At 47.7% G+C, this 254,360-nt stretch overlaps 2 protein-coding genes and 1 long non-coding RNA gene across 3 annotated transcripts in view; 1 reads left to right on the top strand and 2 right to left on the bottom strand.

Annotated features, from left to right (window-relative positions):
* Window positions 1-38,955: 38,955 nt before the first annotated feature.
* LOC144783371 (NEDD8-activating enzyme E1 catalytic subunit-like) lies at window positions 38,956-221,814 on the bottom strand. Its single transcript, XM_078662377.1, has 8 exons — window positions 221,790-221,814; window positions 220,050-220,103; window positions 201,665-201,701; window positions 201,505-201,586; window positions 171,508-171,608; window positions 166,970-167,033; window positions 166,824-166,878; window positions 38,956-40,081 (listed from the first exon to the last, which is right to left on the bottom strand). Exons 1-8 carry the CDS (start codon window positions 221,812-221,814, stop codon window positions 39,993-39,995), a joined length of 507 nt encoding a protein of 168 aa, XP_078518503.1. The 3' UTR covers window positions 38,956-39,992.
* A 19,572-nt stretch (window positions 221,815-241,386) lies between these two features.
* Window positions 241,387-247,514, top strand: LOC144783195 (uncharacterized). Its single transcript, XR_013601420.1, has 3 exons — window positions 241,387-241,534; window positions 242,592-242,672; window positions 247,432-247,514. It is a non-coding gene; the product is annotated as an uncharacterized LOC144783195 (long non-coding RNA).
* A 2,098-nt stretch (window positions 247,515-249,612) lies between these two features.
* The window catches only part of LOC144783370 (TATA element modulatory factor-like), a 131,408-nt gene continuing 126,660 nt past the window's right edge, over window positions 249,613-254,360 (bottom strand). The window contains exon 7 of the mRNA XM_078662376.1: window positions 249,613-250,599. Coding sequence (XP_078518502.1) covers window positions 249,613-250,599 — 987 coding nt within the window. The remainder of the gene's footprint in view (window positions 250,600-254,360) is intronic.

The raw sequence follows: 254,360 nt of genomic DNA, 5'->3' as shown, positions 1-254,360 counted from the left end.
GTCCTACTCCTCCATGCTGCTGGCCACGCCCCTGCTGGCAAGCAAGGTTATACTCAACGGGCCATTTAAATGTCAGCATTTTATGGCCATTTTTGATTTATATTATACACCATCCAAACTGATGAAATGGAAGGCCAAGGAAGGCACTCACTGCAGCCGTTGCCAACATCTGGCCGCCGATTCAATTCACATGTTCTTTTGCTGTCCCAAATAAACACAATTTATTATAGACGTACAGGGTTTTCTGAACAGCATTCTAGATTCACCATGTATACTATCACCGGAACTAGTTATATTAGGAATTCAAACCGAACAAACTGGTTTTAAAACTATTGAAGAAGGTTTCCTCTTTTTAGTAATGTCCATATTTAGATACTGTACAACTTCACGCTGGCTAGATTGTGATCCCCCGGTTTTTCATTTTTGGCAATCTAAAATCTTAAGTATTTATCAACTCGAAAATGCGATGTATAAACTCAAGGGCCGGAAGAAAAAAATATTTGGTCAAAAATTATGGTCCCCAATTAGTAATTGGATCTAATACGAAAGTTGTGTATTTGTTTAAATTCTTTTTGTCTCAACTGGATAATATAAATTCTTCTCTGTATGTACCTTTTATGTATGTATTATTTGTTCTTTTCTTAGGGTATGATTTGTACATCCTTATGCACATTTTTTTTTATGTCAAGCAACTTTACACTGCCATAAAAAATCAATAAAAAATAATTAAAAAAAAAAGACAAAGAGAGACTGACTGCGGGAGGGAGACTGACTGAGATACTGACTGACTAGGGAGAGAGGGACGGACGGAGTCTGACTGACACAGAGAGAAGACTGACAGAGAGTGACTGATGGAGAGAGAGTAACTGACTAAAAGAGAGACTGACAGACTAGCTGACTGACTAAGAGAGACTGACTGACAGATTGATTGAGAGAGACTGACTGACAGACAGACTGACTAAGAGACTGACTGACTGAGGGAGAGAGACTGACAGACACAGAGAGGGAGACTGACTAGGAGAGAGACTGACTGAAAGAGAGAGTGACGGATAGAGAGAGAGTGACGGATAGAGAGAGTGACGGATAGGGAGAGAGTGACGGATAGGGAGAGAGTGACGGATAGAGAGAGAGTGACGGATAGAGAGACTGACAGACTAGCTGACTGACTTAGAGAGACTGACTAACAGAGAGAGAGAGACTGACTGACAGAGAGACTGACTGACAGAGAGTGACTTACTGACTGACAGAAAGAGAGAGAGAGACTGACTGACTGGGAGAGACAGAGACTGACTGACAGAGAGACACAGAGAGCGACTGGCCTCAGCAGTCATGGAGTTTGCTTCAGGAATAAAAAGTAAACCCTTGGGAGTCCTCTTGACTTTCTGCAGTTTTTGGTCCTTGCCTTTCTGCCATTGCATTTGCAAGACATTGCAGGCTATTGCGGGGTTAAGGATGGGCCAAAAGTAACCCTGTGATGGAATTGAGGTAAAGTGTGTATGCACCTATGCAATGCCTGTTAAGATTGCATTGTCTACTTTTTTTAAACAGGGTTAACGCATGAGGCGGCAGCGATACAGAGAGCAGTAAAGACATATAAAGGACCCGGCCCAGGAAAGCATTAACAAAACACTTGCACAATATCTGTTAGAGTTGGGAATGCCTATATGTACTACCAGGATGGGCAACGGATACATAGGTACACCCTTATAGCGCTGTTCATTTCTGTGTCTGGGAGTGCAACTATATATTCAACTCAGATGTGCCTATGGCATCCTGAGCTTTGGGATTCTTATCTTACATGATCGCTGAAAAAAGCATGTGTCGCTGTCCTTATCTCCTTACTCACCCAGAATCTGCCCTACAGGGTGGAATGTGATTCTGCGTGACAACACTTGTAGGCTTCTGCAATGGGATTATTGCAGCTATAGACCGATCGTTTAGTGCAGACGGGTCAGTTGCCGACAAGACTGCTCATGGGATCCTGACAGGGCATCACTGTTGGTCATGGTCTGAAGCATAGCTGAGGAGACCGCCACCTTAATGGATGCCAATAGTGGACACAGAATGACTTTGGGCTAAAGGATCCCTTGGAAGAAGTAGCCACAGAGGACTTCTTCTCTGTTGATAGGACAATCGGATGACGAGTAAAGTAAAACGTTTGTTAAGCAGCTGGTAGATGGCAAAGATATTGATGACTGTGTGGACAGATCACAATGCAGAGAAAGAGCAGATGATGAACCAGTGGAGATCCATAAGTGTGTTACCTATGAGCAGATAGAAAGGATGTAGAAAGGATGTAAGTGTGACAGGGTATGCTCAGACGTGAGTCCCTTGTTCACTTAGCCACTGGATTCAAGATAGCCTGGCTGATGAGGATTATGAATCCGAAACCGGTCCCAGGATGCTTGTTTCCGGTCCAGGGAAGACATGGCTTGGCAGTTCGGGCTGGACTGTTCCCACGAGGCACAGGGTCAGACTGATTTGCATATAGCCATGTCTGAACTGGGGTGGCTGAGTGAACTAAAGAATGGTGATGGATTAAACCCAGATAAGTTGACTGGGGGTGAGTGTTTGATTTGTTCAAACGCTCCGTCCATCATCCCCTTTTGTATCGCTTTGTTCGCCCTAAGTGTGGCAGGGTATGCGCAGACGTGAGTCCCTTGTTCACTTGGCCACTGGATTCAAGATAGCCTGGCTGATGAGGATTATGAATCCAAAACCGGTCCCAGGATGCTTGTTTCCGGTCCAGGGAAGACATGGCTTGGCAGTTCGTGCTGGAGTGTTCCCACGAGGCACAGAGTCAGACTGATTTGCATATAGCCATGTCTTAACTGGGGTGGCTGAGTGAACTAAAGAATGGTGATGGATTAAACCCAGATCAGTTGACTGGGGGTGAGTGTTTGATTTGGTCAAACGCTCCGTCCATCATCCCCTTTTGTATCGCTGTGTCTGACTGTACACAGTCTGTCAGCAAGACTTTGTGAAGAAATCAATTTTAGTTTTTTTAAAGAATGGTAGTGGATATGATGTAAACTTCACCTGATAATATGAAGGATGAAGCTCAAACGTCTCTCACAGTTCCTAAGTCTTTGCAGAGAACATTCAACATGTTGCTTTTCGTTAGATCATTAACCAGGTAGACACTTTAGCTACACTGCTAACGTTAATTGGTACCAAGAATCTTAATTTCACACGTCACATGCCAAGAACGGCACTTCTGGAAAACAAAAGCCATCTCATACATTCTGCCAGATGCTAACGGCCTCCTTGTGCTCAACCCTTGCACTAACAAAGGAGAAAAGGGCCTAATCCATCCCTTCTTCTCTAAAAGGAAGAGTATCTAGAATGAGAACTCCAGTGTATTCCCTTAGCCTGAAGTGCTGTAGGCAATCTAGACTATAGAATCCTCTGAGGGGAGTAGAGCTCTGAGTCTCTCCAAATAACTGGCCAGAGTTTGTCACATAAGGTGGATAGACTGAACACAGATCAATGTTAAATTGAGTGTTTCTGTGCTCACTCTGCTGTTTTACAAAAGGGGAAAATTGCAGCACATTAATCTATGAGGAAAAGCACCTCTATACGTACAACGTAAATGAAAGTAATACAAACAAAACAGGACATAGGACTCCAGGTTTGTACGACAGATCTAACCACCTTACTATATGAAACATCCGTATAAAGCATCACTTTCTCAGTGCAAGCCATCAAACTCTAGAACTCATCACCAGCCAAGATTCAAAGCATTAATGAGCATATGCACTTCATAAAGAGGTGAAGCGAAAACGTTACCATCTGTGTGTAGCATTAATGGCTGTAGAACACACAGTCTGCATACACCTTGATATCACAAGTTGGGTAACGTTTGCAAGTTGTTTTTCTTCGAGGAAGCCTTGCTTACAAGATATTTGCTTTTTAACTATGTTTATGGTTTTCATGTTGATTTTGTAACAATTAAACAGACGCTTGACTGAGTATTACATGGTTCGCATAGTCAAACAAGTTACTTATTTTGGTAATGCCTTATCTGGTAGAGACTATGTAGCTGCAGATTGCTTACCTTAGAATTATCCCAAGGCGTCAGACTGAATCTGAACATTTTTGATGAGCAATACCCTTGCATACCGGAAAGTGTCATCGATCAGCTCCGTGTGATGTCATCATCAGGAAGTGACGTGCACAGTGAATAGACCCCACACCAGCGAGTTGTCGTAATTTCCTATTTAGGACTTTCCATGCCAGGAGCACTGAGCAATGAAGAGCACTGACCACTGGAAGATAGTTGGGTCAATAAGGAATCTGCGAATAGATAGTCTCCACCAGATAAGGCATTACAGAAGGTAAGTAACTTGTTCATCTGATACAATTCTAGCCTTATATTCCTTACCTTAGAGTATATATTCAAGCACTACATCCCTGGAGGGGAGGCAACTGGACGAGCGGTGGAAATATTCAGCTTCCCCGATAGCCGCAGAGGGATGAGTCGATCGACTGTACCAGGACACTCAACCAACTAAGAAGACCCCCCCTCAGTCGTGCCTGCAAGCAAACATAAATGTAGTAAAGGCCACACATGCAAAGAATGAAGCCTTAGAGAACTTTAGCATGTTGAATAAATCTAGCAATAAATCCCCCTCAGCATCTCTCCTAAGCTTAGACCAAAACCAGTTGTCCGCTAGCAACAATTCAATCAGCTATCATAAGGAGACAGGTCGTTTAATCCAACAAGCTCAGTTTACAAAATCCGCTACCAGAGAGGACGGACTGCTATCATCAAAAGCCTATAGCAGGAGCAAACTTCTCTGAAGCAAATTCACACTTCACAGAGCCCCACCCAGAGGTACCGACTACAGTGACAAGGAATACATTCTCCCCTTCAAGCTCAAATGTTTTAATTTCCTCTACTCAGGATAATGAGCTCTCGAAACCTGGATCCCTATTGACAACAGACTACCCCCCAGCTTTACTTCCAAAAATCGAAGTCCACCTTACACTAATCAATAATGCATTGATTTCAATGGCAAATGCGGCCCTTATGCATGCGGACAAACTTGATACACAAATTACATTACTACACTCAGTAGCAGAATTAATATCAGGTCTAGACACAAAGCTTGAATATCTGAATTCGCTGATTAACAGGGCCCAGAGTTACGCGGTCTCATCCACCAATCTAGAAAAATGCAGATGCAGCTCTATTCTACAGAAATTGGAAAGACTCCCCGAAATAATGAGCTCCCTAGTGAATGACCTCAAAACGGAGGCAGCAAGAGGGTCATACAGACAAATGATGTGCTCCGATCAAGAGGGAAAAGACAAAACCCAAAATTTCCCCTATCCACTGTCGCCTTTTCCGCATAACAGGAACACTATGTCCCCTGGGAAAACTTGAATATGTATGCATAAACCAGGATACATTCCCTGTTAATGGCCAATGGTACACAAGATGGGCCGGAAAGACCAAAGAATATGGAGAAAGTTTAGGGGAAAGACACATTTAATTCAATAAACAAAAACACAGCTTTGGGCCCTAAAGATGACACAAAACACAACAAAGGAATTACCCTCCAACAAAAAACGAGCTCAGAATCAATAATTGGTCCTATGGACCTCCAGCCCTGATCAAGGAAAAATAAGAAAAAACTAAGCAAAGTAAACAAATCAAACAAGGCCAAACAAACCACAGATGGGCTTCTAACGCAATGGCTCCTGACCAATACAAAGGTAAACATTTGGCCTACAGTTTCCCCCCTCAAGTCGGACCCATAAGGCTCAGGAAAAAGGGCTACAGGACCGACCGTCAATGGATAAAACAAACAATCATGCCCCCACACAAAGCTCATGTAGCCTGGCAGTAAAGCAAAACATGAAAGAACAACAGGTACATGAAGATGAATCACCTGTTGAAAGGCAAACGGTATAAGACAAAAGAATTCCACAAACTCCACACTGATGATCTCTCACATGCAAGAGACCCTTATGGAAAAACTCTCCAACCTGATTAAAGTTTCGGGATGCCCAAGGGCGATTCGCCAAATCAGACCCATCAAAGAACAGGAATCGAAGTGGATAACCCGTTCGCCTATAACGCCAACCAAAAAATAACTACAATTTGCCTAACAAATCAACATGAATGCAAACCAAAAGCAGCCGTCAAATAAATCTCTACACAGACACATCAAAGAGCCATGACATCCTCCAGCCCCGATGATATGAAAATCAAAACCTGAAGAACAAGTATCAATGACCCTCCCCTCTCGTCCAAGAGAAACAGGAGCGCCGACCTGGAGCAATCTAGACAGATTATGCATCTATGGGAAGTTTAGAACCCTGGGATGAACATGGCATCAAAGACAACAGCAAACCAGGACGGCTTGGATGTAAGTCCTCACGATAAAACTCCCACTTCAGACCAGCATGAATCCCTTCCCTTCACAATCTAAAGCTAAGGTTATATCCTAACTACATATCGCAGGGGAAGTTGGACATTCTCAACAGAGGAAACATCTTGAGGCTCAGCTCAATCGTGCCAGGACTGGAAAATATTGACACCTCAGACATCGATAGAGTGGCTTTCCTTGCTCCAGAACTCGGTGATAAGAATGAGGTCATAGAAGTGACCTTCTCTAACCAGGAAATGGCAAGAGCACTAAGGGAAAAGAAAAACCGCCGGGACGACTGGGGGATCCAGGTGAGAAATCCAGTAAAAACAAAATACCCGACAATCCTGAAAGGAGTTGATAAAGCACAGCCACGAGATCATGAAAGAAAACCTCAAAGCAAAGAGGAGAAAGAGTGAGATAAATCTTACAACCGGCTCCATTTTGCACGGTATCAAAGTGGGCCCAAGAGCCAGGCAGTGGAGTAACAGCCCTTTACAAATCATAATGTACCCAGAGGAGGGAAAACGAACATGCCTGGCCACGACAGTGAACATCAAAGACTAGTCCTGGGTACCGAGGGCTTTACACTCTTGCTCCTAACAAACAGGGTCTTTCTGTTGACAAGAACAACGTATCTTTTCAAATAAAAAAATCTGCTCTCGGAATACCCGGGGTTTACTCGATAACGAAGATAAAAAGGACGCACTACAATCATTGAAGGGCTATGACATTATAGAGGTGCAAGAAACTTGGGTTTTGAGCTCAACCCCCTGGGCAGACTACACAGCCTATGAATCGCTTGCAACACCTTCACAAGCGGGGGGCATGCCTCGGGAGGCGTGGCCATTTACATCAAAAACAATCTCACAATCCTGGTATCCCTAGTATACAAATGAAATGGTGACTTCAAACTCCTCAAAACAAGGCTCCAAAATTCTGATACACTAAGTCAGGATCAACGGCAAATGATCTTAGTCTGTATTTACCTTCACCCATCTAAGCCAAAAAGAGAAACCTCGCTAAACAGAATGCTGCCAATAATCAGCGATTTATATTCTGAACACCCGGACGATCTATGGCTAATCATGGGTGATTTTAACGCAAATCTAATGGAATCAGATTTAAACTCCTCCCTAGTAGCTTTGAATGACTCAATCTGGTCCATTCCAGAAATTAGCTACCAGTACAAGTGAAAGGACAACCACGGACTCGAATTGTCAGCCTATTTCAACCAACTGGGCCTCAGAGTCTTAAATGGAAGATTAGCCTCTGTCTCACCGGCAGCGTATACCCACTTCTCCCACTCTAACCTGGCCACTTAAGACTATATTTGGATTTCGATTGTGCATTTTCACGCAGCTCAAGACTTTGCTGTCACTCCGTCACTGGCAAGTGACCATGCCATCATCTCCTGCAATATTCTATCATCGCAATGCCATCACCCAACAGACCAATTGATCGGTGAGGAGGCCAATCTGGAGCCAATCAGGAAAATACGGTGGTCGATCGAACACAAAGAAAAAATAGATGAAGAAGTAGAATTAATCCTGTCCAGAGCATCTGAGGGAAATGGTAATCTAATCCTGACAATATCTTGGGAACATCTTCTGGGAGAGATCAGGGATAAACTCAGAGGGACGAAGAGAAATCCGTCCACATCATACTCAAGAGACGATTGCCTCAAAAAACAAAAAGAGTTAATAACGGCAATTAAACTATACTATGCAAAATATCACCAATGAGATCTCTGAATATAGATTAGCCCAGGAAAAGGTGGCAGCAATCAGTCATAGTTACAGGAAAGCAAGATTCGCTCGCCGAAGAATGGCTGAAGAATATCACTGGATCAAAGCACATGAAATAATGAAGTCTCAGGACCAGAAGAGATTCTGGAAGTGGATGAACAACTGCTTCAAATCAAATATGCAACCCTCTGTCACAAACATCTCGACCCAAGTGTGGGAAAACCACATAAAGGCTCTACGTGGACTCGCCAAGAGAAGACAGCACAAGTCACAAACCGGTTACTTTCCTTAACCCTTTCTATGCTGATGACGGAACCGCTCCGTCATCAGCTGCGGTGGCGCTGTGAGGATGATGGAGCGGTTCCGTCATGGCCCGGCCGCCACGCCTGCGCGGCGCGGATTCTGCGCCTGTGCTGGGCGTTCTATTGAGCGGGCGGGGCCATGATGGAACCGCTCCGTCATGAGCACAGCCCAACCGCGACTGATGACGGAGCGGTTCAGTCACCAGCATGCGGCCGCCCCGCCCCCTTAGCGCTGCGGCGGAATAGCCGCCGCAGCGATGTGGTTAAAATACGATCTCGCTCAGAGCCACTGTAGGGGCTAGCGGTGGACAGAGAATGAGACCAGAGTACTGTTGAAACACAAAAAGGGTTTTTATTGTTCTTGGGTCGCAAGGGAGCTTAGACCACACAGTCCTTCCTGAAACACGGGGAGGTTGGTGCTGGTTGCTGGGTATGTCAGGGTTGGTCCGTCGTCCCGGTTTGTGTGGCCTCAGGGAGAAAGAAAAAGAAACGGGTTTCACTGATCCGTTCTCAGTGCCAGACTGTTGTGCTACCGTCACCGTTTACCAAACAGGGAGTGTAAGTGCAAGGATCACCAAGGGGCCTCCCGCCTCCCCAAACCGGTTACCTCCCGCCTCCCCAAACGCCCCACCAGAATGCCCCTTTTAGCAACACTTGCCTTGGGCTGTGGCCCGAGTCCCGGACCACAGCAGCTGGACCCGTGGCGTCTTCTCCCTTCAGCCCACCGGGTATGGTAGCAGTATCTGGAACGTTGCTCAGCAGCACGCGCTGGGTCCGCCCTGCCTCTCGTGTCTCCTTCGCCTCCGTCGCTCTCTCGCTCTCCTCTCTTCCTCTCTCCTCCGCCTCCGTTCTCACGCTCTCCGCTCTTCCTCTCTCCTCCGCCTCCATTCTCACGCTCTCCGCTCTTCCTCTCTCCTCCGCCTCCGAGTGCTCCGCTGCCTCCTCTCCGACCTCGCACACCGTCCGTTCCAGCCCACTCCTTCTTATCCTTCCGGGTTCCGTCGGCTGACTGGACTCCTCCTCCTTCCGCAGTGAAACGACTAGACCGCGGCCATTGACTTCCTGGTTCTGAGTTTTCGGCAACCAGGAAGTGGTGTTTTCCTCGTCTGCGTCCGTCTCCGTGTGCTCTGGCCGCACCTCATCCCCACAGCCACTTTATGCATCAAACGACCTAATGAAAAAACAGATATGGCCGTGCACATTATAAATAAAATGCACCCTGGCAGGGCACCAGGCCCAAACGACATACCCCCAATGGTATACAAGGGAACAGCCTTTAAATGGGCAACCATTATGGCACCATTATTTACGGACTATAGAGCAGGAAGGCACATTCCAGAGTCATGGACGGATTCCCTTTTAGTACCAATACATAAAAAAGGGACGCGTTCAAACCCAGAAAACTATCGCATGATTGCCCTCTTGGATGTCGATGGGAAATGTTATGCCAAACTGCTTTTAAAAGAACTGACTGCCTGGGTTGAAGCACTAAATCTGATCCTGTTTACGCAAACTGGCTTCTAAAAGGGCTCTAGCATTGAAGACAACTTGATCTGTGTGTCATCCTGAATAGAAACAACACCGGACAAGAAAGGAAAGTCACTCTAGGTAGCTTAAATCGATTTTCAAACAGCCTTCAATAGCATGGCCCTTTAAAGGCTGTGGACGAAATTAAAAAACTGGGGCATGAACAACTCACTGTTAAACGTGCTAGTGGCTCTATATTCTGGAACCTGGGTAAAAAAAAGAGTACCTGCTGACTGGTCAATAACCAAGAAGATACAAACAAACAAGGGGCTAAAACAAGGCTGTATGCTCTCCCCAATGCTTTTTAATTTGTATTTAGCCGATCTTTGATTTCCTGGCACAGGCTCGAGCTGTCCCTCCTCAATTCGCCGGATTTAAAATCCAATCGTTGCAATACGCAGACAACACCATCCTGTTAGATCAAACTCCGATTGGCCTACAGCGACTTCTAACTGCATTGTCGTCATATTGCAAAGCCAATAAATTGAAAATAAATACGACAAAGAGGGTGATAATCTCTAAGCAAACGAAGAGAAGAGGTTTATGGCAAGTCGACGGTCAATCCATCGAAACAGTCTCAACTTATAAGTACCTTGGGGTATGGATCGACCATAAAAGAAGGCAGTCCACACACATCATAGCAATGCACTAGCTGGCACAATCCCTGGAGTACGCCTTCCGTAGAGCAAGGAAATCTATGTGCTCACCTGAACTCACACCTTTGATCCAAGCAATGGGGGAAAAATTCCTACCGTCTGTTTCCCATGGCGCTATTGTCTTTAAATACAAGATGTCACTGTGGCTGGACAGAGAACAATCTGCCTGCTTACGTAAAGTTTTTCTTTTACCCTCTTCCACTTCGCATGTGCAAAACCGTATGGAATTCAACTTGACGTCTCAACAGTTGATACTTAAAGCACAATTCATAGCATACTGTCTAAAGGCCAAACAAGCACGGGAGAACTCATTCAAAAATTACATCTGGCTAATGATAATAAACCCGGGCCAACCTGGCATAACTACCTTACGCATTCTATTGAATCATTGGAAGCCAGCCAAATATGGGCCACCCCCATACCGGCGGCAGCAAAACTCTTAATGTCAGGGGTCAACGATGCAGCAAGCTTAAAAAATCTTAAGCATGGAAGCTGGGCTTTAAATCTATACAACAGCAGAGGCTTACCACACTATCCGTCATCTCCCATAAAGCCAATGAAGCGCCAACTGAGGCTACGATTCAGCTTGATCCCTCAATTGGCATACAAGTATGGGCAAGGCTACAAAGAAATCTCATCCACACAGTGCTGTGCCCATGGGCGAGAAGAAGAAACCTTAACTCATATTATGTAGTTGCGAAACACTGCGCCCTTTAAGAACCTATTGGCTTCGACCCATCTGGCGCATTTTTAACATTTGGACTTGCCAGGATGCCCTGGTGGATTGCTTGAAGGGCGATTCAGCACAGTTGTCGGCGCGCTTTTTGGAATTTCTAATGGCCGTAAAGGACATTTTGGCCTCCAAAAAACTCAAAGAATCACGAAGCTCATAAACCACTATCAGTTTTTAATTCTTTTTAATGTAAAGGCTAAAAACTTAATATCGAAGCTCATGCATTTTTATTCTGTATCTTAGTATTTGTGATTGCAATGATTTTAATTAATTGTGCAATAAAAATTCTATTCCCTGGAGGTGGATCTGGCAAACTGTTTCACACCAAAATATACTGCAGGACCGAACAAGCAAAGTGCCAGTCTAGACAGACCTGACTATGCAAGCAGTAGTTATTTCTGAATGTATGCAGAGAAGCCAGGACCGGAACAATGCATGCTAATGCAGTGGTCACTGCCTTCGCTCTGGTGGAAAGAGCATGCAAATCTTCAGGGGTTGCTTCTTGGCCAATGTGTTGCAGATTTTAATACAAAGCACAATCCATCGGGAGATGGCCCATTTCTGCAAGGCCTTCCCCTTCTTTGCTCCAACATCCCACGAAGAGTTGGTTGTCCACCCAGAACTCTTTCGTGCATTCAAGGTAAAATGACAGTGCTTATTTGGGTGCAGTCGGTGAAGTCGCTCCTCTTCTTTAGATGAATATGGTAAAGCATAAAAGGTAGGAAGGGAGATGGGTTGGGAGACATTAAGGGCACGGACCACCTTTGGAAGGAAGCTCTGGTGAGAAGGACCAGCTTGTCTGGGAAGGTATTGAGGTAGGGAGGCTTAGATAAAGCCTGGAGCACAGTGACCATCCGGTGGATGTTATGGCCACTAGGAAGGTAGTCTTGATGGTAAGGAACCAGAGAGGACAGTTGTGCAGTGGCTCAAAACGTGAGTACTAGAATGAGGTCACACAGAGACATGATGAAGGGTGAAAGTGGGAACATGTGTTGAATACCTTTCAAAAACCTAGTTTCAACAGGGGATTTGAACAGGGATGGGTGATCTGGCAACCACAAAAAGGCTGAGATGGCAAAAAGATAGCTTTTGAAAATGCCCAAAGCAGAGCCCTGCAGGGCAAGAGAAAGAATAAAAAGGACCTGAGAAACGGGAGCAGAAAGGGAGGTCAACCTGTTTTTCTGCACACCATGCTACAAACTTGCCCCAACAGAAGACGTATACTGTTTTGGAGGAGAGACACCAGACTGCCAAGATAATATTGTAGACTTTGGGTGGAAGGTTGAAAGCGGTCAACTGCTGCAGCTCCATCTCCACGCATGAAGGCAGAGCGGTGCTAAAATTGTGCAGAGAACTCTCCCCGCTGCTGCAACAGAAGATCCACCAGAAAGGGTAGTCTGAGTGGAGGGCAGATTGCCATGCTGAATGGATCGGGATATCAAATTCTCCGAGCCCTTTCCAAAGCCACAAGGATGACTTGGGCATTGTCGTTTCGGATCTTCTTCAGAACACTGGGCAGGAAACGAATAAGTGGAAAGGCATATAGGCGGCCTGAGATCCACTCCAGATGAAACGCTTCTCCAAGTGAGAACTGCCTTGGAAACTCCAGTGCACAAACCTGCTGACATTGCGCTTTCTTGGCAGTGGTGAACAGATCTAATCAAGGTCCTCCCCACTGCTGAAACAGAACTGCACTACCTCCAGATGGAAACACCATATGATCTACTAGGCATCTTCGGCTGCTTTTGTCTGCCCTGGAGTTCAGACTCAATAGGTGTTGAACCACCAGCGATATGCCCTGACATTCCCGCCATGTCCAGAGGTGCAGGGCCTCCCGACACAGGGTCCACAACCCCACCCCCTCCTGTTTGTTGCAGTACCACATGGGGGCTGTATAGTCAATGAACAGCTGCACTAGCCTTCCCTTGATGAAAGGTAGAAAGGCTTTCAACGCCAGCTGGATCACTCGGTGCAACAGTAGGTTGATGTGGAGTCTGGGTTCCACTGGAGATCAAAGACCTCTAATCTCCACTTCTCCAAGATGACCGCCCAAACCCACAAGTGATGCATCTGTCACTACTGTAAGAACTGGTTGGGGAAGGGAGAGGGGTCTGCTGCTGACTCACTTTCGGCTTGTTGAACACTATTGCAGATCTTTTGCGGGTCCCTCTGAGATCTGGACCATGTCGGAGAGATTCCCCGGATGCTGCGCCCACAGGTCCTTCAGGTCCCACTGCAGAGACCACATATGCCGGCGGGCATGTGTCAAAAGCAAGAGGCCACGAGGCCCAGCAGCCTCAGTCCAACTCACCAAAACTCAGGATAGAGGCTGAAACATTAATATCATAGCCTGAATATCCTGGAATCCCTGTTAAGGGGGATCAGCAATATAAGAAAGTAGGATCTGCTTTCAGTTACCCCCACTTTTTGCTGGTATCAGTGTGTTTTTTTACTAGTCTGACTGGATCCTCATAATGAGGGGGCCCCAGTCACTGTGCTTCCTCCCTAAATTGACCATAGTAAGTACTTCTGTACATCCACAATTGGCTACTGGTGTACCCATGTAAGTCGCTAGTGTAGGGTGCTAAGGTACCCAGGGCATAGGTACACCAGGAGTCGCCCATGGGCTGCAGCATGTATTTTTGCCACCTATGAGAGACCACTCAAACTGTGACTAAAGGCCTGACATTGCAACCTGCGGAGTTGGTGCTTGCACTCTAACGACAGATACGTTTCCTCATATCGGAGGTCACTACACTTAAAATCGATAAGTCACCCGAATGGTAGGCCTTTCAGTCTTGAAGGCAGGGTGCTTAGTTATAAGTGTGAGGGCGCCCCTCCATGAGCAGGACACACCTATAAACCCCGGAGTCGATTCTTTAGGCTTTGTAAATGTGGTCAGCCATTTTGATACATATAGTGGACATCAGTTATTATGAGATGTCTAACTATACAGTGACAAACACAAGGAGATGATGCACGGAGCGCTGACATTTCTGAGGCACTCATCCCCAGTCACAGATCTGGGTTGAATCAATCATCGTTCTTTAGCTCACTTCGCCACAGTCCACCCGATCTGCCAAGACAGGTCTTCACTTGACCGGAAACTAGCATTCTGGGACCAGTTTCAGGGTATCACCCCTCATTAGCCAGGCTAGCTTGAATCCAGTTGCAAAGTGAGCAAGGGACCCACGTCTGGGCATACCCTTCCAACTTAGGGCGAAAATGCAAACACAAGGTAATGATGGACGGAGACACTCACCTCCAGTCACGGATCTCTGTTGAATCCATCATCGTTCTTTAGCTCACTTCACCACCCCAGCTCAGACCCAGCCATATGCATATCAGTCTTGACGCTGTGCCTCATGGGAACAGTCCAGCCCAAACTTCCAAGCCACTAACTTTATAGTTGCTGCCCCAAACCTGGTCATTTTGGTATCAAACATTTCAGAATCACACCTAATCACTGAATCCAGTGTTTGACATAATACCCCCCATCTACTGGGGTGTCTCTTGGGGTACCCCCCCTGTACTGCCAGTTAAAGCCATTCAGGGTCTGACAGCAAGCTAGGAATGCTGCTGACCGCAGACACGATCCGGCTCTCCTGATGCTGAGCAAAGTTCGAACAGGGAAAGGTAGAATAGGTTTCTTGTTACAAGGAGGTGTGGCCACTTCCCAGACAGGACTGAGTGTATGGGGCGGGGTTGGTAGCCCTTGCCAGTGCCACCAGACCGCTTTGAAGGGCACATTTGGTGTCCTACTTGCATACTCCAGTTTGAATCAGTTCAGGGAGCCCTTGGCTCACACTCCAGGGACAAAGGACATGGGAGTATCCTCCCCTCTGTCCAGCCCTTCCTCTGGGAGGGACCCCTGAGTTGTCCTAACCCCCTTCCTAGGGTATTTAAGGGCTTACCTGTGGGTAGATCCTCAGATTCGTCATGGGACAAGACTTAAGCCTGAAACCACGTCACTCTTCGATCATCTGGATACTTGGAATTCGCCTGGAACCAAGAATGCATCAAGTAAGACTCCTGTTGCTCCTGGTCTCTCTGTTCAGCAAGTCTTCTTCGTTGTCTGTGTCTGCGCTTCTTCCAGGTACTTTAACAAGCATGTGGGCATCAAGGACACCCAAAGTGATCTCCCTTGGAGTGAAGGAGTAACTCCCCTGCAACTGCAGGCACCACAGCGAAGATGACCATTCTGCTGTTCCTGATGTCCTACGGACTTCGAAAGGCTTAGTAATACATGTGTAGTTCTAAAACTCCCTTGAGGCCGGACCGGTCCTCTTTGCAATTTTGAGGCCAGTATCCCTTGTTATAACAGCTGGGACCAAACCTCTGTGCACCATGTTGACTTGCCGTTGTCAAGACTTGTTGGCTCTGCACACCAGAAATCTTTGGGCTACAAGAAGCTCCAGCCTCCAGCATTTTTCCTGCCAAGGACAGTGTCTTCACTGCATCCTCTGCACCATGGGCCTTCCTTCTTGGCGAGCTGCTAGAGGTCCTCTTGTAACTCTTTTGCCTTTGGCCTGTGGGTCCTCCTGAGTCTTCTGCTTCAGTGGGCTCCCCTGCTTGCTTGAGCCTGCTCTGACTCTCCTGCTTCTGGTGAGTCCCTTGGACCTTGCTGGTCCCAATGTTGCTCCTTCTTTGTTCTCCGCGGCAGTTGCAGCTGCCAAGGCATGTTGGTGCTCATGCCGGACACCGACCACCTGATTCCCGACTTCCAACACAGGACAGCTTGTGCATTGCTCCTGGTCCTCACAGCTGCTTCAACAAGGGCACAGTCATCATTTCTGAGCCGTCCGACATCGGTGGGCATTGCTCTTCCGTGCCTTCTGGTCACCTCCGAGTAGCATAGACTCTGTCCCCTCTGCTTACATGTTCTTCACTTCACGAATCCACCCTTGGATTCCACCGGACCCCTGCACAGTCGCCTTCAGTGGCATCTTTACTGAGGTCCGCCACTGTGGTCTACGGCAGTTTTCGGCATCACTTCACACCAATGCACCCGGCTTCCCTGGTGTAGGTATCTGGTTCCTGGGGTATCCATGGGTGGGGTGACTTGCAAACCTTCCGTCTTCCGTGGGGTTCCTCAGGGTCGGGTCATTTTTCTCCAAAACTGCAACGGCGACTTTCCTGTTGACTTCTATTGGACACACAGCTGTGTTTCCACTCTGCACACATCCTCCGTGAGGTTCCTGGGTACTTAAATTGGATGGTTCCTGGGGTCCCCAGCTCCTCTAAGTCTCCTGGTCCATGTCAGGACTTCGGTCGCAGTTTGCATTCCACTTTCTTAAACTGTTTGGTCTCCCCCTGGAGACCACTGTATTTGGTGCTACTTACCTAATTGCGATTGAAGTATTATTGTGATTATTGTGTGTGTGTGTATATATATATATATATATATATATATCTCCGGGTAGGCGATATACCAATGTGTTAGTGTTGTGCAATAAATAGACATATTTTTATAAATACACTGTGAGGTTCTTTTGCATTCTAACCTACACTATGTGATTAAACTGGCAAAACAAGCTGCTTACCACTCCTTCAAGATCGGCCCGAAGGCTGCTCTACACAGCTACCACTTTGAGAGCTTTCAAAAGGTTTTCAAAGACCACTAAAATCACCATAACGGTTGCCTGGATTAGTGCAAGGTGCTTCACTTAAATAAGTGTGCACCATATACTAAGCCAGCCTCCTACAAGCATGAAACTGCACAAGTCCAGAACAGCTCAAATGAAAGGGAGCGTCTGTAAGGGAGTAAGGTGTGATGGCAAACTGACAGTGAACCCCAGCGAATGAAGGAGGTTCACCACAGTCTGGAGGTAGGAGCCAACTACCTTTGGAGAGCCTGACTTTAAAAGCCAGCTGTCGACAGATGGGAAGACTGGTACTCCTTACCTTCGCAGATGAGCTGCAACCACCGCCATCACCTTAGTGAACACGCATGTTGCGCTGGTAAGGCCAAAAGGGAGCACAAAAGTGCCTGTGGCCCACTGTGAACCACAGGTGATGCCTGTGGGCAGGCAAGAAAGGAATGTGGAAGTATGCATCCTGCAACTCCAACGCTACCAACTAGTTTCCCGGGTCCAAGGCAGACAGAACATGAGCGAGTGTGAACATTTTGAATTTCTCCTTTTAGGAAAATAAATTGGGAAGGCACAGGACTAGGATACGACACAGGCCTCTGTTTTTGAGCATCCGATATTGTCGGGAATAACAATCAAAACCTTTTCTGGGGTTGGCGCCCCCTCTCTATTGCTCCCTTGGCCAAGAGCCACTACTTCATGGTGGAGTACGGAGAGATGATCCTCCATCAGCCTGTTGCAAGTGGGTGGCATGGTAATCATGAAGGGGAGGGAGTAGCCCCTTTGGACAATCGGATGTTATTGACTCCCAGTGGTGCAGCTGATGGCGTATCCAGTTTCCCACTGGCTGCCCATGGTGGTTGGACAACGAACCACAAACGTTTGGAGGCTGCAGCTGCAGTTGGGGGGGGGTTGGGGTAGGTGGACTGGCCTGACCCACGGGATCGAGATGTACCGAGTCCTGGGCCATGCAGGGGTTGAGGAGTTTGCATGCAGTGGTGACTGGGAGGGTAAAGACGCGTCTGGAAGACAGACTGGGGTTTGTAGGGAGCCAGGGAAAAGCGCAAGCACCTGGCCGTAGCTCTGCTCTCCTAGAAGCACTCCAGCGCTTTGTCCAACCTGTCTCCAAAGAGATGGGAGCTATCAAAGAGCATGTCCATATGTGAAGCTTGGGGATCCCCTGAGGCCACAGACCAAGAAACAGCCCTGCCCAGCGAGTCGGTCGTCTCCAGCACTCATTGGATTGTGATCTTCGTTGCATCTCTCCCGTCTGCCATAGCTTGGGAAAGTACGGCCCAGGCCTCCTCCGGGAGCCTGAGCAGCACCTGGGGCGACAAATCCCTAAGTGAATGGGAGTAACAGCCCAAAAGGCATGCTGTGCTCACAGATAAAAAAAAATTCTTGCTTAAGATGTCCAGCCTCTTGAATTCCCTATCCTGGGGGGTGGTAGGAAATGCACCAGGATTTAAACGGGAAGTGGAGGCTTGAACTACCAAGCTCTCGGTGGTCGTGTGTTGAGTGAGGAAACAGGGGTCCCCTGGGGTGAGGCAAAGGCGGCAGGCAATTGTCTTGTTCCAGGAGCCCCTATGCAAGACTTGGACCAGGTTCTGAACAAGACGTCTGTAGGAGTTTCATTAAATGGGAGAAAAGGTTCTGAAGGGGTAACTCCCGGCTGAAGTGCCTCAGTCAAGACGTTAGTCTAGACTGCCTCTGAGAGCAGGCTAAGGGACAGGACCTCTGCCGCCCTTCTCACCACTATAGCAAAAGAGGCTCTCTCCTCTGTAGCCACGGTAGGAGAAGAGACCAAGTCAGTATGTGGGGAAGTGTCCAGTTCACTGGCGTATGAGAGTTCCTCACACCAGTCCATGTTGGGGTCTAGGGGCTGGTATTCTTCAGGGTCCAGTGGCCCCTTTCAATCTTCCCCAGTCCAAGCCCATAAGAATAGGGCTCAGGTATGGTTTCAGTTGGCTTTAGCAGACACCCTCCGGCTCCGTGTCGGAGTCAGGTATGAGAAAGGGGATGGCACCGCCGGCACAGGGAGTGATGATATCAGGACCGGCATTGGGGAGAGTCAAGAAGGTATGACCTGCACTGGTGCGGATCCATTCATGGATCCAAGGAGCCTGAGTTGCGCAGGGGCAGACCCACCGGTGGGTAACCAGTGGGGGCCCGTCCCAAACCCTGGGGCTCTAAGGTGTTCCAGTAGAGACAGCTGCCCAAATATGAAGTGCATGGCCTCAAAAAACTCTTGGAGCTGGGCGGGGGTCGCTCCAGCTCCTGGAAATTCAGGGAAGCATTGAGACTGCCCAGGCTCAACTACGTAGAGAGGACTCAAATGAGTACGCTCCCTCATCGGATGACTTTGACGGATGATGTGATGTCGAAGACCTCTTTAACTACTTCCTCTTTTTTTCTTGTGGGACTTACCAGAGTGTATTAACTCTGATGACGATCGATGGCTCCCCCCACCGATCCTTGGACTTTGCTCTTGATCGAGACTGCTGCACCATCTCATGTAGAATGGCAAGGAGCTGGAGGAATAGCTCCCTCAAGGCCTTGGGGTTCATGACACAACAATCAACGCAGATCTTAGCATTGTGGTCGCACTCAAGGCACCAGAGACAGACGAGTTGTGGGTCGGTCACTGACATTTGTCGGTGACAGGCACCGCAGGGCTTGAAACCAGCCTTCCTTGTAGACATTCCTGCCACACTAGGAGACCAATCTCAAAAACTTCGCCAAAACATCGAAAAAGCGATATCAAAAAATGACCAGGGGTAGCTCTCGGAAACTGCGCTGACTGGAGCTGAAAGAAAAGAACAGACATTCATGAGCTGGGCTGGCGCTTATATAGGCACCTTGAATGTCCCTTCCGGTGAGGATGACTCCATGCGAAGCTGAACGACACCATCTACCAGCATCAAACACCTTGTCTTGATAAATCTGTACTGTTGCCAGTACAAGATTTATTATAACAAGGACCCAGAGGTCAACTTAGAGGCGTCCCCTGACAAACCTATCACTATCTAGTGTGCTGGCTGACTGGTATCACTCCCCTTAACGCCCCTAAATTTAGTATTAGGTGGCCCCTTGATACCAGCAACTCAGATCAGTCTGTCTAAAAGGACAAGGATGAGCCAATGGCCTGAGAACTGTGCACCAGCACCTACCTTGGTGCAAAACCCTGCCCGACTGCTTATCTCCTGATAATCACCAACAGCAACTTGTCCAAAGGTGGAACAGCCTCCATAGACCCCACAACATCTTGCTTGGAGGAGATACTCCCCTGCACCAGCAGACACATACTGCAGCTGGCCGGTACACAGTTCTGTTGATCCCCTGGCCCACAGAGGGAGCAGCACCCCAGCAAGAGGTATTCGTGCTCCAAGAAGTTAGATCTGTTTTCCTGCAGATGCCAGGACCCCCAGGAGCCGTCCTGCACCAATACCCAGGGTATCGGAGCCAGTGGCAAGCACCAAGGCTTATGTTCAATCATGGCCGCCAAAACGTACCTGTCAAGGAACTACAAGAGAGGTTAGCTCAACAAAGAGTGGCCCTGTGGTGTTTCTTTTCCCTCTCTTGCAGGAACATCCAGAACCGCAAGAGCCTCTAACTCACCGACCTGCGGGACAAAACACCACTGCACCTGACCTCCACAGTCCAGGCTCACCTAAAACAACAGTGTCTCTGTGGTCCCGAGACCCTCAAGAGGAGAGCCCCCCCTTCAGTTCTGCTGGACTGGTCCTCCCCGCCCACCCCATGCAGTCTTTTCTTACAGGTACTTTACTCTGCTGACTTTAGCATGTAGCATTCGAGGCTACTACCGCTGAAAGCACCTCTGCAACCAGATAAACTTGAACTCTTGGTGCTTTCGTGAACCCCATCTTACCTTAAGAGCAGAAGAACAGTCCTGTAAGTGTGTCAATGCACTGAATGTTTCTCGCATAGGATAACATTACCGTATTGGAGGCTCATGCCTCTGACAGCTATCATTTTCTACAGTTTTTATGGTAAGATTTGACAATGTACTTACCAGATTCCAATGATCCCGGTCTAAAATTATATAAAAATATGTTATTTTTCTAAATTGGTCTCAAGTTTCTTCTTTAGTGTGTGTCGAATTTATTGACAAATGCGCAGCACTAACCTCGGATAAGCCTAAAGAGCTCGCCCATACTACAACAAAAGAGAGCATTTGGGATTATTCATTTAAGCCCTGTAAGTCAATAGGAGTTGTCTAGACTTTCTACATAGTGTACCTCATTTTGGCGCACTACATATTAAGACAGCTAGCTACACTGGGTATGAAAACACTGTTCAAGTTGATCCCCGAGTGGATGGGGAGCGGGGTAGGGGTTATCTTAGAGGTTAAGAAATAGAGAATCTAGGAGTTGTTTTCTGTCCTGCCTCTGTGCTCTGGTGCATTAGGAGTTTCTCCACCTCAACCGCTGATACGTAGATAGCACTAGTATGCAGAGCATGGGTTATCTACAGCCACACATTCTGCAAAACAATTGTTATTTCCAAGGTAACTACATCGTCCTACAAGATAGAACCTTTAAAATTCACTCCAAGTATAATCTAAAGTCCACAGATATGGAACAGCGCAACCAGCACACACATTTCTATGTTCAGATAAGTTATAAAGGGCTGACATTCATCTAACCAGGATATTAAATTCATATATAACCCTCCTTGCTTGCCCTAATCCTAATATCGTAACACTCAGAGGTTGGGCAGGAGAATGTAGTTCCTGTAGATTGTATAATATTAATTCCATTAAACTGCCTGAGCCTCCTACACTCGCGTAAGAAAATTGTGCTATGTGTCATGTCCATCACACAGTACTATCCCAGTCTACAGCAAAAAACAACACACCTATCAGCAGCTGAAGAGGCCTGCCACATACGGTCGGTCAATGGAGGACTCTAATTTAGTCAATAAATACAGGCCCCCAAAGAGTTACATACTATGACCGTGACAGCTACTTGACATCTCACAATGACAATTAGACATGAGCTTGGAGTAACAAAGCCCATCCCAGCACGTCACCCCACCACTTATCCATCCAACCTATGCCTGTTCAGGATCATAAAAAATAATCTTATTATCCCAGAATGGAAAACTCGCCTATATCCCACACCTCTTCATCAATCAGAGCTGAGCTCTGCATTCCATTACACTACAAACACACAACCACATGGAAACCTTTTCTACCGAGGATCAAAAATCAGTCAGCACCCTTCTACCAACAGACAGCTGCTCGGTGTAGCATGCTGCCCAAGTAAGCTTCAGCGCCTCACATAGTTGTAAGCAAGCCCTATACGAGAGCTGCAAAACTGAATACTACAATACATAGATTGAAAGCTGTTCGACCTGTCAGCCCTGGGGTGGTCTTACCCCGTTTTTTTTTTTGCCCTTGTCGCCTCATTTTTGCCACCATCTTTTTGTTGGACCTAGGCCTCTGGGCGCCTTACCACTGCCAAACAGTGCTGAGGTGCAGGTGCTCTCTCCTAATAACATGGCTGCCATAGGCCCCTGCTACTGCGGAGTTGCCATTGAACATACATGCACCAGTAGTTAGGAGCAGGCTGGGACATACTGATACTGTATCTCTGCCGTCCCGCCTTTTTGTCCCATAGATCAACATGTAGAAGCTCCTGGAGCCTTCCAGATCAGGGAGGAGTTATGCTTTGCCGCCTTTGCGCCCCCCCCCCCCCGCCCCCCAAGAGAGGCGCTGTGCCCACCCAGCACTGTATGGAAGGAGTGGACTGCCTGCTGTGAGCACTGCTAATGGGGATCAGGAGGTAATGAGCTCAGTGCCTGCTGAATAAGCTACAAGGCTCCTGCCACTGTCCCCCAGCACTGTGCTAGTGAAGCGCTGTGTAGCCTCTAAGCGCTGTTTGCGAAAACCACTGCCGCGGCCCAGGACCTGGCCGAACTACTGCCATGCCCCACCCCCGCACGCTGTACCTTCTAAGCGATGGGGGCCTCTAAGCGCTAATTGCTGCAGATCACCGCCACTGGCCCGGTCCCTCCATGTGAGAGCTTTGCATTCAGGAAGCGTGCTATCTCCCGAAACCACCGCCGCGGCCCAGGCGCCCTGTGCAAGGAATCCGCTGTGTGCTCGCAAATCACCGCCGCGTCCCCCCCTGCGTTGCTGGAGAAGAAGCGCGGAGTCAGACATTGCCACCTCGGTCTCCAATGTGAAGGGAGGGTCGCCGCGGGTGTTGGGGAGGCTGCGCCAGGCTTCGGAGCGGCAGAGGAGTGTTGCGGGGCAACCGTGCGCCAGCGAAGTCATAGGCCGCGCCCCCGGTGAGCCGCGCTGCCAGTAGACGAGGCTGCTGCGCCTCCCTGAAGGCCGCGCCCTGATTGGTTCCCGGGCCAGGGGAAGGCCCGAGAAGGCCGAAGCCTGCCCAGGCCTCAGCACTGGGGCTCCGAGAGGAGCGGGAGCCCCCTGCCTCACCCGGCCCGGTTCAAGGACGTGTGGAGGCCCGGAGGGGGAGCAGAGGAGCCGCTGGGGGCCCGCCTAGCCTGCGTGGGCCCCAGATAGAGGACGAAGCCTGAAGGTAACCCCCCCCTGGGGGAGGGCGGAGACATCAGCGGGCTTGCGGGGCTGCTGAGGAGCCAAGTGAGTACGAGCAGCTCCGGCCTATTAACCCCCTGCTGGCCCGGCCTGTTGTTGTGTGCCCAGTGGTGGCTCAGGAGGCTGGAACTTGGCTGCGAAGGCCCCATTGAACCCCTTTGGTGGAACTGCTAGGGGCTGGGCCTACATTACACCCCAGAACTGCCTTATGCAGCCTGAGTGCTGGTATTAATTAGCCCTATGCGACAAGAGACAGGATGTTGTTGCTATCCCGGTAACTCTCTTACTCACCTGCATAGGAAATGCTGTGCCTGTTACTTTTGTGCTACCCAGGCCTAAGATCTGTACCTGAGCAAATCATACCTACGAAATGTTGTGATGTTATACTGATGTCCCTGTTTACAGGAAATCTTGCCTTGTTGAGAGGAGGACCTAATGAATGTTGTGCATGTTACTTTGATGTCCCCCTATCTGGGAAATGTTTTGATGATATATCCATGCCCAAAGTGTTGCATTTTGATGACCAGGCTTATGAGAAAGGTTGCCTATGAAGTCCCTGAATATCCCAAGTGCTATTTTGATGAAATTGATGTTTGAGAGCTGGTTGCTCCATTTACCTAGTATCTAAGAAGTGACACCTGCCTGAACTAAGAATAGATAAAGAGTCTTGGTTTATAAAACAACCTGTTGTGGTGTCATTCTATTGCGTGCGAGTTACTGTCTCAGTGAGAGTGTGTGCTGCACCACTGCTTTACACATTGCCTTCGGGTGCCTTCCTGCCTCGCACCAAGCTACTGTGTCGGAATTGGTGACCCCAGTTCTAACAAAAGCTCTCAAATTTGGCCCTATTTTTTGTCATTCAAAAACACAGGAGCTTAGAGGGTAAAGCTAGTCGTAGGTCGCCCTCCACTCATAATACCACATACGAATACAAGACCTAGACCTGTTTAGGCACATGAAAACCTATCCTTCTATTGGGGACATACCAGTTTTTGCAACAATATTGCAAAGAGCAACTCCCTTATCTTTAATTAGTTGGGGTAGTCGGTATAGCCCTGGATGGTGCCTTTTTTAGCATACGCCTGTTCCAAAGAAATCAATTCAGTTGTGAGACATAAACACTTATACACTTTAGTGTCACCCGTGTTACATAAATGACAAAAAATGTGAGTGAGAGTGAGAAAACACCTCACGGGCGCACCACCAACGGGAACCTGGCAGGTACTCACCAGGATTGCCCTGTTATCATCATTGGTGCTTTCAAGCTCAGAAAGGAATGAAAGAAAAGGTGTCCAGAACACAAAGAATTTGTGTAAAGAGAATATGCAGTGAAAAAAAGAAGATCAAAATAGTGATCTACAAAGAATCCAACAACATGTAAAAACACAACACATATATATCACTTTATTCTTTTTCTTGTGTTGGGTGTGGGAATCTAAAAATAGTAAGTGAGGTCACTAACTATCCAACCACCACTACTATACTTGCCGACATGTTTCATTGCCATAAAAACATTTAGGCAATTTCTTCAGGGCGTCATATATTTTAATGCCACTGCATATGGACAATTTTAGTCTGCACAACTGAAATGAAATAAAAATAGGTACACCGTAATTAGCAACCTGCGTGTGGGGCTCACGCCACTTTAGACCAAATCGCATACACCTCTCTAATATTTACCCTTTCATGGCCATTTCGCTCGTACCGGCCGCTGGATAGATATCTAATGAAACTGTAATTACAGTGTTCATAGAGGAATTTTCCCCATCGGTATGCTTCGGGGAAACAACAGACATAGATTATATGTGTTTAGAGGCGAAACCACACATAGTTTAGTAATTACACAGCATTCACTTTTCAAATTCGTTTGTTCTAGCCTTATAGTATATCTTTGTTATAAAGTCTAGAAATAATCCTGATATTTCATGCCAGTGATTTCAAGGTTAATGAGGGGACTCTTCAGCTGATATTCCGACTGTTGGTTACTTAGTCAGAGCTAAAAATGACTCCAAATACACCCTGATATTTCGTCTCAGAGATTTCAGAATTCACTAAGGACTTTTAGTCGCTATCTCGACTGATGCTTGCTTAATCCAGGCGTTCCCAGCGAACTTCGCTGAAGTTGTTGAGCCATTCGGATTATACAAAAAGCTCATCAAATCCCTCATTGGTAACCCCTAGCTGAAAAGGCAACTACCATGGGAGAACCGGAGCCCCTACTCCTTACCGCTATGGTGGAAAACCTCTGCCGTGTACTCAGCCCGTGTTTGTTTTCCGGAACCGGCTCCAAGATAAGTGTAGCTGTGCTCGCGTGGTCTCGCGATATCAGCGCCGCCATCTTGGATATGGCTAGTTCTCATACGGGAGCGCGAAACACACCGCGCAAGGCATCTCTATCGCGAGATTTGAGCACTTTATGTTAAAATAAATAAAACTCGAAGTAAAAAGAAGCTTTTTGACTTTATTTAGCACCAGGGAGGTCTAATGTTGTGCTTTTTATATGTAGATTAAATTAAGGTCGGGTTATTTCAGTAGACCAAGGACACGTTATTATTTTTTGTTTTTGACTCAATTAAACATCAGGTCATCGCTATTCAGACGTATAGTTTGAGGGATTCCTATGTTCTATTGGGCATGTTCTAATATACACCATATCAGATTGTTCTTTAATTTATTGGATGTAGCCATGCTGTAAGCACCCAGATAATTAATAAAGGGTGCTAAAATGGAAGGTGATGGACTCGTGACAGCCTCATACATATACCCATAGAACAAATAAATGTGAAATAGTGAGCAAAACAAACTTTCCTGGACCAACTTCCCAGATTAATAGACATACTGTGTGGGCCTTTAGATTCACTTGAAGCATCGATGAAAATCATCAATACATAATGGCCCTCCAGGCAGAGGTTCAAAACAGGAAGTGCTTATTGAAAGACAGAGACGCTTGCATTAATCAGTGTAGTTTGTTCCATTCAAGAAGGTCGTTCAGACCAAATGTTTCACTTTCCTCCTGAAAAATCCATTTTGCTTCCTTGAGACTGAGCAAACGTTCTACTGTGTTGGTGTCTCCCGTGACCTTTTCTAAAACCAGCCACTTAAAAGTATGTTTGTTACTGTGGCAGTGCTGTACCAGTTTTGTCGTCAGCTTCCCTGCTTTTGTAGTGCTGATATGTTCCTGGATGCGAGTTTTTACTTTTCGTGTGGTTAGACCTATATACTGTAATCCACACTCACAGTCTAGTCTGTACACTACGTTGGTAGTGTTACAGTTACTGAACTGTCTTAGTTCCCATTCTCTGCCTGACCTCAACGTGACACTGTTGGTTTTTGATGTAAGGGGACAAACCGAAAAAGTGCCACACGGATGGTGGCCCGTGATTGTTGTCCTGCCAGTATCTCTGGGATTCTGCATCCTGGAGTGCACTAACTTGTCTTTCAAGTTACTTGAGCGCTTGAAGGCAAATCTGGGGGGCGGCATTTTGAAATCTTTGTTCGATAGAATGTCCCAATGCTTGCGTATTGACGGTCTTATTTTTGTTGCAAGTGGGTCAAAGGTCAATACCACAGGCAAACATTCACTGGTCTCTTTTCTGTTTTTCTCTAAAAGGGCACTTCTAGGGGTGTTCAGCGCTCGCTTCCTTGCATTTTTTATGATTTTAGATGGATAATTCCTCTGCAAAAGTTTTTCACCTAGCGCCTGTGATTGTTCGCTGAAAGCTTCAGTAGTTGAACAATTTCTTCGGTAGCGGAGAAATTGGCCCACAGGCAGATTGTCCCTGAGGGCCCGAGGGTGATAGGACTGATATGATAATAGGGAATTCCTATCAGTTTCTTTTTGGTGTACACTGGTACTTAGGAATTGTCCATTGGCTTTTATGTCTAGATCCAAGTATACTGCTGTATCCCGACTGTAGGAACAGGTGAATCTGAGGCTTTGGTCCTGTCCATTTAGCCAGTTCAGGAATTCCGACAATTTGTTTTCCTCTCCAGTCCACACACAGAGCACATCATCTATATATCTCCTCCAGAGACGGATGTGGTCTCTGAAGGGATTGGTGTTAGAATAGATGATGTGCTCTTCAAACTGGCCTACATAATGCAGGCCAGACTAGGAGCCATAGTAGCCCCCATGGAAGTGCCCGTAGTTTGCAAAAACAGTTTGTCCTTATAGCAGAAAAAAATTACGTGTGAGTGCCATTTCGATGCACTGCAGCACAAAAGTCTGCGGCGCATCATAAAACCATTCTTGTGCACTCAGGGCCCTCGCTGCTGCCACCAGCGTGGCATCCTGAGGTATACAGGAATATAACGACTCTATGTCAATCGTGACTAACAATTCATGAGTAGAGTCAAAAGTCATCTCACTTATCACATTAAGGATGTCCGTGGTATCCTTAACGAAGGATTTCTGAGTTACTACCGACTCCCGCAAAAAGTAGTCAGCGAATTGCGAGAGCGGCTCCAGGACCGATTGTATCCCCGATACAATTGGCCTGCCAGGGGGGTGCCTGGCAGGCTTATGTATTTTCGGTAGAACATAGAACGCAGGGGTCCTGGGGCTGGTATTCACCAGGAACTCTGCTTCCTTTTTGGTAATTCATTTTTTCTCAAGTGCCTCACCCACCATTTGCTTGATGAGCTTGAGTAATTCAGGAGTAGGGTCCTTAGCCAAAGGTTGGTAGTTGGCCCTGACATTGAGTAGGCGTAAAACCTCTGCCTCATAGTCCCTGGTATTCAGCACAACTACCGCACCCCCTTTGTCCGCACTTTTTGTTATTTCCACATTATTTTGTAGAGTCTTGACCGCTTCCCAATCTGCTTTGGACATATTTTTATATATCCTGCTCATGTCTTGTGATTCTAGATCTTCAATGTCTTGCAAGACCTTGGTTTCGAAAACCACGACTTCAGGACCCACAACTGTGCTGGATGGAGTAAAGGTTGATGGTTTCCGTAAATTTGTATTGAAATTCTCTTGTTTGTCTTGTCGTTGATTAGCAAAAAAAAATTTTAAGCTTTATTTTCCGAACTGTTTCAAAAAATTCCAACCTGCATTTGAAAGGGTCATGTGTGGGTGTGGGGACGAACCCTAAGCCTTTATTAAGGACTTTTTCTTCCCTATCTGACAACTTATGGTCAGAAAGGTTCACCACTATATTATTTATAAGGGTTGTCTGCCCCTGCTCCGGGTCAATCTCGGGGAGGAGGTTTGCCATTGGGTCGGTCGATTGCCTCTTCCTCTTCCTCTCCCTGGCTGTCCACCTCCCCTGTTGGCCCCCTGTCCTTGTTCTAAAAAAGAGCGTAATAATATACCCAGGTCTGCGTCACTCTGTGGTTGCTGATTAAACCGCACTCGGTTCCCTTGAGGTCTATCCTGCTCGTCTTCACTCGACGTGTTGTCGAAAGACCAGTTGGCCGGAGTACGTTTCTGTGGAGGTTGTTGTTGTTTATTACCTCCCCAGCCTCTGCGTTGTTGATTGGATTGTTCAGGTACTGTCTGGTAATGTGTGTCTGCTACATATGGGAAAGCCCATTCATGTGTGTATCTCTGTAGATTTTTCTGGAGCCCTTTGATTTTTTGATTTATCATATATGTCTTGTACTCAGTTAAATCTTCTTGTATTTTGCTCAGTTGTTCTTTGGCATCTGTAAGAGTACTGTCACGTTTTATTGTCTCTTCAAGCTCCAGAATCTCCTTCAAGAGTTCCTCACTCAATCTCTGGGCTGTGCTGATTATCAAAATTAACCAGTCCCTGGTGCATTTATTAGCTATGTAGCTCCAGTCCAGTCTAAACTTTTTATCGTCTAGGAAGATTCTTGGTTCTATTCTTACTAAAAGGCTGGCAGGTGCAGCTCCTGATGTAAAGTACTCTGACATCAACGCCCCATGTAGAGCTACTCTGACCTGTTTCTTTTTTAAATTACTGAGTTTTTCCCACTCCTCCCTTACAGATGTTTTGCCTAACAATGGCGTGTCTGACAGCAATGAGGGAGCAGCCAAAATTGCAGCTATTTGGGCGTCTGTAAAGGCCAGGCAGTTCTTGTCCATAATTTGGTGGGAAACTTCAGTATAAGGTGTATGCGATCGGGAACACACTGGACAGGTGACGACGGTGCACTTAGATAAAATTTGGAACGTAAGGCTGAAAGCGCTCTCACGGCTGATCCGCCGTTCACAGTATTCAAAAACACAGGAGCTTAGAGGGTAAAGCTAGTCGTAGGTCGCCCTCCACTCATAATACCACATACGAATACAAGACCTAGACCTGTTTAGGCACATGAAAACCTATCCTTCTATTGGGGACATACCAGTTTTTGCAACAATATTGCAAAGAGCAACTCCCTTATCTTTAATTAGTTGGGGTAGTCGGTATAGCCCTGGATGGTGCCTTTTTTAGCATACGCCTGTTCCAAAGAAATCAATTCAGTTGTGAGACATAAACACTTATACACTTTAGTGTCACCCGTGTTACATAAATGACAAAAAATGTGAGTGAGAGCGAGAAAACACCTCACGGGCGCACCACCAACGGGAACCTGGCAGGTACTCACCAGGATTGCCCCGTTATCATTGGTGCTTTCAAGCTCAGAAAGGAATGAAAGAAAAGGTGTCCAGAACACAAAGAATTTGTGTAAAGAGAATATGCAGTGAAAAAAAGAAGATCAAAATAGTGATCTACAAAGAATCCGTGTAAAAACACATAACACACGACAACACAGATATATCACTTTATTCTTTTTCTTGTGTTGGGTGTGGGAATCTAAAAATAGTAAGTGAGGTCACTAACTATCCAACCACCACTACTATACTTGCCGACATGTTTCATTGCCATAAAAACATTTAGGCAATTTCTTCAGGGCGTCATATATTTTAATGCCACTGCATATGGACAATTTTAGTCTGCACAACTGAAATGAAATAAAAATAGGTACACCGTAATTAGCAACCTGCGTGTGGGGCTCACGCCACTTTAGACCAAATCGCATACACTTCTCTAATATTTACCCTTTCATGGCCATTTCGCTCGTACCGGCCGCTGGATAGATATCTAATGAAACTGTAATTACAGTGTTCATAAAGGAATTTTCCCCATCGGTATGCTACGGGGAAACAACAGACATAGATTATATGTGTTTAGAGGCAAAACCACACATAGTTTAGTAATTACACAGCATTCACTTTTCAAATTCGTTTGTTCTAGCCTTATAGTATATCTTTGTTATAAAGTCTAGAAATAATCCTGATATTTCATGCCAGTGATTTCAAGGTTAATGAGGGGACTCTTCAGCTGATATTCCGACTGTTGGTTACTTAGTCAGAGCTAAAAATGATTCCAAATACACCCTGATATTTCGTCTCAGAGATTTCAGAATTCACTAAAGACTTTTAGTCGCTATCTCGACTGATGCTTGCTTAATCCAGGCGTTCTCAGCGAACTTCGCTGAAGTTGTTGAGCCATTCGGATTATTGGTTTCTATTCTTACTAAAAGGCTGGCAGGTGCAGCTCCTGATGTAAAGTACTCTGACATCAACGCCCCATGTAGAGCTACTCTGACCTGTTTCTTTTTTAAATTACTGAGTTTTTCCCACTCCTCCCTTACAGATGTTTTGCCTAACAATGGCGTGTCTGACAGCCAGGCAGTTCTTGTCCATAATTTGGTGGGAAACTTCAGTATACCACGCGAGCACAGCTACACTTATCTTGGAGCCGGTTCCGGAAAACAAACACGGGCTGAGTACACGGCAGAGGTTTTCCACCATAGCGGTAAGGAGTAGGGGCTCCGGTTCTCCCATGGTAGTTGCCTTTTCAGCTAGGGGTTACCGATGAGGGATTTGATGAGCTTTTTGTATAATCCGAATGGCTCAACAACCTTAGCTAATTACGGTGTACCTATTTTTATTTCATTTCAGTTGTGCAGACTAAAATTGTCCATATGCAGTGGCATTAAAATATATGACGCCCTGAAGAAATTGCCTAAATGTTTTTATGGCAATGAAACATGTCGGCAAGTATAGTAGTGGTGGTTGGGATAGTTAGTGACCTCACTTACTATTTTTAGATTCCCACACCCAACACAAGAAAAAGAATAAAGTGATATATCTGTGTTGTCGGGTGTTATGTGTTTTTACACGTTGTTGGATTCTTTGTAGATCACTATTTTGATCTTGTTTTCACTGCATATTCTCTTTACACAAATTCTTTGTGTTCTGGACACCTTTTCTTTCATTCCTTTCTGAGCTTGAAAGCACCAATGATGATAACAGGGCAATCCTGGTGAGTACCTGCCAGGTTCCCGTTGGTGGTGCGCCCGTGAGGTGTTTTCTCGCTCTCACTCACATTTTTTGTCATTTATGTAACACGGGTGACACTAAAGTGTATAAGTGTTTATGTCTCACAACTGAATTGATTTCTTTGGAACAGGCGTATGCTAAAAAAGGCACCATCCAGGGCTATACCGACTACCCCAACTAATTAAAGATAAGGGAGTTGCTCTTTGCAATATTGTTGCAAAAACTGGTATGTCCCCAATAGAAGGATAGGTTTTCATGTGCCTAAACAGGTCTAGGTCTTGTATTCGTATGTCCTATTTTTTGTCAGCCAGTAATATAATACCTACATAAATAAAGGTCATGGTGGAGTAACATAGCATCAAGCAACATTTAATAGCCACAGACTTTTAGGTCCTAGTAAACCCTTTGTGAATTGATAGTGGATTGGTAAGTGATATGTAATGTGGCCCTAAAAAATGGTGGACAGTGTGTGCCTTCATGGACAAGTTACTTACCTTCGGCAATGCCGTATTTGGTAGAGACATGCTCTAGCAGAAGATTCCTTACCTTTGAATTTCGCAGGCGTCAGTCTGTATTCTGAAGATTTTTCTTCAAGCAGTACTCCTGCGCATCATTAGGAGGCATCAGTTGACTCCGCGTGAAGTCGCTGGTGTCGTCTATACTGTAGTGACGTCTGCATCACCTATGTAGCAAACACCTTGGCATGCTGATGTTTGTTACTTTTCACGAGTTTCAACGGAGCAATAAAGTGCACCAATATTGGTGTGTTTTAACAACTAGGGTCCTGAAAGGAATCAGCCCTTATCGTAGATACCCGTCTGCAGTGCAGGGAGGATCAGTGGGTTGGTAAGGAACCTGAGGTTAGATCATGTGTCTACAAGATGAGGCGTTACCAAAGGTAATTAACTTGTCCATCTGATAGACATCTAGCCGTAGACTCCTTACCTTTGAATAGATACATAAGCATAGCCATCTCCAGAGAAGGGACTGCGGACTCGTTTAGACCAGAAAGTCCTGCAAGATAGACTGACCAAAGAGTCCTTCCCTGCAGACTGAGTGTCAAGGCAGTAATGCTTGGTAAATGTGTGCACGGATTCCCACATTGCTGCCTGACAAAAGTCGAGGACTGGAACTCCACGTTTCAGAGCTATGGTAGCAACCTTATCTCCAGTGGAATGAGCTCTTAAGCCTTCAGGAGGCTTTGCAGAGTTATTTTTTTTTATATAGCGCAAACTAGACCCGAACCGAATCAGGAATCAGAGCGCTTTACATATTTTCCAGTTACGTTACATGAGGACACACTTTCATTTTAGGCACGGGGAGATTAAGTGATTTGCCCAGAATAACAGGAGGTTTTGGCATCGTTACCGAGACTTGAACCCAGATCCCCAGGTCTGAGGTCGAGCGCCCTAGTCGTTAGGCCAACTCCTCTCCCCAACTCCTCTCCAGCATGCTTTCTTTGCCAGAGCTTAGCAAATCTTGACGCAGAGGGTGACCCATCATGAGATAGTCCTCTTTTTAACCACACAGACCTTTCTTTGCCTCAACATAACCCACAAGAGTTGGTTGTCTACCTGGATTTGTTTAGTGCAGTCATTGTAAAATGACAACGCTCTTTTTGGGTCCAAGCAGAGGAGTGGCTCCTCTTCCTTAAAGGGATGCGGTAGAGCATAGAAAGTGGGCAAGGTCACAGACTGCCCGCATGGAATGGTGTTAACATTTTAGGAAGGAAAGAGGCCCTAGTGCAAAGCACCAACTTGTTAGGAAATAGTGTCAGTTAAGGCGACTTGGATGACAAAGCCTGCAATTCACTCACCCTCCTGGCGGATGCGATTGCCACTATAAAAGCTGTTTTGATGGTAAGCAGCCGGAGGGGGCAATTGTGCAGAGGCTTAAATGGAGCGCATATTTGGAAGGTGAAAACCAAATTAAGGTCCCACTGAGGCATAATGAAAGGGGAAGGTGGGAACATATGTACAAGTCCTTGGAGGAACGTTTTAACAATGGGAGATTCAAATAATTATGGTTGGTCAGGCAGCCGCAGAAAGGCAGACAGGGCTGAAAGGTACCCTTTTAGAGTCCCCAGAGCAGAACCCTGCTGGACAAGAGTTGAAATAAAAAGCAAAACATAAGAAAGGGAAGCAGAAAGAGGGTCGATAGACTTTTCTGTACACTATATTACAAATTTGCTCCATCTGCAGACGTAGACCGTCTAGGTGGAGGGACACCTGGCTGCCAAAATAGCATTACAGACTTCAGAAAGAAGGTCGAATGCTATCAACTGCTGTCGCTCAATCTTCACGCAAGAAGTTAGAGTACACAGGTTCGGGTGAGTTGGAGAAGATCAGGATACCAGACTCTGTGCCCAGTCCGGAGCCACAAGAATGACTTGGGGCCAGTTGGTCCATGATCTTCCAAAAAAAACCATGGGTAGGAGTGGTATTAGCACAGAGGCGTACAGAATCCTGAGCTTCACTCAAGACGAAAAGAGTCTCCGAGCGAGAGCTGCCTTGGATTACTCCAACATGCAAAACTGCTGACATTGCGAGTTCTTGACGAAGGCCAACAGATCTAACCAAGGTTCTCCCTACTGCTGAAAGAGACCTCGCGTCACCTTCCGACGGAGAAGCCATTCGTGAACCGCTAGGCATCAACACTGGTGTTAGTCCGCCCTGACGTTCAGTGACCCTGCCCGGTGATGAACCACCAAAGATATATCCTGCAGTTCCAGCCAAGTCTAGAGACACAGGGTCTCTTGACAAAGGGTCCGCGACCCCACCCACCCCGTTTGTTTCAGTATCACAAGGCAGTGGTTTTGACCTTGAACCCTTGCACTAGCTTCCCATTGATGGTAGGAAGGAAGGCTTTCAATGCCAAACGAACAGCTTGGAGCTCCAGCAAGTTGATGTGGAGTTAGGATTCCGGCGAAGACCAGAGTCCTCTGATCTCAACCTCTCCCGAAGTGATGCATCTGTCACCACTGTGAGATCTGGTTGGGGAAGGGAGAGAGGTCTGCCGGTGACTTAATTGTGGTTTGTCAGAAACCACTGCAATGCCTGTGCTGTCCCTCTGAGATCTGGACCACATCGGAGAGATTCCCCCAATAATGCGCCCACTGGAATTTCAGGTCACACTGCAGAGCCTGCATATGCCACCTGGCATGAGTCACTAAGAGGTTGCAGGAGGCCATGAGGCCCAGGAGTGTCAGAGTCATTCTCACCAAAATACACGATGGAGGCTGAAGCATCGGTATCAGACTGAATATCCTGGACTCGCCGCTCGAGAGGATAAGCCCGCAACTACACTGTGCCCAGAACAGCTCAGATAAAAGGAACCGTCTGAGAGGGAGTCCAGTGTAACTTCGACCCGTTGATAGTGAACCCCAGCAAATGCAGAAGTCGCATTCTGGAGGTGGGAGATGACGTACTGGTGCGAGCCTACCTTCAACAGCCAGCCGTCTAGATAGGGAAAGACCGACATCCATAATCTGCACAGATGAGCTGCGACTGCCGCCATCACCTTGGTGAACACCCGAGGGGCGCTGGTAAGGTCAAAGGGAAGAATGGTGAACTGAAAATGCTCGTGGCCTACAGTAAACTGAAGGTAGGGCTGATGAGCAGGCAGGACGAGAATGTGGAAATAGGCATCCTGCAAGTCCAACGCTACTATCCAGTCTCCCAGGTCCAGGGCAGACAAGACCTGACCTAATGTGAGCATCTTGAACTTTTCCTTTTTGAGGAAGTAATTGAGGGCTCGAAGACCAAGGATAGGACAAAGGCGTTTGCCCTTTTTCAAGACCAGAAAGTAGCAGGAATAACAACCACTGCTTCTTCTGGTGCCAGAACCCTCTCTATGGGTCTCTTGGCCAAGAGAGTCATGATCCTCCCTCAGCCGGTCAAAACAGTGAGGCATGCGGGATGGGTAGACTCGAAGGGAAGGCAGGAGTCCATTCAGACTATCTGGAGGACACACATGTATGACGTGATGGTCTGCCAGTGGTGGAGGTGATGGCTGATCCTGCCACCAACTGGCCTCCCATGATTGAGAAGGGGAGGGCTTGGAGGCAAAGACTGCAGGCGGAAGGGGGGTGAACATGACCGGACCTCTGGATGGCCGACCCATGGGGTGGGAACAAGCTGTGCCCTCCGCCATGTGGAGGTTATGGAGCTTGCGCGGTCTTGTGGCTGGGATAGGGCTGGCACGGGGGAAAGCCCCTTCCGTAGCCACGAAAGGGGCAAAATATAGACTGAGGATGTGTGGCCACTGAAAGACCCAAGCACTTGGCCCTAGTCTGCGAGTCCTTAAAGCACTCCCGCGCCATGTCTGCCTTGTCTCCAAAGAGACAGTGCCATCAAAGGGAATGTCCATGAGAGTGGCCTGGACAACCCAGAAAAGCCAGAAGTTCTCAACCAGGCATAGCGACGAGCAGCCACCATCGAAATCGATATGCCCTGTGAGTCAGTTGTGTCGAGACCAAAACAAATGGCAAACTTTGCTGCATCTCACCCATCGGACACTGCTTGGGAGAGGATGCCCTGGGGATCCTTTGGGACCTGTGGCAACAGCTGTGCAACAGGGAGTGGAAATAATGGCCCATCAAGCATGCAGTGTTCACCGAACGCTATGAAATGCTAATGGAGGAAATAAATGTTCTTAACCCAAATATCCAGACTTTTGGATTCACTGTATGGGGGAGCAGAAGTGATTGTGCCATTCAAGGTAGAGACTTTAACCATCAAGCTCTGTGGGTTAGAGTGGGTAGTGAGGAAACTTGGGTAGCCCGGAGCAGGGCAGTGGGGGCGGGCAGTTGTCCTATTCACAGGAGCCCCTGTGCTGGGCTTAGACCTAGTTCCAAGTAGGGCATCAGTAAGCGCCTCATTAAAGGGCACCAAGGGTTCAGAAGAGGAGACATCAGGCTGCAGGACCTCCATGAAGATATTAGTCTTGACCACCACAGAAGGGAGCTGAAGGTCCAGGACCTCAGCCGCCCTTATTAGCACCATAGCAAATGACGCTCCCTCCTCCATAGCCATGTTAGGGGGACAAAGCATGCCAGAATCTAGAGAGGTGTCCAGTCCACTGGTATCCCCCAATTCCTCATACCAGTCCATTTCCTGATAAAGCTGGTCTTCTAAAGGGTCCAGCGACCACATCCAATCTTCTCCCACTCCTAGCCCCTCAGAACAGGGCTCAGGAAATGACCTAGGGCCTGGAGGTTCTATTGGCGCTGTATCGGTCGACACAGTACCAGCTCTGGGTCGTTTAAGATCAGAATGGGGCTGGCGCTGCCATGGGGCACCAGCAGCACTGTAAGCATCGGCGTCGGGGAAGGTCGCAATGGCACAACTGATTCCAGACAGTATCAACTGCCGACTAGGTTGGGCCGAAGCTGCCAGCACAGAACTCTATGGAGCCCCCTATTACGCCACGGGGACCGAAGGCGGGTTGGAAGGGACAGGCTGCCCAAAAATGAGGCACATGGCCTCCTAGACCTCTGGGAGTAGGGCAGGGGTCGCTCTGGCTCCCAGAAAATCAGGGAAGCGGAGAGCCGACCGAGTCTCCAAAGAACGAGGCCTAGAACGCAGAGACTCCTCCGGCGCGTTTCCGAGAGACGAGGAGAAGCCGAAGTGCGCTTCGACTTCTTGTGACTCTTACCAGAGTGTCCTGATTTGGAGTGGGACAAAGAGAACTTGGGACTCCCGGAGCGACGCCCAGACCTTCCTCTCGACTAGGATCACAAACAAGATCTCCAAGGAGTCACATGACTTGGGCCGAATGTCAGGCCGCAAATAGCTTTAGGGACCGCTCCCCCAAAGCCTCGGGAGCCATGACCTGACAATCAGAGCATGATTACGAGTCAAGGTCGAGCTCAAGGCACCACAGGAAAGCCAGGGGCAGGATCCGTCATCAACATGGCACGGTGACAGGGATCACACGGTTTGAAACCTAGAAGTCTTTCGAGACAGAATGGAAAGGAATTACACACCCAAAAGGGGTGGACAAAAGTAAAAGCCTGTCAAAAAGTGACATAGGGTAGCTCTCTTTACAGATCAGCGCTTGACTGGCGGGAAAAAAACTGAGAGCGCGCCAAGGTGGTGCCTATAGAGGTGGCGTGGATGCCACTACAGCGCAGACAACGGATACGTCATGCGGAGCGAACCGGCGCGCAGGGGTATTGCTCCAAGAAAAATCTTCCAGATACAGTCAGATGCCCGGGAAATTCAAAGGTAAGGAATCTGCAGCTAGATGTCTCGATCAGATACATGGGTGTGCCAGGTTGCAGAATTCATAACAAACAGGTAGGGAACGAGAGGCACGGGCTACTTCTGGAAAAAGGTAGGAAGAAACTTCTGCAAAGACAATGGAAATTAGTGAGCTTATATGGGACGTGGACTAGTGGTTAAACTGTAAAATTCGAATCAGATCAGAGTATTCCTTTCACCTTCCCCGCTGCCCAAATTGTGTGTACCTGAAAAAAATGACTAGATCAACGACTCCAATGCTTTAACTTCCAAAATAAGGAGCACTGTATCTATAGAGAATTATATTCTTATTATATTATGTATTCATGTTCAAAACGTTTCAGAGAGTGCTCGCCTGATGACTGCAAAATGTATAATGGGACGGCCCTAATAGACTTAATGAACAAGGAGATTGTCGACAATGTGATAAGATAAGAGAAGGGAAGCACCTAACAGGTTGGGCAAAGTGGCAGCAAAACGGAAAGTATGATTTTAGAGATGTAAGTGAACATTTGGCACATCACTTTGTAGGACATTCAGGTGTGATAACGTTGTAGATTTAAGTTTTGAAATGAAGGGCTAGTCCAAGTCTTGTAAAAATAAGTGATTGCCCTCCTTAAGTGTACATTTAAAATGATAGTTGTGTGGCTACAAGGGCGGATGAGAATGAAAAGTAATGCAAACACTGATGCCAGGCGCAGTGTATGTTTGTCAAGAAAGAATAAAACAAAAAAACACAATAAAAATCTAGCACCCCAGTTTTACGTTCAATAAATTGGATTGTTATGTGGATTCATTCTTACACATGATGGATTTGGTAGATCTTTCTAAACCGTTTTGTAAATTGTGTTTAAAACAAAATCAAACAATTCATGAATATCACACCAAGCTGTAACATACAGTTAAAGTCTTTATTAATAAATGCTTTAACCACTGAAGTGATAAGGATTTAAAAATAAAGCTGCATGCTTTAAAGTGCAATTACACGGAGAAAGTCACTAGGTAAAATGCAACTCTTGGACTGTGTGCACACCTTTGAGATCTGCTTATCTGGGTCACAGAACATTTCGACTTCATGTACTAAAACAGGGGTGGGTGGTTCGCTTCGACACTCTCTCACACAACCGTAGAAATGTTTGCCATTCACTAATAGAGGTAATAAATGAACAGAGAACAATGTAAATCTGAACAATGCATAATGTTCATGTACTCTCAACGGAGAAAGGACAGAAAGTCATGCCAACGGTGAGAGTAAGATAATATGCCTCCAAGCCACTGGCACAGACACACCCAATGAGTTCAAGTTCTCATTTGTGTAAAGAAACTTAATACTATGAGGGCGTGAACTGCAATAATATGCAAATTGTCTGACATCTAAGAAGTCCCAAAGAAAACCATATTGGTATTTTTATGGACACGTTTTCTGTTTACACATTTTTCAAAATGAATTCTTTACATTTTTGCCTAACTGGCACTTTTGTGCAAATGATATTCATATTAAATAAAACTAACATATGTTCATTATATACACCTTTACCTGCAAACGTTTTTAAATTAGGACACCGAGCTGTACATTTAAAAAAAAAACTCCTTAGAAGTAGATTCTGTTCTGATGCATAAAGCAGGGTCTCGAATACAAGGAGACACGTGCTCATGATCCATCACAATGCGTTCAGGCTTTGACAGAAAAACTATTTCGTCAAATGTGAAAAGCCACCTTTGAATGGCATGTCACTGTTTTCCTCATGAATCTGGACCGGTACGAAAAACACTTTAAGAAACACTTTCAACAGAGTACATTGTGAAAAGTCATTCACAAAAAAATCAAATTTGCAGCAACATTAGAACTACTGGGGAGAGAAGCCAAGTGAGTTAGAGCACCCAGTAAGTGTTCATAATTTTGGAGTTTTCCGGGACGAAAATGTATTTCTGATTCAAGTGCTAAAATGAAGTTTGAACAGCACAGTCTGTGGTGTAGTGACATCAGCTACGGCAAGTTCCTGCCCGTCGGTGAGACCCAGTTCTGAAAGAAAAAGAGAAGCATGTTAGGTCTAACCCTCATAAATATAGGCTGGTCATATAAATCTTTCAACTGAAGTCAGTTGCAAAATATTTGCTTTTCTAAGACACTCCCATCTTTGGTGGCCATCCGGTGTAGAGAAACCAGACACACCATCCTTCCAGAAAGCCTGCAAATCACTTTCCATGTAGTTCGATCAGCAGTGAGTGCAAATTGAACAAGTTGGTTGTAATGCTCTTTCAAGTGGATTTTCTATCTAAATGCAGATTCCTCACCTTAGAACAGCAGTCTCCCATGCGCCGCTAGGGAGTGCTATGTAGCTCCCGTCAGGTCTGTAATGCCCCCTTCCTTCCTCCCGGAAGTGATGCAGCTGAGCCACATATAAGCACCAACCCAGCACGCGAATGTTAATTTCCTATTTTTCCCTTTCCGTACACTCGGACATGGAATTTGAACAAATGTTAGTACCAGTGTGCTGAATACTAATGTTAATACTCAAAAAGTCGATGTGAACAACGATCCATTCACGTACAAAAATGAAATGCCATCCTTATTGACAAATTAACCCGTTGTGAACTCCACTTCATCCCCAACTCAGAAATACGTGGTCAGACAGGCCCTGAGATCTAGGCCTGAAACACTGATTGACATATCACAGGTGGGGTTTCATGTAGCCAGCAGACAAATGTGCAAACAGAAAAACCCAGGTCAACCCAACAGTTAGCGTATTTTTTGATAATACGAAAACTGTTTAAAAAGGAAAAGGATGAGGATAACCAATGAGTGTCTCTCGTACTTGTGGATTCTTCACTGTAAATTAGTGATTATGTGAACAACTATGAATGTATTATTATTAAATGTTGTTTGTAAATGGGGGTTTAACACAATACTAAAATATGTGTTCTTTCTACAGAGTGCCTGAACACCAGAAGTACTAATCCTATCGTTAAGCACAACCCCTCCTTCCCTTTTCTTGCCCTGACGAAGGTGCGGCCTATTTTGAGGCCTGGCACCGAAACGCGCGTCGGCGTTGAAAACATCTACCCTGAACTTATTACCATCTATCCCCGGCCTACGGCTGAGATGAACACTCAGGATGATCCTAGAGCAATTTGTCTCAAAATCCATCTGAGTAGAATGTATGAATGAGTCTTGTATGAGCATGATTGGTTGCGATGTATGAACTTGTGGAAGTCTGAATGCTGGAAGGTTGAAGGGTTGTATATACATATGTGTTTTTTACCCTAATATTGTGAAACTTTTCTAAAAAATGAACTTGTATAATTGTGTTATATATAAAAATATATGAAGGAAACAAGAATAAAAATGATATATTTTTTATAAGAATGCTTCTGTCTAAACTGTATCTTGCCTTGACTAATTGGTGAGGTCTAGAATGGGTGACTTTTGAAGATTCTGGACTCTAATAGAGCCGATACCTGATTAAATACGGGGCAGATCTATTTTCTCCTTTATGCTATTTGATTGTTCTTTCCCCCGTCGATCTGCCTCACATCCTACCCCCGGGGTGCCCCTCACTTTGTGACTTATTAGATACTCAACCTAACAGTTAGGCACAGCGACACGACAATCGTCCGGTGAGAATGTCCCCAATTAAGCACACATGGCCAGAGGGGTGCACGCAGCATTCCCAAAACACAAAGTTAGTCACATGAAGTTAGGAACACTTAGCCAATCAGGAAAAAGCACACGCAGTGATCACGAACTCCCCATGCCGGACATCTGGACACGTTATCTACTGGCCGCGTTGTGTCGAGACCCACCTGGATTCTCATCTAAAACATTAGTTTATGGCTCCAAAGATAACAGCCCGCATTCCTTCCCAAAAAAAGAACTGGCAGAACCATTTTATTGCATCCAATGAACTGTATAAAAATCTATGTTAGACCGATTGTAAACTGAGACAGTCCTCAGACACTATGCTTGTAACTGTTCTCCCGGCCACACTGTTTAATTGAAGAAACTGTTCCTGTTTTGCCAAATGCCTCGTCTATAGTTTTATCAAGGCGCTTTATTTATTTTGAAAGTTTAATAGAGCGCGAACAAGATCCTGGCGGATATCAGAGCACTATACAATCAGTAAATGTTACTTATACAGTAAATAAGAGCGAATCCAAACATATGTACAAAGCATATTGTAAAAGCAGCATAGTAGGATGCTCTAACTTGGGACCATTTTAGAAGTTAAAGTGAGGCCACTGTGCAAAATGGGGATGTGAGGGGCCAGAACGGAATTTGCAGATAGAGTATCCACCAGAAAAACTGTTACCAAAGTGAAGTAGCTTGAGCTGGACACCACTAACTGTTTATTACTCATGTTAGGAAAGACACCAAAGCATAACCTCCCCAGGTGGAGGGTCTGAGGAGTAGACTCAGACAAAAAAGTACTACAGGACCAAACAAACAAAGTGCCTTTCTGGCTGGCGATGCTTGCACAAGCGCCTATGTCTCAGCCTGGCAGTTAAGGACAGGCACTCTACAAAACAACACAGTAGTAGCAGCCTTATCCCTGGTAGATTCAGCTCTCTGACCTTCTGGGTGCTGCTTCTTGGCCAGTGCAAAGCAGATCTTGATGCAAATAACTATTCACCTAGACAGGGTCCTATAATGCACAACCGTCTATTTCTCCTCAGAGAACCCTAAAGAACAGATTGCTCACACAGGGTTCCTTGGTACTGATAGAGCAAGATTTCGCATCGCGAATTGCTCGATTCATGAACCTCGATTTTGCCATAACCTCATAATAAACGTACGTTATTATTAATATCTTTATTTTGGAGATGCGTGAAAGGTAGCGAAGCTTGCCTATGTGTTCTACTAATACGATTAATCCTCGTCCCTAAAATGGCCGCTGCTTGGCTTTTCGTTTCTGCACATGCGTGAGGCATAGTCAGCTGACATGACGCAGTCAGAATTCGAGAGGGAAAAGGTGCGCATGCGTAATAGCAATAACGTGCTGAAGCTTTGTGCTGCTGCTCCTGTGATGTTATTCGTTGCACTTATTCACTAATGCATAGTATATTTTTATAATGATGAAACTAAAGTACGAACTTATAACATGTAATACATTCATTTATTTCTATGTATTAATTTGTTTTCGCTTACTTTTCATGTATCCTCGACACTGAGGGGTAACGGGGCTGGGGAGTCCATCTTGGAGGGTATTTCTGCGCAGAATCAGCCGTGGTGCGGTGACATTGAAACCAAGCCAAAGAAGGTTGATGCCAGAGCCAGCATGGGAACGTGCACCTTCACCCAGCCAAGGCATCATGATTGTATTCTATTTGTATCAAATTGTATTCTTTCCATTGTATTCTCTGCGACTTCTCGTGGGAACCCCAATCTTGCTAGGCGGCACCCTAGGATGCTAAGTAGGGCTTGTAATAGTCTGTTCTGATTGGTGTGTTAACCAAATCCTACCTTAGGACCAATCGAAATTGGGGATTCTGACACTTTGCAACATTTGGGGGGTGGTACCCTGTCCCAAAACAGTATATCTACCCTGGGTTCACCTAGGGAAATTGTCCGACTTGTCTGAATAGCTGACCTGTCACTGACCCAACGCACTCAATAGGTGACTTGATACAGAGGTGCTGCGGAGCTCTCTGTCCGAAATTGACCATAGACTAAGGTTTTACTAAACCTTAAAAGTGCTAGCGGAGCACTTTGCTGGGAGTTCGCTGACCCAATCGGGGTCTTGACTGATAGCTGCAGAGAGGGTGGAGCGCAGGCGTTGCTTCCAAACTGCGGGTGCTGGTCGTATCCTGGTGGTCCTGTCCTGATCCTAATCTGAGGGTTTCCTGTCCTGTCCTGGGTGTCCATTCTGCACCTGCTGTCCATTGAGGGGTATCCTTCCTTGAGGGTTTCCTGTCCTTAACTGACCCGTGGCCAGGGTTTGGTTTTTCACACCAGTCTAGGTAAATATTGCTCTAAATCTCTTGAAACTGCACCTTTCTATTTTTCTGTCTTTGCTTCAAATAAAGACATACCTTTGCATCTGATAAGTTTTTCCATGCTTTTCCGCAACTCATTGCATCTCATGAAACGTATGCATTTATTTTCATAGCGTGTTCCTATGTTACCCTTCCTTTTACAAATAATTTTTCCTATTTGAAGTTTATAACTTGTTTGAAGTGTTCTATACATTTTCTCACTAAACTGAATGAAGAGATTTTCTGAAGTTATAGCGTGTCCTATTTTTCACGTTAATCGAACTGTTTAGATTTCTAAAGTTTTCCCAATTCCTAGCATAAATGATACTTGCCCTAGTTATTTCTTCATCTCCCGTGTTCACTCTGTCATGATTAGTTTACTCGCTCAGCAGGTTCCCAGTCGCATTTCTCTTGAAACCAAATGTTTTTGCTTACTGACTATCTGCTCAAATGTAAGTTGGATTTTCACACTGATTGAACTTTAGATAAAACTTTATAAAACTTCTAGTTGTCCGTGGTCATTTTATGAAAGTAAAGTCATTTATTGAAGTGTATATTATTTGCTGCCTTTCCTTTTACAGCTAGCTCCCTGATCCATTGTGGTCATAGGTACCCGTGACAGTGGATGGTAAGTCGGGTACACTAGAAATAATCGAAAGGAATCCCACAATTATTGGTAGTAGATTGTGACGTCATCCGATCAATGTATCTGGTGATTTGAAATATATGGGCCCGAAGCCGGAAGTGGCGAAATTATTGGTCGGGTGACCCGCGATCTCTAGCAGTAATTTTCTGGTAGCAGAGTTATGGTTAGGGAATAGTTAAAGGTTAGGTAGGACTAGTTAGCCTAGCTAAGTCGGAAGCTGCTAGTATTGATGCTGCTATAAGAGCAGGCACTTCAGGAGATCTGATCAATCACTTGAAATGTTTGCTTTGAAAAATTATGAAATGTTTTAAAGTGTTTTTCTTATTATTGTATTGATATATGTATTAACCCATTCGTTCGTAATTGTTAAATGTTTTGTTTGGAATCCCCGGGGAATTGAATAGCGAGTGGTGAATAGAATCCACTTGCTTTGAGGTCACTGGCCCAAGGAAAGTTGGTGCAGGTTAGGCAGAACTGGAAGCACTAACTAGGGTTTTTTTCTGAATATATGATTGAATAAATGTTAGTAACGAGGTTCATTGGCAAAATTCCCATTGTGGCATAAACCTATTTAGGGTCACATCGGAAGAGTAGCAGGTTCATCGGAGCTTGGGTGAAAGCAAAGGGGCTCGCTGGGGAAACCTTAGTCTCGGATATATCCCGGTAAAGTGGATGAGTCTAGGGGAGTAACAGGTTCTCCAATGCTAGTGTGAAGGGTAGGCAGAAGAGATCTACTCGTAGTGAGTGAAAAGTAAATGGAAGTAGTTTACTTGCAGTAAAACAAATCTTTCCTGTCTAGACACTTGAGCACAGTGGCGAATGTGTATTCGTTGTTAAATAACCAAGTACTAAGCACTTTAGAAAGTAAGAAAGTTTCCGTTACCTTGTGAAGGAGGGAGTCAGTCGCGAAGCCGCTCTGACGTCACTCCGTGCCGTGCTGGGATTGGTAGAAGCAGCGGGCTGGTAGCGGGACGGGAATTGCAAAGGAGGGGTGAACGCCGAAGCGTGAGAACGGTCTCGCGAAAGGGCCGCGCACCCATTGGTCGAAATTATTTTGAACTCGTGCACCTCATTGGTCGCACGAAATTACAAGACGCATTCTGATTGGGAGTAATTTTGTAAACAAAGTTAAGCGTAGGAATCGTATGTGGCACTCGTACAGACCGCATACTAGACCCGATCCGAGAGATTTGGGATTTGAAAGAGATCAGTTTAAAGGCATAAAGCACGACATTATGTACGGAAATAAGAGAAAATTGTCCCTTGTAAACAAAGTGAAGAATTATTTCAAAAAGGACAAGCCGATTAAAACTAGAGACGGTGTTGTCATTCCACCACCAAATACTCCCGCATCTTTCATGATGTTCGATAAAGGGTACAACACATGTGTATGGTTGGAAAATTGGGCAGAATACACGAAAGATGACGGAGTATTGGCTTTTCCGTTAGACGGAACATTTAACAGCAGGATTCTATTTAATCTAAGAACCCGAATGAATGACTTACATCCCAGACCTAGATTAACGCAGTACGAAGCCCTAGAGGAATGGGAGATTGAGGCTTTTGAGAGGGACAAGCCCCGATTGGATAAAGGATTGACAAAATTTTATCCAAAACTGAAGCAAGAAGCCCGAGCCCAAAAGATGAAACAATGGAGGCAGAGTATGATTGTTGAGGGACTGTTTCCCATGAGGCCAGCAGAAGATCCTCCTGGGAGGGGGGGGGAAAGGACAGAGAAATCCAAACACTGGGGGCCCCTCGGAGAATCGGATGATGAATTATTAGAGGACATGTGCATGAGAAGTCCGCCTCCTTATAATGAAGGACACCGACCTTCAAGTGCAGGGGATATTCCCCGGAGACCTCTACAAAGGGAAGAGGTCAGTTCCGCAAGTGTAGGAGGGGATTATCCAATTCCTCCTTATACTGAGAGTCTAGGACCCGTAGAAACCAGAAGTATTTACCCAAGGAGACCAATTGGTGGGGAGATGGGATATTCACGTGAAGGAGATTTTTGCTCTCGTCCCCCCTACGGAGGTGAGGTCCTTAGGTTCAGGAATGCCGTTATTAAAGCCACAGGATGAGGAAGAGCCGAGGATTCTAGGCACAGGAAGTTTGTTCCCAAGACCTAATTATGGTGGAGGACCGAGTGAGACACATCCCACTGCCCCGAGTTATGCTCCCACTCTAACCCCACAGGTATTACATGACCAATCTTTGGACAGGTTATTAGAAGAGAAAGAGCGAGAAGCGCTAGCAAAGCAGAGAGCTGAGATAATACAGAAAATGTCACAGCTAAATACAAGTCCTGAGGCCTTAACGATCCCAGTAACTATCGGACCAGTGGTTCCGTTGTACGGGGACCGTCAAGGGACTCCGAAAACTCCAGTAATTACTCCTGTCATTGCACCGACCAGACCAGAACCCTTAATTGTAGATGACCAGACAAGTGAGTGCGAGTCGGAGGTCTCGCTACTAGATCTGCCCGTTAGAAATGTCGGAAAAAGGATACAGAAAAGACAATCCTTTTAATGCGAGGGAAATTCAAATGGAATCGACCTCGGGTACTAAGAGTGTCACATTGGTGACTCCTGAAGAAATCGAACGATGGAGTCAAGAATTTGAAAAACAAGCGTCCCCAACGAAACCTTTAGATCTCTACAAGCTGAGAATAGAAATAGAGGAATTAATGGCAGGAAACGTAGGATTAGACCGATTAAATACCTACTCCGAAGACGAAATGCTGTTTATCTGCAAGAGTCTCACCCGAAATACCCGAGTACTTCATGAAAAGCTAACAGACACTGCTGCTAGCATGGGAATAGATATTTCAAAATCGAAACCTCTGCAGAAACCATACAGAGCAGATTTCTCAGACAAGGATTTGGAAAACTTGAATGTTTCAGGGAAGAAAGCACAGGTCAAAGAACTATTGACAGTATTACAAAAATGGGGAGATGTGGAAAGATGGAAAGCCAGATGGGTCAAGAAAAAGGATGAGGCCAGGTCTAGGCAGGCAACTCCCGAATTTGTTCTAAAGGAAGCTGACAAACCAGAACAGTTATGCCCTATGCGTGAAGTACCAGGTGGAAAATATGTACATGTTCCATGGTCCAGACAGGATATTGTATCCTTTACTAATGATTTTCCGAAATTACGAGAAAAGCCCGTGGATTGGTATAGGCAGGTAGAAAGATTCGTAAAAGTGCAAAAAGGCCTGTGGAAGTACCTGGATGGGTTCTTCGACATCGTGGTCCCTGTAGATCTATGGACCGAGTGTAAAATAGCCATAGCTTGGCCTAGTGAGGAATACACGAGAGATGAAAAAACAGGAGAACCATCGAAGGAAGTAATGAGAAAATATGATCAGGTAATTCAGCATCTGAAACTAAAAGTGCCAGCAAAGGAAACTGATTGGACCAAGATAGATAGAACCACGCAAGAAAGGGACGAGACAGTGCATTCCTTGTATGAAAGGCTGTTGCAGGTGTTCAAAACATACAGCGGTATAGATAACATCGAGATGAAGGATATGACACTTCATTTACAGGTTTGTAAACGGTTTAAGGCCTGAAATCTGTCAATGGATAAAGGATAATAAAATCTGTTTGCATACAAAAAAAATAGATGAGGTCCTACGGTACGCAAAGTACTGTGAGGACGAGATGGCAGAAAAGAAAAAGGCTCTCAAGGAGAAGGTTATGTGGGCTCAAGTAAAGCTCGCAGAACAGCAGGAAAAGCAGTTAAACAAGATGAACAAAACTACCCCGAACCAAAGCACTGGGGGTGGGGGTGGAGGAAAACCTAGACCGAAAATGAGTAGAGAGGAAGCTAAGAAGAAATTTCCTTGCCATCAGTGCGGGGAAATTGGACACTGGAGAGACGAGTGTCCCTATTTACAAGATGATAATGCCCAAACACCCGATTTAATTCCACAGACGCAGAATGAAAAACAAAGAAAGACCCAGCAGCAGGTAAAAACGATCCAAGTGCCCAGAGCGCCAAAGCCTATTTTTAAAGGAAAATCACCACAGGGTGAGGACGTAGAAATCTGGGGAGGCAATGAAAATAGAAATACAGCAACTTCGCAGTATTTGTTGAACGACACTTTCTTCTGTGACGACCAGTACTGACGGGGCCTGAGAGGGGAGGACAAGGAGTGCGTACTTGGCGCCTCCTTGCCGGTAGACCAGTCGGGACCATACATTGAAGGAAAGGTTGATGGAAATGATGTCACCTTTCTGTTGGACACTGGTGCTACCCGTTCTACTGTAAGAACAGTAGACGTTCCAAACCTACCCCTCTCGGGAGAAGCAATCCAAGTAGTGGGTGTATCTAATCAATTGATTAGTACACCTGTTACCGAGCCCATGGAGATCTCAATTGGAAATTTCAAGCAAATGCACAGATTTGTTGTCTGTGATACCAGTCCGGTAAACTTACTGGGACGTGATTTGCTGTGCAAAATGAATTGTACCATCTTTTGCACACCAAAGGGCGTCGAAATTCAAACACCAGACGAAGACGGTATCTACAAGCTAATGTTAATTAGACCCGACTCAGAAATAAAACGACTGACTATACAAGACTTACCTGAAGAACTCCAACAGACAGTGAAACCAGAAGTGTGGGACTTTACAGGGAAGGATGTAGGATTAATGAAAAACGTAGACCCCATACAAATAGCCATGAGAGAAAATGCAGTATACCCCAATACCAAGCCTTACAGAATGAGTGCAGAAGTAAGAGCAGGTGTTGCCATTGAAATACAGAAATTGCTAGAAGCAAACATCATACAGGAAGTAATGAGTAGCCCATGCAACTCACCCATTATGGGCATCAAAAAGCCTAATGGCAAGTACAGAGTAATTCAGGACCTAAGAAAGGTAAACAAGATAGTGGTTCCTTGCTGCCCTATTGTCCCGAACCCAGCAGTGATCCTGTATCAGATCCCCTGGGATGCTGAATGGTTCACTGTGATAGACCTATGTCATGCATTCTTTTCGATTCCATTGCATCCAGACAGCAAATTTCTTTTCTCATTTGCTTTCAACAGTAACGTGTATGTCTGGAATAGGGTCCCCCAGGGGTACACAGAGAGCCCCTCTATCTTTAATCAGATCTTGAAAAAATGTCTTGAAACTTTAGTCTTACCTGGAAAGTCCGTTTTGGTCCAGTACATTGACGACCTATTGGTGGCGTCCAAAAGTCATAGGGACTGCGTGGTTGACACCATTGCCCTACTAAATCACCTGAGTGAAAAGGGACATAAAGTGGCCCCTGAAAAATTACAGTTCTGTTCGAAATCAGTGAAGTATCTGGGACACCAGATAGAAAAAGGCATAAGAAAAGTTACCTCAGAAAGAGTTAGAATAATTCAAAATATGCAGTTACCCTGTACTCAGAAAGAAATCAGAATGTTCCTCGGAGTTATAGGTTACTGCAGGCAATGGATTGTGGGATTCGCAGTCCTTGCAAAGCCCTTGATTCAGATGACAAAGAGAGGAGCGAAAGACCCAGTTGAATGGAATGACGAGAGCTTGACAGCTTTCACAAAATTACGAAATTGTCTGTGTACAGCTCCTGCTCTAGGGATGCCTGATTACTCCAAGGAGTTTGGCCTATTCTGTGACACTCGTGACAATTGTGCATTGTCAGTCCTAACTCAGGAACATGGCACAACCAGAAGGCCTGTGGCATATTTCTCTGCCACTTTGGATCCAGTGGCTGCTGGATTACCAGGATGTCTGAAAGCAGTAGCTGCAACATGCACCAGTTTAGAACAAAGTGAGTCCATTATCATGGGACATCCTGTAACTGTGTATGTTCCACATGCAGTTGTGATCCTATTGACTCGCACAAAAACTCAGTATCTCACCCCTAGTCGGCTGACTAAATATGAGAGGATTCTCATGGGTGCTGCAAACATTGTCATCACCAGATGCAATATTTTGGACCCCGCCACTCTACTCCCTGAATCAATGGTAATGGAAGGTAAGGGAGATGATGAGCATGACTGTATTGATCTGACAGAGTTCAGTACTAAACCTCGCCCAAACATTAAAGAAACTCCTTTGCCTGTGCATGATGAGGAATGGTTTGTGGATGGTTCGTGCCTGAGGCATGAACTGGGGGGCCTAAGTGCTGCCTATGCTGTTGTCACTTTATACAAATTATTATTTTTTTTTTTTTGGAAAACCTTTATTAATGCAAAAAGTGTACACAGCTATTCAGCCGAACATCCCGGAGGCACGGCAGCACAATAGAAGCACAAACTTTTCGGCACACACGGATCATAGTACCGGATACATGAGGTTTAATTTATGTTTTAAAATCAGGATAGGTTCGAATAAGACGAATGAAATTCACATATGAAGTAGAGAAATAGGGAAGAAAGGGGGAGGGATCAGGCGCCAAATTTTGGAACATAATCATCGAATGAGCGGGTCAAATAAGCGAGTCCAACACTGTAAACAAAATCAATTAAACGAGCGAATCAATATATGCACGCATACCGTCACTATGTTCACCAGGCAAGCGCCCGCCCATTGATGTCGATGAGACAGTAAATGTAGAGGCACAGGTTACGACATATCCATGAGATTCCAAAAAATTAACCAGATTCACTGATCCCAATCCCAGAAAAAGAGAAAGTAAAAGGAAAGCCAGAGAAACGAGAAGAAAAAAGGCCATAGAAACAAAGAACGGAAAAATAATAAAACCCCTCCCCCCAAACCCCCACCCTGCACCCCTGCAGATGGCTACGGCCTACCCCCCCTAGCAGCGTGCCTATCGCCCAGTATCCAAAACCCGAAATATAGTAAGAATATAGAGTTATAAAAGAAAGGTAAAGAAAAGAAAAGAAAAGTAGAGGAGGAGAAGAATATCACACATGCCCCCGTTCTCACTACCCCCCGTCTGAAACGCACAACCCTAGTCTTGAATCCAGCCAACACTCAATAAAGTTATGAACAATATCACACAGGGAAGACGTCTGACACCGTCCCACCTCCCGCTATCAATAAAATGGCGGATCCCTCGTCCTTCACACACCCCTTAAATCAAAACCAGGCCAACAGTCTCACCCTTGACCCCTGCGATTTTTCGTACGGAGTCTATCAAACGGTACCATCACAACTCCAGGAGAAACCAAAGTCCTAGGCAGTTCATGAACCGGTATTATGAGTCCGAACAAACTCCCCAGTCCTCCGCAGTCATCCGCCGCCATGACACTCGCCTTCGTCAGCCAAATGTTCGAGTATCCCGATCTCCACCGCCATGAAAGAACCACTCGGGCAAAAAACGAGATCAGCATCCGTCGAGTCTTGTTATCAGTAGACCCAGGGAGGGGCAGTTCCGTGAACACCACATTAGACGGTTGCGTCGATATTGGCGGGCATTTCTCCAGATCAACAAGTCCGCTAGCACTCTGTGGTCTGGGCAATGGTGTCGAGGCTTTGTCATAAGTGGGGTCTCGATCATCCGGTTCCGTGGGTAGCGTGGGAAAAACTGCTAGCCCAAAGTCTCCAGACAGATCAGGGTCCGTACACGATCGTTCAGTTACGATGTTGCCAGCGATCGTATTGTAGAAAATGGCATCCGTGTATGATTGAAGCTCCCAAATGGCGGCCATTACGGTTCTGAAGGACGGCTCGCTGTTACCCCGCACCGCCTCCACTTGCTCGATTCCAGCCATCTGTGTGTCCCTCGGAGTACACAGTTCCTCCGGGGACAGAAACGTGAGTAGGGCAGGCGGGGACTGAAGGTGCATTTTCAAGCAGTGATAGGGCATCTCAGGCGGGTGCTCCAACCCAGCGTGGGCGCCAGCCGCCGGGACAGGGACCCCTGACCTCACAGCCACTTACAGGATATATACACCTCCGCAGTGTGTACCGAACCGAAGGCACTCCACCAAACTAGGGACAGGATACTCTTCAAGTCAAGTGACCGGACCCTGTCTGGGTCCCATGGCCGTTGTTGAACTGTAACCCGGCAGGGCCAGTACTCGAGGTCCCGGCTCACAGGAGAAGTTAGGCCAAGATCTTCCACACGACAAAACTCGTCAGTCAGGGTGGTAAAGTTCTCGGGACCACACCGCCAGTTTCAGTAATAGTTGATCCGTACGGGGGTCTGGCGTGAAATCAGGATTTCTGGCAGGATCATCAAGCAACAGACGGAGGTCGGCGGAGCCGGGAGCTTATGCGGCCATCTTTGTTCGCTGCTTGGCTCCTCCCACGTTATACAAAATTGAGGAAGCAGCTTATTTATTTGGAGTAAAGTCTGCACAAGTAGCTGAATTGATCGCTCTGATTAGAGCTTGCAAATTGGGAAAAGACAAAAGAATAACAGTGTATACTGACAGCCAGTACTGTTATGGGGTGGTGCATGACTTTGGCCAGTTATGGCTACAAAGAGAATTCCTGACTTCATCAGGTACCCCCATACGAAATGGAAAAGTGGTTCAAGACCTTTTAGAGGCAATCCAATTTCCAAAGGAATTGGCAGTGGTCAAATGTGTTGCTCATAAGAAGGGCCTTGACCCTGTATCTTTGGGAAACGATTTTGCTGATCGGGTGGCAAAACAATGCGCCATGGAGCAGATGCGAATAAATCCGAAGCGGGGTGGGACTGGAAACAGCTGCCAACTTAGGATGTTTGAAGAAGTGCCTACATGGGATGAAGTGAGAGAATGGCAGCATGTGACGCCCTGGGAGGAGAAAGAGAAGTGGAAGGAGGAAGGTTGTAAACCAAGACGTGAGGATGGTGTCATTGTGGGCCCGAATGGTATGCCTGTGTTACCCAGACAACTACTTGCCCCAATGGCCAGACTGATACATGAAGGATCACACATTGGTAGGGATGCCATGATTCTGGTATTTCAACAGACTTGGTACAACAAGAAATTCAGGAAAGTAGCAGAGTCCCTTTGCCAGAGGTGCTTGACATGTCAGCAGTTCAACGCTGGCAAAAGAACCGTAGTTGAACTAATGAAAATTGGGAGATCAGGGGGTCCCTTTGTGAGAATACAAATTGATTTCATCACCATGCCACGATGTGAGGGAAAAAGATATGTCCTTGTCATTATCTTCCTATTTTCAAAGTGGGTGGAAGCTTACCCTGCCACACAGTGTGACGCCATAACAGTAGCCAAGCTCCTACTAAAAGAGTTGATGCCTAGGTTCGGGGTTCCAGTCTTTATTGACTCAGATAGAGGCACCCATTTTCAGAATGAAATTTTGGCCCAGCTTTGCCAAGCATTCGGGATCACACAAAAGCTGCACTGTGCATATCATCCAGAGGCTTCTGGAGTGGTAGAACAAATAAATGGCACCATAAAGAATAGATTGGCAAAAATATGTGATTCTACTGGCTTGAACTGGATAAATGCCTTGCCTCTTGTTCTGATGGGACTCAGAAGCATTCCAGATCGGAGAACAGGCCTGAGCCCCCATGAGATCTTGATGGGAAGAGTGATGAGACAAGCATGGGTACCAGGATACAAACTGTTAAGCATTTCTGATGATTTGGTACTTGAATACTGCAAGCAACTGGGTGACCAAGTGCGTTCTATCTCTCGCCAGATTGGGGCAGACGCCGTCGCCAACCCGACAACACCAGTTCACAAATTGGTTCCTGGTGACTGGGTTAAAATAAAGAAGCACACTCGTTCAAGTTGCCTTGCACCAAGGTGGGGAAAAAAGCGGCAAGTAATCCTGGTAACGACGACCGCTGTGAAGTGCGCCGGCGTTCCCAAGTGGATCCATGCCAGCCATACCCAGAAGGTGATACCCGACGAGGAGCCTGGAGCAGAAGGTCGTCCAGCTGAGGGGTCTGCAGATGTTGGTCCTTAAGTAGCTGACGACAGACGACCGAGCACCAGCCCAGCTGAGGGTCCCACAGACGTTGGCCTGGAGGTAGCTGATGACGCGCGGCCAAGCACCAGTACTGCTGAACTTCCAACGGAGGCTGGTCCAGAAGTAGCTGATGACGAGCTGCCAGGAATCTGGCCAGAGGATTGGATACCCATAGTCGATCTCTCTGGAGATCCACTCAGAACAAGAGAGCGAATAAGAGAAGACAGAGTGGAATAGTGAGGTCGAGCAAGGCACAGGCGAAGACCCTCAGAGCATTGAGATTCACATCAAGTCTGAGGACGAAGAAGAAGGTCAGACAGGGACAGATCAGGTGATTGACACACCTCCACTAACTCCTGAAATAGAAAAGGGACAGACTAGAAAAAGTGTAATAGTTCGAGCAGAAGAAAATCAAGGGATCGAAGTGCTTCAACAGGATCAGTTAGAATTAGAAGAACATGTTCAGGACAAAGAAATAGAGACATTCAAAAGCAAAAACAAAAATTCACCTGAACCAGGCCAGCTTAGTAACCAGGCAGAAGAAATAGATACAAGACCTGGGACTAGTCAGACAGGAAGGGAAGAAACAGAAATTGAAGTGCCACAAACAAGTGAAAATAAAAGGACGTTAGAAGAAAGCCAGATCACAGTGCCAGCAAAAAGACTAAAGAAAAAGAAGCACATTGAGCCAAGGTATGTTAAGAGACTGAAATTAAGACTAAAAACAGTCCAAGAGAAACTTGCAGATATAAGAAGAAGTCCCCGAATTGCAGAAATACCTGAAGATACCTCCAAGCGAAGGAGTGAGCGAATAAAAAGACAAAACGAAAAATATCAGGACCGGGAGTGGACCTACTTAATCTTGGAAAATTTTGAGGAACTTGATATCACTGACGAAAGTGACGGAGAACAGGTTGCTGAGTACTCTGAAGAAGAAAAAGACGAGCTCACCGGAGGTTGCACAGAGTAAGCTACCTGTGTAAACTTACAAAGAGGGGTTGAGAAACTTCTTCTGAGCCAAAATGTCTGAGTCAAGAACGAATGGAAGACCTAGTTGCAGTTGTTGCAAAACATGCTGCAAAGTATGTGTATGTAGTATAGTTCTAGTCATATTAGTTTGGATAGGACTAACAGTTTTCATTCCCTTTATGGTTAGTAAAAATACTAATATTTCCCCTACACAGATTACTGACACTGAAGAACTGACAACACGAAGTGAAGAAAGACGTGAGAAAGCACTCAGACAAACAAAACGAGACTTCGATGCATCAGATGAGGAAGGACTACATTACCACGGAATTAGGAATCAGACACTTAAATGTTTTCGCAAACTTGTTAGTACACTATGTAGAGACTATGGAGATAGAGGATTGCTATGTCTGCATGAAGCTACCTACTTCTGTAGCTGAAGGCGTGACATACCATCACTTGCCTCTGACATATGGAATTTCCTGCAGTATTTTAGCAAGCTTATTTTACAAAAGAGGACTGTTACAGTACTATTACTCTAACAATGACGTGATATTTTCTGAACTTCCCATTCGTGGAAATCTGAATCCTGTACATACCAAAAGTGACGTAATACGTTATATGGGAGACTACTTTCTGACTATAGGCAATATAGACATAGCTGAAGCACATAGAGACAACTTGACCTGTTCATTGCATGAACAAGAAAAAATATTTTTAAACATGGCAGAGAAGAGAAGGGAGAGTTTCCAAAGAAAGGCAAATGACAAAGGGCAGAAAACGCCTAAATGGGCTGAGAACATGGAAAGCACCTCAACTGGTGGGGCGGGACCTGCTCTGTTGCTGGATTTCGAAAAGAAAGGGAAACTCTGTCTTCACCGCGAGAAGACTGATTATTATAATAACATTTTCATTGGTTCCAGTCAATGTGAGCACAATTACAAGGTAATTGGAGGTTGGGGATTCAAAAATGGGTCAGAGCCTGTGTTTCCTGGAATTTATTATATATGTGGAGACAAAGCTTATTTCAAATTGCCGGATCACTGGTATGGAAGCTGCTACTTTGGCATTGTCTTCCCGAAAATATACCATGTGAATGAAATTGCTGGAAGCAATGAAAACACTAATGGCTTAGTGCGTAGTAAAAGAGAAAGCGTAGGTGAAATAATGGGTAGTATTTTTAGTGCACTGATACCTGGAGTGGGAGTGGTTCTGAACACTCACAGAATTTGCAAATTGTCCACAGTAGTGGATGTGGTGTCTACTGACACAGCTCATGGATTTCTGCTGGTCAATACCGAAATGATTGCGATCAGATCAATGGTTTTACAGGACAGACTTGCTCTTGACACCTTATTAGCAAAAGAGGGCGGAGTCTGCCGGATGTTGAAGGCGCAACATTGTTGCACTTACATTCTGGACAAAAGCGTGCAGCTCAAAAGATATGTGAAAAACATTACTAATTTGAAAAAGGAACTCAAACCACTCGAGGTTGACAGTGCTTGGAAGAGACTAGTTGATGGTCTCTCAAATGTAGGTCACTGGTTTGCTAACTTAGGTAGAAGCTTATTGTTCAAAGTACTGATGCCAATTGGAATTATAGGTCTTATCCTATTTTTCATATTCGTCTGTTGCAAATGCCGAAGGCATACTAAGAAGTATCAGGTGAATGCAAGAGGAGTGAAACGGAATGCGGATGAGCTTGAATTGGAGGAAATGAATAATCAGATTTACAAAAGGGTGAAAAATTCTCACCCTACCAAAAATGAGAAGGAAAAACTGAATCGCATGTTGGAAGAGATAGAGTTGTACAAAGTATGAAAGAAAGTTGGCATCTGGTTCCATTTATGTGTGATGATAGTAAATATCATCAAAGAGGGGATTGATAGAGCAAGATTTCGCATCGCGACTTGCTCGATTCATGAACCTCGATTTTGCCATAACCTCATAATAAACGTACGTTATTATTAATATCTTTATTTTGGAGATGCGTGAAAGGTAGCGAAGCTTGCCTATGTGTTCTACTAATACAATTAATCCTCGTCCCTAAAATGGCCGCTGCTTGGCTTTTCGTTTCTGCGCATGCGTGAGGCATAGTCAGCTGACATGACGCAGTCAGAATTCGAGAGGGAAAAGGTGCGCATGCGTAATAGCAATAACGTGCTGAAGCTTTGTGCTGCTGCTCCTGTGATGTTATTCGTTGCACTTATTCACTAATGCATAGTATATAATGATGAAACTAAAGTACGAACTTATAACATGTAATACATTCATTTATTTCTATGTATTAATTTGTTTTCGCTTACTTTTCATGTATCCTCGACACTGAGGGGTAACGGGGCTGGGGAGTCCATCTTGGAAGGTATTTCTGCGCAGAATCAGCCGTGGTGCGGTGACATTGAAACCAAGCCAAAGAAGGTTGATGCCAGAGCCAGCATGGGAACGTGCACCTTCACCCAGCCAAGGCATCATGATTGTATTCTATTTGTATCAAATTGTATTCTTTCCATTGTATTCTCTGCGACTTCTCGTGGGAACCCCAATCTTGCTAGGCGGCACCCTAGGATGCTAAGTAGGGCTTGTAATAGTCTGTTCTGATTGGTGTGTTAACCAAATCCTACCTTAGGACCAATCGAAATTGGGGATTCTGACACTTTGCAACATTTGGGGGGTGGTACCCTGTCCCAAAACAGTATATCTACCCTGGGTTCACCTAGGGAAATTGTCCGACTTGTCTGAATAGCTGACCTGTCACTGACCCAACGCACTCAATAGGTGACTTGATACAGAGGTGCTGCGGAGCTCTCTGTCCGAAATTGACCATAGACTAAGGTTTTACTAAACCTTAAAAGTGCTGGCGGAGCACTTTGCTGGGAGTTCGCTGACCCAATCGGGGTCTTGACTGATAGCTGCAGAGAGGGTGGAGCGCAGGCGTTGCTTCCAAACTGCGGGTGCTGGTCGTATCCTGGTGGTCCTGTCCTGATCCTAATCTGAGGGTTTCCTGTCCTGTCCTGGGTGTCCATTCTGCACCTGCTGTCCATTGAGGGGTATCCTTCCTTGAGGGTTTCCTGTCCTTAACTGACCCGTGGCCAGGGTTTGGTTTTTCACACCAGTCTAGGTAAATATTGCTCTAAATCTCTTGAAACTGCACCTTTCTATTTTTCTGTCTTTGCTTCAAATAAAGACATACCTTTGCATATGATAAGTTTTTTCATGCTTTTCCGCAACTCATTGCATCTCATGAAACGTATGCATTTATTTTCATAGCGTGTTCCTATGTTACCCTTCCTTTTACAAATCATTTTTCCTATTTGAAGTTTATAACTTGTTTGAAGTGTTCTATACATTTTCTCACTAAACTGAATGAAGAGATTTTCTGAAGTTATAGCGTGTCCTATTTTTCACGTTAATCGAACTGTTTAGATTTCTAAAGTTTTCCCAATTCCTAGCATAAATGATACTTGCCCTAGTTATTTCTTCATCTCCCGTGTTCACTCTGTCATGATTAGTTTACTCGCTTAGCAGGTTCCCAGTCGCATTTCTCTTGAAACCAAATGTTTTTGCTTACTGACTATCTGCTCAAATGTAAGTTGGATTTTCACACTGATTGAACTTTAGATAAAACTTTATAAAACTTCTAGTTGTCCGTGGTCATTTTATGAAAGTAAAGTCATTTATTGAAGAGTATATTATTTGCTGCCTTTCCTTTTACAGCTAGCTCCCTGATCCATTGTGGTCATAGGTACCCGTGACAGTGGATGGTAAGTCGGGTACACTAGAAATAATCGAAAGGAATCCCACAATTATTGGTAGTAGATTGTGACGTCATCCGATCAATGTATCTGGTGATTTGAAATATATGGGCCCGAAGCGGCGAAATTATTGGTCGGGTGACCTGCGATCTCTAGCAGTACTATCAAGGTAAAAACTCAAAGCCCTTTTGAGGTCCAACCAACATAGCATCTCTTCCTGTTTTGATGGGTGGGAAGTTCTTTAATGTAGGTTTAATTTAATTGAAAATAAGGATGGTGAAAACGCTGCTTGTTAATAGGGAGAAATGTCTCAGAAGTAGTTGGCCCAGGCTGCAAAATGTCTGAGAGGACAACTGTTTGGTCTTAACTGATGGTATCTAGTGTTAAGGAAACTAGCTTCTTGAAAGTTCATGTAAAAGGCATCTGTGTAGTGAAGTGGACTGGGTTGTCCATGATCCCGAATCGGAGCCAAAAAGATAGTGCAGTTTCTGCTGGTCTGTACACCCTGGTAAAGGAAAGTCAGAGTCGGGTGTATGACGACCGGTTGCACTTTTGTAATCTCGTAACACATCTGTCGAAATCGACCTGAAGCCAGTTCAGTGCCTGACAGTCAGCACTGGTATCAGTACTGGGTCCTCTTCATGCACCAGTGGCATAGACAATGCAGATGTGGAAGAGACCAGAGTAGGTCCTGGAGAGGTGGAAGCTTGTACTGGTGCCAGAATAAGGCCCACGGTGGGTCTCACTGGGTCAGATGACACAGAGGGCTGGATCTGCCGGGAGCAGTTCCACTTGGGGCCCCTGCAGTTTCTTAGGGCCCGAAGGCACTCAAGAGGTAACTGAAAGCATGGCCTCCTTGAAAATTTAAATCTGCTGCGGCATCATTGATGGCTGGGAAACTCGAGGTGGCAGATCAGCTGAGGGATCTGCTCCATGCCCAGAGATCTCAAAGGTGAGCGGCTCATATCATGATGCCCTCGGGTCTTCTCCTGGGATTTAGAATGGCAAGCTAAGGTTGAATATCACTTTTATTTTTAGGTCGAGCCTATGGCAGAGCACATGCGCTTCATAGGAAATCGACCTCTTGGAATGACTTCAGCTTCTGTAGAAGCTTGTGCATCTGGTGCTCACACGCGATTGGCCTATGCGTCTGGGTTTAGAACGCAATTGGCCAAAGACGTGTGGTGGTCCCAGCTTCTTGCAAAATGTTTACTCCCAGAGCGTTTTGCTCTCGGGCGCCAGTAGCGGCACGCAGGCTGCCATCTGTTTTGGGTCAGCTTTCACTTTCACGGCTGCGGGGCCCCGCTTGCTTTCATTGTGGTCCCATTTATCACTTACCTGAGGCTGTCCCCTAAGTAATTATTCTGGCAGGAATACCGGAACTTAAGAAAGGGCATAAAGAATCACAGCTAGAACTACGCAATAAGATTCTGTTTTGGCTGGCTAAAAATTAGCAATTCCCATATGATAAGACAGGTGAGATTTTGATGGTAAGGAGGGTTGCTTGGGTGGGCCCCACACGTAAATCCATCCGTGGGGATTGTGTGATTATTAATTTTAGATACCCAGAAATTACCCAAAGACTAGCATTGCAATCCTCATTCCCTATGGATCATCCCACGACTATCAGAGCCCTTACCCTAGATTTTTTCTACCCATGTTTCTGGAGGGTGGGCATCTCTCAGTTTTCCAGTGATTATGAAAGACTGGGTATGAATTCCTATATCACTCCTAATAGTTCCCATCAAAATCTTCCTCTCTTTAGTATTCCTGTATCTAATCGATATGCCCCACTGGAGAACGTAGATTGACTGGGAAGGCTGGATGCCTTAAATACAGGTAGATATTCATGAAGCCCCCCTGATACATCCACCCATAATGGTCAGATCATTAGTATCTCTGGGACTGGAATCAACCTACATAATAGGGATACTCCAATAACTTTGGATGTAATAGGGCATGGTGCAACTGAAGGATTACATCAGTCATCTTTTGCTCTGCCTGTAGGGCCACACAAGGAGAATGAAACTATCAATTCTGTTAGTGAAAATAATATTAGTCCTCCCATTGAACCAGCTACGGTTACAAGGGTCTCAACTGATAATGGTATAGGACAGATGACATTTGATAATAAACTTACTATCCTGTCCTGGAACGTGGCAGGGCTCTCTAATAAATTATCCTGCCCCGATTGGGGACTTTTTATAGATCAGTTTGAGGTCTGCCTGTTCCAGGAGACCTGGGCCAGGGAACATTTCTTTAGGCTGGGCTTTTTGTCAGTCAATAATGTGGCTTCGATTGGTGAGAGGGGTAGACCATTTGGGGGTATGTCCATCCTGATTGGTTCACACTTAGGATGCACAGTGATGTAACTAGATACCCCAACCCTAGATCTGCAATGTATTAGACTTTCCTTCTTGTCCAAATTTAGTGTGATCCTTATTAACGTCTATTCCCGTCCCACTAGGATGGGAAAAGAATCACCAACATTGGATATCTTAGATAATTTTATTTCTACAGTACAGGGGGAGAGCACTTTGATTGTCGCAGGGGATTTCAACTGCCAATATGAGCCACTGCCGGGAATCATAGAATCTATTACTAGCGAGGAGGATTCGCTTTGGTCCATTCCAGATCTTCAAATACCTCCGATTAAGGCATGGACACCACTAGCTCTTCAAATGAATTCCATCACTATGGCTCACTCTTTGAGAGCCTGTAATGGCCGTGCCCAATCTGACCTGGAGGGTAATGCTACTTTTAACCGCCCAGGTCAGTTTTCCCGCATAGATTACATCATGGTAGAGGTAAGGATTTGGACGAAGGTCATTGACATTGTGGTTCTCCCACGTCACGATAGTGACCATAATGCTTTGGTACTTGACATAAGCCTTCCTGAGATGGGTTTAAATATGGGGGATAGAGTGGATAACCGAGAGACACACCTTCTTTCAAACAACAGAAGAAGGCTTAAATGGCCAACGGTGAAAAAGTCACCAGATAAAATGAGTTTCCTTTACCAAGTTGTCCATCAGGCGTTCTTTGAACTAAGTGGTCATATAGGCCATGGACAGGAAGTGTTCTTTAATCAAATTTACAATATGCACACAGGCCTAGTGAATGCCCTCGCTGAATTATTAAATCCACCAATGGTTAAACCCAGGAAGTATAGGAAGGCCTCTACATGGTTCGATTCCAACTGTAAGAAAGCCAAGGGGGAACTCCTTGACTCAATTAAAACCCTGAACAGACCACTAATAAAATGCAGGAGGTTTGTAGTGTAGTTTCTATAGTCCCAATAGGCTCTGCGCATTGGAATAATATAAACAGCAGTGTAGACGTAGGACTGAGGTCGACTAGGTCTCTACTGACTATATTAGACTTAATTAGTTTTGCCAGCTAGCTCAGAGGTAACTTTCTCGAGTAAACAAGGAGGAGTTTAACTTCCCCTGGATAGACAAGAAGGGATTAGCTTCTGACAACCATAAACATGACAACTTTACTCCCTCAGAATAAGAGTGTATCTCTAGAGTCGTGTGAAAACAATAGACAGCTATTTTACTCAGTCAATCGTCCATACTTAGTTTCACCAGAGTGCAGAGAATAGAGAGACGGGCGTTTTCAATAAAAGGTGTTATTTATTGAACAGTCTTCTTTCTCATGCAAGAGAAATGAATTGCCACAATTGCAATACTTATCATGAAGTAAAGTGCGTACAGTAAAAGGAGTATTATAAAATAATACTGTAAAAGCATTGATATGGTCCCTTAGCCAGATGATACTTTAAAATGGATAAAATATATACATACATATATACATTGACTAACGTACTCAACTGGTGCTTCTAAATACGCCTACCCCGGTGTACCTGACCTAAGCCTAATACGTGGGAAGGAGTAAGTAAGTAGCAGTTTAAGTTAAGTTGGTTTTGCAAAGAATCCGAGTCAAGAATTCTCTTTAAGGGTTTAGTCAGCTCCGTACTTGGGTAATAGAAAGCAGGAGGTCTGGTATCTCTCTCTCAGGACTCGATATCCCAGCAACCCGCAAGGGCGGCTGAGAACACAGGAGCTGGAATTCTCGGCAGGAGAAAAGACAGAGTCTCTCTCAGTGCGTCAAAAGGGAGGGGCGGCGTCCGTGGGCTCTCGCATCAGCTGGGCTCTCGGGCAAGTAGATAGCCGCTCTGCTCCAAACCACCATGTGTTTGCTTAAGGCAATGTTGGTATATTTATACCTGAAAGGTGCCGGGTTTGACGTAAGGTTGGACATAAGACGTCAATAAAGATGTCACTAAGAACTGGCCGTTCTTACAGTGCTCACAGGAGTTCTAGGACAAATCAAAACAAAAGCATGGGGAATTCCCAGGTTGCTGGAGGTTTGGTTTGTTTAGAGAACTCGTACTTTCTAGGAGTCTGGGGAAGTAGCCTTGCTTAATTTGGACTGCATGGGCTACAACTAAATATGGATATGATTCTTATGCCTTTATAAGGATATTATTTATTATAACCACATAAGGGCATAAATCAGGAATATCGAATTAGGGTCCTAGATATAAATACAACAGGTTAGAGTGCATGAAAGTGCTAACCGAGGCCAAACAGAACTGGGAAAACTGCAAATGGGAAGCCATAAAAAACGCCCTGGGGAGTAAGTATATGAGCGAATTCTGGACAATAGTACGATCTGGCAGTAGGAATGGACAAAAGGCTGATGATCCAAATATCGCACAGGAGAGATGGGTTGAACACTATCAGATGCTGTATGCCCCTCCAGTAGAAGTTAATCCCTTTTATGATCCCTCTGCACAGCCTTTGTCACAGAATACCGATGAGGCATCAAATTGCTTCCCCGATAATCCTCCCTTAGTCTATACTAACAATATGATAAAAAATTAGATACTAAAATAACATTGATGGAGGTCGAACTTGCTGTAAAAAGGCTCCCAGTAGGTAAGGCGCCTGGCCTCGATAAAATCCCTGGAGATCTTTACAAGGACCAAACAGAGATATCGGTGCCATATCTCTGTTGTTCAACGCTATACTTCAAGATTCTAAATTACCGGATACCTGGGTGGGTTCTGGAATTATACCATTGTTCAAGAAAGGATCCCCACTACTCCCGGCAAACGATCGTCCGATCAGCCTGATCTATACAAGTCAAAAACTATTTGCACGTATCATTATCGATCGGCTCCAGATCTGGATGGAGGAAAAGCTGATCCTGAGCCCCTATCAGGCCGGTTTTAGGGAAAAGACATCCACGGTCGAGCAGTTACTAAGGCTCCAACTTTTGCATTGGAAAACTGAGAGTAGAGGGTGGCAGCCTCTACTTAATTTTTGTTGACCTTAAAACGGCCTTCGACTTCGTACCCAGTCAAATACTTTGGGCAGTATTGGAGGATATGGGGATGCCAGCATATCTTAACATCATTAGGAGACTTCATTCGGATAATTTTGCTTAAGTTAGGAGTGGTAAATGGGGAGGCTTAACATCTAAATTCAATAGAGGAGTAAGACAGGGGTGTGTGTTGGCACCCACCCTATTCTGTCTCTTCGTCAATGCACTGATTGCCCACCTCAAGGTGGTCAAAGACATCGATGCCCCAAAACTAAAAAACGAACAGGTGGTGGCATTAATGTTTGCTGACAATACTCTCCTATTGTCAAAATCGCCAATGGGAATCCAACGCGCCCTAGACCGCTTTGCCAATTTTTGTCATAAAAGGGGGTTGGAGATAAACTCACAAAAGACTACTTTTATGGTCTGCAATCCACCAAAGACCAGATGTGCTAATCCCTCCCTGAATGGCATCGCTTTGGATAGGGTAACTGTTTTTGAATAATTGGGTATCACCCTTACCGATAGAATGGATTGGGGCCCACAACTTGATTAGGCTAAACTTAGACTTGCTCAGACCACAGGTGGTATTTTAAAACTCCACAGGGAATCCACCTCTAAGCCAGTTGCTTCCATCATAGATATATATAAGCACAAGCACGGGGAGCAATTTTATATGGGGCGGAACTGTGGGGTCACCGTCCGGTAGAAGGTATCAGTAAGATTGAAAAACAATTTTTAAGATCACTGCTGGCTCTTCCAACTAGTACCCCTCTTATCCCCATGAGAATGGACATGGGTATTAGACCAATAGAAGAAGAAGTGGCTCTATGGCCCTTAACCTATTGGCGCAGACTCTGGGTAACCCCCGAGCTGATGCATTTTAGATCTGAAACTGAAGAGTTATTGGGCCTCCCTGGGACTGGGAAATTGCCCTGGTTTGCTTTGATAAAAAAAAAGTATGAGAATGAGTTTACCAGGTCTTTGGTCTAATCCTCCAGTAGCCTGTGCTGAGTTGTCGCACGCTGATTTGGTCAATTTGTATCGCATGAATAGAATCACGGATACCCTTAGTAATTCTGGCTTGGGTTCACTTACCCTTCAGTTTTTTAATATAAAAGACGAATATAAAGTGGAGCAGTTCTTAGACGAGGTCGTACCCAGTGCAGCGAGAAAACTTTATTTGCAATTTAGTTATGGCACGCTCCCGCTTAGGGTCTTCTCCTATAAATGGTTGTCCAACAAGTCAGTAGAATGTCCGGCTTGTGGGGCCAAGGAAGAGACCGAGTCCCATGTTTTCTTCTTCTGCCCAAAGTATAAATCCCTACGGCAACGTTGGCTTGTCCAACTTTGCAGAAATCTGGGGTTTAGATATCTTAATGAGGCCCTCAGAATACTTAAGTGTAACACCTCTACTCCTCTTGTATTCTCTGTTTCGCGCTTCATCGATGCTATGTGGCGCAGGAGAAGATCCTTTTTATAAAAAACATTTTTTATATATGTTCATCTCCCAGAAACTGAACATGAATTGCAAACCTGTGTCTTTTTTTTTTTTTTTTTGGAAAACCTTTATTGATTCGATCAAAGCAGTACAAGCGCAGGCCTACAACCACAGGGGCCGGCCGAAAACTCAGGAAATATAAGCAGAAGCATTGCACATGTTTACGGCTCAAGGATTAATCACAGTGTAATCATAATACATGGTTGTAGGCACCACGAAGCACAAGGATGGAAGAGGTTTCATTTTTTATAGTTTTGAAGAAGTAGCTGTGGCTGTATCATCGAAGGCATCACACTATACGATAAACAAGAAGAGACGGGAGGGGCGTGTCCCTCTACGCAATCGGGAATCGGTGATGAACAATACGGCCTAAAACACACTACGCCCGCCGAAGGCAGGCCAGGAGCAAAGGTCAAACAATGACAAGCAATTTAGCGAAAGCATCATCCGAAAAACCCACCCTTCCGAGACAATAAAATAGAGGCCAGTGCAGATGCCCGACAGAGAAAAGGATGAAAGAAGGAGATACAGCCAACCCTACTAAGAAAGGAAGAGAGAAAGGGACCATAGAACAAAACAAACTAAAATAACAAAACCCCCCCAACACCCGCCACCATACATCACCGTAATGGCTATGGCCTACCCCACTAACAGCGTGCCTGTCGCCCCAGAATTACCCTAAAGAAAGGAAAATAAAAGATAAAGAAAGAGAGGAGAACAATAAAACACACTCCCGGTCTCCTTAACTCCCCGCCATTAGCGACCTCCCCAGGACATATGATCCACTATTAAGAGCAAGTATTGACCCCATATAAGGGGAGGACATCATCAAAAAACTGCCCGACTCCCATTAGAATAAAAGGTACATTTCCGGCATAAATCACAAAGCACGGCTAACTCCAAAAAAAGTCAAAAATCAACCCTGACCAGTACGGTTCTTTACAAACGCCCAAGCGGCCGGGGCCACGGTGACATCAAGGTAGTCGAAGCGTCCAGAACAATTTGGGGCCGCAGAATCGGGTTGAAGATAGGAAACAAAATGGCGACATCCGAAAATACGACAACAAAGGACGATGAAAGGGAAGGGCGATTCTCTCCGAAAGTCACTGAAAAACTGTCCATGTCGCTCACAGCCTTTAGCGACGATGTTTCGCCAAACAGGAGTCGGGTATGGAAAGCCAACAACGTTCGTGGGTGCGCCATCTACGAGGCCAGAGTCATAAAATTGGGATAAAGCAGGTTTCCGCTCGAGGACCTCGGAAGGACATGCAGGATATTCCTCGGGAACCATAGCTCGCTGATAACTGGTCGGAACATCGTCGTCCGGTCTCAAGCAAACCGTATCCAGCGTTACAGACATCCGTTGGTACGTGACAACAAAGTGAGAGTGGAGCGCCCCAATGGCGGCCATTACGGACCTCAATGATGGCGCGCCGTCCGTCCCCTCCATCTCCGTCCCCCGAGACGAAGCAGGACTCTGGTCACGGAACACCGTTGAGGCACAGGCACACACCGAGCTGGCAACAACAGCGGGCGCTTTCACAGCAGGCAGAGACGGCACCTTCGCCACCCGCGGGGGCCAGCCCGTCAACCCCGGCCTCCCAGAAGGGTCTCCGGGCGTCGGACCCCCGATCGTGGCCACCGATATTACTTGCGTCACAGTACCATGTCCTTCGAGAAGCTGGTGGCTTTATTATCTGCCGGAAGCTGAAAAGTGAACCGAGATTGGGAGACCGGATGCACCCCTGGTCCCACAGCTGCTGTTGTTCACTTCCAGCCCGAATGGGCCAGAAATCGAGGTCCCGGCGGAAGCCCTGGAGCAGGCCGAGGATAGAGCTCGACGTAACTTCGTCCCCCGGTAAGGTAGAAAAACCGGACTTGCACCTCAGGAGTCAGAAAGACTTCATGCGCATGGGAGTCCGGCACGAGTGAAGGATAATAGACAGGATATACGAGCTGTCGGCGGAGCCGGGAGCTTATGCGGCCATCTTGCTTCGTAGCGTAGCTCCTCCCACCTGTGTCCTTTTTAATGTGGTTATATTTCTTAAACTTTGAATTTTTTATAAATTGAATGATAACTGGATTGTGCTCCTATTTTTAAGAAGTTGTAAATATTAGTAATGATATTGATTGTATGTATGTATCTTTTATGGTCTATGACCGAAATAAAGATTATTTGACTGACTGACTGTATTGACAAGCTGGCTTGCGGTTTACTTAACCCCATAGGATTCACTCCATGAAGGTTTTTCATGCAACTCTAGGTGAGTGGTTGCATGCAAAAGGCACTTATTTTAGAAAACACTCTAGCTTTTTTAATCATTCCCTCGCAAAACGGTTTGCCCACCCCTCACATCCTAATGAAGACCCACCCAGATGGTTTTAAGTAACGGGGTCTTGGTTCGAAACGGCAATGCTCTCAAAATTGCCTGTACTAAGTCCTAATCCTATTTGGACATCTAAGACTATGCTCTACTTGCCCTAGTTTATAGGGATTTTGTATTCTGTTATACCAGACAGTCAGCACGCTTGCAGCTGAAGCCCTGCGAACTTCAACTTTTATTGTATTGTATGTATGCGGTCGCCTCATTTTTACTTTTCACTCTGCATGAACACTTTCGTTATAATTTGCAGAGTTTCATGTACTTGCCCCATAATACATGCATTTGAAGTCATTTTTTCTCTGGTTGTGTTTTCATTTTACTTTAAGTAATGTTTTCTGCCATGAAATATTTTCTGTTTGAATTTCCTAGTTACCGACAGGACTATTTTGTTTACTATTTCTAAAAGTAGACATGCTATTCCATAGTGCAAAAAGTAGCATTGGGGAGGAAAGATTAGATAGTTCAAATTACAAGGAAGAAAATCAACCAGGTAAAAAAAGACGCCTTTAGCATGAAGGTGTAGTTGATCCGCAATACCATTTGTATGCCTGTTTGAACTTTCTATGACATCAGACCTACAATAGTAATAGCTAACATGTATATTAGACATAATTTTGCAAGCTCTGAACTAGGCCTCTTTTCTTTTTTTACTTAGTTTTTTATTTTTATTTATGCACGCTTCTCTTAATTATGAATTTTCAAAATAATGGATGCCGTTCGTTACAAATAACTATTTTAGGTTTCTGCAGTACTTGATGATTAATAGAGATTATTATGTAGGTTACCAGACAAGACTGTCTGTCCACTATGTGACTCCACCCTACCATTCCTTCCAGTAATAGCAGAAGCTCTCCATTCGATATCTAATGGCATCCTTCCAGATTTCTTACTATGACGTGCAAGGAAAGGCACCACTCTAACCATGCCTCTTTCTCAGTTTCCAGCATGTGTGTTTGCCACTTGCTCCAATTTGTGCAGCAAAATCTAATTCTGCAAACAAGTTAGATTATATAAAATGTCTCCATTATTGTTTACTCGCATGGGAATGCTTCAGTGGTTTCCAAACGTTAATCCACCATTGAAGATTTTCTTGACCGTGTGTCACTGTAGCGTCACTCACTGGAGTTTCCTCTTGTTTGATTTAGAGTGTCTGCTTTTTTGTTGTTTATCAATTATAGACACTGTGCTTGCAAGTTTACTTCATGTTTAAAGATGAACATGCTACTTACCTTCAGTAACTTCTACAGCTGGCTTCTTACCTTCACAGATTGAGGTATTTTGTACTTGTTATATCTTAATAAAACCTAATAAATACATTTTCTAAAAAAGCTCTTTCTCGTACAGACTATAGAGCAGCAGATTCTTCACCTTTTGAATATTACCCCGGCATTGGACTGGACCAGGAAAAAATTGGTTGTAATCAGTGTGCACATTCTTAGACTTGGGATCTTATTAATGGATAGAGTCCAATCACAGAACAGAGAAGATGGGAGGGCCGATGATGAATATGTGGCTAGATAAGAGTCTTTACCGAAGGTAAATAACTTGTACGTTTGATAGAGAGCTCTAGCTGCAGATTTCTCATCTTTTAAATAGCTACCAAAGCAGTACCTAGTTGAAGGATGGTCCGTGACTAGACTCACACCAGAAAGTACTGCAGAACAGAGAGGCAAAATGCTTCTCTTGGCGGACATGGCTGTCCAGGCAAAACTGCTTCATAAACGTAAGGAGGGACGACCATGTAGGTGCCTAGCAGATGTCAATGGCGGGGACTATGCATGCCAATGCCGTGGTAGAAGCGATTGGCCCTGGTTCAATGAGCACATAGTCCTTCCAGAGGTTGCTTTTTGGCTAAGGAGTAGCAAATCTTAAAGCAGAGAATAATCCAACCAGAGATGGTTCTCCTTTGCACAGCGTTGCCTTTTTTTCACTCCAGTGAACCCCACAAAGAGATGATTGTCCACATGATGTTCTCCACTATGATCAATGTTGAAACTAACTGCTATTTGGGGTCCAAACGGTATAGCCTCTCCTCTTTCTTGAAGTGGTGAGGCAGAGCATAGACCACAGGCAAGTTGATTTCCTGACCAACATGGAACAGTGTCACAGCTTTAGGAAGAAAGAAAGATGCACATGATTAAAGATAAGGCTTGTTTGGGAAGGCGGTGGTGTATGGCTAGTTGACACACAGATATCATTTCACTCACAAGCCACAGGAATGTTGCGGTGACTAGGAACACTGCCTTAAGGTTGAGAAGCACAAAGGATGGCTATTATGCGGCTTGAAGGCAGTGCACATTAGATATGCGAGGACTGAACTAAGGTCCCACTGTGGCATGACAGAGGGGCTATGTACAAAAATAATAAACCCTCAGATAACTTTGCATAAAGCATGTTGGTGTCTGGTTCGCACAGAGCCACACATCTGTCCCAATGACAGGAGTATACAATTTCTGTTGAGGGATGTCTCACTGCCAAGAGGATATCAACCACCTACAGAGGAAGGTCTAAGTTGTTCAGCTGTCACTGCTCAATGTCCATGCTTGAAGGTGGAGGTAGGAAAGGTTAACTTTGGACCGGTCAATCCTTATCTTCTTGAGAACTCGGGCAGGAGTGGTATCAGCAGGAAGGCATATAAGATTCCCAAATTCCACTTGAGGTAGAACGTGCCCCAGAGTGAGAAATGACTCAAACTCTGATGAGCGGACATTGTGCTCTTAGTGGTGGTGAATAGATCAAACTAAGGTTCTTCTCACTCCTGTAAAAATAGACTTTGCTCCCACTCCAGGTAACTGTCACTTGTGATCTGCTAGTCACCAACAACTGAGCTAATCCGCCCTTGCTTTCACAATTCTGCCAGGTGGTTTGTTAGCAAAATAAATTCTTTGGCGGTCCTGCCTTTTCCAGAGGGGTACGGCCGGGAATCTTGACACCGATTTGTCAGTGTCTCCATCCGCCCTGTTTTTGCATTACCACATGGCAGTGGAGCAGTGAATGAGGACCTGAACAAGCCTTCCCTTGATGGATGGGAAAGCCTTTCAACGACAAGCAAATGGTCCATAACTCCATAGATTGGGATGGAGCAAGGACGCCACAGCAGACCAGAGGCTTCTGATCACCACTTCTCCCAGATGGCTGCCTTAAAAAGAAGTGGCCTGCTCAGCTGGTGGACTTTTGTCTTTATCTCCAAGGTGGGGAGCTGGAGGTCAAGGACTTGAGTCGCCCTAAGCAGTTCCACGGCATAGGAAACAGATTCTTCAGTGGCTGGTCCAGGGTGGTGAGAGGAGACCTGCTTCAGGAGAGCTATCAAAGCCATTGGCCTCTTGCAAATTGTCATACTAATTATCCCCATGATAGGGCAGAAGAGTCGTGGCATGGCATCATAGAACTCTTCAATCAGTTTTGGTCGGCAGACAGCCACAGAAACTCGGGTTTTGGTAAGTGGGTGTTACAGATTGTGTCTCATTAAAGGGTACATAATAATGTGATTGGGGTGCTCTTTCCGACACTCGACCTGAAGATATTTACAATGTGTGCGTGTGAGATATTACATTTTCTTTACTATGTGGACAGGCTGTTCCGCAATGAGACTCTCACATAGCATATATAATTAATTACGAGATGGTGGATTTGTATATTCTGAGGGTCGGGAAATAATCACATGACATTGATCGGTTTGTTAAAACGGAGTCCAATCATAGTGCACATTTCTGCATAGGTAATAAATATGGGACTTGAGGACTCCTCTCAGTACTAACTGCAGGCCATTAAACTATTTGAAGAGCTAATGTGGAAGACTTTCTATGTTACACCATATGGATAGAATATCAAACTACATAGTCATTATAAATACATCACTGTACACGATTTAGAGGTGAGAATTGTTCTCTACAGAAAATGCAGACGTACTGGTGAGAACTCTGCGGGTAGTTTGAATTGTAACTCAACGTAGCTCTCATGTATAAGCCTGTATTTGTCTTTGAAGGCCCTTATTTATATATTGTGTGTACTGTGCATGTTTACAAATGTTTTGTTCACTAATGTTTTTATGTTTGTCCTGTGCTTATGTTTTTGTGTTATGAGAATTCTATTTAGTTGTCCTCTAAGGTCGATATCTTAAGATGTGTAATTTGAGCTTATTTATGTGCCAGCCTATGCAATAGGGGTATTTTCAGGACAAGATCCTTGTTAATGGAACTCATGTTTTAGATGTCATTAATTATTTACATATTGATATGTGTATCAGTCATTTGTAATGTGTGTGTATTTTGTAGGTCTATAACATTTCGTGGAGTGTCGTGTTATGTTATTTTTTATGTAATTGATTTCAGCCCTGATGAAGTTCCAGGTGTATATGGAACGCAAAACGTTGGCTGAATTTTAATCTTTCCTATATTGAACAAAAATAATAAAGGAGATACTTTGAAATTCATACTGGAATTGAACTTTTTTCTGGTGCACCTCCTATTATCTTGTAAGCCACAGAAACTCTGGTTGTGCTGGAACCAGTTGTTGGATTGGCTACAAAATCGACTGACTCCGGAAGAGAGATTGAGAGGTGTGGGTCCACCATTGCAACTTCTCAGGTGAATGTGAGCGGTAAGAGGGGGCAGAGTTCATCTTCGATTTTTTATATTTCTTCTTCGACTTACCGCATGATTTAGATCTGGATGAAGACCGAGCGTTTCGGTCTGCTTACTGGACTAAGAAAAGCAAAGGCTTTTGACTTGGACTAATCCCGCTAAGGAGTCTTCTTAGGTCTGGCGATGTAGTATCGCCTCTGTTAAGATTGCTTTTGGGCTCATCTATGTGCAGTCACTGCAGGCCTTAGCGTGGTGACTTGACCCAAAGCCCCACAAGTATACCTGATCGGGATCTGTTCGACATTTGTTTCAGTCTTTTGGGGTGGCATTCCCTTACACACTTTGGATTTTTGACAAATCTCAGAGGTAAAAAATCTCAGAGAGATGAGGAAGCTCCAGATCTGCATCTGGAGATCAGCACACCAGGATGGTGCTTTTTTAATAAAGCCTAAATGCATATCATCTCCGGTGCGAAACCGCGTCAGCGCAGAGCTGCACAGTGGCATCTACTGGCATGCCGAGGTACTACTGAAATGTTTCTGGATCCATCGGACTCCTGGGGCATATTCAAAGAGTAACAAATCATTTGGTAGAAGTCTATCTGAAGAATGTTTTGTTGGACATTCTCAGTGACTTTGTAGCCATGGTTATGTCTCGGCTGTCGAAAGCAGCGTGCATGCGCTGCTCTCGGCATCCGAAAGCTTATTGAAATCAATACCGTCGAGGAAGGGGACTTGAAGCCCGCCCCCACTTCCCATTGGCTCGTGTCATAGCTTAGGCTAAACGCAGGCTTCTCATTTTAAAGGAGGCTTCTTAGTCCCTCCTTGTTGCCGCCTTGTCTCCTTTTGGCCCCGCCCACCAGGATTGGATCTTTTACTGGCGGCAGAACACAGACTCCTTTAATCATTAGGTAAGCACTTTTTTCCCCATCCGTGTCATGTGTTGCAGTAACAATTGTCGGCGCTTGTTTTTCCTCTCGCGATGCCTTCCCCCCACCACCATCAGCCTGTCTTAACCTTTTATGCTAATGTCGGCATCCACTGGTGGCCTGCGCAGCAGCGCTTCAGGGACACCGCGCCCATTATTTATATATTTCTTAACTTTAACACTGAGCGCGGAGCCCGCTTCAAGGACACAGCGCTCAGTGTTAAAGTTAAGAAATATATAAAGAAACCGAGTGAAGTGTCCATGAAGCGGGGCCACACTCAGCTTTAAACTTAAGCATATGCAATGCAATCGGACCTATTGCATTGCAAATGCTTGTTCTTTTTCTAATATGAGTGCCTACGTTTCCCCTATTCTCACATTTCACCATCTGTGTTGCATCAGGTACAATAAAGTGGCAGATTTTTTTTTAACTCCTTGTTTTCCTGTGTGTTTACCAGAACTTACTTCATGCTCTTTTGTAAAGCGCTCTGACATCTAGATACAATGTGTATAATGGGTTTGGCATGCTGAGAATGATCGCTGGAGGGCAGGCTGAGCTCCTTGTCTTACCACCAGGGCTAACACATCACACTCCCCGTGCGTTCACCCGTGGAACCGGTTCTTACAGGAGTCGAGGTCTAATGTACCAGTGGCAAACAGGACAGCAGCTGCGCAGTTTAGGGGCCTGCTACGTGACTGGCTGCATGACACGCCTGCCCAGGATCACCGCAGAAACAATACGAGTCCCAAACTGCTGACTTGTGGGTTTCCTGCATAATACAGCCCGGCTGGTTTCTCTGATCTGAGGCTGGGTTCTCTGGGGCGAGCCTGGGGGAGGGGCAGGCCTAAGCTCAGACTGACCCTTAACCTCTTGTTTTTATCATTCCTCACCCTTTCTGATGCGGGTGGTCGGAGGGATCCCATTGGATAGAAGATGTGCACTCCAATGGCCGCCCCACTCTCCAGCACACCCATGTACATTCCTTTATAGTCACTCGCCCGCTTTTCAGGTCTCCATCACCCTACCCCCCTTTGTTTGTCTGGCTTTGCCCCTCTTAAATATGTCATGTGACTATTTCAAGTTCGTGGATTCATTCTACCTCCACTGGCCCCCTCCATGGCCCCTCCCCCATCTTATGAAATGTGGCTTGGGCAGTTTAGTGGCTGGCAGCCCCCACCCCGCGACTGACAGCACCGCAATTACATGCTAATAACTGGCTTAAGGAGATAGTGTGGGGGACCAATGGAAATGCCCCAGGGGATAAGCCGCGAGCATGTCGTGAGGTGACACCCCAGTCCCTGTGACAGATCACACTGTGCGGGTCAGGGAGACCTCTGGTCTCAACAACGCCATGCAGACCACCTTCAGCCCCTATACATCCGAGGGAGTCCTGGGTCCGGTGGAGAGCCCCCAGGGTCCCGGCTCTCAGCAGGGAGGCCCTAAGCACCTCCTGACTCCTTACTTCATAGACTGCATACTAGGCTGATCAGAGGGCCATGAGTGTCGGGGCGAGTCGTCCCCAGGGGGACCCAGGAGGGAGTGCTGCTCTTACGGGTTAAGTGGTATTCGTCTCATAGCTGGGGGGCTCCAGGGGCTTATTGTAGTGAATTAAACTTATTCTTGAGACTGCACCCAAGAGGTATGAGCTCCCTGCGATCGCAGCCTTCTCCCAGTACGAGAGAAAAACACACAATGAAACATTATTGTTATCATTCTTTTTTATTACATTTATTATTATCGTATTAATATTATTGTATTATTATTAGAAACACTAATAATAATAATTTAACATTTAAATATAGCTTTTTGTATAACACATCTGCCTCCTAAGTTTCCCGACCTAGTAAGGAGTAGTTTCTGTCCTGTAACTCCAGTTCTGTAGTAGGGGTATCTCTGTTATAGTCATAATCTAGTGAATAGTCCCGCCCATGTGCGCGGACCCCGGAGCAATCAAAAATAATCTCTTATAGTGTCAAAAAATGCAGAAATGCATAGACACTTAAGAGAGAATTTAAAGACAGATAATGCAGCCTAAAAAGGCTACACTGTCCAGTACTTCAACTAGAAATTCCACCATAAAATCCACAAAACAGCAACGCCTGTACAGATTTCCCTTGCTTTACCAGCAAAATCCCTCAGGAATGATAGAGAGAAGAACCTGGACAGACAAGCCCCATAGGCTGCCATTATGTGGCTCAAAACAGGATACTGTGCCTTTAAGAGAATCTTCCAGAACCTTCTCCCAGTATCCCAGAATGCATAGCAGGTCCAACTTACTTCAGTTCTTTTTGAAGGCGTAACACGCCAGACCTGTAGCATTCCATAAAGGAACATGTCTCTCTCTCTCTCTCCACCGGGGAGGAGGGAGGGCGCTTATGACTATAACAGAGATACCCCTACTACAGAACTGGAGTTACAGGACAGAAACTACTCCTTCTGTAGTAGGGGATCTCTGTGTATAGTCATAATCTAGTGAATAGAATGGCAAGCCCATTCCCACACCAAAGCGGCGGTGGAGAAAAGAGAATTAACGCCACTACTGTGCGAACAGATTTCGCAGCGAAGCCTGCCCAACCTGAGCGTCTGCCCTGGCATCAGAGTCCAGGCAGTAATGCTTAGCAGAGGTATGAACCAACTTCCAAGTGGCCGCCTTGCAGACACATTACGGAGCAATGCTGTCGTGGCAGCCTTGCCCCTGGTGGAATGAGCCTTAGGCTTACCTCCTAAGGTCTTATTAGCTTTTTGGTAACACAGCTGTATGCAGGACACAATCCACCTAGAGATAGACTGCTTAGAGGTCGCAAGACCCGTCCTGACTGATCCATAATTGATGAACAATTGGTCTGACCTACGAATATCACTGGTTTTATCCAGATAAAATGTCAGCACCCTCCTAACATCCAGGGAATGCAAAGACCTTTCCGCTGGAGACGAAGGATTCTGAAAGAACGTAGGTAAAGTTATAGCCTGATTGATATGAAATCAGAAACAACCATGGGAAGAAACTTAGGGTTAGTACGCATAACAACCTTAGCAGCATGAAATACAGTATAAGGTTCTTGGCAACACAACGCCTGAATTTCACTCACCCTGCGGGCCGATGTAATGGCCACGAGGAACGCCGCCTTCCAGGACAGGTGCTGCAACGAAGCCTTATGAATAGGTTCAAAAGGCTCCTTAATCAATCTGGACAGCACCACATTCAAGTCCCACGAAGGCGAAGGAAGCCTGACAGGAGGGAACACTTTCTTCAAGCCTTCCAAAAAATCTTTGATCACAGGGATCTGAAAGAAGGAAGTCTGTGAAGGGCATTTCCTGTGGGCAGTCAAAGCAGCCAGATGAACCTTAATGGAATGAACATTAAGGCCAGACTGCGCCAGATGAAGCAGATATGGAAGGATGACATCCTCCTTGCATGTAGTCGGGTCATAGTTCTTAGACTTGCACCAGATGCAAAACCTCTTCCACTTGTAAGCATAAGAAGTCCTAGTGGAAGGTCGCTTAGCCTCCTTCAGTATGTCCATACAATCCTCAGGGAGATTCAGATGGCCATATTGTACTATTTCAGGAGCCATGCCGCCAAACTCAAAGACGAGAGGTTGGGGTGCACCATCCGCCCCCCGAACTTCGTGAGAAGGTCCGGCCTGCACGGCAGCTTCATGTGAGGAAGGAGAGACCGGTGAAGCAGGTCCGTGAACCACCACTGTCTGGGCCATTCCGGGGCAATCAGTATCATCCGCGCCCTGGACTGGGACAGCTTGATGAGAACCGTCGGAATCAGGGGAATGGGTGGAAAAGCGTACAGAAAGCTGTTCGACCAGTTGATCCATAACGCATTCCCCAGCGTCCCCTGCTGGTAGTACCTGGAGGCGAAGTCTCGGCATTTGCTGTTTTCGGCGGTGGCGAACAGATCTACGTCTGGCGTTCCCCACCTTGCGAAGACTTCTCCTACTACTTCGTCGTTTATGACCCATTCGTGGTTTTCCTGAATCAGTCTGCTCAGTTCGTCTGCCTGAACATTCTGCACACCTGGCAGATGCGTGGCCGTTATCGACAGTCCTCGAGCCAGAAGCCAGTGCCAGATCGCCTGCGCCTCCTGTGACAGAGTGCGTGATCTCGAGCCCCCCTGCTTGTTGAGGTAATACATCGTTGTCGTGTTGTCCGTTTGAACAAGCAGAGAGTTGGTCTGAAAGGACGGATGAAAGGCCTTCAGTGCCAAGTGAACAGCTCTGAGTTCCAGGAAATTGATGTGGTACGTGGACTCCGTCGGGGACCACGTCCCTTTAATCTGTAGGTCTCCGGAGTGCGCTCCCCAGCCCTGGAGAGAAGCATCCGTCACAATAGTCTGAGTGGGAATGTCATTGTGGAAGGGAACCCCTCTGAGGAGATTCTCCGCTGAACACCACCACTTCAGAGACTGAAGAGCATGTAGAGACAGTCGTATCTTGTCGTCCCAAGATCCTCTCCTCTGGTCCCATTGATCTTCTAAGCACTCTTGCAGCGGTCTCATGTGCAGCCGTGCATGTGGCGTCAGGAAGATACAAGAGGCCATCGATCCCAGTAGAGACGACACCGTCCTCACTGTTGGAGATGGAGCGGCCATAAGAGCCTGAGCCTTCCGAAGGAGTGATAATCGTCGCTCCTCCGAAGGAGACACGCTTGCTGACAGCGTATCGATGGAGGCTCCCAAGTACTGGATGCACTGGACCGGAGTCGGGACAGACTTGGACATGTTGATGTGCAACCCCAGCTTGTTCAATAGAACGCACGTCTTCTGGAAGTGTGCTTGAGCTTCCGAGAAGGAGGAGGCCTTGATCAACCAATCGTCCAGGTACGGGTAGACAAACACCTTGTTCTTCCTCAGGTGTGCCGCTACCACTGCCATGCACTTCGAGAATGTCCTGGGCGCAGACTTCAGCCCGAATAGAAGTAACGTGTACTGATAGTGATTGGTGCCGACTTGAAATCGCAGAAACATCCTGTGCTTGCATGCAATGGGTACATGGAAGTATGCATCCTGTAGGTCTATGGCACACATCCAATCTCCTCGTTGCAACTGAGGGTAGATCTGATGCAACGACAGCATGCGAAACTTTTCTCTGCGAATCCACTTGTTTGCCTGTCGCAAGTCCAGAATGGGCCTGAACTCGTTCTTGTCCTTCTTGCGGACCAGAAAGAACCGGGAGTACAGGCCTCTTCCTCTTTGAGACAGAGGTACGTCCTCTATCGCCCTTTTCCTTAACAGGATATCGGCCTCCGCCTGGAGCTCGCGCAGCTGATACTGCGAGCTGACCGGGGGAAATCGATGGAGGAGGGCTGGTGAACCGAAGACTGTATCCATTGCAAACAATATTCAGCACCCACTTGTCCCGAGTAATTTTTCTCCACTCTGCCAGAAAAAATTGAACGCTTCCCCCCACCGGAGCGGGTAACGGACGAAGGGGAAGTAACCGCTCAGGGTCGAGACCCAGCCGGGCCCTTGTTCGCGGTAGAGGACTGCTGTCCACCTCTACCCCTCTGACGTTTCTGGATGGGCCTTCTGTACTGCTGCTGTTGTTGCTGCTGCTGCTGTTGCCCAGAAGACTGTCCCCTTCCCCTTCCTCTACCCTGTGACCCGAACTGGCGGTAGTGTTTCTTCTCTTTGGGCTTCTCCAAGCCCACAGCCGTCAGGGTTTCAGCCTCGGCCTTCATCCTGGCCATTTCGTCATCTGCGTGTTTCCTGAAGAGGGTATCGCCGGAAAACGGCAGATTAGCCACTCGTTGTTGTGCTTCAGGCTTGAGCGACGTCAGCCGGAGCCAAGCATGGCGTCTCTGATTGATACCATGGCAGTATCCATGCGCGGCCAACAGGGCGATATCTGCCGCGGCGCTGATGGCCTGGTTCGAAACCAGCATCTCTTCCTGGACGATCTCCACGAAGTCCTCTCTCCTGTCACGCGGGACAAGATCCGCAAACTGTTCCATGGAGTCCCACAGTGCACGGTCATACCGCCCCAACAACGCCGAGTCGCTGGAGGCCTTCATCGTCGTGGAAGACGTCCCACACGCCTTCCGTCCAGCCGAGTCAATCCAGCGGCTCTCCTTATCCGGAGGCACAGTGGAGGACGGGGAGGTAGCATGCAGTTTCCGAGCCGCCGTCACAATCATCGAATCAGGTACTGGGTCCTTCCGTAAGAAGGCCGGGTCCGACTCTGGAGCCCGGTACTTCTTGACAAGCCTGGAGGGAGCGGCTTTCACCACCGCCGGCGTAAGGAAGAGCTGTTCAGCAGGCTCGACCAGTCCTGGCACCAAAGGCAGTAGGGGACGAGACAGGTGCTTCGTGTGCAAAGTCTCGAAGATGACAGAAGTCGTGGGCGTAGGGGCCGTCACCTTGATCCCCAACTTCGCAGCCCCTCTCAGGAGAACCTCCTGGAACGTGCCAATGTCATCTATCGGAGACACCCTCGTCTCCGGTGAATCCGACAATGTAGGTGAATACGAACGGGTCCCAGAGGCCGAACGAGACCTGGACCTATGCCTCCTATGGCGATGTCTGGATCTCGAGGAGGATCCGTGTCCACTCCTAGATCTATCTCTCCTCCCTGAGCGAGACCTCGATCTCCTGGGTCTGGGACGCTCCGCCGGCTTCCCCGGCTCGGACGCCTTGGGCTTAGGAGGAACCTTCGACTTAGGAGTCTTCTTCGGAGGTGTCGGAAGTCTGGGCATCGACACCGATCTCGGTGGAACCGGAGGAGGAACACCCGGGACCGGGGCCTGCGGTCCGGAAGGACGAGCAGGCAGAGGAGGCAATGGAGGAGGAGTCGGAGCCCTCGGAGGAGGACCTCTAGGCAAAGGAGGAGGAGGTGTAATAGTCTTCTTAGGGGTATACACCTCTGAGTACGCCGTTCCCGGCGAGCCACCATCCCGTCCTGACTGAGGGGAGCCCCCCACAGTCTTCGGCCTGTCCTTACGACCCCCTGTCGAAGACCGGTGTTCAGACGTCGAACGTGGTCCCCTCGACGTCGAGCGGCCCTTCGGTGTCGACCGGTTTACATGCCTCGGCGTCGACCGGCTTCTATGCCTAGACGTCGATCCTGACCAGATAGACGATCCTCGACGACGATCGCTTGTGCCTCGGCGTCAACCGCCTCGACGGCGACCCCTTCGACGGCGATCTATTCGACCGCCTCGACGGCGACCTCTTCGACGGCGACCTCTTCGACTGTCTCGGCGGCGACCTAGATTGCCTCGACGTCGACTTCTTCTTCGCCGGAGACCCTTTCTGCCTCGACGGCGATCTCTTCCGCTTCGACGGCGGCCTCGACGACGAGGATCCACTCGACGACGATGATGTCTGTTGGACAGGCCACATGAAGGGCTCGCTCCCTCCCCGCAGGACAGGGCCCGGGCCACCGTCAGCACCATTGCCCGGCCCAGCCGCCATCTTGGACACGGCACCACGCGGCCGCGCGGCCTCAGCCCGACCCCAACCCTGGGCCTGGCCAGGCCCCGACATCCCGGCACCACCCTCCACCCAGGAGGTGAACGGACCACTTGGCAGGTCAATGGGAGTAAGAAGTGTCGATGGCTCTCCCCCGCCAGGTGCCGAGCACCCCCAGCCTCCTCGGGCGCTGGCTCCACCCCCCTGCTGGGTGTCTGGACTCCCTCATCCCAGACCTCCCGACCTCCAAGAGCGATGGTCCGGACATCAAAGGGCGCCAGACCTATAACTGAGGCCGCCCCAGGACAGGAAGGCAGTTGTATCCTGGAGTCGAGAGACACCGCGACGAACTCATCCTTGACGGACTGCTGGCGCTGCCACAGCCCTGCCTTGTGAACTATTGTCCTGCCTGCTGGCGCTGCCGCGGCCCTCTGCAACCTTCATCCTCGTGGGACCTGCTGGCGCTGCCGCGGCCCTCTGCAACCTTCATCCTCGTGGGACCTGCTGGCGCTGCCGTGGCCCGTTGTAACCTTCATCCTCGTTGGGACCTGCTGGCGCTGCCGCGGCCCGTTGCCACCTACGACCTCTTCGGGACCTGCCGGCGCTGCCGCGGTCTGACCCATCCGAACACCGAGCTCGAGGATTGTGAGCTATCACCGTTACACCCCCGTACCCGTGGGTACCCAGACTGTCCCGCTACCCCCTTCCCTTACTAGAGACTAGAATTGAGAGGATCATCGTGTCCTGATCGCCTTGTATCGTACCACTCTACTACCAGAAGTGCCTATAAAAGGTGTTACCCTGATCTTTGTGTGGTGTCCATCTGTGGGGGGGAAGTTACCTGTCTGTGCGATCACTGTGCTCGGCCGACCCTCCAGGTCCCCGTCTAACAATGTCCTTGACGGCGAACGGCGGTGTCGCCTCGACGGCGAGCGCCGACGCCTGGTCCGGCGACGCCGTCCACTCGACGGCGAAGAAACCGTCACTGGGTTCGACGGCGGCCGGTGTAAGCTCCTCGACGTGCGACGTTTTCTCGACCCAGAGCCCTGGGGAGACTGGGAACTGGCCGTGGACCTTCCTCTCGACGTCGTGGTCGGAGCCACCGATCCAGACGGAGAAATAGGACGCTTGCTGGACTTCCTGCCCCTGGGGAGCCCCCCAGAGGCCTCAGCATGGGCAGATGAAGCCCCAGCAGACCCACCTTGAGCCTTCAGCCTCCTTTCCTCGAGGCCCTGAAGTCTGATCTTCCTCCTGTCTTTCAGGGTCCTGCCAGAGAAGCCTTTACAGATCTCACACTTCTCTGGAACATGGGAAGAGGGCAGGCAGAGGATACACACCTCATGAGGGTCTGACTTAGCCATCTTCCTGGAGCACTCAGGGCATTTGTTGAATAAAGAAGGCATATTCGACAAAAAAAGAGTGCAAACACCAAGAAGAAAAGTCACAAAGTACTTTAAAAGTACTCAAAAACGAAATTTCAATGAAAAAACACTAAACAACCCTAAAAAGGGAGAGCTCAATGCTCCAGGGTCCTGCTTGCAGGAGCCGGAAAAAAGAACTGAAGTAAGTTGGACCTGCTATGCATTCTGGGATACTGGGAGAAGGTTCTGGAAGATTCTCTTAAAGGCACAGTATCCTGTTTTGAGCCACATAATGGCAGCCTATGGGGCTTGTCTGTCCAGGTTCTTCTCTCTATCATTCCTGAGGGATTTTGCTGGTAAAGCAAGGGAAATCTGTACAGGCTTTGCTGTTTTGTGGATTTTATGGTGGAATTTCTAGTTGAAGTACTGGACAGTGTAGCCTTTTTAGGCTGCATTATCGGTCTTTAAATTCTCTCTTAAGTGTCTATGCATTTCTGCATTTTTTGACACTATAAGAGATTATTTTTGATTGCTCCGGGGTCCACGGACATGGGCGGGACTATTCACTAGATTATGACTATACACAGAGATCCCCTACTACAGAAACATGGTACGGTTATGTTGTGTCTCTTCCTGCTTGTGCAATAGGCTGTGCCACTTCAACTGGCATCCCTACAATTGGGCACTCTTGAGTGGTTCGTTGTGACATACAACAGACTCCAATAGGTTTAAATAAGAGATATCCTTTTATTATCAGGAAACCATTAGTTGGTGTGATTCTTTACAGTTCATGAATCACAGTTCATAGTATCAGCAATTTTCATAAAGCTTTTTATCGTGTCAGAAAGCGGGTTTACCCAAAAGAATGCTCCGATGCATTTCGGGCCGAGAAGGCCCTTTGTCAAGGAATTATTTACAACAAGGGGTGGTGATGGACAGAGTCTCTGAATTAAGCAGAGTACTCTCACCCAGTCAAGAGATCAGGGCTAGATCCAACACCGTTTTTTAGCTCATTGCACCATCCCAGTTTCAGAACCTGGCTGTATGCAAATTAGTCTGTCCCTGGCCCAGTGCATCATGGGAACAGGGCAGACCAGACTACAAAAGCCAATTCTTACACTGGGAAGGAAACAAGCTTCCGGGGACCGGTTTCTGCCATTTCAGGCGTCTTCGGCCCGGCTTGCTTGAATCCTGATGGTGCAATGAGCAAGGGACTCACATCTGAGTATACCCTTCCACGCTTAGGGTGGACAAAATTATTTACAACAAGGGGTGGTGATGGACAGAGTCTCTGAATTAAGCAGAGTACTCTCACCCAGTCAAGAGATCAGGGCTAGATCCAACACCGTTTTTTAGCTCATTGCACCATCCCAGTTTCAGAACCTGGCTGTATGCAAATTAGTCTGTCCCTGGCCCAGTGCATCATGGGAACAGGGCAGACCAGACTACAAAAGCCAATTCTTACACTGGGAAGGAAACAAGCTTCCGGGGACCGGTTTCTGCCATTTCAGGCGTCTTCGGCCCGGCTTGCTTGAATCCTGATGGTGCAATGAGCAAGGGACTCACATCTGAGTATACCCTTCCACGCTTAGGGTGGACAAAATTATTTACAACAAGGGGTGGTGATGGACAGAGTCTCTGAATTAAGCAGAGTACTCTCACCCAGTCAAGAGATCAGGGCTAGATCCAACACCGTTTTTTAGCTCATTGCACCATCCCAGTTTCAGAACCTGGCTGTATGCAAATTAGTCTGTCCCTGGCCCAGTGCATCATGGGAACAGGGCAGACCAGACTACAAAAGCCAATTCTTACACTGGGAAGGAAACAAGCTTCCGGGGACCGGTTTCTGCCATTTCAGGCGTCTTCGGCCCGGCTTGCTTGAATCCTGATGGTGCAATGAGCAAGGGACTCACATCTGAGTATACCCTTCCACGCTTAGGGTGGACAAAATTATTTACAACAAGGGGTGGTGATGGACAGAGTCTCTGAATTAAGCAGAGTACTCTCACCCAGTCAAGAGATCAGGGCTAGATCCAACACCGTTTTTTAGCTCATTGCACCATCCCAGTTTCAGAACCTGGCTGTATGCAAATTAGTCTGTCCCTGGCCCAGTGCATCATGGGAACAGGGCAGACCAGACTACAAAAGCCAATTCTTACACTGGGAAGGAAACAAGCTTCCGGGGACCGGTTTCTGCCATTTCAGGCGTCTTCGGCCCGGCTTGCTTGAATCCTGATGGTGCAATGAGCAAGGGACTCACATCTGAGTATACCCTTCCACGCTTAGGGTGGACAAAATTATTTACAACAAGGGGTGGTGATGGACAGAGTCTCTGAATTAAGCAGAGTACTCTCACCCAGTCAAGAGATCAGGGCTAGATCCAACACCGTTTTTTAGCTCATTGCACCATCTGTTCCCATGATGCACTGGGCCAGGGACAGACTAATTTGCATATAGCCAGGTTCTGAACTGGGATGGTGCAGTGAGCTAAAAAACGGTGATGGATCAAGCCCTGATCTGTTGACTGGGTAGGAGTGTTCTGATTAACTCAGATACTCTGTCCATCACCACTCCCTTTTTGAAATTATTTTGGCCACCATGAGTGTGGAAGGGTATGCTCAGACATGAGTCCCTTGCTCATTGCACCATCAGGATTCAAGCAAGCCGGGCCGAAGACGGCTGTAATGCCAGAAACCGGTCCCCGGAAGCTTGTTTCCTTTCCAGTGAAGAATTGGCTTGGTAGTTTGGTCTGCCCTGTTCCCATGATGCACTGGGCCAGGGACAGACTAATTTGCATATAGCCAGGTTCTGAACTGGGATGGTGCAGTGAGCTAAAAAACGGTGATGGATCAAGCCCTGATCTGTTGACTGGGTAGGAGTGTTCTGATTAACTCAGATACTCTGTCCATCACCACTCCCTTTTTGAAATTATTTTGGCCACCATGAGTGTGGAAGGGTATGCTCAGACATGAGTCCCTTGCTCATTGCACCATCAGGATTCAAGCAAGCCGGGCCGAAGACGGCTGTAATGCCAGAAACCGGTCCCCGGAAGCTTGTTTCCTTTCCAGTGAAGAATTGGCTTGGTAGTTTGGTCTGCCCTGTTCCCATGATGCACTGGGCCAGGGACAGACTAATTTGCATATAGCCAGGTTCTGAACTGGGATGGTGCAGTGAGCTAAAAAACGGTGATGGATCAAGCCCTGATCTGTTGACTGGGTAGGAGTGTTCTGATTAACTCAGATACTCTGTCCATCACCACTCCCTTTTTGAAATTATTTTGGCCACCATGAGTGTGGAAGGGTATGCTCAGACATGAGTCCCTTGCTCATTGCACCATCAGGATTCAAGCAAGCCGGGCCGAAGACGGCTGTAATGCCAGAAACCGGTCCCCGGAAGCTTGTTTCCTTTCCAGTGAAGAATTGGCTTGGTAGTTTGGTCTGCCCTGTTCCCATGATGCACTGGGCCAGGGACAGACTAATTTGCATATAGCCAGGTTCTGAACTGGGATGGTGCAGTGAGCTAAAAAACGGTGATGGATCAAGCCCTGATCTGTTGACTGGGTAGGAGTGTTCTGATTAACTCAGATACTCTGTCCATCACCACTCCCTTTTTGAAATTATTTTGGCCACCATGAGTGTGGAAGGGTATGCTCAGACATGAGTCCCTTGCTCATTGCACCATCAGGATTCAAGCAAGCCGGGCCGAAGACGGCTGTAATGCCAGAAACCGGTCCCCGGAAGCTTGTTTCCTTTCCAGTGAAGAATTGGCTTGGTAGTTTGGTCTGCCCTGTTCCCATGATGCACTGGGCCAGGGACAGACTAATTTGCATATAGCCAGGTTCTGAACTGGGATGGTGCAGTGAGCTAAAAAACGGTGATGGATCAAGCCCTGATCTGTTGACTGGGTAGGAGTGTTCTGATTAACTCAGATACTCTGTCCATCACCACTCCCTTTTTGAAATTATTTTGGCCACCATGAGTGTGGAAGGGTATGCTCAGACATGAGTCCCTTGCTCATTGCACCATCAGGATTCAAGCAAGCCGGGCCGAAGACGGCTGTAATGCCAGAAACCGGTCCCCGGAAGCTTGTTTCCTTTCCAGTGAAGAATTGGCTTGGTAGTTTGGTCTGCCCTGTTCCCATGATGCACTGGGCCAGGGACAGACTAATTTGCATATAGCCAGGTTCTGAACTGGGATGGTGCAGTGAGCTAAAAAACGGTGATGGATCAAGCCCTGATCTGTTGACTGGGTAGGAGTGTTCTGATTAACTCAGATACTCTGTCCATCACCACTCCCTTTTTGAAATTATTTTGGCCACCATGAGTGTGGAAGGGTATGCTCAGACATGAGTCCCTTGCTCATTGCACCATCAGGATTCAAGCAAGCCGGGCCGAAGACGGCTGTAATGCCAGAAACCGGTCCCCGGAAGCTTGTTTCCTTTCCAGTGAAGAATTGGCTTGGTAGTTTGGTCTGCCCTGTTCCCATGATGCACTGGGCCAGGGACAGACTAATTTGCATATAGCCAGGTTCTGAACTGGGATGGTGCAGTGAGCTAAAAAACGGTGATGGATCAAGCCCTGATCTGTTGACTGGGTAGGAGTGTTCTGATTAACTCAGATACTCTGTCCATCACCACTCCCTTTTTGAAATTATTTTGGCCACCATGAGTGTGGAAGGGTATGCTCAGACATGAGTCCCTTGCTCATTGCACCATCAGGATTCAAGCAAGCCGGGCCGAAGACGGCTGTAATGCCAGAAACCGGTCCCCGGAAGCTTGTTTCCTTTCCAGTGAAGAATTGGCTTGGTAGTTTGGTCTGCCCTGTTCCCATGATGCACTGGGCCAGGGACAGACTAATTTGCATATAGCCAGGTTCTGAACTGGGATGGTGCAGTGAGCTAAAAAACGGTGATGGATCAAGCCCTGATCTGTTGACTGGGTAGGAGTGTTCTGATTAACTCAGATACTCTGTCCATCACCACTCCCTTTTTGAAATTATTTTGGCCACCATGAGTGTGGAAGGGTATGCTCAGACATGAGTCCCTTGCTCATTGCACCATCAGGATTCAAGCAAGCCGGGCCGAAGACGGCTGTAATGCCAGAAACCGGTCCCCGGAAGCTTGTTTCCTTTCCAGTGAAGAATTGGCTTGGTAGTTTGGTCTGCCCTGTTCCCATGATGCACTGGGCCAGGGACAGACTAATTTGCATATAGCCAGGTTCTGAACTGGGATGGTGCAGTGAGCTAAAAAACGGTGATGGATCAAGCCCTGATCTGTTGACTGGGTAGGAGTGTTCTGATTAACTCAGATACTCTGTCCATCACCACTCCCTTTTTGAAATTATTTTGGCCACCATGAGTGTGGAAGGGTATGCTCAGACATGAGTCCCTTGCTCATTGCACCATCAGGATTCAAGCAAGCCGGGCCGAAGACGGCTGTAATGCCAGAAACCGGTCCCCGGAAGCTTGTTTCCTTTCCAGTGAAGAATTGGCTTGGTAGTTTGGTCTGCCCTGTTCCCATGATGCACTGGGCCAGGGACAGACTAATTTGCATATAGCCAGGTTCTGAACTGGGATGGATCAAGCCCTGATCTGTTGACTGGGTAGGAGTGTTCTGATTAACTCAGATACTCTGTCCATCACCACTCCCTTTTTGAAATTATTTTGGCCACCATGAGTGTGGAAGGGTATGCTCAGACATGAGTCCCTTGCTCGTTGCACCATCAGGATTCAAGCAAGCCGGGCCGAAGACGGCTGTAATGCCAGAAACCGGTCCCCGGAAGCTTGTTTCCTTTCCAGTGAAGAATTGGCTTGGTAGTTTGGTCTGCCCTGTTCCCATGATGCACTGGGCCAGGGACAGACTAATTTGCATATAGCCAGGTTCTGAACTGGGATGGTGCAGTGAGCTAAAAAACGGTGATGGATCAAGCCCTGATCTGTTGACTGGGTAGGAGTGTTCTGATTAACTCAGATACTCTGTCCATCACCACTCCCTTTTTGAAATTACTTTGTCAAGGAAGGCCCTTTGTCAAGGAGCGCTCAAATGGTTGGAGCAGCACTCTCTCTGAGAGTGCTGCTCCAACCATTTGAGCGCTCCTTGACAAAGGGCCTTCTCGGCCCGAAATGCATCGGAGCATTCTTTTGGGTAAACCCGCTTTCTGACAATAAAAAGCTTTATGAAAATTGCTGATACTATGAACTGTGATTCAGGAACTGTAAAGAATCACACCAACTAATGGTTTCCTGATAATAAAAGGATATCTCTTATTTGAACCTATTGGAGTCTGTTGTATGTCACAACGAACCACTCAAGAGTGCCCAATTGTAGGGATGCGTTTACACTGGTAGTAACGCACTCAACCCATCAATAGTTCCACGACGTACTTGGACAGTTACGCCACCTACAGGAGCACCTTTAAACTTATAAATTTTGCCCTAGAGCCACCAATTGAACCTTATAGCGAAATCACGCAGTGCGCCACGCCAGCATCCATCGTCTTCAATCCACTTCAACTGGCCTCAATCTTTATTTGAGATTGTTTAGTTTCTTTAGCGCGCTGGGCTTGAGGGCAGTGTAAACGCTCTGGGCCTGTGAAAGCGCGTGAGGATCACACTGTTTCCCCTGCAGCGCATGCAGTACTGCACTTCCCTCGTGGGTTCTGAACAATGAGAGGGGAGAGCTGCTGTGCTAATGAGCCCGTCTTGTGTGCCGGCTGGCAGCCGTTTCTCTCCCCATGGAGACCAGGACGCGGGGGGCTTGGGGTGGGGGAAGGGGGTTCCGACCTATGTGCTTTGTGCCTCCATCAGCCACTACAGGGCTGGCCTCGCTTCTCCAGTAAGGGAGAGCCGGCAGCAACACGGAGGGCCACAGCCCAGAGAGGAGCCCTGCGGGCTAGGTGCGGTGACCAGGGCTGAGGACGAAGGGTAGGGCGATGCCCGCTCAGTCCCTGGTGCTTGTGGAGTGGGGCGGAGCTTTAAAGCATATGTAGCAGTTGCACCGCTGGGTCACGGGCAGCTGCTTCATGTGAAGGGACCTAGGGTGGTCCTCCCGGTGACGGGCATGTATGCCCTTTCGTCCAGATCCATACCTTGAGGGTGCATTCCCTCAGTGGTGGCCACCTCTCCTAGGCCTGCTGTAGCTGCACAGCGCGTTCACGGGCAGCTGCATTTTTCTAAAGTTACACTCACGGGGAGCTACCCGTGCCACTCGGAGTTGATTCAACGGCTGCCCCGATCCCCATTGGAAACTTGTCGCACTGATTGCAGTAACTACCAGGTAGGAAACAGGAACACCATATTTCTTGTATTAGGAGCGCAGAGGCTGATCCTTGTGTGTTTAGGGCATAACTTACATACTATGTACAAGTGGGAGTCATGTCAGCGCCTTAACTCAAGTTAGCAGTAGTTTTGCTGAGTCACAATAACTTCATATCTTGGTGAATACCACCTTAGCTAAGCAAAGTGTTCACCAGTACGATGGAGACATTAGCTCCCTTGGACCATAACTGTGCACATGCCTGCTGAGTAAATGTTTAGGGTTGAATATAGCACCCAGAAGTCCCGAAAACCCTGATTTACGGCATTCATAATAATTAGAAGATTAGATAATTGAGGTAAAGCAGGATGGTTCGCCAAGAATCACACAATTCGGCAACTTTGAGGAAGCCAAGCTTAGAAGCGGATTCCTTTCATACTGTAGGGCATGTAATCTAAGATTACAGATACAGGCTTTTTGTGTATTTATCCCTATTTATTGTTGTGTTTTGTAGCGCTGACAACACAAGTGCACAACAGAGAACGTTTTTATTGTAGCAGGAGAGACTCTAAAATCGCCCGTAGACTAGTATGGTGTGTGGTTACATGAGGTTCAGATTACAGAACCCGTGCATTAAAGGCGTGGAGAGGGCAGTCTCTATCATAGATTTGTATATTTAACTACATGTTGGAAATTTCAGGTTAAATTTGCACAAAATCATAAACTTTCTGGTCAAGTACCAAACTGGGATACGAGTCAAGTTCTGCATGCTCAAAGCCAAAGCACTAGATTTTCACACTCGGGATATCTCTTAATCGGTTTGGGACACGTTGCAACACTGCTGCTCCTTTCAGGGAGCCTGTTAACGTCAGCAGAAGTAGTCCACGTCAGTTGGAGACATGGCAGTGCTGCCTTATGATGCTGTTTGGAGAAATTGCACAGACGCTCTTTTTTTAAAAAGCAGCAACGTTACCCAAAATTAACAAGCATTAAAAATGCAATAGGTCTGACCTTTGATTAAGTTAAAGCCATTTGCTTTGCTATACAATACCATTAGCAAAGCAAATGGCTTTAACTTAATCAAAGGCGAGACCTATTACGTTTTCAATGCTTGTTTTTGTATGTTAGTAGTTTCATGATAGTCATCATGTTGCCCTATATTTCAATTGTACAGCCTTACAGTACAATCTCATTAATAATATATATTGTTCTAAAACAATGTTGAGCTTCATTCCTGGGTGCTCAAGCCACTTTTAGCGGATACAATTCTAGGTTTTAGTGCCTGTCACAACTGATCTGGGTCCACAAAAGTGACCTATAATCTAGCGACCTGCATTGTTCTTATGACCTGCTAAGACACCTGTGGAGAAAAGCTTCATGTTGCAGGAAATGTCCTGAAATTAGCACAGTGGACACGTGACATAGGATGGTTCTAAAACTGCAAGCACATACTATAGGATGTCTAATCTAATAACTGATTCTGATCCTGAAACGCCAAGTACTCAGTCTTTTTTGGAACAGTACAATGCAAAACAAAAAACATCTCCTTTCAAATTTGGACGATTTGCTGAAGTACTGTAATTCAGAAAAAAAAACTGGTAATTGAAAAATAAATATATAAATCTAAGGGAACTACAGTACGGAAAATGTTACTTGCCCTCGAAGCATCCATTTGTAGTGTTTAGTGTTGTAGATTCACCTGCTCTAAATACTCCTACCATCGAGGTTTCTGCTCAGAAATTCGAAATTTGCTTTCATCTGAATTAGTCTTTCAAGTCACGAGATATAGTGACTACTCCTTTGGCTAGCAATGTGCATGGGCATCAGCTCCAATGTTAAACTGTTTTTTGCACAGTGATGGAGCATTACATAGGGCATGTTGATGTCCATGCGTTAAAGTGTATAGAAAGTTAAATATGTAAATGAAAGAGGAAAGATTCCATAGCAATCAATCACTAGCTTCCGGGGAGGTAGGTGGGCACATTTGAATCTACAGCACTACACACTATGTATAGATGCTTACAGGAAAGCAACATTTTTCATTCGTAGCGAGTGTGACTGTAGGTACATATGCTCTGCACGAAGGTAAATAAGTTCTTAAGCAGTGGTCAGTCAGTGGAGGGTGTAGATGCTTGAAACAAAGTCCTTAAGACCGTATGGCCAACTTAAGCTTGTTGTCAAGCTTAAGACATTCACACAGTAGTTTAGTAAAAGTGTGTGGAGCAGACCGTGTAGCTGCCTTGCAAATGTCAGCTAAAGGGATTTTACCCAGGAAAGCTACAGTGGCCACTTTCTTACAGGTGGAATGTGGCCTGGGAAGTGCAAGTAACGTTCTTTTAGTTTTGAGGTAGCAGGTTTGATTGTGCTTGACACTATTTAGCTATACCCACTTTTGACAGAGAATGAACCTTGGAAGGTTTAGCAAATGCAATTAAAAGTCTTTTGCAGAAAAACTTGGTCCCGTCAATCTAGTACATAGGGGTACCTTTGACACCAGAGGTGTGAAGCACCCTTTCCGCTACGAGTTTGGTTGAGGTGAAAGGGGGATATTAACTGTGGGAGGAATTTGGGGTTGGTCCTAATGACAACTCTGTCATTATGGACCCGAAAGAAAGGCTCTTCTAATGTAAGGGACTGCAGCTTGCAAACACGTCTTAGGGACGTAATAGTGACAAGGAAGGTGACCTTCCAAGAAATAAACTGTAGTGGGCATGATTGAAGTGGTACTAAGGGAGGCCCATAAGTCTGGTAAGAATGACATTAAGGTGCCAGACAAGGGCAGGAGGAACTCTTGGTGAGATGACCAGTTTGAGCCCATCCATGAAAGACTTGAGGACCCGGATCCTAAAAAAAAACAAGCATTTACAATGCAATGGTCTCGGCATTATTAAAGGTAGAGCTATTGGCATTGCTCATGACTTTTTTTTAAAAATCATAAATAAATGGCATTGTCATTTACATTGCCAATAGCTTAATCGTTAAATAAATGGCATTGTCATTTACAATGCCAATAGCTTAATCGCTCGCAAATGCATGACCTATTGCATTTACACCCACAGAGCCACACACACACACTGAGCCACACACACACACACACACTGAGCCACACACACACACACACTGAGCCACACACCCACACACACACTGAGCCACACACACACAGAGCCACACACACACAGACAGAGCCACGCACACACACACAGAGCCACACACACACACGCGCAGACAGAGCTACACACAGCCACGCACACACACACACACACACAGGGCCACATTCACACACACACAGAGCCACGCTCGCACACACAGAGCCACGCACGCACACACACACAGAGCCACGCACACACACACAGAGCCACGCACACACACACAGAGCCACGCACACACACACAGAGCCACACACACACACACAGAGCCACACACACACACACAGAGCCACACACACACACACAGAGAGCCACACACACACACACAGAGAGCCACACACACAGAGAGCCACACACACACACAGAGAGCCACACACACACACAGAGAGCCACACACACACACAGAGAGCCACACACACACACACACACACAGAGAGCCACACACACACACACACAGAGAGCCACACACACACACACAGAGAGCCACACACACACACACACACAGAGAGCCACACACACACACAGAGCCACACACACACACAGAGAGCCACACACAGAGAGCCACACACAGAGAGCCACACACACACACACAGAGAGCCACACACACACACACAGAGAGCCACACACACACACACAGAGAGCCACACACACACACACAGAGAGCCACACACACACACAGAGAGCCACGCACACACACAGAGAGCCACACACACACACAGAGAGCCACACACACACACAGAGAGCCACACACACACACAGAGAGCCACACACACACAGAGAGCCACACACACACACAGAGCCACACACACACACAGAGCCACACACACACACACACACAGAGCCACACACACACACACACAGAGCCACACACACACAGAGAGCCACACACACACAGAGAGCCACACACACACACAGAGAGCCACACACACACACAGAGAGCCACACACACACACAGAGAGCCACACACACACAGAGAGCCACACACACACACAGAGAGCCACACACACACAGAGAGCCACGCACACACACACAGAGAGCCACGCACACACAGAGAGAGCCACGCACACACACAGAGAGCCACGCACACACACAGAGAGCCACGCACACACACACAGAGCCACGCACACACACACAGAGCCACGCACACACACACAGAGCCACGCACACACACACAGAGCCACGCACACACACACAGAGCCACGCACACACACACACAGAGCCACGCACACACACACACAGAGCCACACACACACACACAGAGCCACGCACACACACACAGAGCCACGCACACACACACAGAGCCACGCACACACACACACAGAGCCGCACACACACACAGAGCCACGCACACACACACACAGAGCCACGCACACACACACAGAGCCACGCACACACACACAGACAGAGCCACGCACACACACACACAGACAGAGCCACACACACACACGCACAGACAGAGCTACACACAGCCACGCACACACACACACAGGGCCACATTCACACACACACAGAGCCACATTCACACACACACAGAGCCACGCTCGCACACAGAGCCACGCACGCACACACAGAGCCACGCACGCACACACAGAGCCACGCACGCACACACAGAGCCACGCACACACACAGAGCCACGCACACACACAGAGAGCCACGCACACACACACACAGAGCCACACACACAGAGCCACGCACACAGAGCCACGCACACACACACACACAGAGCCACGCACACACACACACACAGAGCCACGCACACACACACAGAGCCACGCACACACACACACACAGAGCCACGCACACACACACAGAGCCACGCACACACACACAGAGCCACGCACACACACACACAGAGCCACGCACACACACACAGAGCCACGCACACACACACAGAGCCACACACACACACACAGAGCCACGCACACACACAGAGCCACGCACACACACAGAGCCACGCACACACACACACACAGAGCCACGCACACACACACACAGAGCCACGCACACACACACAGAGCCACGCACACACACGCACAAAGCCACGCAAACACACACACAGAGCCACGCACACACACACAGAGCCACGCACACACACACAGAGCCACGCACACACACACAGAGCCACGCACACACACACACAGAGCCACACACACACAGAGCCACGCACACACACACACAGAGCCACACACAGAGCCACGCGCACACACACACAGAGCCACACACAGAGCCACGCACTCACACACACAGAGCCACACACAGAGCCACACACACACACAGACAGAGCCACGCACACACACAGACAGAGCCACGCACACACACAGACAGAGCCACACACACAGACAGAGCCACACACACAGACAGAGCCACGCACACACACAGACAGAGCCACGCACACACACAGACAGAGCCACGCACACACACAGACAGAGCCACGCACACACACAGACAGAGCCACGCACACACACAGACAGAGCCACGCACACACACAGACAGAGCCACGCACACACACAGACAGAGCCACGCACACACACAGACAGAGCCACGCACACACACAGAGCCACGCACACACACACAGAGCCACGCACACACACAGAGCCACGCACACACACAGAGCCACGCACACACACAGAGCCACGCACGCACACACACAGAGCCACGCACGCACACACACAGAGCCACACACACACACTCACACAGAGAGAGCCACACACACACACAGAGAGAGCCACACACACAGAGAGCCACACACACACACAGAGAGCCACACACACACAGAGAGCCACACACACACAGAGAGCCACACACACACAGAGAGCCACACACACACAGAGAGCCACACACACACAGAGAGCCACACACACACACACACACACACACAGAGCCACACACACACAGAGAGCCACACACACACACACACAGAGAGCCACACACACACAGAGAGCCACACACACACACACACACACAGAGAGCCACACACACACACAGAGAGCCACACACACACACAGAGAGCCACACACACACAGAGAGCCACACACACACACACAGAGAGCCACACACACACACACACAGAGAGCCACACACACACACACAGAGAGAGCCACACACACACACAGAGAGAGCCACACACACACACACAGAGAGCCACACACACACACACAGAGAGCCACACACACACACACAGAGCCACGCACGCACACACACAGAGCCACGCACGCACACACACAGAGCCACACACACACACTCACACAGAGAGAGCCACACACACACACAGAGAGAGCCACACACACAGAGAGCCACACACACACACAGAGAGCCACACACACACAGAGAGCCACACACACACAGAGAGCCACACACACACAGAGAGCCACACACACACAGAGAGCCACACACACACAGAGAGCCACACACACACACACACACACACACACAGAGCCACACACACACACAGAGAGCCACACACACACAGAGAGCCACACACACACAGAGAGCCACACACACACACACACAGAGAGCCACACACACACACAGAGAGCCACACACACACACAGAGAGCCACACACACACAGAGAGCCACACACACACACACAGAGAGCCACACACACACACACAGAGAGAGCCACACACACACACACAGAGAGAGCCACACACACACACAGAGAGAGCCACACACACACACACAGAGAGCCACACACACACACACAGAGAGCCACACACACACACACAGAGAGCCACACACACACAGAGAGCCACGCACACACACACAGAGAGCCACGCACACACACACAGAGAGCCACGCACACACACACAGAGAGCCACGCACACACACACAGAGAGCCACGCACACACACACAGAGAGCCACGCACACACACACACACACAGAGAGCCACGCACACACAGACAGAGAGCCACGCACACACACACAGAGAGCCACGCACACACACACAGAGAGCCACGCACACACACAGAGAGCCACGCACACACACAGAGAGCCACGCACACACAGAGAGAGCCACGCACACAGAGCCACACACACACACAGAGCCACGCACACACACAGAGCCACGCACACACACAGAGCCACGCACACACAGAGAGCCACGCACACACACAGAGAGCCACGCACACACAGAGAGAGCCACGCACACACACAGAGCCACGCACACACACAGAGCCACGCACACACACAGAGAGCCACGCACACACACAGAGAGCCACGCACACACACAGAGAGCCACGCACACACACAGAGAGCCACGCACACACACACACAGAGCCACGCACACACACACACAGAGCCACGCACACACACACACAGAGCCGCGCACACACACAGAGCCACGCACACACACAGAGCCACGCACACACACACAGAGCCACGCACACACACACAGAGCCACGCACACACACACACAGAGCCACGCACACACACACAGAGCCACGCACACACACACAGAGCCACGCACACACACACAGAGCCACACACACACACGCGCAGACAGAGCTACACACAGCCACGCACACACACACACACAGGGCCACATTCACACACACACAGAGCCACATTCACACACACACAGAGCCACGCTCGCACACACAGAGCCACGCACGCACACACAGAGAGCCACACACACACACACACAGAGCCACACACACACACACAGAGAGCCACACACACAGAGAGCCACACACACACAGCCACGCACACACACACACACACAGAGCCACGCACACACACACACACAGAGCCACGCACACACACACACACAGAGCCACGCACACACACACACAGAGCCACGCACACACACACACACAGAGCCACGCACACACACACAGAGCCACGCACACACACAGAGCCACGCACACACACACAGAGCCACGCACACACACACAGAGCCACGCACACACACACACAGAGCCACGCACACACACACAGAGCCACGCACACACACACACAGAGCCACGCACACACACACAGAGCCACGCACACACACACAGAGCCACGCACACACACACAGAGCCACGCACACACACACAGAGCCACGCACACACACGCACAGAGCCACGCAAACACACACACAGAGCCACGCACACACACACACACACAGAGCCACGCACACACACACAGAGCCACGCACACACACACACAGAGCCACACACACACAGAGCCACGCACACACACACACAGAGCCACACACAGAGCCACGCACACACACACACAGAGCCACACACAGAGCCACGCACACACACACAGAGCCACACACAGAGCCACACACACACACAGACAGAGCCACGCACACACACAGACAGAGCCACGCACACACACAGACAGAGCCACGCACACACACAGACAGAGCCACGCACACACACAGACAGAGCCACGCACACACACAGACAGAGCCACGCACACACACAGACAGAGCCACGCACACACACAGACAGAGCCACGCACACAGACAGAGCCACGCACACAGACAGAGCCACGCACACAGACAGAGCCACGCACACAGAGAGAGCCACGCACACAGACAGAGCCACGCACACACACACAGAGCCACGCACACACACGCACAGAGCCACGCAAACACACACACAGAGCCACGCACACACACACACACACAGAGCCACGCACACACACACAGAGCCACGCACACACACACACAGAGCCACACACACACAGAGCCACGCACACACACACACAGAGCCACACACAGAGCCACGCACACACACACACAGAGCCACACACAGAGCCACGCACACACACACAGAGCCACACACAGAGCCACACACACACACACAGACAGAGCCACGCACACACACAGACAGAGCCACGCACACACACAGACAGAGCCACGCACACACACAGACAGAGCCACGCACACACACAGACAGAGCCACGCACACACACAGACAGAGCCACGCACACACACAGACAGAGCCACGCACACACACAGACAGAGCCACGCACACAGACAGAGCCACGCACACAGACAGAGCCACGCACACAGACAGAGCCACGCACACAGACAGAGCCACGCACACACACAGAGCCACGCACACACACAGAGCCACGCACACACACAGAGCGACGCACGCACACACACAGAGCCACGCACGCACACACACAGAGCCACGCACACACACAGACAGAGCCACGCAGACACACACAGAGCCACGGGGACACACACACACACAGAGCCACGCGCACACACAGAGCCACGCGCACACACACACACAGAGCCAGGCACACACACACACACACACACACACAGAGCCACGCACACACAGAGCCACGCACACACAGAGCCACGCACACAGAGAGCCACGCACACAGAGAGCCACGCACACAGAGAGCCACGCACATACACAGAGCCACACACACACAGAGAGAGCCACACACACAGAGAGAGAGCCACACACACAGAGAGAGAGCCACACACACAGAGAGAGAGCCACACACACAGAGAGAGAGAGCCACACAGAGAGAGAGAGAGCCACACACACAGAGAGAGAGAGCCACACAGAGAGAGAGAGAGCCACACACACACAGAGAGAGCCACACACACACAGAGAGAGCCACACACACACACAGAGAGAGCCGCACACACACACACACACACAGAGAGCCACACACACACACAGAGAGAGCCACACACACACACAGAGAGAGCCACACACACACACAGAGAGCCACACACACACAGAGAGCCACACACACACAGAGAGCCACACACACACACACACACACAGAGAGCCACACACACACACACACACAGAGAGCCACACACACACACACACACAGAGAGCCACACACACACACAGAGAGCCACACACACACACACAGAGAGCCACACACACACACACAGAGCCACACACACACACACACAGAGCCACACACACACACACACAGAGAGCCAGCCACACACACACACAGAGAGCCACACACACACACAGAGAGAGCCACACACACACACAGAGAGAGCCACACACACACACAGAGAGAGCCACACACACACACAGAGAGAGCCACACACACACAGAGAGCCACACACACACAGAGAGCCACGCACACACACACAGAGAGCCACGCACACACACACAGAGAGCCACGCACACACACACACACAGAGAGCCACGCACACACACACACAGAGAGCCACGCACACACACACAGAGAGCCACGCACACACACACAGAGAGCCACGCACACACACACAGAGAGCCACGCACACACACACAGAGAGCCACGCACACACACACACAGAGAGCCACGCACACACACACAGAGAGCCACGCACACACACACAGAGAGCCACGCGCACACACAGAGAGACACGCGCACACACACAGAGCCACGCACACACACAGAGAGCCACGCACACACACAGAGAGCCACGCACACACAGAGAGAGCCACGCACACACAGAGAGACGCACACACACAGAGCCACGCACACACACAGAGCCACGCACACACACAGAGCCACGCACACACACAGAGCCACGCACACACACAGAGCCACGCACACACACAGAGCCACGCACACACACAGAGCCACGCACACACACAGAGCCACGCACACACACAGAGCCACGCACACACACAGAGCCACGCACACACACAGAGCCACGCACACACACAGAGCCACGCACACACACAGAGCCACGCACACACACACATAGCCACACACGCACACACACACATAGCCACGCACGCACACACACACATAGCCACGCACGCACACACACAGAGAGCCACGCACACACACAGAGAGCCACGCACACACACAGAGAGCCACGCACACACACAGAGAGCCACGCACACACACACAGAGAGCCACGCACACACACACAGACACAGAGAGCCACGCACACACACACAGACACACAGAGCCACGCACACACACACACACACACAGAGAGCCACGCACACACACACACACACACACAGAGAGCCACGCACACACACACACACACAGAGAGCCACGCACACACACACACACACACACACAGAGAGAGCCACGCACATACAGAGAGAGCCACACACACAGAGCCACGCACACACACAGAGCCACGCACACACACAGAGCCACGCACACACACAGAGCCACGCACACACACACAGCCACGCACACACACACACAGCCACGCACACACACACAGAGCCACGCACACACACACAGCCACACACGCACACACACAGAGCCACGCACACACACAGAGCCACGCACACACACAGAGCCATGCACATACAGAGAGCCACGCACACACAGAGAGCCACGCACACACACACAGAGCCACGCACACACACACAGAGCCACGCACACACACAGACAGAGCCACGCACACACACAGACAGAGCCACGCACACACACAGACAGAGCCACGCACACACACAGACAGAGCCACGCACACACACAGACAGAGCCACGCACACACACAGACAGAGCCACGCACACACACAGACAGAGCCACGCACACACACAGAGCCACGCACACACACACAGAGCCACGCACACACACAGAGCCACGCACACACACAGAGCCACGCACACACACAGAGCCACGCACGCACACACACAGAGCCACGCACGCACACACACAGAGCCACACACACACACTCACACAGAGAGAGCCACACACACACACAGAGAGAGCCACACACACAGAGAGCCACACACACACACAGAGAGCCACACACACACAGAGAGCCACACACACACAGAGAGCCACACACACACAGAGAGCCACACACACACAGAGAGCCACACACACACAGAGAGCCACACACACACACACACACACACACAGAGCCACACACACACAGAGAGCCACACACACACACACACAGAGAGCCACACACACACAGAGAGCCACACACACACACACACAGAGAGCCACACACACACACAGAGAGCCACACACACACACAGAGAGCCACACACACACAGAGAGCCACACACACACACACAGAGAGCCACACACACACACACACAGAGAGCCACACACACACACACAGAGAGAGCCACACACACACACAGAGAGAGCCACACACACACACACAGAGAGCCACACACACACACACAGAGAGCCACACACACACACACAGAGCCACGCACGCACACACACAGAGCCACGCACGCACACACACAGAGCCACACTCACACAGAGAGAGCCACACACACACACAGAGAGAGCCACACACACAGAGAGCCACACACACACACAGAGAGCCACACACACACAGAGAGCCACACACACACAGAGAGCCACACACACACAGAGAGCCACACACACACAGAGAGCCACACACACACAGAGAGCCACACACACACACACACACACACACACAGAGCCACACACACACACAGAGAGCCACACACACACAGAGAGCCACACACACACAGAGAGCCACACACACACACACACAGAGAGCCACACACACACACAGAGAGCCACACACACACACAGAGAGCCACACACACACAGAGAGCCACACACACACACACAGAGAGCCACACACACACACACAGAGAGAGCCACACACACACACACAGAGAGAGCCACACACACACACAGAGAGAGCCACACACACACACACAGAGAGCCACACACACACACACAGAGAGCCACACACACACACACAGAGAGCCACACACACACAGAGAGCCACGCACACACACACAGAGAGCCACGCACACACACACAGAGAGCCACGCACACACACACAGAGAGCCACGCACACACACACAGAGAGCCACGCACACACACACAGAGAGCCACGCACACACACACAGAGAGCCACGCACACACACACACACACAGAGAGCCACGCACACACAGACAGAGAGCCACGCACACACACACAGAGAGCCACGCACACACACACAGAGAGCCACGCACACACACAGAGAGCCACGCACACACACAGAGAGCCACGCACACACAGAGAGAGCCACGCACACAGAGCCACACACACACACAGAGCCACGCACACACACAGAGCCACGCACACACACAGAGCCACGCACACACAGAGAGCCACGCACACACACAGAGAGCCACGCACACACAGAGAGAGCCACGCACACACACAGAGCCACGCACACACACAGAGCCACGCACACACACAGAGAGCCACGCACACACACAGAGAGCCACGCACACACACAGAGAGCCACGCACACACACAGAGAGCCACGCACACACACACACAGAGCCACGCACACACACACACAGAGCCACGCACACACACACACAGAGCCGCGCACACACACAGAGCCACGCACACACACAGAGCCACGCACACACACACAGAGCCACGCACACACACACAGAGCCACGCACACACACACACAGAGCCACGCACACACACACAGAGCCACGCACACACACACAGAGCCACGCACACACACACAGAGCCACACACACACACGCGCAGACAGAGCTACACACAGCCACGCACACACACACACACAGGGCCACATTCACACACACACAGAGCCACATTCACACACACACAGAGCCACGCTCGCACACACAGAGCCACGCACGCACACACAGAGAGCCACACACACACACACACAGAGCCACACACACACACACAGAGAGCCACACACACAGAGAGCCACACACACACAGCCACGCACACACACACACACACAGAGCCACGCACACACACACACACAGAGCCACGCACACACACACACACAGAGCCACGCACACACACACACAGAGCCACGCACACACACACACACAGAGCCACGCACACACACACAGAGCCACGCACACACACAGAGCCACGCACACACACACAGAGCCACGCACACACACACAGAGCCACGCACACACACACACAGAGCCACGCACACACACACAGAGCCACGCACACACACACACAGAGCCACGCACACACACACAGAGCCACGCACACACACACAGAGCCACGCACACACACACAGAGCCACGCACACACACACAGAGCCACGCACACACACGCACAGAGCCACGCAAACACACACACAGAGCCACGCACACACACACACACACAGAGCCACGCACACACACACAGAGCCACGCACACACACACACAGAGCCACACACACACAGAGCCACGCACACACACACACAGAGCCACACACAGAGCCACGCACACACACACACAGAGCCACACACAGAGCCACGCACACACACACAGAGCCACACACAGAGCCACACACACACACAGACAGAGCCACGCACACACACAGACAGAGCCACGCACACACACAGACAGAGCCACGCACACACACAGACAGAGCCACGCACACACACAGACAGAGCCACGCACACACACAGACAGAGCCACGCACACACACAGACAGAGCCACGCACACACACAGACAGAGCCACGCACACAGACAGAGCCACGCACACAGACAGAGCCACGCACACAGACAGAGCCACGCACACAGAGAGAGCCACGCACACAGACAGAGCCACGCACACACACACAGAGCCACGCACACACACGCACAGAGCCACGCAAACACACACACAGAGCCACGCACACACACACACACACAGAGCCACGCACACACACACAGAGCCACGCACACACACACACAGAGCCACACACACACAGAGCCACGCACACACACACACAGAGCCACACACAGAGCCACGCACACACACACACAGAGCCACACACAGAGCCACGCACACACACACAGAGCCACACACAGAGCCACACACACACACACAGACAGAGCCACGCACACACACAGACAGAGCCACGCACACACACAGACAGAGCCACGCACACACACAGACAGAGCCACGCACACACACAGACAGAGCCACGCACACACACAGACAGAGCCACGCACACACACAGACAGAGCCACGCACACACACAGACAGAGCCACGCACACAGACAGAGCCACGCACACAGACAGAGCCACGCACACAGACAGAGCCACGCACACAGACAGAGCCACGCACACACACAGAGCCACGCACACACACAGAGCCACGCACACACACAGAGCGACGCACGCACACACACAGAGCCACGCACGCACACACACAGAGCCACGCACACACACAGACAGAGCCACGCAGACACACACAGAGCCACGGGGACACACACACACACAGAGCCACGCGCACACACAGAGCCACGCGCACACACACACACAGAGCCAGGCACACACACACACACACACACACACAGAGCCACGCACACACAGAGCCACGCACACACAGAGCCACGCACACAGAGAGCCACGCACACAGAGAGCCACGCACACAGAGAGCCACGCACACACACAGAGCCACACACACACAGAGAGAGCCACACACACAGAGAGAGAGCCACACACACAGAGAGAGAGCCACACACACAGAGAGAGAGCCACACACACAGAGAGAGAGAGCCACACAGAGAGAGAGAGAGCCACACACACAGAGAGAGAGAGCCACACAGAGAGAGAGAGAGCCACACACACACAGAGAGAGCCACACACACACAGAGAGAGCCACACACACACACAGAGAGAGCCGCACACACACACACACACAGAGAGCCACACACACACACAGAGAGAGCCACACACACACACAGAGAGAGCCACACACACACACAGAGAGCCACACACACACAGAGAGCCACACACACACAGAGAGCCACACACACACACACACACAGAGAGCCACACACACACACACACACAGAGAGCCACACACACACACACACACAGAGAGCCACACACACACACAGAGAGCCACACACACACACACAGAGAGCCACACACACACACACAGAGCCACACACACACACACACAGAGCCACACACACACACACACAGAGAGCCAGCCACACGCACACACAGAGAGCCACGCACACACACACAGAGCCACGCACACACACACAGAGCCACGCACACACACAGAGACACGCACACACACAGAGACACGCACACACACAGAGCCACGCACACACAGAGCCACGCACACACACAGAGCCATGCACACACACACACACAGAGCCACGCACACACACACACACACAGAGCCACGCACACACACACACACAGAGCCACGCACACACACACACAGAGCCACGCACACACACACACACACACAGAGCCACGCACACACACACAGAGCCACACACACACACAGAGCCACGCACACACACACAGAGCCACGCACACACACACAGAGCCACGCACACACACACAGAGCCACGCACACACACACACAGAGCCACGCACACACACACAGAGAGCCACGCACACACACAGAGAGCCACACACACACACACAGAGAGCCACACACACACACACAGAGAGCCACGCACACACACAGAGAGCCACGCACACACACAGAGAGCCACGCACACACACAGAGAGCCATGCACACACACACAGACAGAGCCACACACACAGAGAGCCACACACACAGAGAGCCACACACACAGAGAGCCACACACACAGAGAGCCACACACACAGAGAGCCACACACACAGAGAGCCACACACACAGAGAGCCACGCGCACACACAGAGAGCCACGCGCACACACAGAGAGCCACGCGCACACACAGAGAGCCACGCGCACACACAGAGAGCCACGCGCACACACACACAGAGAGCCACGCACACACACAGACAGAGCCACGCAGACACACACAGAGCCACGGGGACACACACACACACAGAGCCACGCGCACACACAGAGCCACGCGCACACACACACACAGAGCCAGGCACACACACACACACACACACACACAGAGCCACGCACACACAGAGCCACGCACACACAGAGCCACGCACACAGAGAGCCACGCACACAGAGAGCCACGCACACAGAGAGCCACGCACACACACAGAGCCACACACACACAGAGAGCCACACACACACAGAGAGCCACACACAGAGAGAGCCACACACACACAGAGAGAGCCACACACACAGAGAGAGAGCCACACACACAGAGAGAGAGCCACACACACAGAGAGAGAGAGCCACACAGAGAGAGAGAGAGCCACACACACAGAGAGAGAGAGCCACACAGAGAGAGAGAGAGCCACACACACACAGAGAGAGCCACACACACACAGAGAGAGCCACACACACACACAGAGAGAGCCGCACACACACACACACACAGAGAGCCACACACACACACAGAGAGAGCCACACACACACACAGAGAGAGCCACACACACACACAGAGAGCCACACACACACAGAGAGCCACACACACACAGAGAGCCACACACACACACACACACACAGAGAGCCACACACACACACACACACAGAGAGCCACACACACACACACACACAGAGAGCCACACACACACACAGAGAGCCACACACACACACACAGAGAGCCACACACACACACAGAGAGCCACACACACACACACAGAGAGCCACACACACACACACAGAGAGCCAGCCACACACACACACACAGAGAGCCACACACACACACAGAGAGAGCCACACACACACACAGAGAGAGCCACACACACACACAGAGAGAGCCACACACACACACAGAGAGAGCCACACACACACAGAGAGCCACACACACACAGAGAGCCACGCACACACACACAGAGAGCCACGCACACACACACAGAGAGCCACGCACACACACACACACAGAGAGCCACGCACACACACACACAGAGAGCCACGCACACACACACAGAGAGCCACGCACACACACACAGAGAGCCACGCACACACACACAGAGAGCCACGCACACACACACAGAGAGCCACGCACACACACACAGAGAGCCACGCACACACACACACAGAGAGCCACGCACACACACACAGAGAGCCACGCACACACACACAGAGAGCCACGCGCACACACAGAGAGACACGCGCACACACACAGAGCCACGCACACACACAGAGAGCCACGCACACACACAGAGAGCCACGCACACACAGAGAGAGCCACGCACACACAGAGAGACGCACACACACAGAGCCACGCACACACACAGAGCCACGCACACACACAGAGCCACGCACACACACAGAGCCACGCACACACACAGAGCCACGCACACACACAGAGCCACGCACACACACAGAGCCACGCACACACACAGAGCCACGCACACACACAGAGCCACGCACACACACAGAGCCACGCACACACACAGAACCACGCACACACACAGAGCCACGCACACACACAGAGCCACGCACACACACAGAGCCACGCACACACACACATAGCCACACACGCACACACACACATAGCCACGCACGCACACACACACATAGCCACGCACGCACACACACAGAGAGCCACGCACACACACAGAGAGCCACGCACACACACAGAGAGCCACGCACACACACAGAGAGCCACGCACACACACACAGAGAGCCACGCACACACACACAGACACAGAGAGCCACGCACACACACACAGACACACAGAGCCACGCACACACACACACACACACAGAGAGCCACGCACACACACACACACACACAGAGAGCCACGCACACACACACACACACACAGAGAGCCACGCACACACACACACACACACAGAGAGAGCCACGCACATACAGAGAGAGCCACACACACAGAGCCACGCACACACACAGAGCCACGCACACACACAGAGCCACGCACACACACACAGCCACGCACACACACACACAGCCACGCACACACACACAGAGCCACGCACACACACACAGCCACACACGCACACACACAGAGCCACGCACACACACAGAGCCACGCACACACACAGAGCCACGCACATACAGAGAGCCACGCACACACAGAGAGCCACGCACACACAGAGAGCCACGCACACACACACAGAGCCACGCACACACACACAGAGCCACGCACACACACAGAGACACGCACACACACAGAGACACGCACACACACAGAGCCACGCACACACACAGAGCCACGCACACACACAGAGCCATGCACACACACACACACAGAGCCACGCACACACACACACACACAGAGCCACGCACACACACACACACAGAGCCACGCACACACACACACAGAGCCACGCACACACACACACACACACAGAGCCACGCACACACACACAGAGCCACACACACACACAGAGCCACGCACACACACACAGAGCCACGCACACACACACAGAGCCACGCACACACACACAGAGCCACGCACACACACACACAGAGCCACGCACACACACACAGAGAGCCACGCACACACACACAGAGAGCCACGCACGCACACACAGAGAGCCACGCACACACACACAGAGAGCCACGCAGACACACACAGAGCCACGGGGACACACACACACACAGAGCCACGCGCACACACAGAGCCACGCGCACACACACACACAGAGCCAGGCACACACACACACACACACACACACAGAGCCACGCACACACAGAGCCACGCACACAGAGAGCCACGCACACAGAGAGCCACGCACACAGAGAGCCACGCACACACACAGAGCCACACACACACAGAGAGCCACACACACACAGAGAGCCACACACACACAGAGAGAGCCACACACACAGAGAGAGAGCCACACACACAGAGAGAGAGCCACACACACAGAGAGAGAGAGCCACACAGAGAGAGAGAGAGCCACACACACAGAGAGAGAGAGCCACACAGAGAGAGAGAGAGCCACACACACACAGAGAGAGCCACACACACACAGAGAGAGCCACACACACACACAGAGAGAGCCGCACACACACACACACACAGAGAGCCACACACACACACACACACACACACAGAGAGCCACGCACACACACACACACACAGAGAGCCACGCACACACACACACACACACAGAGAGAGCCACGCACATACAGAGAGAGCCACACACACAGAGCCACACACACACACAGAGAGCCACACACACACACACAGAGAGCCACACACACACACAGAGAGCCACACACACACACACAGAGAGCCACACACACACACACAGAGAGCCAGCCACACACACACACACAGAGAGCCACACACACACACAGAGAGAGCCACACACACACACAGAGAGAGCCACACACACACACAGAGAGAGCCACACACACACACAGAGAGAGCCACACACACACAGAGAGCCACACACACACAGAGAGCCACGCACACACACACAGAGAGCCACGCACACACACACAGAGAGCCACGCACACACACACACACAGAGAGCCACGCACACACACACACAGAGAGCCACGCACACACACACAGAGAGCCACGCACACACACACAGAGAGCCACGCACACAAACACAGAGAGCCACGCACACACACACAGAGAGCCACGCACACACACACAGAGAGCCACGCACACACACACACAGAGAGCCACGCACACACACACAGAGAGCCACGCACACACACACAGAGAGCCACGCGCACACACAGAGAGACACGCGCACACACACAGAGCCACGCACACACACAGAGAGCCACGCACACACACAGAGAGCCACGCACACACAGAGAGAGCCACGCACACACAGAGAGACGCACACACACAGAGCCACGCACACACACAGAGCCACGCACACACACAGAGCCACGCACACACACAGAGCCACGCACACACACAGAGCCACGCACACACACAGAGCCACACACACACACAGAGCCACGCACACACACAGAGCCACGCACACACACAGAGCCACGCACACACACAGAGCCACGCACACACACAGAGCCACGCACACACACAGAGCCACGCACACACACAGAGCCACGCACACACACAGAGCCACGCACACACACAGAGCCACGCACACACACACATAGCCACACACGCACACACACACATAGCCACGCACGCACACACACACATAGCCACGCACGCACACACACAGAGAGCCACGCACACACACAGAGAGCCACGCACACACACAGAGAGCCACGCACACACACAGAGAGCCACGCACACACACACAGAGAGCCACGCACACACACACAGACACAGAGAGCCACGCACACACACACAGACACACAGAGCCACGCACACACACACACACACACAGAGAGCCACGCACACACACACACACACACACACAGAGCCACGCACACACACACACACACAGAGAGCCACGCACACACACACACACACACACACAGAGAGAGCCACGCACATACAGAGAGAGCCACACACACAGAGCCACGCACACACACAGAGCCACGCACACACACAGAGCCACGCACACACACAGAGCCACGCACACACACACAGCCACGCACACACACACACAGCCACGCACACACACACAGAGCCACGCACACACACACAGCCACACACGCACACACACAGAGCCACGCACACACACAGAGCCACGCACACACACAGAGCCACGCACATACAGAGAGCCACGCACACACAGAGAGCCACGCACACACACACAGAGCCACGCACACACACACAGAGCCACGCACACACACAGAGACACGCACACACACAGAGACACGCACACACACAGAGCCACGCACACACACAGAGCCACGCACACACACAGAGCCATGCACACACACACACACAGAGCCACGCACACACACACACACACAGAGCCACGCACACACACACACACAGAGCCACGCACACACACACACAGAGCCACGCACACACAAACACACACACAGAGCCACGCACACACACACAGAGCCACACACACACACAGAGCCACGCACACACACACAGAGCCACGCACACACACACAGAGCCACGCACACACACACAGAGCCACGCACACACACACACAGAGCCACGCACACACACACAGAGAGCCACGCACACACACACAGAGAGCCACGCACGCACACACAGAGAGCCACGCACACACACACAGAGAGCCACGCACTCACACACACAGAGAGCCACTCACACACACAGAGAGCCACGCGCACACACAGAGAGCCACGCGCACACACAGAGAGCCACGCGCACACACACACAGAGAGCCACGCGCACACACACACAGAGAGCCACGCACACACACAGAGCCACGCACACACACACACAGAGCCACGCACACACACACACAGAGCCACGCACACACACAGAGCCACGCACACACACATAGCCACGCACGCACACACACAGAGAGCCACGCACACACACAGAGAGCCACGCACACACACAGAGAGCCACGCACACACACAGAGCCACACACACAGAGAGCCACGCACGCACACACACACACAGAGAGCCATGCACGCACACACACACAGAGAGCCACGCACACACACACACACAGAGAGCCACGCACACACACACACACACAGAGCCACGCACACACACACACACACAGAGCCACGCACACACACACACACAGAGCCACGCACATACAGAGAGAGCCACGCACACAGAGCCACGCACACACACAGAGCCACGCACACACACACACACACAGAGCCACGCACACACACACACACACACAGAGCCACGCACACACACACAGAGCCACGCACACACACAGAGCCACGCACACACACAGAGCCACGCACACACACAGAGCCACGCACACACACAGAGCCACGCACACACACAGAGCCACGCACACACACACACAGAGCCACGCACACACACACACAGAGCCACGCACACACACACACAGAGCCACGCACACACACACACAGACCCACGCACACACACACACACACACAGAGCCACGCACACACACAGAGCCACACACACACACACACACACAGCCACACACAGAGCCACGCACACACACACACAGAGCCACGCGCACACACACACAGAGTCACGCACACACACAGAGAGCCACGCACACACACAGAGAGCCACGCACACACACAGAGAGCCACGCACACACACAGAGAGCCACGCACACACACAGAGAGCCACACACACACACACAGAGAGCCACACACACACACACAGAGAGCCACGCACACACACAGAGAGCCACGCACACACACAGAGAGCCACGCACACACACAGAGAGCCACGCACACACACACAGACAGAGCCACACACACAGAGAGCCACACACACAGAGAGCCACACACACAGAGAGCCACACACACAGAGAGCCACACACACAGAGAGCCACACACACAGAGAGCCACACACACAGAGAGCCACGCGCACACACAGAGAGCCACGCGCACACACAGAGAGCCACGCGCACACACAGAGAGCCACGCGCACACACACACAGAGAGCCACGCACACACACAGAGAGCCACGCACGCACACAGAGAGCCACGCGCACACACACACAGAGAGCCACGCACACACACAGAGAGCCACGCACACACACAGAGAGCCACACACACACACACAGAGAGCCACACACACACACAGAGAGCCACGCACACACACAGAGAGCCACGCACACACACAGAGAGCCACGCACACACACACAGAGAGCCACGCACACACACAGAGAGCCACGCACACACACAGAGAGCCACGCACACAGAGCCACACACACACACAGAGCCACGCACACACACAGAGCCACGCACACACACAGAGCCACGCACACACAGAGAGCCACGCACACACACAGAGAGCCACGCACACACACAGAGAGCCACGCACACACAGAGAGAGCCACGCACACAGAGCCACACACACACACAGAGCCACGCACACACACAGAGCCACGCACACACACAGAGAGCCACGCACACACACAGAGAGCCACGCACACACACAGAGAGCCACGCACACACACAGAGAGCCACGCACATACACACAGAGCCACGCACACACACACACAGAGCCACGCACACACACACACAGAGCCGCGCACACACACACAGAGCCACGCACACACACAGAGCCACGCACACACACAGAGCCACGCACACACACACAGAGCCACGCACACACACACACAGAGCCACACACACACACGCGCAGACAGAGCTACACACAGCCACGCACACACACACACACAGGGCCACATTCACACACACACAGAGCCACATTCACACACACACAGAGCCACGCTCGCACACACAGAGCCACGCACGCACACACAGAGCCACGCACGCACACACAGAGCCACACACACACACACACAGAGCCACACACACACACACACAGAGCCACACACACACACACACAGAGCCACGCACACACACACACACAGAGCCACGCACACACACACACACAGAGCCACGCACACACACACACAGAGCCACGCACACACACACACACAGAGCCACGCACACACACACACAGAGCCACGCACACACACAGAGCCACGCACACAGAGCCACGCACACACACACAGAGCCACGCACACACACACAGAGCCACGCACACACACACAGAGCCACGCACACACACACAGAGCCACGCACACACACACACAGAGCCACGCACACACACACAGCCACGCACACACACACAGAGCCACGCACACACACACAGAGCCACGCACACACACACAGAGCCACGCACACACACACAGAGCCACGCACACACACAGAGCCACGCACACACACACACAGAGCCACGCACACACACACACAGAGCCACGCACACACACGCACAAAGCCACGCAAACACACACACAGAGCCACGCACACACACACACAGAGCCACACACACACACACAGAGCCACGCACACACACACACAGAGCCACACACACACAGAGCCACGCACACACACACACAGAGCCACACACAGAGCCACGCACACACACACACAGAGCCACACACAGAGCCACGCACACACACACAGAGCCACACACAGAGCCACACGCACACACAGAGACAGAGCCACGCACACACACAGACAGAGCCACGCACACACACAGACAGAGCCACGCACACACACAGACAGAGCCACGCACACACACAGACAGAGCCACGCACACACACAGACAGAGCCACGCACACACACAGACAGAGCCACGCACACACACAGACAGAGCCACGCACACACACAGACAGAGCCACGCACACACACAGACAGAGCCACGCACACAGACAGAGCCACGCACACACACAGAGCCACGCACACACACAGAGCCACGCACACACACAGAGCGACGCACGCACACACACAGAGCCACGCACGCACACACACAGAGCCACGCACACACACAGACAGAGCCACGCAGACACACACAGAGCCACGGGGACACACACACACACACAGAGCCACGCGCACACACACACACAGAGCCACGCGCACACACACACACAGAGCCAGGCACACACACACACACAGCCACGCACACACAGAGCCACGCACACAGAGAGCCACGCACACAGAGAGCCACGCACACAGAGAGCCACACACACACACAGAGCCACACACACACAGAGAGCCACACACACACAGAGAGCCACACACACACACAGAGAGAGCCACGCACACACAGAGAGAGCCACACACCCAGAGAGAGAGCCACACACACAGAGAGAGAGAGCCACACACAGAGAGAGAGAGCCACACACACAGAGAGAGCCACACACACAGAGAGAGCCACACACACACAGAGAGAGCCACACACACACAGAGAGAGCCACACACACACAGAGAGAGCCACACACACACAGAGAGAGCCACACACACACACACAGAGAGAGCCGCACACACACACACACACACACAGAGAGCCACACACACACACAGAGAGAGCCACACACACACACAGAGAGAGCCACACACACACACACACAGAGAGCCACACACACACAGAGAGCCACACACACACACAGAGAGCCACACACACACAGAGAGCCACACACACACAGAGAGCCACACACACACACACACACAGAGAGCCACACACACACACACACACACAGAGAGCCACACACACACACACACAGAGAGCCACACACACACACACAGAGCCACACACACACACAGAGAGAGCCACACACACACACAGAGAGCCACACACACACACAGAGAGCCACACACACACACACAGAGAGCCACACACACACACACAGAGAGCCACACACACACACAGAGAGAGCCACACACACACACACAGAGAGAGCCACACACACACACACACAGAGAGAGCCACACACACACAGAGAGAGCCACACACACACACAGAGCCACGCACACACACACAGAGAGCCACGCACACACACACAGAGAGCCACGCACACACACACAGAGAGCCACGCACACACACACAGAGAGCCACGCACACACACACAGAGAGCCACGCACACACACACAGAGAGCCACGCACACACACACAGAGAGCCACGCACACACACACAGAGAGCCACGCACACACACACAGAGCCACGCACACACACACAGAGAGCCACGCACACACACACAGAGAGCCACGCACACACACACAGAGAGCCACGCACACACACACAGAGAGCCACGCACACACACACACAGAGAGCCACGCACACACACACAGAGAGCCACGCGCACACACAGAGAGACACGCGCACACACACAGAGCCACGCACACACACAGAGAGCCACGCACACACACAGAGAGCCACGCACACACAGAGAGAGCCACGCACACAGAGCCACGCACACACACAGAGCCACGCACACACACAGAGCCACGCACACACACAGAGCCACGCACACACACAGAGCCACGCACACACACAGAGCCACGCACACACACAGAGCCACGCACACACACAGAGCCACGCACACACACAGAGCCACGCACACACACAGAGCCACGCACACACACAGAGCCACGCACACACACAGAGCCACGCACACACACAGAGCCACGCACACACACACATAGCCACACACGCACACACACACATAGCCACGCACGCACACACACACATAGCCACGCACGCACACACACAGAGAGCCACGCACACACACAGAGAGCCACGCACACACACAGAGAGCCACGCACACACACAGAGAGCCACGCACACACACAGAGAGCCACGCACACACACACAGACACAGAGAGCCACGCACACACACACAGACACAGAGAGCCACGCACACACACACACACAGAGAGCCACGCACACACACACACACACACACAGAGAGCCACACACACACACACAGAGAGAGCCACGCACACACACACACACACACAGAGAGAGCCACGCACATACAGAGAGAGCCACACACACAGAGCCACGCACACACACAGAGCCACGCACACACACACACACACAGAGAGCCACGCACACACACACACACACACACACACAGAGAGCCACGCACACACACACACACACACACAGAGAGCCACACACACACACACACAGAGAGAGCCACGCACACACACACACACACACACACAGAGAGAGCCACGCACATACAGAGAGAGCCACGCACATACAGAGAGAGCCACACACACAGAGCCACGCACACACACAGAGCCACGCACACACACACAGCCACGCACACACACACAGCCACGCACACACACACACACACACAGCCACGCACACACACACAGCCACGCACACACACACAGAGCCACGCACACACACACACAGAGCCACGCACACACACAAAGAGCCACGCACATACAGAGAGCCACGCACATACAGAGAGCCACGCACACACAGAGAGCCACGCACACACACACAGAGCCACGCACACACAGAGCCACGCACACACACAGAGACATGCACACACACAGAGACACGCACACACACAGAGACACGCACACACACAGAGACACGCACACACACAGAGCCACGCACACACACAGAGCCACGCACACACACAGAGCCACGCACACACACAGAGCCACGCACACACACAGAGCCACGCACACACACAGAGCCACGCACACACACAGAGCCACGCACACACACAGAGCCACGCACACACACAGAGCCATGCACACACACACACACACACACACAGAGCCACGCACACACACACACACACAGAGCCACGCACACACACACACACAGAGCCACGCACACACACACACAGAGCCACGCACACACACACAGAGCCACGCACACACACACAGAGCCACACACACACACAGAGCCACGCACACACACACACAGAGCCACACACACACACACACAGAGCCACACACACACACACAGAGCCACGCACACACACACAGAGCCACGCACACACACACAGAGCCACGCACACACACACACAGAGCCACGCACACACACACAGAGAGCCACGCACACACACACAGAGAGCCACGCACACACACACAGAGAGCCACGCACACACACACACAGAGAGCCACTCACACACACAGAGAGCCACGCGCACACACACACAGAGAGCCACGCGCACACACAGAGAGCCACGCGCACACACAGAGAGCCACGCACACACGCAGACAGAGCCACGCACACACACACAGAGCCACGCACACACACAGAGCCACGCACACACACAGAGCCACGCACACACACACACAGAGCCACGCACACACACAGAGCCACGCACACACACACATAGCCACGCACGCACACACACAGAGAGCCACGCACACACACAGAGAGCCACGCACACACACAGAGAGCCACACACACAGAGAGCCACGCACGCACACACACACACACACAGAGAGCCATGCACGCACACACACACAGAGCCACGCACACACACACAGAGAGCCACGCACACACACACACACACAGAGCCACGCACACACACACACACAGAGAGCCACGCACATACAGAGAGAGCCACGCACACAGAGCCACGCACACACACAGAGCCACGCACACACACAGAGCCACGCACACACACAGAGCCACGCACACACACACAGAGCCACGCACACACACACAGAGCCACGCACACACACAGAGCCACGCACACACACAGAGCCACGCACACACACAGAGCCACGCACACACACAGAGCCACGCACACACACAGAGCCACGCACACACACAGAGCCACGCACACACACAGACTATCTACTGGGCAGCAGGAGCAGAGGAACCGTGGATTTTTACCGTATGTATTTTAAAGCTACGCCCTAAATTAAGTTGGCCACGCCCCTTTGAGAGACCACCCCCCCACCAGTTCTTTCATAACACTTAAAGCCCGTATTTTACTATTCAAACATCGGCCAGGGCACCCATTTCCTTCTTGGCACTATAGTCCATGACACACTGGCCAGTGTTTGCCATTTACTTTTATTTGCATTTTGTTTTTGAATCTGATGATATGTTATTTTTCCCCGCATTGTCACCGTTTCCTTCCTTCTAGCTCCCAACACATAACAACCCCCTGATAGCACTAGTGTGGTATAGGCACCTCGAAAGAACGTAGCTCGCTGCCGCGCTTGAAGCGACATGCCCGAGAGGGTTAACGAACCGCTCCCCTGGGGCACGTGACGCACCTGCTGCAGTCGCCATCTCTGGGGGAGGGACTTGTCAGGCCATACCAGGAGGTAAGTCACGTTCTGTTAAAGAGAGAGTACAGTACAGCGGTGGGGGTGGCTCACGAGTTCTGGAACTGCCCCACAGGTAGAGGTTTATGGAAGTACAATATTCAGCTGCCCTTAGTTTCCAGTGTAATTTTTAGAACTTTTATTTTTTGTAAAGTAACCGTACTTTAAAGACGCAAAACAAGTAATTTGGGATATAAACTTTCTGGAATTATAAACGTCACAGAAAAGTCGATAGGCTGCTGCAAAGTCAGTGCCATGGCCGGTATGCCAGTCGCATGCAAAATGGGTACCTCTGGGACTGGAAGACAGTAGGGCTGGGGCAGACCCGGGCAACGTCAGGCCAAGTAAAGACCATGGAAGGTAGGTAGACCTGCAGCAAAGACAGCATTGTGCTGCTGTAGACTGGCTGTTAGGGCTGGGGCGAGTCCGTGCCATACCAGACAAATGCCTCTGGAAGTCTGACCGGCCCGTTGGGCTGGGTCAGAATCACCCCTAAATGTGAAGCTCTACCCTCAGACTGGAGACCCCCGAGACGCCCGCACTCACCGTTGGCTGGGAGGCGGCGTCTTTGCTGGGCTCCTCTGCTCCGTTTCGCGGGGGCTTAAGCTGCGGGGCTCTCCTTCACCGGGGCTCCCTCCTCCACATGGGAGACCCGCAACTCTGGTGTGGCGTTCTGCTGGCAGCCCCGGGGCGCTCCCTAATTCACGGGAGTCCCGGGCTACCAGAGGCCATGACTCGGCCACGCTGCTCTTCTCTTTTCGGGGCTCGAGGAGGCAGGGTGGGCTCCCGACCTCCTCTCCTGGACACCACTTCTTTTCCGGGGCTCCCTCAGCACAGGGGAGCCCCGCAACAGGCCGCAACACTCCTCCTGTGGTCGCGGTGGGGGCAGCCAGCCTCTCCGGTCACAGCAATGGCTTCCCCCAGGCAGGGGGAAGCGGAAACAACGTCCTCCCGGCCCCGCCCACAACCAGGCGGCGGCCGGACATCTCCTTCCGGCGTTTCCCCCGGGCTGCGGCGGTGAGATTCATGGGCACAGAGAGGGGTAGGCACCCTCGAAATACAAAGTAAATAGCGGGGTGAGTACCCGCTCTGGGGCACTTCAAAACGGGGTGGGCACTCGTAATAGAAATTATAAAATGTAAATAAAGACGCTGGGTGGGCACCTGCGCACTCGGGTCACACAAAGGGCAGGAGCGCTTCCCTCCTCGGGAAAACGACAGCGCTCTTCCCGGGGACGGGCTGTATTAACAAAGTAGAAACAAACAAGAGAGGAGCGCACCACACGACCACGTTTCTCCGAGGCAGAAATGCCTCGGAGAAACACACTGTCATTTTGCGATTCGGGGGCGTATTTTTTTGGTTTGAGTGACGGATGACGTCACAAATAGAAAGAACCTAAAAAACACGGCCCGAATCGCAAAAAGACGGGGCTTAAAGGGAGTGACGCCCCTCTCCTCAATGCCTGGCCTCCATTTAGGAAGCCAGCCAATGGAGAAGAGAGGCGGGTTCCAAGCCCCCTCTAAGACACAGAAAATCTTCGGCTACGCAGTGCGACGGTCCTCGACCTACAAAAAGTGTTTCCCCTTCTGCAACAGCAGCTATTTCTGCAGGTGACGGAGGTAATAGAGAAAATCCTAAACATCAGATTTGTGAGAGTCCAAGCATTTAGAAATGTAATAGTGAATAAACCTTTTCCACTTGGCAGCGCAACAGGCGTGTGTAGTGGGTTTGGGTGCATCTTTGAGAATATCTATACATTCTTGTGGGACATTAAGGTAACCAAATTCTAGGACCTCAGGAGCCAAATTGCTTGGTTGAGCTTCCTGGGGTTTGGGTTTTTGATCTTGCCTTGATCGGAGTAAAAAGGTCCATCCTGTTGAGGTGATTATCACGGGGTATGGCATACATCTTGAGGAGGGTTGAGAATCAGGGTTGTGTAGCCCATGGGTGAGACACCAGGATGAGGGTAAGGGAGGTATGCTGAAGCTTTTTAACCACGGCCGGAAGGAGTGGGAGAGGAGGAAAAGCTCAGACATAGATCCAAGACCAGTGATCTTGTGGCTTGTGCTGCTTCTCATTTGCTAGTGGTGGCAACCATTAGGCGATCTGGGAGGACATGCCCTCTAATGTACAATGGGTTGGAGGGAGGTTTGTATTTTTTTCAATACTGGATGTGACAACCAGGTGTTTCACTGGCTCCTTGAACATCACCTTGAGCATGCCCTTCAAAATGGAAAGGAACTGGAACAAATGCTCTATCCTGGGGAGCGGGTCTATCAAGTTGTCGTCATCCTCAGGACCGTCTGCATGTCTACCTTTTGGTAGGGTGGTGCACATTGGATGATCCAGTGAAGGGCAGACAACACACAAATCCTCTCCAGCAGTTCTTCCTAGTGACCCATCTGGCATCTACTTGCTGAAAAGCCAGTTTTCCAAGGCCTTCCTAAAGGCCACTAAATTTGGGGCAGTTCAGATAGTCTGAGGTAGTTCATTCCAAGCAGCGATAGTTCTTGTGAAGAAACTTCTGCCTGCCAAGTCGTTTTTTAAACCTGGGTACTACCAAGGATTTGGAAGATCTAAGTGTCCAGTTGGGTACTTACCACTTGAACTTCTGAGTGAAGTTTGACGATCCCAGGTTATGTAGAGCCTTGTAAGCAATGCATTGTACTTTAAATTTTACCCTGCTTTTCACTGGCAACCAATTAAGCTTTTGGATGACATTTCTCACAGAGGTGAACTTGGGGGTGTGTGAAAGTAATCCTGCAACCGCATTTTGTAACAACTACAGCATTTTCAGGTGTTGTTGCTGTAGATTCAGTTACAGGCTGTTGCAATAGTCTAGCCTGGCCAGAAATTACGATTTTGGGGGTATTAAAGGAATACAATCTAGGATCCTCTTGGTCCATCTGAGAATAAAGGTGGTAGATGATGTTAAGGTGTTCACCTGACTAGAAAAGGAGAGCTTATTATCCACAATCACTCCTAAATGTTTGGCTTCATCCATCGGCCTAGATATGCAGCCCAGCTCTTCCGGCCGCCAACTCTGGGACCAAAAAGAGGGATCCTCTCCGAACAGTACCACCTCTGTTTTATTGGAATTACTTTTTAGGAAGTTTCTGCTCATCCATGTTCTGCCCACTGCCATACAGTCATGGAATTTTTTGCAGATGGCAGTCAGCTGATTTGTGACAATGACTACGATCTGAGTATCGTCAGCATATGAAGTTAGAGCAAAGCCGAAATATTTAATTATCTGCTGATGGAAGAACCCTGGGGGTCTCCACACAGAAGATGAAGGTTAAGACTGGGAAGGTTCTAACTTGAAAGGTTCTTAGGTTACAAATTGCTTCCCATCTTCTAGGAAACATCTCATAAGATTGAGGGCTGGCCCCTGAACACCTATGGCTGCTAACCGTTCCACCAAGATTGTGTGGTGGATGGTGTTGAAGGCCGCCAACAGGATCAGGGCTGCCGTACCTCCCACGTCAAACGCTGCTCTGATTTCCTCCACAGATTTAATCAGTGCTGATTGTGTGCTATAGCCACCTCTGAAACCATGTTGTGGGTCGTCCAGCATGGTATGCTCTGTGATGTACTCCGAGATTTGAAGATTCATGGCCTTCTCCAAACGTTTTGCGGGAAACGGAAGACGAGAACTAGGGCGGAAATTGTTAGTGTCATTGGGGTCGAGGTTAGGTTTCTTTAAAATTGGTAGAATAGAAGCAACTTTGCATATCTTGGGAAAACGGCCAGAGCGGAGAATCGAAATGAAGACTGTAGTAAGGTTTTCTGCAACGAAGTCCTGTGCCAGTCTTAAAACTGCCTCTGGGCCGAAGGTAAACCCGATTTTGCCTTGGGAATGAGATCTCCCACTTGCCTGACATATAGGTCTGCAAATTTAAAAAAACAAGAATGTTCTTGGTTGGCTTTAGGTTCTCACCAGTCTGGAGTGGCAACACCCTCCTGTGATATCCTAGGGGAGACGCATCGCCTGACCGCTGGGGGCTCCGTGAAGGATTGGAAGGCCCAGGAGTCATCGGGCCAGGAGCAGACCCGCAGCCCCTCCCTTGCCTGTACCGGGGCTCTACTTAAACTTCTCGAGCCTTCAGTTTCGTGGGAGACGCATCGCCTGACAGCTGGGGGCTCCGTGAAGGACTGCAAGGCCCAGGAGTCATCGGGCCAGGAAGCCGGCCCGCAGCCCCTCCCTTGCCTACACCGGGGGTATTTAAGCACTTTTCACCTCCCGCCGCGCAGGCGTGCGCCAGACGAAGCCCATCGTAGCCAGGAGGAGGCAGGGCTGGGCCAGGGCCCTAACATCTGCGTTTTCCCTCCGCGATTGAACTGCTTCCATGTCAACCTGTTGGTAATGAGCAGAGGAACATCGGGTGTTATTGTCGCCCAAAGTTAACAAAGCACAAAGCATTTGTTTTGTGACAGAACAGCTTGGACACGACGAACGGTAAATAAAGATTCGACCTATATATAGGAGTGAGGCTGAGAGTGTTACCGGGGAGGGTCAAACTGTATATTTATTACTGTTTAGACATTGTGTTAATAGAAAGGAAGGTGGCTTTTGGTTTGATTGGGCAGGCTACTGAAAAACCCCTCCGTGATGAATAAAGGGAGGCTCAAGTCAGACAAGATGCCTTTTTTGTAAGGGCTGAGTATGCTCTGGCACAATAAATCTCTTCAGCTGAAAAAAGACTTTCTATGGACTCGACCAGGGCACATAAAAGACTATCAATGGGGGTTTTAGCTAGGAAAGGGACAACAAAGCAAGTAACCCTGGGACCTTTAGCTGGTGAGATCATGCCACAGAGAGTGTCCGAGATTTTGGATACTAATGCGGCATTAATAGTGTTATCACCCCAGAGGAGTCCAGTTTTATAGGACAAACGAATAGTGGAGTCGCCACATAATATGTATGGAAAGAATGACCACATCAATGGGGAGACAGAGGAGGATAGACCTACGTCTTTGGATGTGACTTCTATAGATGGGGAGGGAGCAGGGGAAGAGGGGTTGTCTCTGGTTGAAGTTTTAGAGAACTGTGAATCAGCTCAAAAGGAAATTGTGGAGGTGGTAACCCGGTCCAGAAGGGCGCTCTTAGACAAACACTTGACCAGTAGGGTAGGCACGCCTTCAAGCGTCCCCCCAGTTACATCTAAGTGCTCAAGAGGGGGGGGGGGGCGCAAGATGGGGGAACACCTGAGGGAAAAAGAAAGAGATAGCAAAGGAGGGTGGGATCAAAGGTACCCAGGAAGGGGAGGGTTCTTCTTATTGTACAAAGTGTAGAAGGGCGGACAAGGGCGATGGGGTGGATTCAGCATTATGTTCAAGGCTAGAAACTTTCTTCACTAGCCAATTAGCTCCGCTACATATGAAAATCAATGCGATTTAAGAAAAAGTTAACCTCCTGTTAGAACTAAAGAGTGATTCGCCCAGTATAGTTACCCCCAAATGTACAGAAGTCCAGGACAAGGTTGCCCGATTCATTAACGGGCGGGGGGAGCATTGCACATGGATTCACAACAAGGAGAAAGAGAAGCGGACTACAGGAGTAATGATCGAGTGGAGCTAGAGAGGTCTGACGACGGGAGGAAAAGAGGGGAGGAAAGAACCCTGAACCAAAAGAAAGAAGGGCAGTTAGTGCAACCTTTAAATCGGCCGAAAAGTTTGAGGAACCAGGGGGGCATGGGGGACGGTGCGGGTGCTCCGACACCCGATGTACCGGGCTGGGGTGAGCACGTAAGGAGTTCGGTGGACCTGCCCGTTCTGGACCTCCTGCCAGCAGCCAGCCCATATACAATATTGTTGGTAGGGGTTCCCGCATCAACTGAAACCAGAGAAGAAACCACTCAACAGCTAATTAATAAGGCAGCCCACTGGTTAAGCAATAATGCCCAGTTAAAGCTTGAGCATTATAGGCATATTTTAATGGCAAGAAGGGTGTCCTGGATAGGCCCCACCAGAAAGTGTTATGCTGGAGACACAGTGATTTTAAATTTTAGATTCACGGGACTGATACAGGAGCTTCTTGCTTATTCTCGGGGCAGTTTTCGGGGGAGAGCGGTACATCTATCCAACTGCTACCGCTGGGCTTCTTCTATCGGGATTTAAGGACAAGACCTCTCAGTGAGATTGAATGGCGAAAGCACAGTGAAAGTGCTGGAGTCGGGCCCCTGTCACTCAAACAATCGTTATGCCCACAAGCAAATAGACAGGGTCTAGAAGATGTCGATTGACGCAAAGAGAGCTCTGGCCGTGGGGATAGTTCTAGTAAGGCCGTAGCACCATACAGTAATCTAGTAGGAGGTCCCGCTGAAAGATCAGGGAGCCCACCAATTACTGTGCCATCGGGGAGAGCCTATGAGAGCCACTGGCCTATGAGAGCCACTGCAAAAATGGGACGTGCAGAAATTACAAGCCCAGCACCTATTTACAGGCGGTCAGATACTGCCCAGCACAGTTATTCCAGGTCAAGGCACTAATAAGATGATATCCTGGAACATTGTGGGCCTCTCAGCTAAATTAATAAAGCACGAGTGGCTGGCTTACATAAAAAATTTCCAGGTCATTTGTTTACAGGAGACATGGGAGTGGAATAGAGATCAGTTAGCACGGGAAGGATTTAAAATGTTTTTGTTCCGGCAAAGAAAGGGCTGGTGGGAAGAGCTATGTATGTGGATTTAAAACTGAAAGGGATATGGGAAGATATGAGCTGGGACTCGGATGTCCTCCAGGGGTTAAAATTCTGCACGAGGGGCCACAAGATACTCTTTGTGAACTTTTACAATGCGATAGAGGCAGGGTCCCCACTGATCAGATTTAAAGAACTGGAAAAGAGGTTGGCTGGCAAGGCAGACCAGGGGGGATGCATGTTACAGTTGGTGCTGCAGGAGATTTCAATTGCCATCTTTGTCCCAACGTGAAAAACAGTAGAGGCAATTGGTCTTCTTGCCATTGGAAAAGGGCCCCCATTTAGAACACACTACAGAGGGAAAAGAGCTCGAAAAGGTGCTGGGAATGTATGCACTCCAACACACCCTGGACTTACTGAAAGGAGGGGATTCGGGTTAGGTGTGCCCAACGTTTAAAGGTAGAGGCTGCGACTCAGTCATAGATTTGATCTTTGTATCAATCAAATTAAAACACGAGGTTTTGTGGTTTGATATAGAGTCGAGCGCCTTCAGTGATCATAACCCCCTAGTTATTGTATTGAGGGACCCCATGGGACAATACCCCAAGCAAAGAGGGGTGAGAATGTGGTGTTAACAGCGGTTGACCAGGGGAGAAGGCTGAGATGGTCCCAGATGGATGTCGATGCCTTCTATGGAGCATTAATGGCGGACGAACACCACCATGTGTGTAAGTGCCTGAATCCGGCAGTAAAGGGGGCTGATTTAGTCAAGGCCTATGAAGGGGTAACAATGTATATCGATGGAATCCTCAGGGCCAAGCCTGGAAAAAAAGGCACGGCGGAACAAGCGTGGTTTGATCAGGCCTGCTCCAAGGCCCTGAGAGAGCTGAAATTGGCACTGAAAACCCGCCCCGGGGATAAAAACATGGTTATGGTATGTCGAGGCCAATATAAAGAGGTGGTTAAGCGCTGCAAAACCCATCTCCAACAGCAGGCCTGGGAGAACTTAAGGGAAGCAGCTGAGACCAAAAATATGACGGCATTCTGGAAGGTCATTAATGAGCCATGCTTCCAAGACAGGGATAAGCCTAAGATTGTAAACCATATCTTGCCGGAGTCATGGTTCGAGTTTTTTAATGGCCTATACAATTATACCTACCACCTTGGAGGATTGTCTAGTAACCAACGAGGGGCAAGGAAGGGAAGAACAAATCATTTTTACACTGAATGAAATTAAGGCAGGCGTGGAGGGATTAACTAGCAATAAAGCGCCGGGGCCAGACGGGGTCCCCCCTGATTTGTTTTTGTCTCAAGCTGATTTGTGGGTCCCAATATTGACCAGGGTCATAAATGCTGCAGTAAATACGGGCATGCCTGCTTCCTGGTCAATAGCAACAATAGTACCAATTTTTAAAAAGGGAGATAGGTAGAGCCCGTCTTGTTATCGACCCATCTCCCTTATTGATGTGTCCATGAAAGTCCTGGGCCGGGCTATACTCAATTGTTTATTAGAATGGGCAGAGGAAAACAAGATTATTACGGACACACAATATGGGTTTAGGGTCGGTCGCTCTACAACTGACCAATTCCTTAATTTGTACTTCCTGACGGCCAAGTACACGATCGCTAGTCAAGAGACCGTGTACCTGGCCTTTATGGACTTGACGGCAGCATTTGACCGGGTGAACCGCACAAAACTATGGGAACTCATGGTGGAGTTGGGAGTGGATATTGGGCTAGTAAATATCCTGAGATCCCTACATTGGAACACCGTCGCCCAGGTCCGGTATAATGAAGAGGGTAGCATGACTGACCAGTTTTCATGTACACGGGGAGTTAGACAGGGCTGCATATTGGTGCCCTTTCTATTCACCCTGTACATTAATGGTCTGAAGAAAGCACTGGGAGTGGATTCGCCAAGGATAGGGGCCAGGGGGGGTTCGGGTTCTGCTTTATGCAGATGCAGTATTGCTGTCCCGAACTCCCCGGGGTCTCCAAAGTCTGTTTTGTTCATTTTTTGGGGGGGCTGGACCTGTCAGCAAATTTGGCTAAATCATACATAATGGAGGTAGGAAAGGGACCCAAAAAAAACTACAAATACATGATTGGGGCACATTGTACAGAAAAAGTTCAGTCCTTTTCATACCTGGGGATATTAATTGACTCTAGACTCAATTTTAAACCCTTGTTGGAGGAAAAATGTTGTAGCCTCACCAGAAGCACGGGTGCAATGATGAATTACGCCCAGAGGTTGGGCCGTTGGTCTCCCCACCAGATTTTGAATCTCTACAACTCAATATGCTGCGCCAAAGTACTGTATGGCAGTGAGGTATGGGGCTTTGTGGATGCCAAGTCTCTCCATATTGAAGAGAACACATTTTTTAGAAGATTATTAAAAGTGCCACAAAGTACCCAGGGGATTCACTGTTCACGAGGAATTGGGTGCTGCTTATATTAATTAGTGACAGGATAAAATTAAAACCCATTAGTTGTTGGGTCAAAATCTGTACTAACCCAGAGGCCTCACTGACAAGAGAACTTGTAAAGGATTGCATGGCAAGGGATAAAGGGATGAACATCCCATGGCTTAATTATGTTAGGGAATCCCTTGAGGCCCTGGGTCATCCCGAATTGTTCACTCACCCAACAAAATTGTTGGCCAAAGACAAGGTTATGGTCAAGGGGGAGTTTTTAAAACATTTGGGTTCCAGCAGGGAAGATTGTGATATAAGAAAGACTGCGGTGAGAATGCATATTTTAACTAAATCCTGCTTGGGCATGGAACCTTATTTATATCTAACCCACAGCGCCCAAGATAGATTTTTAATGACGCGTTTTAGGCTGGATTCCCTACATCATAGTCTAGCGGTCCCAGCAGGTTTTACTAAGACGGTGGAGCAGAAGGGTCCCTGCGGCTGCGATCATCGATCTCCGCAGGTTACCCTTCACTTTGTTCTCCTATGCCCGTTCTATATGCATCCTAGGAAACATTATTTAAAAAGGATTTTTTAAAAAGCTGGGTTTAGGCAGGCTAAAGTGGCTTTATTATATTTGAAACTCTCCTCTGAGATTTTAATGCTGTATTGTACTGTAAATTTTTTAAGAGTGGCAATGCGTCTCAGGAACACCAAAGGGAATGTTTGACTGGCCCGTCGCTTGTCCCCCCCCCGGTGAATTAGAAAGTATGTGTAATGAAATGTATAAAGGAGGGAGTTCTTTTTTTATACTAGTAATGTGATGTTAGCTGGGCTAGCAACGCCCATTCAGTTATGTTCCCCTGGTGTCGTAATTTTTTTTGCAGAACAAAATGTTATTGTTTTATTAAGAGATTGCAAAGAAAAAGGGCGCAGCTCTCCGGGCACCGGAGAAGCTGCGAGCAGATGAGCAGCAATCATAGATAGGCAACACATACAATAATGTACAGTAGAGTAACAACCCCAAGTCACCCCCTCCCGTCTCCCACCAAATACCCCAACCCGGATCCCACCCTAACCCCCTGCACAGTGTCAACGTGGTCCAAAACATAAATCATGATAAGAAATATTCCGTGTGTACTCCTTTTCACCCAGGATCTAAACATAAATGTCCTGCATCAACATCTTGTTGCACCGGTGGTTCCAGCCACAGTCCTCTGTAGTCTGCCCATCCCTTCGATATTTTATAATGTTTTCTGGGGCAGCCCCTAGCCTCAAAGACTGGGCGTTCCAGTCCCATATAGAAATCTAGGCCCTTTTACCACACTCCCACCAGGGGGGCCCTGTAGTCCTTCCAGGCTCGAGCTACATCTCTTAGCCACCGGGAGGCCCAGCAGCAGCAGATGCCGTTTATAAATATTGCCCCCCACTTGCTCCATGACATGAAGAAGGCCCAGCTGCGGTGAGCGGGGAAGCTCCCAGCCTAACACCCCAGACAGGCAATCCCACACCCAGTCCAGAACCTCATCAGCACATCGCATGACCATACCGTATGCATAAATGTACCCACCTCTCGACCACACCTCAGGCAATCAGGGGATGCAATCAGGCCAGCCTTCCATAACCGCTCCCTAGTGTAGTAAGCTCTATGTAGGTACTTGAATTGAATAAACCGCAGACGTACAGCAATAGCCGCCCCCCTTGGGGCCTCAAGGGCTTCCCTCCAATCTTCCTCCTCTAGCTCGCCTATATCTCCCTCCCATTTGGTCCACAGCTTATCTAAAGAAGAGGAGCAATGCGTGACCAGCGTCTGGTAGATGCGGGATATTTTCTTATTTTCCAATTCCCCCATAAACACCTTAGCCTCCAGGGGGCTAAACTCAGGCAATGAGTCCAGGCCGTCCAAGGCGGGTGTTATAGCGTGCCGGAACTGCAAGTATTTAAAGAACTGGGTCCGGGGCATGTCATTCTTCCCTCAGCTCTTGAAACGATTTAAGGGTTGCACCTTTCATGACATGGCCCAACGCCGATATCCCAATCGCGTCCCAGCCACGGAATCCCTGCAAGGACGCCAGCGCCGGGAATCGTCCATTCCGCCACAATGGGGTTTCCTCCGTCAGTCTGTTCCACCACCCCATACGGTGTAGCGCCTGACGCCATATCCGAAAGACCACCTGAGTAACAACTGGAAGCCTCTTTCTCTTAGCCGCCGAATATAGTATAGTGTGTAACGTGTCCGGATCCATCATGTATCTCTCAAGGGCGTATGCTGGGTCGCCCCGGTCCCCATACCACCATTCGTTCAGCATCAGTAGGTGGGACGCCTGATAGTAGGACAATACATCTGACGTCGCCAAACCACCACAATATGTGGAAAGGAAACAAGTACGGAGCGCCACTCTCGCCACCCCCCCGGCCCAGAGAAACTGACCCAGTGCCGAATCAACCTGTTTGAACCACTGCGGTCAGATAGGATAGGGGTGGTTTTGCAATTAGTATAGTAGACGCGGGAGAGCCACCATCTTGAATATGGCCGAGCGGCCATATATGTTCAGGGGCATACGGGACCATGTTTTCATGTCAGATCGGACTCGGTCCCAGACGGCACAACATTACGCACCCAGGAGACCCCAGGTAGATCCGTCAGGAATACGCCCAAATATTTAAGGCCTCCGGCCGCCACCTGCAACGCCGACGCCCAGGACCCCAGTCCCATGCGCTCTCCCAATGTCCACAGCGTGGATTTCCGCAAGTTTAAAAGGAGGCCTGACACTTCTCCGAATATAGGCATTATTTCAAGGACCCTCGGCCCTGATCTATTCAGATCTGTGAGAAAGAAGAGGACATCGTCGGCATAGAGCGCGATTCTATCAGATGGTCCCGCTTCCCACTCGATGCCTCGCATTTGTGCGTCTATTCGTACCCACGCCGCCAATGGCTCCATGGCAAGGGCAAACATATGGCGACAGGGGGCATCCCTGCCGGGTGCCCCGGCCTATAGAAAAGGGGGCGGATACCGCCCCAGCCACTTGCACCGACGCGGTTAGATCCGTGTAGAGCAATTGCAGATAAGATAGAAACTGGGGCCCGAGGTTCAGGCGGGACAGGAGCGCACGGAGGTAGACCCAACTTAACGAGTCAAAGGCCCGATCTATGTCGGCCAGTAGGAGTGCCGCCCGGACCCCGGCCCGCCTCCACCACCACCTGTGCGAGTCTGATATTGTGTCTCGTCGCCCTGTGGGGCATAAACCCGGCTTGGTCCGGGTGGACAAGGTCTGTGATGTAGGGGAGAAGGCGATTGGCTAGTGTCTTCGCCAATATTTTCGCCTCAACATTCAGGAGTGATATTGGCCTACAAGATTCGTGATGTTCAGGGGGCCTCCCCGGTTTACAAAAGACCACTATTTCAGCATGTCGCCAGTCCGCTGGTAATCGGCCACCCTCCCTGACCGCCTCCAGTGCCCTCTTATAGTACATCCCTAACTGGAGGTGAAATTTTCGAAAGAATCCATTGGGTCCGGGGGCCTTACCAGCATTTAGCTCACCGAGGGGTGTGCCCAGCTCCTCGGCCGACAGTGGGAGTTCAAGGCGATTACGTCCCTCATCCGAAATTGCCCGCAGCAGGCGGTCCGCAAGGAATTTGTCAATGTCTTACGCCGGGAGAGACTCCCGGGGGGTGTATTGGGCAGCATAATATCGTGCGAAGCTGTCCGCTAGGTCCGCCGGGGCCGTCATGGATTCCCCTGCCTCATCTCGAAGTCCCGGCAGGGACTGCGCCTGAAAGTGCCCTGGCAAAGCCTATACAGCATCGTGCTGGACTTATGGCCCCACTGGTATATTCTGCTCTGTGTCGCTTGCCATAGCGGTCGAGCTTCGTCAAGTAGCAGAGAGGCGTATGACTGCTGCGTCAGTAGCAACTGTCCGACGTCCCCAGCATCCCCCGCCTCACGGCATCGCTCCTCCAGGTCTCGGACCCGACCCGCTGCCCCTACTATATCCTCCCTGCGTGTCCTACGGGCCGCCGCACACCAGGCAATATCGACTCCGCGGAGCGTGGGTTTTAGAGCCTCCCAAAGGATCAGGTCGTCAGTGTAGGACCTATCATTGTCCTCCCAATAATGAGCTATTGCCTCCCTCATATGCGTCTGATAACTGTCTTGTTGCAGGTGCCATGTGGAGAGGCGCCACCTAAATGGCTGCCGCCTCCCATCCAGATGTAAGTCCACCGTAGTCGGGGAGTGATCCGACAAACCGCGCGGCAATATGGACGTTGAGTCTACCCTCCCAATCCAGGTGCGGGGAACAAACAAGTAATCTATCCTGGAGAAGGATTTATGTACTGCAGAGACGTAGGTATATTCACGGCTGTGGAAATGTTGATAGCGCCATGTGTCTACCCAGCCCATCCCTCTCACCATGTCGCCTAATTTGGTGGGTGTGTCCGCTAGTATTTCACCCCCTGGCCTATGACGGTCCATTCGCCCATTCATTACATCATTCCAGTCTCCGCCCACTACAGCCATCACGTCTAGGATCTCAGCCCATATACCAAACAGCTTTTCTAGGAGGGATCCCTGCAATGGGGGCGGGGCATACACACTACCAAAGACTAACGGCTCACCACCGATCATTCCTTTAACAAAAATAAATCTGCCCTGCGCATCAACCCATTGCTTCTCGTGAACATAGGACAGCCTGCGATGTATCAAGACTGCTACCCCCCTGGATCCCCTCACAAATCCAGCGTGATATACCTGCTGGTAGCCGTAGTGTTGCAAGCTAAGGGTTTTAGTGCCCAGGAGGTGCGTCTCCTGCAAAAGTAGGATATCTGCCTTTTCTTTCTTCCCTAGCCGCAAGACTGCGCCCCGCTTTATTTTATCGAGCACTCCCCTTACATTCCAGCTCACAACGCGCAATGACACCTGCGGGAGGCCTGTTTTGGGGGTGTTAACCGCCATCTATGGGCAGGAAGGTAAGTGGCCCAGGTGTCAGGGACCGTACACATATACAAAGTGGTAATAGGACTTGAATGAACACTGTGCTGTTTAAAACTACCCCTACCCCTCCGACCCCCCCTTCATTCCCCCCCCCCGCCAAGCTCCACCTCAACAGCCCCCCTACCCTCCCCCTGCCCCAGGCCACCCCCGCAACTCCCCCGCCACCCCCCCTCCTCATACCTCAGCAACATTGAAGTACCTGTCGCGGCATAGATTATCTCCAGCCCCCAACGGGAGGCTGGAGACCCACTATCCCAATGGATCCCCATGAACTACCCACCCAATCCCAACTTACCCCCTACCAAACGAACTCCGCTAAACTCAGGGGATGCGTCCGTCCTCCCTGCAGCATCCCCCAACCCAATCGCACATCCCATAGTTATAGGTCTACTGTCGGTAAAAATCTCTGATGGAGAATCCCAAAGTTTCTCTTTGCCCACAATGCGAGCACTCCCTTCCAGTCACCCTTGGGGGCCGTACGCCAGAAATCCGCAGAGTATCACAGGGCCTCATGCCTTCGGAGTCTGAGTGTCAGTGGCATTGGTCGTCTCCGTCGCCTCCTCACCGAGGGGAGGGCGCTTTGTAGGTCTCGATCTCCAATTGCTCCTGATCCGCGACCGCCGGGGAGTCCTTGGGGGCCCCGCCGCGGAGGATGAGTCAGAGTCCCGTCCCGGAGGGGTATGCACCCTGACCCCAACTGTCTCATCAGTCCAAGTGAAGACCTCTTCTGGAGTGGTAAAGAATAGGGTCCGGGACCGATAAATCACTCGTAGCCGGGCCGGGTAGAGCAAGGCATATTGAATTTTAAGGTCTCGCAGTTGTGTCTTAGCCGCGGTAAAGGACTGCCGTTGTTGCTGCACCAGCCTAGTGTAGTCCGGGAATATTAGGATTTTGTGGTTCTCGCATACTAGGGGCTCCTTAGCTCGCGATTGCCTCAGGATAGTGTCCCGATCATGGTAGTGAAGCAGTTTGGCTATTACTGGTCGTGGGCGGGCGCCCTCTGGCGGCTTCTGGACAAGTGCTCGATGTGCCCGCTCAATTATAAAGCATCGCGAGAGGGATTCCGGCGGGAGCCATCCCTCCAACCACTGGGTCAGGAAGGCCTCCATGTTGCCCTTCTAACAGCCCTCCGGGAATCCCACAAACCTCAAGTTGTTTCACATAGTCCGCCCTTCCGCATCCTCCGCCCAGAGCGCAAGACCCTTTTGAATCACCTCCATGTTGGCAACTTTCTTCTTTAGGGTCGCCACGTCGTCCTCCACACTAGAGATTCTTGTCTCAGTCATGCGGGCAACTGCATTCCGCAAGTCCTGGCGCAGCAAAGTAACATCTGCCCCTACTGCCCCAATTTTAGCATCCAGCATGTCTCTAGATTGTGTTATTGCCGCGTTGTCTGGTCCCGGCGCCTGATGACCCCCCCCCCCCCCCGAGTCACCGGCTCCTCCATTCGGTCCCGTAAACTTGTCGATCGGTCCTTGTTTCGTAGCTCTGCCACTGTTCCCACCCCTCGTCATGGTGGTCTGCGGGTATGAGTTCAAGGCCTGATCTTGCCGCTGGGGTGCTGGGTGGCCGTAGTCGCTGCTCCAGATGGGGACCGCTGTCAGGGCCTCTCCCGCCCTCCCTGGTCCAAGGGGGTTTTGGTGTCCCGTCCCCCCCCCTCACCCCTCAAGTGGCACGTACGTCTACTGGCAATGCCTTGCCACCTCGCCTCGACGTGTCATCACCTCCCATCCACTGTCGCCGTATCCGGCTGCTCTTCCCCCGGCGCCTGATGTACGCCCTGCCTCAGTCCAATTACCTCCCCCGGGGGATGTGTTTACTCCTTTGCAGGTATTTCTTTCTGCGATCTTCAAATAGCCCTGTATGGTGGACCAACCCCAGGTCAAGTGGGACATAGGCTGCCTTCACCTCGGGTGTCACAATGCCGCTGCCAGGCCGTCGCTGCTCGAGGCGTAAGCTTTGATGCACAACCACTCTCGACCCCAGAGGCTTACCCCGCGGTCCGCTCCAACCGCCGAACGAGAGGGGTCTCGTGGCTCACCGCATGCGGCGTGCAATGTTGCACGGGTCCCGCCAGGGCCCTGTAGAGGGCCGCCAGCCTCAACAGCAAAGTGCCCTCAGCCGTCTGTCGGAGGGAGGGTGGGGGGCGGGTAGAAGCAAAGACAGCAGAGGCCCCCCGGCACTCCCAGCCCACTGTACCGCCGCGGTCCGATATAACCGCCGAGTGGGGACAGCCCGTCTCGCCATGCTTGCCGTCTTGGCCACGCCCCCCCCTGGTGTCGTAATTTTAAATGTATGAATTGGTTTTTTTTTTAGCCTGTGCTTTTATGCCGAATAAAGTATATATATTGATTGATATCCTAGGTTGGTAAACATCGTTAAAGATATTTTCTACTTTACCCTGAGAGTGTTTTGCGATATTATCGCACTGTTGCTGTGTGCATACAAATTTCGGTGTGTGAGGTGATTTAAAGGTCATGACTGTTTTAAACAGTTCTTTAGATGAATTCTTGGTGCTCTCGATTTTCTAGGTGAACTACCGTAGGAAGCTAGCTCTGTGTATATACTATAACAAAATGAGGTAGAGTGTGCACAGAGTCCAGTGGAACCCCAAAGGTAGGCAGAGGTAAAAGTAGATAGCACCTTACTCTCTATTTGTGGTAGTATGGGCGAGCAGTAGGGCTTTATCAGAGGGTAGTGTTAAGCCTTTGTTGGACACACTCAATCAGCAAATGATGTCACACATTCAAAGACTGAACTCAGACCAATTTGATTTGTATAAAAATATTATTTAGTTGTATTTATTCTCTAGAACCAAGCACGCCTGGCACAGGTAAGTGTGAAAGGTACTTTTCAACGCAGGTTGAACAGTACAAGCAAGCTGAATGAAAAGGTCTAACAGGTTTGGAAATCATTTCAATACAATGGAAATTATTGTTACATTACTTCTGATTACTTTATGAATTACTTTTTCTATTCAGTGTGACAGGCCTAAATATCACACTGGGACATTTCCTAGAGAAAAGGTAAGTAAAACAGTTTTTTGTTATTTGCAGTTTTTTAAGTTCTCATACAAAACCAACTCCACACAGAACAATTTTCAAGAAAAGCAGTCAATGCAATCCTATGGAAACTAATTGAGTTATTGGTTTAAAGGTAAGTTAAAGGTGGTGGGAGTTAGTATTCTGGGGTTAGAACCAGGGTTCCCCAGGGTCAAGGGGAAGCCTTTGAAGCTTCCCCTTCGTGAACCATGCCCATCCTGGGGGAGGAGGCTTGGCACCTCGTCACAGGATATGCATTGTTTCAGACCCCCCGAGAGCAGCAGGCTTTCAATCAAGGGTCCAGTAAAACATGTCTGCTGGTGGCACCTGGTGAGCAGCCATTCAGCCTGGACACTAGTGTTAGGTCGTTTTTCAGGGGGCATCTCTAAGATGTCCTGTGTGTGCATTTTTCATTAAATCCCACACTGGCCTCACTGTGGGTTTAATTTGCTGAGACGTTTGAGACCAAACTTTCTAGTTTTCAATAAAGCCATTATGGTACTGTGGAGTTTGTAATGACAAACTCCCAGCACCATATACTCTTAATGGCATTACTGCACTTACAATGTCCAAGAACTGGCTTAGACACTGTATGGGATACAGGACTCAGGCACCTGTACCCTCACCACTGGTATAGTGCACCCAGCTAAAGGGGTGGCTGACCTATGCCAGGGCAGTGGGTTGTAGGCATGGCACACAGGGATGTGTGCCATGTAGATTCTTCAATTTGGTTTGCACCAAAACACACAGCCTGCAAAGGCAGTGTGTGCGCGAAGGTACAGGGCCTCTAAGGGTGGCACAATTAGTGCTGCAGCCCTCAGGGGCCTTCCCTGGCCACAGTGCTCTTGGTACCATTTACGAGGGACTGACCGGTGGGCAAAGAGTGCCAACTGGATTTGGTCTTTAATGCAGTTTAGGGAAAGAACATAGGCCCTGGGTACCTGTTTGGCAGGAACCCAGGGCACACTCAGTCAAAGTGCATCAGCAGTTTAGCAAAAGATGGGGGGCAACCATGCAAAAACAAGGCACTTTCTTACAAATACTTTGTCTTTTCAATAGCTGCGAGGGCTTTGTTAATCCCATCGTTGCTCTTGCCACCCCCTCGGGTTATAAAATCCATAGGACTGACCGCCCAGTGGGGAGAGGGGGGGTGTTGCCATTATATATAGAGAACGCTGGGCTCTCCAGTGCGAGTCCTCCACTATATGGGGAGGCTGTGGGGCCATGGATTTCAACCTCCAATTGTCACCTCACTTCACATTGGGGGGTTCATTATTATACCGGCCACCGGGCCCAGCGGGTGTCTTTTTGGATGCCTGCGGAGATGCTCTAGCTGATAGTCTTAATGTTCTCCAACTACCTTCTCTTGGGGGATTTCAATCTACATCTTGACTCCTAGGAGTCTGCTGATTCTGCGGCCTTCATGGAAAATCTCCAGTTGGCTATGTTCTCTCAATGGGTGACGGATCCGACTCACAAGGGGGGTCACATTTTGGATCCTATTTGCTCCAACTTCCCGGTGCTTGTCAGTAAGCCTCTCCCGATCACCTGGTCGGACCACTTTCCTATATTCTTCGCATGGTCCGCCCAGAGCCAGCGTCAATCAGTTAACTGCTATCGCCCCCAACGGCCAGGAAGCTGGACGCAGGTCTTCTTGGCGCCCATCTGGCAGCCTCACGCCCAACCCTTCGAGGTGATCTACAGGACAATGTCACCACATTCTCTAGTTGGATTAGTGGTTCAGTCAGTGCCCTTTCGGCACCGGGTCCCTGCAAATTGGGGAGAGAGACCCCCTCTAAGCCTTGGTTCACTCCGGAGCTAAAGGCTCTTAAGCACGCCTGTAAGGTGTTGGAGAGAGCATGGCGGGTCAGCGGCTATTGCCACATTGCCAAACAGGCTCATAGAGTCAAACAAAAAATCTATTATTCAGCCATCGCCACGGCTAAAGGCCAGCATTCTGCTACTCGCATTGATCGGGCGAATAACAATTCCAAGGAAATCTTCGCAATCGTGCAGAGTTTTGTAGCGCCCCGTGCCCAGGAGGTGGTGGTCCCCCCCTCTGACATCTGTTGCAACACCTTGGCAAAACACTTTAGGGATAAAATTATGGTCATTCAAGAATCCTTTACTCAGTGGCAGTGTATCAAGCCTGACCTGACCGGGTCGCTGATTGAGGCTCTTCTCCCCTGGACGCGGCTCTTGCCATTGAGCTGCTGTGGTTGGACCTAAGACCTGCCCTCACCGCCCACACCGCTGCGGGACTGCGAGGCACTTTCCACACCTGCAGCCTCTTCCCGCAGCGGCCCCGCCCCCCCCCCCCGCCTGGTGTTGCATAAACTTTCGCAGCACTCAGTGGCAGTGTATCAAGGCTGACCTGACTGGGCGCTGCTCCTGCCTTTTGCTGTTTGTGGGACCACGTCGCTGATTGAGGCTCTTCTCCCCTGGACGCGGCTCTTGCCATTGAGCTGCTGTGGTTGGACCTAAGACCCGCCCTCACCGCCCACACCGCTGCGGGACTGCGAGGCACTTTCCACACCTGCAGCCTCTTCCCGCAGCGGCCACGCCCCCCCCGCCTGGTGTTGCATAAACTTTCGCAGCACCCGCTGCGCGGGTGCTACTCAGTGGCAGTGTATCAAGGCTGACCTGACCGGGCGCTGCTCCTGCCTTTTGCTGTTTGTGGGACCACGTCGCTGATTGAGGCTCTTCTCCCCTGGACGCGGCTCTTGCCATTGAGCTGCTGTGGTTGGACCTAAGACCCGCCCTCACCGGTGCGGGACTGCGAGGCATTTTCCACACCTGCAGCCTCTTCCCGCAGCGGCCACGCCCCACCCGCCTGGGAGGATACAAATTGTTTACTCGTCTCGCGCAGCGGGACGAAGCTCGGGGCGAAGCCCGGGCAAAGGGCGGGCCCTCTGAGGCCCTCAAAGGCCTGAGGAGACTGGACTGGGCCAATCCCTTAACATCTGTAGACCTGCCGCTCCCAGTACAAGCAAGTGTAATGGCCGTGCCGTCTACAGAGGGAACACCCGGGAAGATGGGAAAACTACGCAATGGGTCACTGGACAAATATTTCCCTAAGGTTCTGTGTGATGGTGATAAGGAACTTTCAATGGCTGAGCGAAGGGCGGAGCGGCGACGCTCTGTTGAAAGTTTGAAAAACCGATCCCTCACTGACATCGTCCCCCTTACTACTGGCCAGGATGGAGGTTTATCTGATACTTGTGGGGATATTGGTAGCCAAGAAGGCGTTCCTTTTTTGCTGCGAGATTGTTCCCCCACCTCTAGTTCGTCCCTAGATCCCATCGTAATTGTTTCTCCTACCCATAGTCCTCGTTGTACTGTTACAACAAAATCTAGGTCGAAGAAACCTAAGCAATCAGTGGTGGCCCAGATACATGGCCCACCTCCAAGTAAAAGAAGGAGGAAATTAAGGGTGGGGCAAGGTAAAGTCAAAACTCCCCACTCTGAATTTGGCAAAGGGCCAAAACCTCCCTCCGTACATGAAAGGGCAAGAGTGGAGGTGCCAGTATTGTTATCACCCGGCGCATCACCACCAGAGGTTACATCGCCTGTTACGGACTCAAACGCTGCAGGTCCTGAAATCATTGTGGGAACCACAGTACCAAATAATTTACCTCCCCCCCATTGTTAGGGAATTTGGAATTTTTATTGAGATCCCTGCTCCTACCAATTAACGAGAGCATTAAGAAAGTGGAAATCAGATTGACTCTTTTGGAGACTGCTATGAACAGCATGGTCAGCCTAACCAAAGCCCAGGGGAGTGGGGTGGTGCAACTTACAGCTCCAGCCAGACCACCCACTAACAATGCTCCTATTACCCCACTGGCTACGTCTCAGCCGCCCAAACAGCTGCCCAAACAGAAACCACAGACTCATGGTAGGGTTGAGCCTGGCGTCCAAAATCCACAACTCCAAAAACATATTAACACCCCATTTGTAGGGACGGGTAGTGACCCCCTGAGGGTAGCTCCGAAGGCCCCCAGACAAAACATACGGGAGGAACAAGGGGAAGGTAGATACACTAGTGGTCAAGTAAGTAAGGGGCCACAAGTAGAGATCCCCCCACAAGCAGTGCCCTTTGTGGTAGTTTTGACTGGGGTTCCACCGTTAGCAGAGAATAGGAGGGAGGGATATGCCCAACTGAAAAACAAAATAATTCACTGGTTGAGGACATATAGGCCCATAGCGCATAATATTGATGGAGATATAGTGCACGTTAGGCGGATTAACTGGCTGGGTAGTAGACGCAAAGACATTGAAGGGGACCTAGTGGTGGTTAACTTTAGAGACCCTCGGGCAGTGGATTACATTCTAAACTGGCCCACTGGAAATGGGGGTAACTGTATCACCCCTCGGGCCCTAACATAAAATCTGCTATGACAGAGTTCTTTGCCACTCAAATAAAAGCCGCTGGCAATTCAGCTAAGACTCTGTTTAAAATTGTCAAAGACTTTGTAAAACCTCCTGCTATGACCCCCAACAACTTAGCCAACCAGTCTCTGTGCAGCGGACTATCTGATTTTTTTCAAGAAAAAATCGAAAAAATTGCATCCTCCTTTCCTCCACCTGCCACTCCCCTCCCCTTGGCCTCTACCACCCAGGATACGGTTCCTACCCTAGACTCCTTTAAGGCTCTTACGCCGGATCTTGCACTTAAACTATTTGTACAGTGCAAATCGGGTTCCCCGATAGATCCTGTCCCCCCAAAAATCATGAGTGAACTGTCTACCCTATTGCTGGAGCCACTCACCACCATCTGGAATGCCTCCCTACGATTAGGCCAATTCCCTTCCGCGTGGAAGGAGGCTCTCCTTGTGCCCATCCTGAAGAAGGCTGATGCTGACCCTACGCAATTCACTAACTACCGGCCCATTTCCCTTCTCCCGAAACCCTCGAAGGTTTTGGAGAAGGCAGTCCAACTACAACTGGCAGAGTACTTAGAGACCCACTCTCTGTTACATGATTCCCAGTCCGGTTTTCGTGCTGGTTTCAGTACAGAGACCGCTCTACTAGAGGTTTCGGAGACTGTGCGAGAGTGTGTGGATAAGGGCGAGGAGGCCATGTTGGTTCTCCTCGACCTATCCGCCGCTTTCGATACTGTGTCCCATCAAATTCTCCTAGGCCGACTAGAGCAGATTGGACTGAGCGGCACTGCCTTAGCATGGGTCAGTTCTTTTCTTCTGGAACGTTCACAGAGGGTTCTTCTCAGACCCTTTAAATCTGGATGCAAACCACTCGAACGCGGAGTCCCACAAGGCTCAGCGCTAAGCCCTCTGTTTTTTAATGTCTACCTAGCCCCACTGGCCAGAGTGGTGGAGGCATGTGGAGTCAGAGTGATCTCATATGCTGATGATACTCAGCTGATATTCTCATTTAGAGATCACTCTGACTCCAGCCTCTCCAGCTTCCGCCATTGTCTGGGCGAAATCTGTGCGTGGATGTCCTCAAATCACCTACGGCTTAATACTGACAAGACTGAGGTCCTGTTTTTTAATCAAAAAATGACCATCCCACCCCCACTCTGGTGGCCTACGGTACTTAACCCCCCTCCAGTCCCGGTCCACTCTGCCCGCAATCTGGGGTTCACATTTGATGATACCCTTTCCTGTAGCCCTCAAATCAATAAGGTTACTGCGACCTGCTTTGGCAAACTAAAAATGATGAGAAAGATCTTCCCTTTTCTGCCAATGGAGGCTCGCAGAACCGTCACTCAGGCTTTAATCATTGCCCATCTGGATTACGCCAACAGTCTATATGCTGGGGCCCCTCTGTATCAAATTGAACGCCTGCAGGTGATACAGAATGCTGCGGCAAGACTGATTGGTAACATCCCATATAGACACTCTATCTCTGCGATTCGTAAAGAACTCCACTGGCTTCCTATAGCCAGCCGTATCAAATTTAAAACGCTTGTTCTGGCCTATCGTGCTCTGAACGGCTCCGGCCCAGAATACTTAAGAAAAAGATTGAGACTGTCTTACTCAGTCAGAGACCTTCGCTCTAACAATCTGCGTCTCATGCTTGTGCCTAGATTTCGGCGCTCAAGAATGGGTGGCAGAGCCTTCGCTGTCTTAGCTGCCAAACACTGGAACAGCTTACCGATCGACCTGAGATTCGCTCCATCTGAAGCTCTGTTCCGTAGAGGCCTGAAAACTTGGCTATTCGCTTCTATCTAGATTGCTCTTCTCTTCTAGCAGATAATTTTAGCGCCGGGACACCCCCGTGGGGGGTAGCCGTGCGCTCTATAAAATCCATAAATAAATAATAATAAATAAATAAATAAATAAATAAACATACTTCTACCCGAGGTCAGTTGTGTTCCCCAGCAACCATCGAAATGAGTTCTACCCCTCCAGACCTAACCCCCCATTATTATATAGTAACATCTGCCCTCCGTATGGACAGTACCCCGTCCGGGCCGTTGATCACTTTGGTTGGATTACAGTACCCCAGAGACATAAATTGACTCATGATAGTGGGATGGAGCATTTGAGACCCTTCACCCCTTTGGATACTTGCAATAGGTTTTCGCAGCTTTCCGGTATGGAAGACTGCGACTGATGTTTACAGCCTAGGGGGGTGAGAGGTGATCGATCAGGTGTGGAGGCCCCATGGTTAGTTGGATGCGAGGTCACAAGTCAGGAGGTTACTTTTGCAATTCAAAATGCAGTTAGTAGCAGGTTGACAGGGGCCCTCACGGAAGCTATGACTATGGATAATGCTGTTGGTTTTACTGTACCTTCCAACCCACTTAATTGTGTGGAGGACACTTGTATGAGCACAGCGGGCGGTGAGGGGGGGTGTAAGGGGGTCTCTGGCACAGCTAACAAGGGCTGCCGAGTAATAAATCTGTTATCTTGGAATGTAGCAGGGCTAAAAAGGAAGTTGGATATACCGGAATGGCATTTATTCATCGAGAAGTTCGATGTTTGTCTGTTTCAGGAAACCTGGAGTCTGCTACCAATAAATAAACCGGGTTATACAACCTTTTTTTCTCCAGCAGTATCCAGAGGGAAGGGCAGACCAGCGGGAGGTCTCACGGTCTGGATAAAAATTGATCTAGACTGGGATATGGCTATTCATGACTCGGAGTGTAGTGACATACTTCATCTGTCCGCTAGGGGTTATTTGGAGGGGAATAGGCTCGATTTATTTAATGTGTATGCCAGAGGGGCCCCGGGGGATACTTCTTCAGCAACCTTACTAAGTTTAGACTCCACTTTAGCCAATTGCCCACCTGCAGCAAAAATTATTGTGGGGGGAGACCTCAATTGTATGTTCGAACCTCTCCTTGGAGATGATTCCCTAGGCACTGAGGAAGAAGATTCCAAATGGTCCATCCCGGCCTTGTTATTACCACCTATTCGAAAATGGTCGGCGAGGGCAATCCAAATTAATGCCCTTACTAGGGAACACAAACTAAGAGCACTTAATGGTAGGACCCTGTCTGACAGGGCAGGTGCAATGACCTTTAATAGGCTATCAGGTCCGTCCAGAATCGATTACATCTTAATGGACGTTGGGTTGTGGGCAGACCTAATTGATATGGAGGTGGTATCCACCCAGGATAGTGACCATAATCCTCTGTGCAGTAAGTTTAAATGGGGTATTCATAAAGATAGGGTGGTGAGAGCGCCCATGAAATTAACCAAAGAGATCATCCCATATAATAATAATCGTAGACTCAAATGGGATAAGGCTCAACTGAAGGAGGACCAACTAGGGACCATCAAATCCCTTGTTGTGGATCTGTATAAGGACCTGGAGGTATGGGACCGGGAAAATGGTATTGCCCCTAATCCCTCCATTACCCTTGATTGAATTTATAAAGGCACAATAAACCACGTGAGTCACTTTTTTCTCTCAAAAGGGAAAAGTCGCAGACCGAATAACACCCCCCCCATTTCTAGCAATCCTTGGTATTCGGCCCAGTGTAAGGGGGAAAGGAAAAAACTGACAGCTGCTCTACTCTCGAGGGATCCATTACTGGTTAGAGCGGCTAGGAAGGATTACTTGAGAGTATTAGCGCTGGCTAAACGTGAATGGGAGGAACAGCATTGGCAGGATTTAACAGATGCTGTGAGTAAGAGGAACCCGATGCTATTTTGGGACCTCATTAACAGAGCAAGGCAGGGGAGATCCCAACCACTAGCAGCCCATATAACTAGCCAGCAATGGTTCAATCACTTTTCAGCTTTATATGGCGGTATTGATTATGCAACCAGCCCCAGGGGAGCTAGCGATGTGGGAGGGGAACCTTCAGGGGACGAGTATCCTTTCCCGGCCTCAGAAGTAGCAGTGGCTATTAGACATTTAACCCCCAAGAAGGCGGCAGGTCCGGATGGGATCCCCGGGGACCTTTTGATTGCGGACCCCATGGCCTGGGCCAACTTAATAGCCACCATAATGAACCTGATAGTAAGGGGTCATCCAGTTCCAGATTCCTGGAAGGGAGCAGAGGTCGTTACTGTGTATAAGAAGGGGGCAAGAGATGACCCTGCCAATTACAGACCTATCAGCTTGATAGATGTAATCCAGAAAGTGGTTGGTAGGGTCATTATCTCAAGGGTTGGTGACTGGATGGAGGAGGAAAGTATCCTTTCCCACCTCCAAGCGGGATTCCGCCGGAAGGTGGGTACGATGGACCAGGTCTTTCGCTTTTTTGTTATCTATTGGAAGACAGTTACCATCAAAAAAGGCAGCCTTTATATGGCCTTCATAGATCTCAAGACAGCTTTTGACCTGGTCCCTCGAGTTAAATTGTGGGAGATTTTAGAAAGGATGGGCCTCCCCGGCACACTCTTGAGTTTAATTGCAAGGCTCCACAAGGGGAATTACGCGAGGATCAGATGGGGCGCCCAGGGACAGCTGACAGATAGGGTCCCGGTGAGGAGTGGAGTTCGCCAAGGATGTGTTATGGCTCGGACTCTCTTCTCCTTGTTTGTTAATGGAGTGGTGGACCATCTTAGAGAAGAGACGGATGCTCCATCCCTGGCAGGGGAAAGAATCCCCACTCTACTCTTCGCTGACGACACTATACTGACATCCAAATCCCTGGTAGGACTGCAAAAACTCTTGCATCGTTTCAGCTCCTTCTGCAGAGATAGAGGCCTAACCATTAACACCTCTAAAACCAAGTTGATGACTTTCTCTCCCTCCAAAAGATTTAAAAACGCCTTTACGCTTAACGGGACACCCCTGGAGTTGGTTGATTCCTTCGACTATTTAGGGGTGAGGATAAATAGTCGAATTAACTGGAAGGACCATTTGGCTAAAATGTTACTTGGTCACAAAAGAGTATCTGGGGTGACCCTGAGGGAGTATCGGCAATCAACCAGCAAACCTGTGTCTTCAGTTATGGCTATTTACGAGGGTCAGATACTCCCGGCTTCATTATATGGCTCTGAGCTTTGGGGGTCCGAAAATGTTTCGGATCTAACCACAGCGGAAAATAAGTTTATGAGGGATGTGGTGGCTCTCCCTGTCTCTACCCCGTTGGTCCCCTTGCGGCTAGATTTGGGTAGACGAGCCTTAAGGGATCTAGTGAGGTTGCGCCCACTGCTCTTTTGGGTTCGCCTAAGAAGAACTAAGGAGCTTGCCAAATATGCCGAGGGGTTGGATGACCTAATATTGCTTGATACTGGCAATAAGATTGGCTGGTTGTACAATGTGAGGCACCTTCTCTGCCATCTGGGATTGAGAGATGTGTGGGAGACTCAAATGCCTCCGCCCAAACTAGTTATTAAGAAGCTATATTGGGATTGGGTGCAGGTAGAGGCTACACGCAGCGGGGTTGGGGGTTCACTCACTGAGCGGTTTTTAGAGTTCAAGTGGGCTAAGAAGTTGGAACCCTTCCTCGATCTTATAACTAAGCCTCTAGACAGAGCCCTTTATCTAAAACTAAGGTATGGGACCCTCCCGGTGTATGAATTCACCGCGAGGTGGTCTAACTCTGGAGGCCCTTCGCGACAGTGCCCCGGTTGTGCAGCCCCTAAGGAGTCTGTGGCCCACCTACTATTTGCTTGCCCCGCTTACAAAGTAGCACGGATGATTTGGTTGAAACCAGTATGCAGGGGGCTGAGGTGCCACAGAATGGCCTTACGAGTACTCACTACAGACTCATCATCTACTGCCACGATATGCGGGGTGGCAAAATACTTGAGTAGTGCTTGGCTGGCACGCTCAAAGTTATTGAAGTTACACTCTAGACCACCAAGTGACGAGATTTGCAGTAATTTAAGGTCTCCAACTATCACTTAATGACATGATGAGAATGTTTGACGAAGGTCCATATTAACTGTATTGTTACATTATGTGTTATATTTAATCATGTTTTATCGTTGATCGCTAATACCTTTTATTGCGGGAAATGTACCATTTTAAATGTGTAAAATGTACTCTTTTATGGTGAGCAATTTTTACCGAATAAAGATATTCAACAACAAGAATCCTTTCTGAAAAACCTTAAGCCGACCCGACTGTTCCATCAGGCTGTCCGGAGAGGGATTCAGTCCACTCTCTTTCGGCTTTTAGCCCTATTGACCCATTGGCCTCGCGCAGAATCCTTGGAGCACTGAAATCGGGCTCCCCCAAGGATCCTTGCGCGGCTAGGTTGTTGGCCGAGCTGTCCGACGTGATCAATCCGGAAGTCAATCTTCTGCTCAATCAGTCGCTTCGCGTGGCCTGCGTTCCGTTCTCCTGGAAGCAGGCTCTTATACTGCCTCTGCTTAAGAAGCCAACCCTGGATCCGTCGGTTCCCGCCAACTACCGACCGATCTCGCTCCTGCCCAGCTTGGCGAAGGTCTGCGAAAAGGCAGTTACCTCTCAGCTCACCAACTATGTTGAGAAGGCGGGTTTGCTGCACCCGGTGCAATCGGGGTTCCGTGCTTCTTATAGCACGAGTCCGCCTTGCTGGAGGTGGCGGAAGCTATACGGGACTGTTTGGATGCCGGCGGGAGAGCAGCCTTGGTGATGCTAGATCTCTCAGCGTCATTCGACACGGTGCCCCACTCCCTTCTTCTTGATCGTCTTACTGCTATCGGCATTGTGGGCTCAGCCTGGAGTTGGCTTAGATCCTTTTTGGAGGACAGGTCACAGCAAGTTTGGCTGCCCCCTTGCGCTTTGGCGCCAAAGCCTCTTTCCACGGGCGTCCCGCAAGACTCCACACTTAGCCCCCTATTGTTCAACATCTACGTGACTCCCCTGGTCTATCTGGCGGAGTCTTTGGGGGCTAAGGTGATGGCCTATGCGGATGGCACGCAGCTGCTGTTCTCCTGGAAACGTGGTGAGGACTCGGTCAGCTCAGCGCAGCACTGTCTTGCTGCTGTGTTTCGCTGGCTGGCTAATGTACAGTTAAAGTGCAACGAAGAGAAATCGGAGGTTCTCTTGTTTGGCACGCTCCCGGTGGACTTCAGAGCTAGGCTGTGGCCGCCTGACTTCCCGCCCCCTCTGTGCGATAAGGGTCTTGCAAAAACTCTGGGGGTTTGGTTTGAGGAAAACTTAAATTTCGCGACACAAGTGAAGAAGTTAACAGGGACATGTTTTGGCACCCTGAATATTCTGAGGAAATTCCTCCCCCTCTTGCCAGCCGGTGCTAAAGAGACGGTTGTCCGGGCGTTGATCCTTTCCAGCCTGGACTATGCCAATGCTCTCCTGGTTGGATGCCCGGGCTATCTGACCAGGAAGCTGCAGGTAGTCCAGAATGCGGTAGCGAGACTCCTCCTGGGACTTTCTACCAGGCAGTGTGCGGGTCCATCTTCATCACCTGCACTGGCTCCCAGTTGAGTCATCTTAAATTTAAAATGCTGTCCATTGTCCATCGGGCTTTGTATGGGTTGGGCCCGCTCTATCTTCAGAAGCGCTTTGCCTTTTATAGACCTTCTAGGCAACTGCGGTCCTCTGACCAACTCCTAATACAGAACCCCCGGTTCAATCGCCACAGGCTGGGTGGCTGCTCCTTTACCCGCAAAGCAGGCCTTGCCTGGAATGAGCTCCCTCTGGCCCTTCGGAGGGTGTCGGACCCTGTTCCTTTTAAGAAGAAATTAAAAACTCTGCTATTCTGAGGTCTTTTTTTTCTTTTTCTTCTCGTCCCTCCTTTGGATAGTTATGTGGTGGGTTTTTCTTGGGAATTAGCGCCGGGATACTTTAAGTAGCTGAGCGCTTTACAAATGTAGTATAACATAACATAACATTGTTCTTGTTAAGGCAGGAATTATACTTTTCCTTCTCCCTGCAAAAAGAGATTGCATCAAGAAGTACGGTTAGAGGGTGTAGATCTTCAAAGTACAGCTTTGCAAAAGTTCAAAGGAAGCGCATATCAAGAAGGTCAAGGACAAATTAAGGTACCGCTATGGCATATTAAAAGGACACGTGAAACTCCACAGAAACACATCACAACATTTAAACTGAATAGAGAAGACTGATCAAGCTAATGAAAGATGGCCAAAAGGGCAAAGGAATAACCTTAAACTGTGCCCACAGTAAAGTCTTGCTAGACAAAAGGCAATACACAGAATAGATGATCAGACAATTGCTCCTCTAGAGGTATGGCTTTGTTTCACCAGGCAACAAGTTTAGTCCAACAGCCCGAATATAGACTTGGAGGAAGGGCAGCTAGCAGCCACAATGACATCAACCACTTCCAACAGAAGGTCAAAATCTAAGCTGGTTCTGCTCAATCTGAATTCATTGTCTGCTCTGATGCTGGAGGATACCACCCAGTCGTTGACTGTCAGGGAAACCCTGTGAAGTACAAGTTATTGTCAAAGTCTCAGACCGTTCAAACTAAGACACAAGACCTCACTCTGACGTGCTTATTTCTTTACCACATGGCGTTCGAGTTCCCCATCATTGCCTGGATCATGCTGTCCTTAATGGAGATCAAAAAGGCCTGTAGGGGCCAACACTGAACGCCCTGGACTCGTTGCAAACGTGAAAACGGCTTCAAAACGACAGTGTACAGAGCGGCTTATTATAAAGGGAATCCAAAGTACAGGCTGAATATGGGGTTTTAGTCCTCAGATAGAGAAAACCGTGGGGGACAACAATGACACAGAGCAGTCCGTAGGCGATTGGAAACTAACTGCGACAAGCCTGCCTTCAATAGTCAGTGGTTAAGGTATGGAAATGTAAAGATAGCTACAAGCACCAACATAATTTTAGCAAATACACAAGGGGTAGATAGTAAGGTGCAAGTGTTCTGACTCTACTTCAGTGCAAAGGTACTTCCTACAGGACACAAGGATTGTTATATAAAGTAATGTGTCCTACAGGTCCAAGGATACCATTCAGGCTTGCAATACAGGGCCAACCAAACCAGGGACAGAGTTATTTTGTATTATTTTGAGAAACAGGTTGAATATCCAGAAGTCCAAAATTAGTCTCAAGTCCAAGTCTTTCTTGTGAACTAAGTGGAATAAAAAGTAGCATCCCATTCTTTACTCCTCCTCAGGTACCACAACAATCGCACCCTTGCTAACATCAGCACCTCCCTTGAGCGAATATCAGCATGATCTGCCAACTTTTGGGTGAAAACTGGAGAAATATAGGGAGGGATGTCCAGGAGGCGAAGGCCATAACCAAACCAAACAATCTGAAAGACCACCGGGTCAAGGTAATTGAGCATCAGCAGGACAAGCAATGCTGGATTGTGCCATCTACTGGCTCCAATTGATCATTGGAGAATATATAAAAAAAGGTTTAGCTGCGGTGGGATGACAAGAGAAGGAGGAGTTGCACTGATGCTACAGCTGATCTCGACCTCTGGCATAGACCCGGACTCTTGAGCCACAAACAGTGAATATAGGTTGTTGGACAGGTTGCAAGGGCTGCCTCTGGCGATATGCAAGGCCCTCTGAAAAGCCTCTAAATTTCCTGCTTGTGGAGTTAGCAACTATGGGAAAGTAAACATAGGAAGGGAGCTGTACCTCAGCAGTCCTTAAAAGTATTCAAGAGTTATATCATCAAAAGTTATGTCCATGAGGGAAGGCTGGACCTCGCAGGAAAACCTATTGGAATGCATCAAAGGATGGCGCCTGATAATGACAAACGTGTGATCTTATTGCTAATGTTGTAGAGGGTCTATTAAAGTTAGACAGGATCAAGTAGCATGCCTTTGGGCCTACTGCAGCTGTTAACAGTTTTTAGGTCTCGGCAGTCGAAAGCAGCGCATGCGCATGCGCTGCTCTCGGCAATCGTGAGCTTCTTGGAATCAATACAGATTCCGAAACTCTTGGGGGCGGAGTGGAAGCCCCGCCCATCCTTTTAATTGGCAGTCATCCTAAATGCAAAACGCTGGCTTCTGATTGTAAAGGAGGCTTCTTTGTTGCCGCCTTGTCGCCTTTTGGCCACACCCACCGGGATTTGATCTTTTACCGGCGGCGACACTCTTTCCCTCATTAGGTGGGACGCACTTTTTTCCCCACATTCGACTTTGGCAAAGCAGCCGCGTGTTTATTTTCCCATCGCGCTTTCACTTAAGTGAAAGCCCGATGGAAAATGAACAGCGGCTGCCTGGCGAACGCTTGTTTCTTCATGCAAATATGTCTGTGTCTGGGAAGAAAGAGTTTGATGTGAAGCAGATCCTGAGGCTGCGCTGGAGGTGGTTCAGCCTTCCCTCTCAGGGCTCCGCCGGCACTGGAGGCTGCCTACAGCAGGAAGGATATGAGAGGCACTCCGGTTCATAGCCGGCTGAAAAGCCATTCGTGGGACAGGAATGGACTGAAGAAAAACAATACCCCCGTCAACAATATACTGCCATCGGTGCCAGGGCCCACCCCTGTGCACGACCGGGCTGTGCAGTTGTGGCCCCCGCAGAACCTCAGAGCACATCCAGGCCAGAGAGGAGAACCCGAAGAGCAGTGCCGAGGAGCCGCCAGACAAGGAGGCACTAGACAAAAGCAAGCCGGACTCGCAGCTCATGCGAATCCAGATGTGTCTGCTGAGAGGTAGGAGGCGTGCGAGGCTCCGCCGAGAAAGATATACTGAAAAGCTCGCCGCCAAATAAATCCGCTTTCTGCCGAGGCCCCCATCGATTGCGCTTTATGTACATAAAACAGAGTGCAGTTCAATCAATTCTCTTGTAGGAACCACAGATTACTGTCCATAAATCTCCATAATCTAGCACACTGTCCACAAAGATAGGACATTTTGTTGTGGGACGGGTTGTGCCCGACAACGGTGGGCACAGGAGTTGTGGTTGCACACCACATGACTACTACCAACTCAGACTACTTGGGAAAATATCCAGGGGTTGTGCGGCATTTGGAGTCCACTGTTGGCCTTCTGCAGTCTGCACAAAGATAGGACAGTTGTGTATATTTGTATTGTCTACTATTCTTTCTACATTTTAAAGCGTTGCATGCCTCTAGTCGACTCACCTGGTTCACAACACTTCACTCAAGAAGCTGGTAAAACAAGGGGGAAGAGCGAAAAAAGGGGTGAAGTAAAACATGCAATGAAATCCTTTACGTTACAGTGTTGTTCATGCAAAACTGCATTGAATATTTTAGCATTTGTTTATTGGTATTTGCGTGACTCCATGTGACTTCTTCCGATTGCTTCACTAAAGAAGGGGATTACACGAGTAGGAGGCTGGTGGGGACTTTAGATAAACCATGCCATAAAGGCATTTTAAGATTCTGAGTGCTTCACTAAAGAAGGGGATTACACGAGTAGGGGGCTGCTGGGGGCTTTAGATAAAACATGCCATAAAGGCATTTTAAGATTCAGGAATTTTCAGATAGGACAGTATTATTCACTTATTTGTATTTATATATCCGGGGCGTGACGTAAAATGATACCCCACGCAGAACGTGAAGAGGGGCCCCTGAGTTTCCCTAATCTCACAAATATTCATTGGCCGTGGGCGAAATGTGGCCCCTCTGAAGGGTTTGCGGGCCCTTGAATGGTTGTCCCCCCTCACGCTGCAAAGGACTATATTACGCCCCTGCATTTCTCTATAGAGCTTCCAGTGTTCAGGTGCTAAACCTAAGGCAGTAACTCAAGTGGGAAAGTTTCAATTGGAGAGAAAGCATCCTAAGCTATGAGTACCGAAGCATCTTTCGCATACATTCTAGTTCACCTGTTACAAGTGCTACAACCAACACCCCATCGCCTGACCCGAATAGAAACCATCAGTCATTTTTCACTTCGATTTTCCAATTCTGGCAAATCGTACTTCATGAAAAGAAAAAAATATTTTATGGGTGTTGGACAGGCCACGTGTAAGGCTTGCTCCCTCCCCGCACGACCAGGCCCGAGCCCCGCTCCTCAGGCGTTACACGCAACAACCACCCGTTTCCCGTCTCCTATAGGGCCCCTGCCCCTGAACATCTCCACATCGTGGGCCCGATTCCCTACCGGCCCTCTCGCCCGGCCTGGGCGCCATCTTGGACACGCACCAACCCTAGCCCTGGGCCTGGCCAGGCCCCGACATCCCGGCACCACCATCCACCCAGGAGGTGAGCAGACTACTTGGCAGGTCAATGGGAGAAAGAGGTGTCGATGGCTCTCCCCCGCCAGGTGCCGATCGCCCCCAGCTCCCCCAGGCGCTGGCTCCACCCCCCTGCTGGGTGTCTGGACTCCCTCATCCCGGACCTCCCGACCTCCCAGTGCGAGGGTCCGGACATCAAAGGGCGCCAGACCTATAACTGGCGCAGCTCCAGAGCAGGAAGGCAGTTGTATCCTGGAGTCGAGAGACGCAGTGAAGAACTCATCCTTGACGGACTACTGGCGCTGCCGTAGCCCTGCCTTGCGAACTACCGATCTGCCTGCTGGCGCTGCCGCGGCTCTCTGCACCCATCTTCATCGGGACCTGCTGGCTCCGCCGCGGACCGTCACTACCTTCAACCATCCCGGGACCTGCTGGCTCCGCCGCGGCCCGATCATCTAGAACGCCGAGCTCGAGGATTGTGAGCTAATTCATCTACCACCACATCCCCCAGAGTGGTAACGAGACTGTCCCGCTACCCACCTTACCCAACCAAGAGACTAGAATAGAGGGGACCCCGGAGTCCAGACCTCCTTGTACCACCTCCCCGTACTTAAAGAATTGCTTATAAAGTAACGTTGAACCTTATCCTTGTGTGGTGTACGTCAGTGGGGGGGAAGTTATTTGTCTGTACGATTGCTGGAGACGGATCTCCCCGGAGACCTCTCCCCTTATCCTCGGCCGACCCTCCCGGTCCGTCTAACATTGGTGGCCAGCGACGGGATCCGAATCAACGCGTAATCGTACAGAGAGTAGCTCACCCCACGACAAAACCACAATGTCAACCAAAGAAAGCGGATCCACCGAAAAATTCCAGATGGAGAAATTGGGAGAATACAGCCATCGTGAGTTGAAACAATTCTGCATGGAACTAGGTATCGCTACCACCGGTCTGAATACTAAAGACGATTTCAAGCACGCCATTGAGTCATGGGCAGAAACCGGGGCCGTCAGACCCCCGGACCAAAATCTCGCAACAGCAGAGGAAGACAGCACAGCTCCCGAGGAGCGAAGAACGGGTCTCTCGCAAGATGAGATCCGAGAACGAGAAAGAAACCGACTACATGAGCTAGAGATGGCCCGGCTCAAAATGGATGGCGAACTCAAATTAGCCGAACAAAAACTAAATCTGGAACATCTACGGCTCCGAGAAGAACGGGAAGAGAAACAGAGACAAAGAGAGCTTGAAGAGAAGAGACTGGCGTACGAACACGAACGCAAACTAGCTGAGATAGACTTACGCAAGCAGAACAAAGAATTAGGAGTGCCCGAGCAACCGCGCCCCCCGGGGGTGACAGAAAGGAAGGTACACATCCCCAAGGATGTCGTTCGAGAATATTTCCGAGAGGACGACATACAGCAATGGTTCAAGGCCTACGAGATCGCTATGACCTCCCACCGGATCGATCGAAGCGACTGGGGAGCCGGTCTATGGGGGAGGTTCGTCAATGAGGGTCGCGATGCCCTGCTACAGCTCCCAGACCATCTGATGACCTCCTATGACCACATGAAAGCTACCCTCCTCACCCGCTATGGGCTCACACCCGAAATGTACCGCCAGAGGTTCCGAAACTGCACTCGGATCCCGGGCACAACTTGGGTGGAATACGTCAACTATTTCAGCCGGGCCTTCGAGGGGTGGATCAAGGGAAGCAACGTAACGACTTACGAGCAACTCTTCAATCTCATGGTATGGGAGCATCTATCGAACAACTGCTTCGTCGAGCTCAGGCAGCACCTCCTCGACAGTAAATTAACTGATCCACGACAGCTTGCCGCCGAGGCTGACCGGTGGGAAATTACCCGAGTGGGCCGAACTGGGCCCCATGAACAGAACCGGAACAACCACGGTCAGCACCGTCCCCGAGGAGGAGGAGGGGGCCAGGGACGAGGGAGAGACAACGCCCCGGCCGCTCCCGCTACCAGCACCCCACCCCCGGCCACCCGGGGCAACACCCCGGCGCGGCCGGGATACAGAGCCAATGTCACGTGTCACCGATGCCAGCGAGTCGGCCACTACGCCAACGACCCGAATTGTCCACAGAGCCAGACTCCGAGACCCCGCCAGATGGCTGCCGCCGCCCTGGGGGAAGAACAAATCTACGAAGAACATGAGGAATGTGAGCAAGAACGCCAGGAATGGGAACCAGCCGCCATGGTGCTAGCGTGCCTAGGGGGAAGAGACATGGTCCCGCGGGTCCCCCTACCCGCCAACACCCGGAAGTACAGTCAATGGGTGAACATTAATGGACGCCGGGCCGAAGCCCTACGTGACACCGGGGCCAGTGTAACGGCCGTCCGATGTCACCTGGTGACCCCAGAACAGATTCTGCCGAACGTCCTCTGCCCTGTCCGTTCAGCCGACAATTCGGAGAGTCTATGTCGGATGGCTTGCGTCCCCTTCGAGTGGGGAGGAGTCTCCGGCATGTTGGAAGTGACGGTCCGAGATGATGCCCCCGTAGACTGTCTCCTGGGAAATGATCTTGAGAGTTCCCCGTGGGCCGCCGTAGAGAGGAGAGAGCACCTAGGGATGTTGGGCATCCCGGATTGGGCGTGCGTAACCACCCGGTCCATGGCTGCCCGTGCCATCCCCCGACCCGAAGAACCTGAATGGCCGGCACCTCCTCCCCCGGTCGCTCCAGACACCGACCGTGCCGTCACCCCAGAACAAACTCCCGAGGGGCTCGTTCAGCCTCAGGACCTTCCCGGCCTGGATCAGTGGCGTCAGGAGGGGGGGCCCACCCAAGAACAGTTTCGCCACGAGCAGAAGACCTGTCCCTCCCTCGAGGGACTCCGCCAACAAGCCCTCGCCCAGAGTGCAGGGGATACCTCCGGAACCCATTGGGTCTATTGGGACAATGACCTGTTGTACAGCGAACAGAGAATCGCAGAGTTAGGGGCCAGTCGAGTACTAGTGGTGCCCCTCCGCTTTAGAGACTTCTTGCTAAACCTGGCCCACGATGTCCCCCTGGCTGGCCACCTGGGTCAGGATAAAACCTACAGTCGCCTGGTGACCCACTTTTTCTGGCCCAAGATGAGGAACGACGTACTCCAACACTGCCGATCTTGCCCCACGTGCCAGGCCAGCGGGAAGAGCGGCCGCAAGCTTAAAGCCCCTCTGCAACCTTTTCCAGTGGTCACCACCCCGTTCGAGAGGGTGGGGATAGACATTGTGGGACCCCTGGACCCCCGTACAGCACAAGGACATCGGTTCATCCTAGTACTGGTGGACCACGCCACCCGCTACCCCGAGGCTGTTCCCCTGCGAACTGTGACAGCCCCGGTAGTCGGCCGGGCCTTGATGGGGATCTTCTCCCGGGTGGGCTTCCCCCGAGAAGTCGTCAGCGACCGGGGCACAAACTTTATTTCAAAATACATGAAGTCCCTCTGGCAACAGTGTGGGGTCACCTACCGATTCACGACCCCCTATCACCCTCAAGGAAACGGACTGGTTGAGCGGTTCAACCGCACGCTCAAAGGGATGATTGGGGGGTTGGAAGAGCCCCTCCGTCGCCAGTGGGATGTGCTACTACCGTGCCTTCTCTTTGCCTACCGAGAAGTCCCCCAGAAGTCCCTCGGCTTCAGCCCGTTCGAACTCTTGTATGGGCACCCGGTGCGGGGGCCGCTCAGCCTAGTCAAAGAGGGCTGGGAAATGCCCCCTCTAAAGAACCCTCCAGATGTTTTCAAGTACCTCCTAACCCTCCGCAACCAGACCAGACGGTTCAGAGAGATGGCAAAAGCAAACCTGGAGGCCAGTCAGGAGGACATGAAAAGGTGGTACGATCAGAATGCATCCTCCATCGAATTTGAACCCGGCCAACAAGTGTGGGTAATGTCTCCCACCGAACCATGCGCCCTGCAAGACAAATGGACGGGGCCCTTCAAAGTAATCGAGCGCAAGAGCCCTGTCACCTATCTCATCGATATGGAATCTTCACGAAACCCTCTCCGGGTCCTCCATGCTAATAGACTTAAACCCCACTTTGTACGCTCAGAGCTCAGCCTCTTGATGGCAACCGACAATGGAACCGAGGAGGACTCCGAACCCCTCCCTGACCTCCTACGGTCTCGGGAGAAGGACGGCTCCGTGGACGGGGTCCGACTCTCGGAGGCCCTCACCCTGGAACAGCGCCAAGGCTGCCGAGACCTCCTGCTGCAGTTCGCCACCCTGTTCTCCCTCACCCCAGGGGTCACCCCCTGGTGCTTACACGACGTGGACACTGGAGACAGTCCCCCTGTCCGCCATCGGGCCTACCGCGTACCAGATCGGGTACGGGCCTGCATCCAAGAGGAGGTGGCCAAGATGCTCACGCTCGGGGTCATCGAGCCCTCAGACAGCCCCTGGGCCAGCCCAGTGGTACTGGTCCCCAAAACGGCCGCCCCCGGCGCCACGCCGGAGCTTCGGTTCTGCGTCGACTACCGGGGCTTGAATACGGTCACCAGAACAGACGCACACCCCATCCCCCGAGCAGATGAACTAATCGACCGCATGGGAGCTGCCCGCTACCTCAGCATCTTCGACCTGACAGCGGGCTACTGGCAGATCGGTCTCACACCCCGGGCCCAAGAACGATCTGCATTCTCCACTCCTGATGGCCACTATCACTTCAAGGTCATGCCATTCGGCATGAAGAATGCCCCAGCAACATTTCAGCGGCTAGTGAACCAGGTCCTGGCAGGACTCGAAGAATTCAGCGCCGCCTACCTGGACGATATCGCTGTGTACAGCCGCCACTGGTCCGACCACCTCCACCACCTCCGAGAGGTGCTACAGGCCCTCCAACGAGCTGGCCTCACGATCAAGGCCAGCAAATGCCAAATTGGCCAGGGGTCCGTGACCTATCTCGGGCACCAGGTGGGAAGCGGTCTGGTGGCCCCTTTGCAACTCAAGATCGCTGCCATCCAGTCGTGGCAGCCCCCCATCACCCAGACCGAGGTCCGCGCCTTCTTGGGACTCACAGGCTACTACCGGCGGTTCGTGAGGGACTATGGCAGCATTGTAGGGCCCCTCACGGAACTCACATCCAAAAACCAACCCAAGAAGGTCAACTGGACCCCAGACTGTCAAGCGGCCTTCGAGAAGCTGAAGGCCGCCATGTGCTCCGCCCCGGTGCTCCAGGCCCCCGACTACAGTCGGGAATTTATCGTCCAAACAGATGCCTCCGACCATGGCGTTGGGGCAGTCCTTTCCCAGCTGAACCCCGAAGGACTTGACCAGCCAGTGGCTTTCATCAGCAGACGGCTCCTGGCCCGAGAACAACGCTGGAGCACCATCGAGAGGGAGGCCTTCGCCGTGGTGTGGGCCCTCAAAAAGCTCCGGCCTTATCTCTTCGGCACCCACTTCCGGGTCCAGACCGATCATCGACCCCTGCAATGGCTAATGCAGATGCGGGGGGAAAACCCGAAACTACTACGTTGGTCCATCTCCCTGCAGGGGATGGACTTCACTGTGGAACATCGACCCGGGCAAGACCACGCCAACGCAGATGGCCTGTCACGCTTTTTCCGCCTCGACGAGGAGAGTCCCCAAGAGGATGGGTGACTCTCCCCGCCTTCAGCTGGGGGGGACGCATGTTGGACAGGCCACGTGTAAGGCTTGCTCCCTCCCCGCACGACCAGGCCCGAGCCCCGCTCCTCAGGCGTTACACGCAACAACCACCCGTTTCCCGTCTCCTATAGGGCCCCTGCCCCTGAACATCTCCACATCGTGGGCCCGATTCCCTACCGGCCCTCTCGCCCGGCCTGGGCGCCATCTTGGACACGCACCAACCCTAGCCCTGGGCCTGGCCAGGCCCCGACATCCCGGCACCACCATCCACCCAGGAGGTGAGCAGACTACTTGGCAGGTCAATGGGAGAAAGAGGTGTCGATGGCTCTCCCCCGCCAGGTGCCGATCGCCCCCAGCTCCCCCAGGCGCTGGCTCCACCCCCCTGCTGGGTGTCTGGACTCCCTCATCCCGGACCTCCCGACCTCCCAGTGCGAGGGTCCGGACATCAAAGGGCGCCAGACCTATAACTGGCGCAGCTCCAGAGCAGGAAGGCAGTTGTATCCTGGAGTCGAGAGACGCAGTGAAGAACTCATCCTTGACGGACTACTGGCGCTGCCGTAGCCCTGCCTTGCGAACTACCGATCTGCCTGCTGGCGCTGCCGCGGCTCTCTGCACCCATCTTCATCGGGACCTGCTGGCTCCGCCGCGGACCGTCACTACCTTCAACCATCCCGGGACCTGCTGGCTCCGCCGCGGCCCGATCATCTAGAACGCCGAGCTCGAGGATTGTGAGCTAATTCATCTACCACCACATCCCCCAGAGTGGTAACGAGACTGTCCCGCTACCCACCTTACCCAACCAAGAGACTAGAATAGAGGGGACCCCGGAGTCCAGACCTCCTTGTACCACCTCCCCGTACTTAAAGAATTGCTTATAAAGTAACGTTGAACCTTATCCTTGTGTGGTGTACGTCAGTGGGGGGGAAGTTATTTGTCTGTACGATTGCTGGAGACGGATCTCCCCGGAGACCTCTCCCCTTATCCTCGGCCGACCCTCCCGGTCCGTCTAACAATGGGTTTTTTGTCTCCTTCAAAAGGCTCAAAGCTGTCAACATCCTCCCCTGTCCCTTAGCAAGCCACAGTGTGCTTCTCCAACCCCGGTTGAAGTTTTCCTCTAACAAGCTGACAGCCCGGCTACAGTTAGCTAGTCACAGCGCAGCTCCTGGAGACTGCTGTCACTGTGCAGCAAGCGCACGCTAACACCCGCCTCCTCCATCCATCCACCAGCATCAATCCCTTGCACAGCATTGTTCTTGTTCTTTAATGTTTATATCCTGTCACTAGAGCACGAAAGGTAAAGATGGACGGCGCACGCGCCGCGCTCAGGAGCTCGCGCTGTCGTCGCGGGCGCTTGGCATCTCTCTTTTGGGTTGCAATTAACCTTGAGAACTGCAAAATGGAGCGTCTTGGCTGGACTTTAACCACGGGTGACTCCACAGTTGGTCTGTTGCATGGTGGGAGCTCGTGATGTGGAGAGAGACTGTCAGTAGCGCAGACAGGGAGATGCTGTTATTAAAAAAAACATATTGCAGGAGGCGCACTCATAATTTCCCCTACCTGGAGTACCCGACGGGGGGGGGGGTGAGTGTATGGGGCATTCTGGAAGGGCCGGCCTCCATTGCTCATCCGTCCCGACCCTTGAGTGCGTTGTTCTTATCTTGGACATAACTGAGTGAATAGCAGCGCAAATGTGTTACCCACCTCTATAGGGCGTTGAGGGCCGATAAAAAGAACGCCCCCCTAAAAAAAGAAGAAAAATGGCAGCAGGTGTGTCCACAGGAGGTCACGACGCGAGACTGGGAAAAGATACATGGGAGTGTACGGAAGGTGTCGGTGAGCAATCGCTTTAAGCAAATCTAGTACAATATAATACATATGACGTACCGCTCACCCAGGAGGCTGCACGCCATTGACTGCTCCAGATGTCGCTATGATCAGGCAGATTTTCTGCATATGGTATGGACATATCCAACGATCCAGACGTATTGGGGGGCGGTTCTCGGGGATCTGACCCGGATAACGGGGTGGACAATAGCCTTGGATCCTCATGCTTGCCTACTGGGCTTGATTCCTCGGGATCCGAAACGTAAAATAAGGCAGGCAGTTCCTGGTCCTGGGCCTAGTTTTAGCCAATAGGCGTATTGTGATCCCTGGTTAACTCAGCAAGCACCGCCTACTGACAAAATGGAGGACGGATCCAAGGGAGTGGGCTCAGCAGAGGAGGGGCACATACGGAACACCAGAAAAGATGCAAAAATGCCCGAGGTGCTAATGGCGTGGGGAGCGATGATACAGGAAATAGCAGGACAGGCCTCCCAAGTCACCATAGACCGCTCAGATGAGACGTCCTCCGCTTTGCCAGTGGTTGTTAGTTGCATAAGATAAATACTCAACAACTTTATCTTGGTTGTATAGAATATTAAAAATGCGTCAGTGCTGAAATGATGACACTAAAAGAACCATAACGAGTCTCTTTCAAGTTGCACTGCTGCAGAGTTCAGATTTATTTGTTTGGTGTGGGCTAAAACGGAAAGCCCGATAGGGACCCGTCTCAGCATCTTTTTTTTTTTTTTTTTTAGAACTGCCGGCGCTGAGCATCGGCAGGACCTGGCCCACTTAAAACCCTGGATGAAGCCCACTACTGTAGGGCTCCTATGGTTTTTGCCCCTGCTTCACAACGCAGTAATTCAGTTCCTCGCAGACGCGCGACTGCTGTGAAGCGCTGTTCAAATACACAGTGCAGTCCTGTTCACAGGAACTTGCACACGTTCTCTGCACTCAAACATGAAAAGCGAGGGACTTTAGTGGGCACAAGGCAAATTGAACTTGTCAAAAAAACACCGGCACTTTAAAAAAAAAGACAATGGGGCATTTGCCCAAAAAGTGGCCATTTTTCATTCATTTGTTCCCCGACCTAACACCTAAGCAGTAGAAAGGAGGTATCTGGGTGGTGGGGGTTGGTTGGAGGGTGCATTGTCAGAAGGGGAGGGGGGGTTCACATTGCAAAGTATTGGCCGTTGTATATTTTCAAGATGGAGAAAGAAGAAAAAAGATTAAAATAGAGAGGTGTAGGTCTTCAGAAAAAGGCAAGAGTACATATCATTCAGGAGGGTGGTTGCATATTAACTATACATGATTTAGCCTATCGACGAGGTATCAACGCTGTCATTAGTCATGATTTGTAAAGTGCTGCACATGTGTGCTGAAAAGTATTTCTGGACAAAACAACCAGTTCCCTTCAAGTCAGGATAACTGATATTTTAACAACCCCCCACCCTCCCCCTGCGCCCTTTGCAGCACTGCAGTATGGGAAGTGGCACACATATGTCTTACTCTGAAATCTCTTTTCTGCTGTTGCCTATGAAGAGCACCTTTGAGATAAGCCTGGGCGTTAATGTTTGAATAGTACAGGGCTTGGGTGTGAATAGTGGGAGATTTCTTTGGCATGCGGAAAATTCACTTCATGCCTTACCCTGAGAAGATAACACTGCAGGCTGCAGCATTGAGTCCCTTTTACATGTTGTTCACTGTTGTTATCCTTGTTTGAGGTCCCGCCTGCCGACCATTTCAGATGGATATTGTTGAAAGGCCTGTTTTGTACAATCCCAACACATACTTGGGTCAGCCTACTGCTTCTCATGTTGAGAGTACATCGCTATTCTGAATCAGTGGCGTATGTCTTCGCCTGTAGCACATTTAGTGTTGTGTATCTCTCCGTCTTCTCTGTCAGTGACTCTGTGTGTTGGTGGTTTTGTATGTATGAGTGACACCACAGGTGTCAATGCAGTTCTATAATACGCCTAATAAATATGTTAGCTTTCGCCCACAATAATGAAAGCATAACTAAACAAGCATTAAAAAAGCAATAGGTCTCGCCTTTCATTAAGTTAAAGCCCTTTGCTTTGCTATACAATACCATTAGCAAAGCAAATGGCTTTAACTTAATCAAAGGCGAGACCTATTGCATTTTCAATGCTAGTTTCTTAGAGATATGCCCAATTAACCTGATCACACACCTTCTGTGCATCTAGCGAGGGAGAGTAACTGAATGTTCTTCTAAGTTGCTGTATCATTTACTTTAAGGGCTCATCTGGTGTTGTCATCAATTGGTCTGTCCCTAATAAAATCAGCTTGGTGTTGTGAAATGAATGTAGGCCATATGTTTTTAATCCTGACTGCCAGGATCCTGATGGACATCTTGGCATTACTGTTTAAAAGGGCAATTGTTCTTTGTGAGCTACAGGACTACAGGTCTTTGGGGGGGGGGGGTCAATATTAGGTGAAGAATGAACTCCATCAATCTTGGTGTGACTATTTGTTTTTCAGCAAATGAGTTAAAAACATTCGTCAGGAAAGGCGACAAAATATCAGCAAAGACTTTGTAAAAGGAACTCAAGAACCCATCTGGCCCAGGGACTATTTTGTTCGGTAATGATTGGATAGCCTTTTTAACCTCCTCAACCGAAATCAATTATCCCAGTTCCTCTTTCAAATTGGTAACAATATTTAGAAACTGGATTCGCTATAGAAAGTCCTCTTGCAAGAAAGAGTTGTTCATTCCCACAGTGGGTAGTGTAAAATTGTGAATCCCTACAAACTACTATGCGAAAGATGCACTCTCCTCAGTGGGAAGCCCCAGGGCCGAATTTAGTTTGTATTTCAGTGATGTATCCGAACTACTGGTGTTGCAAAGGCCAGTATATAAACTGCCATCAGTGTAATGGTGTGGAAGTAAGCAATTTTTCTTCTCATCATGTTGAACAAGCTCAAGCTTTTGGAGAGTATAAGAATAAAAGCTAAAAATGTTGTCCAAAGAGAGAAGAAAGTATTCTTCAACTGGAGGTTGGGTTTTATTGATTATGTAACAAGACATAGGGGTAGCCCAAACTGAAAATGGATGCGGATTCTAGAGTAAGATTGGATGCTTCTGGAGCCATGGATGCTGCCGGTGGGTGCAGCCAATGGCAGCCGGTGTAGGCTTTAGGTAGAAACCTTGGGGTACAATCCGGCACCTAATAGGGCTGACTTCATGCAGGGTCAATCAGTGCAAAGAGAGACTACTGGAGGAAACCAGTTCTGCGGTCTGGCATCCACTGGACCTACATACCTACCAGATGGATCCAGGATTAGCTTGAAAAGTTGCAGCATTAAACCTGCAATTTGCTGCAGGTGGTGATGTCCCAGGGAACTCCAGGCTTATCAGATCCAGATTAGTCACTTGGTTCGAGTCAGCGTTGAAAGGCAGAGTCAGGTTCTAGAAAGTAGGCTGTGAATTCCCCTTGGAACTGAAACATAGAAAAAGGTTTGTATATTTTTCTTGTATTTCCTTTTCAATGTGTCCCTCGACTTCAACACGAACAGGAGAGGCATTGGGAAGGGACAGACCCCAATTCTTCTGTTCGGTGGCAGAGTTTCGCTTCCTGCACTGTGGTGGTTTCCAGCTGTATCTTGGATCATTTGTCACAGGACTTGGAATCATGTTGGTGTGGAGATACCAAAGTCAGACATGTCTGAGCTGTAACTGACATTTGTTTGCAACATAGTTTAAATCCTGTTGTTTTATGTGTTACATCCCTGTACACTGCCAAACGGTTTGGACAACAAATTTCATTAATACAGCAATTAATAGTGTCATAGTCTAGATCCCGATCGAACGGCACAGAAAAAGAAGAAATGATGCCAGCACAGAGGGTAGGCACCTATATGCACTGGATGTCATCATGTCTGCAGGAGGGATAGTGTTACAGAGGTGACTGATGGCACCACTGCATGTGGGCAGGAGCTATTGCAAAGAGTTTCCAAATCCATTCTGCATGGGGAGATTTACATGGTGAGGAATTTGAGATTATGAGTAAATCTAAAACAATTGTTTTGTGTGCACTACATAAGAGTTATCAAATGATCCTGAGAAAACAGAATACATACATCTAAAGTCATCAGAACTGTGCCATTGCAAATGTATTAAAAACGGTTAACAGTCCTAAATGGCATCAAAAACACTGACAAGAAAATCTCAAATGGCCAATAAATAGAGGACCCTTTTATCAGAGATTATGAGCTTACCATGATATAACCTTTATCAGCCAATGCCAAGTTATTTCTGCTCAGTGTCTATGGTGTCCAGCACACACAGGATCACAACTTCGCAGCTATTGGTTTGGCTAACGATAGAGCTTTGATTATGTTAACAGAAAACTATCTGGCTAAAGCAACATTTCAATTTCAGCTGAAAGTCGGCTAATGCTGAAGTTGGGTATCCTTCTTGTTACATTCTTACTGAACAATAGCATTTGTCTACCTTAATGCAGATCTCTCTTCCCAGTTGCTGGCACATGGCACCCAAGAACAAAGTGAAAATTTTCCTGAGAAGCTATAGCTATATGATGCTCCTAAGACAGATGGCATCAAATAGGCAATCATTCTATCCCTACACAAAGTAGGCGCTGATAAAGTACCAAATGCTTAAGATGCAAACTTGTGAAGGTCAGCCAAGAGAACATCTCAAACCTTAGACACTTTGAAATTGAATGAAAGGCGCATTGGTTCATAAATGAGATCAGTTAAAAGCTATGTAACACAAAGGACAAAAAATTAAAAGAAAAGAACGTCCTGGATGATGCTGCATAACAAATATACTTAACAACAAGGGGTGGTGATGGACAGAGTTTCTGAATTAAGCAGAATACTCTCACCCAGTCAAGAGATCAGGGCTAGATCCAACACCGTTTTTGAGCTCACTGCACCATCCCAGTTCAGAACCTGGCTATATGCAAATTAGTCTGTTCCTGTCCCAGTGCATGATGGGAACAGGGCACACCAAACTACCAAGCCAATTCTTACACTGGGAAGGAAACAAGCTTCCGGGGACCGGTTTCTGGCATTTCAGCCGTCGTCGGCCCGGCTTGCTTGAATCCTGATGGTGCAATGAGCAAGGGACTCACATCTGAGTATACCCTTCCACGCTTAGGGTGGACAAAATATTTAACAACAAGGGGTGGTGATGGACAGAGTTTCTGAATTAAGCAGAATACTCTCACCCAGTCAAGAGATCAGGGCTAGATCCAACACCGTTTTTTAGCTCACTGCACCATCCCAGTTCAGAACCTGGCTATATGCAAATTACGGTGATGGATCAAGCCCTGATCTGTTGACTGGGTAGGAGTGTTCTGATTAACTCAGATACTCTGTCCATCACCACCCCCTTTTTGTAATTATTTTGGCCACCATGAGTGTGGAAGGGTATGCTCAGACATGAGTCCCTTGCTCATTGCACCATCAGGATTCAAGCAAGCCGGGCCGAAGACGGCTGTAATGCCAGAAACCGGTCCCCGGAAGCTTGTTTCCTTTCCAGTGAAGAATTGGCTTGGTAGTTTGGTCTGCCCTGTTCCCATGATGCACTGGGCCAGGGACAGACTAATTTGCATATAGCCAGGTTCTGAACTGGGATGGTGCAGTGAGCTAAAAAACGGTGATGGATCAAGCCCTGATCTGTTGACTGGGTAGGAGTGTTCTGATTAACTCAGATACTCTGTCCATCATCACCCCCTTTTTGTAAGCATAACAAATATACATCTTCAGAAATGTTCCAGTTTTCAATGAGTTGTAGGAGAAACATGCAAGGGCATGAGAGTTGTGGCTTAATACAACGTATTAGTAACACATTAGCCCTCTCTCTAAGCCACTCGGCTCAATACCTTAAAATGTATGTACACTTTCTGCACAGCACCCTATTCCTTTTATGAGTAGTCCTAGTGTTTCAGTAAAGTACCAATTTTAGCTAAAGACAGTATTTGTTTGCTTGGAGTATAACATTTTTTAGCGTGTATGCAGAGATAGGTCATATCAGGAAAACTTTTTAATAAAACCCAGATGAGACTGTCTAAGTCACCACAGAGTATATACATACTTCCAAACCTTATAGTCACACTTGACAATGTCCCACCCACTTAAGTCTTACACATAACCCCCTCCAACAGACCAGAAACTTTGACACGAGACATGTAAAAAAAAGAATGAAAACACCTAAATAGAGTATTTTAAACATATAAACTGCTCCATTTTCTGCTTCCGGACATAAAGCTTTGTGTTTGTTTCACTCAAATGTTACCTTTCAATGTCTTGGAGAGATTAGGTCTCGTCCGTTCTTCAATTGAAGCTACAGTCTGTAGACAAAAGCAGTTTGTTTAAGCTGAAGTCAAAATATATCATACACTCACAATATTTTGTTTTGGAAAAAAAAAAAAGATTACTCACAGGTAAATACAATGTTTTGTTCTTTCCTTCCAAGGTTGCTGTGATTGCTGGAGACTTCATTTGTCTAGTGAATGTGAATAAATAGAAGAACCAGATCTAAATAAACATGGCTACATGCAGAGAGAGAAAATTGCATGAAACAGGTAAAAAAATAAATCAAAGTGTAAACATGAAACAGTTACTTAAACTAAACATAACCATCATAGGCTAACCACTAGATCTCATCAGAAATAAGTGGGTACCTAAGAGCAACAAACTCCAACTGAAAACAGCTAGTGCGCAAATATTTATATTAGGACACCTTCCATGAGCACTAGTAACCTTTATAATGATGAAATAATCTTGGAACATATCAATGATGCATATTTTGTACATTGTATTCCCACTAAAAGGGGAATCAATAAAAAGTGAAAGAAAGAAACAACATTACAATACAAGCAAAGGGCAACTTAATGAACACATCTCATCGTGGAAGCCTGGAAAGCACTGCTAGCGAAGGAAGCCTACTACTCTCATCGACTAGGTAGAGGATTCAAGGCCTACATCCTTGCTGGCTCTCACCCACATTCTGTAGTGATGGGTGTCTGACATTTCCCTTCTTGAGACTAATGCTTCAGATTCACATTTGCACATCGGTTCTGGCTCTGCTTTTCATTACAGTGGTTAGTCATAGGTCCTTTACGTTTACAGGTTTTCTACTGAAAGTTATCAATTTAGTCACCCGACCCTCTTTGATTTCAGGTGCTTGAGGCACTATCAGCACACAAACACCACCTATATTTCAAACAGATCAGGTAGATTTTAAGAAAGAAAAAAGACTAAGGCTACCAGGGAGGTTGCGATGCACAACCACTGTTTTAGAGGAAAGTAGCCACTGCTTACCAGAATTTCCACATCCACTCATTCCATATACGATAGTCAATAATTCTTAAAAGCTAACATCAGCAATCTTTTTAGCTACAGGTTGTCGCAATCAGGCAATGAACAGCAATAATGCACAGACCAGTCAGTTATGTTTAAAATAGAAGCAGGAAGCTGACCAAATTTAAACAAAGGAACAATTTCTGAAATTTCAGGTAATAGGGTCAAAATAGGACTCAGTGGCCTTACAAAGGGGGTTCTGCACACAGAGAAGATTAAGAGCTTACCAACCTTCAGTTGAGAAGGCATATCTGCTTACCCTTAACCCACCATACAGTATTTTGCAGCACCCTTTCAGCAGAAGTAGCTTGATCTGAATTCTCACCTGTGGGCAGCTGGAATGTACCCTATAAGACCCACTTGCATACATCCACTCAGAAACTTCATAACATTTTCGTCAGTACCGAGACTGAATGAGCCCACTCAAAAAAGTATACAAATAATGGCGCTTAACTACCCACAGTTGGAAAATGAAATATGCGTTTTAATAGAAGTTTCCTAACTACCTGGTGAGAGCCGGCCATCCTGGACAGTAATGGCGGTTTAAAGTTATCTAAATGTTGAAACACCTCCAGTAGTTTATTTGTACTTCAAATACGTATTGACTGTTGAACATGAATGGCTGTTTGGGGCACAATGCTTGATTAGAGACTTGAGATTCCTGCATAAAGGCTTACTATAGTCAAATCTCATGTACACTAGGCTCCTGTCCACCCCAGTTTGGCGATCAAGGGGGCAAGAGAAAATCGAGTACAGTAAAAAAAAAAATGGTGAAACCATTTTGTGTGGCATCAACATGAACTTTTACAATTATTCGAGTCCTCTCAAACTCATTAAATGTCATAAAAAGCTTTAAATGTTTAGTTCATGATACCTATAAATTGTTTGAAAATCAAAGGCAGGAAACAGGCTTTAATACCAGCAATTAAGTTATTAGGGACACAATTACAAACCACCTCCAATTAAGCGCTAGTCTCAAACTTAGTTTACTAAGGCAAGATAAACATTTATCAGAAAAGCCATCCTGAAGTCAGTTGAATACATGTGCCAAGCATATGAGTGACAGTAAAGTCTTGCAATGGAACCGCATGCACTTTTCAGACCACAATATAAAATGTGGTTTGCGATACAGATAAGGCCTAGATATCAGCACGAGGACTACTAAAAAATTACAGACCACCATTTCCTTGCAATATGTCCCCTACAAAGGATTTAATACAACCCAATGTGCCATCCATCAATACTGTTATAACACTATGGAGTCAAATGCTCCTAAGTGATTGACTTCTGAAATCACAGATGCCTGAGTCAGCAATAGCCAATTGCCATCCGTCATTTCTTCCATTTGACATTCTTTCCTTGATTGGGGCATTAGTACGATTGGATCCAAGGTAGGAGTTGGTGATAATGAATGCTGGGCTGAAGCTGGAGTACTATGTGAAAGAAAGACTGTAACCAGCCAGTTGTTGACAGGGTTATGTATACCATACATGGAGGTTTTTAAATCGAGGTTTACTAGTCCATTTTTGGAGACTAGTAAAAGATGTCAGAAGAACAGGGCTCAATGCAATAATCTCAGTTTTTTGCGTAGTGAAGACCGAGCACATGTGACAGTTGGGGGAGATTGGTACAAATGATCAACTGATTCATTTGGGGAAAAAGTTAGCGATCACTGTTACATAGGTGAAGAAATATCTGCTAGATGAGTATCACACTTCCTTGATGCATTTACAGAGCAGTACTAAGCCCTTACAAACATTTCCTTGATGCATTTACAGAAAATAATAAGCTTGCATGGATAATAAATTGGCAGCAATATTTATGTGCAAATGGACTTTTTTGCAGAATCTTGAGACTGTTTAGAACACTTCTTTTGTGTGTGTGTGTATGTATATATATATATATATACAGTAATGATATCCACGATCAAGTGGGCAGGAACACTTACGCAAATGAAGTGGTGGCTAAAGTACAAATGAATTGGACACTTTGTATCTGAATAATGTGAGTTGTTACACAAGAATTGACATTTTGCTCATATAGTATTGTGCCAATTAGCTCAAGAACTTTCAACAGTATATGGAGTAAAAATGAGGACTGCCAGTGACACCAAAGGCTTGTCCTTTGCCAGTAAGTCATTCTTGCTCGCACACTTCATGTGTGCAGTGAGAATGCCAACTGCATCTTTTACCTGTAGCCAAGTGACAATAATCCCAAAGATTTAAATTTGCATTTGGCATTTCATGCTAAGCACTTACTCTCATCTAGAATTAACATGTTGATACGTTTCCATGTTATTTAGAATTATTGACCCTTAACCAGTCTTTGGTATGTCAGTGCAGAGTTTGTCGAAGGTCCAGAAGTGACTTTTTAGAAAGTTCTAGGGATTTCACCACAGACTGGAGTTCGGATTGCTGGCCGTGTGAATTAGTGCTGGAACAAGAGGGTGTCTTTAAAGGACAGGTTGAACTCGTCCAAAATTGTTTTTCAGAGACTCAAAGTTGTAACATTCGATCTTTTGTCATGAAGTATGAAAATAGTGCCCTCATGTCCAACTAAGAGACTAACAAAGTTTGGACTTCTTGTTTGTATCATCAAATTAAAACAAGAAAATGCAAAAAAAATTGATTTAAGACTAGCTCCCATAATATAATGCTGAGCATTCTAAGGAGTAATTTAGTAAATGTATTTTACCTGATAGAATTATAAACAATGTTAACTATTTCTTCCATGTTCACAATGATCGTGTGATATTTTGGGGATTATGAAATTGCAGGTAGTATATTTCCTCTCTATTGATTAAGAATGCATGAACAATTTTTAACCATTTTCTCTTGGTAAATATAATTATTAGAATGATTTAAACATTTTGGGACCACATTTGTAATCATCACTGTATATTATATGATAATGCCAATTTTTGTAATTTTTACTACAAACATTTTTTCTATTTGTTTGTATCTCATGATTTCTTTATGGCTATTACTTAGCACACAGCAGTATATTTCATAATTATTATTTCTGTATGTTCGGGTCCCAACAAAAGTTGCAGTTCATTTGCAAATAGGTCAGACAAGGGAAGGCTTAATAATGCTGCAAGTGAAGCGCACAGCATATATGAGTACCCTTTGTGAACTGAATATTTCCCAGTCAATGTGAAAATAATATTTAAAATACAGTGCTTTGAGAAAGTAAAGAGAAGATACAACCCAACTGATATAACACTTTTCATAATTACGTTTCTAACACACTTGCTGATCATGTAATGGCTCAAGAAAAGGAAAAGGTCATTCTGACATTACGTGACCGTTCTGGAACTCAAGTTTTGAACTTACTATGGGAATGAGGGCAAGTCACGACTATCTTAGATACAGTAAACACTTAAGACTGTTCCAAAGAGTATTTGAGTGCCAGGTCCCTGCAGTTTTTCTATTTCCCAGAGTTTGCTGTTTTTTAGCAGTTAACCCTTTATTTCAATATTCGTGATGTGACTCACACAGTAAAAACACAATTAACAAGGCATAACAGCGCTTGTTGTGATGATGGAACATAAGGCCAAGCAATTATGATCAATTCATTGACAGCAGAAATGAATAGCGCAAGTCTTAAAAACTCACAATGAATTATTTGTTGTTAAATAATCCAAGACGTCCTGCAATTTTGCAGATGGCGGAAACTGTATATTCTGGGGAAGTTGGCTGCATGCTGGACAATTATCCTAGGGAAAAAACAGGTAAACAGTGTTCGAGTCACAGTATTGTTTTAATTCTATGAGTAATACTTAAAAAGCGTACCAATGTAGTCCATAGTCGTAACTTATGTACAATTCAGGAACAACCAAATCACCAAATCCCTTCAAAAAAGTCAAAAAACTTGTTTCACAACCATGAGCTCTGGACCAGAAACCATAAGGAATATGCTACTTACCAGTATGCATCTGTTCTTGGCATAGAGGGCTGCAGAGTGGTACATTTATGAATAGATCGCCATCTGGTGTTGGGCTCGGATGATTGCACTTTGTTTTTCTTCTGGAGAAGTCTTTGTCGTCATAGGTGACTCCTCCTCTCGGTGTTAGTGCGCATGGGCATCGGCTCCATCCTTAGATTGTTTTGCCATAGTAGGGTTAGATGGAGTAGTGTAGTATAGTACATAAAGATATGCCCATGTAAGTGTATCTAAATAAGATAATGTTGGGACAGACACAGGTTTCCGGGGAGGCAGGGAGGGCATGTACCACTCTGCAGCCCTCTATGCCAAGAACAGATGCATACTGGTAAGTAGCATATTCCGTTCGAGGCATATGGGCTGCAGATGGTACATTTATGAATAGATTGTAAAGCAGTTACCTCCCTAGCGGTGGTCACCAGTGTCTGTCGCAACTGTTTGAAATAGAGTTTTTAATACAGCTTGGCCCACTCTGGCTTGTTGTGCAGCCTGTACATCAACACAGTAGTGCTTTGTGAATGTATGTGGTGTAGACCAAGTTGCTGCTCTACATATGTCATCTAGGGGAATGTTCCCTAAGAATGCCATAGATGCTCCTAGTTTTCGTGTAGAATGAGCTCTAGGAGGAACAGTTAATGTTCTCTTTGCTTTAATGTAACATATTTGTATACATCTTACAATCCATCTTGCCATGCCTGCTTTAGAGATAGGATTGCCCTTATGTGTTGAGGAAAATGCTACAAATAGTTGTTTAGTTTTCCTGAAGTTTTGTGTTCTTTCTATGTAGTACAAAATGGCTCTTTTGACATCTAGTGTATGTAGAGCCCTTTCTGCCACCGTCTGTGGTTTTGGAAAGAAGACTGGTAGTTCCACCGGCTGATTGATGTGGAATGCTGAAATTACTTTAGGCAAGAACTTTGGGTTTGTTCTAAGAACCACTTTATTCTGGTGTAACTGTAGGAATGGTTCTTGTATTGTCAATGCCTGTAATTCACTTACTCTCCTGAGTGAGGTAATGGCTATAAGGAAGGCCACCTTCCATGTAAGGAATTGTATTTCGCACCTATGCATAGGTTCGAAGGGTGGCCCCATTAGTCTGGTGAGTACTACGTTGAGGTTCCAGACTGGGGAAGGTGGTAATCTTGGTGGAATTACTCTTTTAAGACCTTCCATGAATGCTTTTATCGCTGGTACTCTGAACAGTGATATGCGCTGCCTGTTTTGTAGGTATGCTGCTATAGCTGCTAGATGTACTCTGATAGATGTGTACGCTAGATTACATTGCTGTAAGTGTAATAAGTAGCAAATAATCTCCCTTGTTGATACGTCCAGAGGGTTGATATTGTTATTAGTACAGTGTATAGCAAACCTCTTCCACTTAGCTGCATAGCATGCTCTGGTGGTTGGACGTCTCGCTTGTTTAATTATCTCCATGCAATTTGGGGGGAGATCTAAGTACCCAAATTCTAGGATTTCAGGAGCCAGAACGCTAAGTTCAATTGAGTTGGATCTGGGTGCATTATTTCTCCATGGTTCTGTGTAAGGTGCATGGGTAGAATTCGTAGCTTTTGATGTGGCACTTGTGAGAGTTGCAAGAGCGTGGTGAACCACGGCTGTCTTGCCCACGTGGGTCCTACTAGTATCATGGTCATTGAATGTTGTTGCAGCTTCCTGACCACTAATGGGATTAGTGGGAGAGGGGGAAAAGCGTATGCAAATTTGTTGGACCAATTTATCCATAACGCATTGCCCTGCGACAGGTGATGTGGGTACCTGGACGCGAAGCTTTGGCATTTTGCGTTCTGATGAGTGGCAAAGAGGTCTATCTCTGGTTGTCCCCATCTTTGGAAGAATGGCTGCAGTATTTGTTGGTGCAGTTCCCATTCGTGTATTTGTTCCGACTGTCTGCTTAAGATGTCTGCTATCTAGTTTTGGACTCCTGGTAGGTGTTCGGCTAACAGATAGATGTTTTGAGGAATGGCCCATCTCCAAATTTCCTGTGCTAGTCTGGATAATTGGAGAGAGTGCGTCCCCCCCTGTTTTTGAATATAATACATTGCTGTCATGTTGTCTGTTCTGATCAGGACTGCTTTGTTGGTAACATGTATCTGGAAGGCTTTCAATGCTAGAAACACTGCCAGTAGTTCTAGATGGTTGATGTGCAGTGTTCTTTCCTGCACACTCCACCTTCCTTGTACTGTGTACTTGTCCATATGTGCTCCCCATCCGGTGAGCGATGCGTCTGCTGTTATTGTCACCTGTGGAATTGGCTCTAGGAACGACCGCCCCTTGGTAATGTTTGTTCTGTTCCACCACTTCAGAGAGCGGTGTGTGCGGTCGTCTACCAACACCAGATCCGTAATCTGCCCTTGAGCCTGATTCCACTGTGTCGCTAAGCATTCTTGTAGCGGACGCATTTGTAGTTTGGCATATGGTATTAGCAGTATGCAGGATGACATCATGCCTAATAGCTGCATGAACACTCTTGCTGTTAGTGAGTGTTGTGGCTGAAATCTTTGAATGATTGTAAGCATTGTTTGGATCCTGACTGGGTTGGGGTACACTTTGGCTTTTTCTGTGTCTATAGTAGCCCCCAGATATTGTTGAACCTTGTTTGGTTGTAGGTGTGACTTTGTGTAGTTCACCGTGAACCCTAGCTGGTGTAGTAGCTGAATTGTCTTTTGTGTGTTTTGCAGACATTCCTCTTGCGACCTGGCTTTTATTAGCCAGTCGTCCAAGTATGGGAAGACATGAATTTGTTGTCTTCTTAGGTGAGCTGCTACCACTGCCAGGCATTTTGTGAACACCCTTGGTGCCGTTGTGACACCAAATGGAAGGACCTTGAACTGATAATGTTGTCCTTCTACCACAAACCTGAGGTATTTCCTGTGGGCTTTGTGAATAGGGATATGAAAGTAAGCGTCTTTTAGATCCAGTGTAGAAAGAAAGTCCCCTTTCTTCAGTAAAGGAAGTACTTGTTGGAGCGTGACCATGTGGAAATGTTCCGAATTTATGTATGCGTTGAGAGGTCTTAGGTCCAGTATTGGCCTTAGAGACCCGTCCTTTTTGGGAATTAGAAAGTATAGGGAGTATACTCCTGTTCCTTGTTGGTGCTGTGGAACCTTCTCTATGGCATGCTTTTGTAGCAGTGATAGTACTTCTTGTTTTAACAGTGTCAGGTGATCTTGTTTCATTGGACGCTGTTTGGGGGGGATGTTTGGTGGGGTAGCTGTGAGTTCTAGGCAATAACCATGTTGGATAATTTGTCTTACCCACTTGTCTGATGTGATGTTTTCCCAGACAGGTAGGAACTGTGATAGGCGTCCCCCGACCGGTGTTATATGGTCTGGGGGAAGCTCTATGAAGTCACTGTTTTGGGGTTGGAGAGTTGCGGTTGTTGTTGTTTCCGCGACCTCTACCCTTGTTGTTGTTACCCCTGTATCCACCTCTAGAATTACCTCTGGGTGATGTAGGTGTAAAAGAGGTTTGCTGCTGGTTTGTACCTGTATTTTTGGATCCTCCTCTATAGGTGGATCTACGAAAGGAACCTCTTTGTGTCGGCTGTTGCAATGCTCCCATTGATTTAGCCGTTTCGGTATCCTTCTTCATCTTTTCTAGGGCCTCATCTGTCCCTGTGCCGAAAAGTGTTTTCCCATCAAAAGGTTGGTTCAGTAACGATGTTTGTACCTCTTGTTTGAACCCTGATACTCTGAGCCATGCATGTCTCCTTAACATGATGCTTGTGTTTGTCGACCTTGCCGCAGTTTCTGCCGCGTCTAGGGCGCACTTTATTGAAGTGTTAGTAATTAACTTCCCTTCTTGTATAAGTTGATCTGCCCTCTTTTGATGTTCTTTAGGGAGATGTGTGATGAGTTTTTCTAACTCATCATAATGCGCTCTGTCATACCTTGCAAGTAGTGCTTGCGTATTAGCTATGCGCCAACTGTTTGCCGCTTGAGATGCTACTCTCTTGCCAGAGGCATCTATTAGTTTAGACTCTTTGTCAGGAGGTGGAGCTTCTCCTGTAGATAAAGAGTTTGCTCTCTTGCGAGCGTTTGTGACCACTAGTGAGTCTAGAGGAATTTGCCCTTTAATGTATATTGGGTCTTTTGGAGCTGCCCTATATTTTTTATCGATTCTTGGGTTCAATACCCTAGCCCTCACTGGGTCTTTGAATATCTCTGATGTATGACTGAGAAGGCCCTTAAGCATTGGTAGTGTTCCTGATGTTCTTTGTGCAGTAGGTAGTGTTTCTAATAAGAAGTCCTGTACTTGAGGTTCTGTATGTAGGTCTACCTTATGATATGTTGCTGCTCTAGTAATGAGTTGTGCAAACCCAGTATTGTCATCAGGAGGTGAAGGTTTTGAGGGATATGACTCAGGGTCGGTATCATTATCTGACCCTACATTATACTCTTCCCATGGGTCTGCCTCCTCTGGGATTGTGTCCTCATCATCCCCAGGATGTCCCCCCTCCCCTGTGTCACTCTCTACATCTGTTGTAGGTGTAGATGGTCGTGTGGGAGGAATATTTGGCCTATTGTGAGGAAGAGGAGAAGATGGTGTGTGAGGTTTGGGAGAAGAGGGAGGAGTTGTATTCGTCCCCATTGTTCTCTTCTTCGGATGAGTCTTGTCGTCCGAATGTTCATTTTTCCTTTTTTTAGGTAGTTCTGTGACTACCTTGCCAGTCTTTGGGTCAATAAACAAAGTCTTTTGTTTAGGATCCGTCCCGTGTTCCTGTGTCGGTACCGCAGTTTTCGGTTCCGAAAGGTGTTTTTTCTTTTGAATGTCCATTTGTATTTTCGGTGCCGAAGTTTTGTTCGGACCCGATTTCTTCGGTATCGAAGATGTCCCCGGTGTCGAGGGTGTTTTCGGCGCCGAAGCGTGCTTCGGTGTCGACATGGACTGCTTCGACTTCGAGCCTTCCTTGACTTGGTGCTTCGGTGTCGATGTGGTCCGTTTATCGGAACCGGAACCACTATGATGGGGGACCGAGTGTTTCGGTTTCTGTTTCGTTGCCGGGCTCGAAGGCGGGGCGTTGGAAACTTTTTTCGGTTGTCTGACCGGGCTCGAGGACGGGGTCGATACCGTGTGGGGTCTGTTTTTCGGTAAAGGGACGTCGTCACTCACGGTTTGTTGGACGTCGATTTCCTCGACGTCGGACTCGTCCGCTTCAGACCCCGCCTCGTCGGCCTCTTCTTCCTCGTCCTCTGGTTGCTGGTCCTCAAACAGCTCCGGGATTGCTTGTGACTGCATTCTCGATACCTCGTGTCTTCGGGCTCGACGGTTTCTAATCGTCGATTTTGAAGAGAACGCTGCACAGGCCCCCCTGGATTCGTGTTCAGGGGACAAGCAGAGGTTGCACACCTCGTGTAGGTCCTTGTGTGGGAACTTAGCACCACACGTTGGACATTTTTTGAATGGAGTCCTTTCCATGGACCCCGGGCTGGACTACGTCAAGTTTCTCGTAGTCGTCGTCCTTCGAACCGCGTCGGTATGGAGTGAAGTCGCGTTCGATAACGATACCGTCGATTTGGAAAGGAATACGCGCCGGTTATAACCTTCTTTGTTGAAGTCGGTCCGGAGCGCTTCGATCCTCATCCGAACCCGATGGCGGAAAAAAACAATCTAAGGATGGAGCCGATGCCCATGCGCACTAACACCGACAGGAGGAGTCACCTATGACGACAAAGACTTCTCCAGAAGAAAAACAAAGTGCAATCATCCGAGCCCAACACCAGATGGCGATCTATTCATAAATGTACCATCTGCAGCCCATATGCCTCGAACACATCCCTTTTAGAAACAATGTCATATTTTTAGAGTTGAGCTAAGGTAGGAGGAATAGTATTACAGGAATGGATGATTCCAAGGAAGATTCCAGGATTCTGCACCCATTTAAATCTTTGAAAGAATATTGCTAGGCAGTGTGATTAATGACATGGTTTAGTTCACTTGCAAATTAGGATATGTGAGTGAGATGAGAAACCTAGATCCATAAAAAAATAAATGTTTTTTTTATTTGAAGATTTGCCGGTATCTCTTATTTAGACAGGGCATGGTTTAGTGCTGGAAGGTCAAAATGTGTGGTTTTGCATTACAACCACTCAATGAAGGTCTGTGAATACTAGGGTATCAATTTAACAGCACCATGCAAAGAGGTGGAGCATTCTTCAGAATGAGGCGGCATATTTGTCTTTACCATCACAACGAGGAGGCACCGTGTAGGAGAGTAGGGTCTGCAATCCTATGATCACCCAGATTTTTGCTTTTTGCTGCACTGGTTTACGACTTTCCCTGGCTGTGGGCCTGCTAATCAGACCCACAGCCTAGCTGTTCTCTCTATCCAAATTGTACTCAGGTACTGAATTGGCACTGGGCCCTCTCCAAGTCCCTGTACCCAGGGCTGAGGTGCACCCAGAAGTCTCCCAGGGGCTGAAGCATGTATTGTGCCACCCCTGGACTGACTAACTAAACTGACACAACTGGCTGCACGACAGCTGGGGCAAGGTGGTGTACTCACCCTTTGCTTTAGATATAGTATACCTATATCTAACCCTAAAATGGACACACAGATCCCCTATCAGTCACTCCTATGGCAGGCCTTAACAATCCTGAAGGCAGAGTGCTTGGAATCGTGTGAGATGGTGCTCTGGCATGAGCTGAGCCTGTCTGCGGCTTTCGGGACCAATCCCTTAGCCGTTTCCATGATATCGCATACCATATACTCTTAAGTGCATTATAATCCTCGCGGTTAAATGCCAACTCTGGTATCGCTTTATCAAAACATGTCGAGTAAGGTGTCATACGAATTGGAATACTAACCCCTCGCCAATTCTGGCGACGGGGTTAGCATTCCACCCTTCTAGAGGGACACGACATGCATGTAGCCTGTAACCCCGGTTAAAGTCGAACAGAGCCTCAGCTCCACAAAATGGATGCTGCCACCGAGACACAAGTCTGCCCTCCTGCTGCTGGGAGTCCTCCCAGAGCAGGAGATAAGGACAAAGGGTTTCCTGCCAGGGGCGGTGCCAGCACCGTCCCAGACAGGGTTTTGTGTATTGTAGGTAGGCAGGGCTACAGAAGAAGGTGACTGCACGTGGCACCCCGGTGCTCACTGTGCATAGGCTGGCTTGAACCAGTTCCAGGGACACTCCAGACCCTGTGCTGGGGAAAAGCCTGCCAAGGAAGTGGGTGTAACCACCCCCCTCCTGGTCCCACCCATAGGGCAGGACCTAGTCGCGTGCCAGCCCCCTTTTCCCAGATAAAGGTAGGGACTGGCCCCCTTCCAAATCAGATCATCTTTGAATCCTGAAACTACTTTCTACGAAAGGAACTCAAGACTTCTTCCTAAGATTTCTCCCTTGTGGCTAAGGAGTAGTCACCCTGCATCCGCAGGCACCATCTGAAGAACACTGCGGTCTGCTGCAAGTCCTTCCTCCGGAATCCGACTGCCCAGCTCGACGAGAACCGGCTTCCCTGGCACCTCTGACCTCTACCCACCTCTACAGCCCAGCTGAGAACCGTGGGTGCGACGAGACCTCGAGGGACCGGCCATCTGCAAGACTGCACGACTTCTGTACAGCAAGCCCGCCGAGTAATTTCCTGGTGAGTGCTTTGGGGTCCGAGAAGCCCCGACCCTGAGCAGCTCCAGCACCGAAGTGCAGCCCCCCAGCATCTCCACAATCTGCGTGGGGCCCTTCTGCTTTTTGCTGCTCACCGCGTTGTTTGGCTGCTAGCCCGCTGGCTTGTGGCCTTCTGAACGACGCCCGACGACATTTCTGCTGCTGGTCTGGTTGCTCCAGACTGGCCCTTGCTCCCTTCCAAAAGAGGAGCACCCCGGACCCTCCTGGTCCACTCAAGACGCCATTTTGAATCCACCGCGTGGGCTTGAATTAGCCAAGGCTTGTTGCCCAATCCTGGGTGACTTCGACGCCGACAGCTTCATCCATCGTAGGACAGCTCGCCTCTCCATCCTGGTCGCCGACAACGCCTCCTGGTCCGTGAGATCTGCAGAGCCAGCGTCGCCCACTCACCTAGTCGAGGTGACTGCCATCCGGTGCCCTTCTGGTGCCCACTGACTACTGGCTAGTAGTCACAAACTTGGTCCCCTCTGCTTTCAGGTGTCATCCATCTTCGATCCAGGCTTGGATCACTCGAACAATCTTCACTGGTCGCCTGCCAGCAACTCCTTTCTTCCAGGCTCCTGGTCCGGCAACGAGGATTCCCGACGTCTTTTGAGACCTATGCAGCTGCAGCCCCTGGGCTAGGTAACTTCGGCACTTCGGTGTCCCAGCATAGCCTCACTATCCAAGGGTCAGGATCCACTGTCGTTTTCTCCCTACCAGGTCGGGTTCGCCCGTGAACACTAACTTTGTGAATTCTAGCTCCCATAGACTTTGTCCCGCATCCCGCGTGAGAGTGCACACTCTGCACCCGAGTCCCCTGGGCCTCCTAGAAGTAATCTAACGATTCCCTAGTCAAGTCCTAGCGATTCCAAAGCCTATTAGTACTGTTACTTACCTGCTAGTAATTCGCATTCCACTTTTAAAGTATATGGTTTTCCGTGCCCCGCGGGCATTTGTATATACTGTGCGAACTTAAGTATTTTCGTAAGAGTTTTGTTGTGTGCCTAGCACCCTGTCCTCATAAAGAGTACAGGGTTGTTGTGATTCTAATAAATACACTGTTTATTTTCATAACACTTGTGTGGTGTCCTTTCACTGGGTGTTCAAGGGGTAATGTGATGGTAAAACAGCTGGCTTAACACGCCCTCTAGAGTCTTAGCCTTAGACTGCTCGTATCCATGCTACTAGGATAGCTGGTCTATAAGGTTGACTTACAACCAATCATCAATAAGGGTTGTTTGGACTGATACATAGTGATCACTAGAATAGTGAGCACTGCATATCAGGCCAACTTCTCTCACACCGTATTTTACTTGGCATCGTCTACTCTCCTATATTTATTTTATTTTGAAAGTTTTATATAGCGCGGACAAGATCCTTGCGGATATCAGAGCGCTTTACATGGAAGGAGTACATGAGGGATCATAGTTCAGAGATCAAACATCGGCAAACAAATAAATCAAAAGAAGCAATCAGTACAATCAGATAGGTCATGCATAGGGTGCAATATGATCTCATGATCTGTGCATTAAAAACAAATAGAGGTATAATACTGCAATAGAAGGCATACATTCACTAGTTGATAATCTAACATAGGCCATTTCTTAGGGTGCTATATGAGCTAACGATCGGTGCATTATAAACAAATAGAAGTATAGTACTACAAAAAAAGGCATTCACACGCTAATTAATAGTAGTCTTTCTAATTAATAGTAGTATTTCTTAGGATGCTATATGGGCTAACTATCGGTGCATTAAGAGTGATTGGAGGTATGTTACTGCAAAGTGGCAAACATTCGCTAGTTAAAATTAGCCTAATGAGTGTTTCCCAAGGGTGAGTTCAAGTGGTGAAAAAGACTAGTCCAGAATGGCCGACAGAGGTAGAGAGAGAGGGAGAGACCAGTCGAAGATGGCAGCCAAAATGCAAGGATTCCAGAGTTTGGTTTCTCTTTCTACTCTGGGGATGTCGAATTAGTCCATCTTCCATGTTGATTGAGGGGGGGAGCAGAGTTCAGCTTCTATGCTGCTAGATGGTGGCTTATCTCTGTGTTGCTGCTCCCTGACCGCATTGGTATGTAGCTTCATGGTGGGCAGGGGGGCGATTTATGGTTCCAGCTTTATGGCCCCAGCCAGGTTAGCAATGAAGAGTGAAAAGCCCGCGCAAATACCAGTCACATAGAAGTCCGGGCAAAGCGTAAAACAAAGCCTGCATGAATGTTTGATATGGTGTGAATACAGGTAGTTGCCCTTCGCGTCGCCCCAAAGGCTGTCTAAATAGTTTTGTGTGCTGTATTCCAGGCAGGGAGTGGAAAGACCTGCAATGGAACTTTGGTGGATAGCTCAGCGTACAGTTACCTTAGAAATCACCACTGACGCTGCTGCTCCCATCAGGCTTCTATATAGAAGAGATAATCATTTCCCACACCACTCGAGACGCCTAACGGCTAGGGCGCTCGACCTCGGACCTGGGGATCTGGGTTCGAGTCTCGGTAACGACGCCAAAACCTCCTGTGATTCTGGGCAAATCACTTAATCTCCCCGTGCCTAAAATGAAAGTGTGTCCTCATGTAACGTAACTGGAAAATATGTAAAGCGCTCTGATACCTGATTCGGGTCTAGTTCGCGCTATATAAAACTCTGCAAAAAAAAAAAAAAAAAATTCCACCTGAGGTAGTCTCTTTAATTTGCAAGCAGTTTCCAGGACTGTAATGTTCAATCCAAATGTTACTAAAATCGAACAAGAAAATCGTTAACACACCATAGACATACCTAAATGCGATAACTTATCCTGATACCGGATAACTAGTAACACTAAACATATATTATGATGTTTAAATAAATTAAATTAATACAGGAGTACTCATTATTTACCATGGCCTACATGATACTGTATATCTGGCTGTCTTAAACAGTAAATTCCTTGAGGAATTGAAATGAGAGTTACTTGTGTACAACTGTAGTTCTGACGGTTGCATCCATTACAGTGTCAAATGCTGTGTGTTATACCCCATCATAATAGTTGGACTCAGAAATGCTAGTAGTTTTCCCTGAAAAGTTAAACCTTTTTGCTGCCGTACATGGCATTAACTAAAATTGGACTGTCACTGGATAGTGACAGGATCGCTTCCTGCCCCTCTTCTCTATGGGACCCACTTCAAATTATTCTTTTGGTCACTGGATTTGATCTGATAGGAGCAGAGTTATGACTAATGAACATCTGGTTTCCGAGTATTTATCTGACAGAGCATTGTTTGAAGGCAAAATGGGTATACAGCAGCTGCTGAAGTAACACATTTTCCATTCCTTAACACCTTGCTGTAAGTGTAGGTAGATTCCCTCCATGCACCATGTCCATTCTCTTAACATGGTCATTTTACTGTCTTTTGGCATTTGATTATGACCAGGAAAAGAGTTTGAGAACAGTAAGATACTCGTTCAGGGCAATCTTAAATGCTGAGGAATTCACATAAATAAATGTATGCAAGTGTTTTTGTTTTGCAGAACTCCTTGCCACTATTTTTCATCCTCCCATACACAAACATTGTAATAAGCTGTAATTGCGAAGACCTTGAAGCAAAGTCAATCAGTGTCCTTACTTGGAAACATTTTAGTCCTAATTATTTTCTAACATGATTTTATTTTTAAAGGGAGCATTACACAGCAATACGGCAGTACATTAGATCATAAGAAGCCGAACATCCAGAAAGATTAGTAGTGCAGCCGAATAGTAATCAATGAGAAGAGGATCAAACTAAAGAACAAGCTACTGTCGGTAACTATCATTCTGGTGGACACTCTACAGAACTGCCGATTATTCACCTTCTGAATAGTGCCCAACCATCAGACTGGATTTGGACATTTTAGAGCAGGTCTCATGCAGCTCTGCACAGTCATTCCTCTCCAGAAAGTCATGGACGGTGACATCAGCTGTTATTCAGGCTGTCCATGCCACCAGATTCAGAGCCCATCGAAATTGGCATAACCAGTATGCAGATCTCTAGATTGGGACTCTTTTTAGATGGAAAACGTGTCTAGTTCACAGAACAGGGAGGTGGGTAAGGTTGGTGAGGAACATGCAATTAGATTTAGAAAAAGTATCCATTAGAAAGTTAGTTACCGAAAGTAAGTAACTAATTCTTCTGATGGATACTCCGAACTGCAGATTCCTCACCTCGTGAATAAATACCATAGTAGTACCTCCCAAGGTGATGGCTCTGTGAACTGGCTCATACCACAAAGTGCTGAAGGATTGATTAGGCAAAACACCCATCTCAAATGACAGAATTTTCAAGACAGAAGTGCTTTGTGAACTTGTGTACTGACACCCACGTAGCTGCTTAACAGATCTCAAGGTCAAGGTATGTGCCTGACCTTGACATCTGCCAACTCAGTGGAAGCAGCTTTAGCCCTAGTGGAAACAGCCCTTAAGCCTACTGTGGGCTTTTTCTTTGGCAGTGGGTATCAGCTCTTTATGCAGAGAAAATCCATCCGGAGAGGGTCTGTTTTTGCACTGCATTGCCCTTTTTTGCTCTAGAAACCTCGAAGAGATGATTGTTAACTCAATGTTCCTTGTTATGAAGAATACAGAAACGTAATGCTCTTTTAGGGTCCAAAAGCTGAAGTCTCTCTTCCTCCTTAGAGGGATGAGGCAGAGCAAAGAATGCTGAAAACCTGGCAGATATGAAAAGGAGTGCCTGTTTTCAACAGAAATGAAGCTCTGGACCTCAGAACCATCTTATCAGGAAAGAAGGTAGTTTAAGGAAGATTGAAACAGAAGGACAGAAGTTTGCTTACTCATTTAGCCAAGCAATGAAAAAGACGGTCTTTAATGTCAGAAGTCTCAAGGGACAATTGTGCAACAGCTCAAAATGGGTGCACCTCAAGGAAGTGAAGATTCAGTTCAAGTCCCACTGGGGCATCACAAAGGGTTATGGTGGATATACATTTTGCAAACCTTTCAAAAACGTAATCACAAAGGCTGATCCAGCAACAGCAAGATAGCTGAGAGAGCGGATATATAGCCCTTAACTGTGCCCAAAGCAATTCCTAGCTGGGATAGGGCCAGAATAAACCCACAAAGATCAGATGAAAGAGTACTTCTATGAAGGAGTCAGGTGTAACTTCTGCTTAATGATAGTGAACCCCAACAATGTTTGGAGGTTCACCGCTTTCTGGTGGTGGATGACGACTGCCGAAGGCAAGCTTGCCTTCAACAGTCAAGGTAGGGGAAGACTGGTACCCTTGAGTTCCGAAATTGTGCTATGACCACTGCCATCGTCACCACCTTCATGAATCCCTGAGGGGCACTGGAGAGGCCAAACAAGAGGGCTGCAAAAAGAAAATGCTCCTGACCAACCGTTAACAGGAAGTATTGTCTGTGGGACTGCAGGATAGACATGTGAAATTAAGCATCCTGCACGTCCAATGTCACTATCCAATCTCCAGAGTCTAGGGCAGCAGGACATGGGCTAGCATGAACATCTTGAATTTGTCCTAATGCAGGAAGGGAGACAGAGGGCAAAGATTTAAAATAGGACAAAGGCCTCTGTCTTCTTTTGTCACAAGGAAGTGGAGGGAGTAACATCCATTTCCTACTTCTGAGGCCAGAACCCTTTCTATGAACAATTTGGTCAAAAGGGCCTGCACTTCCTGGCTTAAGACAGACCGATGGTCCTCTGTCAGCTGCCCTGAAGGCGGAAAAAGTGTGCCACGGTAGAAAGCAATTGCAAGGCATCGCCCGGGTGGACAATTTGGAGGACCCACTTGTCTGTTTTGATGGCCGTCACCCATGGAGGAAATACAGGATCATGCCTCCTACAGGATGTTTATGGGTAAGGACACACTAAAGTGGTTTTCCGGCTGGGGCAGCTGAAGAGGGGAGGGACTGAGCCGAATGTTTTCCCTGCTGTCCTCATCTCTGAGAACCGATCCCTTTGCTACGATAGGTCTGAAATGTCTATTGGTCTGGAGGAGCAGCCTGGCACTGACAAATTGTGAAACCTCTACTGTACCTATAGAGAGGGTGAAAATTGTTGGTGGAATCACTTTGAGGGAGCTGATCAATAAGAAAAAGGCTCGGCGCTCTTTGAAACGGTTCAGGTCACAGTACTGTTTATCACCATAAAGGCGAGAGCTGTCAATGGTAAATCCATTACAAATTCCTAGACATCCCCAGAGAAGCCTGTAGACTGGGGCGGCTCCTCTGCTGTGGCAGAGGAGCGTCACCCCACTGATGAAATGCAGCAGAAAGAAGAAAAATAAAATGACAATAAAACTATGTTATTGTCATTATATTTTTCATTTCCAGTGTTGCGTAGTCTAGGGTGGGGAAGGGCCTTGAGGCAACGTCAACAGTAGGGGGAGGAGGCGTGGTAGGCACTGAAAGTCTGTTTGGCCGGCCGTCTTAGGACTACCAAACCGACATGCGTACTTCAATATCTCCAGGCTGTTCTTGGAGATATCTACAGTGCTCAGGGGCACAGGCTGCCAGTCCCTGCTGGAGAGTTAACCCAGCCCGCTCTTCCCAATCCTAGGGCTTCTTACATGCTGTGAGTAAAAGCATGAGAGAAGCAATGGGATTGCGTGGGAAGCCTGTGCTCATGAGGACTGCAGTGCGGGGAGCAGAGGAGCCACGAGGCACAGTGGTGGAGCAGAAGAACGCAGCAGCTGGCAGGAAAAGGTAAGGCATTCCCACCCCCCCTGCTGCCCCCTCCCCAACTAGCAGCAGCCACCGCTACCTGTGTACATTACTCATGGAGCCATAGGGCCACACTGTTATCCATTGCACATCCCAAGCAATTAGCTGTATGCAGTCCTCATCTTATCTCAAATCTACCCACATTGTGGCTGTCCTGAATAGTAAGGGATGTCACAAGGTTGTCTGGAAAAACGTGAGCCATGGTGTCCCAAAGGGCATGGGAGTAATGGCTAAGGAGACAGATGGCATTTACTGATCTTAGAGTAAGGCTCAGAGAAGAAAAAATCCGCTTGGCAAATAGGTCTATTCTTTTTGACTAATAATCTGGTGGAATGGTAGAGAATGCATTGAGCTTCACTCTGCTGTTGGAGGCTTGTACTGCCAGTATTTCTGGAGCCAGGTGCTGTTTTACGAAGGCATGGTCGTCAGGGGGAAGGCGAGGGTGCTAAGCAAACTTCTAACAGGTAACCCTGAACAGGGGGTAGCCCAGGTGCTCACAAGAGTGTCAGTAAGCGCTTCGCTGAATGGAAAATAATGACTGTGGGAGCCGGGCCAGGTTGCTAAGCTTCCATCAGTACATCAGTTTTCACTTCCATGGTTGCCAATTGTAAATCCAGCACTTCAGCTGTCCATGGCATCACAACAGCAAATAAAGGTGCTTCTCTCTGTGGCAGGACCTGGGGGAGAGACAAGGCCAGTATTAAGTGAGGTGTAAAGCTCATTGGTATCCTGAAGCTCCTCAAACCAGTTTCTCTCATATTGGGGAACATAAGTGTCCCAGTCATATTTTTATTTTAACCGCATGCGTGCGGCCGCTGTTTTTGCGCTGTGCGGCAATTTGCAAAAAGCCGCGTTACATGACGAGCTGAGCTCGTCATGAGCATGCGAGCGGCGCAACTCATGACGAGCTCAGCTCGTCATGCGCATGGAAGGGGTTAAGCTGTGCCAAAAAGATAGTAGGAGATCTGGGTCATTGTGTGTGGCAATGGCAAGGTAACTGAATCAAAGGGTTTGCAAAGTGGCTGTGTACCAGTGGGCACCGGGTGTGACATCGGTCGAGGTTATGGCAGTTTCAGCTTGGAGTAAGAAAGCGCTATAAGCTGTACATCCTCTTCCGGCATCGATATCGCTATGAGCAGAACTGACAAAGTGAACGGTGCCAGAACAGATACAGGTACCAGAGTTGGTGCTAGACAAGATACGGGTCCAAAAGACACTCACTGCATAGAGTGGACCGCACCGTGAAACTCCGACTGGAAGCCCCTGCAAATTCCTGACTCAGGAAGGCATGCCAGAGGGAAACTGATCTAGTACCAAATATATGCAAAATAGCCTCCACAAAGGCTTCTACTTGCTGCATTGTTGCCAATGGATCTGGAAACTCAGGGTGCATTAGGATTAAAGTCTGAAATGGCTCGATGGAGATTGGAAGTGAGACCAGGAGGCATGGTTACGTCCTTTCTGGAGTATGAGGCTGGCCGGAGTGAGCAGTTTCCTGTTTGTATTTTTTTTCAACTTACCCAAAGATTTCGACAGCAATGATGATCTGCTGTGGAAAACTTTGGGACCTTACTTTTGAATTTGACCAGTTGCAGCGAGGAGGCTTTTGGAGTTGTAGGCTTCTTCAGTTTTGCGGTGTAAAGTTTATCCTCATGGTCTCGTATGACCCGTTATCTGGGTGGAATCACTGCAGGCCTTGAAGCTGTGATCGGACCTTAGGCACACAAACTTTGTGAGGGCCTTCAAAGACATAATTATTACTATTAGCAGCATTTGTTAAGCACATGGCTACCCAAATCAGGCTTCCCAGAGCTAGCGATCCCTGCTGAAACCATCCCCATTACATTTTGAACAAATAGGCTTCAATTGCTTTCTGAAACTGGAAAGATTGATATCAAATCCAAGACAAACTGGCAGAGAGTTCCATAGTTTGGGGGCCAAGCACCAACCACCACTTCTAGCTCTTGATCCTTGAAACAGTGAGAAGGCCTAGCTTGGTTGACCACAGTTCTCTGCTTACCTTGTAAGGTTTTATAAAATGCTGAAGAATCTGTGGGCTTGAATTATGTTTAGCACTGTGTGCTATGCATTACATGTTGAATTGGACTCTTATACCTATCGGCAGCCAGTGCAGGGTGGGAAGTGCTGGAAGAGTGGACTGGGATCTAGGTACACTCAGTAACAAATGGGCTGCCACATTCTGGATGATTTGCAGCCTATTGATCATCAAGATGGACACCTGTTTACAGGTTTCCCAGCAAGGTTTGAAGCCTTTGGTTTTGCACACTGGTGAAATTTACACAAAAAAATGGGACCAGGGAGAAGCTCCAGATCTGCATCTAAAGGTAACGATAAACCAAACTGACAGCAAGCATGGATGGTGTCTATATATCCATAGTACAGGAGAACTGTTCAAAAGGTTTCAGGATCCAGTCTGATACCTTAGGTTCATTCATAAAGTGAGGAATCTGCAGTTGGAAGTCTACATCAGAACAATATTTTTATTTATGCAGGTCAAGGTCCCAGCAGAATCTCAAACTCCTTTCTGTTTCTCTTTTTTAATACAACAGGGGACAGTCACTTAGAAGCCTCAACAGGTACGATCACACAATTTGAAACCATTTGCTTATGCATATCCCGCACCTCTTGCCTAATCAAACTTGTTACTTACCTTCGGTAACGCCTTATCTAGTAGAGATTATATCTAGCTTCAGATTCCTTAACTTTGAATTTCCCCAGGCGTGAGACTGAATCGGGAAGATTTTTGGTGAGCCGTACCCCTGCACGCTGGTATATAGCGTCAGTAAGCTCCACGTGGGATCGCCCGCACTGAAGTGACATCCATGTCACCGATATAGGCGCCAGTTTGGCGAGTTGACATCAGTTACTTTTCACAACTTTACATGCCAGAAGCGAGGAGTCATTAAGTGCACTGACACTGGTGTGTCCAAACCCTAAACATCTGTCCGCAGAGCGGGGAGGATGAGTGGATCGGTAAAGAATCTGCAACTAGATATAGTCTCTACCAGATAGAGACATCTAGCCGCAGATTACTTACCTCTGAATAGATATCGAGGCAATAACATACCTGGAGGTCGGTCTGAGGACAAATTAGAGTAAGAAGTCCTGCAGGAATGCCCGCCCCTGCAGAGCTGACTGTCCAGGCAGTAATGCTTCGTAAATGTGTCCAGGGACGCCCATGTTGCTACTTGAATGACGCCCTGGACTGGAACTCCAAGGGCTAACATAGTGGGTGTAACCTTAGCTCTGGTGGAATGAGCTCATAAGCCTTCAGGAGCCAGTGTGTAGCAGATCTTGATGCGGAGAATGACCCATCGAGAGCTGGTCCGTTTCTGCACCACCCGACCTTTCTTTTCACCAACATACCCCATGAAGAGTTGGTCGTTCACCCGGACTCTAGTGTGCGGTTAGCGTAGTAAAACAATGCTCTTTTTGGGTCCAGATGTTAGAGTTGCTCCTCTTCTTTAGAGGGATGTGGAGGAACGTAGAAAGTGGGCACATTCAATGATGTTACCACTTTTGGCAGGAAGGAGGCCCTAGTGTGAAGCACAAGTGTGTCAGGAAGTGTGTCAGGAAGGGGTAGGAAGGGAGGCTTGGATGATAAAGCCTGCAACTCACTCACGGTCCGGGCCAATGTAACTGCCACAAGAAAGGCTGTTTTGATGGAGAGCAGCCTGAGGGAACAATTGTGTGACTGCTTGAAAGGGGGGGAACACATCAGAATGTGAGAACCGAATTAAGGTCCCACTGAGGCATAATAAAAGGGGAAGGTAGAAACCTATATACAAGACATTTTAGAAATCCATTTACAATGGGAGATTTAAATAAGGAGCATTTGTCAGGCAGACTGGGCAAGGGTCAAAATAAAAAGTAAAATTATCAGAAAGGGAGGCGGAAAAGGATCAACAGACTTTTCTGTACAATGTGATACAAACAGTTTCTGTCACTAGGCGTATACGGTCTTGGTGGAGGGACGCATGGCTGCCAGAATAACATTACAAACTTTGGGAGGAAGGTGGAAGCTATCAACTGCCGCAGCTCAATCTCCATGCAAGAGGGCGAAGAGTTATTCGGTTTGGGTGGAGGACCCTCTCCTGCTGCTGTGACCGACGATCCTCCCAAAGGGGCAGCCTGATCAGAGGATTGATGCTCATGTTCAGAAGCTAGGGTATCAGACTCTTCTTGCCCAGTCCAGAGCCACAAGGGTAACTCGGGCACGGTCGTTCCAGAGCTTGATAACTCTGGGCAGGACTGGTATGGTCAGAAAGGCGTTTAGGAGGCTTGAGCTCCAGTCAAGGCAAAAAGCATCTCCAAGCAAGAGCCGCCTTGGCAACGCCAGCGTGCAAAACTGCTGACCTAGCGCGTTTTCAGCAGAGGCTCTCTCCGCGGTTGAAAGAGACCTTGTGCCACCTCTGGATGAAGACGCAATTCGGGAACTGCTAGGCATCCACAGCGGAGTTTGTTTGCCCTGGCGTTCAGGGAGCCTGCCAGTTGTTGCTCCATCAGGGATAAGCCCTGTTATTCCATCCATGTCCAGAGAGACCGGGCCTCTTGACAATGGGTCCACAACCCCATCCTGTTTGTTGCAGTACCACATGGCAGTGGTGTTGTCCGTGAACACCTAGACTAGCCTTCCATTCATGGATGGTAGAAAGGCTTTCAATGGCTGTCTGACTGCACAGAGCTCCAGCATATAGATGTGGAGTTTGGATTCTGCCGGGGACCAGAGTACTCTGAACTCCGCCTCTTCCAGATAGACACCACATCCCAGGAGTGATGCATCTGTCACTACTGTGAGATCTGGTTGGGGAAGGGAGAGGGGTCTGCCTCTGATTTAATCACGGTTCGTTAGCCACCACTGCAGGTCCTTTGCAGTTCCCTCAGAGATCTGGAGACCATGACGGAGAGATTTTTCAGATGCTGTGCCCGCTGGAACTTCAGGTCCCACTGCAGAGCCTGGCATGTGTCATTAGCAGGATGCAGGGGACTGTGAGGCCCACCAGCCCCAGAGTCAGTCTCACCGAAACCCAGGATCGAGGTTCAAGCATCAGTATAATTTCCTGAATATACAGAACAGCTCTGATGAAAGGGAGCATCCGAGAGGGAGTCAGATGTGCCTTTGGCATATTGATAGTGAACCCCAGCTAATGCAAGAGGTCCACTATAGTCTGGAGGTGGGAGACGACAACCAGGGGCAAGATCGCCTTCAGCAGCCAGTCGTCAAGATAGTAGAATGCTGCTGTTTGTGGATTTGTAAAGAACGTCGTCAGGACAAAAGGTTTGTTAGATGCAAATCCTATGGGTATTATTCTAGAATTGGTTTTGAGAACCACACAATTTTCCTTGAACTTTAGAAAAGATTATTTAATTGTGAAGGCTTGCATCCTGATAACTATCCTCGGTAATGTATGGGCCAACAACAATTGCTATTTTCCATGTTAAAAACTTCAGAGGTTTGAATGTTGCCTTCATCAATTGCACAAGCTGTGTTGCGCTGCCAAGATGGAGGAGCATTAATTTGACCTTAATTTGAGGAGAGAGTCTGAAAAGGCATTTACAAAGATGTTTAATCACCCTATTAGACTACAGAGACGATGACACAGACTAACTTCTATTTCTTGAGATTACTGCTGAATGCACCATAATGGAAGCATGGATCAAACCCGCCTTTGCCCAAAAAAAAAAAAGATGTGGGAATTTGCACTGGCAGTGCTGAGATAAGGTGAATATTGGATTTCTGGCACCATAAACAGAAACGCTTCCATTTCAGTTTATACAGCTTATTAGTGGTATCATCTCTGGCTTTTGCAAGAATTTCACTACAGTCTTGAGAGATGCTCATGCACGCAAACTCTTTGTATCCAGAAGCCCACCCGGTAAGTTTAAGGAGGTTGTTTCCAGATGAAGTACCTGGTTGTGGTTCACTGTTAGGTAGAAGTTTCAGCTGGATGGGAGTCCTTTCAATAGGAGCAACAGCTCTGTGAAACATTGCTGTCTGGGCCATCTTGGAGCAATCAGTATTTGGCACAGTTCCCTCTTCATTTTGCTGATAAGTCTTGGAATGAAGGGTATCAGTGGAAAAGTATAGGCAAAGATCCCTGACCATCTCATCGAAAAAGACGTTCCCCCACTACCCTATTGTGGATGTCAACCTGGGTAAAATTGACATTTTTCTATTCTCTTGCATGGCAAAAAGATCTAGTGTCAGCTTGACCCATCGATGGAAGATCTTGTCCGAAAATCTCTGGTTGAGTTCCCATTCCTATCAGCTTCTGCTCAATGTACCTACCAGAACACTGCTTGTCCCTGAAAGGTGTTCCACGCTTATTGTTATTTGCTGTTGTAGTGCCCCATTTTCAGATTTCTTGCGCTTACTGCGACAGAGTCAGAGATCTTGTGCCCCCTTGTTTGTTTATATACTGTTATCTATGTGGATCAACACGGACGAGCCTTTTATCCTTGGCAAAAATGCCTGGAGACTTGGTGAAATGGGTTTGAGTTCTAGCAAATTTATATGGATTTTCATTTGTTGGGGAGACCATTTCCCACTTATTCTTAAGTCCTGTAGGTGGGTGCCCCTTCTCTCTAGGGAAGCATCTATGGTAATAATGAATTCAGGTATCCAAGGTAGAAATATTAGTCCCGTCGACAGTTTACCATCTTTTGTCCACCAAGGTAGAGCCGCTGTCATGTTCGGAGTGATCCAGAGTATATCGCCAAAAGACCTCTGCATTTTGGTCCATTGTTTGTTTAACTCTTCCTGTAAAGGCTGCATTATGAGGCTGCAAAACGGCACTTGGGGAATGGCAGAGGACATCATCCCTAGAAGAGATTTGAACATGCATACAGAAATAAACTTTCTTTTCAGCAGCCTTTGCACCAGCAGTTGGAGTCTTATTCGCCATTCCTGTGACAAGAATGACTGATCTCGAATTATATCCAGAACTGCTACCAGGAAAGTTATCTTCGATTAAGGATTTAGTGAGGATTTCTGATGATTGATGGTAAGACCCAAGTTGCTGAACAGTGGAAGATAAGCTCTTGTTGCTTTTACTGCAGGATAAGCAATTTGTGCTTTTATCATCTAGTTATCGAGGTATGGAAATACCGGGAAACCCATCTGTCTTAAATGAACCGTCACCGGAGCAAAACATTTTGTAAAAATACAGGAAGCTGATTTGAGCCCAAAAGGGAGAACTCTGAGTAACGAGTGCCGAACACCCTCAAACTCAAGAACTTGTGAAGTTATGGATGACTGGGGATAGGACCGTAGGCATCCTTTACCATGCAAAAAAAATGTTTTCTAAGGAACTTGTTTAGCTTCCGCAGACCCAAAAAGGGTCACCAGTCTGGTTTCCTTTATATTACGAAGAATCGAGTAGCGAAGTCCATTCCTTTCTGGGAGTGGGGCACCTTCTCTGTTGCTCCATTCTGTAGCATAGTACGTACTTTTCGTTGGTGGAGGTACTCACCTTGGTGGAGTGTTTTGGTGGTCTCTGCGTGAATTATAAGGTATGACAGTGACCGTAGGTGATTAAGTCGAACACCTACTTGTCCGATGTTATATGTCTCCACTGGTGTCACAATTTCTAGATTTTTCCCCAAGTGGTTGGTGGGATGGGAAGGGTGTAACCTTGGCTTTCAACCATCCCTTTCCAATGCTACGCCCAACTGGAGGATCGATTCATAACAGGGGGTGGTGATGGACAGAGTATCTGAATTAAGCAGAACACTCCTACCCAGTCAAAAGATCAGGGCTTGATCCATCACCGTTTTTTAGCTCACTGCACCATCCCAGTTCAGAACCTGGCTACATGCAAATTAGTCTGGCCCTGGCCCAGTGAATCATGGGAACAGGGCAGACCAAACTACCAAGCCAATTCTTCACTGGAAAGGAAACAAGCTTCCGGGGACCGGTTTCTGGCATTGCAGCCGTCTTCAGCCCGGCTTGCTTGAATCCTGATGGTGCAGTGAGCAAGGGACTCACATCTGAGTATACCCTTCCACACTTGTGGTGGCCAAAACGATTCATAACAGGGGGTGGTGATGGACAGAGTATCTGAATTAAGCAGAACACTCCTACCCAGTCAAAAGATCAGGGCTTGATCCATCACCGTTTTTTAGCTCACTGCACCATCACAGTTCAGAACCTGGCTACATGTAAATTAGTCTGGCCCTGGCCCAGTGCATCATGGGAACAGGGCAGACCAAACTACCAAGCCAATTCTTCACTGGAAAGGAAACAAGCTTCCGGGGACCGGTTTCTGGCATTGCAGCCGTCTTCGGCCCGGCTTGCCTGAATCCTGATGGTGCAGTGAGCAAGGGACTGGAGGATCGAGCAGTAGGTTCAGATCTCATCTTTTCTGAGATGGTTTCCTTTTTCTCCTTGTGAGAGTGCTCTCCTGAGGTCCTGTTTTTTTGGGGACTACGATGACCTCTGATCACGCAACATTTCCCTGTTCCGTGACCTCACTTCAGTATGTGAGGAATTTGCACTATCCTCCTCAGATAACACAGCTTTCTTAGTTAATAATTTTTGGAGCTATAAAAGAAACCTCCCGCTCTATCCTAAAGAGTCTGAGAAGTATGGCAGATTTTACAATCCTTTACCTTGTGAGAAGGATCTAAGCGATGCATAAACTCATTACATGGTTCTTCTGAATGAAGTCTTTATTCCACAAGGTCTGAAGAGTGGATTTATCCACGAGAAGCTGGAATAGCCTTGGACAGCGGGAAGGCCTTTAATGCCAGGGTAAATGGCTCTCAACTCCAACAAGTTGATTTTGAGTCGAGTCCTCTGATCTCACCTTTTCTCACATCACCGTACCAACCCAGCTGAGAAGCATGTGTCACCAAAGTCAGCTCTGAGTGGGGAAGGGAAAGTTTACATCCATTGGCTGGGTTGAGGTCCAGCAGCCTCCAATTCAGAACCATGGCTGACATCTAACATGTTTCGTTCGTTCTGGGCCTACCGCAACTTAAGATCCCACTGGAATGTTTGCATATGTTACTAGGTTACTAACAAAGTGGACAAGCAGGATGGATGAGCTGTACTCACCGAGATCCAGGACTGAGGTGAAACATTGTGATAACAGCCTGGATGTCCTGGACTCATTGCAGCAAGGAAAGACCCTGAACTACAGCTCCTAAAAAGCAAAGCCTTTGTGAAGGAGTAATGTGTGACTTTGCCACACTGATCGAAAACCTCCAATGAGAACACAAGGTTTGCAGGCGTCTGAAGATGGTCAATGACTAATTGTGGCAAGCCTGACATCAACAGCCAGTTGTTGAGGTAGAGAAATCTGGTATCCTAAACTCCGAAGATGTGAAACGACTACCCCCATCACTTTCAGGACACCCAAAGGGTGCTGGTAAGGATTAAGGTGAGAAAGTCAAAATGATAATGCTCCTAGCCGCCTTTGAACTGCAGGTATTATCAGTGGAACTGCACTACAAACACATGAAAGTACAAGTTTAACAGGTCTAAGGCTACCATGTAGTCACCTGAACCCAGGGAAGACAGAAATTGGGCAAGAGTGCACATTTTGAGTTTGTCTTCCACAAAAGGGCATTCAAAGGGCAAATATCTTTTATTTTTTAAAAGGGGGCAAAGGATTCGGTCCTTATTCACCCCATCCTACTTCTGAAGCCGACACCCACTTGATGGCCTCCGCTTACAACTCTTGCAGCAAGATGGATAGATGCACCTCTGAAAGTCACTCTGATGTGGGGGGAAGTGGTTGGTAGGATGGAAAGAAATGGGAGGGCATAAACCTGCTGGATGCTCTGGAAGACTCATCTGTCTGATATGATGGACTGCCATGCTTCAGGAAATGTCTGTTCCTGCCTACCCATGAAGTGGTTACGTGCCGCTGAGGGGAAACAAAAGGGGTTTGGGGGCTGACGTCACAGGGGAAGGGGGATAAGAAGAATGCTGTCCCTGGTGAACTGCACAATGTCTGCTTGGACCTTGTCGATAACCACAAAAAGATTGGGAGGTGAATGTTGCGGTAGATCCTGGCATTGTCTATACGCCAACCGTATGAAGTAGCCCTAGAAGAGTCGAAACTGATCAGGGACCTGTCTGGCGGGTGGAAATTAACATGTTGTTGCCCTGCTTTCCTTAAAGTGTTCAAAGGCAGAATCAGCCTTTCGTCAAACAGATGGGACCTATCAAAAGGCATACCCAAGAGAGATGCCTGCACATTTCCAGAAAAGCCTGTAGATTGCATTAATGCATGACGATGGGCATCACACTAGTGTTGATTGTTTGCCCCAAGCAATCGGTAGTGTCCAGTCAGCCCAAATTAAGTACTAGGCTGCATCTTGAACTTCAATAATTTGGATCAAGGAGGCCCTGAACTCTTCAGGGCCTGCTGGCCAGACCTCACTGGCCATGCCTCACTGGCGTAAGTATAGATGCCTAATAGGCAGACTGCATTTATTACCTTAATACTAGACTAGTCAAAAATAATATGCGTCTTCTGTTAAGGAGTCAGTGAGGGCCTCATTGAATGGAAGGAAGGGCTAATTCCAGCCTAGCCCAGGTTGCAAAACTTCTGTGAAGACCTTTGTCTTGGCTTCAACAGAAGGCAGTTGTAGGTCCAGGACCTCAGCGAAACAAAGCATGCACAAATGTTTCTGGATCCAGTTTGGCACCTGGAGAATATTCTAAGAGTTAAGAATCTGTGCTTCCCAAACGGTGGGCGAGCTGACTTCTGGTGGGTCACCAAAATCCACGCAATAAATAAAGAGGCCTTTAAATCCAGTTTTTGCAGAGTCACATTTCCTGCGCTTCAAAGACAGAGGTCAAATGTCAGGCTATGTCTTCTGAAGCCTAGTTTCGAACACAGAGACTACAGTTTACAAATACCTTTCACTTTGCAGTCAGAGAAAGGAAAATAATGTGAATTATGTGATGATCCTGCTGGGGAACATGAAGCGTAAAAGGAAAGCTGGAGCAAGTCAATTTTTCACACAACAAAATGTAAATCCCTGAAAATTAACTGTACACATTCAGCAGTTAGGAAACCAAAATGAAGCAATTTGTTTGTAATTCTGAAACGTGATGGAAAAAACGATTTTGGCAGGTTCAGAACAAAATAAACACAATTTTCACATATTACCATTTGTGTGTAATATAGGTCTATCTATAAAACTGTATCTGAGCAAATTTAGTGACCATTTCAATAGCAAATGTGCTGTCTGCAAATAATACTGCGCTACCACATGATGCTTTATTATATTAAAGAATCGCCTGTCTCACGTCCATTAAAGCAAGGTGGGTCACGAAAGTGTGTTGTACTAAAAAGTTTGTTGTGGTTCTAAAATGTTTGGGAAGCACTGGGCTAGAAGACTCCATCAGATAAAGTATTTACTTATAGCAGGGACAGATATATCCTAAGGCAACATTTGAACAAAAGACAGAACAAAGCACAAGCGAACAATTTAAAAATAAAACTAAGGCATGCTGAGATAATTCAAACAGTTACATTTAACAAGCATTTGCAATGCAATTGGTCTCGCATTAGGAAAGTTTGAGCTATTGGTATTGTGAATGACAATTTTTTAATTATTGTGTTGGTTTTGAAAATAGCTAAATTAATAGCTTTGTCATTGACAATGTCAATTGTTTTAACTTTCGCAAATGTGACACCTATAGCATTTGTACTGCAATATGTGTTGTATTGACGTGACTTAGATGTATTGATATTACAAATAACAATGGCTTTTAATTTTTTTAAATAATTAATACTTAAATGAAAATGATTGTAATTCATAATGGCAATAGCTTAAACGTTTGTAAATGACTTTTGTGAAGATTATGTTCAGTGTATTTTATTGTGACAAAAATCCAAAGAAGTGAAATATTAACATCTTTTTGTGACATTTGTAATAAAGCTTGAAACATTGAGAGAACATATTTGAACCAGTTGCTGTAGAATGGTTGCACAGATTGATGCTGTGGTGGTGCTGAGTGATGCGATAGAGTGAGTGCGATCGATAGATAGAGGGAGGGTGATAGATAGAGGGAGGCCGATAGTGGTGGTCCCGAGTGATGCTGTGGAGGCGCTGAGTGATGCTGCGATGGCGCTGAGTGATGCTGCGGTGGCGCTGAGTGATGCTGCGGTGGCGCTGAGTGATGCTGCGGTGGCGCTGAGTGATGCTGCGGTGGCGCTGAGTGATGCTGCGGTGGCGCTGAGTGATGCTGCGGTGGTGCTGAGTGATGCTGTGGTGGTGCTGAGTGATGCTGCGGTGGTGCTGAGTGATGTAAATGTAAATGTGGGTGTACTTGTAAAGCGCACTGCGACTCCATGGAGTATCCTGGCGCTGTAGACCGCTGGGGAACCCGTCCTGGTTTTCCCTGTGAGATGGTCCCTTTCTGGGTATCTCCAAGGTGAAACCAGGCATCCCCGGCGTCTGTGGGGGGCCGTTGTAGAGATGAGGCAAGCTTAATGCCCAGAGTTGCCGAGTGTGTTCCCTGGTTAGAGTAGGCACCGAGGCGAGAATTATCGAGTCCGTTTTGACCCTGGTCCACGACCCTGCCGCGTCGGGAATTGAACCTTGGTCCCGGGCCGTTCTCTGCTTACGGGTCTGCCGCCTCTAACCAGTGAGCCACACCACTCCACTCTGCTCTGGTGGTGGTCGAGAAGAAAATCGTGGATAAGAGGGAATGAAAGAGGCCGTAGGAAAACAGGGGGACAGGGGGTGACACGAGAGTGTCAGGTAAAAACTGAGGCGAGCACCAAGAAGGGAGAATGTACAAAGAAATGCGAGTCACGGCCCATGAGAGTGAGGGGGGGGGATGGAATAAAAAACGTGCAGCTGACTGACAGAGAAGCTGTAGTTGGCGTGTTTGCGCGCAGTAAAGCTAAATAATAAAAATTAACAAAAGCATCAAACTTGTCTCATATATATTACATGCCATAACGGATACAGATGAGAGTCACGGACCATGAGAGTGAGGGGGGGGGGGGTGGAATAAAAAACGTGCAGCTGACTGACAGAGAAGTTGTAGTCGGCGTGTTTGCGCGCAGTAAAGCTAAAAAATAATTAAAATTAACAAAAGCATCAAACTTGTCTCATATATATTACATGCAAGAGAGGGGCAGAGGAGGGAAAGGTGGGAGGGAACACGGCCTGGGGGAAGCTGGCTGGGGAGGGGGAGGAGAAATCCGAGTAAGGCTGTGGAACAGATGGTTGGTGCTCATGTGAAGCGCTCCAATACCTGCGGGTCGAGTTCGCGTTATATAAAATCTGCACACAAAAGAAGCTATGAGCAGAACGGGCTGCAAGGCGATTCAGGGTAATCGCTGAAGAGTAAAGGGATCAATTTACGCACATCCGTTTTAGTTGGAGCGCAAAGGTCACTAGTCTGAGTTTGGGAAGATCCAGAACAGATAGAAAGAGCGCATAGCTCTATTTTAGCAGGACTGGCTGGCTGGCTGAATCGAGGGCAATCTACCGAAATGAGCGGTGACATGTTTCCAAGTATCTCTAATGACAGGCATCGCAGAGTGCATGCATTCTTTATAGCAGACGGAGCATAAACGCAACTCAGGACCAGAGCAAGAGGAACATTTACCAAACAAGCACTGGGGGAAGAGAGCAGGGGAAGTAGAAGGGAGGCACGGCCTGCGGCCGTGAATAAGTGACGGCGGGGGGGCGGGCATCCAGTGATTCTGATGAAATCACTTTATCTCCCTGCGCCTACCACACAATGAAAGTGTCCTTGTGTAACATAACTGGTGCTCATGTGAAGCGCTCCAATACCTGGCAGAAATTGCAAATGATTTCAAGTGAGTGGTATGTGGCATGGCATCAAAACAGGACATCTTGAAAGCTATGAAAATAACTATGGGTACTCCTTTCATCATCCTCATGAGGGTGAACGGCTGAGTTGAGTCTGTGACACTTCTCTGTTGTCAACGTTCCTCTTCTGAGCTATCTTTCCTTCTGTACTAATTTTCACGATGAGAGGTTGGAGTCCGTTGCTTGTGCTACACAAGGGCCGATATAACAGCAAGTTTAAACATATGCAACAGAAGCAATGAGTGAGAGTTACCACGGACAGCAGGACGACGGCGGGGGTGAAAGGAACTACAGACAGCAAGAGGAGGGCAGGCCTGCGGCCGTGAATAAGTGACGGCGGGGGGGGCGGGGCAGCGAAGCCTTTGATGTGCTAAATGCTGCTGGGGAACCGAGTAGGAGCCTCGGCGTGGGCTCAGCATCCTGTGATTCTGATCAAATCACTTTATCTCCCTGCGCCTACCACACAATGAAAGTGTCCTTGTGTAACATAACTGGTGCTCATGTGAAGCGCTCCAATACCTGCGGGTCGAGTTCGCGTTATATAAAATCTGCACACAAAAGAAGCTATGAGCAGAACGGGCTGCAAGGCGATTCAGGGTAATCGCTGAAGAGTAAAGGGATCAATATACGCACATCCGTTTTAGTTGGAGAGCAAAGGTCACTAGTCTGAGTTTGGGAATATCCAGAACAGATAGAAAGAGCGCATAGCTCTATTTTAGCAGGACTGGCTGGCTCAATCGAGGACAATCTACCGAAACGAGCGGTGACATGTTTCCAAGTATCTCTAATGACAGGCAGCGCAGAGGGCATGCATTCTTTATAGCAGACGGAGCATAAACGCAACTAAGGACCAGAGCAAGAGGAACATTTACCAAACAAGCACTGGGGGAAGAGAGCAGGGGAAGTAGAAGGGAGGCACGGCTTGCGGCCGTGAATAAGTGACGCACAGGGAGCCACGGCCTGCGGCCGTGAATAAGTGACGGCGGGGGGGGCGGGGCAGCGAAGCCTTTGATGTGCCAAATGCTGCTGGCAGGGGGAAAGATCGGGCAAGCTCGTCCACGAGCTCGTGAACTGTTGGGAATCCTCCTTGAGGACAGCCAATCAGCTGCCTGAAGAGAGTCCCGGCCATCAAGCAAATGGTAAGGGGAGCCTTTGAAGAGCAAGGCAGGGGGATAGAAGCGCGGTCACGAGCACGTGCACTTCTACAAATCCGGATCGTAAAAGTCAGCTTTGTGGATGGGTGGCAATAGGTCTCTCTGCGAGACCTAAAAATGGTACCAGAGAACCAAATAAAAGGGGATTCCCCCAAAAATATTTACTGGGGCATTCACAATTACAGAATGCCTGTGCAAAATGACTAAATTGCTGATTAGGTTTCCCACAGTAAGAGAACTGAATAGGATCTCATTGGACTGGCATTGAAAATACACAATGTATATTTTGTTACAACAAAATGTACTGCAATGTGGCAGAGTTATTAAAAAGCAAATGTATTAATTTCCTTTACTAACCTTTCTTTCTGCTTCAAACGTGTATGTATACAATCCATCTACATCATTGAAAACAAAGTAGTTGTTGAGGGGAATATACGCACTGCAAAGAAGAACTTAATTAGTTTTCTCACAAATGAAAAGGGTAAAAGTAGAATTGTGGAAAAAGTTAAGGTGTTACCTTGTAGCTATTTTAAATACTTCTGTGGCACATGCAGCTGCAAAGACAAAATGACAATTTCATGAACAATGTCCTTGAATACTATGCATCACAAGTCTTTAGCATAAGAACACTGTGTTTTTATTTAATGAAGTCATTCTACCAAAGAAAGGAAATTATTAGCAAACTTCTTACCATCATGTTTTTACTCTTTATCCTAAGCAATACCGATTAAATATTTTTGTGACTGGGTCTTTGCGCGATTCTCTACTAGAGTTTCTTTGCACTTGGATTACTTTACTGCATAATTTTGTAAGCAGAATGTATACCAAATTTTACCACAAAGTAAAAAGCAGTGGTAGCCAAGCATCAGTTTACAGTATCAATAAGAATAATGAGGATTCTTCTCTTTTTCAAGTTTACATGCCACTAAGAGAACACCTGGAAAATAAGCGTATAAACTAACAATAATAATTTCGAAATCCTATTTATAGCCTGATGAATGAACACACAGTTCTCTTCTATGTGTAAGAGGCTGTCACAAGAGGGTAGTGAATTAATGATTTTCTTATCCCTCATAGCGAATACCAGTATGTTATAGTAAATCTCTCCAAGATAGGGTGCAGGCTGAACAATAATAATCAACATAGATTTAAAGCTGCCTGACCTACAACAGAGTCAGCTTTGGTGTCCTGATTCAAACAACAATATTTAGTAAATGTGGACCAATCTTCATGCAGCAGCCTTACAGATTTCGGAAAGAGAAATGTTCCTCAACCAAGCTGCTTCACCTCTTGTAGAATGCGCTTTTGGTCTACTAGCAAAGGCTTGTTAGCCGATTGGTAACAACATACAATGCAGGCCACCATCAATATAACAAGGAATAGTGGACACCATTCCTGTACAGAGGGGTCCATAATTGACAAATGTGTAGACTTCTGTATGTATTTACGGCTTTCTAAATACAATTTTAACAATGTTCTTTCATCTCATTAGTGTAGTGTTCTTTCAGCTTGGGTAGAATAGAAGCTGGAAAGTCCTGGCAGAGAGAGAGACTGATTTATATGAAAGTCAGAAACCACTTCTGGAAGAAAATATAGGGGAGTTCTTAACACTAGCCTAGTGTGATGAAAAACAGTATATGTCAGTCAAAGCACGCTTTATTCGATTTTCAAAAAAAAAAAACATAAAAAGCACATACAATACATAAACATTAAAATCACAATTCATAATTAAATAATACAACAAAATAACCTAAGATTTTACTAAGCTACATCACGTCAGATACTAATAAAAGATACCTTATTCACAATAAAATGTTCAGTGGGGCTCGTTTTTTCCTAAAATGAAAGGCTTCTGCTAGGAAACTGGCCACACTAAAGGTAATATAGATATTGCCCAACATCTGGAGGTAAAGTAAGGCAGGTCTAACTTGAATAAAACCCGCCTCCCTCAGCACAGGTAATAGATGTTTTTTCCTAGCAGCAGAATAAAACTCACAGAACATCATAAAATGCGTGGTATCCTGCTCGGAAAATTTATCACAGTCACAAGGGGGTGCATCTTTCGAATGATTCCATGAGGGATAATAACCTAGAGAGAATTGGATTAGATTGAGCCTGAATCTTGTTAATAAAAATCTGTGAAGGGGTCTTGTGACAAAATTCAAATATGGTTCCAGGGTTGGGGTAGTAATTAACATGGCATGAGCTCTTATAGATGGTTTCATCATTTCCCTCCCCTCTCTACTAAGGCGGACACTATCTGTAAAATGGACTTTAATCCACTTTACATCCTCTCTCTTAATGTTGCGAGGAGATAAGAAAAGTTCCACTCTACCCAAAGCTGAAAAAGTGTTTTTTTAAAACTTCAACCAGGGTATTTTCATGGCATGGTCCTAAGACATGACGTCCTCCAGAATAAGATGGTTTAAAGTTAATTCTGGATTCAGCCATGTCCTTGCCCAAAGTAAGAGAGGTGCCAAATTCAGCTTATCTGTGATATAACCCAAACCTACTTCCTCATGGATAGAGAATGTGGGGGTCGATTTTGGCACTGAGAGCAATGTTCTAATTATCCTGTTTTCTACCCTTTGGATGTTTTCTTGGGTAACATAACCCCACAGGGCAGCCCCATACGAGGCAATGGGGATGCACTTGGTGTTATAAATCTTCAAAAGTGCTTCCATTGGCCTGGCCCCCAACCTTTTGGTGAAACCCAGCAACGCAGTTGTTGACCGTGCCAGGGCTAAACTCTTTACCTTTAGCTGTGGGGCCCAAGACCCCCTTTCGTCAAAAAGGACCCCCAAATAGGGAGAAACCGGGACCCTGGAAACCACCTACCCCTTACATTTAAAGGTTTTAGATTTTAATTTCCCTCTCTGCTTCCCCACTATCATAGTGTGAGATTTTTTTCGCATTTACTTTCAGGTCGAGTTTTTCCATAAAGGAGCCAAAACAATCCAGTAATGTCTGTAGACCGATGCCTGTACGGGCAATCAGTACCGCATCATCTGCGTATAGGAGGGCCGGAATCGACTGACCTCCCGCCCGTGGCACATCTGCACCCCCTTCCTCCAGCTGTTTTTCCAACCCAGCTTCACCTCTTGTAGAATGCGCTTTTGGTCTACTAGCAAAGGCTTGTTAGCCGATTGGTAACAACATACAATGCAGGCCACCATCAATATAACAAGGAATAGGGGACACCATTCCTGTACAGAGGGGTCCATAATTGACAAATGTGTAGACTTCTGTATGTATTTACTGCTTTCTAAATACAATTTTAACAATGTTCTTTCATCTCATTAGTGTAGTGTTCTTTCAGCTTGGGTAGAATAGAAGCTGGAAAGTCCTGGCAGAGAGAGAGACTGATTTATATGAAAGTCAGAAACCACTTCTGGAAGAAAATATAGGGGAGTTCTTAACACTAGCCTAGTGTGATGAAAAACAGTATATGGTTTATTGCAGATCGAGCCGACAGCTCAATAACTTTTCTAGCAGACGTAATAGCGACCAGAAACAAAAATCTTCCAGAAAAGATGCTATAAAGATGCCTTTTGGGTCGGCTCAAAAGGGGGAGCCATTCATTTAGATAGCGCCTAGTTAAGCTCCCTTGGTGGCGAAGGCTGCTGTCTTCAAGGGTAGGTTTTCTTCAGTCCTTCCAAAATTACCTTTACAAATGGGATCATGAAAAAGGATCTTTATTGAAGATTGCTGTAGCTTCGATTTTCCCAGATGCGAAGATAGGGTATGGTTATTTAGTAATGAAGGGGATTCTGCAGGCAACAAATGACGACGTTTCCACTTAACAACTCTAAGATGCTCTTATGGAAGGCCACTTCACTTCCTTGAGAATGTTCATGTATATCTGAGGTAAACCTAGATGCCTATATTGCAGGACGGCGTGAGCCATGCAGCAAATGCAAGTTACTGTATGTTGGAATGATGCATCTTCCCCACCATTTTAAGTAGCAGATTCGGTCTCCATGGCAATTCTGCAGTCTGAACAGCGTGGTGGGATGCACTCTGCAGGACCACTGGGTGGATTACAAGCTCTCTGTGGGGATAACAGAAGCAAAGAAGGGTAAGGCAATGCAGAAAGTAACTATTTCAAGGTGTATAGTGCTCTGCATCATAATCTGCTATGCACTGGCAAGAAGCTGCTCCCAGAGGGCTTGAGGGCTTCTTTCACCAGGGCCATGGCTGCTTCTACTGCCCTGTCATATTGGGTATCTGTCTTCGACATCCGTCAGGATAAAAAGTGGGTGCCAGTTCCCACATTCACATAGCACTACTGCCTCAATAGCTAAGTCCATCGGTAGAGACACTTTGCCCATTCGGTCCTGCAGGACGTTTTGGTCTGAGCCATTCCACAGACCCATCAACGTGGGAGGTACTGGTTTGGTAGCTATTCACAAGGTGAAGAATCTGTGGTTAGAAGTATCCATCAGAAGAAAAAGTTGGATCTAAGAACTGCTTTCGACAGAGTAAACGGAAGTAAATTATGGAAAACCCTGTTAGACCAGGCGCTTGATGATTGGGTTGACTTTTTAACGGCTCTACATTGTGCCTTGGTAAGGTATGGACCATGAGGCGAATGCACCGACCCCTTTGATTTGCAACGAGGTGTGTGCTATGGTTGTGTCCTGGCACCCATATTGCTTCTCTTAATAAAAAAATGGTTTGAACACCAGTCTGCAATCTCCAGGGAAGGATATACCCAAAATAAATTCCACGTCCGTATCGGCCCTACATTTTCCAGACAATACTCTCTTAATATCACACATGAACCGCAAATGGCTTGAAGATTCTAACTGATAATTTTGTTAGTTTCAAGATCTAAGTTCTCCATGAAGCCAACATTTCCAAAACTAAATATTTAATATGTGGTCCTAGAGTAGCTAAAACGGGCCCTTTCTGTGCTAAGGGAAGGTGTATTGAGCAGGTTGCTAGCTTTCCATACTTAGGAATAATGTTCGTTTTCAAATGTTCGTGGATGCCCTTTATATCTAATAGGTGTAAATGTTTTAAACACTCTGTCTGACTTTGAAAAGGGTTGTGGTCAACAAACCAATCCAGCCTCTTCTAGAAGTCTTTTAGCAAACATGCCTACCGATCTTAATGTATGGTGTTGAAGTTTGGTGCTACCCTGAAGTTGCCAAGTTACAGGAAGAGGAGAATCAATTCTGCCAGCGTTTGCTTGGCCTTTCCCCATGAGCTCCTCTTTTCTTCCTACACAAGGAACTGGGTATTTCATATGTATCAGATTTATTTACGGCTGCAATGTTATGGCTGCGGGTCTTAGTTTGAGCAAACTAGCATACCACTCTTAATCAGGAGATTACCACAGACTGTTTAAACTGCGAGAAAGGTAACACAATCCCTTGGCAAATGTCCAATCTACAAGTAAAGCGATAGGATGGATTGAATGGATTAAATATCTCCCTTCTTTAACAAAAGTGGATATTCTTAAGTTAAAAAGCTTTATATGACTTATTGTGAGACATCTAGGGTGAAGGAGGAGAGGGGGAAAAGTCTACTGCTGGACTATGCCTTTGTCCAAACGTCACTAAACATTCAACTGTATACGCTCACTCTTTGTATTTTGTTATAATGTTTGATGCACCTGGTTGATTATGTATATTGTTTATTGTTGACGCACCTGGTTGACTTTGCACACTTTACCCTCTCCACCTCAACGTTCCTTACTTCCCTACTACTGTCGCACCTGTGGGACTATACACCCTGCTCACACCCACCTCAACTGTGCCCACCTTTAAACTCTAAATATTCTAAACACGCTTAAGCAAGTATATGCTCCTTATTATTGCACTTTATATTATTGACGCAATTGTTTGTCTATACACTGTGTACCGACACTACCTCACCTGTGACCTACCTCATGTCCTTTGACCCACCTATGTAACTAGCACCTTGTACCTAACTACCTCATATATTACTTTGTATATACGCTTTATTACTTTGTATTTTTTATCCCCATGCCCTTGTAAAGCGCTCTGATATCTGCAAAGATCTTGTTCGCGCTATATAAAACTTTCAAAATAAATAAATAAATAAATAAATAAACTATACCCGACTTGGGTAAAGAGCCACTGGGATAAATCCCTTCTAGTGAAATGTCAGCTGGGAACTATAAGACTTCAGCTTTGTTTCCCCATGGCCAATATGACAAAGAATCTGTCTAAATCTGCCCCACATTGAGACCTCTAGAACATTTCAATTGTTTTGGTAAATATTATAAATTTCAAATCAAAAAGGTTTTAAAACCAGTTCTTAAATGATATGGTTTCAGCCAGTGAAAGCCAGCTTTGTATTTCTTGCACATGCTTTTGAATCATTTGGTTTGTTTCTATGTAAGAAAGTTTCTGAAAACGGTACTAAGCAAATGACATTCATTAAATATCTGTGTATTTATGTATGTTGTTAAACTGGTCTTTGTATGGGATGCATTTATTATAGTTTTTAAATAATTGAATAAAGGTCTTTGACTCACTGAACAAGTTACTTACCTCATCTTTTTGACGGATACTCTGTCCAATGACAGATCTCTCACCAACTTTCACACCTTACTATTCTGTGGAATGGACTTTCTCCATATTAATAATGTCACAATTTATAAATCTGCACACTGTTAAATATGAGCGTATGACTGCATGGACAGGGTTCAGAAAGAAACCGACATCAGCACGCAGGAGCGGCGATTATATGTAGCTCCAGCACCACTTCGGAGTGGGAGAGAGTCGACACCGAGCTGTACAACGCCACCTAGCAGAGCATGAGTGAATTGCTGAAAAATTCACTGGATCCAGTTTAGAGCATGGAGGTATTCACAAGGTGAGGAATCAGTGGTTGGATTGAGTATCCATCAGAAAGAGCATTGCGGAAAGTAAATAACTTGTTTGTTTGTGTGATCTGTCTGAAAATATGACTCTACTGCTACCAATCTCTCCCACAATGGATTAGTTGCATTTTGGTGAATGTGAATTCTCAAATTTGTTGCTGAATCTACATGTACTTTTGCTGCTGTGAGGAACCCGATGCCATTGAAAGCGAACAGTACCCCAACACTTTGGAGACTGAAAGGAGCAAATGCCTTGACGTCTTTTCCCTGTGATGTTTCTGTGCCAACTAACCCAAAAAGAGTGATTATTCCGTCCACATTTTCACAACCATCTTGCCAAGCTCTCCTGGAAGATAGGTAGGCAGAGTGATATGTTATCCTCAAACAGACTTTTTGTGTGCAGTTAAAAAACTATGGTTTTGTATGTTAAAAGATGCCGGCCCCAGGATGCTTGTTTACGGTGCAGGGAAGACATGGCTTGGTAGTTTGGGCTGAACTGTTTCCATGAGGAACAGGGTCAAGACTGATTTGCATATGGCTGGGTCTGAACTGGGGTGGCGAAGTGAGCTAAAGAACGAGGACGTAAAAATGTAATCCAAATGCGATTTTACGTAGTAATGCTTCGCTATCAAGAAAGAAACATATACTGCATATATGTACTTGCAATCCATTCCGGGGGATCTCCTTCAAGACTTATGGCGCTATGGGGCCAAGGTCCAGTGGTTTGAGTTTATCTTGCCCTTGAGAGTCCAGGTGCAGAGGTGCTGGGTGGGTTGGTTGCATTGCGCACTACACGTTAGGCAAAGAGGGGGGCCACCTAGAAACAGGCTGCAGAGGGGGACTTGGAGAGAAGTCGGGAAGCTCCGAACGTGAGGGCTCGGTTCGAGAGGGTCCTGGGATCAGGGGAGCAGAGGCGGTGGTCATGGACCTGCTCGGGTGCAGAGGGATTTGGTCAGCAGGGCTCATGTGTCAAAGGCATTCACTGCTCCCGGTTAGACCTTCAGAGGGGAATAAAACAGCACAGCTGGACCACTCTCTGTGCTGGCCTCTGCGATGCTGATGTCCCTCATCGGCTGTCATTGGAGTCCAGATTGAATCAACAATCTTTGATTGCTACAAGTGGTCTGGTACCCCGGGTATTGGTTCAGGGCGGCTCCGGTTGGTTCTGGCTTCTTCACACTTAGTGGGGAGACGGATCTGACCTCCTGGAGCACAGTGACCTCCTCCTGGGTAGCTGCTGCGCCGGTGGACCCACTGATCAGCAGAATGGTGAACCGGATGTTGCAGTCTGTGCCTGCAGGTTGCAGGGAAGTCTCTCCTCCACTTCAAGGGAGATGCTGACAGACTGGAAGACACCAGTCAGCCAGCACACTAAAAGGCTGGTAGCTTTTCAGGGTGGACCTTTAAGATGCCTCTGGGTGCACATCTTAAATCCACTACAGGCATCATTATGGATTTATTAAGACCAGGTGTTTGATAACAAACAAAGGTTTCAGTGAAGCCATCGTGTAGTTGGGGGAACTTGTAATGACCAGCACCCAGTACATATAGTTACGATGGCTCCCTGTTCACTTTTACTATCTAGCCATTGAACTAGACCGCAAAGGGGCATATCTGCTCATGCAGATATGCCTTCATATGTAATATAATGCACTCTGCCTTAGGGCTATAAGGCTTGCTGTAGGGGAAACTAGCATATATTGTGTGCAGTGTCTATGGACATGGCACACGGTGCATGCCATGTCGGTTTAAAAAACTTTCTGCACTATTTCACGCAGCCCGCAATGGCAGTCTGCATGAGTTTGGTGGTGGGTCCCTTAGAGTGGCACAATTCATGCTGCAGATCTTAGGGACCCTCTCTAGTACCCAGGCTGTAGTTAGCAGGGGTATAATGTACTAAGGGCTTATAGAGGTACTAAAAGTCTTTCTAAATGGGGAACAATTGAACAGTGACCTTGTTTTAGGGAAAAGCACTGGCAACCTGGTTAGCAGGAACACAGTGCACTTCAGTCAACATTGCATAAAATATCTGGTAAAAGGTGGGTGGTAACCATGTCAAAAGGGGCATTTTTCTATACAACTCCCCGCCCATCCCAAACTAAAGTGAATGAGACTAACCATTGCCACAAGAGTTTTTATCTTCTACGTGGAAAAACATAGATAGGCCATCTGCATTGACATGGTCAGACCCATGTCTGTGCTCCACTGTAAAGTCCAGAACCTGTAAGGAGATGGACCAACTCAAAAATTTGGGGGTTTCATCGTTCATTTGCATTGACCATCTGAGAGGCCTGTGGCAAGTTTGTACAAGGAAGTGAGTACCAAATCGGTATTGGCTCAGCTTCTTCAGAGACCAAAATAGGCTGTCCTTAAAACTCTTTTTCAAACCACTCCAGCTGGTACAGGCGACCACCGCTAGAGGAGGAACTGCTATACAGTCTATGCTAAGATATGAATTCTGCAGCCCACATGCCTCGAACAGAAAATGCTACTTACCAGTACTGCAGCTTGTTGCTTAGACTGCACATCAAAACGGTAGTGTTTAGTGAAGGTGTGTATGGTAGACCATGTAGCTGCCCTACATATGTCTTCTAAGGGAATATTCCCTAGGATAGCCATGGATGCCCCCATTTTGCGCGTTGAGTGGGCTTTTGGGGGAACTGTTAAAGTGCGCTTTGCCTTTTGATAGCATATTTAAATGCATTTAACTATCCCTCTGGCTATTCCTGTCTTAGAAATGGGATTACCCTTATGTTGAGGAGAAAAAGCAACAAAAAGTTGCTTTGTTTTTCTGAATGATTTAGTTCTGTCCACGTAATATAGTAGGGCTCTTTCAGCTACCGACTGCGGGTTTTGAAAGAAAACTGTCAATTCTATGGACTGATCGATGTGGAAAGTGGATATAACTTTTGGCACGAATTTAGGGTTAGTACGAAGCACCACTTTATTTTGGTGTATTTGCATGAAGGGTTCCTGAATGGTTAGTGCCTGTAGCTCACTCACTCGTCCGAGGTAGGTAATGGCAATTAAAAATGCCACTTTCCATGTTATGAATTGTAGTTCACATGAGTGGAGTGGTTCAAAAGGTGGCCCAATGAGTCTGGTTAGTACTACGTTTAAGTTCCAGACTGGTGAAGGTGGATGCTTTGGAGGTATAAATCTCCGTCCATAAAAGCTTTGATAGGTGGTATTCTGAACAGGGACACGTGTTGCCTGTTTTGAAGATATGCTGTTATAGCAGCAAGGTGTAGCCTTATGGATGAGTATGCTAGATTAGATCTTTGAAGATGTAGCAAGTAACAGATTATGTTTTGGATGGAGGCATCTAATGGATTGATTTTGTTGTCATTGCAATAGATTACAAATCTTTTCCAATTGTGACTCCATTGCCCCATTGAAGCGGGTAACTTCAAAGCGGGAGAAGGACGCCAACCTGTGGTTTAATGAAGATCTCAAGACCTCCAAACTAGCGGTACGCCGAGCGTGCCTGGAGGAGGAACTACTGCCCCTCACTTAGATCTGAGTTTATCAGTACTCTGGCCCAATACAAGAAGGCTATCTTGACTGCCAAAACGGCCTACTTTTCCTCTAAGATCCTTGCAGCGGAGAATCAATCGAGGGAAATTTTCTCGATTGTCCACAACCTGGCATTCTCCGACAGGACATCTCTAAAGCCCACTCCCTCCCAGGATCTCTGTCACTCCTTAAATAATTTCTTCATAGAGAAGACTGCCATTATCAAAGCCAATATTCCCCCACCTTCCCCTTCTTTTGTTGACCCTCAGTGCCCTCCTCCCAAGGGACAACTCAATGCCCTCCCTCCTCTGACCAAGGAATCCCTGTCCTCAATAATCCCTCTTGTTAAACCTGGCTCCCCCTTGGACATCTGCCCTGCGCACATCCTCCGCCATATTTTTACCTCGTGTCCGGACCCAGCTCTCCACTTCCTCAATAGTTCTCTCTCTCAGGGGGTTGTAACCAGCTCTCTGAAGACAGCAGTCATTGTCCCCATTCTTAAGAAACCTGGCGTAGACCCTTCGGTCCCCTCCAACTATCGCCCCATCTCTCTCCTACCATTTTTGGCCAAAGTGCTCGAACCTTTGTGGAGGAGCATGGAGTCTTAGCCCCCCGCCAGGCTGGTTTCCGCCCCGCACACTCTACAGAGTCCGTAATACTCTCGGTCCTTGACAACCTCAGGGAGGGTATGGATACCAACCAGACCCAGGCTTTGGTCCTCCTCGATCTCTCAGCCGCCTTTGACACGGTTGACCACACCATCCTGCTTTCCAGTGTCAGGGCGGCGGGGATCGGAGGGACCGCCCTGGTAAGGTTATCCTCCTTCCTGAGGGACCGCACCCAGGCCGTTCGCCTGGGTGATTTTTCTGCGGACTTCCAGAAAGTTCAGTGCGGGGTTCCCCAAGGTTCCTCCCTTTCACCCCTTTTGTTTAATCTTTATATCTCCCCTTTGATTTTTGCACTGCAGCAAATGGAGGTCGACGTATACAATTATGCGGATTACCTCCAACTTGTCTTCAATCTATCTCCTTCCCCTGCTTCCATCTCTAATTTTCAGTCTATTATGGTTTTTATCCAGGACTGGATGAACCACAATCATCTGAAACTTAATCCGGACAAGACCGAGCTGATCATCCAGTCCCTGGTCCTCACTTTTCTGGCCCCCTTCCCTTGGCCCTCCCCCCGTCCCTTCTACCTCAGTCAAAACATTGGGCATCAAACTCAATTCTGAGCTCACTCTTCACTCCCAGGTTAGCGCTGTGGAGTCCTCTTCCTTTCTGTCACTTCGCACCATACGCAAGGTATCCCGCTTCTTTTCCTTTGATGCCCTGAAAACGATCATCTTGGCAATGGTTATCTCCCGCCTGGATTATGGCAACGCTCTATATGCAGGTATACCTGCATATAGCTTAAGGCGTTTGCAGTTGATACAGAACCAGGCGGCACGGCTGGTATTCAATCTCCCAAAATCCCATCACGTAACACCCCTTCTCAAATCCCTTCACTGGCTCCCTGTTCGTGAACGTGTCCAGTTTAAGCTTGCTTCTATCATCTGTCAAGTACGACTGGGCATGGCTCCGGCCTTCATTACATCAGAAATAGTTCCCTATGTTCCCACTAGCGGCACTGCGCTCAGCTTCGCCATCCCTCCTGACAGTTTCCCGCTTACGGAGGAAGAAATGGGGAGGATCAAAGTTTTCCACCCTTGCACCAATTCTATGGAATTCCCTGCCTTTAGAGCTTAGATCCATACCTCTCTATCCTCAATTCCGAAAAAAGCTCAAAACCTATCTATTCACCAAAGCTTTTAATTAGACCACTTATTGCCTCTGTTCTTATTTCATTTACCCTCTCTCACTTCCTACCCTCTGGGGTTTTGTCTATTGCAGCGCCATGAAACCGCTGGTGAAAGTGCGCTTTATAAATAATTTTAAACTCAAACTCAATTAGCTGCGTAGCATGCTCTAGTAGTGGGGCGCCTTGCTTCCTTGATAATGTTCATGCAGTCTGGAGGCAAGTTAAGGTATCCAAACTCTAAGACCTCAGGAGCCAGATCGCTAGGTTCATCTGATTGGGATCTGGATGCCTAATTTCGCCATGGTTCTGTGTTAGCAATTGTGGCGACAGGCGTAGTCTTTGGTGCGGGACTACTGATAGTTCTAGGAGCGTTGTGTACCATGGCTGTCTTGCCCATGTGGGAGCAACCAGGATCATTGTGAGGTACTGTTGTTTTAGTTTGCGTGCCACTAATGGAATCAGTGGGGTTGGCGGAAAAGCGTACGCAAATCTGCCTGACCAGTTCATCCATAATCGCATTGCCCTGTGACAGCGGGTGTGGGAACCTGGCGGCAAAGGATTGGCATTTCGAGTTTTCTTTTGTGGCAAACCGATCTATCTCTGGTCCCCATTTTTGGAAGAATGGTTGGAGAACTTGAGGGTGAATCTCCCATTCGTGTATTTGTTGGCTGTGTCGGCTTAGTAGATCTGCGATCTGATTGTCTATTCCTGGGAGGTGCTCTGCCAGGAGAAAGTGGGCAATCCCCAAAAACATCTTCCATATGCTCTGCGCTAGGTGAGACAGCTGTGGAGAGTGTGTCCCTCCTTGTTTTTGAATGTAGTACATGGCTGTCATGTTGTCCGTCCGGATTAACACAGCCTTGTTGTACAAGTATTTCTGGAAGGCTTTCATTGCTAGAAATACTGCTAGTAACTAAGTGATTTATATGCAAATGTCTTGTTTGACTGTCCAGAGACCTTGGACTGTGTATTGAAGGAGGTGGGCTCCCCAACCTGTCAGTGATGCGTCCGCAGTTAACACTACTTGTGGAACTGGCTCTTGGAACAGTTGCCCCTTGGAAAGGTTTTGTGGGTTCCACCACTGCAGAGAGTTGTAAGTGCGACTGTCTACCAATACTAGGTCTTTTAGTTGTCCTTGAGCTTGGTTCCACTGTTGTGCTAGGCATTCCTGCAATGGACGCATTTGAAGTCGGGCATGAGGGACAATGAATATGCAGGAGGCCATCATGCCTATAAGCTGCATGAACACTCGAGCTGGCAGGGAGTGTTGTGGCTGAAATTTTTGAATGAGAGACTATGTTGGATATCCTGGCTGGATTTGGATATGCCTTCGCCACTGAGGTACCTATTGTTGCTCCCAGATATTGTTGTATGTGGGAAGGCTGCAGATGTGATTTTGGGTAATTTATGGAAAATCCTAGACTGTGCAGAAGCTGGATTGTCTGAGACGTATGGTTTGCACACTGTACGTATGAGTTGGCTTTTATGAGCCAATCGTCCAGGTAGGGGAACACATGGATGTGTTGCCTTCTGAGGTGTGCTGCTACTACTGCTAGGCATTTTGTAAAAACCCTTGGTGCTGTAGTTACCCCAAAGGGAAGAACTTTGAATTGGTAGTGGTGACCCTCTATTGTGAACCTGGGTATTTCCTGTGAGCTGGATGTATAGGTATGTGAAAGTATGCATCCTTGAGGTCTAATGTAGCGAGGAAGTTGCCTTGCTGGAGTAGCGGGAGTACTTGTAGAGTGATCATTTGGAAATGCTCTGAAAGTATATATTGGTTCAGAGGTCTGATGTCCAATATTGGTCTGAGGGACCCGTCTTTTTAGGGAATAAGGAAGTATAGAGAGCATACCCCTGTGCCCCGGTGTTGAAAAGGGACTGGCTCTATGGCTCCCTTTTCTAGCATGGACAGCACCTCTTGTTGTAACAGCGTGATGTGTTCTTTTGACATTGGACGGTGTTTGAGTGGTATGTTGGGTGGAGTAGAAGTGAGTTCCAGGCAGTAACCATACTGGATAATTTGTCTCACCCACCTGTCTGTGGTAACGGCATTCCAGACTGGTAGGAATTATGTTATTCTGCCTCCGACTGGTGTTAGGTGGTCTGGAGGGAGTGTGAATAAGTCACTGTTTGTTGGTGGCGGAGGCTCTGGTGTTATTATTACCACGTCCTCTGCCTTTGTTATTATTTCCTCTATAGCTTCCTCTGTTGGAGCCTTTATTAAAGGTGCCTTGGGTATTTGTTTTAAATGATGAAGAGGTTTGTGATGTGTTGCCTCTGCCTGTGCCTCGAAAGGAGGAGCAGCGAAAGGAGCCCCTAGACAGTGGAATTGAAGTGCACCCATGGACTTTGCGGTGTCAGTATCTTTCTTCATCTTTTCTAAGATGGTATCAACTGCTGGGCCGAACAAGAAATCCTGGTTAATGGGTTGATTAAGTATGGTAGACTGTACTTCATTTTTAAAACCGGAGATGCGGAGCCAGGCATGCCGGCGTAGCAACACACTAGTGTTGACAGCCTGAGCGGCTGTATCGGCCGCATTTTATTGATTAGTTAGTGATGAATTTCCCTTCTTGAATTAGGTCGTTAGCTTTTGCCTTATAAGGTTCTGGTAGGTGTTGTAATAAATCTTCCAGTTCATCATAGTGTGCTCTGTCATAGCGTGCTAAAAGAGCTTGTGTATTGGCGATTCTCCAGGTATTTGCTGCCTGAGAGGCCACTCTCTTTCCTGAGGCTTCTAAGATTTTTGACTCTTTATCAGGAGGGGGAGGGGGGGGGGGGGGCAATCACCTGTTTGAGAATTTGACCTTTTTCTGGCGTTAGAAACAAGAGAGTCTAGTGGTAACAGACTTGATATAAGAGGGGTCTGTAGGGGCTGGTTTATATTGCTTTTCAATTCTTGGATTGAGGACACGCACTCTGGCTGGGTCTTTAAAGATGTCTGGTGCGTGCTTAAGTACTCCCTTTAGCATAGCGAGTGTGCGTATACTCTTCTCTGATGTTGGGAAGGTATTAAATAGGAAATCCTCCTCTATAGGGTCAGTGTGCATGCTTACACCATGATACTGAGCTGCTCTGTCAACTAGCTGGTTAAAAGCAACCGTGTCGTCAGTAGGGGATGGCTTAGTGGGATATGTGGAGGGATCTGGTATGGGTTGTGTATCATATGGGTCATTAGGGTCATTTTGATCTTCCCATGTGTGATCTTGGTTTCCCTGATCATCAGGGTCTATACAGTCCTGATGAGGGTCTTTACCCATGTCCTCTTCCTCATCATAATGTGGAGGTGTAGGAGAATATGGAACATAAGGCATTTCAGGAGTGAAAGGAAGAGGTGTAAAAGGTCTAGAAGGGGATGTCCCAAAGTCCTTTTTCTTAGGGGGAACAGGAGAAGGAGCCTCAGTGTCCAGTCTGCTCTTGTTCTTATTGTAGACTGTTATATGTCCTGTATTAGGGTCTATATGCAGTCTATTTTGGTCTGGGCTCACTGGATCAGGATGAAAAAGTTCTTCCACTGTCCGTGGCTTCGGCGCCGATATTTTTGGATCGGGCGCTTGCTCTTTTTATCTTGAGCTTTTTTCGGCTTGACGTCTCTTGTCGGCTCGACAGCTGTTTTCGGCTCGACGGCCTTGTTGGACTAGACCACCTTCTTATGTTAGACTGTCTTTTTCGGGTTGACAGCCTTTTTCGGCTCGACGACCTTCAGTTCGACAGCCTTTTTCGGTTCGACTGCCTTTTTTGGGTCGGAGGCAGTGTTCGGATCGATGACCTTTTTCGGGTCGATCCTTTTTTCGGCTCGATGACCTTTTTTGGGTCGACGATCTTTTTTGGATCGACGCCCTTGTTTGGGTCGACAGTTTTACTTGGATGGACGCCCTTTTTCTGGTCGACCGTCTTTTTCGGCTCAACGACCGGTTTTGGTTGGCCGGTGTTTTTCGGATCGACGACTTTTCTAGTGTTGTGGCCCGTTTTGGGCTGTGGAACAGTCTTTGAGTCTATGGCCTTTTTAGGAAGGGTCCTGCTCGGTCCCGGGGTACCGGAAGGCTTGGTAATGGTCTTTGGAGCCGAGCCGGAAGGCGGGGCTTCTGAAGCGGTGTTTCGGTCGCGGCTAAGGCCTTTTGGCAATGCTTTGACCGGAGCCTTGTCTGGAGGTGGAGGCAGGGTAGGGGCTTTAGTACTCACGGTTTGCCCCGGTGGGAGGTCTTCATCGGAGTCCGACTGGTCTTCTACGGTGACTAGCTCTAGGTCGTAGTCCGCTGCCTCTGGAAGTTCATGTTCGTCGTCGAAAATGTTTTCCAGTTCAGGTGCCTGTCGCTGCAGCTCTTGTCGAGCAGCCCTTCGGTTCCGGAGAGTCTTCTTCGACTGGAACTGAGCAGAAGCTGGACAATCTTCCTCGTTGTGCTCCGGAGACAGGCACTTGTTGCATACTGTATGCTTATCGCTATGTGGAAACTTGGATCGGCATTGTGGGCATCTTTTAAACGGGGTTCTTTCCATTGGCGGTAGGCCCACGTGGCGTCGAAAAGGCCCAACGGCCCGCGTCGACTACCAGAGATGGATGGAAAGAGTTGTTGAGTCGAGGGATACCGAGCAGAAACAATACCGTCGAAATTATGAGGTTTTTGGCCTTCGAAATTAGGAAACTTTCGATCCCGAAGTTGGAGTTGTCGAAGTGCATCCGAACCCAATGGCGGAGAAAAACAATCTGAGGATGGAGAAGATGCCCATGCGCACTGTAGTCCAGGGGAGGAATCACCTATCTCGTGATACTTCGAAGACTCTTCCAAGACAACAAGGTGCAAACATCCAGACCCAACACTAGGCGGCGATCTATGCTAAGATATAAATTCAGCAGCCCACATGCCTCGAACACTTGATTTCAAGTTATAAATGGATTGGTAGTACAGCTGCTGTTTGGATAAAATAGATGCACTGTTCAAACAGGGAACCCCACTAAAGAGAGGCATCCAATTTATTCCTATAGTTTTTCACACCCAGAGTGACAGATTCAAACTTGTCATCTCCACTTACTTAGCAGCAGCACTGACGCTATGCTCACCCACATTTTATTAGTCATGATGTACTATTTTCATCGCATTTCCTCTTTTCAATGGTATGACTTTCTTGTACAAAATTACTTCAAATATGAACACATTGCAGTTATTCGTTAATACTATTTTTTCGGCTAGGCTTACAGAACAAACTTCTCAATGTATGCAGTAACAGTCAGTTTTTCTGACATACCAGTGGCATGCCTCCAATTCTTTTGTGGAAACAAATTAAAATAAGTTAGTAGTTTTTAAAAAGTTGTCATGATAAAGTTAAGAGAAAATCTGAGGCATTGAAAGAGCAGGAATAATATACGACTAACAGCCTCTGAAACATTTTCCTTAGTAAATCCATTGTGCAGTTTATCAATATACAATGGGTATACATTATAATATGTATTCTGTGTGAACATCTATATGTGTGGTCATATGGAACAGAAATGGATAAGTACAATCTGCAGAAATGTTAACATGTATTCAATTCTATATGGCAGACGTTTTAACAGTTATTAATTTCTATATGACTCTACAGTGGATACGTAGTCTGTGTGTGAACCTGCATGTGGATCAGCCAACATGTTTATGAAAGTAAGGGGCACAGAAAGAGCACAAAGAATACTGAGCACAGGAGTGATCTGTGGTAAATCGACCCACTCAAAAACATATGTCTTCACAATGTTTGTGGAAATACAACAAAATAAAAAAAGACAACTTGATGTGCCTGCGTTGCAGGAAGCTGAATCTCCTTGTGCTTTCATCCAAGACATCTGTTGTGTATGCCAGATGTTACTGAACTTGGAAGTGATACAGACAAGAATGTGGGGTAATATCATTAATGATGGAACACTACGAAACCTGTACATGTTTTGTGTCCTCTGTGTGGAATTACATGAAAACCACTTTGAAATTATTATAATAGCTGATAAAATTGTTACTTTTCTACTGCCATTTTGCTTTGCATTTTATGTCCATGTTATACATAACCTATTCTGTTCTCTCGATTCTGGCAGACTCTTTCATGCTTGGCACTGTTGAGCAAGATTCACAAATGAGTACCTCAGCGTCTAGAAAGACTACATTTCTTGTATCTCTTGTCAAGGTGTTCTTGCCCTCTTCTCAGGAGGTGCCTGTTGATTTTAATTTCAGTTTTTGTCATCTGTATCCTCATTTGAAGCAATGAATGAAGAAATCTAAAACAGTCATTCAAATTGGGGAGTAATTAGAACTATATGCTCACTGGTGGCGAGCATGCTGCTGCCTGAGATCACAATTTTGCATTTTGTTTTTCTGAATAAGCTTTTGCAGACTTCCTGAAATGTGTAAGAATGGTTTGTGTTTTCTCTGCCATCTGAAACGCTTCAACTTTCAAGTTTTTAATTATGTTCAAATAGTGCTTTACTTTTAGCTTTAAGTGCAACCATGAAATATAGGAAAATAAAATTCCAGATATAGAAAAACAACAATTATCCATATTTAGCCAAAGCGAAAAAAACATCAAGAATTGGGTTACTAATGCAAGTTACCAGTTCCATTATTCTACTGTAACATACTCTAACTAGCACAATTCACTTGGGGCAAAAAAAAAAAAATCTAAAAACCATTGTTCAGTTTGTATGAAAAAAGGGATAGTTTTTAAATTAAATCCAAAGTTAAATTCTTTAATCTAATAGGAAGGTTCTTACCTGCTATTACTGCATTTGTTGATGCTACAGCTGGGATAATTCGTTTTACCACTCCTGCAAATAAATTAAATAATAATAATAAAAACACAAATCGTGAAATAGAAATTCAAATTGTCATTTTAAAAAAGTAGAGGCTGGTAACAAAACCATAAAATTACTTGATTTTTCCATCCATCACTTGATAGCCCTTTTTGGTCCTGTGTTACCCCTCACTGGAGGCAAATCTATATTAGACTACAAATCAGTGAATAAAAAAAAATCAAAATTTTCACTTGAGAAAGGTTCTAGACATTAATGTATCAAAAAAACATTGGGAAGTCGCTAAAGGATGTGAGGTAGAGCTCAATTTACTAGAAGCACTGAGAACGAAACATAAGCAACTTGGAGGGGATTACAATAATCAAATATTATACAAATTAAACACTTGATCCTAAGTATTGTATTTTTGTTGAGATTATGGATTAATAGAAAACCTTATGTATTTTCCCTGCTGGTTTATGCCATCACAGATTTTCAGGCTGTTTTAATCCTTCAAGCCTGCAAAATACTGGACCCGATAAAACACCAGAAGAAAATTGTCATGATGTGTAAGCCAATCTATAGCAGTAACCCTCGTCAAAGATTCTGTATGCCTCAGCATACATCTCTATTTTCAATAAACCAGGCACCCGTGCACTCAATGCAACCCGTCTTATGCGAATATTTACCAACAAGTCTTGCAAAAAGTTGCGTCAAAGACTGGAAATCTAACCAAAAATGGAGGAAAGGGAAATGTTGAACATTGCTGGAGATAAGCGAACTGATCTACTCAAACAAAGACAACTAAAATCAAACTACAGTAAGTATAACCTGTCTCAGCAGAAAGGAGGTAGGTAGTTTGTTGGAAAAGTCAAAATGCACTCACAAGCATAAGCAAATGGGCAACTTCATGCCACACAAATGGGATTCTCTATGTGGCTTGATGGCAATTCCTCACTGTCTGTTCTAATACAGTCTATATTTTTCATTATTGTATTATTTTTAGCAATTTAATCTGTGGGTCAAAATGTAAATGTTTAACTTTACATATTTGAATCATGCTCCGTCATTGAGTTGGGAGTCCCACAATAATTTATTTCAAATAACAGTATGAACTTTAAATGTATCTGAAGTGTTCTGAGCATAGTAAGTAAATTAGCACAAACACCACTGGATTATATCCAAATCTCAGCTATAAAGTGTGCAGAACACCAGTCCCTCAGATAGGCGCCATCTCTCAGATTTCATGCAACAGTTTTAAGGATATAGGTGGTAAATGATCCTTAGGCCAAGAAGAAGTGAGCACCACATGGACATCCAGGAAAGCTACCAGCCTTAGAGGACTGTATTTACAGCATTGTAATGTATTTGTTTCTACAGCAAAGCACCTTTAGCAGGATATCCTTGAATCAGAATAGCAAGCAGTACACTAGATCCCATAAGAGGTTCACTATACAGAAAAACATGTTGAAAGACCTCTTATTGACAGCTGCTTCCATTTCCTTCTCTAGGACGCCCATTGGGATAGACAGCCATACTCCTCTTTGAACCTTCAATTAATGTCTGTGCAGTGTGCTAATCAACTGAGGTCACTGGCCCTGTTGTAATGAAGTGTGATAAATGTGTTTGCAGCAAACTTACAAGTCTCTTGTTCACTGCATGATGGACATACTGGAGCAGCTTTAGCATAGATGAAGCAAATCAATAGGGTGTTTGACTGACCTTGCTTAGTTGTCATGGGATTCATGGACGTTTGTCAGTAGGGCTAGAATGTCAAATGTCATTAAATAGACAAACTGAAGAAAATGCGTTTTTGACCATACTGGGTAATATTTGTGACTTGGATCGGCCTGTGCTTTTAATATACTTTAACATATGCACATTCCACCTACATCATACAACCACTGCACTGTGCATCAGCAAAAGGAAAATATCACTAACCCAGTTAGCACCTGTCTGTGGTGTGTTGTACTGTAGATTCACATGCTTAGTATGAGTCCGCCATCTAGTGTTGGGCTCGGTAGTGGGCAAATAGTTTTACTTTGAGACAAAAGGTTTGGCGGCGACTCTTGCTTGCAAATGCGCATGGTCCTAGACTCTGTTAGATTGTTTTCTGCTTGGCGGGTGAGGATGGAGTGTCAGGATGATGTATCCTAGTGAGAAAATAATGTAATATGTCTATACTTAGAATTGTAATCCACACAAGTATCCAGGGAGGAGGGTGGGAGCATGTGAACCACTACATGCCGCAAACAGATGCTCATTGAGTACGTAACATTTTCCGTTTGAGGCGTGTGGCTGTAGATACTCACTACGGCCCCTATATGACCCCTTCCTTTGGGATGTGGGCATTACCTTGTCACAGAGGTCCAAAGTTTTCCATCACAAAGATGGCCACTTGTGAAAAGTTGTAACCCACATCAGGTTGGGCCACCTCATGGGTGGTAGTAGCCTGGAGGCAGGCACAGCACCCTGACTAGCTCAATTTCCCGCTTGTCCAGGTGCCAAAGGGGGACGGCTTCCTTTCCTGTGAGAGGAGCCAGATTTGCATTTCAAAAGTGGCAGCTCTTTTAAGCTTGCAGGCCTAGGAGTGCCAAACAGCAGGTCATCCTGTGGAAGGGTGTGCGACACCCTCCCGGCTTTTGTCTTTGACCCCTTGAGAGCAGAGGCTCGCACTCTAGGAGATCAGAAACTTGTCTCTGGTGGAAGACCCGCAGGGACCAGTCAGTCAACACACCAGAGGCTGGTATGTTTTCAGGGGGCACCTTTAAGGTGCCCTCTGAGCGTATGTATTACAAAATCCAACTCTGGAATCAGTGTGGCTTTATTATTACGAGAGGCTTGATTCAAAACATCCCTATCTTCAGTGAAGCGATCATGTAGCTGGGGAACTCGTTTTCACCAGTGTCCAGCATACATCTTAAAGTGGCTTCCCTGATCACTTGCACTGGTAGTAAGGGAACTGACCAGCAGGGGTGGCATATCTGCTCATGAAGGTATGCCCTCACATGTAATATTAAGCACCCTGCCTTAGAGCTATAAAGCCTGCTGTAGGGATGACTTACAAATACCACATGCAGTACTGGGGGACATGGCACACCAGGATGTGTGCCATGTCGTGTTTTCACTTTTGTCTGTACCAAAACATGCGGCCTGCAATGGCAGCCTTGCATGTATTTGGTGAAGAGACCCTTAGGGTGGCAAATCTGTGCTGCAGTCCTTAAGGGCCCTCTTTAGTACCTCAGGCCCTAGGTACCAGTGCTACCAATTACTAGGGACTTACAGAGCATGCAAAAGGTGTTGCCCATTGGGGGAACAATAGTACAGTTTTTGAGGAAGAGATCTGGCACTGGGGACCTGGTAGAAGGAACCCAGTGCGCAGCCAGTCAAAATCACATCAAATACCAGGCAAAAAGTGGGGGTGGCCATGTCAAAAAGGGGCACTTTCCTACATGCAGGCACTAGGGTGATGATTTGAATGGTGAAGCCGGGTGCAGTGGCACAGTGGCGAATAGGTCTAGGAAACCTACTAAACACAGATTATTGCTATATTTTACTACTAAACAGGTAGTCACAAGTACAGTTACCTTGCAGGCACTAGGGTCATGATTTAAATGGTGCTGCAGGTGCAGTGGCACGGGGGGCCAAAGCTCTAGGAAACCAATTGAACACTGCTTGCTTAGTTGTAAAATATAGCAATAATCAGTCAGGAGTGCTTTTTGGTTCTTTTGTAACCATTGCACTTAAAGTAACACATAGCCAAAATCATCAAGGTAATAAACGCTGTAACCTATTGGACTTTTCTGTCCACCTACAACTTATGTTACATTCAGCACATGTATATGGCACATTTTCACAGTTTTTGTATGGTCCTAAAATGCTTATGAATGTGGAAACACTAGCACCTTGGCAAGTGCAGGTCCAAGTCATCCTTGTGGCTCCGGACTGGGCACGAAGGTACTGGTATCCAGAGCTACTCAGTATGTCAGTCGATCCCCCGGTTCGTCGTCCTCTTCAGGAGGACCTTCTGTCGCAGCAACAGGGGACGGTCCTCCACCCGAACCTGTCCAGTCTCCACCTCCATGCTTGGAGATTGAGCGGCGACAGTTGAGGCCATTTGACTTGCCTCCTGAAGTCTGTAACGTCATTCTGGCAGCCAGGCGTCCCTCCACAAAGTCGGTATACGCCTGCAGGTGGAACAGATTTGTGGCATGGTGCACATCAAAGGCTGTGGATCCTCTTGCTGCCCCTCTCTCTGAGGTTCTTCTCTTCCTTCTTTCTCTTGCCCAGCAGGGCTCTGCTCTGGGCACTATCAAGGGCTACCTTTCTTCCCTTTCAGCCTTTTTGAGGCTGCCTGATCAACCTTCTTTGTTCAAGTCCCCTATTGTAAACAGATTTCTAAAGGGTATCACACACACGTTCCCTCCTGTTCCGTTTGTGATGCCTCAGTGGGACTTGAACCTTGTTCTTACTTTTCTGATGTGTGCTCCCTTTGAGCCACTTCACAACTGTCCTCTCCGTCTTCTTACTCTGAAGACTGCTTTCCTGGTTGCCGTCACCTCTGCCAGGAGAGTGAGTGAGCTCCAGGCCCTTTCTTGTACTCCACCTTTCCTTTCTGTCCATCCGGACAAAGTGGTGTTGCGTACTAAGCCATCTTTCCTGCCCAAGGTTGTCACAGCCTTCCACATCGGGCAGTCTATCACCTTGCCAACCTTCTGTCCGCCACCACATCCCTCTAAAGAGGAAGAGCAGCTCCACCATCTGGACCCAAAACGTGCGCTCTCATTCTATTTGGATCGCACACGCCAATTCCGGGTGGATGACCAACTCTTTGTTGGTTACGTGGGCGCTTAGAAGGGGAAAGCGGTGCACAAGAGGACCATCTCACGGTGGATCATCTTGTGTATCCAGGCATGTTACTCCTTGGCTTAGAAGGAGCCCCCTGTTAGATTACGGGCTCATTCCACCCGAGCCACGGCACCTACAACTGCCCTGGGCCGGGGAGTGCCCTTACAAGACATCTGTCATGCAGCTACGTGGGCATCACTTCACACGTTTGCAAGACACTACTGCCTGGACAGCCAAGTCCGGAGGGATGGCTTCTTTGGCCGTTCTGTCCTCCAGGACTTTCTGGTGTGATTATTGGTTCGCAGACCCACCACCGGGGTTGGTATTGCTGGGGTTTCTATTCTAAGGTAAGGAATCTATCACTAACGTGTCTCTTTCAGATGCACAAGTTACTACTTGTGTAACGATATATCTGTAAGAGACATTAGTTAGTGATAGATTCCTTACCGACCCACCCATCCTCCCCGTTCTGGGAACCGATATCTAGGGTTAGGGTTACCCCCTTTCAGGGCCCTAGTTTCAATGGCACTAGTGTTGGTTTTTAACATGGCTCAGCGCTTCTGGCGCGGAAAAGCTGTGTCTAAGAACTGACGTCAGCATGCGGAGGCGGCGTCGAAGTACTCCGACGTCATCACGGCGCCGACGACGGACGCGGAGTACGACGACGCCTACCGATGCGCAAGGGTACTGCTACGCAAAAAAAATTCCGGATCCAGTCTGACGCCTGGGGATATTCTAAGGTAAGGAATCTATCACTAACTAATGTCTCTTACAGATATATCGTTACACAAGTAGTAACTTGTGCTTTAGTGCTATTGGGGAAAACTGACTCTTATTCAGGACATGCTGAAAAGTTGGCATAAAGGCGTCTTTGGAGATTTGGGCTGTCTGCTGGGTTGTCAGTTGGTCAGAGGCCTGGTGTGATCGACTGTCGTCTAGAGCGTCTATAAGAGAGGATTCTGTCATTACTGGGGGGCTTCTTGGTGGCAAGCTGTCACACCCACCAGAAGCCGCATGGATCATGGGCTGAACCAAAATTTGACGCAACACTGCTGCTATGTTCATAGGAGAGGGAGCCTGAAACTTATCCGAGGGACTGTTTTTTTTCCCTCAAGGCAGTCGCTGGTGTTGAGTTCCTAAAGTAATCCCTTAATGAAACCTTTTTTTATCGTGGATTTTATGGGTTCTGTTGAGCCTGATTTCGGCACTTCGGTGATCTGGTGTTCATGCCCTGAGTCAAGGACTGGTTTTAGATTTGCGGGTGATTGAGGTAGCGTGAGGGCCACTGAGAATACTGCCGAACGTTCAAGGGAAGCCTTTATCTTTGCACTTTTTTTAGTAGGCCTTGTTGGAGCTTTCCTCACTCGCCCGATCTCATTCTAAGGCGCTTTTGCTAGTGAAAGGGACTGCACGTCTTCCTGATGGTTGGTTGGTATGGAATCTTAGGGCCTGTGCGTTTGTGGTGACTGTAGTTGTTTTGCAATTTCACCGGTTGATTGTCCCACCTGAGGGGCCAGTGGGTGCTGGGTTAGCCGGGTAACTGGGTCAACTGAGGGCCAGCCTTAATATCACAAGAGCACCCGATCCCGCACCTTGCCTTCTCTTCTTTTCTATTTGTAGGCGGGGGTGCTGGCGATAGTAGACTGTGAGCTGTGAAAAAGCAGGTTTAAAACGAAAGTAAATCTGTGGCAGGTTAGTCACTGCTGGACCAACATTGTGACCTCAGCCAGGATGGCATATTGATGATTTGGTGAGGCGGTGGAGCGAGGACTGGTCAATCGGGGCATCTCAAGGCTGAGTTGCAGGCTGCACCTGGACTAGTCAGGCCCCCTCCACAAGACGCGAGGGGCACACACTTGTGGCCGCCTGCTAAGGGGCAGCCGCGCTTGCCTTCAACAATCACCAGCAGTCTCCAACAGTCCCCAGCAAGGGTATTTCCAGCAAGGGTCTTTCCTCACCAAACTGGCTGGGTGTGAATGGTTGTGTTTTTGGCGGGGGTTAGCAGGGTGGTATTGAGCTGGTGCCTGAATATCTAGGGATGTTTGGCGTTTTGCTCCGCAGATTTCTCCACTCCCACTCACCTGGGCACCCCCGCCTCTCACCGCTCGTCACTATTCCAGCGATATTCGTTCCTCTCGCCCTGTTCCGTGACCCCCGCTGCTCCGCTCGTTCTCACAACCACATGACTTCACTCAGAAGAGCTGGCCATACCACAAACTGACGGATTGCAAAAACGTGATTCTCTAAACCAAGCACCCTACTGGGACAATCTGCGTCAGTGGCACAAGGTGGAGCCTAACCCACAAATTAACATACCCCTTATACTCAAACAATAATGGAGGATTAGTGCTTCAATTGTAACTTTTCATACTAATCAAATCAGACCTACAGCCGTGATAAACAACTTGGCCCTGCTATATTGATTATTAACTTTACGACAAGGCAAATAGTGCAATAAAAGCGCTTTCTTTAGCGGAAGCGCACAATTTCCAACAAATCAAAATTCGTACTCGTTTATCAACATTATTGTGGAGCCAAAGCCCCTTTTCTGTGGGGCTTCTTAAATCTTTTGTTGTTGTTGAACACATGGTAAATATAGCAGTGTCCACAAGCCAGAACTAAAAAGCATCAAAAGTCTCGCAACTTGTCTAGAAATCAGGAGAGGGAATTTCATATTTAGGCTTTTGGGTCTTGGTCATTTTCTACACTTGCCAGTATTTTAACCCTGTTTAAACAAGTGTAGGGCTTTCTTAGATGCACTTTAGAGAGACAAACTGACTGTGAATTACTGTAAATGTCACAGCAGCACTTACAAATGTACTCCTTGGGTTAGCTTTAGATACTGGAAAGTAGTGCTCCTCCCCGTCTATCATTAAATAAATGAGGGGAAAAAGGTCTACTTTTTAGCTCCTATCGAATATCAGGATCTGCATCCCTGAATGTAGTGTACACATGTTACAGATAATACACTGTCTTTCAAGCGTGTGCGTTCTCACTGTAAAATCGTTATTATATAGTTAATAATAACCCGCCACGTCCCGTCACCACATGAACACAGCTCTTAACCCTTTCGCTGCCAGGCCTTTTCCTCATAGAATGCAAAACCCTTTTTTTGGCTGTTTGAGTTAGTTTGTTAGTTTGTGCTTAGGCCTCCACTACTTTTTTTCCCACGTAAAATAATCTCGACAAATTTGTGCTCTATTTAGGCCTCGCTCAGACAACGCATGTGATGTCTCATCAAGACATGCTGTTTACTCTTAGTGGTCTTGAGTGTCGCCCAGCCCCGGACCCAGAGCACCGATTCAGATGGGAGAGGCATCATTAGAAAGGGGAGAGTCTCCCCTTTTTAATGGTACCTTTCCCTAGTGGATCTTTGCAAGGGGGAATCGCCTGCAGGAGGGCACTCCCCAAGCAGGATCTACCCATTTTAAGGTGGGAGTGCCCCCCTTGCAATGGGCTAGTGTGGTGGCTACCTTCAATCTACCCGTGGAGGTGGGGGGAAGGGGAAGACGGAAAGCCACTAGACACCAGGGGTGGGGGCAGACCAACCGGGCCTAGGGCTTAGCCCCCATTCCCTAATATTAACCCCACATCCTTTCTGCCCCCCTCGTGGGCAGATAAGTGTTTATCTTCATTCTGCCCCCCTGCGCGGGCAAAGCCCATAGGGAGTACATTTAAAGGGGCGGGGCAGTAATGGGCTAGTGCCTCCCCTAGCCAGGAATGTCCAGGTAGTTGCCTCCAATCTGCCCCACTAGGGAAGACAGAATGCCCACCAGACACCAGGTAGTATTTTTTTTTCTAATGCAGAGGGGTGGCCCATCCTGACATCGGGGCAAACCCTGATGCTTTTTTTACTACATACTTTGAAGCGTACATATAAGAAGGAATCACTTTAAACTGTGTCACAGAGCTACCTTCGAGACCCTTAACTAACAATTAAGGTAAACAACGAGAGAAGGGCAATGTTAAAATGAATATAGATGACATTACAGAATATTCTGTTGGTGTCTTGCCTGCGTTTTTGCTGAATTTTAACACGTGAACCAATTGCCGTCTTTTGATTAAGTAGAAGCAGCCTCCATCAGATGCATAGACCGTCACTGACCACTCCCCACTGGACAAGAGACTGTTCCTATGCTCAGAGGTTGCGGTGGCTCAGGAAAAAATGGGAGAGCCAATGAATCAACCGGATGAGTTGAGCCAAGGGTTTGCCCTGGCTCAAAGAGCCCATGCACCCTCTGAGCTCTGAAATTATTCTGCATGTCAGTCATGCAACAAAAATCACAGCTCCTGCTCTCGAGGGCTCTGATGGTCGTATGATGAGGTGTCTTTTTAAAATTCAAGAACGTGAATGTTTTTTTAACTTGCAGAAATGTTTCACCCTGGCACATCAGCTCATATGAAAAGCATATTTTAAAAGTGAGTTTTTAAACATCCAATGAGAAGCACTTATGCCTAGGCCCTATTATCAATTTTAATAGTGTACTAAGAGCCAAACCAACATTTCCATTAACCCTTTAAATGCTGGGGTGTTTGCACAGGTCTGTCCATGAGCTGCATTAAAAAAATTGACATTTGGGCGCACAGTACTTTTTAGGTCGAGTATTCGAGACCTCTTGTGTATATACTTTAGTATATACTTATGTGTGTGTACTTTGTGGGCTCTGGAGATCAGACCTAGGACTTGTCTGCTTCCGCTTGGGGACTTTTTCTTCTGTACAAATGCTTCTATTTAACGGTCTTGATAGAAAACGACCAGTAGAGGTCAGTAAAATACCAGATTTGCTGTCTGCTTAGGGACTTTTTTAAAAAGATTTCTGGTAACTGCCTCTGTTTAACATTCTTCATAGAAAACGACCAGCAGAGAGGTCAGTAAAATATCCGAATCACCTTAGCTTTTTCTAGATTCCAATCCGTAGAAATTGTCTTCCACAAGCACCTGTAGACAATAGTTTTTTCAAATCTTGTATTTTCAGCGATATGACCACCGAAGACCCTGATTTTATTTTTTAAAAAATGGAGCATTGGATTATACCATTTCTTGCTGAAAGGCAATTTTTCTCTCCATGTGTTCCCATACCTGGCGTTACACACAATTTGGTGCTTACTTTCCCTCCACGTCAAAGAACAGTAGATGTTTCAGCACCCTGGCTAATGTGCTGCATAGATAAATTCTTATAAGGTCCCAAAGGTGAGACCACTTGCTTGCAAATGCTTGTCGGTTTCTTTATGCACCCATAAAAACTTTTTAATATCTGCCAAATTCAGGGCTATGTAATGGTATTTATTTTGAATCCATATATCTTTGCAGCCTGAAGATATAATGAAAAATTGAGTCCATATTTTGTTGCATATCTTAAATGTACAAGCAAATCCCAGAACATTAAGGAAGGAAACGTTGCCCTGAATGTCTGTTGTCCAGCCATATCAAAGGTGTGTGGGGTTTCTTAGGGAACATAGTCTGCACAATCAATTAAGTAATAGTAGCACAGATTAAAACATTAGGGCAAAATCACGGTTTACGGTGCACTGCTTATTTAGTGAAGGATGTCAAACTCACATACTAATGAATCTATTGGTGCAAACCTGAACTTCCTGTCTTGACTGATGGCCAGTAGAACACATGAAACATGCTGTTTGTAAATTTTTTGGCCCTCATTGACAGTATTTGCCATCTTTGAGTTTCTGCATAGTGACATACTTCAGTACAATTTCCTTGGAAATGCATATTCCTACATTCCTTCCTCATCCTCGTAGCTAAAATCATAGTGAGCCTAGAGGGTGAAGGCAGCTTTGTTATCATGTTATAATGCTCCACTGTAACAAAGAGTGGCTTTATTCTTCATAAATGTAAAGCAAATTGAGGGCTCTAGAGAGACCTGGGTAGAAATATTGACTTTATTTTGCATGCATTCTTAGTCTTTTGTAGGATTTTTTTAAACAAAAAGATTGTAAACCATCAACCCATAAGGAACCCAAATCTAGAGATATACATTTGTTGTTTAACAGCAACTGGGATGCAGTCGCTTATATATTTTTTTATGCTCACGTAGATTGTACTCCTACAGACATATGTCTTGTTGTGGCCATGGCACAGCATTATTTGTTTATATTTGAACGTATTGACAAGATGTATTTAATTCTCAGCTCACTTCTTGAGGTGTCCATCCTTAGATATGTCATACTGGTGAGTACTGGGCAGTCTATCAATTATATTCTATTATTGATTTACTCAGATACAGTGTTTTCAAAAGCTTCTCGTATCGGTTGCATTATATTTACACCACCATTGAAAACCTGTACTTGTGCCTTGTGATTTTCTTTAACAGTACTGCAGTATTTTTATTTTGGTCTCCTCAAGCTGCAGTGTGCTCTAGACCGCAGCTTGCCATTAGGTTCTTTGCTAATCAGTTGCAATCCACACTGGTTTATTTTGAACACCAATAGTGACCATGTTTTTGTTCTCCTCTCTCTTTTGCTTACCCGTCCTTTGCCCTATTATTGGTTCAACTCATCAATGACTTGACCTTCCATAAGAAAGCTAAAACAGCCTTGCCTTTGATTATTCCGCAGATTCCTAGACTTAAGCCTAGACTTAAGCTGCCTGAGAATATATAAATCCACTTAAAATTCTGCTCGTTAGGATGAACAGATAATTGGATAAAAAGTATTGTATCTATTGCTAGCTGCATCCAGCAGATCTGATTCTGTCCACATGTTTTGGCAAAGGAAGGGCAAAAGATGCTTGTCGGTGCTGCTGAGCTGAAGGTTATTTTCTAGTTTCTGTGGTCCTTCAATTACGAAGAATGAATGTGATTTTGAGTTATACAGACACCACCATTGGGTTTTCTCTATCCACCTAAATAAGGGGAACCCCCACTTGTTTCTTCCAGCTAGTGAATGTGCTCTGTATTACTTGTCCTTCGCCACTTAATTTTGTAAAGTGGAGAAATTGGATATGAACTCTTGTCGGATTTAATTTTATCCCTTACATAGGTTAATAGTAACCTGTTAATGACCACGTTTTGATAAGTCAGAATTGCTATGCAAAAACAAGAAATCATTAATATTAACGCTTGGAGACTTCTTGTGCAATCTCATTTCCCCCCTAAACTTACCTCTTTGCTACCAAACAACTCGTTTTGTAACCCAACTATTAGTTGAGAATGCTGCTTCTATGGTTTTCTTTACACTGCCTTTGTTACTGAGTTTAAGCCTGGGCCTGCCTATTGTTGTATTGCGACAGAGGCTTAACCTTGATTTTATACACAAGCCTAATGTATTCTGTTACAATGGAGTGTGGATCATCAAGCCCTCTGTTAAGTTGCAGAGCTTACAAGCAAATTCTCATATATTTAGGTTTTTGCCATAAGACAATCATGTGTCAAGGTCATTTAAACATACCATCAACCCATTCTCAGTGGAACAGGTAATACCTTTACTACTTCTTTTTAGCTGTGGAATAGTCTATGCTTTCATCTGGCCTGTTGAGCGTGTGTGTGTATTTTTTCCCCCGCATTGCTTGTAAGTAAGGAACAGTAAGGATAGGCATTCATATCAAAACATTTATTGGAACACAGTTTGCCATGGACTTTGATTCCTGCAGTAAGGGCCAATTCTTCAGGATTTCCTGAAATCTGGGCAAATGTTTCCTTTGAGTCTCTGGGTGCTCTCACAAACGGTGAGCACTGGGAAAGCTACATTAACACACAATCTCTGCCACAGTTTTGGTCTTAGGTAGTTGAAGAGCTGGAGCAGTGTTATTTTACCACCTTAGATGGTTGTAAATGGCTGTTTGCCACAGGAACTTTCAATGCTTGGCTACTTTTGGCTGGAAATGTCAATGCATGTATTGACATATCTAAAGTAAATAAAAAAAATCAGAATAACACACAAAAGGTAACCTCACACAATTAAAACATAATAGATCACATCAGATTAAAACAGCCACAACATAAAACAACAACCACAATGCAACCCAATAAAATCACATTGTAATATTGCAGCGCAGAGTCACAGCAGCATAAGTTTAACAGAACACATCGCACCACATCAAAATGTCCCAGAAGAAATGTAGAGAAAAGCTCTTGTCACACATTACCACCTCCAGAATCCTATTTCTATAATATAGTTGCAAAAGGTGTTGGAGTAAGCACCACCTCAGTTTACCACCAAGAATAATCAATAACATGAAACAAAATACGCCCAGTGGCTTCCTGTGGTTTCAAGATCCATTAGCTTAACTCCTCTGGCCAATTTATGATTCTAAAATGAGACATTTTCCTCATATAATGGGATGGAGCTGGGTCAGCAGATGGTTTTTTGTACTGGGGCTTGGTGGTGGCATGTTTCCAGGTGTCCGGGAATGTGGCTGAGTTGGTGGAGGCATTGAGAATCGGAAGGAGTTGTTTGGTGTAGGCGTGGGGGGCAAGGGTAAGATGGGGCCCCCCCAAGTAGATGGTCCTTATGGTAGCAATTTTTTTGACAGTAGCTACGGCAAGCCATAGGTCAGGGTTCTTTCTTCAGCTGTGATGAGAAGTTGATTTGCAATGGTAACCTGGTCTGATTGAGGGTCAGAGTTGACGTATAGGAGTTGATTTTTGTTACAGAAGAATTCCAATAGCTTGTTACAAAGGACTTGATACGAGTGATGTTGCAGGAGGCACGATGAAAACCTTGATTATGGCAAAGATTTGCTTGCAGATTTTAGTGCCAGCACCAATGGAATCTGCAAGAGCTGTGAACTTAGTGTTCCGTATCTGCTGGTGGTAGCCTTTTAGGACAGATTTGAAGATGTCTTTATCTGTTGTGGCTTGACTTATTCTCCATTTGCTCCCCAGTTGCTTACATTGGCATTTTATCAACTTGAGTTCCTCTCTCTACCAGCTGGCCTGTGGTTGGGCTGTTGCCATTGGGTTACTCTTGAGAGGAGCCAGAGTGTAGGCACTTGCAGTGATTTTTGAGGTTCTTGATGGCTTTCTGCAAGTAGCTTGTGTGCTCAGGCCTGTGTGCAGAGGGGGCGGAATCACACGGCTCTTCTGTGAAGCTTTTCCAGCTGTGCTGGGTGGTTCAGATTGTGGTAGAGCTGTAGTGGTGTGTGATGTGTATGCTGAAATTGATAATGGCTTTGCCTATCCTGGTCATAGTTGCTGGCTTGTCGACTGTGCTATTGCTGATTGAGGAGAAAATGTAGTCCAATTGGTGTCTGGCAGTGTGGGTGGGTTCAATAACATGTATGACAAGGAGAGAGGTAGGGAGAGTACTCTGACACTCTTGTTCCCCGGTCAGTATTCAATAAACAAAAGAAGAGTGTCCATAGAGAAAGGACTATGCCGTTCACGGGAGCATAAGAACAACCACACTGGGATGTTAAGGAAGGCCCTCACTCACCACCTAGTGATGACATGCTTCATCTTCGGGCCCCACCAAAGAGACCGAGTGTCTCTTTGGTGTGCTGCAACGCCAGGATTACTGCGGAGCGGGATGGTGAGTAGAGGGCGTGTTGCGTGCAAATGAAAATTAGTGAGTGATGGAGGTATTAAAAAATGTCAGTAGTGTATCTGAAATAACAATTTATTAAATGATCACTAAAGACAATAGATCTTAAAAGATGTGAGGGACCAGTCCACTTTAATTGAGTGGTGGGTTCCTACAGAGTAGTCGACATGTTTCTTGCCATTGAAACGGTGTTAATTTACCCGGCAATTCATCAGGACTGGGTGTGATAAACCCCGGCGGTATGGGCACACTAAGGCCCACCCTTACCTAGGGACGTGGGTGTGAAAATAATAAAAAATGTGAAAAGTGCAAAAAAATTAGGAATAGTAAACTTATTCCTAATTACTCCTGGTTTAGGAGGCTTCTACTGATCGTTTCTGCACTTTTAGGGTGTTATGAATAAACACCATGGGTCTCAGGAGGGGGGTGGAAGCGTATTCGGCACACCGCCCTTGACGCTCGGCACCCGTAGTCCACCTACGTCACCCTCGAACTGGACCCTGAAGGCAGAGTTCAGTAGTGTTTTGGTTGGGCTTCTAGGTCGAAGTTAAGGTTTCCAAGGGGGTGAAGGTGCTGGCGTTGAAGATGACGGGTACACTTAAGTCCTTGATGTTGCTGGTGAACTTGATCCGTGGTCCTGGTGGTCTGTATACAAGGGGTCCATCCAGGAAGAGCTTGACAGTGATCTTATTGATTTTGAAAGATGAACACAGCCTGAAAGGCCAGCATATAAAGAAAAATAAAATGTAAGAAAGAAACACATAAAATTAAGAGCCGTAGAAAGAAGCTAGAGGAAGAACCCTTCCTCCTCTCTCCGCGATCAACTCCAAACAGCCCGCCGGGAATACAACAATCACATCAAAAACAAGAAATCCGCGTTTTTTTGCTCTGCGCTGGAAAGCGCAAAAAATAGACATAGAGAGCTCTACAGCATCATTGGTCAACAAACCCCCAAGCCTGTGGCCTTCTCAATTCAGGCGTCCAACGAACTTTATGACAACTTCGCCAAATTCTTTAACGACAAGATCACGAAGATCGAACTCTTTCTGGACACCATTAACACTCGACCCACCAAGAGCACCACGCCAGGGGTGGTCGTTGTCGCTCCCTGCCCCTCCTCCATTTCTTAGCTAAGTTTCCGCCCCATCCAAGAACATGAGATAATCACACTGATCTCCACTTCCAAACCCTCTTCCCATGTCCTTGACCCCATTTCACCCCTACTAACCAAAAAACTGAAGCACTCCCTAGCACCGCTTATGTGTACAATAATAAACCGCTCCATGGAAAATGGAGACGTTCCAGACTGCCTTAAAGTAGGTCAAGTCACACCCCTGTTGAGAAAACCTGGCCTTGTCATGACGGATTTGAATAACTTCAGACCTGTATCTAACCTTCCCCTTCTTTCCATAATCCTAGAAAAGTGCGTACTCAAACAGCTTACCCAACACCTGGATAACATCAACCTCTTGGACTCCCACCGATCTGGCTTTAGAAAAGGCTGCAGCACAGAAACCCCGATCCTCAACATCATAGACGATATCCACCACTCACTAGTCTCAGGTCAAGGAGAATGAGGAGGCCGCATTGATCAATCAGCAGTATTTGACACAGTAGACCACAAACTCCTCATTAGGGCTCTCCAAGAAAGGGCCGGTCTTGGTGGAGAGGTTTTCCTCATTCCTACACAATCGCACTCAAAAAATAAAAATCAATAACTTTGCTTCTGACTCTCACCCTATCAACAAGTGAGTCCCTCAAGGCTCAGTGCTCTCCCCGCAACTCTTTAACATTTACTTGGAACCCCTCACCAAACTACTCAGAGCAGCCAACATCCGCTTCCATCTTTACGCAGACGACACTCCGATATATCTGGAAACCTCCTCCCTCAGTGACATTCAAAGACTCAATGACGTACTGAATGGTGTCCAACACTGGCTGTCTGTGAATCATCATAAACTAAACCCTGACAAAACCGAGATACTTCCCATTTCAAACAAGGAGGAGAACCCTCAAATTGCTGAATGGCTAAAAACCGTAGATGCGCTCAACGGGAATCTCACCCCAGCTGACTCTGTCAAATCTCTAGGCATCACACTAGACCCGAAACTAAACATGACCAGACACATCAAGAATTCGGCCTTCCTTAACCTTAAACTCCTGCACAAATAAAACCCTTCATTCCGCCTGGTGATCTCAAACAGGCCACTTAAACACAGGTATTGTCAAGACTGGACTATGGGAACGCAGTCCTCTCAGGAATTGCAAAGTCACACCTAGCTCCCATCAAAACCACTCTGAATGTGCCAGCCAGAATGGTCACCGGAATCAAGAAATTTGACCTCATCTCTCCTGCACTCAGTGAACTTAAGTGTATCCCAGCTGAAATGAGGATCAGCTTCAGAGTACGTGCCTCACTCATAAAGCCCTACATACCGGCAAACCCGAATACCTGGCGGCCAAACTCTAAAAAGCCGGTCAGGCCTGGAACCTCAGAAGCTCAAACTCCCTCCTTCTCATCCCTCCAAAAACTCGAAAAATAAAAACTGCGACTCGTTCCTTTGCCGGAAGCGTGCCCAAAATCTAGAACTCCAATTCCCCCCACATCAGAACCATTCCCTCCATTGTAAAATTCAAAAGCCAACTCAAAATCCTGTTCCTCAATCGTGCCACAGGGAGTCGATAGGAGCACTCAGAGAGGGGTAACAGACTCTTAGCTACCGCTCCATCATATTGTCAGCGAGACTACAAAGCTGACCCCTCAACATTGCCATGCATTATTTTTTATCTCTTTCTCTTGTCTAGTTTGTTATCTTTGCAATGTTTACTCCGTAAAGCGCTCCGATACCCTCGGGTCAGGCTAGCGCTATACAAAACTACTAAAATAAATACATGCACATACTGCCCCACCCTTTCCCTCACCCACATTCTAGCAATTTGATACAGAGCAAGTCCAGTGACCAGATCATCTAGTCCATTCCCACCCTACCCCATCTAATCTCATAATCAGACAAATTTCATCATTTACCTTTTCCCGCATAGAACAGACAGGTTCCAACTCAGTACCCTTGTATTCTGCGTATGCCGGCCATATCGTGGGCCGTTTCTGGGGACAACCCAGAGCCTTATACTCCACACTCATACACTAATCTATCTAATTCTTCCACACCACCAGGGCCACCAGGGGGCCTTAGCCATGCATTCTTTTGTTATGTCTATTTTGCCAGAGTCAGACCCAGAAACAGTAATGACAGCTTGTATCTATTGCCGTCCAGTGTATCCAGGATGTGGTCCATCAAAACTGACCAGTTCAAGACCTCAGTCAAACCGGATATCACCGAGCGTCCGACCTGGTCCAATGCATGGCAGCCCCATACAGTGTGTTAAAATGTTCCATCCCTGTGCATATTGAAGACATGTTGGGGAGGCGTTCACCCCCATCCACAACAGCTGTCCATGGGTGAAATATTCCCTATTGCGATATTTAAACGGGATCAGCCTAAGTCTAGCTACAATGGCTGCTTCACAATGGCCCCACAAAGCATCTGTCCAATTCTTGTTTTACTGAGCTCCCTAATTAGCCTCCCACGCCTGTCGAAGAGCAAGGAATTTGTCCGGATAATTGGAGAAAAGCATCTGGTATATCTTTGCAATCTTGTGGTTTCCCAGCTGTCCCATAATAAATTTACTGTGCAAAGGGTTAAATTCAGGGAGGTCAGACAGGGCTACAATGTATGGGGTTAGCGCATGGCAGAGCTGAAGATAGCGATGAAACGGCCTACAATGGAGTTGGTTTTCAACTTGCAGAGTCTGAAAGGACTTGAGGACTGTCCGGCTCAAGGCGTCGCCCAGAGTGGAGATCCCTATTGGGTCCCATTTCCAAAAGCCTTCCAGCACAGTCCCCAGCAGCAGCTGATGGACCCACCAGAGCGGCATCCTCTCTGTCAGCCTCCCCCACCATGTGATGCGTATCTTGTAGATGTAGATGTTGGGGTGTTCAGGTAGGTTGTGCAGCAGATGTTATCTTTGAATATGTCGGCGACCCAAACTCCAGGCTTGTGCTGACGGTCTTACCTGGCAATCTTGTTCGCCAGCAGGGATGGCTGTAGCGATATCCAGTTCAGAGGTTGGTTTTAGCCATGTTTTGGTGAGGTCGTGATTGTTCATTAGTTCCCATATTTCTGTGGCATATTTGGTGAGCTAGTGGAAGTTAAGGAGCATGCATGCGAGTGTGGCATGTTGTATGGGGGGGTGGTTGGTCTCTGTGAGCGGGAGTAAGTGCCTGGTTTGTGTTGTGTGAGCTAGTGGGTGCGGCTGCTCTGTGAGTGGTTGATGTAGTGTGGGAGAGTACATGAGAATTTTTAGGAGGCGCATGTCCATGCTACTTGCGTGTTGTGTGATGTGGCAGCAGTGTGGCGGGTGGCGTTGAGAGTGTGGCGAAGCGCGGCAGTATGTATACTGGTGGTAAGGGGGTGGACCAAGGCTCCTGGTGCTGGGTGCTGTCCAGGCACTGACTGGAGCAGATGGGCTTACCTTTCGCGTGCCCACTTCTGCACAGTGACATCACTGGATTATCGGCTGCATACAGCCACCATCACCTCCGTGTTGGCTGCAGTTTTCAGCAGCTGTCTAGAAAAATGGTGCACCCTCTCTGACCGAGACCTACCATTGCACTAATGTTTTCACTATGACCTGCCATTGCATTGCTACAATTGCTTCAATCCTTCCACTGCATCAGGTTGAACCCAGGTTTGGATTGCATTTCTGTAAACAATGTATTGTTATAAGTTCTAGTGCACTATATCGAATAGTTTTGTTGTAAAACAGAGTGGAAGGTCACTATTCTATCTTTAAAACAATAGCTCTAAGTGCCATCTTTTGTCCTCTGCTAGTTCTGGGTGTATGTAGTCTATTGAGGCAATGCACTAGGGCATATTGCTGATATATTGCTGATAAGGTTTGTAAAATTAAGTGGAAAGGCATACTGTGAAAAATTGTGTTGTTGGTTGAGGGGGGTGAAACCATCCTCCATAAGTCACTAAAGTAACCTCTGTTTAATTAAGCCTCTGGCAGCTTGGCACAAAAGCAGTCAGGCTTAACTTATGGACAATGTGTAAGGTGTTTGTACAAGACAAGAAAAATACCAAACCAATTTAGAAAGATAGTTAAAATTTGCTAAATTATATGAGCTCAAAACAGAGATCATTAGATCCTTGCGATATTCAATTTCAAAGATTAAAGGTAAGTATGGTGCCTAAAAGCACAAAGCACCTCATGCGGTTATATGGTTGGATGAGACTGGGTGAAAATCACAGTTTCAGGCCTAGCGTAGCCCGGATACAGGGACCAGGCGAGTCCAGCTTAAAAAGTTACTTTCTACAGTCTAGCACTAGGAGCCCAGTTCTTGGTAGAGTGTGCCAAGGATGATCGTAGCGTAAGCGTGAAGAGTAGACCGGGTGTCGTGGACATTCGTTGCTGGAGATTCGTGTTGGTGGACACCTCAAGCTGTCGGTGCTGCAAGTCGGAAGTGCAGGTTTTGCATTATCGTCTTCATGGATGGTTGCTGTGACGTCAAGTGTCGGGTCCACCAGTACTTCATGTTAACAGGTTGGCAAGATCTTGGAGCGAATGGCCCCAGTCCCAAACAGCCCAGAAGTGAGGGTTCTCTTTTTCTTTTAGGTCGAGCTCAACTTATTCCACACACAGGGCCCAGGCCCTGAAGGGCAACTCTTGGGGCTCAGGAACATATTCTAGTAGATAGCAGCAGGTCTAGGCAGCTCCAGGAAAGCAAGTCAACTGGGCAGTTGCAGGGAGACCTCTGGAGCTTGTTGTATCCCTATAGATCAGAACCAGAAGTCATTCTGCGGACCCCTTGAGTCACTTCAGCCTGGGATAAAGTATACATATCCAGTTTACTTCTCTCCAGTCAAGGCAGGTCTCAGGCAGCTGGGCGTCCTTCTGTAGTACCCCCAAGTCGTGGGGTGTACTGAAGAGTAGGCCTGAGGGTCCCATTGTTCTAGAGATAGGCTTTGATGTTGTTTAAAAATACATTTTACGCTACCAGGGCATGAAAAACTGAAAAGTACATGTTCAACTTTTGAAATGCAATGCACCCTGCCCTATCGACTGTTTATGCCTACCCCTCAGAGCCTGGGGCTGGTTGGTTTAGATCCAAGTGACGTTCTAAGCTTTTACACCATCCCAAATCATTGTTTGCTGACTTCCAAGGCATTATTGAAAAACTCTTCACAAGACCCTCTGTTTTCCAACTGTTCAATGCTTTATGGTAGCTCCCTGAAGCTAGTCGGTTAAAAATACACATTGGGTAATTACTGTTTTAATATTTCAGAAACTTGTAAAATTGAAACCTGAGGCCTATGTATTTTTTTAATATCCGTTTCATTACTTTACTGAGTTGGTAACCACTACTTCAGGATATAAAACAAGATTTGTAATGTAAGATGGAAAATTGAGAGAAAACATAACCCTTCAGCTGAGAATGAGCAAATAAATTGCTCAATACAAGAAAATGTATTTACAGCATTGTGGTCCGTGCTATCTGGGGTGCAACAGGAGTGCAATTTAGAAAGAATTAGTTGTTTTTTAACTTGGGTCATCTTTGACCTATGCATATTGCATCCAAAGATGCCTTAGTTGTTGCTTTGTTGTAAAGGATCAGTATTAGACTATTTTAAATGAAACGTGTAAAACATTTCATTTACACTCTCTGGTAAATGTAATTGAAACATTGTACAATAAGGGAAAGTAAAGCAGTTATAAAGCATTTTAAATCTCACTGTAATTAAATGTGTATGTTTACGAGCACTCCTTTTACTCATTCAGTATGATGGAATATTCTTTGACTGTTCTCATTGTATTATATTTGGGTCTGTGATGTAGTTCTTTTCTTATGGCTGAAGTCACAGTTTGTGAAGAATACTGAATGTTAACTTAAATTTTACTACAGATGTTGCAGCTAAATGTATTGTATTCTGTGCAGAATGGCTGTTGATGGTGGGTGTGGGGACTCAGGAGACTGGGAAGGTCGCTGGAACCATGTTAAGAAATTCCTCGAGCGATCAGGACCATTCACACATCCTGATTTCGAACCCAGCACTGAAGTGAGAAACATTTGGTTTAAATATTCTGATTTAAGTTGTATGGCGGTGCCATTGTTCTATGTATTTATTGCATACATTTGTTATTTCATTAAATTGTTAAAATATACTAGATCTATTAACTTATCCATATAACATTAAGGTTAATACATCTTTTGAATTTGCTGTTTATCATTTAGACAGTTATACAATGTTACTTTATAGTACGTCATGCTACTTATTAATGTTTCCATTTTAGGGTCTGCTCTTGAATATTACGTTTATTCAATATAGACTTGTGCTTGCATGTGGGAAAATTGTTTGTAGAAACCTTCCATTGATAAAAAATAAAACTTACTGTTTGTGTCGATGATTAGAAACATACAGACACTGCCCCTAGTCCTAAATCTAAGATGATATTTTGGCAGATGTTGCTCCATTACCTTCCTGATGGCTTTTGTCCCACTCACAACGGACGTTTGTCATTGTGTGAACATCCTCTGATGTAACATAGTTCTATAAACTGATACACAACCATTTTGTTTTCTATGTTATTTTTGTCACAGATATTTCCTTTTGATGTTTAGGGAGGCAGTGAAGGAAGCGGGTGCCATCATACTGTGTGATTAAGCACACAAAGAAAACTTTCTTCCTACAGTGGAAACTAGGATTCTTTCCTGTCGGATCATCCTTTTTTCCCTGTAGTGGTTGGTAAAATGGTTACATTCAGTAATGTAATGTACATTACAGCTTCTCACAGTTCACATACACAACTGGGTCCAGCCGAGAGTACGATCATAAATGTTCAGAGAGCGGGTATACAGAGGTTGGCGAGATTAGCTTTTTGCTCTCCTTGATCAAACTCCTCCTGCCTCCTCCTCATGCAACACTGGCCCAGTTAAGTGGAGAATGCTGGTTGAAAACTGCACCGACTACCACCTCCACCCAGGATGCAGTCTTTCCAGAATGTATTACTCTTTAATGTTTTAAACCCTTTTATAATTGTTCAGGAACAGATTGTATTTCATTGCATTTGTGATGCTCATTTATTTAGAATTGTAATATATTTTTCTTTTTTCAGTCTCTCCAATTTTTATTAGAGTCCTGCAAAGTTCTTGTCATTGGGGCCGGAGGATTGGGATGTGAACTACTAAAAAATTTGGTAACTAAACCTATTAATGTCTTCCAGCATAATTCATTGCTTTTTTGTATTTTGTTGCATGTTTTGCATTGTTCTAGTTATTACTAATGCTACTTTGAAAGCAGCTGTATGTTTAACATTGATATTTCATGGACATAGCTCTGCATGTTTTTTGTGGTTCCAGAATTGTACGTCTTCATAAACTAAGGTTTTATATCATAGTTTCTGCATTTCAGTATGCGTCAGCCTCCTTATTCAATAGTGGAAAAAAGCAAATTTCCCTTGATTACTTAGTCTGCTATTTTCTTAAGTGTGAGATACCATTTACCAATAAGGTGTTTTTCTTGGTGTCTTGGTGCTAGATTGCTTACAACCTCTTAACTCTGGTACATTAGGACAGTGTTTTGGGTTCATAAATCATATTGCCTTATAATGCGGTTTACTCAAAATTGAATGAATTGGGTATTAAAGACAAGCTGTGAATTAAAAGGGTTAGTAACCACGTGACTATCCCATTCAGATGAAACCTTTTTTCAGCACTTATGACTCTGAAGAGCTTAGTTATTCACTAGTAAAAGAAAAACCTAAAAAACTTTGCATGGTGCCTCCAAACAGAGTGCAGTAGCGACTGAATACTTGGGTGCCTGCTTGTGCAGCGTTCCTCTGACAGCTAGCAGTGTAATCTGCCTGAGGTCTATGCTTCGGAAGATGGTAGTCTCCAGCTAGCCAGCCCATGTATGAGGACCTGATGGGGCCTGGTTGGATTTTCTCCACGGTGGGCAACTGTTATTTTAATTTGGGCTAAAAATTGAGTTTATTACTGCTCTGGCCACCCCAAGCTTTGAACCACGTGGATGACCTCGTTGGCTGTTGTTGGTTGCGTTGTGCCTTCTGGGCACTGCAGCCATGGGAGTTTTATGGGGGAATGTCATTGAGAAGGTGTTCTTGACATCGGGTTGGGTGGTAACGGCAACAACAACACAGTACGAAATATTGGCATGATAGGCATTAGTGTGCAAAGATCTTTGTCACTTAAGATGATGACACCGACTGAGGGAGTTGATCAACAAAGACACACCTTGCTCGAGAGCGTCCCTGCAGCCTTTCTCTTAGCTAGTCATATTTTTTTCCCCGCTTACTCTAGGGGGCTAAATATTCTAATCAAAAAGTTGCATTCCAAACATCTTGACAGTATTTCAGCTCAGGAGGGACAATATGTAATTGTTCATAGGGATACTTGTGTACCTCATATTTGGGTTTGGGTTCCAGAGTAGAGTGCTACTCACCGAATAGCTCTTAAACACCGAATCAGGGTTAGCAAGCGCTAAATAAATGCAAACCTTTACCCTTTTCAATCCCTCCACTATCCTTCTCAACCCAAACAACAAACTAATATACCCACAGCTCAAATGACTTAATATTTCACAGTTCACCACCAATCCTTTTATGGGTTATGGAGTAGCGTGCTACTCACCTAAAACGTGCTTCAACACCTAGTCAGGGGTATTAGGCGCTATGTAAATGTAATTACAGTACATATCACTTTCAAATTATGACAGTCCTGAACTTCTCACTAATGTAATGACGAAATCCATTGTCCCCCCACAGTTAATTATATGGGCCGGTGAATTTAACCTTACTTTACATTATGAACTATATATTATGGGAAGTGGGGCTCAAAAAGCAAAATCTAGCGAGAGATTTGCTGCTTAATATTAATGCGCCAGCATGAGCTATTAAACCTTTTGTGAATCTGTTGTCTTGTAGCCAGGGAATTCAGGTTTCATTCTGCCACATAGATCATCTAGAATAGATTTTTGGCTGGGTACTAGAGATGTGGCAGGCTGGATTAGTTCCATTGCACATCTTCTAAGGGCGCTCACTGACCATTCCCCTGTCAGTGCTTTCCCTCGTTGTACACACACATTGGATATGGAGCATATAGCCATTAGTCCTGCTTGACTTCACTAAGAGAGGAGATTATACACAAAACAAAATCTGTCGTACTTTGAAATAAATCAAAGATCTGTTGCCACTTATGCTCCACAGAGGAAGCTGTTTAAAACTTATTCAGGGTGAATGCCTTGCGAAGGGCTGCATAATGTTTAAGTCGATTTGCAGTAGGTTGAGTACACTAGGAAAATAAAGGCACAAAGTCATTGGAACATGCCCACAACTTTTCAAAGACACCAGCATCTTATTAGTCTAGCACTCCAAATTTGTCCGTGCCTCTGATTTTTCTTGTGCATGTATGTTTTATAGTGCATATGTCGTAGTACATGCACTTGCTACAGAATGTAGTTTGGCGCAACCAAGCATATGATTTATGCTCCTGGCTATGTTTTTTTTTTTTTAAACAAATTTTATTGAATTGTCAGACCAGCAATACCATAAAACATCAGTGCATATACAACCTCAATTGCCGATTCCTTAGTGCAGCACATAAGAGCCCCTTCACAAAGGTGACGCATTCAGATGTATATATCTGCTTCATGGTTCTAAAAACCCGCTACTAGGCCATTCATACGTTACATACTATCAGTAAGCTGTGCACTTTTGCTAGCTTTACAATATGCACCTGGCTATGTTTTAGCAATATTTGGCTGATGTTGGCAGTGCTCAGAAAAATTAGCAGTTCCTAAGCGTATGATAGCATTCTCCTTCATTAAATTGCAATATCTGTGCGAATGATTTTGTATACACCGCTTACCTTCTTATTTACTATTACCTTTGGCTTCTAATGGCAATAGCAGCTGCATGATTGCAACATCTGTGCGTATGATTTTGTATACACCGCTTACCTTCTAATTTACAATAGCCTTTGGCATTTAATGACAATAGCAGCTGCAGGGCCTCAGTAAGTGGGCATGTGGCGGCAGGAGCACCTGTGCTTACTCTTGCCAGTAGTTTTCAGATGAAAAGATATGGGCAATTTGTGACAGTGACTAACGTGTGGCATCGCGTGGCACAATGGGTGACCACTTCTGGCATGGGCCTACATGCCGAACTTATAGAGTACAATCTTAGCTATATAGCAAATGATTTCTGTACAAACCAGGATGAATGCGGCAGTGAGAGAAGGATGTAGAGATGATTTGAGCAGGTGAATATCACCAGAAGATGGAGGAGCGCAAGAGAGGGATTGGGATGTTTGGGGTGGGTCTTCATCGGATGGGTATTCAGTTTACCTTCTGTCTATGAATTGGTGAAGGCAGGGTGTATGACGAGATTGCACTTGGGAGGGAATTTCATGCTCATGACTGGTATCAGAAGTTTGCATAGCTGGTGTGGTAGATATCCTGGCATATTATGTGTGAACCTGCACACATAAGATGTCTGTTTCATAAATGGCTTCCTGGATGTGTGTTCTCTGTATATTCATAGGTCGCTGCATTCCTGTTGTGTAGGTCATCTGCTGCTTGTGGTTACTTGTAATCAACAGAGACCACCTGAAAATAAATCAGTAGTAATTCCGATGTTGTTGGAATATACTCAGTGTGTTAAAATGCCCCTCACACACCAAAAGGGCCATTGGTGTCATGCTTCATCATCGGGGTCTTCCCGCCCCCGCTGCGGGACGGGGCAGTGCTGCGACAAGCGACTACGCCGGAGCACCTTTTTGTTGTGAGTGCTATGTGAGTGAAATGAGGTGAGTGTCAGTGGGGTCAGGAGTGATACGAGTGAGAATAAAAGATACCTGGCCTAGTGTTAGAAAAAACTATTTAATAGGCACTGGCTGGTATCGTTAAAAAGGGTGAGGCGGAGGGCAAGAGCGGGTTACTAGTCTTGCTCTCCTGTGTGGGTCAACATGTTTCGGGGCGACATGCCCCTTCGTCAGGACCGGGTATATAGATCCCCCTGTCACTCACTAATGTGCTCCCACAGATGGAGAGTGTAATGTATTATCAATGTGTATAGATAAACTTTATAGATAAATGTGTAAAAGCTAAATCAGAAATTCTGATGATATAAGCTTTTGAAATGAGGAGGCAATGCCCCATGAGCCAAGCTGGGCGAAGGGTACACAGGGTCCAATCAACCCCAACACCTCAGTGCTTCCTCCTTCGTCAGTGGCTTCCGCTCACATAGCACTCACAACAAAAAGGTGCTCCGGCGTAGTCGCTTGTCGCAGCACTGCCCCGTCCCGCAGCGGGGGCGGGAAGACCCCGATGATGAAGCATGACACCAAGGGCCCTTTTGGTGTGTGAGGAGTATTTTAACACACTGAGTATATTCCAACAACATCGGAATATCTACTGATTTATTTTCAGGTGGTCTCTGTTGATTACTCATACTTTCATAAGAGGAGGATTAGCCCACCGCGGTGCTGAGTTGCACCACCTCTTCACTCCCTTTTTTGATATCCCTTAGGCTTGTGGTTACTTGTCACTGACAACAAAACGTTCCCATCTCATCCTAGCATTCTCTTTTCCATACCATTGTCCTCACTGCACATCGGAGCTCTCCTATCGCAGTCACACTCTTTATGGCCCAGCTCACTCTGCCTCCACACAACCCTCCCAGTCTTTCTTCCAGTTTAAGCATTTCAAAACCAATACATTTTGTCATCCTATCTTTGAATTTTCTCTGCTGGATTTGGGTTGTTTCTTAGGTTCCTTAAGCCTTCAAGTTCACTGCTTCCAACTCCTTGCTCCTTCTTTTGGAGCTGCCTTTTGCTTGTTTTCGAGATTTTAACATCGTATTGAGAACTATAAACTGTTTGCCGTTGTTCAGTTAAACTTCAACTCATTTTTCTATCTCTACGTTTTTGTTTTTGCAGGCATTATCTGGCTTCAGGCAAATCCATGTTATCGATATGGATACCATTGATGTTTCTAACTTAAACAGACAGTTCTTATTCAGGTATTTTTGTTTCTTCGTAGAAGAATTTCCCATTAGTACTGATGTGTTTTTAATGTGGCAACACTAGATTTCAAATAAAATGCCTCCAACCCACTAATCCTCATAGGGCATAGTTTTACATTTCCTCTGGTTGTGAGTGAACAAATTAAGTTTTTTAAACTCTAGTAATTATAACCGCCCGGCAACATGTCTGCCGGGCATAGGGACTTCACGTATTGTCACTGTGATCCAGGTACTGTATCAGACATGTTCCATGGCTGCCATATCTCCTTTTCATGTCACTGGTTACAAAGGGGGGAAACCCAAATGCTGAAGGAATGACAATAAAAAGACGGGCCTGACACTTATTATATACAGGTAAATGTTTTGGAAAATATGTGGATTTCTTTTTGAAAATGCAATGAAATTTCCCTGAATAAATGAATGAATGAATGAATGCATGAAATAATATTTATACTGCGCAACTAAAACCCGAAGGCATCAAGGCGCCTAACAAAACAGATCAAAACAGAAAGGTAGAACACAACTACAAATATGCCTTCGCGAAAAGCCGGGTTTTCAGAGCCTTTCTAAATAACTGCATGGTGGGGAGGGACTTAAGTTCCACCGGAAGAGTATTCCACCACTTGGATGCCAGAGTGGAAAAGGCTTTGCCGCCCCATTTAGCTCTACGAGTGCGTGGAACTGATAACAAAAATGTGTTGGTAGAGCGCAAGTTCCTAGTGGGGCTATAGAGGGACAGGATGGATCCAATCCCAGTAGAGCTGCCTCTAGCCAAGGCCCCGAAGGTCATACACAGAGTTTTAAAAAGAATCCGATCTTCAATGGGGAGCCAGTGTAGCGATTTTCTGGCGGAGGTGGCCGAGGCACGTCTGGGCAGATCTAATACAAATTTTGCCGCAGCGTTCTGGACCATCTGCAAGCGCTGCAGCAGGCCCTTATTTAGTCCCGCATACAGCGCATTGCAATAGTCCAGACGGGAGCCAATAAGTGCGACCACAACTTGTTTTCTCGCCGGCTGAGAGAGATAGTGTCTAATTTTCCTCAGTACATAGATTATGCCCCAGCAGGTTGAGACTGTTCTATTGACCTGTTGACGCATGCTGAGGGTAGGATCAATCAGAACTCCTAGATTTTTGGCCAATGTGGCAGGGACAGGCTCCCAGTGAGTCCGGCCACCAATTCGCCGACCATATCTCTTCCTTTCCTCCGAACACCATGACCTCCGTCTTCTCCCCATTTAGCTTCAATGAATTGCAAATCATCCATTGAGCGACTGCCTCCATGCAAGATCTAAAATTGGAGGCTGGCCGGCTGGGAGAGAGAGACGAGGATCTGGGTGTCATCGGCATAGGAAACTACCTCCATCCCGAAAGATCTAATCAGTCTGGCAAGTGGGGTCACATAGATGTTGAAAAGGGTCGGACTTAATGCCGACCCCTGAGGGACCCCACAATGCACAGCCAGGGATGGAGATAGGAAATCCCCCAACATCACCCTCTGCTCTCTCTGGTCGAGGAAGGAGGTCAGCAAACGCAGGGCAGACCCCTCAACCCCAATCTCCCTCAGGCGAGATGTTAAAACCGAGGGAGAAAGGGTGTCGAAGGCAGCCGTGAGATCTAGCAGGATCAGGAGGGTGGTCAGGCCCTTATCAGAACGTGTGCGGATATTGTCCAGCACTATGGTGAGGGCAGACTCGGTGCTATGTTCCCTCCTGAAACCATGCTGCGAGTAATCCAGCTGACCTGAACTTTCCATGAAGCCCGCGAGATGCTTATTCAGATGGGTTTCCAGCATCTTCGCCGGAGCAGGGAGCAGTGAGATAGGGCGGAAGTTCTTTAATGCCCCAGGGTCGAGAGATGGTTTCTTAAGCAATGGCTTTACCACTGCCCTCTTCCATTGCTGAGGGAAGATGCCGTCCCTCATAGCCCTGTTCATAATCTCAACAAGCGGGGGCAGGAGAGATTCCCTGCACTGCTTGAGGATCTTAAGCGGGCATGCATCTAATGGGGAACCAGACCTAGTTTTATTCAGGAGATTCTCTAATTCCTGAAGAGAAAGTGGAGGAAAGAAGGCAAGGCGCCCCAAGGAAAAGTTCTCAGCAGGAACTGGTGCAGAAACAGGGGACAGAGGGCTCAGTAATAAAAGTCCTCTGCGGCTCTAAAGCTGAATAAATATCAGCGATCTTAGACTGAAAGAAAAGAGCTAAGTTGTTACAAAGTTGCTGAGAGGTAATGACAGGGTCCGGGATCTGCAGGGATGTGAGAGAGTCAACAATCTTGAAGAGCTCTTTCGGGGAGGAGAGTGAAACAGTGAGAGCCGTAAAATATTCCTGTTTCGCCCTTATTACCTCCCCCTTATAGCCCCTCAGTAAGATCTTATGCGCCTCTTTGTCCCTTAGATCCCAGCTGGTATGCCAGAGATGCTCCTGTCTCCTGACTCCCTGCCTAAGGAGTCTTAGGTGCTCAGAGATCCATGGAGCCGATGCTTTTTTCCTCGCCGAATTTCGCAACCGGGCAGGAGCCAGTTCGTCAAATGCCATAGTATCGGCCTTTTCAAACTGGGAAACCGCCAGATGAACGTCTTCCTCTTGAGAGGTGGACATACTAGAAATCCAGGGGGCAAGGGAGCTATTAGAGATGTTTTTAAAATTACTCCGTGGTTCCATTTTACTCGGGATCTTTTCGTTCCTGACAGCAATCAGACAGGTCATTTCAATCGGTACAGCAAAGTGATCTGACCAGGAGAGAGGAAGGGGGTCCTTTACAACCAACCTACCGTCATTAGAGAAGACCCCATCAAGCGTATGGCCCGCTTGATGGGTGGCACCTCTCACAAGCTGATTCAACCCACAGGCGGACATGGCATCCAGCAGGGCGAGAGTATCACTAGCCTCCAACTTCTCTAAGTGATAATTCAAATCTCCCAAGATCGTTAGCTGTTCATGGCCAAAATAGGGTTCAAGGATGTGCAGCAGTTGTTGTCCAAAATCAGCTCTGGGGCCGGGGGGACGATATATCAGGATCCCATTAAATGGGGTTTTGGAGACGCCCTTTAGAGAGAAGTATAGGGCCTGGAAATTATCCTGAGAATCCGATAAAGGTAGGGTGTGACAGTGAAAGCTATCTTTATAGAGGATAGCCAGCCCTCCTCCTACCCTGCCTATTCTATCCAACCGCGCCAGAAAATAGCCCTCTGGAACTGCCTCAACAAGATCTGGGTCAGAAGAATCCTTTGCCCACGTTTCGGTGACAAATACCCACGAGGGCCTTGTATCCAGCACAAACTCTTTGAAAGCGATATTATGCTTGATTAGCGAGCGGCCATTAATAAGGAAGCCGTCTTCTCTCACAGTACTGCCTCTTTTGTTGGTATAGTATCCCGATGGGTGGGGTGACGGAGGGAGGCTGGAGTCCCCAGAGCCCTCAAAAGAACACCCGCAACATAAAGGGTGAGAGATGGCCTCCGGGGAGGTTTTAAAATGACATGGGAGCCAAGATGGTTTTAAGTTAAGCAGGTCATAACTAGAATACCTGACTGCCGTAGAGTTTTCCTCAAGGCGACCCGATGACCAGCCGTCCAGCCCGTCCTCAGCGCGGATGGGCGTGACCCTGGCGTGACCCTGGCGTGACTCTGGCGTGACTCTGGCGTCACTCCGGCACACACGCAGCGCGCACACGCTGCGCACCATTATATCGAGTTTAAATAGGGCTCTAGCTAGTCCACCTGACTGCTAGAGCGCAGAGTGAGGCGTGAGCTTCCCTGAATTCCCCCCCAAGATGGCGCTCACCAGAGTAGAAAGCGCGAAGGACAATCCGCCTAAATAGCGGTGCGGGGCACATTTAAGGTGCGGCAATGCGGAGGGGAGGTTAAAAACAAGGTAAGAATGTAGTCACACACAAAATAAAAATATTACGAAAAAACAAGAGTAATTAAAAGCCCTGAGGCGTCTTAAGGCAAAGCGCAGCGCGCAGTAGTGAGGAGCCTAACCCTTAAAAACTTCGTTGGTAGTTGTGGTCCAACAAAACTGCATTAAGTAAACAGACAGACAGATTCTTTATTAATAGTAAAATATGCATTTAATTGTAGAAGCAGAACAGTAGGTTTGTCAGTTTTGTAAGGTGTTGCAAGTAATAACTTGCTTCTCAGAACAGCCTACTTTACAAAGCCTTCCAGAATAGCATTGAATTGTTTTTCATGATGGGCTGAAAGATTCTCTGTCCTGCCATTGGTGTCCCAAGCTACATCCCCATACTCTGATTGTTTTTCTAGGATCTAGTTAGTTTTTTTCCCTTAAAATAATGCCCAATGATCAGAATTGAGATGGGTCTTTACATCTCTCTTGTTGAAGAGAAAATGCTTGTGATCAGGGTAAGAGTATCCTCTCTACATCGGCATTGTAGGTTTCAATGCAGGCCCCCCTGTAAGAGAGCCAAACGGCACAATTCAATATGTATATGTTTACATTTTTGGGTGGCACCATTCGGAGTTTTTGGACCTAAAGTGCACTTTTTGGTATTTTGTGGTACTTTAGGATCGTTCTTCTTTCATGCAGGAAGGCCCTTCTCATGCTGGTCTTACCCCCATGTAAATTGGCCAGATTATCTGTTGTCATGCAGTCAGCTAGGTTGCCGTTTGGAACAATTGGGTTTCTCTATGTTGGTGGCCAAAGGCACGACCAATAAGCCTTGTTCCTGTCTTATAACATTCATTGTTTCAATGGCTTAATGCAAGCCAACATTATTTCAGAGATTTTTTTAAAGTTATTTGGCCATAAGCAAGGCTTACTCTGTAGAAAACTACAAAGGTCACCAATTTACAGTAAGCTTTATCGTATCAGCAACTGTCACATCAATTAAAAGAAAATCTTTCCCATAAAATCCATGCATATAAAACAACTTAAAATAACTTCAGTTAATTATGACACATCTTGGACAGTACAAGTGCATGTAACAAAATGTGAGTGCGTATTAAAAATGGCTACCAATAGAGCAAGAAGAGAACAGCAACTAGACTTTGAAATTAGGAGATAGTGGTCTCCAGGCTGAAAGACCGGACAATGCCATGCTTGAGCCTATGTGCATGACTATAATAAATAAATGTGAGCGGGACAATTTGGGACATCAGTCGATCAGAACACTTAATCACACTACAGCCTCAAACAGTGCTAATGCCGCAATTAAAGCACAGATGCAAGTTAGAATCAGCAATCAGTAGAGCCAGAAAATGACAGCTATTCTTGCATGTTAAGGGGGGAAGGACAACAAGGTAGGTGCCCAGCCAGGGCCGAGCCTGAGCCTAATTGCTGATCACATTAATTAAAATAATAAAGTGCATAAGCCAATATCAGATACTCATCTTATGGGAAATCTGCCCCAGTTTAACGACATGGGTCCAAAGTTTGGGTCTTGTGTACAAGGATGAATGTCGCTTAGCATACCGAAGTAAAAGTTAGACTTCCGGGAAAGTGAAGATCCAACCCAGTGTGATTCAGTGATACATTAGTTGTGTGGCCATGCTAGTTAGAAATAGCACAGGTTCATTTTACATGTTTCTGACCTCTTTTTCTGACTGGGTGACCTACGCACTGTTGGTGGACTAATGTATGTAAGCTGTTCTATATGGTAATGCTGACATAATCCTGGCGGGATCAATTGCATCATAGCTTGCTGTGACCGTTAATAACACAACTCCGACTTGGACACCTTTTCTTTCATTCCTTTCTGAGCTTGAAAGCACCAATGATGATAACAGGGCAATCCTGGTGAGTACCTGCCAGGTTCCCGTTGGTGGTGCGCCCGTGAGGTGTTTTCTCGCTCTCACTCACATTTTTTGTCATTTATGTAACACGGGTGACACTAAAGTGTATAAGTGTTTATGTCTCACAACTGAATTGATTTCTTTGGAACAGGCGTATGCTAAAAAAGGCACCATCCAGGGCTATACCGACTACCCCAACTAATTAAAGATAAGGGAGTTGCTCTTTGCAATATTGTTGCAAAAACTGGTATGTCCCCAATAGAAGGATAGGTTTTCATGTGCCTAAACAGGTCTAGGTCTTGTATTCGTATGTCCTATTTTTTGTCAGCCAGTAATATAATACCTACATAAATAAAGGTCATGGTGGAGTAACATAGCATCAAGCAACATTTAATAGCCACAGACTTTTAGGTCCTAGTAAACCCTTTGTGAATTGATAGTGGATTGGTAAGTGATATGTAATGTGGCCCTAAAAAATGGTGGACAGTGTGTGCCTTCATGGACAAGTTACTTACCTTCGGCAATGCCGTATTTGGTAGAGACATGCTCTAGCAGAAGATTCCTTACCTTTGAATTTCGCAGGCGTCAGTCTGTATTCTGAAGATTTTTCTTCAAGCAGTACTCCTGCGCATCATTAGGAGGCATCAGTTGACTCCGCGTGAAGTCGCTGGTGTCGTCTATACTGTAGTGACGTCTGCATCACCTATGTAGCAAACACCTTGGCATGCTGATGTTTGTTACTTTTCACGAGTTTCAACGGAGCAATAAAGTGCACCAATATTGGTGTGTTTTAACAACTAGGGTCCTGAAAGGAATCAGCCCTTATCGTAGATACCCGTCTGCAGTGCAGGGAGGATCAGTGGGTTGGTAAGGAACCTGAGGTTAGATCATGTGTCTACAAGATGAGGCGTTACCAAAGGTAATTAACTTGTCCATCTGATAGACATCTAGCCGTAGACTCCTTACCTTTGAATAGATACATAAGCATAGCCATCTCCAGAGAAGGGACTGCGGACTCGTTTAGACCAGAAAGTCCTGCAAGATAGACTGACCAAAGAGTCCTTCCCTGCAGACTGAGTGTCAAGG

This window comes from Lissotriton helveticus, chromosome 9 (assembly GCF_964261635.1).
Source record: "Lissotriton helveticus chromosome 9, aLisHel1.1, whole genome shotgun sequence".
Taxonomy (NCBI): Eukaryota; Metazoa; Chordata; class Amphibia; order Caudata; family Salamandridae; genus Lissotriton; species Lissotriton helveticus.
Note: the sequence above shows the minus strand (reverse complement) of the source record. Positions and strands in the feature narration are given on the sequence as shown.

Excerpts from the sequence above, each read along its gene's own strand:
- LOC144783371 (XM_078662377.1), bottom strand. The coding sequence starts at position 221,814 with ATGAATCCCATGACAACTAAGCAAG. Across the intron at positions 220,104-221,789 it reads TCCCATGACAACTAAGCAAG|GAGTGGTAAAACGAATTATC; the intron begins GTCAGTCAAACA and ends ATTTATTTGCAG. Across the intron at positions 201,587-201,664 it reads GTATTTAAAATAGCTACAAG|TGCGTATATTCCCCTCAACA; the intron begins GTAACACCTTAA and ends TCTTCTTTGCAG.